At 43.3% G+C, this 288,358-nt stretch overlaps 3 protein-coding genes and 1 pseudogene across 4 annotated transcripts in view; 3 read left to right on the forward strand and 1 right to left on the reverse strand.

Moving 5' to 3' along the window:
* Window positions 1-2,402: 2,402 nt before the first annotated feature.
* maip1 (matrix AAA peptidase interacting protein 1) lies at window positions 2,403-14,063 on the forward strand. The gene is made up of 5 exons (XM_084309840.1): window positions 2,403-2,854; window positions 3,019-3,090; window positions 5,160-5,286; window positions 7,969-8,119; window positions 12,630-14,063. Exons 1-5 carry the CDS (start codon window positions 2,432-2,434, stop codon window positions 12,706-12,708), a joined length of 852 nt encoding a protein of 283 aa, XP_084165966.1. The 5' UTR covers window positions 2,403-2,431; the 3' UTR covers window positions 12,709-14,063.
* Window positions 14,064-14,335: 272 nt separating this feature from the next.
* Window positions 14,336-150,243, forward strand: pgap1 (post-GPI attachment to proteins inositol deacylase 1). Its single transcript, XM_084310260.1, has 26 exons — window positions 14,336-14,514; window positions 25,319-25,472; window positions 102,342-102,517; window positions 102,967-103,138; window positions 110,565-110,725; window positions 111,194-111,246; window positions 111,345-111,411; window positions 114,338-114,443; window positions 115,621-115,679; window positions 117,342-117,425; window positions 118,653-118,702; window positions 119,596-119,647; window positions 119,747-119,824; window positions 122,964-123,039; window positions 123,700-123,773; window positions 123,856-123,907; window positions 125,630-125,696; window positions 127,742-127,847; window positions 128,110-128,148; window positions 128,563-128,747; window positions 140,700-140,930; window positions 146,172-146,307; window positions 146,481-146,531; window positions 146,623-146,834; window positions 148,136-148,240; window positions 149,724-150,243. Exons 1-26 carry the CDS (start codon window positions 14,383-14,385, stop codon window positions 149,860-149,862), a joined length of 2,817 nt encoding a protein of 938 aa, XP_084166386.1. The 5' UTR covers window positions 14,336-14,382; the 3' UTR covers window positions 149,863-150,243.
* Window positions 150,244-221,731: 71,488 nt separating this feature from the next.
* Window positions 221,732-288,358, forward strand: part of hecw2a (HECT, C2 and WW domain containing E3 ubiquitin protein ligase 2a) — a gene marked incomplete at both ends in the record, with an annotated part of 229,646 nt that continues 163,019 nt past the window's right edge. Inside the window, 5 exons of the mRNA XM_084309394.1 lie at window positions 221,732-222,116; window positions 226,427-226,534; window positions 264,955-265,049; window positions 268,040-268,106; window positions 269,700-269,869. Of these exons, the coding sequence (XP_084165520.1) occupies window positions 221,732-222,116; window positions 226,427-226,534; window positions 264,955-265,049; window positions 268,040-268,106; window positions 269,700-269,869 (825 nt within the window). The remainder of the gene's footprint in view (window positions 222,117-226,426; window positions 226,535-264,954; window positions 265,050-268,039; window positions 268,107-269,699; window positions 269,870-288,358) is intronic.
* On the reverse strand, window positions 273,820-274,524 carry LOC311225087 (Y-box-binding protein 1-like; annotated as a pseudogene). The gene has a single exon. The product of its transcript is annotated as a Y-box-binding protein 1-like (transcript).

The following is a 288,358-nucleotide window of genomic DNA, read 5'->3' on the forward strand; positions in this document are numbered from 1 at the left end:
ATCATACAGATAAGGTAACTAGAAATTACACAATATCCCATATACAATATATATATATACAGTAGGCCTACACAGTTATAAAAATAGACTGTAATACAAAATCCTATACTAAGTGCAAATGTGGGTAACAGTGGACTTAACTCGCCGCACGGCGCGACCCCCCCCCCGAGGGTCGATGCTTTGGACCCCGTCCACTCTCCGGACGAATGTTCCGGCACACGGTGGTCCTCCAGGATACAGTTGGGTTTGTCACCTGGTAACGTACTCGGTGTCCGCGAGGACGAGCCAAGTATAAAGTCTTTTGGGAGCGATGTAACTCAGACCCTCTATGTCCCGTCCCTACCTATCTCCAGGAGGGTAAGCCTCCCCTCCTCTCGCTACCGGGAACTATGGACGGCTATCTAGCTTCTCTTCATCGCCGGCGGATAACTCTCCACGATCGACCCCACCCCCCGGGCCCTAACAGAGTCTGGTTACTGCGTGCGTGCTCCAACCTCGATCTCTGAGTCCCACTGGCTTATCACACAGTCTCAGCGTCTCATCCAGGGCTGTACGCTAAGCTTTTTCACTAGGGGCACACTTGCCCCTAAATGAGAAATTTAGGGGCAAAGAATATTTTTTAGGGGCAAATTTTTAAATAACTATTTTACCATTATAGTAGGGCTGGGCGATATGGCCTCTAAATGATATTGCGATATTTTTTGGCCATATCACGATACACAATATATATCGCAATATTTTGACATTTCCTAAAGCACTTAAAATGCTTGATTTAACCCTTTGATGCATACAGTCACGCCAATATGATGATTATAATAAGTCCCTGCAACATATGTTTGCATTATTAAACCATGAAGATGCTTTAAAAAATAATTTAATGAAAATGTACTAAGAGTAGTCTACTGACACACTAATAAAAAAAATTATTTACATCTAAGACTATTTATATAAAAACTCTTGGGTGCCCTTTTTTTGCACAGTACTGTGTTTTCTATCCACTTTAGCCAAACACACACACACACACATATATATATATATATATATACTACTGTGAGAAAATAATAATTACACACAAAGGGATAATGGCTTATAGCAGACTTAATGATTTTAGAATATTTCAGATAATGAAATTAAATGTTTATCATCAACTATCCAGTTAGTATTTATACTGTCTGTAACGTTTGGCTACTTTAAATCATTGAATGTAGAGAGAGAGCGAGAGAGAGAGAGGGGGCGAGAACGCACAAGAGAGCCAGCCCCCCCCCCCCGGGTTTTGTTCTAGGTTCGCGTTTTGATCGTCTAAGCTGCCGTAGGTGATGACGTCACACTCGAATGTAAACAGGAAGAGTCTAACACGGAGATGGAAAGTGGATGATATACAGAAACGAATAACTAATAAATATGAAGTTATGTTTAAACTTCTGTTGTCAAGCGTTGTCACTTGTCAATATAACCCACCCCCTTTCCTCACTTTTCCACCGTCCCTGCTTCACTCGGGACCACCAGCTAACGTTAGCCTATAGCTCCGCCGTCCCTGCTTCACTCGGGACCACCAGCTAACGTTAGCCCATTGCTCGTGTCAATTAAATTGCATGTTATTAAATGTCCGCGCTGGTCTGTCTAATGAAATTACAACCGCAACATTATGTCGCCTGTACAGCCCTGGTTGTAGGCTAATGTTAGTGTAGTGAAATGCGAATGAAGGGGTGAAATCACTATTCGCAAGCTTGCGAGTGTAGTGACTACAGTATTGGTTCGTGTTCATCTTCTGACTATGTTGTGTAGTGGGAGGGAACTAATGATCTGGCACCGGGGCCAGAGGGGACATCTATTTAGGTTGCACTGGTTGTTATTCATTCATTGCTGTGCTGGGATTCATGTGCTGGTGTTCTTTTTTACTGACGTGGCTTTGTACATTAAACAAGCATTACGTTACCTCCGTTTATTCCTCTTTCCTCCGGGCACTACACGAGTAGATATAGTTTTTCATTCGCACCGGCCAAATTAGGGGGCAATTTGCGACGATAGGCCTGTCATCCCGCACACAATCCGCAACACCTGTGTTCAATAATGAGCCACTTGAGTCCCTGCTCGTGACGTCATCACTTCGGCCCATTCACATCACAGTATTGAGCTGTACTGTACTGTACCCATTCTGCAATCTGTTAATAAACTTTTCAATCAATCAATCAACCAACTTCGAAAGAGTGCCTAAGCTTAACCAGTGTAGAAACAGGCGTCGGCCAATCAGAGTTAGGAAAAAAAATAACGCAGGAGAACCACACGTTTCCTCCCAGTCACACGCAGCCTAAGAGCATGAGCGGTGTCGCTTTGTTTACCTTCCCCACGTACGCACGTTGGCAATGGAAAAATAGTAACACAATATTTTATGACACAAAGTGTATACGTAGTAAAAATTACTGGCACTAATATGCAGTGTCATCTGACATATTCTAACTTAACTGGGACAATAATGGCAACATGTTTCCAGTCGGACAACACAGGTGGGTGGACAACGAAGATATGCGGGGAAAAGATGGCGCTCCCCTTGTTGAGAGGTTGTTACTGTAGCAGGCCACCCTCTGTATTATTTACTCGACTTTTCAAACCGGAGCTTCTCGTTCTGACTCGGCACAGTCATTTCACCCATCCGAACTTGTCTGCCGTTTCGGTGTCCGCGGTCCGCTCTTACAGCTCCGATCATGGCGGACATAAACAGAAGCAGAAGAAGGTTGTGGTTGTTGGCATCCCCAACATCATAATGTGGTTCCGTACACGAATTTACTACTTTTTGATCAGGGCCTACTTTGACAAGGAGTTTAGCATTGAAGACTTCACGGAGGGGGCGACACAGGTGAGTGTAAATAGACCATTAGATATAGCTGGACCACCAAGTGGGCGTTACACACACTGTCTGTTTAGTTAACTTTATTGACAGACACCATACCATGGAGGGAACCTTGGGGATATCAGAGACAAATGTTGATGTTATTATTCACATTACTAATGATGTTGCAGGCGTTCTCCCGTGTTTCCAGACTGCTGGCACAATGTCAGTTTGAAGCATTGGAAGGTCTGGTGGCAAAAGATGTGAGTAGAAATGTGAATACATCACACACTACATGGTTAAAGGTGTCGTAGGCTAATTCTATTAGAACCATTTTGATTAAATTCTCTATTATATCCCAACAGCTGCCAATGAATCAAATGCACTGCGAAATAAAGTCTCTGCGACTCCCAGGCCCTGTAATCAGACATTCCAATATCTCATGATGGTCTGAATTTTAAGAACTTGTCAGCACTCATTCAAGGGTACTACGACTATGCTTGCACCTCATGGTACCAAAGCACCTCAAAGGCGCTAAAAACAAAATTACAAACATCTCAAAACAAACTGGTCAGACTACTGCTTGACCTTACTCCTAGAACCCACCTCACCCCTGCCCACTTTGACAACCTAGGATGGCTTAGAGTAGACGACAGAGTACAGCAACTTGCAATGGGCCTTTTCTACAAGATACACTACACGACCAAGGTACCCATGTACATGTCAAAATACTTCCCAAAGGTCAGTTAATACCACGATCACAACACCAGAGGGAGCTCCACAAATCATGTTAAACCCAGATTCGGCTCAAACAAGGGACTAAACACGTTTAGCAATTATGCCACTGCCACATCAATGTGGAACGCCCTACCCAAAGCTGTAAAGGAATGTGAATCACTACCCACTTTCAAAAACACTCTCAAAAAACACCTAAGGGAGACTGCAACTCGAAACTGGCCCCTGTAAATGTCCGAACACAACCCCCTCCAATGTACAGTAAATTACCAATTATGGTCTTGTCAATATTCCAATGTACAGTTTTGTTTGTACAGTTGTACAGTGTCCCCCACCCACCCCTCCTACCCAACCTCCCCCCTCCCCACTCCTACCCAACCCCCCCCACCCAACCACCTCCAATGTACAGTCCCCCTCCCCCACCTACCCAATCCAATGTACAGTTTCTACGTCAAATGTATATACTTTTTTTTCTGGACTCTTTTTGTATCACAAACAGTACTGTAATTGCAAATCTGGTATGTCATAAATGTATAGATGTAGCAGTACTGTCTATCTGTATGTCATGTATGTCATATATGTTACGATGAATTGAAAATGGGGGACCCTGATGTAAACAAGACGAAAGTCTTTCCCTGGTCTGCATCCCCTTAACAATTGTATGTATTGAGCTGTACTGTACTGTACCCATTCTGCAATCTGTTAATAAAGTTTTCAATCAATCAATCAATCACTTTTTTTCTGCCAAGTGGTGTTCCCACCAGGTATCACATCAGAAAACCACCATCATGGTCCTTGTCGAACAAAATATTCTGCTTGAAGCTGCCTTGTTGGTAGTCTGTAGAACACTTTTATTGTGAGTGCATAGTGCTTGAAAAGTGATTGATATTGAAAAGGGATCTTGCTCGTTTTCAGCTGGACATGGCAATCTCACTCTTGCTAATTTCTCTGAAATTCCTGTTGTGGAATATTTTAAATGAGCCAAACAGTGAAACTGTAGAAATTCAGATGAGTCCAATTGTATCAAAAATAGAACATTGTTTATTTCATTTTCTGTGGCCACAGAAAGAGTATGGCCTCAGTTTACAATCAGAGACAAGTTAATACGGGCATCTGACAAGAAAGTGAAACTTCTGGTCAGACATACAATAAATACATAGTTTGACATGATGTCAAAATATGACATTTATAACATATGACAAGAAAGGTAAACAAAGATGAGATTAGGGGTTTTGTCGTATCTGTCACAAGATTGATATGAAGACAACAAGAAAAAATAACAAGGTGTGATTTACTTGGACATGTCATATCTAAGTCAAACTGTCCTGGGCCTTGGCCGTTGTTTTAAGAACACTGTCAGACTGTCACCCTAGTGTCTGAGCTGTATACTAGTTAACTATATTAACTAGTCAAGGCTGTACAGAGAATATTAAACAGAGCTTATGAACATGATAATATTTTCGACCACATTGCCTACCCCACCTTTAACCCATACTCATATTTGAACTGTCAATTCATGTCCTGTCTTCTCAAAGATAACAAGTATGCTACTAGGGAATCTACTCTTTACTTAAACCTTTTCATAATTTCCTTACAGCTCATCGGGAAACTGGAGGAGAAATGCAACCTTCTCCCATCAAGTCACAAAAAAGCACTCTCTGCAGATCCTGATGACATCATGTACACAACTCCTGGAGATGTGGGCATCTATTATGATGATGATGGTAAACCTGAAAATGTAATCTCTTTGTCAGGGTGTCTGTCTGCACAATGAGTGGGCATGGAATTAACTCCTATTCGTCCTTGGCAATGAGAGGAGATGGATCAGAGAACGGAATTATCCACAGGGATTGCATTTTTGTAAATACCACTAGACACAATGGATAGAAGAGAATATAAAAGTTGTTTAATATAAAAAGAACGTAAAAAATAAATAATAAAATAAATAAAAGAGATGCAACTGGAGTTTAAGCACAGGTTCTAACTTCTGAGCAAAGGTGCATCGTATCACATACTGCTATATCTACAGGGGTCAACAGTTAACTACAGATATTAACAGAGTTATGTACACAATACGTGAGTGTACTGTGGATCATACCTCAACCTATATATCATCATCATCAAACCTTTATTTACGCTCGTGAGATCATTGAGGTTGCAAGATAACAAGATACAAAAAAACAAGGCTAATATCAAGTCAAGTCAAGTCAAGAGTTTTAATTGTCACGGCATACAAGTATACAATGAAATGTGGGTGGTCTTGCCCGCAACGATGTGCAATACAGTGGTATATATAATAGAATCCAATATAAAAAAAACATTGTGCAATAAACAGGTAACAGGTAACATGGTGTGTGTAACTGAGCGGTACAATTCCCTGACTGTATTGATAAGTATGGTATCATTAAACCACTACCGCTTTATGTACTTTAATTACTGGCCATACAGTACACGATATATGAATATGATGAACACTTCCCACAATGAAATCGGTTCCAGTCAAAGGTATTAATCAAGTATTTAATGGAGCAAAAGGTACATATGATACTTTACATTATTCTTTGAATGCACTTGTAAGGCAAAGGAGTATGCGTAGGCAAATCAATAACGAATGTCCATTCTCTGGTTACGCAGGAGGTAATTATACAACCTGAATCTTAAGGAATTATATCTATGGTACACTAGTAATAGCGGGAGATACTGGAAGGGGTTCCCACTGGTTGTAAGCCAGCAAGGGGGTAGAAGATCTGTCGGTAGTAGGACGTCTGGTCAACGATGACTAGGGAGACTTCAGGTACAGAAGCCGGTGCAGTAGTCTCTTGATCCACAGACGAATACAGCTTGGTTCTCTGGTAGACTGTAGCTCTACAGTGAAGAAAGCTAGGCGGCCTCAGGCTCTCTGAGCGCCGACTCGACTTGACTCCTCTCGGGGTAAATCCAACACGTGCAGGCGTCAGCGGTTATCCGCTCCATAAATCATAGGACCAAAGCAAATATATTCCAGCCGCAAAGGCTATGTAGTCGTCGGGTAGATTAATCCAGTGTACATGTCCATACGGTTCTCGCCTAGGTCTCCTCGGGTGAAGGCGCCATGCGGTCGGCCCAGCCTGGATAAGAACTCTAGCTAATACGAGAAAGCGTTGGAGATGCTGGTCACTATAGAATTCTAACCGCACGATACACTATACACAAATAGACTATTAAAGACTCAATAGAAATATGTCGCACTCGACGGTATAGTGCCAAACTCTGACAATTCAGTTATTAATTCGCACGCGGTCTCGATACTCTATTCTGAGGCCAAACAGGCCATACTTCACCGCACGTTGTATCGTGGGTGAGGCTTCAACTTATCGGTAACATGCTAAGTGCACGAAGGGTACGGAGGTAAGGGGCTAAGGGGCTTCTACATTCACCTGCACCGTATTTATACGCACGGTGCACAAATAGTGCCACTCTCATTTCTGTCGCCGTATCCCTGGGCAGGGCCGGGCAAGTACAGACATGTCGTGTCGGTGACTTTGAACTTGGCTCCGGGGGCCGGTCCCTGGCGCCGGTGGACCGCTGTCCAATAGGAGAATGAACTATTATGGGCTGGACTAAAGGGATATTCCGTGTATATGTACAAGGAATATACAAGGGATATCAAACGATATACAAATACTATGCAATATATATCAATAAATAAATATATATATTCGGTTTAATCTGATCCTTCGTAACAGTGTGACATCTCGGTATCTGTACATAGTTATTTACACAGCATATCGACAGCACAGTACAGAGATACACATGTATGGGACACTGTACAGCTGCGAGTGCCATCCTTCGGATGAGACGTTAAACAGAGGTCCTGACTGAATTCGGTCGTTAAAGAACCCAGAGTGCCTATTGCAAGAGAGTAGGGGATTCCCAGACGTTCCTGGCCAAATTACCAATCAGATCTCTGACATCAAGGCCACCTAATCATCCCTCCCCCTTAATTGGCTGACATCAATCCCTGTCTCCTGATCCGTTCAGCCAAAGTAGTGTGATGTGTGCCTGGTGCCAGTGTATGGCAGCTATTGAGCCTGTGTAGCCCAAGCTTGGATGCTACCAGTGGTGGTGAAGGAGGCAATTTACACCCTACATTGTGGGGAGTGCTTTGAGTGTCTAGAAGAGCACTATATAAATGCAATGATCACATGTAGATTGTGTTCAGAAGAAGAAATGAGTGTTTCTCATACAGGTGTTTATTTGTGTTGTTCCACCACAAATGTTGGCTAAACCCAATAGACACAATTCTATACAAACTATGTTTCCTGTTTATCTTGTGCTTCTCAGCTTGCCACCAACCAAAGACAATCCAAGTATTTATGGTCTTACGACAGTAGATCATAAATTAACGTATCAGTTTTCCTTTCTAGGGAGAAAGTTTGTCAGTATTCTGATGCGTTTCTGGTATCTGACGAGTGCACGGTTACCTGAGGACACCATGGAGGGAGCTCGCATCTTCCAGATGGATATCGGTGGAGATGAGGAGGCAGAGCCCAAGAGACTGCTAACAGCCAATTATGAGTTAGTATGCTTCTCTTATAGGCAAAGCCACACATATCATACTTGGTCTTTTGAGACTTGGGGTACCTGGGCAGACACACAACCAAGAGTACATTACCGGTGTAATTATCGCAATCCTCGGAAGGAAAACACTAGGGCTACAATGATTCATTGACCATGACATTTTGATCATCGACTCATCGTATTGTTACTTGCATGTGCCTTTTGGCAGACGTTCAAAGTCATAACATCTAATCTAACTAGTGCGCAATGAATCACGTTAAAAAAATTAAATAAAAATATCTTAAACCACTATTTCGTGATTCCGCCTAGAGCCAGGACTTGACGGTGCGCGTTTCACTCGCATTTGATAACTTCCGTGTTTCACGTCAATTCCAGCTGTAAGGAAGGGGCTCAGCCTGATACCCCAACCTTCAAATTTAGAAGCTATGACAGCTCTTCAGCCTTGCGTTCTACAGCCCTGTGACACCTAGCGATAGTGATGGTGAGATGAAGCTTCATGAAGCATTGAAGCTTTCCACACAATAGTGTCACTCATGTGCCGAAGCTTCATGGTGGTTAATTTGCTCTACTGTGCCATCAAGTGGACAATAAATGTACAACAGGCAGGGTGATTATAATGATACCATGGCTTTTAGGGGTGTAAGGGCTTGTGTCCATAGCGGACGTTTTTTTCAAGGCGGACCGCTTTGAAAAGCAAAAAAAAAAGCTCAGAGCATTTTCCTCAGTCTCGCGACTGCCACTCAGCCACTTCCTCGATGTTGATTGGTCGGTTGAAAAGAGTTACCTTGATGAGCGGCGCTCCTTTCCAAAAGTTGAACTAGTTTCAACTTTATGCGCTGGGAGCGCTCCGCCCAAAAACGCTGCCGCAGAGAGCGCTAAAATGTGAGGCGCGGCGCTGGGAAAAGGAGCACGCCTGTCGTGTCTCTAGCACAGAAATGAATGACAGAAAGGAGCTGACAACTCATAAAACGTCCGCTATGGACACAAGCCCTAAAGGTACACGTATCCGTACCGAACCGAATCGAATCGTTTCAGTGTGTACCGTACCGTACCGAACGGCTGTGTAGTGTACTGAACTAATATTAATTTCAATATAGAATATTCGTTGACAGCCCTACAAGTACAATTAGTTACTGCACACTACATCACCCCTGAGTGGAACATGGAAAGCCAAACTTTCCTCCACTGTACCGAAAACCCGTACCGAACCTTGACTTCAAAACCGAGGTACGTACCGTACCGTGGTTTTTGTGTACCGTTACACCCCTAATGGCTTTGGTGTGTGAAGCTTTGAATTGTGTTGAATGATGATGCCAATAAACTAGGGTGACCAAAACATCCTCTTTTGCCGGACATGTCTTCTTTTCACGCCTTGTCCGGGGCGTCCGGGGGAGTTTTATAAATTCATGAAAATGTCCGGGGTTCAAAGATCTGTGGTGTGTAAAAAGACGCTCGCCTGACATATCGTCATGTAACTCGAGAACCGAGGCACAGAATTGGTCGAGTGAGGTGGCATTGGAACGGCAACAAATAGATCTTTCAAACGGTATATTATATGTTCTGCGAAAAAAAATTACTTGCTTGCATTCCGTGGGCATGACGGCCCGACGCGTTACCCCACCTGTTTTTTTTTCCACTTTTTCTCCTTATTTTAAATTTTTCTCCCATCCCAATTTTGTGTATCCAATTCTCCCCTCCCCTGTCTTGAACGTTGCTCGACTATGCCCCCCACTGGTCAGTTGTAGAGAGGATAGAAGCCTCCGGCTCACGAGAAGGCAGCCTGTCACATCTTTTCGCCTGCCAGCGCGGACTCTCATTGGCGAGGTGTAACGCATGGGAGGCTCACACTACCCTCGCCACTTCCTGTCTCTGCTGTGCAGGCGTCTCCCAACCGACCTGTAGGGGTCGCTGTCCACAACGTCCAATCCCCACCCATCGACTTCCACCCGCTGACTCTGCCAAATGAGCCAGTACGACGGCCGGCCCAAGCCGAAGGCAATGCTGAGACTGGGATTCGATACCGGAGTCTCTTGCATTGGTGACGAGCGCAATCTCCGCTACGCCACCCAGCCGCCTACTAAAAAGCTATTTATAATTTTTGGCTGGGAAAAGATCTCTCTGGCTGGTCGTTTTTTTAAATCTAAAGCTAAAAAGTAAAAATGTTTCCCTGTTTTTCAGCATTTAGCTACAGGCATGGATACATTGTATGTAATGATAAACAATGTCATAGTAATGGGTGGATGTTATATTATTTCAAGATAATAAAGTAGCTATAATGAGTCAATAGAGAAAAAGCAGTAATGGCATGTAGGTTACTCACCCTACTCATGTACAGTAGGCATCCACACTACACAGCATTTATAGACATAAATAAACTATACATGTCTGTACTATAGGCTGCCATTAAAAACATTTTTTTTAAATCTGAGAGTGCTGGTCCGGCCTTCGGCTTTATTCTTCTTAAATGTTTGGGATTTCAGCACCCAGTGTCAGATACTGAGAGCGCGGTCTAACTTGACTTTGATACATAGCTACTTTGGTAGTTTAGAGACCTGCAGCTCCAGAGTTTACAGTTCACCCTGTCCTTTGTGGATATACATCAGCTTTCGTAGCTACAACGATGGAGTCAAGAGACTCATTCTCGCCTGAAGCAGAGAGAGACTCGTATCCTACTCCATGGCGTGACCCTTACTAACTATTGGCAGGATGCCATCATCCCGAGGGGCCTGCTTTTTGCCAAGGCAAGACATTGAGCGGCATAAGAGATGCAGGAGACAAGGAGACGAACGGGACTATCTACACACTTGGTGCCTCCTGCACTCCTGCAGGCCTACCAGGCAGCCCAGAGACCGACCTAAGAAGGAGATGTCTCCGCTGTGCTCCCTCCGTAGATGATGTTTCCGGACGGCCCCCTTCCACCATGGAGGAGTAAGCAAGAAAGGATCATCGGTCCCGGAGATATACACATTTACTGACATTTCAAGTGTTTATTTGAGTGATTAGCACCACTATGTCCTTGCTTAAGGGTGTACCGTATCTCTCTATTTTCTCCTAATGCAATCTTATTGTTTAAAGGACTCGTTAGTCTACAATGCCCTCTAGAGGGGAGACGGGTTACTATATTAATTTGATTAATGGCTCTGTACCAAAGGGAATGAATGAAAAAATGTTGTTATCCTGTTTCCTACAAGTGACTTTTTATTACTTTTATTTTTATTACTTTTATTACTTTTATTTTCATGAGTATATTATTATTTTATGAATGGAGAAAAGTTTTCCTTCTGTTGTAGTGGTTCTTTGCTTATAGAATTTTGTGTTTGCTTTTGGCTTATTTAAGTTTCTGGTAAAAATTTGTTTTCAACATGCTACATTAAGAAGTCCTTACTCTGGAGGTCAAAGTTCACTAGCATTCCCAAGCTCACCTCTATGATGTCACTTCCTGCCCACATGGTATATAGCTCCCATTTTTACAAGCTATCACTGCTAGCCTATTACACTGAAGATGGAACACCTGTTCCGAAACATGTCTGTACTATAGGGTGCCATTAAAAAAAAAAAAATTTAAATCTGAGAGTGCTGGTCCGGCCTTCGGCTTTATTCTTCTTAAATGTTTGGGATTTCAGCACCCAGTGTCAGATACTGAGAGCGCGGTCTAACTTGACTTTTAGACATAAATAAACGTCATGGCTCAACATTGAGAAATATTCAATTGCAAATAAAATCAGTTGATTTTTCTATTTATTTTATGTTTTAAAAAAATAATCGTTAGTGACAGCCCTAGAAAACATATCCAGCATATAATTTGGTGGCACGACCATGTTACACAATATACTGACAAAAAGGCAGACTTACCATTGCACATCATTGTTTATGTTTTTGACCAGACCATCTGGCTCTTTGGGTCTCTGTTGTAGTATTATATGAGCATTAGGAACTGTTATTGTACTTTCTATTAGGCTTGAGGCAAGGCTGTGCACTTTAACCCTGATTTCTCTGTGATTTTAAATATGTAAGTGATTGTGTTTTAACTTGTGCTGCAAGATAAATACCCTCTGTGAGGGTGGCCCCATAACTGAAAGGTCATAGGTTAGATCCCTACAATATTCATGTCATCCATCTTTGTGGAAATTACCTTGAGCAAGACACTCAACCCGTACCTGCTCCAGGGGCAAAACACTCAACCCCTACCTGCTCCAGGGGCAAAACACTCAACCCCTACCTGCTCCAGGAGCACCGCAACAATGGCTGAACCTGTGTGTTCTGACCCCTTTGTTGAAATACTATTATGTATTGTGTCAGGGTATATGCCAAGAAATAAATTCTTAGTGTTTTAATATGGTGATTAAGTGCTCAAAATACCTTTCAATTCCGTCTCTAATATCTCTAATCTAAAACATTAAAACCAAGCTTTTTAAAACAACAAAAACATAGAAAATGTAGCTTGTGCTTTTCTAATTCTTCTGTTTTGTTGTTTGTTTGTTGTTTGTTTTGCATGGATGACCTACAGATTCCAAAGGGAGTTTACCAAGGGGGTGCCGCCAGAATGGACGATTACAAGGATAGAGCACTCCAAACTGTTGGACTGAGATGGTGTTGCTCGGGAGTTAGATGTAGGTTGACCGAGGAGTGATGTAGGGGCAGCAATTGATAGCCTGTCCCTGCTCCGTTCAGCCCCTACTCAGACTGAGTGAGAACACCCCTCCCTACCCACAGCAGCCTCTAGATGTACCCCATGCTAAGAGGCCAGCAGTCACACCACCTGACCAGAGACGTGCAGGAAAAAACAGCGGGACACCGATTTGTTTCAAACACTAATTAAATCACTGTAGAAAAGACACACGAGTCAAATACAAATAATTTCCTCAGACACTGCAGAAACGTGCACAGTGTGACAGTGTTGCTGATTTCCTTCTCTCGTCTTTTTTTTTTATCCACTTTTTCTCCCATTTTTCTATATTTTCTCCCATCCCAATTTCGTATCATCCAATTCAACCCTCCCCTGTCACGAACGCTGTTTCTTGCCTCCCACAAGCCGGCTGCAATGTGGACTAAGTCATACATAGCACAAGTCCCCTCCGGTACTTGAGGTAACAGCAGTCGCATCTTTTCACCTGCGTAGCTCGATCTCTCAGTGGCGAGGAGTAGCACGTGGGAGGCTCACGCTGCCCCCGACACTTAATGATTCTACTGCGCAGGCGCACCAACCGACCTGTAGGAGTCGCTGTCCACAACGCCCGATCCCCACCCATCAGTTTCCCACCCCCTAATACGGCCAATGTGTATTAGTATGAACGACCAGCTAAACTGAAAGCAATGTGGAGCGCTGGGCCCAGCGTCTCCGCATTCGTGGCGAGCGCCTTGCCCACTACGCCACGTAGCCGCCCCTCTCTTGTCTTATGTTCATTGTTCCTGCAACTATTTGGTCAACGATCAAAACATGAATAATGGGTTCCTTCAAGCCAATGATCCAAACTTGAATGTGTTTGCTCTAAGAGGCTACGATGTGGCTCGCAGTATCTGTATATTGGGGGAAGGGCATCATGTGAATAAAAGTAATTGAGGTCCGTGTAGAGATTCTGTTATCACTCTTAGATCTGCTTGTAGTTCACAAAATATACTTTTTTAAATGTAAGTTTTTTGTCTGAATGGCTGGCTGGTCATTGTACAATATTGAAAGCATTCCGAGATTAATTGTTATATTGCGGCACTCATTTGTTGAGTAAAATATTTTAATTGAACCGACTCCCAACTTTCAAACAAATGTGGAGGGAGTGAGCAACTAAATGTACATGTTTTTTTTGTTTTGCTGTGCAAAAGACAGGACCACCGTGACCTGTTTCTCTCATACACATGTGATATTGGTGTTTGTTAGCTTAATTTGTTAAGGCAGCTTCAAGCAGCAGACACTGTCACAAATAAAGATTTGCGAGGAAAGAAAATACATGGCTAACTTGGTTCACTTGATTTCTACTTATTCATCGCATTTTATATTCATTATTTGAAATGGTAGTTATTCCAACATATTCCTTCATGACAGAATGACATCACTGTTACGAGGTGTGTCGACTCTGGCCTTTGATTGGACCGTCTTCTTGATACCTCGTGTGTCATTGGCCAATAGACCCGTCGATCCCCGGTTGTTCCACAGTGGGTGGTTCCTAGCGCTTGTTTGGCATCATGGATGAGGGAGTTTGACGGAAGGAACAATTGGAACATGGCAATAAAACACCTGTAAATTTGACGCTAAAAAGATAGTGAACATGAAAGTCGCCACGGTGGCCTTTTACGGGCTTGTGCTCGCGCTTCTGGCGACGGGCCTGCGAGAGTTGCTCACGGGGTTCGAGGAGAATAGATGCAGCATGACTTACATGTTTGAATACCCCGAGTACCGGGTGAGTAACATGAAGCTAGTTGGCCTTATTAACGTTACATGGCATGCGCGTCAACATTGAACCCTCCTTGGTGTATTTGTGTAACGTTACGGGCAGTGCCACAGACAACAACCCTAAATGGGACACAATGAGTGATGCATTATAAATTGGCTCAATCAAGTGGCCAATTATAAGCTATAGGCTATTTCCTGAATCCTCGAATAACCTGACGATACAGGTGGATGACCATCTCTCAGACAAAGCTAACGTTCAACTCCCAATGGCTACTGTTGCATGTCCTCCACACACATTGGATTTGGAATTTAATAGAGAAGCTGTGGCTAGTAGGAGGTGGTGTGTGTTAAAGAATCACACGAGTATTTGTGTAGGCTGGCTGGACGTCATGCATTTGATCAGCTGCGGTAATGCATTGAGCTGCATTATCTATCTACACGCGGCTACGCATTATCTATCTACACGCGGCTACGCCACCTCTTCTGTATATCTTACTAGGACTCTATTCAGATAGAGATGATCCAGCATTGAGCCTTGTACGGAATGTTTGTGTAGTTATCCTTCTTTCCAGCATGGCAGCCTGTAACATGGCAACCGTTGTTTTGTAGATGGCAATGGAAGAGACGACGGTTGCTATGTGTTGATATATGACACACATACAAAACACAATCATTTGGTGACTTATTGGTGAATCTTGTAAACAAGTCACGGTAGTAATATTATTTTCCAGTGTTGTGTTAACTTGTGTACCTACTCTACCACTGCACAGATATTGGGCATTTTGTTTTGAAAGTGCTGGGAAGAAGGAGAACCACACAAACATGTGCAAGCAAGGCATACTATTACAAGTTGTGTGTGTTTGTGTTCCTGTTTCCTCGGCTCTGTTTGTTCTCATTGATGTGTTCAGCTGTAGTGGTACTCGGCTGCAGGAAAACCAGCATAGCCACCCATACCTCATGAGTGGTTGTGGTGTTTGTTTGTGTGTGGGGGGGGGGGGGGGGGGGTCACCAGGAGTCTTGTATGGTACTGACCTCTATGCCAGCAGAGAGGTTTTGCTTTCGACTAATTGCAATAATCCAGAGTGAAGCTCAAAGCGGCAGAGTTATAAATAGACATGGTTTAGGTTTTATAGGACTAGCTTGTTGCTGGATTCAAGAATAGGGGCAGAGGAGGGGGATTGATTGATTGATTGAACATTTTATTAACAGATTGCAGAATGGGTACAATACAGTATGGCTCAATACACACAATTGTAACATCAAGGTCTATATTTTGAAGTACAAAATAGATTTGATCGTAATATTTATGAGAATGCATGTTTTTTCACACTACAGGAGGAGACAATGATGTACAAAATTATGTTTCGATTAACCTAATTGTAGGTCAGAATGCCAGAATGGCAAAAAAAAAATCAACAGATATTTTTCTAACCTCACCTGTATTCTTTACAAGTGTTATGGATGTTACCGTGACGGATGTTACATTGCGAGTGACGGATGTTACATTGTGAATGTGTGTTGTTAAGTCCGATTATGACCCCTTTGTTTGATTTAAATCGGAAGTATTTTATGACTCCTTGTTTGATTAAAAGCCAACATATTTCCAGACACAACTTTTTCACACATTGTTGGTCTAGGCAGAGCAGTGTCCACGTTAGCCTACTGCTAATCGGCTGCTGTCGGCCATCTCCCCCTCGCGTCTGCTCAGCCTACATGTGTATTTGTTATTGTTTTGCCAAGTATCGTGACAAGAAACTCACCCCAAAAAACACAGAAACCCCAAATGAAACCAAACAGAAAGTAAATGAGTATTATTCCAGGGACGACATTTCAAGACAGGCCCCAGGAATGAAGGATGCAGTGACCATAGAAGGAGTCAAGCAGAGGGTTCAGAAACGCCACATGTCCATGTCCCTTTATGGAGGCTTACCGCTGTTTTAAGGAGGACAATCCCGACATTGGCAAATCCAAGTTTGCTGAACTCCGGCCACCTCATGTCTGTCTCTGTTCAGAAACTCCAAGGAACATGTGTCTGTGTAGGTACCATGAAAACACTACCCTTCTCCTGGAATGTGTGCGGCGCCATGTTCCTCGCAAAGTATTTAAGAGTTTGACAGAATTAGTCTGTTCCGTGTTTTGCAGCGCTGATGAGCCACAATGTATGCTGAACACTTGCGAGGAGTGCAGCGATGCAAAACTGTTCCGGAACAGTATTGTGGACCACATACCAGATGAGGGGAAAAAAACTGAAGACCACCTGGTATGTCTGGGAGACGGTCTGTGGAGTGCAGATGAAGGTCTAGAAGACTGGGGTACTAGGAGATGTACTTTGTCTTCTCACGATCAGTGCACCACAATTTCGGAAGCACTGCTTCATAAAAAGGAAACAAAGTGCTGCATTTGAGGAGAAGAAGGCGACCGCCCAAGCAGATGGAGATTCCATGGTTCTGCAAGTGGACTTCGCCGAGAACTACACGGCGGCGTACTAGGATGAGATCCAGTCTGCCCACTGGAATCAGAAGCAAATCTCCATCTTCACCTCCGTTGCCTGGTCTGACGCCGACCCCTTGTCCTATGTGGTGGTGAGTGACAGCCTGGACCACGACAAGAAGGCTGTGCCAACCTTCATGGGAAAAATTGTTGAAAACATCAGGAGGAAACATCCCCACATGACACAGCTGCACATATTCAGTGATGGAGCTGCCTCCCAGTTCAAGAAAAAAAATTTGTGGGTCTTTTTATAGTCAAGTTTCCGGGAAATGTTCCCCAACCTCCACGTTGAGTGGCACTTTTTTGCCACCAGCCATGCCAAGGGAGCCGTCGACTGAGTAGGAGGCACGGTCAAGCGAGCAGTCAGCACAGCCGTGGACAGGCGGCAATTGTCAACACTGCTGTCGACTTCACCTGAGTCGCTGGGCAGAGGTGCCCAAACATATCTGTTGACTAAGTATGAGGGCCGACGTTCCACTCTACTGGTTAAATTACTTACTTGTGAGTAGTACGTTCGTTGATAAAGAAAAGTAATGTCCACAGCCGCTCCAGTGTAAAACAAATATCCAAATGCTTTATTTCTCTTCCACAGTGAAGTCTTTCTTTACAGAAGTGGTCCTAAATCTATTTTCCTAAATATTCACGTCACTACTACAAGGTAAGAAAACTGTATTTTCCCAGTCTCCAAAATCACCGCCGACTTGACACATGAAAATTCCTCCACACTGGAAAGTTGCAAATCCACTTGCCGGCTCTTTCCACAGCAAACCGGAAGGCTTGGTACCTTGGTTGAGAAATGCAGGCTTCAGCCTTGTTTTTTTTTTTTTAACGTTTTTTTTAACGTTTTTTTTTTGCTCATTCGGCCCCCCGGGAAAAATAATTGCCCACCCCTGCTCTAGATAAATCGCATCAAGATAGGTAAGAATCCATACCCTCCGACACATTTTATCCGGTTGAATCCAGCGTGATGCTATTAGCTTTTTAGCAGCCGTAAGACCGGACAAGATTAGCCTCTTTACATGTACAAAGTGTGATAACTGAGAGACATTATTCAGCAACAATACAGAAGGCAGTACAGGTATTGTCAGAAATAAAAATTCTGATAATAGCGTGGTTACTTCTACCCAAAATATCTTAACAGGAGGGCATTCCCAATACATATGCATAAATGTACCATTATCACAGTTTAAACATAAGGAACATCGAGAGTCTTGTTTAAGCCCCATTTGGTTCAGTTGTATAGGAGTCAGGTAAGTCCTATGAATAAAATTAAGATTAATCTGTTGATGATCCGGGTTGCGTGACGATAGCCGAACGTTTGCCCAGACTTCAGCCCAATCAAAATCTACTTCAAAGTCTGGTATATCCTTCCTCCAAACTAAGTCTAGGGGAAGGACTTCATACTAAGACGTAAGTAAGTGACGATAAAAGTCAGAGACGAAGCTTCTCGATGTCTCCTTTTCATAGAAGAATTTGTGATATCTGTGGTGCTCAAGTGGTATCTTTAATGGGACTCTATGAGCCTTCAAAGTTGCTAATAACTGTAGATAGAAATAATATGTGGAGCTGGTGAGGTTAAATTTGTTATGTATATCTTGATAGCTACAGAAACCCCGGTCATTGAAGATATCTCCCAAAGTATGTATGCCCTTCTTTTCCCATTTGGGAAATCTGATAGGTCGTTGTGCAATAAGGAGTGCATTGTTATTAAATATGGGAGAATGGCTATGCCATTTATGTAGGTTAGTAAATTTTTTCTGTGTCACGCCATATCCGGATCACATGTGTAATAAGAGGGCCAAATTTCAAGTTTCATTGCTTAATTGATAAGTTGGTGTATACTACATCCTGCAGTCTCTGTGGTGCGCTATGTTTTCTTCTAATGTTCTCCAGGATACAGATGCTTGAGAATCAAACCAGGTGAATAGTGGTAGAAGTCTGGAAATGCTAAACCTCCGTCGGCTTTGTTTCTCTGTGCGGTGGATCTTTTAATTCGTGGAGGTTTGTTGTTTCAAATAAATGTATATGCGGTGGAGTGTAATTTTTTCCAGTAACCAGCAGGGGGGGGGGGGGGTGTGTAACGGTAGCATTGAGCTGAAGAAGTTTATTCTGGGTAAGATGTCATCCATTCTTAACTATTGATACTCGGCATTCTTAACTACTGATACTCGGGCCTGTACTGAGTTTTTAAGTTTTGACCACCTGTCAAAGTCATTTGTGATCCTATCTTGGATTCCTGTATAATTATACTTCACTGTTTGGCATATAGTGGGGAATATGTCAACTCCAAGACATCTAAAGTGTTCTACCATTTGTATATTTTCTGGAAGGAAGGTAGCCTTCGCAGTGACATTAAGTGGAAGGAAGGCCGATTTTGGCCAGTTTATCCTAAATCCCGATAAGATTGCCAAAATCATCTATCAGCTTGAGAAGATGAGGCAGTGAGGTGGTAGGGTTTTGCATGAACAATATTACATCGTCCGCATATAAACTTAATATGATGCTGTGTGCCCCTAATTGAGATCGGCTCTATGGATTGGGATTGTCTTATATACTGTGCTAAAGGTTCTAAGGATAGAGAAAATAGTCCGGGACTAAGAGGACAACCCTGTCTGGACGAGCGCGAAACAGGAAAGAGAGGGGAGGTGAATTAATTTACCTGTTATAACCATGGCCGATGGCCCTGTGTATAGTACTTTTATCATATTAATGAATCCTACTCCTAACCCCATCCTTCCGAGTACTGCCCATAAATAAGACCATTCCAACCAAGGCCTTCATCGCATCCAAGGATAATATAGCTGTAGGAGGCACGGCATCCTTGCTGGCATCTATCGCATGTAGTAACCGTCTAATATTATCCGTGATCAGGCGGCCTCTTATGAAGCCTGTCTGATCAGGATGAACTCAGCCCTGCTGGTCTCTGACAAGAACAAATTACAGGTTGAAAAAACCCTCAGCTCAGAACTAAGCAAAATCTGCATATGGCTCGCTGATAACAAACTATCATTACACATGGGCAAAACAGAGTCCATTCTCTTCGGTTCAAATAACAAACTCAGCAAGACCGACGGCTTCTCAGTTACAGTGGGTGACAATATTGTCACAAGGAAAGAAGATATTACCTACCTGGGTTCCATCCTAGAGGCAAATCTTTCCTGTGACAAAATGGCATCCAATGTAATAAAAAAAGTCAACCAACGAACTCGTTTCTTGTACCGGATCTCCTCACTGGTAAACAAGAATACCCTGAAGACTCTAGCAGGAGCACTCATTCAAGGGTACTACGACTATGCTTGCACCTCATGGTACCAAAGCACCTCAAAGGCGCTAAAAACAAAATTACAAACATCTCAAAACAAACTGGTCAGACTACTGCTTGACCTTACTCCTAGAACCCACCTCACCCCTGCCCACTTTGACAACCTAGGATGGCTTAGAGTAGACGACAGAGTACAGCAACTTGCAATGGGCCTGGTCTACAAGATACACTACACGACCAAGGTACCCATGTACATGACTAAATACTTCCCAAAGGTCAGTGAATACCACGATCACAACACCAGAGGGAGCTCCACAAATCATGTTAAACCCAGATTCGGCTCAAACAAGGGACTAAACACGTTTCGCAATTATGCCACATCAATGTGGAACGCCCTACCCAAAGCTGTAAAGGAATGTGAATCACTACCCACTTTCAAAAACACTCTCAAAAAACACCTAAGGGAGACTGCAACTCGAAACTGGCCCCTGTAAATGTCCGAACACAACCCCCGCCAATGTACAGTAAATTACCAAGTATGGTCTTGTCAATAATCCAATGTACAGTGTTGTTTGTACAGTTGTACAGTGTCCCCCACCCACCCCTCCTACCCACCCCCCCCCCCACCCACCCAACCACCTCCAATGTACAGTCCAATGTACAGTGTTGTTTGTACAGTTATACAGTGTCCCCCACCCACCCCTCCTACCCAACCCCCCCCCCCCCCCCCCCCCCACTCCTACCCAACACCCCCCCCCCCCCCCCCCCACTCCTACCCCCCCCCCCCCCCCCCAACCACCTCCAATGTACAGTCCCACCCCCACCTACCCAATCCAATGTACAGTTTCTACGCCTAATGTATATACTCTTTTCTTTCTGGACTCTTTTTGTATCACAAATACAGTACTGTAATTGCAAATCTGGTATGTCATAAATGTATAGATGTAGCAGTACTGTCTATCTGTATGTCATGTATGTCATATATGTTACGATGAATTGGAAATGGGGGACCCTGGTGTAAACAAGACGAAAGTCTTTCTCTGGTCTGCATCCCCTTAACAATTGTATGTATTGAGCTGTACTGCACTGTACCCATTCTGCAATCTGTTAATAAAGTTTTCATTCATTCATTCATTCATTCATTCATTCAACTAAAGATGTCATATGCTTTTGAAGTCTGATGGCTAGTACCTTAGCATACAGCTTGAGATCGGTTCCGAGGAGGCTTAAGGGTCTATAACTACCACATTCGGTGGGGTCTTTGTCCTTTTTAAGGAGGACAGATATGAGTGCCATATTGACGTCCCTGGGGAAATTCCCCTCTTTGATTGAGTATAAAATCATATCTAGTAATAGGGGTCCAATTACATCCCAACATGAGAGGTACAGTTCTGGTGGGATACCATCCCATCCAGGAGCCTTACCACTTTGCAATTCAGATATAGCCTCCCTAAGTTCCTCTAGTGTAATAGGTGTATCTAACTGTTTAGCGTCTTCCTCTGAGAGTTTAGGTAGGTTAATTTGATCAAGAAATGTATCCATTTTATTATGATCGAAAACCACTTCTGATTTGTACAAGTTGGAGTAAAACTCTCTGAAAGTCTCGTTGATTTTTTTGGGGTCTGTAACAAGCCATTGTTGGTCCTTAATAGTAGGGATATCAGCAAATTGTGCATTGGATCGTATCTTCATAGCTAGTAGGTGACTTGGTTTAGAGCCATGAAAATAATAATGTTGTCTTGTACTGCGTATTTGAAATTCAGATTGTTGTCTTAAAATGGAGTTAATCTCTTTTTTTAACACATTCATTTGAGACTCCAATTGACCCGAGTAGTTGCGTTGTAAAGAAGAGAATAACGACGAGTGAAGCGTTTCCAACTCTACCAATTTGGAATGCCGTTTCTTACGGAGGATGGATGCAAAGACTGTAGTGTTGTCCTTGATAAAACTCTTTACCGAAATCCATAACATTCTGGGGTCCTGTACCGAACCCACATTAGTCTCCAGGAATTTATCTAGTTTATCTTTGAGTTGTAGAATGTATTCAGTGTTTTTCAGCAGTGTCGAGTTAAAGTGCCATCTTGGGGCTCGGGATGTCAGTCTACCAAATGAGCCCTTCAGGAGTAAATATTTGATCTGATAGTGTACTGGGTTCCATTTCCACGTCAAATCTATCAAATAGTCTAGGGGATGCAAAGACATAATCTATTCTGGAAAATGACTTGTGTCTTGCTGAGAAAAAAAAGAGTACTCTCGGGCCGTTGGGTTGAGTACTAGTCGCCATAGGTCATTTACACCTGTATTCTTGGCCCAATCCTTTAGTGCATTAGATGCCTGTTCTGATCATTGGAAGTGGTGGGATTAGATTTATCAATCGAGGGATCCCAAATGGCATTAAAATCAGCACCAATTATAAATGAATACTCAGGGATGTCCAACATTGCACTAGTGAGTGTTGCGTAGAAGTTGGCGTCGTAAAGATTAGGGGCATAAGTCGCTACCGACGCAATTTCCCGGTTACTGTATTCTATCTTAGCAATGGTTACTCGGCCGTCTGCATCAGACCATACGTCCAACAATTTAATATTCAACTTCCGTTTCACGACTATAGCTACCCCACGGGATCTAGTTCCAAAAGATGAGTAACTAATGTTATGATATATTTTGTCCGCCAGCTTTACATTTTCAGCCACTAAAAGGTGCGTTTCGCGTAAAAGAGCCTGATGTTTGTTTTTCATCAATGTAAGCACGCTTTTGCGTTTATGTTGCTTGTTTAGTCCTCTAGTATTCCAAATCAATATATTCAAACTAGCCATAATCTAAACATGTTGCCATATTCTTGTGTGCAATTCGTCTTGGTTGTTGAGTCCTGTTCAAGCTACACACTGCCAGAGAGAGAGAATCGTGGACACAAATGTTCTAGAATGTTCGGTTGATATCAAACGGTGACATCACGAATGTTCCAGAACGTTCTATCATGACGTCATACTGTGACATCACCAAGGTTCTAGAATGTACTATGTTCTAGAATGTTCGGCTATGACATCATCACAAATGTTCTAGAATGCTCGACCATGACATCATACTGTGACATCACAAATGCTCTAGAATGTTCCATTATGACAAAATACGCCGGTTCAATGACTTTATCTAAATCCAATCAATATTAAACATTCATATAATACAATAACCTAAATATGTAGCTTTGGCTCCTACACGAAGTGACATCTGAGGAGATCAAGAGCTTCAGTGAGAAACAGGAGCTGGAGGCCAAGTGGGCAGATGTCCCCACCCTTCATGGCACACAGGGAGTGCTTATTCAGGATGTCGTATCTGTTCATAAGCTGGATCCTCTCGGGCTCTCGAACGTGTGACCTACCGGCATTTTTTCCCTTGCCAGCAACAACATTGGACCAACCCTTCCAAGGAGTGGCGGTGGCACGAAGCTTTGGCTTAGCTCCCAATAGTAACCAGGGTTCCTCAGACTGCCTAGGAGCCTCCGGAGCTCCGTCTGGGCTGGAGAGACTATTGCTATCCAAAAGAGGAATACCCATGGAGCTGGTTGACAGGACAGCGATTTTATTCGCCTGTGTTGAGACGATGGTTGAGAACTCCATGACAGCTTGTTTTTCTCACTAAGCTCGGATGATAGGCTCTACAGTTTAGGACTCTGAATAAAGTGGTAGTCTATCTGTATTCCTAGTTGATATGAACGGACAGGTAAAGGCAACTGCTGGATACTGTCTGTCTGCCCTAGCTACAGCATGGATGTAGCCTAGATACCGCTGTAGCTGCTTGAAAGTTATTTTCAGTCAGTCTCATTAATTTATCAGTTGCTTAGGGGCACAAACTGAAATTATATCTTTTCACTGTACAGCGTTTCCAATACATACTCTATTTTTGGCAGGCTCGTATGGTTCATCATTCAAGGTTGAGCAGAGGAAAGTATCATGTTTGGGAAATCTATTTGTGGTGGGCCTATCTGATACTGTGGTGGGCCCGCCGCCACAAATAAATCTATTTTCTTTTTACCTTTATTTACCAGGGTAGGCTCTCTGAGCACAGATGCTCTTTTTCAGCAACACCCTGCTTCACATTCACACAGTTCCATTCACACCTGGGAGCTGCCCAGTACAACCACAGTCTGACACTGTTGACTACAGAGCAGAGGGGGTTAAGTGCCTTGCTCAAGGCCACTTCAGCACTTTGGTATTGAGGGACCGGAGAGAGTTATTCATTCACTTGCTCACCCAGATTTTTCCTGCCAGTCCGGGGGATCAAACCGGTGTTTTCTAACCTGCAGGGCACCGCTGCCCCATACTGTGTAAGCTAGGGCCTGTGAGTGACTAGGTATAATGTGTAAGCTAGGGCCTGGGACTAGGTATACTGTGTAAGCTAGGGCCTGGGACTAGGTATAATGTGTAAACTAGGGCCTGGGACTAGGTATAATGTGTAAGCTAGGGCCTGGGACTAGGTATAATGTGTAAACTAGGGCCTTGGACTAGGTATAATGTGTAAGCTAGGGCCTGGGACTAGGTATAATGTGTAAGCTAGGGCCTGGGACTAGGTACGTATACGAAAAATGAAGGTATACTCATGGTTCCATGCAAAGGTATGCATTTTTACAATACCGTCATCCACAATATACAAATCATAAAATGATACATGATGTATTTTCTTATCTAAAGTTTATTTTACAAACACTTTATCAAATATATTTAAGAAATAAAAAGTTATAGGAAACCATTTTGAATGAAATAGCGCCATGACAATTGAAAATAATTGCTTGTAAACTTATGTCACATCACTTTTCTAATTTGTCCTGGAAGATGAAATACCGTCAAAACTATGAAAAATCTTGTGATATTATATTTTGACTGCATTGCCCAGCCCTAGTACGAGCCACCTTGAACAGCACCTCTTGTTTTACATATACACAGTGTTGTAATTGTGAATCTTACCTATCCCTGCCAGCTACCACCACACATAAGAATCTTTGGGCAACACGTGTGTGGTACTGCTCTTCCTAATGTGTGTGTACCCGTCTCCCCTCTCACAGCGAGTGGCACTGCCTCGTCGTGTGGCCCGTCTGTATCCAGCATATGGCCTCTACCTCTATGGAGAGGGCCTGTACGCCCAGGAGACCCGTGCCCTCAAACTCAGCGGTGCCCCTGTTCTCTTCTTGCCTGGGAATGCAGGAAGCTATAAACAAGGTAAGCAGTGAACCCCAGATAGTGCTGCTTCTAATGATTATTAATTGGTTCATCCAACTATTATTTGATCGATTAATCGGTGGGCCTAAGTTTCATTTCCATCTCTAATAAAACAGACAATTGAACATTTAATTTAAGTTTACTTGCGTTTAGTTTTCCCCCTGAATGCACATTGAAATGGAGCTGAATCACCCCTGGCACTCTAAAAATACCACATTATTATTTTATTTATAGACTATGTGCATTTACATGAACTCATTCAGCGCCAGAGGGCGCTGTGTACTGTGTGGTTGAAATGCTTTAAAGTATAGGAATACGTGGCTGTGTTTGCAGGGCTATAACTATATTATGGCTATGGATACAATACTATTGCCCATTTGACTTATGTTCCATCATGAATGTATGAAAGGGTGGGGTGGGGGGGGGGGTCATTTTATGCTTTGATCGTCACCAACGGAATACGTTATGGACTAGCGTTACACACATATGCTCGGATCACAATGAAGGCATGCTTTGATCAACGCAAGATTTATATCATATAGCCCTTACCTTGACTAGGATCTGCCCCAAAAAGAATATTCCAATTATCTGATCGCGAGTCCCAGTATTGGTGTCGATCGTGTCGCCAACATAATCCGCCATACATTGTCCATCTGGAGCAGGGGTCTCAAATTCGCGGGCCGCGGGCCCCCTACTTGACATCAAAGTTTAGTGTTAATGCGGCCCGCGCGCAACTGTTTGCCGAGTCGTTGCGCGAGAGTTGGACGATTATGGGGCTGCGGCACTGCAGATATACCCTACTCCAATGATCTGCACGGACGTTAGACGGTGTTGCACTCGCTACCTAGTCTGTAAGCTAGTAGCAGTCGCAGAGGCTCTGGCTAGTAGTAACGTTCATGTTGTGATTTTCGATGCAAAATAAATATTCAACATTCTCTTTTGAGACTCCGCCTCAGACTCTTATCCTTTGGCACTTGGAACTTGCTGTACTTTGCTTGCAGGTCTGCAGCCATTATTGCTGGATTATGAATAGCACCAACTTTAGCCAAGGTACCGTTATCAAGCTAAGCTAGCTGATCTAGCTCGTCTCCCCGCATTGACATTTGATAACGTTAGTCAGCTAACGCTAGTCAGTAGCTACTTGACTTAAATACGATTCACCGTGGGTGCATTATTGTTGATAGATGGACAGTGTCAGGTCCTGGAGAAAGGACAGGCCATCATCTGATTTGATGTAACGTTAAAGCGGATGTTGTTCCAACTAGCTAGCTTTTCAGCTAATGCTATCATAACACCAGCAAGCAAAACACATCCCGTCCGAGCTCCCCGTCACACGCTCTGTCGGGGACAATGGAATTTAAGAAAGTGTATCGGCTGTTAAAATGACAAACAGCATCACACTTTAAAACACGTTGATTTTATAATCATCACTCTCCGCAGGAGATAAATGACGTCATGGGATCGGAGGCTAGAATTTACGTGTACTCGCCGATACCGATACCAGCATTTTAGGCAGTATCGGCGGCATTTCCGATACTGGTATCGGAACAACTCTAATTTTAATGCAACCTTTCCTCAAAATTCAGTGCTAAGAACCACAAAAATAAATGGAATGAAATCATCATATCAAGCTGCAAGCAGAATTATTGTTAAATCTATGTCACAACGAGAAAAAGCAACCAAGTCCTCACTCAGTGGCAAGAAGCCATTCTCTCTCTCTGATGCATACATAATCAAATCAAATCAAATCAAATTTATTTATAGGGCCCAACAACACACGTTAATGTCCCCATGGGCCGTACAGATCTTCTTTAAACAAGTCAAGAAGAAAACATAACAATAAGTCAAGAACAGAACAAGAACACCATAAGGTGCAAACATTTTTAGATGGATGCAATAAATGAAAGAATGCAAGCACTCCCAGACATACCCCACACGAAGGTAAGGAAAAACTCACTAAAACCTAACAATAGGGAAAAAAAGCTCCACAGGCAGTGTGGAGGAGAGAAACCTTAGAAGGGCCATTCAAGGGGGGATCTCCCTTCTTAGATGTTGGTGATAGTAGTGTTGCAGACGGACAGTTGGTAAGCATGCACTCATGTGTGTAGTGGAACACAGATGAGTACATGCAATAGCAACTGTACATTTTGAAAAATTAAAGATAGAGCTAATAGCGATAGCAACTGAACATTTTGAAAGATTAAAGATAGAGCTGATAGCAATCTATTTGAGGCACAGGGGCGGCGCAAAGAGGGTCACGTCCTCCCCGTCTTAGTCAAGGGACATTTAACACTCCGGTCATTGCTCAGGGACAGCCGGAGACAGGGAGATAGGGGCGGCGCAGAGAGGGTCACGAACATAATAAAATAATGTATGACTGAAGTGATGGAGACCATGTTTGAAGGCAAACAAAAGCAAATCCCCCTCAGATCGCACAGCAACCAGAATAACTGAAATACTGGCTGGTGATTTGATTAAACAGCTTTGTGATAGAATTAAAAAAAAAATGCACAGTGCATTTCCATAGCTGTGGATGAGTCCACTGACACCACTGAGAAGCCATGTTCTGAAGAACAGTTCATGTTCTGAAGAACTGTTCATGTTCTGAAATGTTATTGCTAAAGATTGAGAAGATTGGATCAATTGTACTTTTTTTTGGAATACTTGAACTCTTTTTTTGTGGAATATTTGATGCGGCCCAGCCTCACCCAGACTCTACCTCCAGCGGCCCCCGGGTAAATTGAGTTTGAGACCCCTGACCTGGAGCATTTGACGCTCCTCAAGCCGATCGGGACAACCGCTCCCCTTGCCCGACATGGAAAAGTCCGCCCGGACCAATATAATCTACGCACAGCCCAAGACACAGGGCTAGATCCACAAAGAATGGATTGCACGGTGCTAATTGCACCCTTACTTACAATACAATTCAAGTTTTAAAATGAAAATTGTATTAACAGATTGCAGAATGGGTACAAATTCAGTACGGCTCAATACACACAATTGTTAATATAACCAATGCGTTGTGTACTTTTTTAATTGAACGACAGACACTTGCTCCACGGTCTTGGGTGGTTTATTCTGGTAACACAAAAGATTCTGGTTAGACAGGTTATGTGGTCGGCTCATCAGACCCCTCGAACACCGTTCACATGGGCTGCTTCCTCATGTAATGGTCAATATAATAACATGAAATAATAAACAATGTACAATCAAATGACTATTTTGTACCTGGTAACACACAAAAGATCCTGGTTAGACAGGTTATGTGGTCGGCTCATCAGACCCCTCGAACACCGTTCACTACAGAAGAATTGGGAATAATTAGCCTACTAACAAACATGTGGGCTAGTTATATACATTTTTGACACAATCTCACTTAATTATTATTTTAACACATTTACCATACGGTCGCTACCTTCTACAATTTATTGTCAACATGCCTACATTAATACTTCCAACTAGTAGTGAGAGTTAAACATTTAGGAATATTATGTTCATTCGGGGTGTACTGTCTGTGAACCTACCATGGGCTGCTTCCTCATGTAATGGTGCCACGCTAACGTGAACACTTGGGTTGAAGCCCACAAGGAAACGCCCACCAACCAATAAGAATCCCTAGAACCATTAAGTGCCATGCTATTGGGTCTTAGTTACCTTGACAAGTGGAATCACAATAAACTCTGTTACATTCCCCCCTGCTGAATTCCACTTGCCCACACACTCCCAACAGAAAAGGAAAGAAAACAATTTTTTTTTATCCAAACCAGGCACAAAACACTACAGCATAATACAAATTACATTAAAAGAAAATCACATCTTATATAAAAAAAATAAAAAATTCCAAGTCTAATTTGAGGATGCAGACCCTGCAATAAAACAGTCACAAGTAGTCCAGTCAAAAGACTATTCTTCACAAGAATTAGAAAAGCAATTGGTCGGCCAAACCCCTTACTCCTCATAGGCGAAACATGCCTGTTACATGTTAAATATACACTATGACTGTTAACAGCTCAAATTAAACCCAAAACGTCCAGAGACCGGATCCCTCCCCAGAACCCAGCCTCCCATCAACACCATGTGAGACTCTCTCACAAAAGGCACGGTCAAAAAAAATTATTATCTCTTTCCTCTGACTAGAATAAAGATGATAACAAATAAAACAGAAATACCCTGAACCCCAACTGGGTGAAAAATTCAAACTATCTCATATCTATGATCCATCATCTCAATTAACCGTGACACAGGCTTAAAGAACCTGCCTGCTCTCGACCTAACATGACTCAATGACCTTCCAACTACAACTGAAATGGCAGTATTGTGTTGTGTGGTGATGGGTGCATCTTTGTCATTCATGTCAGACATGGAAGTACATGTGCGTCAGTATGAGACCTGTTATCATCAGACAGTCCCTCATTTACATGTGCACTCTCAGGCTCAATAGTAGGCTTAGCAACAGGTGATGTGGGATGACCAGCTGCACCGACTTCCTGTCGCAGCGTAGTGATGGCAGGGGTTACCTTTGGCCAGGAGGATTGTCTCGGATTCCTTCTGTGTTCAACCAGCCTCTCATGGACATCCGCAGCTGTCCACTGTGGTAAAGGCTTGCACTTGAATATGAGAGACAGTTCAGGGTCAGGGCAATGTCTAATAAACATGGCTGTGAGCTCACGAGATGGATCGTCAATTGTCTTACTCTGTCTCTTTAGACAGTCCTCGGTCACGTCCATAGCCCTGTTTAGTTAGTTTGTGGCTCAGCGGAGTAGCAATACAATCGTCAAATTTGCTGACGACACAGTGGTGGTGGGCCTGATCTCTGCCAACGACGAGAGGGCCTACCTGGAAGAGGTCAAGGTCCTGGCGGGATGGTGCCAGGAAAACAGCCTCTCCCTGAACGTCAGCAAAACAAAGGAGATGATTGTGGACTTCAGGAGGTCGGGGGTCAAGGACTACAGCCCCCTCAGCATCGACGGGGCACCGGTTGAGAGAGTCAACAGCTTCAAGTACCTCGGAGCCCACATATCCGAGGACTTGACATGGACCATACACATTAACAGTGTGGTGAAGAAGGCACGACAACGCCTCTACTTCCTCAGGCGCCTAAGGAAGTTCCAAGTCAGCCAGAAGATCCTTAAGAACTTCTACTCATGTACAATAGAGAGCATCTTGACCGGCAACATCACCTCCTGGTTTGGGAATAGCACTGCAAAAGACCAAAGCAGACTACAAAGAGTGACACGTTCAGCCGAACGCACAATTGGAGGGGGGCTCCCCACCCTCCAGAACATTTACTACAAGCGTTGCAAGGGGAAGGCTAAGAGAATTATTAAGGACTCGAGCCACCCGAACAACTGCCTCTTTGAACTGCTGCCGTCAGGCAAGCGATACAGGAGTCTCAAGGCGAGCACAGAAAGACTCAGAAGTAGCTTCTATCCCCAGGCCATCAGGCTGCTAAACGAACAATGAATGAACACTACACAACAACAACCACCAAACACACATAGCACACACATCCACACGCACACACTCACTTTAAACAAACACACTGTAGCACCCACTACACACACTTTATAGCACACACCCACTTTAAACAAACACACTGTAGCACCCACTCCCCACACTTTATATTTATGGATGAAGGATTGCACTACAACTCGTACACCTTACTGTAAATTGTACCTAAAATTGTACCTCATCCCATTTCTGCTTTGCACTAGATAGTACTGTACATTAGTACACTGCATAGTATTGTGTATTGTATATTATATGGTAACTCAGAACATTGTACATATGTCTATACCGAACAACTGTGACCTCATTTTCTTCCTCTAAATTCATGCTATATTATGTTATTATGTTATTTGATACTATCTTGTCTAGCACAGTCTCTGGAGCGTAACAGTAAGAAGCATTTTGTATGAAAGTATTCTGTACTTCTGTATGACAACTATTAAAGAACTTGAACTTGAACTTGAGTCTGAGCCAATAATCAAAAGGTTGCTCACCAGAGAATGGGATGGTGGAATAAAAGTCAGCTAACGGCATGGTGGAGAAAGCAGTGTCGCTAAAGTGCTGTTTTAGCATATCAAAAATAGGACCTGGGCCACTAGACGGATCAAAAGAGGGGTTACTGCGTATGCTTACACTGTAAACCCGAATAAGTTTCCAGAACTTAAAAAAATTTAGGCAATCCCATGCCTCAATTTTTTTAAGTTGATAAACTCAAATGTTTTCAGTTGGCTAAGACTTACAATTCTCAGTTAAGGCAACTCAAATATGGTCTGTTACTGTGACTTAAGGTTCTCAGTTAAGTCAAATCAAATATGGTCAGTTACTCTGACTTACAGTTCTCAGCTAAGGCAATTCAAATATGTTCAGTTACTGTGACTTAAGGTTCTCTAGTGGAGTCACCTCAAATATGTTCAGTTACTGTGACTTACAGTTCTCAGTTAAGGCAATTCAAATATGTTCAGTTACTGTGACTTAAGGTTCTCAAGTGGTGTCAACTCAAATATGTTCAGTTACTGTGACTTACAGTTCTCAGTTAAGGCTGTTCAAATATGTTCAGTTACTGTGACTTAAGGTTCTCTAGTGGAGGCAACTCAAATATATTCAGTTACTGTGACTTACAGTTCTCAGTTAAGGCAGTTCAAATATGTTCAGTTACTGTGACTTAAGGTTCTCAAGTGGTGTCAACTCATATGTTCAGTTACTGTGACTTACAGTTCTCAGTTAAGGCAGTTCAAATATGTTCAGTTACTGTGACTTAAGGTTCTCAAGTGGAGGCAACTCAAATATGTTCAGTTACTGTGACTTAAGGTTCAACCTTAAATCCATGTGATTAAGTTAACAGAACTCAAAGACATTCTAATGCCTCATTTATTTTAAGTTAATCAACTCAAATATTTGCAGTTACTATAACTTAAGGTTCAGTTTTAAAATCCATGTGAATAAGTTAACAGAAAAATAACTACACAAGCACATTATATCAACTTCAAACAACTATTTTATTTTTTTCTATTCAAAGAGTATACATATATAATCTGTATGTTAGCAATGTACAATAACACTGTAAACACTGTATACACTGTTTTTGGACTATATTACACGTATGTTAACAATACCGACCAGGTATTAGTGCCTCGCAAAGTGCAGATATGAAGTTTTCCCCTTTTTTTGTATGCATTTAGGAGGTTTTGTTCTTCATCGAAACTATTTATCTTACAAAAACATTGTGTTACAACTTCAAACTCTTTATATTTATTTCTATTCAAAGAGTACATCTATTTATCTTACAAAAACATTGTGTTGCCCTCTCCAACATTATGGCAATGTTAAAATTGAAAATATATATATAGAAAATATATATAGAAAATAAATACATGCATGTTATAACATGTACATACAATGTAATGTATATTACACATTTAATCCCACTGGTCACAATAGTGTAATAATGTTTGTTATAAGGCTCTGAAAATGTTGCTGAATGATGTATCAATGTATTTCCAGCAAATATTGAAATAATAAAGGGTCTCAATATGTGCAGTGCACATGACCAGAGCTGTTTACATCCTGGCTGAATTACTCAATTTTGTAGTGTGGTCATAGAATGAGCAAACATGTTGATGGCAACAATTGTGACCGTTGGGATAACACAGTGTATCTATGTACAGTACAGAATAAAATGTATAGATTATCTGAAAATATATATAGAAAATAAATACATGCATGTTATAACATGTACATAAAATGTAATGTATATTACACATTTAATCCCACTGGTCACAATACTGTAATACTGTTTGTTATAAGGCTCTGAAAATGTTACTGAATGATGTATCAATGTATTTCCAGCAAATATTGAAATAATAAAGGGTCTCTATGTGCAGTGCACATGACCAGAGCCGTTTACATCCTGGCTGGGGGGGGGGGGGGGGAATTGGCACAACGACTAATTGGGACGGGGAGAAAATCCATTGAAAAATCAGAAGAAAAAAAAGATTATTGCATCATCAAGTCATTCTTGAGAGTCTGCATACTGGGCGACAGTTTACCAGCTTCTAGACCTAGTAAAATCTTCTGAATGAATTCAAAAGTGTTGGTAAGTCCCTTGGGATAGCTGAGGTGTAGTGCATAGATTAGTCCAAACATTACCAGGAAGGAATCACCAAATCTGGGGAGGCTGATCATGATGTGACTTTCAATGACAACAGAGATTGTCACAGGCTGGTAGTGAACTGGACTTGTGTCATGGTCACTGATGACAGTAAGGAGGGCCACTGCAACACCCTGAAGCTCTGGCTCATCAGGCGTGTCCTGAAGGAATGAAAGAGACATAATAATCACAAATAAATCCATGGTTTCTACAAAGTGCAGCACAAAGCTAAGTATATGGAGTTGTGTTTGTAAGTTGTTTATATTTTAGTTAGAACAATTTTTTTGGTGAGAAGGTTATTTTTATTTAACCAGGTTAGTCCCGTCGAGATCAAATATCTCTTTCACAAGGGAGACCTGGAAGGAAGGAAGACTGATACTTAGCATTTTGATTAACTGTTCACTTAATATACAGTTGTACTGTAAATTATTTTCACTCGGACTCACTGTGCAGGTTTTGAAAAATCCAGAGACTTCCTCATGCAGATACACAGGCAGGGCATGGAGAACAGTGGTACGCCTGGTGTGAACATCATGGATTTCCTATTAAGATGTAAGATTAAGAAGAAGAAAAAGAATTGTATTATATGGAAATGTTTACTGAACAAAGCGGATTTTAAACAGTCCAATCAGATATGTCCACAAATAACATGTTCACATCTTTAATGCAATCAGAAAAATGGCAAACACAATGGTGGACTAATTGTAAAATTCAAAAGCTCATTTGAATCATTGAACCTGTTCAATGTTACAGAGGTTCGACCTATGACATGTATATTAATCTATTCACCTGTTCATCGTGGATTTTTAAAATGTGAGCCAAAGTATCTGCTGTGTTCCCAGTTTTGGACGCCTTCTGTCTGAATAACGTCATCAGTCGAGGAAGATGGCGGTCAAGCTCAGCGTAGAATGTGTTGGGCAGGTTCTGGTTGGTAATCAGCTGGAACTCTGCATACACCTATATTTAAAAACTGCAGGACAATATAGTATATCAACATCAATTAGTCACTTCAACTTGGTGGATCTCTTACTTTGTTTGGTTTGGGCTTCAGAGCATGACGGCGGGATTTCTGGTCAACCATGTCATTACATGCTTTGCGGAATCGGTCGCTGATGACTAGCTCGCGGGGGCGCACAGAACACACACGCAGATGCGCCGCTAGAGTATATAAACCAGGCTTAAGAATCACAAGTTTCACTTTAAAACACACAGAATGTGCCAAATGTTAACACAGGGAAGAGAGAGCTGATCTATATTACCTCAGACTCTATTTTGAGAGCAGGCCAGAGGTCCATGAGCTCTTTCACTGGTGGGCTGGACTTCACCATGGTCTGTCGGCGCAGGGCAAATGTGGTCTGCGTCAGCTTTCTAATGAGGGGCAGGTTCTTCTCAGTCTTCTTGACTTCTTCAGCAATTGTCTGCCTCAACTGCTCAAGCCTCAAGGAATCCTCTCCTTGGGGATAGTTGGGTAGGAAGTTTACTTCTGCTCGCTTGGGTCTTTTAATGTTGGAATGTGAAGGTTCGCCATCAGGATTGCTTCTACCTCTTTTTCCAGCATTTACAGTGACCTCCTCACATCCTGCCCGTCTCAGCTTGTTCCTGAAATTGCCCATCTTGAATTTGATGCTGTTCTTCCATCCATTGCAGCCGGTCTCGGATCCTGCTTCCTTCAAGCAGGGATGTTTGGCGACAAGAGCCGCAGAAGCCACTGCTATCTCTTTATCACTTGGATAAGCCTTGAAAGCATTTACATTGTAGATGCAAGCTTTTCTAAGATGTCGTGCTTTAGGTCTCTTGTCAACTTAAGGTGTCTCTTGTTCTTCTCAAATTCGTTGTTTCCGTCTCTAAGTTTCAGCTCAACATCGAATGCAAATGTAGGAACTGGAAAAGGACCTGGAGGCCATCTGCTTAGACGTTCTGGAGATGACATATCTGAAAGTATATCAGTAGATGCAAGAGAGCTGGAGTCGAGCGAAAGTGAAATGTGCACAACAGCTTTTTGTGGCAATTCCGTAATGTCATCAAGGGAAGTAAGTTTCCCATCAAAGTCTGGATCTTCATACAGCAAACTGAAGTTGAGGTCTATTTCCAACTGTTCTTTTATAATCGTGATCAGTGCATCAACAGAGGCGGGTCGTGAACTGAGTTTTAATTTTCTAGCCCGGTCTGTCTCAACAACACGAAGGATCATGGGTTGTGGGGAGGCAGCTGCCATTGTGCTATGGAAACTTGAATGAATCGCTTGGGAGTCAGCAGCAGCAGCAGACCATCGATCTTGTATGCTGAGAGTGGGACTGTATCGTTGTGACCAGACTGCAGGTAGATGGACAGTGGACAGATGTGGTCCGGTTGACAGACAGCAGCTCAAGGACCTAAGGAGTAGTCATAAACACAACACAGAAAGCGCCATTATTAACATATACAGAATATGAACTTATACAGAATATAAACTGGTCAATTACACAACGAGTGAATAAAGACACAATAATTGATTAATAAAATAACTATTCACCATTAGCTGGACTCAGTTCCGTTTCACTTGAATTAATCTCTTGGGAGTCAGCAGCAGCAGACCATCGATCTTGTATGCTGAGAGTGGGACTGTATCATTGAGACCAGACTGTAGGTAGATGGACAGATGTGGTTGTGTGGTTGACAGCTCATAGGACCTAAGATGTTCTATATACCAGGAGTCATAGTCTCGACACAGAAAAGAAACCTCGTTATTCACAAGGTAGATCTGTTCTATTTGGCTAAATGTAGACAGTCCACCACTGACTCTGACGGAGAGAAACATTCCACAGACATAGTCTGTGCCATCAATGGTTACCTTTGATGTCTGGTAGATTGTGTCACTAACTGTGTGTCCTCTAATGTGTACCTGAGCTACTGCTGGTAGAGATGAAACCAGAACAGAGTCAACCCTGGATGCCTGGGCCCTCATTCATCAACGTGTCTTACGCACAGATTTGTGCTTACCCTGTGCGTACGATCATTTCTAAGCAAAGAGTGGGATTCATCAATTTCAACTTGAACTTGACTCCGTGCTTACGTGTACGCACAGGTCAGAGCACACTTAGCTGACGCCCAGTGGTAGAATATATTATTACAACAAGGAAATGAGCTTCTGTGCATAATAACACTGGCGGAGCGCAGTCAGTCAGTAGCCTACACCCCGTATATTCCGATAACGCTATATAAACCATGCTGCATTCATTCTGAGAGAAAGATCTATTATTCCAAATGCTATTTATAGGGTTTTGACCATAATTACACTACTGTTGCTATTTTATAATGAATTACGGTTCATACAGAAGTTCTGTATGAACCGTAATTCATTATAGTTCATTGTAAAATAGCAACAGTAGTGTAATTATGGTCAAAACCCTATAAATGGCATTTGGAATAATAGATCTTTCTCTCAGAATGAATGCAGCATGGTTTATATAGCGTTATCGGAATATACGGGGTGTAGGCTACTGACTGACTGCGCTCCGCGTAGCTTGATTGATTGATTGATTGAAAAGTTTATTAACAGATTGCAGAATGGGTACAGTACAGTACAGCTCAGTACATACAATTGTTAATTGGGGATGCAGACCAGAGAAAGACTTTCGTCTTGTTTACATCAGGGTCCCCCATTTTCAATTCATCATAAATCATAAAGCTCAACTCGTTATTATTTTGCGCACAGACCGCAGAAACATGGGAGCGTTTTGATTATATTTAAAAGGCTTTACGTTAAACGAAACAAGTGGAATTTCGAAGCTGTAAGCAGAATACAAGTCATATGAATATAGTGTTCTTCCCCCTTTTTACTGTATAAGAAAGAATAGAAAACGCATTGCAATGACACCAGATAGTGGACAGACTATGTATATGATGGGATTCAAGTTCGCGTTTTTGTTGATCATAGGCATGCTGTCAGAGTATGATATCTTAATCAAACATTCTAGAACATTTGTCGTCACAGATCATGTCCTAATAGAACATAGGCTATGGCATGGATCGCGTGATATTGTGTGGACTGTTATTATTACTGTACCGGTACCACCCATTGTGACAACAGCCTTGTGAGTCCCGCACACAAACATGATGGAATTCAAGTTCATGTATTGAAAGGCAGGCTACATCATACATGCAGTGAGATTCATTGTTCTTGTATATGCTCTCGTATTATTGTTTATATTGGCTACCCAATACTGACATCAAAATAGATTGTAGTATGCCTCTAGAAATCATATGCAGCAGGTAGAAAATTTACGGGAGATCCATCGCGATTTGGAATGAAATTGAGGATAACTTTAATCCCTGGGTATTAATCAAACAACACGGGAAAAGGCAGTCATATTCCAGCGCGGTATTTATTAGTGTTTGCGCTGCCCAGGCAGCAATGGTTAATAGATATCATATCCGACATCACCGTAAGTGTATACGTCTGTCAGCCTGTCTCATGACACGCTTCCCTCGGCTTAGTCCATTTTTCCACATTTCATGGGTGTATTCCATTACCGTATATGGTTAATCGGGGCGTTTCTGGTATGCAAATACTTAAAACAGTGCACGAGCTCAAACGTAGGATCAAAGTCATATTCATCATGACAGGTGTGCGTAGAACCTGCGTACGCACGTCTGGTGAATCCCGACTTCCCTGTGCGTACACTGATTCTACATTCTGTGCTTACGTGTGGAAATAGAACATGTTCTACGCACACGTTGATGAATGAGGGCCCTGGGTTTTTGGCTTGAAATATGATGGTGAAGCAAGATGATATGCCATCATGTGTTGGTGTCTGATTGCCATCGTCTTCAAGATATTTTTGAAGTTTTGAGTGTCATGCACCACTCTTTTGAAAAAGCGGTGCTTGGCCTCAAATCGCATGGTCCAAACATGCAGCAGGGGTCCAAAGCACTTAACTAGAGCGGGATAATGCTCCACAAAGTGATGTTTAGGACGGAGTTTAACTGCAGGGAAAACCTCTAATAGTACCTGTCTATGATCACTTATTTTGCACTGAAAATAGTCTAAGGTTTCATCAGTATATGATGGGCACAATGCTAAATCTAGCACCTCTTTCAGCTCCATCAAAACTGCCCATGCTGCATCACCCACTGGTACTACACTGCCTACAAGTAATGGAAGCAGTCGGAGCAGAGTGGCATTTTCATGCCCATTGCCTCCTATTGTTCCTCGAGAAACAAATGTTTGGGGAATTGGGTGAGGTCTATCCACTTTATCAAAGTGCTGATACGGGAATGATGTAGAGATGTTCCGATACCATTTTTCCCTTTCCGATCCGATTCCGATACCTAAGCTTTGGGTATCGGCCGATACCGATATTTATCCGATACCAGTGCATACAAAAAAAAATAAAAAATAATATAAATACTTTTTTTTTTTTTTTTTTTTACAGATACTGTTATACTGTTTTTAGTAATAACTGGAAAGTAATGGTATTTATTCAACAACAGGTGATTGTATAGATTTGTATTAGTATCATTAATCAATGAGTATGGGCTGCAGCACTGCAGATATACCCTACTCCAATGATCCACACGGACATTAAACGGTGTTGCACTCGCTACTCCGTGGCTCTGCAGATATACCCTATTCAGTCTGTAAGCTAGTGGCAGATAGAACGTTCATGTTGTGATTTTTGATGCAAAATAAATATTCAACATTCTCTTTTGAAACTCCGCCTCAGACTCTTATCCTTTGGCACTTGCTGTACTTTGCTTGCAGGTCTGCAGCCATTATTGCTGGATTATAAATAGCACCAACTTTAGACACGGTAACGTTATCAAGCTAAGCTAACTGACCTAGCTCGTCTTCCCGCATTGACATTTGATAACGTTAGTAATAGTCAGCTAACGCTAGTCAGTAGCTACTTAACTTAAATACAATTCACCGTGGGTGCATTATTGTTGATGGACTGTCACGGACAGTGTTAGGTCCTGGAGAAAGGACAGGCAGGCGATCATCTGATTTGATGTAACGTTAAAGCGGATGTTGTTCCAACTAGCTATCTTTCCAGCTAATGCTATCATAACACCAGCAAAACACATCCCGTCCGAGCTCCCCGTCACACCGCACTGTCGGGGACAATGGAATTTAAGAAAGTGTATCTGCTGTTAAAATGACACAGCATCACACTTTAAAACATGTTCATTTTATAATCCTCACTCTCCGCAGGACTCGGCAGGAGATAAATTACATCATGGGATCGGAGGCTAGAATTTACGTGTACTCGGCCGATACCGATACCAGCATTTTAGGCAGTATCGGCGGCATTTCCGATACTGGTATCGGTATCGGAACAACTCTAGAATGATGCAATCTTTTGGTTCAAATACTCTAAAGTGAAGTACTTTCGCCGAATCATCTCTTTAAGCTCCACGGGAACCATACCTTCCAGAAGATCGTGAAGTATATCTGGAGGAAATCCTGTGATTGTATGAAAGTAATTCAGGGATTCATGTAAGACACAGCCACCTTAACACCAAAATGGCTGCTCGAAGTGTCATGTGCAGTTTGTACATGCAGGTCATGGCTGACTTTGGTTCTCAGAGAATACTCTCCCTCTCTGACTTCAGTTGTTTGAAACTGTTCACTTGTGGCCAGACAGAATCTGCAAACATAGCCTGCTCTAAATGACTCCACAAAGCCACCGAATCCATGAGCGCCCAGATTGTCGGCAGAAACACACCAGATTGTGCCTTTGACATTCTGACCAACTCTTTCAATGAAAACACCATCTTGTTCCAGAGTATGAACATCACGCAGCAATGGAGCAAGTACAGCTGCATATCCATACCTACGGAGGTCTGTCACTTTTACCAGCATTGCCAGCTGTATAGCGTGTAATGCTGATCGGTATTTTGGTGGCACATTGGCAAGGACCCAATATATAGCACAAAGTTTGTGAATTTTACGTGATGTGCCAAGCGGATTGGCAATTTCCAGATCATCTATATATAGCTGAAGTGGTAGGATGAGATTCCCTGTTGACAGTAACTCATTTTCAAGGAAATGGGAGCCATCAGAGCATGACACATATTGACCAGATGTAGTATTTGGTTCTGTAATCTTGTCAAGGATGTCTGTTTTTAAACAACTCTTGAATCATTGAAAGGATGGGAACATACATGCTGGTATGTCCTGGTTGCTCCAACTGATACTCTACTGGCATTACACATGGATAGTTGCGCTCCATAAAGCTTTTTCTGTGCTTGGTTGAACACAACTCTGCACCTTCAGAGGTAGATGTAGACAGAACATTGCAGTTCATGACAGCGCCAACAACTTCATCCAGTGTAGGTTCTGCAATATTGTGACCATTTCTCTGCAATATGTCATTAACTGACTCCTTGATCAATGGCTGAGATAAGGAGAAGACCTGATTCAAGTGGTCTACTATTTCTTGAATAGCTGTGTTTGAGACATGGAGGATAGCCTGCATCTTTAGGAACAAGGAAGATACGTTCATTTTAAGTTGATTTATTAGATTGTCAGTGTCACATTGATCATCATCATCCACCACTTCTATGCTCTGGCCTGGACATTCTTCATGCAAATCACTAGTGACCTCAGAAATCCTGTCTTGGGGATCCTCAACAATGACGGCTTTTAAGTCTGATGCAAGACTTAATTGGTGTTCTCTGCTTTTATGGCAATTGAATGAAGAGTAAACATTTGTGCTATAGCTACAATCCTTATATGGGCATGTCACTGTTTCATTATTTTTTAAATGCTTTCTGAGATGACTTAAGAAAATTGATTCAGAAAAGGGTTCCCGAAATGCGCACAAAGGGCATTTTATTACCACAGGGCTCTGACTCTGTTCTGGTCTACTGCTAAGTTGTGCAGTATGATATCTTGACAAATGAGTACTCAATGCATTTAGCGTCTTAAATTTACAGATACAATCAGTATGGAGGCATGGAAGAGGACTGACTCTGGAAAAGTGGCTGTGTTGCAGTCTGTAGTGTTTAAATAACTGTATTCTAGAAGTCAAAGAAGCTGCACACAATTTACACTGCCAGACTACCATATTGGAACTATGAGAAAAAACTGAGCTCTGTGGAAACAGATTAATAAACTATGTTCTGGTCTCAACGATACAGTCCCATCTCACAAATATGTTTTTATATTTACAAATAATCAGCTTACTGTTTGGCTCATTTGAATATTTCCCAGCAGCACTTGCTACCTGAAAGGCAAGGGAAAAAATACAACGTTTAGACCTCCATGAAACATATACCAGAATAACTTACAACTCAATATAACAAGTTCATACTATTAGCTTACAAAAACATGATCATAATTTTCACAGTTTGAATGTTTAACCATCAATCAGAAAGAGATAGAGAGAGCGCAGGAGAGCGAGAGAGAGGAGATAGAGAGAGAGGGAGGGAGAGAGAGCGGAGATGAATGAGAGCGTGAATTAATATCTCTCTCAAACCTCCTTTTGTCAAAAATATATATCTATTACAAACATCAATTTACAAGCTCAAAGAAATGGAGATATGTGGCTTCCAGTGATGCCACTAACGCGTTACTAAGTAACGCGTTATTGTAATCTGATTACTTTTCCCCGAAAATAGTAATCTAACGCGTTAATCTTTACAAGCCAGTAATCTGATTGCAGTTACTTGTCCAAGTGGCTGTGCGTTACTATTTCGTTACTATCTCATCATAATGCAGGCGGAATGCAGTATTTTCTTTTCGTTTTCGACAGTCAAAAAATAGGTTTGGAGCTGTATTTCCTTGTATTGGGGGAGTGACGTCACAGCACGTAACCTCACGTGTTGTTCCATGCTGGTGGGCGGTGGCTGTTATTGTTATTATCAGGATAGCGAGCTAGCAGGGAGACGCTGCGCGCGGCTCAGAGGAGCCTTCCCTCGCGCGGCACAGAGGAGCCACTGGTCTACTTCACGTTTGTGTCAGGTAACGCGCGGCTCAGAGGAGCCTTCCCTTGTGCGGCACAGAGGAGCCACTGGTCTACTTCACGTTTGTGTCAGCTAACGCGCGGCTCAGAGGAGCCTTCCCTCGCGCGGCACAGAGGAGCCTTCCCTCGCGCGGCACAGAGGACCCTTCCCTCGCGTGGCACAGAGGAGCCCCTCGATGTTAAGCCGGGTGAAAAAAAACATTCACTATGCGCGCGGAGGAAACAAAATAATGTCTACCGCATCTGTAATCACAGCACGACCAAACGGATAGAGTGCAGGTATGTTCCACATTTGAGTTAAACATCTTTTGCATTGCACTATTCATGAACATGGAACACCATACTGCAGTATGTAGGTTGTCAGTAGCCCACAATAATACATAATAATAATAATAATAATAATAATAATAATAATAGCATAGGAGGAGCAGTACCGTTTAATAGGCTGTTTTTTAAGATCATGAGCTTCAGATACTGGATAGGTATTCAAACATAAAGAACATTTTCTTGAAGTATAACATTCCAACCCATCAAGTGCTCCTGTGGAATGGCTTTTTAGTCTGGGAGGGTTGGTGCTCACGCCTAGAAGGAACAGACTTTCTGACAAGAGGTTTGAGAAGATTCTGTTACTGAGATATAATCACTGGTTTACTCACCCCTCTCCCCTGTTTCACTAGGAACATTAGAACCATATCTGAATAGGGCAGGCCTCAAAGGTAGGGTACATATCAGCCTACATGTGGTGTTATTGACCATTTATCTTTTGTGAAATCTATAGATAGGCCTACCTGCCCTATTAGTACATTTTACTCAAACTGAGTACATTTTACTCAATTTTTTTTGTCATTCTTATGTTGTGGCAGCAGCAGGGACGACGACTTCGTAACCTAGTTACTTTCAAAGTAACTAAGTTACTCTGACAATCAAGTAATCAGTAAAGTAGCTTGGATTACTTTTTAAAGGAGTAATCAGTAATCGGTAATCAGATTACTTTTACAAGTAATCTGTGGCATCACTGGTGGCTTCGACCATGCATGCCATGAGGACGCGACGTCGCGACGCCTGCATGACACTCAACCAATATAACCAAATGAATCTCCCTCAAACCCGATAATAGGACAGAATGTGCAAACAAACCTAAAATGGAGATGCGGCTTGACATGCACCATGCATGATGCACGCACGAGGGCGACGCCATCTTTACCTGCACTATAACTCACACTTGCACTTGACCCAATATCGAACTCTTAATATTTTGCATGAAACAACCATAATGCATCATTTCGGTGTGCCATAATGTTTTAATTGCACACAGCATGCATGCAGGCAGTTGTTTAAGAAGACAATGGAGACCGAGTTAGCTTAATTATACTGAACAGCCATTAACTATAACTAAACTATTAAAAGATGCGCTAGCAGCTCACGCAATTTGCATCTACAAATTGCATATCCGAACAGATTAAATGACCACAGATAACCGCAAATTGGCAAATTTACATATATATTTATACTCACTATATGAAAGAAACTTGACGTGCGCTGCTTCTGCTAACTTGACTGCTGCTGCTGCTGCATCTCACGACATGGGGTATACAGGTATCATCCAAGAATTCCTCCGCAGCTGCACACAACAGTTGTTTCCTGTAGGGGTGCACCGATATATCGGTCGGGTATCGGTATCGGCCGATAAGTGCCTTGTTGACTGCTATCGGCCTATCGGCCGATAAGCTTAAATGTGCCGATAGCAGTCGCCGATAAATAAGCATCAATTTGTGTAGCGTCAAAAGGCAAAAAAAAAAAGTTCACTCGCGACCTACCTGCACAAGCCTGCCGTCCCCCACACACACACACAAGCTACTGCATCACAGTTACTACTTATGATTAACAAGGCATTCGTTTTGTGGCATTAACGTATATAGTTAGTGTTACACGGACAATAACATCAGCATATTATTATTACCCATAGCAGCAAGGCATTACTCCGAGTCCGTTCATAGCTCAGTTCCATTCCGTTGCTCATTCCGTACCCAACTACCCACTACTAGTTAGTTAGCACCATCCAGGCATCAACGTGAGCTCCCGGTACGGTAGCTAGTTAGTTAGCACCATCTAGGCATCAATGTGAGCTCCCGGTACGGTAGCTAGTTATTTAGCACCATCCAGGCATCAATGTGTGCTCCCGGTACGGTAGCTAGTTAGTTAGCACCATCCAGGCATCAACGTGAGCTCCCGGTACGGTAGCTAGTTAGTTAGCACCATCCAGGCATCAACGTGAGCTCCTGGTACGGTAGCTAGTTAGTTAGCACCATCCAGGCATCAATGTGAGCTCCCGGTACGGTAGCTAGTTAGTTAGCACCATCCAGGCATCAACGTGAGCTCCCGGTACGGTAGCTAGTTAGTTAGCACCATCCAGGCATCAATGTGAGCTCCCGGTACGGTAGCTAGTTGGTTAGCACCATCCAGGCATCAACGTGAGCTCCCGGTACGGTAGCTAGTTAGTTAGCACCATCCAGGCATCAACGTGAGCTCCCGGTACGGTAGCTAGTTAGTTAGCACCATCCAGGCATCAACGTGAGCTCCCGGTACGGTAGCTAGTTAGTTAATAACGTTATATAGTTAGTGTTACACGTTCAATATAACATCAGCATATTATTTACCCGAACACAGCAAGTAAGCAAGGCATTATTCCGTTCATAGCTCCGTTGCTCATTCCGTACCAAACTACCCATTCTGCAATCTGTTAATAAAGTTTTCAACCAGTTTCAAAGTTTTTTTTTTCTTTTTCAAATACTTATAATCAAATATCGGTATCGGCCGATAGTGTTAGTTGAACAATCGGTATCGGTATCGGTGGCCAATTTTCATATCGGTGCATCCCTAGTTTCCTGTTGCTTGCTTGCAGAAATATTATTTTCACATGCCGTTATTTCTCACTTCTCAGAGCTAAGCTAATTCTCTAAACGAATTATTTAATATAATTGGACTTAATATATAATATAATTTTATTAACATCTCTCTCACTCTCTCTGTCTCTGTCTCTCTCTCCCTCTCTCTCTCTCTCTCTCTCTCTCTCTCCCTCTCTCCCCCCCTCTCTCGCTCTCGCTCTCTCTCGCTCTCTCTCTCTGTCTGTCTCTCTCTGTCTCTCTCTCTGTCTCTCTCTCTGTCTCTCTCGGTCTGTCTGTTTCTCTCTGTCTCTCTCTCTGTCTCTCTGTTTCTCTCTCTCTCTGTCTCTGTCTCTCTCTCTGTCTCTCTCTCTCTGTCTGTCTGTTTCTCTATCTCTCTGTCTCTCTCTCTCTGTCTCTCTCTCTCTCTCTCTCTCTCTCTCTGTTTCTCTCTATCTCTCTGTCTCTCTCTCTCTCTCTCTCTCTCTGTCTCTCTCTGTCTCCGTCTCTGTCTCTCTCTCTCTCTGTCTCTCTCTGTATTAATGTAAAAGAGTTGAATACTCGGAAAATCACTCTACACCCAGTGGCCTAATATTGAAGAAAACAGACCTGGGCTGGAATATGGAACCAACAATCTTGTATCTCCTAAAAAAAATATAAAAATTAAAATCAGGAATGAAAGAAAGACGAAAGAAATGTCTCATATTCATATCTATTTTTGAAATCCATGACATTTACATTTAGTCATTTAGCTGCTTTTATCCAAAATGACTTACAAGTTCTGTCAAGTCTGCAGGAATGGTACAACTCTGCGTATAAGTAAGATTGTTTGTTAAACAGTGTCAAACTTGAGTGCTACAGTCTTGAGTCCAGCAGCCGTGTCATGCTAGCATACAGGCACAGGTCATAGATACCAACCGTGTCATGCTAGCATACAGGTCATAGATACCAACCGTGTCATGCTAGCATACAGGCACAGGTCATAGATACCAACCATGTCATGCTAGCATACAGGCACAGGTCATAGATACCAACCGTGTCATGCTATACAGGCACAGGTCATAGATACCAACCGTGTCATGCTAGCATACAGGCACAGGTCATAGATACCAACCATGTCATGCTAGCATACAGGCACAGGTCATAGATACCAACCATGTCATGCTAGCATACAGGCACAGGTCATAGATACCAACCATGTCATGCTAGCATACAGGCACATGTCATAGATACCAACCATGTCATGCTAGCATACAGGCACAGGTCATAGATACCAACCGTGTCATGCTAGCATACAGGCACAGGTCATAGATACCAACCATGTCATGCTAGCATACAGGCACAGGTCATAGATACCAACCGTGTCATTATACAGGCACAGGTCATAGATACCAACCATATCATGCTAGCATACAGGCACAGGTCATATATTCATTGAGAACATTCTATATGCAACTATATGCATGTATGCCTGTATGACTCCTGTATGACGCGTCACCGTATCCGCTAGACCGGAGGCATGACAGGACATTAGCAAGAAAACCCATAAAAAGCGAACACCTCTCACACCTATCACACCTCTCACACCTATCACACCTCTCACACCGATCCCACCTCTCACACCTCACACCTATCACACCTCTCACACCGATCCCACCTCTCACCGATCCCACCTCTCACACCTAGCACACCTCTCACACCTATCACACCTATCACACCTATCACACCTCTCACACCTATCACACCTCTCACACCAATCCCACCTATCACACCTATCACACCTCTATACCCATTCTGCAATCTGTTAATAAAGTTGTACTTAAGTTATGCTTTTACATTATACTTACTTAATAAGTGAATAGTTCCAAGTCAATCAAAAACTATGAGTTTTATTTACTCAAAACATAATGCGGTTTACAGTCTGTATCTACTTAATTATCTTAAGTTGTACTTAAGTTATGCTTTTACATTATACTTACTTAATACGTGAATAGTTCCAAGTCAATCAAAAACTGAGTTTTATTTACTCAAAACATAAGAACACGTCACACGAACTCAAGACATTCAAGTTAGTAGAACTTTCATAGAATATTGAGTATACCCTACTCAAACTAATTGATTATTTTGAACATGCGGGTTTACAGTGTACTCTCACCACCTCTCGTGCCCTCCCCATGAGCCTACTCATGACCTCCTCAGCCTGCTCTGCCACTGAGATCCCCCTTTTTCGCAAGTATATCCTGACTACGGACTCCCATTCATACACTGTGCATGTATCAGAGCCATCACCTCTAAAGCACACTGGCTCCCTAATCTCAGACTTCACCACCATGTTTACCAGGGAAGGGACATTCCCTCCTGAGTTGAATGTGTTTACTGCAACATTGTACCCCATCCCACTGCTCCTCTTTGACTCTAGGCATGCGGCAATACTCTCCCCTATGGAGATCCCAATCTGCTTCGCTATGCCTGCTACCATCTCCACTGAAGGATCTCCAATATTTGTGTCAGGTACTTCCGATTTAACTGCACTCAGTTGTGGCGGACCAGAGTAACTGTCATTGACATCTGATAACTCTCCAAGATTAGGCATAGGTGTAGATGTGAGAGGTGAATGCTGAAAACTGGTGCTAGGCCTCCCAACTAATGGAATCGGAGTGTACCTCATTGCCCCCCTCCCAACTCCCGAGTATTCGCCACCCTCCATCTGCAGAAGTATCCAGTATACTATAAAAAAAATAAAAATCCTAATAATCAGACTTTACCAGTACTCTTGTCCACCAAATAGTCAACCTATCTTGAACGACACCATACTAGTATCAATGAAAGAAAATAAAAAGAAAATCAGCAAGCTGATCACACTATCAGTAAAAGAAAACACAGAATGTTATGTAACATCACCTATAATACCAAAAAGAGAACCTCTTATATTTTAGAAACCTGTGTGAAAGTGTATTAGGAATCACCAAAAACCACAGTAGGCTACAGATGACTATAGTAGTTGAATAAAAATGTCTTAAATCCCTGCTCCACTCAAATCAGAACACAATGTGTTCGTTCTGATAAATAGATCAACATTGCCACCTTGTGTCATATGTGCAATACTGCGCTCTGCTACCCGAGGGAAAACTTCAACTCGTTTTCAATCTGATAAATGATCCGATGCTGCCACCTTGTGGCGAATGTGCAACACTGCACCTTTATTTAACCAGCCTCCTGTTCATATAGCGTGAGTCACACGGACTCACTCTGCTGCAACACTGCGCTCGGACTGTTCATACAGCGCGAGTCAGGCGGACTCACTCAGCTGCAACACCAGTTCTTCTTCTGGAACGTGGCGAATCCCTCGATGACGATTCCAGAAGCACGGTCGCGGCACCATTATAACCAATGCGTTGTGTACTTTTTTAATTGAACGACAGATACTTGCTCCACGGTCTTGGGTGGTTTATTCTGGTAACACACAAAAGATCCTGGTTAGACAGTGTTGTGAAGGATCAGATTAAACCGAATATGTATATTTATTTATATATATATATTTAATTGTATTTGTATATCGTTTGATATCCCCTGTATATTCCTTGTACAATATGCACTGAATATCCCTTTAGTCTACTAAACAGCCCATAATAGTTTCATTCTACCATTGGACAAGAACCTGGCGCCAGGTTGCCATACCCCTAGGTCCAAGTTCAATCGTGCCGCCTAACATGTCGTGGCAAGCCCCGGTTCCGCGCAGGAATATGTCGGGCGAAATACGAATGGTACTATTTGTTCATAGCGCATATATATATGGCGCAAGTAAAGTAGAACTTTCTTTTTAGTCCAGTTCTTTACCCTCCAACAGAGTGACAGACGCAAAGCCTCCCCACGACGCACGTGCGGTGTAGTAAGGCCTACTTGGCCCCAGAATAGGCATTGAGATATCGTGTAGATTAATAGTTGAATAGTCATAGTTTGGCACTATACCGTCGAGTTGGACGTATTCTATTAAGCTAATAATAGTCTATTTATGTATGGTGCATCGTTCGGTTAGAGTTCTAACGTTATCAGTACCCCCATCGTTCCTGACGTTATCTGGACGCTTAACCAGGCTGAGCAGACCCCTAGTGGTGCTTGCATCCGAGGAGCTCCGGGCCAAGAGCGACTGGACCTGTATATTGGATTACTCTACCCGGACGACGGCGAGCCTTCCACGGCTTGGATTATGCTTTGGGTGCTTTGATTATTCCATGGATAAAGGCCAACACTGCGGAGTGTTGGAATTACCCCCCGGAGAGGACTCCAGGTGAGACGGCGCTCTACACCAGTGAGGTCGCCTCACGTCTCTCCGTTGTGGACCGGCAGCTACCGTCCACAGAGGGTCCAGCTGTATTCGTCTGCGGCCCGAGGTTCTGTGGGCACCGTGTCCAAGACTTTGGATTCTCCCAAGACACCGTCGGCCAGATGGGATACCGCCAGCGGCTTCTCTAACCCCCCCTCCTACTGTCTTACAACCAGCGGGACCCCCCCCCCCCCCCCCCCCCTTAGTGTATCCAGCTATAATCATTTAAGTACCATCGCTATCGTTTCCTAAATATTCCAGGTTGTATACTTACTCCCTGCGTAACCAGAGATTGGACATTCAATGTTGATTTACCTACGAATACTCATTTGCCATAAAAGTGCATATTTCATATTTCAAATCATAAATGTAATTAAGTGAACGTTGTATATACCTTTTGCTATATTAAACCTTCGATTTGGTACATTTGTGTGGATTCGTTTCATCAGGTGGGAAAGTGTTCATCATACTTATATCATGTACTGGATGGCCAGAAGTTAAAGTACAAGAGGTAGTGGTATTAAATATCATATCTAACAATACAGTCAGGGAATTGTACCCCTCAGTTACAGACAGGTTATGTGGTCGGCTCATCAGACCCCTCGAACACCGTTCACATGGGCTGCTTCCTCATGTAATGGTCAATATAATAACATGAAATAATAAACAATGTACAATCAAATGACAATATTTTGTACCTGGTAACACACAAAAGATCCTGGTTAGACAGGTTATGTGGTCGGCTCATCAGACCCCTCGAACACCGTTCACTACAGAAGAATTGGGAATAATTAGCCTACTAACATGTGGGCTAGTTATATACATTTTCGACACAATCTCACTTAATTATTATTTTAACACATTTACCATACGGTCGCTACATTCTACAATTTATTGTCAACATGCCTACATTAATACTTCCAACTAGTAGTGAGAGTTAAACATTTAGGAATATTATGTTAATTCGGGGTGTACTGTCTGTGAACCTACCATGGGCTGCTTCCTCATGTAATGGTGCCACGCTAACTTGAACACTTGGGTTGAAGCCCACAAGGAAACGCCCACCAACCAATAAGAATCCCTAGAACCAGTAAGTGCCATGCTATTGGGTCTTAGTTACCTTGACAAGTGGAATCACAATAAACTCTGTTACATTAACACATTGGGCATTGTGCCCATCTTATACCACTCTCTGCCACCGTTAAAAGCCTATGGAGATGTTTACCTTCTTTGCAGGGCTATAACTTTTTAAATTGTATTGCTATATTGACATTACTATGGCCCATTCAACATCGATTATCTATTGTTCAGGATGTCGGAACGTTATATTTTTTCATTCATACAATGTTGTGTTAATACCTTCGAGAATATAAGTATGTTTTTAATCTTCTCTGCTGTAATTCCAAAAACTAGAGTTATAGGCCCTGAAGCATATATAGATTACCGATTGGCGTTTCTTTCCCATACACGCTATATAAAAAAATTCAAATGTATATGATCGGTATACATTATGCTTCATCATGCGTGGAGGAAAGGGGGGCGGGGTTGTTTATGATTCCTTGATCGTCACTAACGGCTTTATTTACTATGGGTTTATATATTGATCAGACTGTTTGCAAACAAGGAAATGCACAATCGGGTTGAAAATAACGTTAGTGTTCTCTTACCATGGGCCGATGAGACTGGCGGAGAAAGATCCCAATTATTCCACGCCGATCACCTAGATCCATTTCCGGTTTGTATGGCGCAATAAACGCCGAAATCATATCGATTATTGCGTTATGGCAGCGATTCATAGTGTCTGTCAGGAGTCCCGTAGCGAGATGTGACTGCCGGAGGAATTTCCTCGACGCACCGATGACACTTTCCGTTTTTTTAGTGTGTAACTCGCCCGACCATCCACCAGGCGGCGGTATTGAGCCGTTGCAGTCCCATCTAGGGTCCCGCTAGGGCACCGGGGGTTGGGTGGATGAATTATGAATGCCATGGCGAAAAAATTAAATATTGATCTAAAAAACACTGTACAGCGATGTTGGCGGTCAACGCATGGCGGGCAATAACGCTGGAAAGCGATTTTGGCGACCAATGTGTTAAAGGGATGCAGACCAGAGAAAGTCTTTCGTCTTGTTTACATCAGGGTCTCCCATTTTCAATTAATAATGAATTGTAAGTAAGGGTGCAATTAGCACCGTGCAATCCATTCTTTGTGGATCTAGCCCACAGAGTTTGAAAGGATGTGCAATATCGGCCGCATCCTACCAGGCGGCGGTATTGGACTTTTGCAATCTCAGACTCATTCCCCATGATAACACCAGGCTCCCTGGATGGATAATGAATGGAAATATCGAATAAAAGAAAAAGCGGCCAAAACCCGACTATACTCGGGTCTGGCGCTGAACGTTCGGCGAGTTAACCCGACTATCATCGGGTCTGGCACGGAAAGTGTTAATCATTGTTACATGAAAATATGTTTGCACCAGATTTAGCAGAAGCTCATTTCCATCTGTAGTCTATCCAAAACACATGAAATACAAACAGTGCAAGAGTTTAAAATATATATACACGTAAAATGTCAGACAACATGCACAGGACACACAGCATAAAGAGTGCAAAATACATACACATGGAATGCAACATAACATGCACATACACACAGCACAGTGCCAAACATCATCTATTCTTGACACTTAAAATACAAGACGGAATTAAAAAGTACAAAGTAAAAGTAACTTGAGTCCCTTGTGTAATCATCTATTAGGAAGAAAGTCAGACGGCACCACCTAGTGTTGGCAACATTGGTGACTCAGGAGCCATTGTTTTGTGACGGAGCAAAAGTTATCATAGTTTATATTATTTTTTATGTCACTAGGAAGCCTGTTCCACTCTTTGATGGCCTTGAAAGAGAAGGCAGATTGGGCAGAAGCAGAGTTTCTTAGAGGGACCTTGCAGTCACCTCTTGATGCAGATCTTGAAGCCCTTGTTCTCAGCTCAGAACAGGGGCTGTGGGCAGAATACGGGTCATATGAACCATAGCTGTCAACCCTACCGTTTTTCCCGGGATTCTCCTGTTTTTTCAACCTTCTTCACGCCCTGTTCACGGTTCACGTATTTTGTACTTATTCATTTTTACAAAATGGCTGCAATTCCCCTCTGTGACGACAGGTGGCAGCAGTGTAGATTAGAACGTTATCACAGCATCACTACATTTCGTGGTCTCATTTCTGCAGACCCCTCTCTGATTGGTTGAGCCCATTTCTGCAGACCCCTCTCTGATTGGCCGAGCGCGCGCATGCGCATGAGCCGCGACAAGCTCCTCTAGCCAGGAGTCAAAACTCTGTTAAGCTCCAGAGAGAGAGGCTGAAAACCCACAGTTCTTGCCCGACGGATGGGAGCCGAATCCCGGATCCGAGTTTTCTGATGAATAGCCCCAAAACATGGAGGTCGCAAACGCAATTTATACGCATGGAAGTATTTGATTACGCCATAACGAATCATTAAAAAAATATACCGTTAACTGGAATATGTTGTGTGTGCCTTTACACATATGTTGGATAGGCTTATGTAATTGGTTTGTCATTAAAAACCAATAATAATCGCTCGCCGGCTTCGCTCTCTCAGATTCAAAGTTTTAATTGCAGCCTGGAACATACATGTTTCGGAACCAATGTGTAACTAGACAGTTACAATATAACATTTATATTAATTAACCCAGTTAATGCCTTAAGACAGGGGTGTCAAACTCATTTTCACAGAGGGCCACATCAGCATTATGGTTGCTCTCAAAGGGCCAAAGACTGTATAAATGTTAATGTAATGTAAAATAAATGTAGCTACTCATTTACATATTGTTAAACATGTTGTTTCTGTATTTATTACTTATTCAAGTTATACATATTGCATATGCATTTGCATAGATGTAAAAATATATGTTGGCTTATGTTATTTTAAGTTTTTTAACAAATAATTTTAGTTTATCAGAACCCCATATTACTCCATTAATTAATGATCAAACCATTCAAGTAAATAACAAAGAAGAAGATCATCAAATACAAGCTATGACATTACGTTTGTTCAAAACCTTTTTGTCACAGTCAAGAGGGGCAGAACTAACAACTGAGCTGCAAAGAAAACGTGGGACAGATGTAGCAGATGTTACAAAAACAAATGGCTGCACACAACCTTGCAGAGGCCATACATCCAACTAATGGAAGATAGTTTAATTAACTTTAATTAACAGATTGCAGAATGGGTACAGTACAGCTCAATACACACAATTGTTAAGGGGATGCAGACCAGAGAAAGACTTTCGACTTGTTTACATCAGGGTCCACCATTTTCAATTCGTAATGAAATTGCTATCATGTGTCTGCATGAACACACAACTGTAACTGTACTAAAAAATAACAAAATAAGGGTTGTCTCAGTTCACAACTATATTGGTCAAGTTTTGGGTGGGACTTGTTTGCGTCCCTACAGCTTCTTATTCAATTGAGCGAGATGCTCGGTTATGTCACACAGCCAGTTTGCATCGGACAGTTCAGACAATATTTCTTCAACCCTTTGTTACCTATTCCGCCTGGATCTTTTTTGTATTTTGGGCTGTAAAATTGTCAAAGAATGTCTGAGGAGTAAGTGCTTTTGGCTTTTTTCCTTTGTTACTTCATCAATACCTCAGATGTTCAACATACATGTATGTGTAAGAATGTGTAATAACTAAGGCTGTCAAAGTGAAAGCTTTTTTAACGTATTAACCCACAATTATTTTAACGCCGCTATTTTTTAACCCAAGATTAATGTTTACATTTATTTTTTTTTTTTTTTTACCAGAGCTCTTGGGGGGCCACATCAAATGACGTGGCGGGCCACATTTGGCCCGCGGGCCATGAGTTTGACACCTATGCCTTAAGAGAGAGTCTGGTGCTCAATTGCTACGGAAATGTTGTGTCTTACTAATAATAACTAATTCCTTGTTCAATAGAAGTCTCTGTGATACTTTCTGAATATGATTTGGGAACATCAAATGGGCAGGCCGCGAAATAACATAACGTTACAATGTACAGTTTCTGACAGCTGGCTGTGTTGTGAAATGTGCATAACGTTATGAATAAACCGCGAAATAACGTTATACGTGATTGATAGGATAACATTACATCCGCCTTTTACTGCATGACGAGCTAAACCAATCAGAGAGGGGCTTCGCTCAACCAATCAGAGAGGGGTCTGCAGAAATGGAGTTCAACCAATCAGAGAGGGGTCTGTAGAAATGCGGCTACTCGGTTATGTCACACAGCCAGTTTGCATCTGACAGAGATTGCGAGACGGTTGCGACCCGAAGAAGAATAAGAACAGCGAGCGGATTTGCTCAGAGCTCAGGGGAGAGACTGATGCACCGAGGGTGTCAAATCAACTTAGCCAGTGTCTCTTGATTGCCCACTCTGTGGCTTTTGTCTCTGGAACAAAGGGTTTGCAAATCTTCTGTGGATAAAACAATACAAAGTTACTGTATGTGATGCAGGAATGTGTAAATGTGTTGGTGAACAGCCGTTTGCTCTGCGCCTCCCCTGTCGTCCCCTAAGGTTCACGCGTCCCCTCCCATTCCTCCACGGAGAGCATGCCTTCACTGGCCCAATTTCCTGAATGCGATTTATAAATATAAATTGATCCGTTTTAAAAGTTGTCGTGAATTGTCATGGTATGACAAATACAGTTACTGGTAACTCGCAGGCATTGCAGAGATATTGAGGAAAAACACAAAATCGCATTGGCTTTTTTTCTATCTCACTTTACTCTGTAGACACACACACTGTAACAAAAATGATATTCCCACTGCTAAATTAATGACCATAGGTATTTTTTATAGCTTTAACAAGTTGTAGTATTAATATGTAGCCTACAGTGATGCAGGTAAGGGGACACTATGGTAATACATTGATTGATTGCTAATTTTAACAGATTGCAGAATGGGCACAATACAGTATGGCACAATACACAATTGTTAAAGGGATGCAGACCAGAGAAGGCCTTCTTCCCCCATTTTCAATTCATAACATTTACAGTAAAATCAAATACATTTACAGATTACAACCTTTATTTAATGGTTAATATTTTGATAAAATGTAATTTACTGTATTTTTATAGCATTTACACTTAAAGTAGGAACACAAAAGTAATCTGTAAAATAATACAGTGCATTTCCTGTATGGCTGGGTACATACAGGATTTGACCAGCAGATGGCAAGCGACGAGGCAGCTCCATTGGGAGGGGGCAGGGCCGAGTGGGAGGGGGCGGGGAAGGGGCGGGGCTAAAATGTACACGTTTTTTCTCCTGCCTATGTTGACAGCTATGATATGAACACCCACGATATAGTGTTCTTCCCCCTTCCTACTGTATAAGAAAGAATTAAAACTTCCGGTTTAGCTACAATATGTAGCGCACGCGTTTGGTAACAGCTCCGCTCCCGACACCGTTAATTTCGTTCAAAAACATTATTTTAACAAATACCAATGAGATTAAACCACATCGTATGTATTAATAGGAACTTCTACTAACTATATCAAAAGACATAAAGACTCAACATGGATGGTAAGGATAAGAAAAAGGTTGGAAAGAAACACGAAGCAGCAAATCCAACGGCGACGATTGAGACACGTTCAAAAAAAATAACAGGCGACGCGACGGCAGATCCGTTGTTGACAATCCCCGATGGGGGGAACATAACGGAGAATATAGCGGGACCATCGGCGACTGGCTCCGAGAGGGAGACAATAGAGGACAACATAACGGGAACGACAGGTAAAAGTACCGTGAAGGACAAAGCAGAGGATTTTGAGAAGATAATAGCCAACAAATCCATCGGTCCCATCACTGCACCTACAATATCAACTGACACAGGCAGTGCAAGTACACAACCCGACTTCAACTCTCTGATTAAGGAACAGATGGTAGCTTTCAAAGTACACGTCGCACACATCGATGCTAAATTCGAAGAAGTTATGAAAGCAGTCGCTGTACAGTCCGTGCGAATCACGACAGTGGAGAATACGGTGACAGAAATTACACAGGTAGTCAAAGAGAACGAGAAGAACGTCAACGATGGATTGATAGTTAACGAAGGAGATAAAAAAGGTGGAAGAAGCATGTCGGATAAAAATACAAGAAGTCAAAGATGAAGCGATGGAGAGGCTGCTCGAGACCCAACGTTACTACAGGTGAAATGATATCCGCATTGTGGGACTTGATGAATCAGTCAATTGCACAGACGACAAGTTCCCAACAGTGTTAACAGAGATTTTGGGTAACAACATTCTAACCACAGAGCCGATAGTGGACCAATGTTACAGAATCGGTACTCGAGAACAAAGAGGCAACGGTCCAAGAGTCATCATTGTTACTCTGCGCAAGACGGCAATAAGAGATGACATCATCAGAGTTGCACGCAACCAAAGGGGGAAACTGAAATATGGTGAAAATTCAATATTTATCCACGAAGATCTATGCAAAGAGGCCATCGCTCAGCGTTTCCCCTACAAGGAGGTGATGCAGAAATTGTTCAAGTGTGGCCTCAGACCAAGGCTAATATACCCGGCACTATTATCGATCGTGGGAAAAGACGGCCGGAGGGAAGGATTACGCACGCCTAAAGACGCCGAGGAATACTTGAATCTACATGGAGCAGGTCCCCCAGGGCAGAACGCAACACTGTCTCGCACCAGATAAGCCTACTCGTCTCTCTCTTTCTCTTTGTATTTCAGTATTAGAATGACTTTACCACGACTCAACAAAAGTAGCAGATGATATGCATGCCGGCAACACCAAGGCACAAGGTGTATAATATGATTCGTAATGCATTATATTTACAGACTTCTGGTCTCCGTGGAGACCAGAATATATCATTGACACTGTGAACAATCTGGAATATTCTGGGCTCATCGCCCGACTGCTCTGGGACACTAAGGAATATCCCGAAAATACTAGCAGTCATGAACCCTGGGTAGGAAGATCATTCTGGAACATGACAGCAGTCTGTTCGTATATACTAGGGTATTCTACAACCTTCTAGAATATAATGCACCATTACAACGAAGGCCTGCAACTTTAACATTAACATCCGGTGTGTATAAGCATATGATCAATTGACTGAAGTTTAATCAGGCCTTAATAAGGCTTTAAAAAAAAATCAGCCACACCTAAATGTATGAGCACAACAAGGTTATTCTAATAATTTAAATAATCACTCCACTGATTTAGAGATTGGCACAATGTAGCTCTAAACGTCTCTGTTTTTCTCTTATCTATGTATTCAATTTTATTCTAGTGGCTCTCACTCCCTTTTTTTATCTTACATTGTTCTTTTCTATTTTTCTTCATTTTAATGTGTTAGTGTTTGTCAAACATTTTTTCTTTTCCTTTTTCTGATGTTTCCTACATAAGTTAGTAGAAGGTTCAAATGAATATATCAATGAAGGTATTCTTTTTTTCATTTTTCATAATATTTTACTACATTAAGGGAAGGCGCAAGACCAAAAGCGACATTCTATTGAATTAGAATGAAAATGTTAGATCCTATGGCAATTAGCATAGGAAGAGTAGGATTACAAAGCTCAGTTTGGGCAATTCGGTGGCCTAAGGGAGGGAGTCATACGCGGAGGATGTGTCTATGGAACACAGGCCTGTACGACTCTCTGGGAGAGGGGGAAAAAGGGGATTTTTATTTGTATATATATATGTTTTTAAGCTCGGCTCTCAACGGGACCTCAATAATTGGATGTACATCTATTGTAGCTTCGCACTCCAGAAGCATTACCAAAAATTACACAACATGTATAGATTATGGCTAGTTTGAATATAATGATATGGAACACTGGTGGGATAAATAAACAACACAAACGCAAAAGCGTGCTCACACTGATGAAAAAAGAACATGTGGACGTGGCTCTACTAAGCGAAACGCACATTTTAGAGGAAGACATAGATACGTTAGCGGACAACACATATCATAATATTAGTCACTCTTCTTTTGGTTCGAGAACTCGAGGTGTAGCCATAGTCGTTAGACGTAAGTGAAATATTGAATTAAAGGGAGTATGGTCGGATACAGATGGTCGTATAACTATAGCTATGATTGTACACAATAACTGGAAAATAGCGTTGGCAGCGGTATATGCCCCAAATTTGTACGAAGAGGGTTTCTTCTCTACACTAACCAATGCAATGTTAGACCTTCCCGATTACTCATTTATAATAGGTGCAGATTTTAATGCCATTTGGAATCCAAGGATGGACAAATCTTACCTCGCCTTTTCCAGCGAACAAAAGAATTCATCTAAAGCATTAAAGGATTGGTCGAAGATTACAGGTGACTTATGGCGATCACTTAATCCCACGACCCGAAAGTACTCTTGTCGATCTGCGAGACATAACACATTATCCAGAATAGATTATGTCTTTGCATCCCGAGACTATTTGATAAATATGAAGTGGAAATGATACCCAATGCACTATCAGATCACTGTTATTTACTCCTAAAAGGAACATTTGGTATACTATCTTCCCGAGCCCCAAGATGGCGATTTAAATCGATGCTGCTTAATAACAAGGAATTCATTACACAACTCAAAGAAGCTCTTATAGTACAGGGCTGTACGCTAAGCTTTTTCACTAGGGGCACACTTGCCCCTAAATGAGAAATTTAGGGGCAAAGAATATTTTTTAGGGGCACATTTTTAAATAACTATTTTACCATTATAGTAGGGCTGGGCGATATGGCCTCTAAATGATATTGCGATATTTTTTGGCCATATCACGATACACAATATATATCGCAATATTTTGACATTTCCTAAAGCACTTAAAATGCTTGATTTAACCCTTTGATGCATACAGTCACGCCAATATGATGATTATAATAAGTCCCTGCAACATATGTTTGCATTATTAAACCATGAAGATGCTTTAAAAAATAATTTAATGAAAATGTACTAAGAGTAGTCTACTGACACACTAATAAAAAAAATTATTTACATCTAAGACTATTTATATAAAAACTCTTGGGTGCCCTTTTTTTGCACAGTACTGTGTTTTCTATCCACTTTAGCCAAACACACACACACACACATATATATATATATATATATATACTACTGTGAGAAAATAATAATTACACACAAAGGGATAATGGCTTATAGCAGACTTAATGATTTTAGAATATTTCAGATAATGAAATTAAATGTTTATCATCAACTATCCAGTTAGTATTTATACTGTCTGTAACGTTTGGCTACTTTAAATCATTGAATGTAGAGAGAGAGCGAGAGAGAGAGAGGGGGCGAGAACGCACAAGAGAGCCAGCCCCCCCCCCCCCCCGGGTTTTGTTCTAGGTTCGCGTTTTGATCGTCTAAGCTGCCGTAGGTGATGACGTCACACTCGAATGTAAACAGGAAGAGTCTAACACGGAGATGGAAAGTGGATGATATACAGAAACGAATAACTAATAAATATGAAGTTATGTTTAAACTTCTGTTGTCAAGCGTTGTCACTTGTCAATATAACCCACCCCCTTTCCTCACTTTTCCACCGTCCCTGCTTCACTCGGGACCACCAGCTAACGTTAGCCCATTGCTCGTGTCAATTAAATTGCATGTTATTAAATGTCCGCGCTGGTCTGTCTAATGAAATTACAACCGCAACATTATGTCGCCTGTACAGCCCTGGTTGTAGGCTAATGTTAGTGTAGTGAAATGCGAATGAAGGGGTGAAATCACTATTCGCAAGCTTGCGAGTAGATATAATTTTTCATTCGCACCGGCCAAATTAGGGGGCAATTTGCGACGATCTCGTCGCAGCGTACAGGCCTGTAGTATTCCTACGGGAGAATGCAAACTCGGTGCAAGACCCCAGAATAATATGGATGTCGGTAAAGGGAATGATCAAGGATTTCACTGATAGCTTTTCCTCCAAAATGCGCAAGAATCAATGCACAAAACTGTCTGAACTGGAAACGCTTTACTCAACGTTATTTAATTCTTTAAAATACAACAACTCAACTCGACTAGAAAATCAAGTTAACGTACTAAAAATACAGATCAATGCCATACACAGACAACAATCGGAAATACAAATACGCAGCACAAGACAACAGCAGTACTCCCAATGTTCTAAACCTAGTCACCTATTAGCCATGCGATTAAGAATTAATGCAAAATTTGCAGATATAACTACCATTAGAGCACAAGTACTTGAAACAGACCCTGAAAAAATAAACGATACATTCAAAGAATTCTACTCCGACTTATATAAATCAGAAACGACCTTCGATCAAAACAAAATGGACACATATCTTAATCAAATTATTCTCCCTAAACTTTCAGAGGATGACGCTAAACAGTTAGAAACACCAATCACACTAGAGGAACTCAAGAAGGCCATATCCGAAATGCAAAGTGGTAAGGCTCCTGGAAGAGACTGTATCCCACCAGAAATGTACCTTTCTTGTTGGGACATAATTGGACCCTTATTACTAAATATGATCTTATACTCAGTCAAGGAGGGGAACTTCCATAAAAACGACAATATTGCACTCATAACAGTCCTTCTCAAAAAAGACAAAGACCCCACCGAGTGCGGTAGTTACAGACCCTTAAGCCTCCTCGGAACCGATATCAAACTGTACTCTAAGGTATTAGCCATCAGATTACAAAAGCATATGACGTCTTTAGTTCATCCGGACCAAACTGGCTTCATAAGAGGCCGCCTGATCACTGATAACATAAGACGAATACTGCACGTACTAGATGCCGACAAGGACGACACCATACCTAAGGCGATGCTGTCCCTGGATGCTATGAAAGCCTTTGACAGGCTGGAATGGTCGTATCTATGGGCAGTATTAGAAAGGATGGGGTTAGGAAAAGGATTCATTGATATGATTAAAGTATTATACAAAGACCCATCGGCCATGATTACAACAGGTACAATCATCTCCAAAATCTTTCCGGTATCACGCTCAGCCAGACCGGGTTGCCCTCTTAGTCCCGGACTATTCCATCTATCATTAGAGCCTTTAGCACAATATATAAGACAATCCCAATCCATAGAACCAATCGTAATCAAGGGCACACAACATAAAATTAGTTTATATGCGGACGACGTAATATTGTTCATGCAAAACCCCAACACCACATTGCCTCATCTGCTCAAGTTGATTGAGAACTTTGGTGATTTATCGGGATTTAAGATAAATTGGCCGAAGTCGGCTTTCCTTCCACTTAACACCCCTGCAAAAAAAGATATAACCCTCCCAGGAGAGATACCTATGGTAAAACATTTTAGATGCTTGGGAGTGGAAATATTCCCCACCATAAGACAAACGGTGAAGCACAATTACACAAAAATCCAAAACAAAATCAAAGACGACCTTGATAGGTGGGCAAAACTTAAAAACTCAGTACAGGCACGGATATCAATAGTTAAGATGGATGTACTACCTAGAATCAACTTCTTCAGTTCAATGCTACCGTTACCCCCTCCAGAGGGTTACTGGAAAAGATTACACTCCTCCACATACACATTTATTTGGAATAACAAACCACCACGTATAAAAAGATCCACCGCACAGAGAAATAAAGCAGACGGTGGCATGGCATTTCCAGATTTTTTCCACTATTTTAAGGCGTACACATTAAGACCATTGACAACATGGTTTGATCCCCAAGCATTAGTATCCTGGAGAAAATTAGAAGAAAACATAGTAGCCCCACATAGACTGAAGGACATAGCATACACTAAACTACCAATCAAGCACTGTGAATGGAAATTTGGCCCCATAATTACCCATGCGATCCGGATATAGCGTGAAACGCAAAACAAAATATCCTAACCCACATAAATGGCACAATCATACTCCCTTATTCAATAACAATGCACTCTTAATTGAAAAACGACCTATAAGATTCCCTATATGGGAAGAGCAAGGCATACACTCATTAGGGGATGTTTTTAACAAACAGGGTTTTTGTAGTTATGGAGAAATATGCAAAAAATGTAATCTCACCAAGTCCACATGGCTTTTTTACATACAGTTACGGCTATGTTTGAAGTCTCACAGTGTTCCATTAGACATACCAATTGAACACCACAGATACCACAAATTCTTCTATGAAAGAGAGACATCGAGAGGTTTTGTTTCAGATTTTTATCATCAATTACTAACGTCCTCGTATGAAACCCTCCAACTAGACTCTATCTGGAGGAGGGATATACCAGACCTGGAAAGTGGCTTTGATTGGCAAGGAGCCTGGGCAAATGTCCGACTTACATCAAGGAACCCGGACCATCAACAAATCAATCTTAACTATATTCACAGGACATACTTGACTCCTATAAGACTGAACAGAATGGGTCTTAAACAAGACTCCAAATGCTCCCAATGTACAAATGGGGACGAAGGGACATTTATGCACATGTATTGGGACTGCCCACCAGTTAAGTCATTCTGGAAAGATGTGACCCAACAATTATCAAAACTCGTATCTTGGAATATACCTGTACACCCCTCGGTATTACTATTGAATGATGTTTTTGAGTTTGCAGTAAATCCACAGCTAAAGAGATTGGTTTTATCGGGTATCACAGTAGCTAAAAAGCTGATCGCATCATGCTGGTTTCAACCGGAAAAAATGTGCCGGAAAGTTTGGTTTCTTACATATCTCAATGTGATTTATCAAGAAATATCTACAGCAAGAATTTTGGGTCTCAATGAATCCAAAATGTCAATGTGGTTAGAAGTGGTGGAGAGAATAAAAGCTAGCTTATAATGGTAGTGTCTGGTTAGGAGCGAGGGATAATGGAGGTACTATCCAAAGAGGGGTCCGGGAGGGGGGGGTTCGAGCTGGAGCATATGTGTGTAGGTTTTTAGATAACAGGTATTAGGGGTATATCCTGTATAAGACATTGGTATAAATGGTAATTTCGTTGGATATACACTATATTAATGCTTGTGTATCTTATCGTGTGTTGTCATGTTTGTTTATATGTGTGTTAAAAAAAAAAGAGAATTAAAAACGCATTGCAACGAGAACAGAGGTTATTTATTGAGTTTATGTGTATTACAAAACCCTTGCAATAAATGTGTCTTGCAGTCTATGCGCAAAATAATAACAAGTTGAGTTCTAACAAAGAACGTATTACATTGGTAGGCTGATAGAGTAAACTGTAAATAAAATAGCCCATAACATTATAAAGGATATGGGCTATAGCAGGGGTTCCATTTCTTCCGAGCCCCACGATTCCCTGGAGACTTATAGGAATATGATATGATATATAGGCTATACATGGGTCCGTCAGCGAGGAGATTTAGCCATTTGAGAATAGGCTATTATGGCCAAACGAGGGCCTATAGCCTATAAATATTATTAAATGTTTTCATAAGCGTAAAGATACAAGGACAACAGTTATATTAACAATCAAGTTAGTTTACTGTATGCAGGTTTCACGGGGCTCCGTGTGACATGTCTGTGCCATGCTGCTTTATGTGCAAATTACTGTTGCATAATGTAGGCTATGCATATATAATTTATATAGGCTATACCTAATACCGACAAAAAAATAGATTGTATGCCTTAGGGCTGGGCGATATGGAAAAAAATCATATTGCGATAACGATATGATAATGTTATCATATTTCTCTATCGATAATTATCGAATTGTTATAGGTATATAAAAAAAAAAAAAAATGTATGTTTATTTTGCAGCAATTATTTGTCATTGCCGCCATCTTTAGTGTTACATCCCCTCACACTCCAGTTCTCAGGCTGCAGCTGGTTTAAAAGCGAAAGTAAACCGGCTTCTCTGCTGGCTGTGGCTCCAGGGGAGTTGAACAGTTCTGGCTCTGCTAGTTTATTTTCGATCTTTTGGCGCTTTTTTGGTGGACAAACCACCGCACATGTGCACCGTGACTCGTGACTGGAGTCTAGTTCTGCTAGCACACATAGCCTACTGTGTACAGACGGTTTCAAACTGTATTTTAAATTGGAAAGCAAACAAAATAAATGGACAAGTGAAATAAATCTCAATTTGGTCAGTATTGTCATTTGGACAAGCAAAGCCATTACTTTAAGTTGCAGGCAAGAAAGACAAGTCTGTCCACTGTCTCTGGTTTTAAAACTGCCCTGTTGCAGGTCACAAAAAAATATATATATATAAAAAGAAAAACGATTTTTCGATTTTTCTTTTATTTCGATATTCGATATCGATTATTAAAATATATCGCGATATTTATCGTTATATCGCCCAGCCCTAGTATGCCTCTACAAATCATATTATCGAACGGAACGAATAAAGGCATTCATATTCCAGCATGGTTATAATGACACACCAACGCCAAACAGTGGTCAACTGTCTTTATTAGTATTTTGAGCTGTCCAGGCAGAATTGCAGCAATGGTCTTAGGGAGTCGTTGATATCGGACATCACCGTGTACAAGTCCGCCTTTTATTGATCCCACAGGCATTAAAGCGTTCCGTCTTGAGACGGATATCCGTCCATTTGATTTGGAAGTTCCGTCATTTGATTCGGAGTCGTGACGGATTTTAACCTGAGCCAATCAGAGGCGTCAAATATCATGAAAAAGGGAATTTCTTTTTCTACTGCGGCCGCGCCAAGCAGTCATCTCTCACAGCCACACTGCTGCTGCACGGCTTGCCCCTCCTCCTCCCCCTCCCAGACCCGTCATGTCAACAAACCAGGGCAAGTGTCGAGAGCACGAGCACCTCAGAGCTCCTCTTTCAACATAACAAGCATTAAACAAAATGGCCCAGTCATCTATTCACTTTTGTTTAATACATGAGGCGTTGTCTAATGTTATCTAGCTACTGATAGCTCCTGATATCATCACTGGCATCGTTTTCGCAAGTGCTGGCTAGCATTGGCTAACTAGCTATCGCTCGTGAGCTAACGTTAGCTACCAAGCTAACGTTACTGTTTAAACATAACTACACAGTCAACTATTTTTAGTTTAATACATGAGGCGTTGTCTAACTGGCTAGCTACTGATAGCTCCTCATATCAACAAATGCGCATTTCAGTTTAAGAATGATGGGGATGCCCGTGCCGATCGATCGGCCAGCATGAGACCTCCGTTAGCTAGGTAGCTCACGTTAGCTCACTGTTTTAACGAAATTACCCAGTAAACTAAATAGTTCACTTTATTTAATACATGATGCATTGTCTAACGTCATATAGCCGTTAGACTTGTTGCGTGGTGGCGATGTCTCGCAGATAATACAACTACAAGTATAATTATATAATATATATATTTAAAAAAAATTGCCAACAGGGAACTGCATCCAACAATACAACCCCTGAGTCTAAGGTAAGGACACATTTAAATCACAGAAGTGTAATGTTAGTCTATTGGAACTGTATGTTATCGACACGTTCTAGTTATAGCTGCTTATTATCTTTGTGCTTACAATAATCAATAGGTACGGTACACAGTTGGTCTCACCCTCTGTGCCATTATCAGCACAAAATATGTCTCCATATGATGTTGATGGATTATATATATTTAATTTTTTTTGGGACTGTTTACATTCATTTTGGGACGGTTAAAACTGTATTTCGGGACGGTGGTGAAAAAAGTTAGTCTGGAGCCCTGTACAGTCTCCTCCCCATCATATGTATAATCTCTGTTAGGATCTATGGGTAACAGTACTGTATATTTGCATATCATATATGTCACAAATGTAACATTACTATATACCTGTAGTATGTCACTATGAATTGAAAATGGGGGACCCTGACAAGACCAACGTCTTTCTCTGGTCTGCATCCCCTTAACAATTGTGTGTATTGAGCTGTACTGTATTGTACCCATTCTGCAATCTGTTAAATATTGATTGATTGTTATTAACAGATTGCAGAATGTGTACAATACAGTACAGCTCAATACACAATTGTTAAGGGGATGCAGGCCAGAGAAAGACTTTCGTCTTGTTTACATCAGGGTCCCCCATTTTCAATTCATCATAACATATATGACATACAGATGGACAATACTGCTACATCTATACATTTATGACATACCAGATTTACAAATACAGTATTGTTTGTGATACAATAAGAGTCTAAAAAAGAGTATATACATTTGACGAAGAAACTGTACATTGGATGCGGTTGGGTGGAGGGGGGGGGGGGGACTGTACATTGGAGGTGGTTGGTTGGGTGGGAGGGGGCCGGTAACTGTACATTGGATTATCGACGAAATCTAAACAAGTAGGCTCCCTTAACACTTTAAGTGCTGAAAACGTGTTTAGGCGTATTTCCTAGCCATGCTAAAGTTGCCGAGGACGCCCTAACTCGTCTGTAATATAAATATTTAAAAAATCTGTGATCGGAATCATATTTCCCCTCTGCAGCCTTCACACACAGTTCTGAGCTCCTCTCAATCCTCTAGCGGTTCAAGAGCGCCATCTGGTGGCCGATCGGCAGAAGCGCCAAACAGGAAGTCATGTGGATGAAGTGGTGATCACCCATATTACTTCTGGGCACTCGCTATAGGTCCCGGGACTCGAGCTCGACACAATACATAGCGATCCGTTGCCAATAACTCGATAAACAACATGATTTGGACTAGGGCTGGGCGATATGGAAAAAAATCATATCGCGATAACGATATGATAATTTTATTTAATTTCTCGATATCGATAATTATCGAATTGTTATAAGTATAATTTTTTTTTTTTTTTTTTTTTTTAACAACAGATGTATGTTTATTTTGCAGCAATTCTTTGTCATTGCCGCCATCTTTAGTGTTACATCCCCTCACACCAGTTCTCAGGCTGCAGCTGGTTTAAAAGCTAAAGTAAACCGGCTTCTCTGCTGGCTGTGGCTCCAGAGGAGTTGAACAGTTCTGGCTCTGCTAGTTTATTTTCGATCTTTTGGCGCTTTTTTGGTGGACAAACCACCGCACATGTGCACTGTGACTCGTGACTGGAGTCTAGTTCTGCTAGCACACATAGCCTACTGTGTACAGACGGTTTCAAAATGTATTTTAAATTAGAAAGCAAACAAAATAAATGGACAAGAGAAAAATAAATCTGAATTTGGTCAGTATTGTCATTTGGACAAGCAAAGCCATTACTTTAAGTTGCAGGCAAGAAAGACAAGTCTGTCCACTGTCTCTGGTTTTAAAACTGCCCTGTTGCAGGTAAAAAAAAAAAAAAAAACGATTTTTCGATTTTTTTTATTTCGATATTCGATATCGATTATTACAATATATCGCGATATTTATCGTTATATCGCCCAGCCCTAATTTGGACGTATATACTATTATACAACCTGGAAATGGACCGGGTATTTTGACATCCCATAATGGAAAACTGTCTACCCCACGCTGATCGCCCAACGGCCCGAGGAGACTGGGGTGAGTTTTAGCGTGTAATATTACCGTGTTCGATACTAACTGATCTGATGAACATATGACCCACATTAGATGAATGGTATAACGCTGCCCACGGAATTATAAACGCCCCCTCGCCCATCCGGTCAACATCAGATGACGTGTAGTAACTTCCAGAAGTCCGTCCAGTTGGAATTTTTTATATCGCGCCGATTGCTATCAAACTGTATTTCATCATCAATATAATGCATTTGGGGCTATAAATCACGTTCTGGAGAAAGCTGCAGAAAGAGATGAAAACATACTTATACCTTAGACCATATTTTAGTATGAATATGTGAATGAAAAAGTTTAACGTTGCTACACCATGAACAATACATATAGGACCTTGAATGGGCCCTAATAATGGCAATCTAGCAATAGAATTTAAAAAGTTATAGCCCTGCAAAGAAGGGGAACTTCTCCATGTTAAATAGAGCTGGCAACGGATGGTATATCATGAATTTAGCCTTAGGCAATCAAAGTGTTAAAACGCTAACGCTATAAAAAAAAATACAGTGGAGGTTAAAATAAGAATATGGCCTGAAAAAGGAGATTTCTTTTTGCTTTAATCCCTGATCCCATAACACGGGTTGTGTCTTCTTGGTTCGACAGCGCCTCCGTGAACAATCTCGCTCGTGGAGTTTCTCAAGAGTTCGCTGGGTTAGTCGGGTTAGTCCATCATTTCACATCCCATGGGGGGTGTTTCGTTACCATATATGGATAATCATGCACAAGCATTGACTGTAAGAACAAATGGTATTTATCAACACGGAGGAGCGTAGGACCCGTGTACGCACGGTTGATAAATCCCAATATTTCTGTGCTTTCTAAATTCCGTGCGTAGGAACGGAAATAGAACACTTTCTACGCAACATTGATAAATGAGGGCCCTGGTGTGGTATATACAATTATTCCTTTCTACTAAGTTTCCTGTGAGTGAGGACTCTTTCTCCTGCTCTACACCAAGCTATTGGTATAACCTGTCTATCCCATGGTACTCTCAATAACCTCCACAAGAATCGGGTGCACTTTTATAAACCCAGGCCAGTAGGGAACTCCATTCTCTATTATTTCCTGTATTTAAGTAATAATTTTTTTAATATTTCTCTACCTCTTGCTTTGAATTGCCACCCCTTTCCTTGGCTGAACATTCCTTTAAGAAACTTATATGGGTCTCTATACAATGCCTGACATGATACAGATCCATTCTGAGTTTAAAAACAGACATATTAATAATTTTCAATATTTATCAAAAAAAAACTATAAAAATGAAAGGAGCATGCTGATAGAAAGCAGCTCATAGGAGCTATATGATCTAGGTGCCAGTGGTATGTATCACAGGTGATTTGGCATTGCTATTTGGAGAACATCCTACACAAGTTACTTATTTTTTTTTCTTTTTTTTTTTACTTTTTTTTTTTGCGTTTATCGCTTTTCTTGTCAAGCATGACCGACAGATACAGGGTGAAACGGGATATAGAGCAGGGGAAGACATTCTGGCAAATTACGGCGGGTCCGGGAATCGAACTCGGAGTCCACCAGATCCGTGACGCAGCACGGTTTTCCCCGACGCAGAAATAGCGCCGAGATATGCGGTGAGCTACTGGAGCTCCCCTACACAAGTTACTTTTAAGTAGAACTGCATGTAGTGTGGAATACCCACTCTAAAGCAGATGCCCTCAAGATGGTGTGTAGGCCTAGCTGTTCTAGCTACGGGTGCTGTGTGTGGGAGGGGACCACCCACTCTTTCTTAAATGACCACACACATACTGTAGCCCCACTGTTGCCATGTACGCTCTGTACGGTTTGCAATGTGTTATGATAAACAAAACACCTGCTCATTACGGCTTGCTATGCACTCTGTAGTATACAGTATGTGGCTCCATGCGCCATAATATTAGCTAGTTTCACCATGAATGGATTTCCCAGTCTGACAAAGTAAAGTATGTGTGTTTTCTTATCTTGCATGTATCTTTTCACTGCTCCACTGTGTATCTTGGCCGCTCGGACCTGGCATCTCTACAAATAACCTGTGGGATCCACTGTACACTACCAACTAGGTTCATGGTGAATGTACTGCATTTAGATAATGCTTTTATCCAAAGCGCTTTGCTTCTATCCCCAGGCCATCAGGCTGCTAAACGAACAATAAACACTATACAACAACCATCAAATGCACACAGCACACACACCCACACGCACACACTCACTTAAACAAACAACACACTGCAGCACCCACTCTCCACACTTTAGATCACACAAACACACTTTATATTTATTGACAAAGGATTTGCACTACAACTCGTACACCTACTGTAAATTGTACCTAAATTGCACCTCATCCCATTTCTGCCTTGCACTATATAGTATTGTATATTAGTACACTGCATAGTATTGTATATTATATGGTAACTCAGTTACGTCTATTCTGCATCGAACATTGTACATATGTCTATACTGAACACTGTGACCTCACTTTTTTTTTTTACTTCTAATTTACATGCTATACTATGTTATTTTATTTCATACTTATCTTGTCTTGCACAGTCTCTGGAGCGTAACAGTAAGAAGCATTTTGTATAAAAGTATTCTGTACTTCTGTATGACAACTATTAAAGAAACAACTTGTGCCTCATTCACACACCGACGGCAGCGTTTGTGTTGTGTTTAGATGTCTAGAATGTTTATGCTGATACAGATTATTCTAATCAATGAACTTTTACTGGACATATTAGATCCCATTAGGTTAGTTTGTGGTTAACACAAAAGAAAATACATGCGAGGGGAAACGAAGAAATTTAAAAAAATAGATAGAATAGAAATACTTTATTCATCCCGCAGGAAATTTGGCACTACAGACCGCTCACAGTAAACATTTAGGTAGTAAACAAAAGTCACAAATAAGAATAAAATACGGTCCATGATGGGGGCGGCTACGTGGCGTAGTGGGCAAGGCGCTCGCCACGAAATGCTGGAGACGCTGGGCTCGTCAGTTCGAGCCCAGCGCTCCACATTTGCTTTCAGTTTAGCTGGTCATCCGTACTAATACACATTGGCCGTATTAGGGGGTGGGAAACTGATGGGTGGGGATCGGGCGTTGTGGACAGCGACTCCTACAGGTCGGTTGGTGCGCCTGCGCAGTAGAATCAGGAAGTGTCGGGGGCAGCGTGAGCCTCCCACGCGTTACTCCTCGCCACTGAGAGATCGAGCTGCGCAGGTGAAAAGATGCGACTGCTGTTACCTCAAGTACCGGAGGGGACTTGTGCTATGTATGACTTAGTCCACATTGCAGCCGGCTTGTGGGAGGCAAGAAACAGCGTCCGTGACAGGGGAGGGTTGAATTGGATGATACGAAATTGGGATGGGAGAAAAATATAGAAAATGGGAGAAAAAGTGGATAAAAAAAATAAAATAAAAATGGTCCATGATATACATTTTCAACGTTATGTATACATTCTAATATGAAATATACAATAACTGTACAGTAAAAAGTGTGTAATTGTACAGTGTCTGTTTAAGAGTAAAGTAAAAGTCCAGGAAGATTTGATTGTACTGTCACCCTGTTGTGCTCAGTGATGCAGTGAGGCACAGTGATGCATTATAGAGTCTGATGGCTGTCCTGTGCCGTTCAGTGCTACATCTTGGGAGTCTAAAGGCCCTCCCATAGTCGAGCAGACTGTACACAGAGCAGACTCCGCGGAGGTCCGCGCGGCTCTTTGAGCTTTGATCTCAGCGGACAGCAGACCCACAGGTGCGAAGCTACTATTTTCTGACGCGCGGACATCCGCGCCGCTGACTTGGTGTCACACAAAACGCTGCTCGGCGTTTTGGTTGACATCGAACTGCATTTAATGTGACGCCGATCTGCATTTTACTCTGAACACTCGCCCCGTGCCAAGAGAGATGTTTGAATGGCTTTTCTAAATGAAGTGTGTAAAATTGCCAGTTTTATTTTGAAATATTGGAAACGGAGATAACATAGAATGTTATCTCCGTTTCCAATATTTTGAAATAAAACTGGTGCTTTTATTTCATGCAATGCGTGTTTGTCATTTCAGCACCAGCGCTGTCCACCTCAAGCCTATACGGTACATTGCATCTCGCTGCCTATATACCTGTTATTCAAGTGCGTAAAACTGCCCGTTTTATTATCGAAATATTGGAAACGGAGATAACATACTCTTTATTTTGACATCGGATGACGACGACATGACAGAAGTTGAACAGCGTGGGGACAATTGTGTAAACTGGCGCGTGACATGTAGGAAATTGGTCCGCGGAGGTCCGCTCGACTATGAAGGCTCAAAGAGCCGCGCGGACCTCCGCGGAGTCTGCTCTGTGTACAGTCTGCTCGACTATGGGAGGGCCTTAAGTCTCCTTCTGTCAGCAAAGTCTGTGTATAGTGGGTGGGAGGGGTTGTCCCTGATGGCATGGAGCTTAGCCAGGCTCCTCCTCTCCGCCACCACCGCTAGAGAGTCCAGCTCCACCCCTACCACGTTACTGGCCTTCCTGATCAGCTTATCCAGCCTGTTTGCATCCCCCGCTCTCAGTCCGCTGCCCCAGCAGGTCACAGCATACAACTAGGCGCCCGCCGCCAACGACTCGTAGAACATCCTCAACATCCCTGTACAGACGTTGAAGGATCTCAGCCTAATTGTTTATAATAAATAAATATAATGTATTGAAAATGCCCACCATAGTTTGGGGCACCTTGAGACTGTACACTTCTACTGTACAACTCTTTTCTGTAGCCTAATAAAATTACTTGAGGTGTGTGTGTGTATAGAGTGATTTTGTTTGTAGAACAATTGTTGTGACTCGTGTAAAGGTAACCTTGATCGTTTCCATTCACTGTCATACACTGAAAATGGGGAATACTAATGAGTTCGGTTAACATTGGTAACTTGCACCTGCTGCATTTAGATCAAACCCAGCTGAAGCGTTCATTTTGCCCAGGTGAGCTGGGAGTGCAGCCGTCAGTCAATCTGTGGGAGACGAGCTAAATCACATTCGTCAACATGATTGAAGTCTGCTGTTTTGGCCCATTAACATTTAGTTTAGTCTATGATAATGATGAAGCAGCAACTGTAAGCGAGAATTGACACTGTGAGGCATATGCGAGCGTAGATATAGTTTAACATTATCGTGCCAGTCCGTTAAAAGTGCAAGAAGAGATTCAGGGGAGGCGGCAAGAGCAAAAGTTACTACAACAAAGTTACTTGGAAAAACGACTTCAAACTACTTCCTATTTCTTTTTAAATAACATCTCTAGCCACCCAAACAACTGCCTCTTTGCACTGCTGTGGTTAGGCAAGCGCTACTGGAGTCTCATGGCCAGTACAGAGAGACTCAAAAGGAGCTTCTATCCCCAGGCCATCAGGATGCTCAATGACTATGTAACACCATCCATCTACATTCATTGCACACACATCCACATGCACTCACTCACTTTAAACAAACACTCACCTTAACACTCACAAGAGTGACTTTTTTATTTTTTTATTTCTTTATTACAGGAAAAGAAATTATTGAACATTTTCAGTTGTAGATATTGTACATTTTCCATATTTTTTTTCTTTTTTTCCCTTCATTTCCCCTTCCCCTCCCTCATTCCCACCCCATCCCCCCCACACCGAGGTTGTTGACAAACACATCTGCAAAACATACAAACACATAGCATAGATGTTGCTGGGAAAGAAAAACGACAACAATATCAATCAGACCCACCTGCATTGGGCACAAATATTTAGATAAAAAGAGATAAAAAAAAAAAAAAAATCTCTAACACGGATGTGGCTGTGGAAGAAAGTCAACAATGATATTATTTCACTCTTTCCCCCACCCCTACTTATAGTGTTGTGGTAATTCTTGAATAGTTTGATCTTCTGCGGCTGTGTCCCTCGTTCCTCTCTCCCTCCCCCAGTTACCCACCCACCCCCCCTGGGTCTCATTCACACCCATACATACCAGGACGGGGAGAGGGGGGGGGGGGGGGGACACATTAGAAAATAGGAATAAAATAATAATAAAAGATATGGAAGTGCAGTTAGAGGTGTAAAGCTCTATCCTTTCTAAGTCTCTTCATTGATAGTCAGGGTATCGATGTGCTGCAGAAATGGTTGCCAGGTCACATGGAATGTTTCAAGGGAGCCCTTTAGGGAGAATCTGATTCGTTCAAGCCTAATGCAATGTAGTATCTCATGTATCCATCTGTTGTGAGTGGGTGGGGAAGGGTGTATCCACTTAAAGAGAATAAGTCTCCTAGCGAGGAGGGTAGTGAACGCCACAACTCGTTTTGCAGCCCTAGATGTGATTGTAGGGGTATTCGGGATTCCGAAAAAGGCAGTGAGTGGATCTGGGTCTAACGTCACACCCAGGACCCTACTCAGTGTATCAAATATTGCAGTCCAAAACTCTGAGTTTGGGGCACGTCAAAAACATGTGCATATAATCGGCTGGAGATTGTTTACATCTATTACACGCATCCGTTCTATCCGGGTATATCTTTGCTAACCTCGCATTGGTGTAATGAACCCTATGCAGGATCCTACACTGCAGCAAACTGTGTCTTGCACATATAGAGGAGGTGTGTACAAGGTCTAATATATGATCCCATTGTTCATCTGTAATGGTAATTCCCAGATCTTCGTCCCATTTGGCTTTTAGGGAGTCTAAGCAAGTTGGGTTCATCCAAAATATTTTATCATATATAATTGAGACGAGCCCTTTCTGCCCAGTGCCGAGCGATAGGAGGGGGTCAGTCCTAGAGTCTGGAGGACGGCCAGGGAATTGTGGGAATTGGTTCTGAACAAAATGTCTGATCTGAAAAAAACGGAAAAGGTGGGAGTTTGGAAGACCAAATTTTTTTGATAATTCTGCAAACGAGGAGAACACACCTCCGGAGTAGAGGTCATTAATGGTTAGCAAACCTTTGTTCGCCCAGATTCTGAATACAGGATCAGAACAGGACGGTAGGAATAGGTGATTGCGAGAGATTGGAGCTAGCCCCGACGGAGTGTGTAGGCCAAATTGTTTCCTAAACTGATTCCAAATTTTCAAAGTATCCGTTACGATTTGGTTCCGAGCCACCTGTTTAATAGGGATTGTAATGGGTAGTTGGGATGTTGCCACAGACCAGAGTGAGTATTTTGAAGAGGAGATTTCCATCCGAGCCCATTGGGGTTGGTCTTCTTCCTCCCTCCTGGTCCTCCAGTAAAGGAGTTTGTTTATATTTAGGGATGGGAATTGATAGGATTTTATCGATACGATTCCATTATCGATTCTGCTTATCGATTCGATTCTTTGTCGATTCCCTTATCGATACCTGATCAATTTATAATTTAAATAAATAAATTGGAAATGCAACAGAACTACATTTAGTCATTTAGCTGACGCTTTTATCCAAAGCGACTTACAAGTTCTGTACGACAAGCCATCAGGAAGGGCACAACTCTATCAGCTGAGCAACAATGTTCATCAAAGTGTTGAGTGCTACAGTGTAGGTTAGTTTATTAGGACAAGTGCATGACAGTACGGTTAGTTAGGGTTAGATATATTTTTTTTTATTCAGATAATGGTTGAAGAAGTGCGTCTTTAGTCGACGGCGAAAGATTGGACGTGATTCGGCTGTCCTAACTGGGGTGGGTAGTTCATTCCACCATTGTGGGGCAAGGACTGAGAATAGGCGACTTCTCTTTGATGACCCTCCCGGAGCTCGGATAGGAGTAGGTCTGAGGCGGCCAGAAGATGCAGAGCGTCGGGGTCTAAGCTGGTTAGAATAACAACATGCAACTTGACATTTCTGATTGTCATTTATTGTTGAGCCCCCATGTCAGAAAAATACAAAAACTGTAAAAAATTAAACATTAACTATAGCCTACACTTAAATAAAATAATGTATTTGAGATTCTCTTAAAATGTATTTATTTTTTTATTCTTAAACTAATTTTATCTATTGAATAACAGGTTGTTATTCCTCTGACTTCTGTCTCTCACTCACACTCTCTCTCACACACACACACACACACACACACACAGAGAGAGAGAGAGAGAGAGCTCCCTCCCCGGGCCCCTGTCCTTTATGTATTGGCTTGTGTTGCTACACGGACACATTTGTATGTTGCACCACTGTACTTCCTGGCTTACAGACATGTAAACAAGCACCCACGTCTCTCATTATATGTGAACTAAAGAGTACAAGGTTTACACAACAGCCCCCACCTGCTGTTTTATTGTATTTGTACCTGTACTATCCGCAGTCAGCTGTTTATCTCTCTTTGTGAGCTTGATTAAATAGCGTTAGCTCACGTTAGCTCCGCGGCTAATTTTAGCTCACCCTGATCTAAATCAATGGCTGGGTTCTAAAGCATTCAAGTAGTTTTCACTGCACATAGAAGTAGCCAAACAGCGGGAGCATTTCGGGAGCATATTACCAAAACCCAGGCAATTTCGAGCCCTTAAGGAATCAAATAGAGTCTGCCATGGCTACATGCTAACGTAACGTTATTGCGCAACTGTAGGCAGCGATAAGGGAATCGAAAGTCACAGGAGCCACACGGTTCCAGGCATCGGCCAATTAGGAACCGGTTCCCAATGGGAACCGGTTTTCGATTCCCATCCCTATTTATATTACATGCCCAGTAGTAATAGCGAAGATTAGGCAAAGCCAAACCCCCTTCTGATTTGGGAAGTTGCATGATAGTCCTCTTAATACGTGCTCTTTTGTTACCCCACAGGAATGAACCTATAAGTTGATCAATCGAAGTGAAAAAGACTTTATTAATAAATATTGGTATATGCTGAAAAGCGTATGAAAATCGGGGTAAGATCACCATTTTTATCAGGTTAACCCTTCCCAGAAGTGAGAGGGGGAGAGAGGACCACCTCATCAGATCGAACTTAAAGCGATCCAGCAGAGGACGGAATTTTTTTGCGAAGAGCTCCGTCTGTGATTTGGCCATAAAAATCCCTAGATATGTGAATCCTTCCGTGGCCCTTTTTAAAGGGGAAAAGCGATTGAGGAAGCCGTTCCGCAGATGCATTAACAGGTAAATATTCACTTTTCCGGAGATTAAGTTTGTACCCAGAGAGCTGCCTATGCTGTTCTAGAATATCCAGGATAACAGGGATGGACGATGACGGATTGGAGACATAGAGTAGGAGATCATCGGCATACAATGAGAGTTTATGAACCAGGCCGAACCTCTCAATCCCCTCAAATCTGTCCTCACTGCGAAGCCATATGGCTAACGGTCAGGGGAGGAAATTAGGCCACTTTACTCGCCAAATGCGAGTTATTTTTTACGTTTGGCGAGTGATTCATGAAGACCACTCGCCAGTCTGGCGAGTATACAAAAAAAAAAAAAAACATTCTGCAATCACTGCACTGGCAAACGGTGCGCGTCTTCTGAGTGCTCGCTTTAGTTGACAGTGCCACGAGAGCACTGCACAAGACCACCCGCGGACATATAATGTTTAATAAAAGTTCGCGCAGTACTGGCCAACCCGCGGACATATAATGATAAAAGTCCTGCGTTACTAGGCTAGCCATCAGGAGCACTCTCAAACGGATAACGTTAAACACAGCAGAAGATGGAAAACAGACAGACTGACCAACGGGGAACTGCATCCAACCCTAGCACAACCCTCGAGTATAAGTTACTAAGGACACATTTAAATCACAGAGGTGTAATGTTAGTCTACTGGAACTGTATACAGTGGTTAGCTTCTAGTTAGCGTTTTAACGTTAGCCCCGTGTGCTCAAAGCAGCCAGCTAGGTGTATCTGTTATGACTATAATGTTTCCAAAAAAGCACCGGACTACGACGTAAGGTTAGACATTTTATTTCATGCTCAAAAGCCCCTGGCTTGCACATCGCAGTCACGAAAGGGGCTAGCTAAGCTCAACCAGTGCACTGTGCACAACAGAGCACACCAACCCAACTGACGTTACCACAACACTTGACGGTACTTCACAGCACTGTCGTAAGACCACCGTGCTGTCTTAAAGGCACAGTGTGCCTACCCAGATGCATACACAACATTGACGAGGCTTGACAACCGAGGTTCAAAGTTAACTTGATTGATTGATTGAAAACTTTATTAACAGATTGCAGAATGGGTACAATACAGTACGGCTCAATACACACAAGAGTTAAGGGGATGCAGCCCAGAGAAAGACTTTCGTCTTGTTTACATCAGGTCCCCCATTTTCAATTCATCATAACATATGACATACAGATAGACTACTGCTACATCTATACATTTCACATCTATCTATACACTTCACAACATACTTCGGTTTTTTTCTTTCACTGCCCAACCCAGTCCAACCCAGCATCTTTCACTGCCCAGTTCAGCCCAACCCAGTCCAGAATAGATACCTCTTTCATGTTAATATGTTTTATGCTAATATTGTGGAGAGTAGAGATTAATGTTTTATGCTAATAAATATTTTAAAGAGTAGAGACACGGTGTGATTATTTTACTATGATTGAAAATCTATTTAGACGAAGACATACAAAGAAGTAATTATCACAATTAGCGATTTTTTTTGTCTGGTAAAAAATCTGTTTGGCTGGTAAAAAAAAATCAGATACTCGCCAGTTGGCTGGTAAGCCAAAAAGTTAGTTTCCTCCCCTGCTAACGGTTCTGCGGCGAGCGCGTAGAGCAAGGGAGAAAGCGGGCATCCTTGACGGGTGCCACGATAAAGCGCAAACTGGCCCGACTTGGTACCATTTACATTAACCGAGGCCACCGGGGACGAGTATAGGAGTTTTATCCATGAAATAAAACCCGGGCCCAAACCGAATTTCTCAAGTGTATGGAACGGGTATCTCCATTCCACTCTGTCAAACGCTTTCTCAGCATCTAGGGAGAGTACCATTTCTGGTGCGCCAGTCGTGGTTGTGAAAAGGATATTTAACAGCCTTCTGGTGTTAAAGAAGGACTGCCTGTCCATGATGAAACCCGTCTGATCCGGTTCTATCAGGAATGGGACCACCTTCTGAAGACGGCATGACAGGACCTTAGCCAATATTTTACAATTCACATTAAGGAGGGAGATTGGTCTGTAACTGCTACAAAGGAGAGGGTCTTTACCTTTTTTGAGCAGCAGGGACAATGACGCCTCTGATAGCGTGGGTGGCATTTGGCCCTTTAGAAGGGAGTCGTTATATACTCTCAGGAAAGGGGCAACCAACACGGAGTAAGTTTTATAAAATTCTGTAGTATAGCCATCTGGCCCGGGTGATTTACCACTTTGTAAAGATTTGATTGCCTCAGTCACTTCAGAGATGGTTATAGGCGTGCCCAACTCTTCAGCTTCCGCTTTATTCGCTTGAGGGTACTTGAGAGACTTGAGGGGGTTTGGGCGATCCCAGTCCTGCTGGGAAGACTCCGACGTGTAAAGTTTGGAATAATAGTCAGAGAAAATTTTGGAAATTTCCGTAGGGTCTGTTGTAGTGACACCTAATTGGGATTTTATCCTGGGAATCAGTCTAGAGACACTCGCCACTCGTGCTTGGTACGCAAGCAATTTTCCTGCCTTGTCCCCCTGCTCGAAAAAAACGTTGCTTGGTGTGAAGGAGTAGTCTCTCGATCTTACTAGTTGAAAGCAAATCATATTGTGATTGAAGCTGGAGTCGTTTTTATATAGAGCAGGGGTGGGTTTAGACGAGTACTGGATGTCTAATCGTTTAATCTCATCTGATATACCCGTTAATTTGGATTGTTCCTGCTTCCCAAAATGAGAGGCAAAGGAGATAGCCTGTCCGCGGAGATATGCCTTAAAGGCCTCCCAGAGTATGTCACTGCTAATTTCAGGTGTCGTTTATCTCAAAGAAGATTTTTATTTGTGTATGAATAAAATCCTTAAATTCAGGTTCAGATAATAAGTGGGAGTTGAATCTCCAAAATTTAGAGAGTGTTCTACCCTGGGGGAAGTTAATTTCAACGGATGTCTGGGCATGATCGGAAATGACTATACTATGGTACTTAGTAGAGACTACATTATGTAGTAGTTTTTCATCTAGTAAAAAGAAGTCTATCCTTGAATATGTGTGGTGGACATGGGAAAAGAAGGAGAAAAGTTTATCGGTAGGAAATTTTGTTCTCCAAGGGTCTATAAGGCCAAGCTGTTCCATGTGAAATTTTAGGATGTTCGCCGCTTTGGAGATGGTAGTACGTCTATCCAAAGACCTGTCAAGTTCTATGTTTTGGACCTGATTAAAGTCCCCTCCGATAATTATGTGATGATCATTAAGGTTAGGTATAGAGGAAAATAAATTGGATACAAATTTATCATTGTCCCAATTTGGTGCATATATTGAGGCCAAAACCACCAGAATGTTCTGCAGCCTGCCCGACACTATAACATATCTTCCGTCAGGGTCAGTTAAAATGGTGGAAGGCTCGAAGGGTACATCCCTATGTATAATAATTGCAGCTCCCCTGGCTTTTGCAGAGAATTTAGAATGAAAAATGTGTCCCATCCATGCTCTCTTAATATGGGGGATATCTGAGGTGCAGATGTGTGTCTCTTGTAAAAAACAAAGGTCACCCTTGAGATGCCGTAGGTGGTTGAGTACCTTGTTCGCCTTGATAGAGTTATTCATCCCTTTGACATTCCATGAGACGAAGCGGATGTTCCTGCCCGTCACTGCCATGTTCTGTTAAGTATATACATTGAAAAGATGAAACATTGGAAGAGAGGAGAAAGGTAGAGGGGGATAAAGAAAAGGGGGGGGGGGTGTTGACGCACACACATGCACCCACACAACCATACACCAACATACTCACCCGGGGGTACATCCCTTGGTCCCTAAGGGAACAGTAACAGCCTTTGTACCTCTCAGGATATGCTCCTTCCGGTGGAGACTTCATCCTCACTCCTCTTTTCCCCTCTCTCCCGTTCATTTCGAACAGTCTCCAATAGGGGTGGACGGTATAAACGGTATACGGTATAAACTGTATTAATTTGCTCTACGGTATGGATTTTGACTATACCGTGTAACCGGTAGAGCAGCTCTAAAATAGCAATGTAACCACAGCGCGACTATTTCAATCGCATTTGCCCCTAAAAATAGATAGAATTAGTCATAGATAATAGATATGTGCAAACTGGAAAAAGTTATTTAGGAGGCTTTGCGCAGTGGGTGTGTCAACACGCAATTGCCATTTCATAATAAACACATATCACCCCGGCGCACAGCAAGTTTCAATTTCAGTTCCTGGCTTTTTTAACCAGTGGAGAAAGGTAAGAGATGTCCCTATCGTTTTTCTTATATGAATTATTCTACGTTAATAAAACATACCTGGTGATCAACTACAGTTTGCTGTAAACATTATGATATGCGTGTAGTGTTATGATAACGAGAGGACGGGAGGACGGCTGCAGCAGTGGATTTGCGAATAGCATGCAGCTGCAGAGCCGCAGATCCAGCGGCGCTTTCAGGTCTCACAGGCCCGCTCAACAGCGCCCCCCCCCACCCAACGGCTGAAAGCTGTGACCAGACCTGAAAGCGCCGCTGGCTCTGCGGCTCTGCAGCTACATATGCTTCTAGCTAAATCCAGCATCCAGCCCGCTGTTTGCAATGGGAGCAGCACGGACTCGGGACTTATTTTATTTGGAATATAATGACTTTATACGCAAAAGTAACCTAGTTTTAAGTTAAAATATTATAAATCTACATGCCTTGAGGATGTCATTCTTTATATAGCCTGCCTATCAGGCAAAACAAATTATTCTAACTGAAACACTGATACCGTGATATATACCGTTACCGTCTATGCTTCAAATTATACCGTGATATAAATTTTAGACCATACCGTCCACCCCTAGACTCTCCAATATAGTTATGGATAAACTTTTAAACTGTGTTTTAAAGAACATTCGAACAGCCTAAAAAATAAAAGAAAAAAGGATGAATAAATTAAAAAATTAAAATGTGCTTCTCAAACCTTTTCTGTCAGGCCCCCCTTTGGCGGACCAAAATATTTTGGGCCCCCCCCCCCCCCCCTCGCCCCAACAAAATAGTCATGAAATGGGCCATGTTTAAATTTATTGAAATAACACCAATATCGTGACCTTTCAAATTGGCCCTATATTTTGTTTTCAGAGCTGTCATGGATGAAAAGCCAGCTTCACACAGATACTGTATGTGGTGCTGAATGGTATCAACACATTAACTGCTGCATCATGAGGTACTTGGTGGGCCATGAGATGAGATACTTGGTACTCAGCACCACACTCTGAAACTAGCTCTCTAGGTGGTATCAGATGAGATTTCAAAGAGTTCTTCCAAGAGTTTGGATGGAGATGTGTTGGGAAGCTTTGTCTCAATGTTGTCTGTAAAGGTTTTTTTTTATCCAGAGTAACTTGGTGATCCTTTTCTGTGTTTTATTAAATAATGATTTTCAGATTTTGAGAAATGGTATTTTCATGGAGAACAGTGCAGCTTCAACAGATAGCACTTTAGTGATAATTTTCTGTAATAAAAAAAAAATCTCAAGGCCCTCCCTGTCATGCCTCTGCGCCCCCCCTGGGGGGCGCGCCCCCCACTTTGAGAAACACTGCATTAGAGCATGGACGTAAAAGCGCTACTGATGACTCCCACTAAGGAGTGTGACCCATAAAAAGTTGAGAGTGAACGAGTATACCGAGGCGCTTCAGTGTGCCTAGGTTAACCTATAATTCAGTGGACATAGGCAAAGCCCGCTTCCAACCTATAACCGCTCGAAGAGAATGTCTTTAGCCCCTGCTATCATGCCAACTAGGGATATAAAAATTGCAAAACCTTGACGGAGTTGAAAAAGAGGCGCCACTTTCTTTCTTTTAATTTTATTTTTTTTCTATAAAAAAATATATATATATTTAAAGAATAAAATAATAATAATCAAGAGGTCTATGCAGTTACAGGGGTTACATGAATCAGGGACATCAATATGTACCTAAAATATGTATAGAAAGGTAGTGTGGTTAGCTACATTCGGCAGTGTTAGAGACCTGTACCTTCAGACAGTAAAAAGAAGCGTGTGCAAATTGAGTTGGTTCAGTCAGTACCTTGAGTACTTCCTGAAACATGCATACAAAACCCCCACTACCCAGTAGATACTATCCGGTTTGTTTGTATTGAGACCCTCAGATAGTAAGAGGAGCATGTGCACCCCGAGTATGCTCACCCTGCATAGTCATATGTATATAAATCCATACAAAAAGAAAGGGCAAATTAAGTTAAGAAAAAAAGGACAATTATATATATATATATATATATATATATAAAATAAAAAAGGCAATAACAAAAATTACGAAATAGGGAGCAGAAGAAAACGGCATGCAATTAGTCACAAGGTCACTCCGATTGAAATAATAATATTACCCTTCTGAGGCATAGGTGGCCACTCTATTGTGACTGGACACTGTAATCCAACCAAAGTCTACAAGTTCAGCCGCACATTTAATATGTCGTAATCATGTCTGTTGGTGTTGGTTTCAGCTGGCCCCGAGGTGTCCGTTAGACCTATGTAAATGGTCTAATAAATTCAGGCCCAGTCTCTGTACATTTCAATCCGTGCATTGAGTACTCCTAAAGCATACACATAGAACCTTCATTATCCTGTCAAACTGGTCCAGTCTATTTATCTTGCAGCCTCTAAACAGAGGGAACGTCTACAATTTGAATGAGAGAGAGACGCATGTAAAAGAAGAGCTAATAAAGAAAAAAAAAAAAAAAAAGGATTAGAAATAAGTGTAAATAGAATCCGCGTCGGCTATTTGGGAAGCATAAAGTTCTGTTTCAGAAGCCAGTCCGCTCAATGTCAATAGCATCTCCCCATGAAGTGTAAGTGTCAGGTCTAACGCGGTTGACCAGTTTAGCCCAACCAATGTCTATAATTTCAGTCTCTCATTCTACATTCATTGTTCATTGCTGCCAGCATCAGGTTAGCTTACCCCTAGGTAATCGTCAGGTAGCCGTCCACGCTAGGCTAGCTTGGCCTTGAGGTACATTTCAGCATCGCCAACAGACATGAAGCGTAGTCTGTCCCCGCTCTCCTCCATAATCATCAGCTTGGCCGGGTAATGAAGACTAGGCCTCAGCCCTCGTTTGTAAAGTTGTGCCATCACCTCGCGGTACGGTGCTCGCTGTTCCAACACAGCCGGGGTATAATCCTCGTAGAAAGCAATTTGTTGACCGTTGTACTGCATCTCTGCCCTTCTCTTTCTGGCCTCCCGGATCACCCGTTCTTTGGTTTGATAATTATGGAACCTGATGATAACAGCAGGGTTCCCACGGTACCTGGAAAACATGGGATTAATTTGTTCATTTTCCAGGTATGGAAAGGCATGGAAACTGAGCAAAAGTGACCAATTACATGGAAATAGAAACAGTTGTCCTGGAAAATTGTATTGGATGATGTGTAATAAAATGTTACTATTGAGCACAGAATTAACATGAGTTTATAAAAACCCTTTACATGTGAACAGCTTTTACTGTAGATAGAAATAGATGATCCCATGTTGTAGAGCATGCTCTTGGCATCTTATATGGTATATTGGATGTTGGAATTTGCTGCAGGCAACTTGGTGAGCCAACCAAGGGAGCCTTGGCATCTACAGTGAAACTTGAGTGAAACTTCTTATGCAAGTTTATCCTCAAATGTAAGTAGCTGTGTTTTAACTGTGTGGTAAACCTGGGTTTATCAACGTTAGTTAGTAAGCAGTGCAATCTTGCTAACTAGCTAGCCAATGTTAGCTCTCATAACAAGCCAGTTAGCCAGCGCCAGGTACAGTAGCTAGCCAACGTTAGCTCTCATAACGAGCCAGTTAGCCAGCGCCAGGTACAGTAGCTAGCCAACGTTAGCTCTCATAACGAGCCAGTTAGCCAGCGCCAGGTACAGTACCTACCAACGTTAGCTCTCATAACGAGGCAGTTAGCCAGCGCCAGGTACAGTAGCTACCAACGTTGGCTCTTATAACGAGCCAGTTAGCCAGCGCCAGGTACAGTAGCTAGCCAACGTTAGCTCTCATAACGAGCCAGTTATAGGCAGAGAAGCTCTTGGAGGGTATCAACAGATCCCTGTCACCTCTGGACCCCAAGAAGCTCCTGCAAATATCGATGGATGGCCCTACAGTGAATTGGAAGTTCTTAAGAATATTCCAAGAGCAAAGAGGACCCAGATGCACCAAAGCTCATCAACCTGGGATGTTGTGGTCTGCATGTTGTGCATGGAAGTTTCCAGACCGGAGAGAGGGAAACGGGTTGGAAAATCGGAGATGTGCTGAGAGCGCTTTGGCAGGTGTTCCATGACTCGCCAGCAAGGCGAGAGGATTTCAGTGAGCTGACTAAAACTGCAAGATTTCCTCTGAAGTTCTGTGCCACTCGATGGGTTGAAGACTTGCAAGTTGCTGAGCGGGCAATCGAAGTGTGGCCAGCTGTGATGGCGTACATCCACAGCCACAAGAAACTTCCGAAGAGTAAAGTGCCAACATCTGCGTCCTACTTGACAGTCAAGAAGGCAACCGAAGACTAGGGGTGGACGGTATAAACGGTATACGGTATAAACCAGTGGTCACCAACCTTTTTAAGCCCAAGATCACTTTTTCTTTTTTTGGTGAAGGCAAGATCTACCTATTGAAGCGTTGAGAGAAAAAGACAGCCAAGATTGTACTTTAAACTAAATGACTTTTATTTGCCTGTATTCTAATTACATGCAATGCTTTGGTCCAACATTAAAACGTCAAAGTAGAACTATTATGTACTTTCTCAGTCAGTGCTAAGTGCAGTCATCTTATGCAGCATCACTTTTCACATCAAAACAAAAGTAGAACTGTAATGTGTACTTTCTCAGTCAGTGCTAAGTGCAGTCAGTGCTAAGTGCAGCATAATTTTCACATCAAAACAAAAGTAGAACTGTATGTGTACTTTCTCAGTCAGTGCTAAGTGCAGCATCACTTTTCACATCAAAACAAAGGTAGAACTGTAATGTGGACTCTCAGGGTAAGATCTAAAAAAAAAAAAAAAAAAATTTAAATGTTCATGGAAATATCTACAGGGACAGTCTCAAAGATCGACCAGTCGATCAAGATCGACGGGTTGGTGACCACTGGTATAAACGGTATGAATTTGCTCTACGGTATGGATTGTGACTATACTGTGTAACCGGTAGAGCAGCTCTAAAATAGCAATGACGTCATGTAACCACAGCGCGACTATTTCACTCGCATTTGCCCCTAAAAATAGATAGAATTAGTCATAGATAATAGATAAATGCAAACTGGAAAAAGTTATTTAGGAGGCTTCGCGCAGTGGGCGTGTCGACACGCAATTGTCATTTCATAATAAACACATATCACCGCGGCGCACAGCAAGTTTCAATTTCAGTTCCCGGCATTTTTAACCAGTGGAGAAAGGTAAGAGATTTCCCTATCGTTTTTCTTATATGAATTATTCTACGTTAATAAAACATACCTGGTGATCAACTACAGTTTGCTGTAAACATTATGATATGTGTGTAGTGTTATGATAACGACGGCTGCAGCGGGAGCTGGATTTGCGAATAGCATGCAGCTGCAGAGCCAGGGGCGCTTTCAGGTCCAGTCACAGGCCCGCTCAACAGCGCCCCCCACCCAACGGCTGAATTGCCAATGGCTGAATTGGAGTATTGCACAGTGCAATACTCCAATTCAGCCATTGGCAATTCAGCCGTTGGGTGGGGGGCGCTGTTGAGCGGGCCTGTGACCGGACCTGAAAGCGCCCCTGGCTCTGCGGCTCTGCAGCTGCATGCTATTCGCAAATCCAGCATCCAGCCCCGCTGTTGGCAATGGCAGCAGCACGGAGTCTCGACTCGGGACTTATTTTATTTGGAATATAATGACTGTATACGCAAAAGTAGCCTAGTTTTAAGTTAAAATATTATAAATCTACATGCCTTGAGGATGTCATTCTTTATATAGCCTGCCTATCAGACAAAAAAAATTATTCTAACGGAAACACTGATACCGTGATATATACCGTTACCGTCTATTAGAGCCATATGGAATCCGCGATCACGGAATCGCGGACGGAATCGCGGAATTGAGCAATAAAAATGGAATCCACTATAAAAAAAAAAAATTATTTTTTTTTAACTTTTTTTTATGTTGTGGGACTTGTACAGCACTTTGTTCAACTTTGTCAGTGCTGTAAAGTTTAAACCTTTTAAAATCTTAGACAAACAAAACACTTTGCTTTCATGAAATATTGTAAGCCGTCATTTGAGGCTTTATAAAAGCAGCACAATGAACACAAATCGGTCAGTGCCGAGTCCGACCTCATCTTAAATAACAAACAGCATTGCTTGTTGTAGTTAACAAAGAGAGGCAGAGTTGATTTTGCAAAAATATATATAATTTAAAAAAAAAATTAATAATCAAATTTGTTTTTCATATTCGAATCCCATGCCCATCGAACGAAGCTTCGAAGCTTCAAAGTATTTAAGACAGCCCTATTAAATGGACTGTTATATCTTATTAAATTGTGGACATTTATTCATTCCCACTTATTAGACACTATTTCTGATGGTAAAATGAGCGTACAAAGCAAAATACAGAATTCTGAAATATTAAAACGAAAAAAAATGAATTTGGAAAAAAATAAAATGGAATTTAAAAAAAAATAAAACGGATTTCATATGGCTCTACCGTCTATGCTTCAAATTATACCGTGATATAAATTTTAGACCATACCGTCCACCCCTACCGAAGACCCTCTTTTCCTGGCTAAACTTGAGTTTTTCGCTTTTGTTGCAAGACAACTGAAGCCTTTTTTGGAGGTATTTCAGACAGATGCCCCAATGGTGCCATTCTTGGCAAAGGAGCTCCAAAGCACCCTGACAGGCCTGCTGTCATGCTTTATCAAGAGAGAAGAGCTGGCAAAGATCAAGACACCTCTCCAGCTCACTAAACTGGATCCCCAAGAGAAGCAAATCCATGTCCCTCTCAAACACCTGGACATAGGATTTTCAACCAAGCAGGCTTTGCAGAAGGCATCTGAGAAGCTCCAGGAAAATCGTGGAGTTAAAAAAATAATGAGTCTCCTTACTCGCAATGACCTGCAAGAAAATTATGGAGAAGTCCTCATGTATCCAGCTGTGCAGCATATGAGGTCCCTTGACCCTGTGATGATTGTGACAGAAACCGAAAGTACAACAGCAATGTTTGAGAAACTCCTTCAGGTTCTCCTCAATGCTGGATGGTGCCGCACTAGAGCCATATGAAATCCGTTTTATTTTTTTCCAAATTCCATTAAATTTTTTTCCAAATTCCGTTTTTTCCGTTTTAATATTTCAGAATTCTGTATTTTGCTTTGTACGCTCATTTTACCATCAGAAATAGTGTCTAATAAGTGGGAATGAGTAAATGTCCACAATTTAATAAGATATAGCAGTCCATTTAAAGGATAACTCCACTATTTTGGGAAATTAGCTTATTTAACATCTTCCCTGGAGTTAGACAAGAAGATGCATACCTTTTTTGTCTCTGTGCGTGCATTTTAGCTTTGGGAATAGATGCTCCGTTAGCATAGCTTAGCTTCATCACTGGAAGTGAGGCAGGACAGTAGCCTTACAGTGTATTGCAAGGTCTGACATTGACCAAACTTGATATGCATGACCTTGGTGGGCTCTAGGTCAACTCCTGAAAAGGGGGTCAATGTCAGACTTTGCAATCAAAAGTTAGGGGGCTAATAACCCTTGCCATAATTTCAGTGCGCCCCTAACTTTTGATTGCAAGGTCTGACATTGACCCCCTTTTCAGGAGTTGACCTAGAGCCCACCAAGGTCATGCATATCAAGTTTGGTCAATGTCAGACCTTGCAATACACTGTAAGGCACTGTAAGGCTACTGTCCTGCCTCACTTCCAGTGATGAAGCTAAGCTATGCTAACGGAGCATCTATTCCCAAAGCTAAAATGCACGCACAGAGACAAAAAAGGTATGCATCTTCTTGTCTAACTCCAGGGAAGATGTTAAATAAGCTAATTTCCCAAAATAGTGGAGTTATCCTTTAATAGGGCTGTCTTAAATACTTCGAAGCTTCGTTCGATGGGCATGGGATTCGAATATGAAAATAAAATTCAATTATAAAAAAAAAAAAAACATTATTTATATTTTTGCTAAATCAACTCTGCCTCTCTTTCTTAACTACAACAAGCAATGCTGTTTGTTATTTAAGATGAGGTCGGACTCGGCACTGACAGATTTGTGTTCATTGTGCTGCTTTTATAAACCCTCAAATGACGGCTTACAATATTTCATGAAAGCAAAGTGTTTTGTTTGTCTAAGATTTTAAAAGGTTTAAACTTTACAGCACTGACAAAGTTGAACAAAGTGCTGTACAAGTCCCCCAAAAAAAGAAAAAAAAGTAAAAAAAAAAAGAAAAAAATTAATTTTTTTTTATATAGTTGATTCCATTTTTATTGCTCAATTCCGCGATTCCGTCCGCGATTCCGTGATCGCGGATTCCATATGGCTCTAATGGTGCCCTGCCACAGAGTGTGACAAAGTCCTTTCTCAGTATAAAGCATTCTCACTCGATGTCAACACAAACCACAAAGCAGAGTTCCAAGAATTTGTTTACAGCTGCAGACTTGATGAATTCTTCTGAAGATATCTCGGTGGCAAAGAAGAGTATGCAGAACTGTGGAACATCATGAAATGTCTCTTCACTCTGTCTCATGGACAAGCTGCAGTAGAAAGGGGGTACTCAAGGATATGCTTGTTGAAAACCTACAGGAGAAGACGCTAATAGCAATGCGCTTGGTCCACGATGCAATGGCTGGGCACACAGATGAAGCTCTTCCAAAAGACCTCAAGCAACACTGCAGAGGAGCAAGGACAAGATATGAGATGTATCTGGAAGACCAGAAGAAGTTGAGAGAGCAAACCACCAAAGAGAAGAAAAGAAAGGAGTTCTGCCAGGAAATCCAGAAGGTGAAAACAAAGCGGCAAAAAGTAATGACTAGTGCTGAAACAATGGAGAAAGAAGCACATGAAATGGCAGTCATGGCAGAGAAGAAGCACAATTTTACACTGCTGTCAAAATCAAATGCCTATCGGAAAGGGGTTGCTGATAAAAAGGAAGAGATGGCAGCTCTAGACAAAGCCCTGAAAGAGCTGCAAGAGTGTCAATAAGTTAAAGCAATGAGGTATGCGCAATAGCCTTTATGGGTGTATGAAAGATTGTAATATTTATTGGTCACATAAAGACAAATATAACACAATTTTAGGTTATGGAGATGACCAATTTTAACTCAAAATAACATTCTGTTTCAGATCTTCAGACTGTAGAGAGGAGGAGTAAGAGGAGTGGAGAGGGGCATTGAACATGACCTCAGAGTTGCTTTGTCTACCACCACCCTAAACTTTGAGACTCTTGTCAGGAGCAAACAACATCCCCAGTTATCCCATTAGTTCCCTGGGATGTTAAGCTAAGACGTCTGCTAAGAAGGATATATTATTTATTATTATTATTATTTTATTTCATTGTGTTTTTAGCCCTTAGTTGCACTTTTGTTGCAACCCCAGTTATCCAATTAGTTCCCCCAAACTTAGGTCTGTTATGTTAAGCTAAGAAATCTGCTAAGAAGCATATTATTTATTATTATTTTATTTCATTGGGTTTTTAGCCCTAGTTGCACTTTTGTTGCAACCCCAGTTATCCCATTAGTTCCCCCAAGGGAGGAGGACGAGAAGAGGCCGCAAAGATGGAAGAGGAGGATGACAGAGGAAAAGGGAGAACAGTGGAGAGGAGTTGAGAAGAGTAGGAAGAGAAGACAGGAGCAGACACGAGGGGAGGTGTGGAGAGAAGAGGACAGGATGAGATAGGAGAGGAGTGGAAGAGAGAACATATATCAATCCCAGTGCTCATGTGTTCCAGTTCAATAAATTGTTGTTCATCTACAGCTTGTTGCATTATTTCATGCATTGATATTATCAATAAGACATAATCTCTAAGCATTTACAATGTAGCCTTGACTGGCACATCTTTTAAATCAAGTAAGTAGTCAGGTGTCCTAGGGGGTTGTGTGTGTGAGGGGAGGGGGGCACGGATGGGGGAGGAGAACTTCAGGGGCCTATAGATCATCACTTAATATGGTACCTGGAAAATCAGGAGGTAGTATGGAAAAAAATGTCAAGGCAAGCGTGGGAACCCTGAACAGGCTTAGGCTTTTCACCCTGCTTCGGCTTAGCTGCTAGCGACCTGTGTGCGCGGTCCAATTCTGGAGGGGTAGGGAGGGTTTCTGCCCCAAAAACCTGGGATAAAAGGGTGGCGAAGACGGATGTTGGTCTCGGGCCCTCAATTTGTTCTGGTAGTCCAATGATCCGGAGGTTGTTCCGCCGCCCTCGAGGTCCTCTGCTTTAGCCTTTAGCATAGCATGGCTAGCCCTCAGATCGGCACATGTAGCCTCTAGCGACGCCATTCTTTCGCTTACAGATTCCGCATTCTCCTCCAGGGACTTGACCTGCTGTCGGTTGTCGGCCACGTCCGATTTCATTTGGTCAAGTTTATTTTCCAGAGTGGTAATGGCTTTTCTGAACTTGGTGGTCATAGCCTCTTTATGGTTTTCAAGCAGGGTGGCTAGCCAGGCCTTGCTAAAAGCGTCATCCGCCTCCTTCTTTCTGAACATCGCTCCGTTTTGGTTTTGGAGTCTTGGATGTCATCTTTGTGAAGACAAATATTTTGTTAGCTGTATCGATACTTGCAGTGTTGGGAAAGTTCACTTTCTACATGAACTAGTTCAGTTCACAGTTCACAATTTTTAAAATGAACTAGTTCAGTTCATAGTTCAAAATTTTGAACTAAAGTTCATGGTTTCAAAAATGAACTAATTTAGTTATTTTTAGTTCTTTTTTGATATTTTTTTTTTATATAGATTTTTTACGTACAGTTACTTACATTACAAAAACACACATTGGGACAGGGGGGGGGGGTCCTCCAGTTCATCTCTATGCCATCATCCACACCATAAGCAAGCAAAAACTAAACAAAAAGAAAAACAAGCAAAAAGGAAAGCAAACCAAGACAGGCACTGTACAGTATTGCACTTGTCTCGAGCCCATTCACATGTAGACATATATTTATTTTTCCTATCCTAGGTCTGTCCATACAATGGGGCACTGGGCCTTTAGAAGGATCCGAGAAATTTCAGCAGGAAAATAGTCTAATAGTGGGGCCCACACCTCCTGAAAGGAAGCGTTGTTGCCTCTATGCATTGCACAGTGTCTTTCATGGGGTAGCACACCGAAGATCTCTCTATACCACATTTGTAAAAATGGAGGCTTATCCTTAATCCAGTTTATCAGAATGCATTTCCGGGCTGAAAGTAGAAGTTTATCAAATAGTTTGAATTGTAAAGGGTGTCACCCCTCCTACCCAAACCCCCCCCCCCCCCACCTCCAATGTACAGTCCCCCCCCCCCCCCCACCCCACCTACCCAACCTCCTCCAATGTACAGTTTCTATGTCAAATGTATATACTCTCTTTTCTGGACTATTTTTGTATCACAAACAGTACTGTATTTGCTAATCTGGTATGTCATAAATGTATAGATGTAGCAGTACTGTCTATCTGTATGTCATGTATGTCATATATGTCCTGATGAATTGAAAATGGGGGACCCTGATACAGTACAGCTCAATACATACAATTGTTAAGGGGATGCAGACCAGAGAAAGACTTTCGTCTTGTTTACATCAGGGTCCCCCATTTTCAATTCATCATAACATATATGACTGAGCTGTACTATACTGTACCCATTCTGCAATATGTTAATAAAGTGTTCAATCAATCAATCAATCAATGAATCACTTGGCTCCAGAACCTGGATAAACACTTAGATTCCCAAAAGTAGTGATAGACTGTAGGTACACCCAGGTCTGTTTGACATTTCAAACATAAAGGAGATATTGAACGGCCCATTTTGTTAGTTCTTTTTTCAATACGTTGCTGCAAGCTATTATTTGTAAAAAATATTGAACCACAGACAGCAATCGGAATACTGGCATTTCATAACGCTTTGCCGCGCGCATTCAGTCCACACTAGTAGCAGCTGCAGCTTTCATCTCTACAGTATATTTTCAAAAACATGAGGAACAACTTTGCTTGAATTGTCTTTATTATGAAAACTAAAACAGGACGTTTGCTTATTCTCAATGTGCCGTTTAAACTTTAAGGTTTGCTGTCGACGTCGTTGATGTGCGGACTTGCTTCTTCAAACCGGGTAGACAGTTTACAGACAAACGTTAGATTTTTTCCGTCCGAGTCAGTACTGACTTTAACGTTAAACTCTTTTAAATGCTCAAATGCCGACGTCTAGAGGTAAAGTTCTCTGAGCGATTGCTGGTCTCGACCTGCTGCTGCGCAGCTCTCGCTTCTGCTCGCAGATTCAGCTGGTCCACTGTTTGTTCCAATAGGGTCCAGCTGCAGACTCTGAGCCTCGGTCCAGATTGGAACTTCCGCCCTGCCACAGAATTATTACTCCTGTGACAGGGCAATGCGCTGATTGGCGGAAAGTACGGAAGTATCTCGAAGTACGTCTGACGTATCTCGAATTACGTCTGACGTTTCTCTACGTTAGCGAACGTTAAACGTTGTATTCATAAAATAATATAAATTCAGCAGCATGGGGAGGGCCGGGGGGAGGGGAGGTACAGGTAGTAGAAGACATAGAGGTACAGGTCACATAATTATAGTACAGTGGAGAAGTAAAAATAGAATAAAAAGGCAGTGTAAACAATATACAATATTATTAACTCTAATAATAACACGTCTCGCGGGCTCATTATAATACGAGAGCGGATCCCCCGGCCGTATTCAAGCGCTGGAACGCTTTGCGATGGATCAAACTGTATTAATATAGTAGTAATAATAGTAGTTGGCTAGTTGCGCGCTTCTGGCCACCTCCCGCAGTGCGCGCATACACACATACTGTCTGTAGCCCATAGGCGGCGGGTGAGCTGGACATTAGGGTAGGCTATAGATCGGATGAAACTTGCGCGTAGCGCGCAACATTTTTCTTTTTTGCTTGCACGCAAACGGTGCTGTCCAGGTTCTGATGTCACACCCACATCTAGGCTATTACAGCGAGCCCCACTCATTTCATAGTGCAAATTAATTGTTCAAATGAAGGCATCCAATATGATTAACCATTGTCTTACCTTAATGCAGCAAAAGTTTCGGATGCGCCTCATTGGGAAAGGCCGTTCACAAGTTGCGGTGCCGACGGCAATGAAGGAAACGTTTTCCATAATTTGGATCTCATCATGCTTTGAAAACAATGTACATAGTAGCTCTAAAAAGTTTCCACGGTTTGATTAACTCTGACTCGGTCTCATCATGCCCTCGTAGAGCAAGCCCTTGGCCTCAGGTGATCCAGTGTTATGCCCAGGCGGCATGTAACTTGGAATGGAGTTCCAGGTCTTGGCAGCTCTCACGGAGAGGGCTGATTTGCTAAATGTACTTGTCCTTAATGGAAATTAGTGTTAGGATGCGAATAGACGCCACCCGGTACAACAGTTCTGAACCCGAACGCGGAACTGCAAGTTTGTTGGTAAAAGACTACACGCGAACCTGGAGGTGAACAATCGGAAAGTGGGGGTGGGGCTAGACCTTGGAGGGTTTTGAAGACCAGACTGGCATCGGTTAGTTTGGTGATGCGGCGTGAGGGGGGACACTGTACAACTGTACAAGCAAAACTGTACATTGCAATATTGACAACCATACTTGGTCATTTACTGTACATTGGAGAACACAGGAGCAGAGTATAAACAACAGTACAGGAATGAGAAACAGTACTGTACTGTTGTTTATACTCTGCTCCTGTGTTGTAACCCAACCCCCCCCCAATGTACAGTAAATGACCAAGTATGGTTGTCAATATTCCAATGTACAGTTTTGCTTGTACAGTGTCCCCCACCCACCCACCCCTCCTACCCAACCCCCCCCCCCCCAACCACCTCCAATGTACAGTCCCCCCCCCCCCCCACCTACCCAACCTCCTCCAATGTACAGTTTCTACGTCAAATGTATATACTCTCTTTTCTGGACTCTTTTTGTATCACAAACAATACTGTATTTGCAAATCTGGTATGTCATAAATGTATAGATGTAGCAGTACTGTATATCTGTATGTCGTGTATGTCATATGTTATGATGAATTGAAAATGGGGGACCCTGATGTAAACAAGACAAAAGTCTTTCTCTGGTCTGCATCCCCTTAACAATTGTGTGTATTGAGCTGTACTGTACTGTACCCATTCTGCAATCTGTTAATAAAATGTTCAATCAAGAATGGAGTGATTGACAGTGTCAAAGGCCTTTTGTAGGTCCAGCATGATCTGTTAATACAATTTTCAATCAATCAATCAATCAAGACCCTCGTCGCGGGCACTGCATTCCGTTCTCAGAATGGATTTGAGAGAGAGAGAGAGAGAGAGAGAGAGATCATCAGCAGGCTATATATGATATTCAGACTCTAGATCTATTTGCAGAGCCAGATGAGATGAGGCAACCTGTGCGATTGGCTCTTGACAACTAATTTTGCACGTACTGTATAGGCTACAGACAGTATGTGTGTATGCGCGCACTGCGGGAGGTGGCCAGAAGCGCGCAACTAGCCAACTACTATTATTACTACTATATTAATACAGTTTGATCCATCGCAAAGCGCTCCAGCGCTTGAATACGGCCGGGGGATCCGCTCTATACAATGCAGACCCACGGCTCTCGTATTATAATGAGCCCGCGAGGCGTGTTATTATTAGAGTTAATAATATTGTATATTGTTTACACTGCCTTTTTATTCTAATCTATTTTTACTTCTCCACTGTACTATAATTATGTGACCTGTACCTCTATGGTCGCTTTCACATATAGTTTTGGTGGACTCGGTGCGGTTCTGGGGGTGAAGTTGCAACATTGTTGCATTCTTCATTTGGTTCGCCTGCGTTCACATAGAGAAATCTGTCAGCGGACCGAGACCTTCTGAACAATGTCACGCGGTCGAAAAGGGCGCTTGTCTATTGGACAGTGGAAATGTGTGTGTGGCTGCAAGCCTGTGTGTGCGCGCGCGCGCGTGTGTGTGTCTGTGTGTGCTGTCTGCGAGCCGTCCAGATCAGCGGAGTGAGTTTTGACATGGCATTGATCCATTGTTCTATTGAAGCACATTACCACCATCCTCTCGCTAAACAACTTGTAGACCAATAATAATAATATAATAATAATAATAATAGTATTGACGTGGTATTGATCCATTATTAATGCCGTGCGCCTCGGTAATAATAATAAGCCGCTTGTTTCTTCCTTCTTCCCAAGATGCACAGTTAGATAGATAGATAGATAGATTAGATGCAGTGTGCTTGTTTTGCAGTGAGTGCTGCAAGCAGTGGTAATAATAATCACTTCCTATGTTTGGTCCGCTGAAGCCGAACCGAGACCTACGTTTTCAGGCGGACTAGAGTTCGCCTGCTTGGTCCGCGGACCGAGTTCGACGCGCATTCACACAGACCCGAAAAACCGGACTATCGAATTCTGGTCCGAAAGTCCGGACCAAACAGCCCGTGTGAAAGCGACCTATGTCTTCTACTACCTGTACCTCCCCTCCCCCCGGCCCTCCCCATGCTGCTGAATTTATATTATTTTATGAATACAACGTTTAACGTTCGCTAACGTAGAGAAACGTCAGACGTACTTCGAGATACTTCCGTACTTTCCGCCAATCAGCGCATTGCCCTGTCACAGGAGTAATAATCCTGTGGCAGGGCGGAAGTTCCAATCTGGACCGAGGCTCCGAGGCTGCAGCTCGACCCTACTCGTTTGTTGTGAAGAGTCTGATGACGTAGCAGGGGGTGACAGGCACGTTGCCAGATCGGTTGGTTTTCCACATAATTTTGCAGCCTGTTTACAGTGTGTTTTAACTGGATTTTCGGCTGAAATGCATATGAAATCTGGCACATCTTTGAACGCAGTTATAACAGAGTGCTGAGAATGAACGCACTTTTGAACTCCGTTACACAGCGCTGAGAATGAACGTGTTCTCAATTACGTTCATTTAGCGGATATACAGTACGTTCAGTTCACGTTCGCCCAAAATACGAACGCGTTCATGAACGATCGTTCATTGACCGCGTTCAGGTACATCACTGGATACTTGTATATAAAAAAGAACTATGAAGGTTTGGAGTCTTAAAACGTGGAATTTAAAAAAACATGAGGGAGAGAGGGAAAACACGTCTTACACCCTGCTCACCATACCGGAAGTCCCTCAGAGTGACTCTTTTAACACTACACCATATTGTATCTATTTATTACAAAAAGATTTGCACTCTACAGTCATACCTCATCTTTGCATTTTTTCTTTAACTCAATCAGTGCCAGACCCGAGTATATACTATAGAGTATAGTATAGTCGGGTCTGGTCAGGCGAGTCTAGCGTTTCACTCGATGACATTGCGACCAATGCCCCCGATGCATGTGTTGTGGTGGATTATGTTGGCGACACGATGGACACCAATACTGGAAATCGCGATCAGACAATTGGAATATTCTTTTTGTGGTACCTCCTAGTGAAGGTAAGGACTATATGACATCAATCCTGCTTTGATCCAACCAACCATGATTTCACATCGATTGCAACAACCATGTGTAACGTACTCCAGAACGTATGCCGTTGGTGACGATCAAAGCATCAAAAAACGACCATCCCCCCTTTCATGCATTCATGATGAAACATAATACCTATTATATACATTTGATTTTGAAATAGTAGCGTGTCAGGGCGGTTGGGTAGCACAGCGGACTAAGCACCTGCCTACCACCGCAGAGACACTGGTATCGAATCCAGCTGTCAGCGGTACCTCCGGCTTGGTCGGTCGTCCATACTAACACAATTGGCAGTGTTAGCGGGTGGGAAGCCGGTGGGGTGTGTATCCTGGTCGTTGTAAACAGCGACTCCTACAGGTCGGTCGGGGCGCCTGCTCAGCGAGGAAGGGAACTGGGGGAAGTAGTGTGAGCCTCCCACGCGTTACGCTCCCCCAGTGAGAGCCCTCGCTGTCGGGTGAAAAGAAGCGGCTGGCTGACTCCACATGTATCGGAGGGGACATGTGATAGTATCTATCAACCCTCCCTAGACCGGCAAGTGGGGGGCAAATGCACGCAACGACCAGGAAGGGAGGGAAGGGTATTGGCATAACGACTAAATTGGGATGGGAGAAAAATACAGACCAAAGGGGGAGAAAAAGTTGATAAAAAAAAAGAAATAGTAGCATGTCCAGGCGAGCAACGCCAACGCTTTTAGTCAAATTCACGTATTGCTCCATAGCGCCGTTTTCTGGAATTAGCCAGGATCACTCTGAAACTATACTTCTATTCACCACGGTATAACACGCGAACGTATACATGAAAAAAATTATATTCTTTTTCACATATTGAACAATGGATAGTTGATGTCAAATGAGCCATAGTATTGTATCCATAGCTATAATATAGATATAGCCCTGCAAACACCGCCATTCATCCCTATCCCTTAGAGCGGTGGCGCAGTAGGAACAAAGATGGGCTAGATTTATGATGGTGATTTAATGATTTAAAAGATCATTTTTGTACTTCATTGTCTGCATTTTTACTTCATTGTACTTTAGGTTGTACTTTAGTTTGTATATTGTATATATTTGTATAGTGTTGGGACTGTATTCCTCTTAATTTTTTACTGTATGAAGCACATTATCAGGGGCTCATACAGAACCCCATGTACTTTATTCGTGAGTCGTGACCAATAAAACAAAACTTGAAACTTGATCTGCAATACAAAAGAGTGATTTGGAGCATGAAATGCAGACATGGTTGTAAAAAGTACCACTCAATTGAAAGTGAAACCTAAGTGCATAGTGTAAACTTAAACCACATAAAACCACATTCTTTATGCAGATGTTAACGTAAAACGTGTTTATCTTGAACTGGCTCCCAACTTTACCATCACAATGGTTGCTCACCTGTCAGCTTAGTTGACGTAGCAGCATACAGTATCTTGTACTACAGGGAGAGGGGAGGCGTTGGTCAAATAGCTTTCAAACAAGGCAAAAACTGAATCCTGAGTTTTGTGAACTGATATTTTTTCTGACCATTCAGTCGTATTTGAGACTGAGAATGTGCCTGCCTAGAAAGCTGGATTATTGTATTGAAACTACTGTACATGGATTCAAATCTGGTTCACAGAACGCTATGCTATCACCCTTTTCTGCATTACAAATGAATGAATTCTACCATGAAAATGTAAGCGTCTTTACACTTTTTTGGAATGAACATGATTGTGTGGCTACATTAAAGTGCCACGGGTCCGGTGCCCCGGAACCCCGTTGCGTGCCACCACCCACTTCAATGACAGCGCTCTCATATTTGCGAACGCATAAACTATATCTTAAATTATGGCTATGTGTCTAATATGGCCGTCACTTATCAAAGACTTGTTTGCAGTCAACATTGTCGAAACGGATTGTTTTTTAATCGGTTCATTTCCGTTTTATACCATTTTGAAAAACGCTCGTTTCTTGAAAGTTTCATAAAATTTCAGAAGATTCTGTGATAATCGCCCTTTACTAGAATACACTGGAATACACAAACACATTGTCATTTTTCGGCCTATTTATGAATAATTTTCAAATAAACGCTAGATTATCGATAGTATATGTGTACTTATGCACGCTATAGAAGCAAGCTGAAAAATAGATTATCTTATTTCCTGATCGCACAGACACACACATGGCACACGCTGATATATACCGTACTTTTCACACTATAAGCCGCACCTGAATATAAGCCGCAGCAGCTAACTTGAATTATGTGTACATATATAAGCCGCACTGGACTATAAGCCGCAGGTGTTTTAATGTTTAATTACCATATGTAATTAGCATTGGGACACAATACTGTCGCACAAATAACAAGAATTAACTCCCTGTACACACATGACTATGTGGCTCAGCGGAGTAACAACACAATCATCAAATTTGCTGACGACACAGTAGTGGTGGGCCTGATCTCTGCAAATGACGAGAGGGCCTACCTGGAAGAGGTCAAGGTCCTGGCGGGATGGTGCCAGGAGAACAGCCTCTCCCTGAACGTCAGCAAAACAAAGGAGATGATTGTGGACTTTAGGAGGTCGGGGGTCAGGGACTACAGCCCCCTCAGCATCGACGGGGCACCGGTTGAGAGAGTGAACAGTTTTAAGTACCTCGGAGCCCACATATCCGAGGACTTGACATGGACCACACACATTGACAGTGTTGTGAAGAAGGCACGACAACGCCTTTACTTCCTCAGGCGCCTAAGGAAGTTCCAAGTCAGTCAGAAGATCCTTAAGAACTTCTACTCATGTACAATAGAGAGCATCCTGACTGGCAACATCACCTCCTGGTTTGGGAATAGCACTGCACAAGACCGAAGCAGACTACAGAGAGTGACACGTTCAGCCGAACGCACAATTGGAGGGGGGCTTCCCACCCTCCAGAACATTTACAACAAGCGGTGCAGGGGTAAGGCTAAGAGAATCATCAAGGACTCCAGCCACCCAAACAACTGCCTCTTTGAACTGCTGCGGTCAGGCAAGCGATACCGGAGTCTCATGGCGAGCACAGAAAGACTCAGAAGAAGCTTCTATCCCCAGGCCATCAGGCTGCTCAACGAACAATAAACACTATGCAACAACCATCAAATGCACACAGCACACACATCCACACGCACACACTCACTTTAAACAAACGACACACTGCAGCACCCACTCTCCACACTTTAGATCACCTAAACACAGTTTATATTTATTGGTAAAGGATTTGCACTACAACTCGTACACCTTACTGTAAATTGTACCTAAATTGTACCTCATCCCATTTCTGCTTTGCACTATATAGTATTGTATATTAGTACATTGCATAGTATATTGTATATTGTATGGTAACTCAGTTACTTCTATTCTGCATCGAACATTGTACATATGTCTACTGAACACTGACTTCTATTTTACATGCTATACTATTTTATTTCATACTTATCTTGTCTAGCACAGTCTCTGGAGCGTAACAGTAAGAAGCATTTTGTATAAAAGTATTCTGTACTTCTGTATGACAACTATTAAAGAAACTTGAGAAGTTGTATTAAGTTTAGCAAATAAGGGAACAGATAAATAACATTTCAATGCAATATTTAGATTTTTACATTTTCGGGTTTGGTCACGTCGAGTCACATATAAGCCGCACCGTTATATAAGCCGCAGGGTCGAAAAATGGGGGGAAAAGGCACGGCTTATAGTCCGAAAATTACGGTAGGTGAAAATAGCTCTGATTATCCCAAGACTGGTAAAATAGATTCCTTACCTCAGATCAGATGTTCTCCAAAAAGAGTATTCCAATTCCTGATCGCCATTCCAAATATCGATCGCGTTTATTGATCCAACGCTGGGTACTGGAAACACACATTTTCCGCTGTTCTGGTGGTGGGCGATTACTTGGATCATCTCCGGTTACTTGTCTGACAAGTAAAATGTGGAAGCAGGACTTTTTTTTCTCCATGCGTTTCATTCAATCCAATCCAAAGGGGTGCAGTACCATCCGGAGAGACGATAGGGGGCGGTATTTTCCTTGTTCGAGTTCAGACAGATCCCCACTGGTAACGTGAGGCTAGATTGATGAAAAATTAATGGAAATTGATAATAAAATGAATAACGATCAAAAACGAGATTTCTTGTCTCTCTGGCACTCAACGGTTGGCATGAACTAACGAGAAATCTCGTCATTGGCACTCAAAGTGTTAAGGTACATACAGTACATAGATCAGAATAGAAAGGATTTAATTTCTCTATAGGCTACATATCAAACATATATTTTATTTAATCTACAAATTGTTCCTTGCTACATTATTATAAAGATTTGGAGATGAAATAGATTGGACGATTGTGTCTAAAAAGAAAATGAAGATATAAATAATACGTCACATTACATCACTGTAATTTGCACTGGGGGAGAAATATTGTCATAACATAAAAAAGGAAATGTGATGTTTTGACCATATTACCCAGCTGATGATCCTATTTCCTCTGCAGCCCGGTCCCTGGGCTCGGTGGCGCTAAGGAAGGCGGAGAGCATGGAAGGCGGTCTCCACCTCAACGTCTTCACAGTGGACTTCAACGAGGAGCTTGTGGCTCTGTATGGAGGCAGCCTCCGCAGGCAGACGCACTTCCTGCACGAGAGCATCAAGGCCATCCTGCGCCTCTACAAGGTCAGGCCTCCAATCTTGTGCTTAAGTGTTCAGACAGGGACACGTGATTCAGTCCCAGTTGAATTAGTCCCGTCACTTTTATATGCCTGTTAAACTTTTTTAATTTTTTTTATCAAATTTTGATAAATATTTTACGATTCATCGATAATGACAAGGACACGCAGTGTCTGAGATGTGTAGCGTTCTCGCATGGATTGAACTGATCTTACAGAAACTGTCACGCATGTGAGCCACCACTAGGGGCAGAGTGACTAACAGTGAGTGAGTGAGTCAGTCAGTCTATGAGGTGCTTTCCATCTAAAAGAAAGTAAACCAATTACTCCTTTCTACCAAATAAACCTGAACAAATGATTACTTATTTCCAGTGTTGGGGAGGGTAATATTGTTATATTAATTTAATCATTTCTACAAAATGGATGATCTCTCCCTTTGTCCTCCCCCTTCCCCAGGACGCTGAAGACCCCCCTCGGAGTGTGGTCCTGGTGGGTCACTCCATGGGAGGAGTCGTGGCCCGGGCTCTGTTCACCCTGCCTCGCTTCAGCCCCCGTCTGGTCAGCCTCATCATCACCCAGGCCTCCCCCCACCTGGCCCCCGTGCTGGTCCTCGACACTTACCTGCTGGGTATGGAGCACGCGCACAACTGTGTGTTGCACGGTGTATGATTTATGGCTTCACAGTGCCTGATTTTATAAAAGATAAAATAAATGGTTATATTTCGGTAATAGTTCACTTAAAGGGGATGGTCCACTTTTATGAAGAAACCGGTCTGATTGGTCACAGACTGGAAGACTACTCGGTTCATAAATGAAACCAGTGCTTTTTGAGATATTCAAAACGGAAATTCTTTGCATCCATTAGCAATTCAGATTCCTTTATTGTCAAAGCTTTTTAAAATGTACATCCATGATGGTTCGGAGTCTCTTGGCCCGGTGGAAGTAGCTGTTCAGTGTTCTTTTGGAGGTGGATCTGAGACTCCGGTACCGTCTGCATGAGCTCAAACAGTTTGTGGTTGGGGTGGCTGGGGTCCTTCAGAATCCTGTGTGCCTTGCTGACGCACCGCTCTGTGAAGATATTGACTATGGAGGGTAGTTTGCTTCCACAGATCTTCTCTGCCGTTCACACTACTCTCTCCAGTGCTCTGCGGTTGCTTTGGTTGGCATTTCCAAACCATGCGGTGGTGCATCCTGTCAGTACGCTCTCCGTGGTGCCTCTGTAGAAGGCCCTGAGGATCTGTGGCCCCATTCCAAATCTCTTTAGTCTCCTGAGGTGGTAGAGGCGTTGTTGGGCCTTCTTCACCACGTGGCCAGTGTGCACTCCCCAGTCCAGCTTCTCTGTGATGTGGACCCCGAGGAACTTGAAGCTGGCGACCATCTCCACTGCGACCCCGTTGATGTGGATGGCGTCGTGTCCCGCTCCTCCCCGCCTGTAGTCAATGATCAGCTCCTTGGTCTTGTTGACGTTGAGAGTGAGGTTGTTTTCCTGGCACCACCTTTCTAGGGATGGGTACCGAATGCGGTACTTTTGAGGTACCGAACCGAAACACGTCGGTACTACCGAGTATCGAATCAAGTGTGATATCGTTTTTTTTTTTTTTTTTTTTCATGTCAACGTTCACACGCACAATATATGCTTACCTAGGATTTGACTTGGTTCAACAACAAAGCAGTCGGAGCAATGGCAAGCCGAAAACTGTCGAAATTGTAGTTATTTGAATTGATTGATTTTTTTTTCACGACTGAGGTAGGTAAATTAAATTTCTTGAGACTAAAGTACAGAAAAAAGGTACCGTTGGGTACCGGTATCGATTCACAGGTACCGGTATCGGTTCAAATGTGAAAGGTACCCATCCCTACTTTCCATGCTTTCCACACTTTTCCAATGCTAGTGGAAGTCAGTGGGAGAATGGACCGTATTCACTCGATGGCCATTTTGCTCTTATGTTTAAGTTTATTTGGATCCCCATTAGCCACATCAGTGCTGTGGCTATTCTTCCTGGGGTCCATAACACGTAAAATACAGTTACAGACTTTATACACTCACAACATTCACATGGCATACAGACAATTGTGTCATGCCATTAACACTTAGAGAAAACACAAGATGGCCGCAGTGTGAGAGGTCGTGTCTCAATTGCTCGTCTGTCGCAGTTTGTAGCCGATAATACTACTAATTTGATCCACTTTAATTAGTTTGAGAAGTTTAACCATTTCAGTTTCATTGCGGTCTTTTTTTTCCTTGTTTGTTCGTGAAAATGTCAACTATTACACTGCAAAGTTTGATGGACGCCATCGAGAAGAGCAAGACTGAAACGTTTCAAACGCTGAGACACATTGACTCAAAAGTGGATACAGTTCAGGCTGGCTTGACTAGTATTCAGAACTCCCTGGAGATGTTGGGAGGTCAAGTCGAGTTAATTGAGGAGAGAGTCGGCAAGAACGAGAGTAATGTCGATAATCTACTTGTTCGGGTGAAAGTTCTAGAGGAACACAATGCTTACCTACGTGAGAAGACTGATGACCTGGAGAATCGGAGTCGTCAACTGAATCTTCGTGTCGTCGGAATCCCTGAGTCTGCTGAAGGCACCGATGTGATTGGGTTCATGTCCAAAATAATTCCATCGCTCCTGGGTCCGGATAACTTCCCCACTGCTCCAATCATCAAAAGAGCCCATCGCTCACCGACAAATCGTCAGAACAAGCGTGGCACTCCTAGGCCCATCATCATAAAGTTGCTCTACTTCCAGGACAAGGTGAAAATCATTCGACTTGCCAGAGAGAGTAAGAGAGTGGAATTCAACGGGTCTCGTGTCTACTTCAACCCAGACCTCAGCGCAGACTTGGCGAGGCGTCACAAGAGCTTCGCCACCATCAAACGCAAGCTCCGCGAACGTAAGATCAAGTACTTTGTCCGCTATCCATGTACATTATGTGTCACCATTGATAGCAAAGAAGAAGGATTTAACTGTCCCAAGCTTGCTGAAAATGCCTTGATATCTTTACCGAACTCTCCAGAAGATATGCGGTACGAATGATGATGTTTATGACTGAGATAGTGCTTGGTAACTTTTCTTATGGTCCGAGCCGGCATATATTAATTAATTGGCCGTGCCCTCTCTTCTTCTTAATTCTCCTTTGTTCCTGCATATGAAGTGATGCCTCTGCATTATGAGTTTTGTTCTATTTGTGCCATGTTTATGATTTGGAAATATGTGCTCAATGTTAGCGTGAGCCTACTTACTACATGGCTTCATTAATGGTACATGCTGTTGTGTTTACATTCTGAATGTCGTAGCGGAAATGCGTCACTTCCGGTAGCGCCTACGTGCGTACGTCACGTTAATACCGTGACTAATTCATAGTAGAGATTTATCAGAATTAAAGATTTAAAGTCTTTGATGCCGCCTGTAAATTTCAGGCTACAAACTTTCTTTTTCTTTTTCTTTCTCTAAGAATACAGACAGAGCTTTGAGTTTATAGTGAATTCCCATAGACATGCCAGGTACTGCTGGGACATGCTGCGATTTAGTTTTGTGTTATGTATTTATGTTATGTTGTGTGTGTGTACTTGAATGTATGTCGCTCTCCTGCTCCCTGCTCATTATCCATTGTTCCTCCTTCCCGTTGTTTTTTTTGGGTTTTTTTTGGTTTATTTTTTTTCTTTTAATACAACTCTGGTATGATGAATACTTCTAAAGGTTTAAATGTTATTCACCTGAATATAAGGAGTCTGTACCCCAAAATTGATCTACTTAGAGCTTGGCTTGTCTACAATAATCCCAGTGTAATTACTGTGTCTGAGACATGGTTGCATAGTGCAATCTCTGACAATGAAGTTGAACTTGACAACTATGTTCTGTATAGAGCTGATAGGGGTACTAGAGGTGGAGGAGTGGCTACATATGTCAAATCAAATCTGTCATCTGAGCTCCTCAGGCCAAGGGTAAACCCTATAAACTTTGAGTGTCTTTTTATTAAAATTTATTTTCATGAAAATAAACAGTTGACCATAGGAAATATTTATAGACCTCCTGATTCTCCCTCTGAATCTACAAATGATATATTATCCACCATTAACTCTTTAGATCGTCCAAATGAAATTATTATCTTGGGTGACTTTAACATCAACTGGCTAGATCGATCATCTAGTAATGCTCGAAACCTATTTGGCAGTGTCAATTTAACTCAACTCATTAGTGAGCCTACTAGAGTTGATACTAGATCCAAGTCCCTGTTAGATTGGATTCTCGTCTCACACCCGGACAGAATTTCAAACTCTGGTGTGTTACCTGATTGGTCGCTGAAACTTTCGATCATCTTCTGCATTTGGAAGATAAAGTTACCACGTCTACCACCAAAATTTATCAGGATAAGACGATGTAGGAATTTGAATATTGAGCACTTTATTCAAGATATAACATCTATAAATTGGGACAGGTTTAAATTGATTCCATTTGTTGAAGATGCATGGAATTTCTTCTACACTGAGCTTACTAATGTTATTGACCATCATGCTCCCTGGAAGACGCTCAAAGTAAAGGGTAGACACTTGCCCTGGATTAATAGTGAACTTATAAATCTGTATAAACAAAGAGATAAGGCTTGGGAAAAGCATCGTCTGACAAAGGATTCTGCCAACTTCATTGCATATAAACAAATACGGAACTTATGTACAACTAAAACAAGAAATGCTAAATCAAACTATTTCAAAGATTGTTTAAGCAATGAATTTAGCAATCCAAAACAGTTTTCGAAGAGAATCAACAGTATTACTAAGAAGTCATCTATAAATCCCACTCATATTAGAATTAATAATGAAGTTGTCAATGATCCCTCCTCAATAGCACTTGCCTTTAATCAGCACTTTAATTCTGTCTGCAGACTCAAATTTAATGACTCCTCATATTCCGATGTGCCTCTTAATAACACCAGATGCAACAGCTCTTTTTCCTTTAGAAGTATCCGTCCGCTTGATGTTCAGAAGGTCATTGATGAATTAAGATTGGGTACTAGCTGTGGTTCAGATGGTATGGAGATCAAATTCATCAAACTTGCATCTCATGTATTATCATATCCTTTGTCTGATTTATTTAATTTATCTTTAACAACTAATGAAACTCCATTAAGCTGGAAATGTGCAAAAGTCATTCCATTGCATAAAGGTGGTGATCCTTCTGATCTCAATAATTATAGACCAATTTCAATTATTAATAGTATAGCAAAAGTATTTGAAGAACAAATATTTTATCAATTATCCCATTATGTTAATGAATCTCATATTTTATCACCATGCCAATCTGGTTTCAGGCCAAACTACTCCACAACTACAGCCCTTCTGAAGTTGACCAATGATGTTCACTCAGCAATGGACAATAACATGGTTACTGGTGCAATATTTATAGATCTCACAAAGGCTTTTGATTTGGTTGATCATTATCTTCTTCTTGACAAACTGTGCTACTGGTGTCTCTAATAATTCTTTACTTTGGTTCAATTCCTATCTCCACCAGAGACGTCAGTGTGTATCATATCAGGGTAAACAGTCTGATTTTTTGATTATGGATAAAGGTGTTCCTCAAGGTTCATCTTTAGGACCATTATTATTTTCTATATTTGTTAATTATCTCACCCTGATACCATCTGACTGTCTTACTCAATTGTATGCTGACGATACAGTGATTTATTCCTCTAAGTCTGATATTCAACAAATTCAGTACTCTTTACAGACTCATTTTGATGCTGTCCAGAAATGGTTATCTATTAACAAACTTTTATTAAATAAGAAGTCCTATAGTATGCTGTTTGGTACTAGATCAAATCTGGTGCAAATATCAAATCAGTTGTCGATTAAGTTTTTAGATGATGCTCCTCTTGAAAATTTCGATGAATATAAGTATCTGGGTCTTTGGCTTGATTCTCAACTCACCTTCAAGTCACATATTGATGCTGTGATGAAGAAAACAAATTGTAGCCTGAGAATATTGTATCGTTCTATTAACTGTTTTTCTCTTCAGGTTAGGAAAATAATCATTATACAGCTGGTACTTCCAATAATGGATTACGCAGACATAGTCTATCAAAACACCACACTAACAAATCTCCGTTCTTTAAATGTTACTTATAATAGTGTTTGCAGATTTATATTGAGGTGTCCTTATAGAACCCATCACTGTCTTATGTTTGAGTTGTTAAACTGGCTTTCTCCCCAATTCAGAAGACATTTTCATTGGTTGCTTTTTGTTTACAAATGTATTTACTTTAATTATCCCCCCTATCTAAAGCAGTTCTTAACACCATATAGTTCAACTTATAATTTAAGACACACGGATCTTCCTTTCTTTAGTATACCTCGAACCATCAAAGCTATCGGTCGACTTGCCTTTAAATATAAAGCACCAGCTGATTGGAACAAACTGCCTAGTTCACTCAGATCTCTTACTTCTTACCGGTTATTTAAGATATCTTTGTTCACTCATCTACAGACTACTTGCACCTGTTATTGATTTACTGTGTTAGGGCTTACATGTCGTTTTCAGATCAAATTATAATTTTGTATGTGTTTTATAAGGGAACATATATATATTGGTGATCCTCTTGGGAGGAATCAGTGTGGATTGTGGGGGTGAGCTTGGGAGAGCGTCTGTCAGTGTATAAGTGCATTTGTTGTCCTGTTTTTTGTTATGTATTGTATTGTATGTTTTGTATCCAATGTTAACACTTTGGCTGCCTAAGGTTAAATTCATGATATACCATAGATTGCCAGCGCTATTTGTCTATGGAGAAAGTCCCCTTCTTTGCAGGGCTATAACTTTTTAAATTCTATTGCTACATTGCCATTATTAGGGCCCATTCAAAGTCCTATATGTATTGTTCATTGTGTAGCAACGTTAAACTTTTTCATTCACATATTCATAGTAAAGTATGGTCTAATGTATAAGTATGTTTTCATCTCTTTCTGCAGCTTTCTCCAGAACGTGATATATAGCCCCAAATGCATTATATTGATGATGAAATACAGTTTGATGGCAATCAGCGCGATATAAAAAATTCCAACTAGACGTACTTCTAGAAGTTACTACACGTCATCTGATGTTGACCGGATGGGCGAGGGGGCGTTTATAATTCCGTGGGCAGCGTTATACCAATCATCTAATGTGGGTCAAATGTTGATAATAGCAGTTAGTATCGAAGACGGTAACGTTACACGCTGAAACTCACCCCAGTCTCCGCACGCCGTTGGGCGATCATCGTCGAGTAGAAATCTTATCATTATGGGATATATTTTTACCCGGTCCATCTCCAGCTTGTATAATGGTATATACGTCCAAATCATGTTGTTTATCGAGTTATTGCCAATCGATCACCGTGTAGCGTGACGAGCCAGAGTCCCATGAACTATAGCGAGCGCCCGGAAGTACTACGGTCGTCATGACAACCTCTATTCAACATCCTGTTTGGCGATTGCGCCGATCGGCCACCAGATGGCGCTCCTGAACAGCCAGAGAGCTCAGTGGGTCCTGCTGGTGGATCTCAGGCCAGCGGAGGGGACATATGAATCCGATCGCAGATTTTTGAAATATTGATATAAGGACGACGTAACGCGTCCTCCGGCAACTTTAGCATGGCCAGCAAAGACGTCTAAAGACGGGTCCCGGCACTCAAAGTGTTAAGGACCCCCTCGAAAACGAGATAGCATATCTCAAGGGGTTTATCCTTCAAATAAATTTCAAATTTCATGCTCACATTGGGAAAGAAATCCCAACCTGAGCATGAATCTGGTCAATGAAGCATCTCTCTGAAAAACCTTCGTCACTGCCTCCTAACTGTTTTACAACACTGAACTAAACGGAACGACCCAAGCGTGGATTTCCCGTTCTTCATGCCGCCATTGTTTGTAGGACAGAAATCCATGGTACTTTTGTAACATACAGACATCTAGATATTCCAAAACTACTGGAATAACAACCATACTTTAAATTATACTTCAGGTGGACTTTCAGTGGATTGGAATTCAATCTCAAGTCTTTTCTCTGTACCTTCATCCCATGTAGAATTCTACTCTGCGGTCAGGCAGAGGTGGGCAGGCCAGGCGGGCGACCTCCGGAATGTGACTGTGCTCTCCGTGGGCGGCGGTCACAGGGACTACCAGGTGCGCTCCGGCCTGACGTCCCTGCCCTGTCCAGTAGGAGACCCCAGCAAGATGTCACTGGTGGTAAGGCTCTACTGTTGCACTATGGGTGTTGGAGTTTGGTAATAATTCTAGTAAATGGCTCATCACATTCACTTGAATACATAGGCCACTTACACAAAAGCACCTCAGTGAATTGACATGGCATGGATTCACTTCAATTCAAAATGGAAACAGAAATGGCAGTTTATTTGCCAACGATGGATGCTTTAAGAGGGTGGATGGGGCAAGCTTTGTATACCAGGTTTACATGCTGGTTAGGGAGGCTACTGAGTAGTCGTATGGTTACATTACAGACAGTCCCAGTACTGTACCAATGAGGGGGTTTGAAAAATAGGCTATAATCGATGTCACAGTGATTAATAGCCGTCCTGTTAAAAACATACAACATAGTCTACCAAAGGCTTTCTAATATTTGAATTTTGAAGGAAACCAACTTCATGAATTGAAATTGAATTGAACAAAACTCTTTTAATCCAAATTTTTACCAAGGCCACTGCTGTCCCCAGGACGTGGGTGTCTACTGACCACCTGTCCATTGTTTGGTAAGGTGCCACTCATATATGCAACTGTTTTCTGATGCAATGCTCCGATCCGAAGTGTTTGGCACTGATGTGTGTGTGTGTGTGTGTGTGTGTTCCAGGTGTAAAGAGCTTGTTCTGGCCACTGTGAGGGCTTTATTTGATCTCATCGAACCAGAAACGAGACAGGTCAGACTGGCACTGTTTCATCCACCTTCTTTAACCTCTTAACTGGCGCCCAGAAAAGTGACAATTTTTTTACTTGAACTTGCATGGACTGCATACTTTTTTTGAAAAGCGTATCTTTATACTTATAGCACATGCATACGCCTGGTCTCTTTTGAAAGATAACATTCTGACGTTTCTTATACAATAAAGAAAGATCACTTTTAGTGCTAATGAAATAGAGTAACATAGGCCTGAACTTGAGTTGAACTTGAACTTTACTCACATTTTTCTGTAGTGGTTGCAATATAAAAAAGGAAAAAAAGGTTATAAGCTGGAAAACACTGCGGATACATAGCCTGAAGTCTTATGTAGTACAGGTCCAGATTTTATAAAAATTCATTCAGAAATGGGTCTTTGAGAGAGATCCGGGTAAACCGTGCAAAAATAAATAAATAAAAAGCTCTCAAATCCATTTCCTCATCCACGGCGTGTGATTGACTTCTGGTTTTCGCTCGTCAACTTTCACCTAGATCCCTTATTCTCACCCCCCCCCCCCCCCCCCACGTGGGGTACCATTGGAAAGGTACACTTGTTGGTTACGACAATGACCAATAATTTTCGCCATCAGCGGATGATTGGCAGTTCTGGAGTGTCTGGTGGTCATATGACGTGCGCAGCGTAAAAAGACGCTCACCTGACATATCGTCATTTAACTCGAGAACCGAGGCCCAGATTTGGTTGAGTGAGGTGGCGTTTGAACAGTAACAAATAGATCTTTCAAACGGTAATTTATATGTTTGGCGAAAAATGCAGCCCGAGCCGCAAAGTGCCGTGACTTTTGTGTGTTCCGGTGCACGTTTTTTTTTTTTTTTTTTATCTACTTGTTCTCCCATCCCAATTTCGTATAGACCACCGCAACACTTCCGGGATTCTGAAATCGGGGAGGAGATTGCGGGGGGGGGGGGGATGGGGGCAAATGAATGAATGTGGACGAGAGCCTTGACATTAAGTGATTGCAGATACGGCTGTGGGGGTGCTGGAGACATGATCGAATAGACTTGTATGCGCCTGAATCTACTGAACACGGCGCGAGACATTCCTAATCGATCAGAACTAAATTGGCAGCGAAAAATACAGTTTTTAAGCATCGATTCCCCATGCACATGCGCAGATTGGCCAGAGTGTGACGCAACGCACATCCACACTGGAATGTTCCATTAGAGGGGCATTAGAGGGGGTGTTGTGTTGTGAGAATGCTAAGATAGAATTAAATATACAGTAAAAGGAATACAGTACAAATATACAGAAGTCTACAGTAAGTTTAATATTGCACAGTGTTGTGCATTTATAATCAGTAGCTTAGGCTGCATAGTAGGCTAATGACAGCCTATTCTAGTCTAGCAGGTGCTGGTATAGACTAGTAATGTTGATTTTCAGTCATCTATGAAATTTTTTGCCTAGATATACCGTATATCTAGGCAAAAAATGTCATATTGTGATATATGTCATATATTATACGTCTATACCAGCACCTGCTAGACTAGAATAGGCTGTCATTAGCCTACTATGTAGCCTAAGCTACTGATTATAAATGCACAACACTGTGCAATATTACACTTACTGTAGACTTCTGTATATTTGTACTGTATTCCTTTTACTGTATATTTAATTCTATCTTATCATTCTGACAACACAACACCCCCTCTAATGCCCCTCTAATGGAACATTCCAGTGTGGATGTGCGTTGCGTCACACTCTGTGGCCAATCTGCGCATGTGCATGGGGAATCGATGCTTAAAAACGGTATTTTTCGCTGCCAATTTAGTTCTGATCGATTAGGAATGTCTCGCGCCGTGTTCAGGAGAGTCAGGCGCATACAAGTCTATTCGATCATGTCTCCAGCACCCCCACAGCCGTATCTGCAATCACTTAATGTCAAGGCTCTCGTCCACATTCATTCATTTGCCCCCCCCCCCCCCCCCCCCCCCCGCAATCTCCTTCCCGATTTCAATGTAACGCGGAAGTGTAGTGGTCTATTGTCCAATTCTACCCTCCCCTGTCTCGAACGCTGTTAGGCCATGCCTCCCACAAGCCGGCTGCAATGTGGACAAAGCCTTGCATCACATGTCCCCTCCGGTACACGAGGAGGCAGCGTCGCATCTTTTCACCCGCACAGCGCGATCTCTCAGCGGTGCGTGGGAGGGACACGCCGCCCTCGTCGCTTCCTGATTCTGCTGCGCAGGCGCACCAACCGACCTGTAGGAGTCGCTGTCCACAACGTCCGATCCCCACCCACCAGCTTCCCACCCCCTAATACTGCCAATTGTATTAGTATGAACGACCAGCCAAGCTGGTAGCAATGCCGAGAGCTGGGCTCGAACCCAGCATATCCTGCATTGTTGGCGAGCGCCTTGCCCACTGCGCCACTTAGCCGCCCTCCGGTGCACGTTAAGAGGTTAAATCAAATTTCTGTGTTGTGTATTGATTTATTGATATGAGGCCAGTTATGTTTTGTCTGATATGATCTATATATATATATCATAACTTTGGGTCATTGGACAAAAATTACATTTTCCTCCATGAAGAAAGCAGAAAGTGAAGTTGCTTTCTAACTTGTTACACATGCTTCTTGGTACTGGATTATAGTCCTGGCCTGATAGCCGGGTCGTATTGCTGCATCCCTAGTTTCTACCAATTAAAACGGAAGGCCCGGTGTGAAATTAACACCAGCCACCACCAGCCAAGTGCTGGTAAAAGTTTATCAGTGGTGGTGAATCTGTCTTCTTTACCAGCCAGATCGTCGGGTAACCATGCATTAATTAAAGACACTTTCCTGGTCTGCAAGTCTTCATGTAAAATACTGGAGGTTGGGGGGGGGGGGGTTCATTTCAAATCCAGCAGCCGCTGTGAGCCATGATTACGGGCTTAATCAGGGTTTCACTTTTAGTTTTCAGCAGACCCAGAGCGGAGACTGACAGTTCTCAACCATCACTTTATCAGACACCCTGTCCGCATGTTGGATGAAACTCAGGAGGCATCCATATCCTTCTCAGGTTAGTGGACTATAAAATATCACCTAAGGGTTATTTTTATATAATGTATCTTCTTTATATCTTAGATCATTTTAACACTTTAATCGCCGGAAACGCCGTAACTCGTCATTGCCCGCCATGCTCATTCTGCCGAAGACGCCGTAACACGTCTTTGATATCAATATTTCAAAAATCTGTGATCGAAATCATATTTCTCCTCCGGGGACCTGAGATATACTGCTGATCTCCACTCAACTCTCTAACGGTTCAAGAGCGTCATCTGGAAGTGACGCGCCAAACAGGAAGTGCTCATCCATATTTCGTCCGGGCACTCGCGATCGTTAGCCGGACTCCATCTCGACACACTGGATAATCAATTGCTCGCCCTAACTCAATAAACAACGTTATTTGGACGTATATAGTATTATACAACCTGGAAATGGTTCATCTAGATCAACATCCCATAATCGAAAACTCTCTACTCCAAGCTGATCGTCCAACGGCGCGAGGAAGATACGGTAAGATCCAGCGTTATTTTCTAACGTGTTCCATTTAAACTGCTCTGATGATCATATGACCCACACTAGGTGAATGATATAACGTTGCCCACGGAATTATAAACGACCCCCCGCCCATCCGGCCAACATCAGATGATGCGTAGTAACTTCTAGAAGTACCTCCAGTTGAAATTTTTTTATCTGGCACCGATCGCTACCAAACTGTATTTGATCATCAATATAATGCATTTGTGGCTATAAATCAAGTTCTGGAGAAAGCTGCAGAAAACGATAAAAACATACTTATACTTTAGACCATATTTTAGTATGAATATGTGAATGAAAAAGTATAACGTTGCTACACCCTGAACAATGGATATAGGACATTGAATGGGCCATAATAATGTAAATTTAGCAATAGAATTTACAAAGTTATAGCCCTGCAAAGAAGGGGAACTTCTCCATAGACAAATAGAGCTGGCTAGGGATGGTAAATTATGAATTTAACCATGGCGATCAAAGTGTTAAGGGGAATGCCACCCATTTTAAGGATTCCTTTGCCCAGGGACAGTTGAGTAAATATTTGGAAAGCTGCATCCCTGTCTCTTAAAGTTAGAAACCAGAGAGAGAAGATTTTTAGATTAGGAATCAGTCGTATTCCTCTCTTATATACTCTGTCCCTCCACCACATTTCTTTTTAGATTCTCCTGAAGCGTTAAGTGAAGTGAACACACTCCGCCTGGCTTACAGCACACCAAAGGTACTAATACAACATACCAACACTGTATTTAAATGATCCCATGTATTCATCTAGGCCAGTAGTTTCAAAAGTGGGGTACGGGAAATTGTATCATGAACTTGTATCATTCACTACAAATTCCGGATCAATGAGAGAACGTATAAGAATTAATATTCTCAGGGTGGCCAGGTGGTGCAGTGGGCAAGGCACTCACCACCAATGCTGGAGACGCTGGGTTCGCGTGTTCGATCCCAGCTCTCCACATTGTTTTCAGTTTGGCTGGTCGTCCGTTCTAATACAATTGGCAGTATTAGATGGTGGGAAAGCTGATGGGTGGGTCCTGGGCGTTGTAAACAGAAAAATACTCCTACAGTTCGGTCGGGGCGCCTGCTCAGCGAAGGAAGGATCTGGAGGGAGGTAGTGTGACCTTCCACACGTTACACTCTCCCAGTGAGAATCTGAGCTGTCAGGCTGGCTGCCGGCTGGCTGCGCATGTGTCGGAGGATAGCATGTGATAGTCTCCGGCCTCCCGGACCAACAGTAGGGGGGGTGCGCAACAACCAGGAGGGAGTTGGGAATTGGCATAACGACTAACCATGGGATGGGAGAAAAATCGGAAAAAGAGGAGGGGGAAAAAGATGGTAAAAAAAATAATAAAAAATTATATTCTCCACTATTCTCTCTGAACGTACTGCATAGGGCAGTTATACATTTCTGTACTAAATTGTGTAATGACAAACATCTTCTGTTTGGTCCCTGTGACAACATCTTATCTAATGGGGGGTCCATGGCCTACTTTATATCTATTTGAAAGGGCTTTGATGTGATAAATTGTGGGAAATCCTGATTCCTCCATTCCTCTAAGCTCTGCTGCCAGTCTTAAGTGTAGGAGTGTAACCTGGCATGGTTGTCTGCTGCCATTGTACGCTTTGTCTGTTAAAGGCAAAAACGTAGACCCTATTTGTGATCCGTCTACCATGTACCTGACACCTGGAGACCATAGTTTCACTGATCGGTCCAGTATTGAGCTAGCTACAAATTTCCCTGCAGGCTCTCACTGGGCTACAATAGCAGACCATGGGCAATCGTAAATAATTTGCAAAAACCTATGTATACTTAGCACACGAACATTGTTAGGTGCTTTGCGGCCCGCCCCTCTCTACAACTAGTTAGAGTGCGGAAGTTTACACAGTGCAGAGTGTGGTCAGCAAAATAGTTACAATAGTTAAGGTCCAAAATAGCTAAATGATCCTTTTAAGTGTAGGAGTGGAACCTGGTGTGGTCGTCTGCTGCCAGCGTACATTTTGATTGTTTGCTGCCGATGAAATAAAAATACCTATCCCATAGTCCTTTTCAACAAGTTAATGAATATATACATACTTAATGGTTTACATACATGGTGCTACAAGGCACTTTGTATAAAAGCATCCACCTAATGTCATATTATGGTATTTCACACCAGTCTTAAGGTCACATACATTGCTCGTTTTGCCATATTCTGTCACACAATGTAACTGAATCCCTCCACGCCGGTCTGCCAGCTATATATAGCAAACCACGACATCACACTCAGTCCATCCTCGTGAACCTAATGAACTGACTGTTGAGTGTGTATTGATTTGATCCTCTGTACTTGGAGCTGTTCTGTGTCACTCTCTCTCTCTCTCTCTCTGATGTCCACAGGAGGGTCAGGTCAAGTACTTCCTGTTTGCCCTTTCTAGTCGGAGGAAAGCCTACAGCCACTTCTACTGCCGGAGCAACAACCTGGTGAGACTGCAGAACCGCTGCTCTACTGCATCCATGCTCACAGTAGGGAGGTCAGACGTTCTGCCGTAATGTAATCACCATGGGAGCTCCACCCACAAGGCTATTCAGAACACAGTTTTGTCCCAAATGTTTTCAGCCACTTTCCTCGCAAAAAGCCTAAACAATACTTGTTTGTCTAAGGCCCAAACAATACTTTCAATTGGTACTGTAGAACAAACAACCACTCAAATTGTAGCCAACCCCTGTGCGCACACTATGGCGATTGTCGGTTGGTGATTGGTTGGAGCAATACCTGTCAAAATGGCTTGACATTTTTTCATTCAAATCAAATGGCTACTCTCCTTAAAAAGTATCCGACAACGAGGTCTTTGCATCCACATGTTGCCCCAGGTCCCGCCTACAATCATGTGACATCTGACTATTCTGTCCGTTTGGGAGTTTGCGAGTATTTAACCGTCAAGTATTTGGAATACAAATTTTCTTTTTAAATCTGTTGATGGCAGAAAAACTTTCCGACCTTCCTACTTTTAGGGATGCATGGATGTACCGATACTGCTGACATATTAGGCCAATACAAGGCTATATTAGAGTGTGGGTGCTAACACCCGATACGAACCTTGACCTTTAACCATGATCACACCACAGATCAGCCTTTTCTAACTTGGACACCAGAAACATTCTAAATAGGCCCCTTTTGTATTTCCTGTCGCAATGTTTGTTAATACAGTGGCTGGCAGGAGATAAACGGGGGCCAAAGCTGTTCCCATAGCAACAGAATTCTCCTCAAAAGGTCTATAAGATAGAAGATGGAGTCTTTGAGCATGTCATCATTAACATATAAATTGCTGTCTTTTTTCATACAAAGTTTAACAGTCGTAAACTGTGATTTACCTTACCTTGCTACCTCTTTTATCTTTTTTATGCTCTTATGCCTGTATTTTTTTACTGCTGTGAAGCATTTTGAACTGTAATTTCTGTATGAAAACGGCTATACAAATAAAGTTTATTATTATTATAAATCAAAGTGAATAGCAAAGAACGTGAAAGAAAAATCAACCTAATTCTATATCATTCAGTGACGTAATGGATGAAATCAGTATTGACAGTGCAAAGGTTGAGTCTGTGCATTACTTCTTCCACTATGCATTACTGGGTGGATATATATATATATATATATATATATATATATGGATATATAAATAGATGATCATTGTTGTTGTCCAACAGGAGATGATGAGTTGGGTGTTTGGCTGCACACAGAGGAATGGATCCTCTTGGTAAGACACACATATATTGATATCAGGCTAGTAGATGTATCACAACACTTGTCTATCTCAAACTGCATTATCTGTTTCTGTCTCTCTCTCTCTCATCTCACCTTATATCAGTTATTGTGTTGAAGTATGGTGGAATACTTATGCGACCAATATAAAACCATTATATATACTACAGAAGAGGGCTGTAAGAATCACACATAAAGTGAGTTATCGAGAACACACAAATACATACATGGTTAAGTTTCAAACAATGTTAATTATGTTTAGGGCAAGAAATAATACACTGCCAGAAAAACTACAAAATCTTTTTCATTTAGAAAGTGAGTTTAGTAGGAGAAAATAAAATTTTAAACATCAGTTTGCACGTACCACACTTAAACAGATGTGTCCCCTCAGTTATTGGTGTAAAGTTGTGGAATTATCTCCATAGCGAGCTTAAGGGATGTAATAGTGTTTATCAATTCAAAACGAATGATTAAAAAAAATATATTTAGTCGGTATGAAAATCAAATGTGATCTGAATAGTGAGATTTTTTTTTTTTTTTTTTATTCTTTATTATTATTATTTAATTTTTTCTTGTTTAACTGTGGATTGTGTGTTTCTTGTATAATGGTATAAATTATTATTTGTGTAAATTAGGTTGTACACCGACCATTAAGTAAATACTTGTTTAGTTTAGGAATAAGGGGCAGGTAACTATAAGATTTATTCTTCTTCCTGCTCCTTTTGTCCATGGAATGATATTTATGATTGTGTAATGAAGAAACTCTGATTGTATGATTCCATGTGGCAAATAAATACTCTGAACTGAACTCTCTCTCTCTCTCTCTCTCTCTCTCTCTCTCTCTCTCTCTCTCTCTCTCTCTCTCTCTCTCTCTCTCTCTCTCCCCAGTTTGCATGCAGTGGATCTGTCTTTGGGCACAGAGCTTCTCCCACCATACAAGGTAAGTCCCTCCTAAAGTGATGCCATTCAATCCAGTTGCTTTATCCCATTATAGCTGTGCTGTTACTGGTCGCTCATACCTGTCCATCATTCTCTTCAGGTTCTGATTCTGAGCCTCAGTGACCTGTCCTCTGTTTCTCACCTGGTTGTTGCCGCCTCCAACCTCAACGGGAAACAGGTACTCTGTTTGAAGAAATACTGTGACATGTAAACATTTGACAAATGTTTTTCTCTCCACCGCAGTTGTGAAATGATGGGGGAATACTTTACACATGCATACTGTATTTAGGTTAGAAAATGCCTCATTGACTTTGTTAATATTACTCATTAAAACTAGAGGTGCACCTAATACGAGGCCCAATACCAAGCTAAAATACTCCTACTTCTTATTGATAAGTCTCGGATACCAATAACTGAGTACTACAGTAGCACAATGCTATCTAATGAAAAGATTGTATGAGGTTCAATTAGAGGTTTGTATTTGGTTAGATGAAAACCTAAAAATTTAACTGTCTTTTTCTGCCAAAATTTTCACTGTCAAGTAAAGAACTTGAGTTCTCAAAAGGAAGTACTGGAAGTACACATACTTGGTTAGAAAAAATTTGGTATTTGTGCACCTTTATGAAATGGCTGAACGGAAATGCCTGGGGCAGGAAATAACCGTATTGGTCCGAATATAAGGCAACCCCTCTTTCCTCTTGGAAAAATACCTTTTTAAGACCAAATCTTGTAGGCTGTTACTTTAATCATCTTTTGGTAAAATCATCTTCTAACATTACACTCTAACATTATATTTCTTGGCTGCTCTACAGTTGTTTGATGACTTTGTTGATCATCATGATCTTAGAATTGGCGTAACTCCTCTGTTGCACCTGGAGGCCACTTGTTTGTGCACAACACTCACGGCTGTCAGTAGTAACTCCTATAGTATATAATGGGAACAAACCCTGCTTCAAACTGGAAATGGTAACAACAGATGAGGTACTCAAAAAACTGAGCGCCCTCCAACCCAACAAGGCCACTGGCCATGACAACATCCCCTCCAAATTCCTCAGAGACTCAGCAGCCGCCATCACCCCAGTCATCACACACATAATAAACCTCTCCATAAAACAGGGACACGTCCCCAAGGACTTCAAAATTGCGAGAGTGACCCCTCTGCACAAAAAAGGCAGTAAATTAGACCCAGGCAACTACCGCCCTGTTTCTATCCTTACCTCCATCTCGAAAGTCATGGAAAAAATTGTATACGAACAGGTCGAAAAATACCTTGCGGAAAAAAATCGAATCTACGAATTCCAATCTGGCTTCAGAACATCCCACTCCACTGACACATGCCTTCTCTATTTAAACGACCACATCAAACAAGAGGTGGACGCGGGCAAATACTGCGGCATGGTCATGCTGGACCTACAAAAGGCCTTCGACACTGTCAATCACACCATTCTGATTGACAAGCTAAAAGCAATTGGTTTTGATAGTCTATCAGTGAGCTGGATGCAATCCTACCTGAAGGGGAGAGAGCAGATGGTGGAGGTAAACGGTACCCTATCCCCCCCCCTCACAGTAAACTGTGGTGTTCCACAAGGAAGCATACTAGGTCCGCTACTGTTCCTAATTTATGCAAATGACATGTCGTCAGCTTGTGACTGCAACTTGTTCCTGTTTGCGGACGACTCAGCCCTGCTGGTCTCTGACAAGAACAAGTTACAGGTTGAAAAAACCCTCAGCTCAGAACTAGGCAAAATCTGCATATGGCTCGCTGATAACAAACTATCATTACACATGGGCAAAACAGAGTCCATTCTCTTCGGTTCAAATAACAAACTCAGCAAGACCGACGGCTTCTCAGTTACAGTGGGTGACAATACTGTCACAAGGAAAGAAGATATTACCTACCTGGGTTCCATCCTAGAGGCAAATCTTTCCTGTGACAAAATGGCATCCAATGTAATAAAAAAAGTCAACCAACGAACTCTATTCTTGTACCGGATCTCCTCACTGGTAAACAAGAATACCCTGAAGACTCTAGCAGGAGCACTCATTCAAGGGTACTACGACTATGCTTGCACCTCATGGTACCAAAGCACCTCAAAGGCGCTAAAAACAAAATTACAAACATCTCAAAACAAACTGGTCAGACTACTGCTTGACCTTACTCCTAGAACCCACCTCACCCCTGCCCACTTTGACAACCTAGGATGGCTTAGAGTAGACGACAGAGTACAGCAACTTGCAATGGGCCTGGTCTACAAGATACACTACACGACCAAGGTACCCATGTACATGACAAAATACTTCCCAAAGGTCAGTGAATACCACGATCACAACACCAGAGGGAGCTCCACAAATCATGTTAAACCCAGATTCGGCTCAAACAAGGGACTAAACACGTTTCGCAATTATGCCACATCAATGTGGAACGCCCTACCCAAAGCTGTAAAGGAATGTGAATCACTACCCACTTTCAAAAACACTCTAAAAAAACACCTAAGGGAGACTGCAACCCGAAACTGGCCCCTGTAAATGTCCGAACACAACCCCCTCCAATGTACAGTAAATTACCAAGTATGGTCTTGTCAATAATCCAATGTACAGTGTTGTTTGTACAGTTGTACAGTGTCCCCCACCCACCCCTCCTACCCCCCCCCCCCCCCCTACCCACCCCCCCCCCCCCCCACACTCCTAACCAACCCCCCCCCCACCCACCCAACCACCTCCAATGCACAGTCCCCCCCCACCCCCACCTACCCAATCCAATGTACAGTTTCCACGCCTAATGTATATACTCTTTTCTTTCTGGACTCTTTTTGTATCACAAACAGTACTGTAATTGCAAATCTGGTATGTCATAAATGTATAGATGGAGCAGTACTGTCTATCTGTATGTCATGTATGTCATATATGTTACAATGAATTGAAAATGGGGGACCCTGATGTAAACAAGACGAAAGTCTTTCTCTGGTCTGCATCCCCTTAACAATTGTATGTATTGAGCTGTACTGTACTGTACCCATTCTGCAATCTGTTAATAAAGTTTTCATTCATTCATTCATTCATTCATTCATACTTTCTTTAGGTGGTGCGTTGACCTTATGTGGTCTTATGAGTAGAGGAGGTCCACACAGTCTTTGCAGATCGAAAGGCTGATCAGATTGATGTTTTGCTCATCAGGGCTTCATCGCTGTCGATGCGTCATGATAACTTAAGATGACAACACGATGTGTCGTTTACACTGATGAAGCCTCGAGTGCGGACCTCCTCTACGTGTAGCAGTTATGATAATTATCGACAGCTTGTGTATGTGTGTTCTCTAGTTCACGGTGGAGTGCGAGTGGCAGAGAGAGGAGTCTCAGACCAAATCTGTCCCAGTGCCACATGTCCTCTCCTTCGGTGAGTTCTCTTCATTTGAAGCTGCACTGGGTAGTTTTTTGGGCAGCTTTTTGGGGGTAATAAGCATGTAGCTAATGTGGTAATGGCTTTTTTATGATTTGTTTCACTGAATATAGTGCAATGTGCCTAGTTGTTCCCCAAAGAATTCCTGTCCGAACACTGTATACTCTGTTCTACATCAGTATGGACAGGCATTGTCACTATATACTCTAATCGATAGTGATGCCAAGTATCGATATTAAAATAAAATAATTTTATAACTATTAATAATAATAGATGTTGGCCTGACAATCCCATTTACTGCAATAGAAATGATTGGAATGGGGTGAAAACGTTGTCCTATTGGATAAAACTGATGATTTTTATTTCAGATGGTAGCAAGGTTTTCTGTTGGACATAATTAATAGTTAATAATAATCATGTTGTGGTCCGTGTGTGTTAAAGAGGCACTATGCAATTTGTTGTTTTAAAAATTCTGTGAATAAATACATAAATCCTGCTTTTTATGGGTATTTTATATTTTTCAGTTACACAGATATCATGATGTATCATAGTTAAAATGTCTTCCAATATCGCAGATTATTGTGTTATAATCATTATTGAGCGCCAAATATCAGTATTGTATCATGAGTTACTACTCTGTTTCTGCTGATTCTCCAGGTTTGACTGTTAGTGATGTCACCGTCAGCTCCTCCGGACTGCTTCACACCATCCAGCTGCAGAACTTTCACCAGGTACGTCTCCTCTGTCACTGTATTAGCTGTGTCTCTCCTCTCCTGCCTTGGTACGAATTTGTGAGAACTTCTGTGTCCTCAGGTCTACCAGGCTTTCAGAGTCACAGTCGCAAGCCACTGCAAGGTGCAAAAAGGTAAGTTGATCAACAAACACGGTAACGGAACGTAGACCAAATACGGCCACATTTATAGGATTCTATCACATGTTCATAACAATAGCACCCTGCGCCGTTTTCATTGAGGTTTCTTACAAATTAACGATGCTTTGTGTTTCCTTTTATATGCCGATTAGCATTCAAATCTTAAATTGTACCATATGTCCCCCTTTAGACAACATATGTAACGCTACCAGCGCACTTAATTAGTTTACCATTTGCGGTCGCTATACCGAGGTCGCAGTAATAGTTTACCGCTGTTCAGATCACGTCGAAGAATATAGACACATCCCAGTGACCTGCGACCTGTGCTAACGCTCTTGGGAAATGCATTATTGTAGTTTTCAACATTTTCACCTTTTAATTTTAAACCAATGCTTCCATCTACTGACAACAGAAAGTGTTGTCTAATCGTCACCTTGAGAGCCACTTCCGTATTCAGCGTCGCCCCAAACCCATTCTAGAGATTCCCACTTTTTACTGGGAGTGGGGTGTGGCCCTATTTGGTCCCAGACAATAAGAGTGGCTGCGATTGGTCACCGTGACGTTACATCCTGACACACCTCACATAAAGCACAAAGAGACATACAATAATAGACTATAGACAAAAGTCCCAAGACAAGTCTGCTCACTCCGCCGCCATCTTGATAATGCTATGGACATCAGTCATTTCGGCAGCATTATATAAAATAGGAATGCCCCAATTTTTCGGCCCCTGATCCAAGTAATTTCATATTCTGATCCAATATTTGGACTTTCCTAGATAATATAGCAGCACAGTGCACACTTCGACACATGTAGTCAAATGTCCAGTAGTGCGTTGGTCTCTAATGTACGAGCTGTTTCTACACTGAACAGTATGTAGTCAAATGTCCAGTAGTGCGTTGGTCTTGTGGCGGAGCCGGAGAGGTTAATCATGCTCGTGGTCAAATCTTCATGGTTGATACAAATTAATTGTTAAAACATTGCTAATCAAATACAATTTCAGGAGTTCAGTAGAGGGCTTGACTTTATCTGGCCAGGAAAAGAATCAAGCACCCCCCCCAATTCTGTGAACTTGTCTCTTAAGCTTTCAGGGAAAAGGGGGTGGGGGAGGGATGAACAGGTGAGGGGTGTAAGGAGAGGGAGGGGAGGATACAGGGGGAGGGGGAGGTGTGAACAGAGGCCTTAAAGGGAACTTCCACAGTCCCTAATGTACGAGCTGTTTCTACACTGAACAGGATAATAATAATAATAATAATAATAATAATAATAATAATAATAATAATAATAATAATAATAATAATAATAATAATAATAATAATAATAATAATAATAGATTTCATTTATATAACACACTTTAAACTCAGTGAGCTCTCAAGGTGATTCACAGCCGAAGGACAATAAAATAAAAAATAAAAGGTTTAAAACATAAACATTCAAATGAATAAAATAAAAACATAAGAATAAAAAGGCTTAAAACATAAACACAATGAATAAAATATAAACGGGAGCAGATAAAAAAAAAAACAAAAAAAACAGGCCCTAGTAGAAGGCAGAGTAAGATAAATGGGTTTTAAGGCTGAGATGCATGAAATAAGTTGGGAGCTTTAGTAACACACTGACATAATCCCTGAGCCTGAAGAGTGGCATAGTGAGCAATGTGTGAAGTTCCACAGGGATCAGAGTGATCCAGATGGTAACCACTATGTTTCTGTGCAGACAGACTGCCCAACGTGTACAGAATGAAGGTGCCGTGGTTCAGGGAGGACTCTCTGACCACCGTCGGGTAAGTTCTATTCCCTCACAAAGGTCACCCCCTGACCTTTAACCCTCAATGAATATTAGGAAAAATGGGTAACGAAAAGACACCGGAGGCATTGGAAAAAAAAACAATGTCACGGTTCTCTAATGGAGAAAAATTAGACAGTGGATCACATCAGTACTCTGTGTAACAGCTGATAAAGTTTAGAACTCAGAAAGTGTATCAACAGTGAACAACTGGTAGTCGGTGGTGTAAAGTAAGTATTTCTACTCAATTACTATACTTGAGTAAAATGTTGAGGTACTTGCACTTTACTTGAGTATTCTAATTTTAGGGAACTTTATACTTTTACTCAAAAGAAATATTGTACTTTTTACTCCTACACTTATCTGAACTAGGGATGTCCGATATTATCGGACTACCGATATTATCGGCCGATATCGGCATTAAAATGTGATATCGGAAAATATCGGTATCTGTTTAAAAAAAAAATGTTTACATTTCTATAGAAATTATGTCCGATATTATCGGCCTACCGATATTATCGGCTGATATCGGCATTAAAATGTGATATCGGTTGATATCGGTATCGGAAATTAAGAGTTGGACAATATCGGTATCGGTAAAAAAGCCAATATCGAGCATCCCTAATCTGAACCCATCAGTTACTAGTTCAGTTACTTTGAAGAATTTATTTTTGCATAGAAAAGTGGCACAAATATGGTCTTTCAAATTTGAAGCCTGCCAATTTACAAGAGGACATAACCAGACATAATCAGAGCAGCATAACATACCACTTTAACCTTTAGAGGCCAATGGTTTGAGAATTGAATGCTCCCAAGCACTGGAGTAGGACACATATTTTTTACTTTTGATATTTAACACTATCAGTGCCACTGGTTAACATGGTTGAATGCCAGCACCCACTTCAATGATAGCGTTGTGAACGCATAATCGATGTCTTAATTATGGCTATGTGTCTAATCTGCCCGTCGCTTATCAATGACTTGTTTGCAGTCAACATTGTCGAAACGGATTGTTTTTTAATCTGTTCATTTCCGTTTTATAGCATTTTGAAAAGCCCTCGTTTTCTTAAGTTTCAGGAAAATATAAAGATTCTGTGATAAACGGCATTTACTGGAATATTCTGGAATACACAAAAAATGTTGTAATTCTTCGGCCTATTTATGAATCATTTTCAAATAAACGCTAGATTATCGATAGTATATGTGTACTTATGCACGCTAGAGAAGCGAGCTGAAAAATCTATTCTCATTTCCTAATCAGCACACACACACATAGGGCAATGGCTGATATCTCTGTGAAAACAGATCCGATTATCCTAAGACTGGTAAAATAGATTCCTTACCTCAGATCAGATGTTCTCCAAAAAGATTATTCCAATTCCTGATTGCCATTCCAAATATCGATCGCGTTTATTGATTCGGCGCTGGGTACTGTAAATATGTATTCCACGCTGTTTTCCGGCTCGGCAATCACTTCGATCTCTTCAGATGGTTTGCCGGAAAAGTAAAATGAGGAAACTGGACCCCCCCCCCCCATCAGTCTAATCCAATGGGGTGCAGTTACACGGGGAGAGACGATAGGGGGCGGTATTTTCCCAGTGGAGCTCAGAGAGAGGTTGCACTAGCGTGAGGCTCGATTGATGAAATATGAATTCAAATCGCTAATAATAATTAAAAAAAACGACAAACAAACGCTATATAGCGTTGCTGGCATTCAACGGTCGGCATGAACTAACGACATAAAGCGTCGCTGGTACTCAAAGTGTTAAATAGATTCAATAGCAAATTCTTCTCTACATTTACTTAAGTAGGATTTTGAATGGAGGACTTTTACCTTTCCCAGAGTACTATTATATCTGGGTATTTCTACTTTTACTTAAGTAAAGGAAGTGTGTACTTCTTCTACCACTGCTGGTAGGCTATCTGTTCGTCCCTGTGGGTGACGCGTCCGGATAATACGCTAATAAGTCTAGGTACCCATTCAGTGGAAAACCTCTCGTCTCTCATAACCGACCCTGTCTCCCCTCTCTGTTTCTCCACCAGTGTTCCCTCAGTGACTGAGATCTCAGGGATGCTCCACACCAGCCGTCCGGACAACAGCTCAGGAGTCCTTCTCCAGCTCCACACTGCCCCCAACTGCCAGTACAAGGTACTGCAACCCACTGGCTAGACGGTGTCACACAGGGCGTTTCCCACAGCTCTAAAAGGACAACCTCATCGCGCACAATCGTTTTTTCTACATTTGGATTTGGAAGAAAATCTACTTCCTAGGTTGATTTGCCCCAATCCTACTACACTTACCCTGTTAGGATCTGTCAGTTTATCAGGACAAATAAAATGTTGCCTTCAGCCAGGGAATACATTTTGGTATTGTGTGGCATAATAAAGACACCCTCTTGTTTCATTCTCAGGTGTCAGTGAGGACTTCGTTCCCCAGGGTGCTGGGACAGGTAACGACTCCATGTTATGTTCTTTTAACTACCGGTACTACTCCCGTGGCATGCCACCAACATGTGGCTTTGCACTGATATCAGAGCGGAGAATAATATTTTAGTCTTGTAGCGCATCTCCTGTTGTTCATATGTTTGAAGCAATTCAACTTTTTTTATGAACTATGAATAGTGGTGCTAACCTCCTCCTCTCTTAACCTAATGATGTAGCACAGGATTACAATAAACTCCTCTGTACCTCACTGTATTCTGTTACAGTAAAAGAAAACCTCTGTCATCAGATTAGATTGAATTTTTTTTATTCGGGGGGTTGATTACTTTTTGGATTACTCAAAAAGAATGGGGAGGAAAATGTAACCAGTAACTGATTACATTTTTAAAGTAACCGTCCTGACCCTGCTGCTTTAATTTCAGGTGTTGAGGTTCTGTGGCCCCCTGGTGCCCGTGTACACGGCTGTAGCTCTCCTCCTGGCCTGTGGGGGGCAGCTGTCCTCCATCCTCTGGTCGGGCCGGGCTGTAGACATGAGCCAGGCTGTGGGCAGGGGCCTGCAGCCCCACAAAGTGGACCTACCTGTGTATATTCTGCACTGGCTGCTGGGGTAGGCGCTCTTTGAGCACACATGCTGTCCATACGCAAATAATCTATAACATCAAACAATATTTTCCTCAATTCTATTGTATTAATCTCTTAATTGGCAACGGCCCGGGCCCTCTTTAGGACGATTTGCCCACCAGTATGACACGCCACTTTGCGAGTGTCTGGCGGCTCGGGTCTGCATTTTTTATAAAACATATAATATATAGAATTAAAGCCCAAAATCCACTCAGCGGTTCTCAGGTTACATGCTGATATGTCAGGCGTGCGATTTTGTACACACAATAATCAGATTACCACTCCCGAGGCTCTGGAACTGTCAATCATTCGCCGATTGCGAGAATTATTGGACAGGGTTGTAGCCAATGAGTGTAGCTTTCCAATGATACCCCACATGGGGTTGTGGAATCAGGGATCTAGGTGAAAATCTACAAGCGAAAACAGGAAGTGAAAAATACAAGGAATGCATCGCCGTCGATGAGGAAATGGATTACTGGAGAACTTTATTTTTTGTACACAGTTGACCAAAATCGCTCTAAATCCGCCATTTCTGAACGGATTTCTATGAAATTTCCAGTTTACACCAATTTTTTGGGATGGAATTATTTGGGATATTGCAACTACAGAAAAACGTGAGTACACAAAAAAAAGTACAACTCAATCATCCCTATGTTCATCCCTTATATCACATGCTTATGCATGTGCTATAAGTATAAAGATACGCTTTTCAAAAAAGTATGCAGTCCTCAAGTTCAAGTAAAAAAAAAATTACCACTTTTCTAGGTTAATGCTGTTGGGGATGGGGGACACACTAAACCATTCAATTGTAAAATAATTTATTAACAACAAGCACAAATTTCCTATAGTTATGGCCGCATATGTGTGTGTGTGTGTCTTTGTGCCCTTGTCCCATAATCAAGCTTCCACAAAGTTTAGCCATGTTTCGTGAATCCATTTAGAAATTATAGGCCACTCCAACTGACACTCCCCCTTTTTGCCAATTGGCATGAACAGTGAATCAGCTGTCTTTTAGGTCATGACCAACCTTTCCACAAAGTGCAAGTCTGTGAATCCATTTGGAAGTTATCCACCTTTTTGTGATAGGCCACTCACATTGCCATGCCCCCTTTTAGCCAACTGGCATGAATGCACATACACACACACACTGAGTGGCCTTTCTCACTCACCCATTCGGTTCCATTCCATTCCGTTCTAGTCCGTTCCGAGATCTGATGCGAACTCCCCCCCCCCCCCCCCCCCCTCTCCCCCCTCTAGTTTGTGTACACACTTCAGTCTTGGTTCGCTCCGGGTTCTGTTTACGGTTTGCGTTTTGAGCGTTTACGCTTGCCGTAGGTGATGATGTCACGTTCGAAAATGTAAACAGGAAGTGTGTTAACACGACGGCGGAGATTGGATGCTGATATAAAATGAACAAATAACCAATAAATATGAAGTTATATTTGAACCTCTGTTGTCAAGCCTTGTCAATATAACCCACCCCATTTTATCACGAATGGATGGTGTTGTAGAGTGCGCTTTTGAGCGTTTCCCAGGGCTAATGCTAAGCTAACCGCTAACGCTAGTTAGCTTAGCCTAACTAGCGTTAGCTAGTATAGCCACTGTAGCACTTATTTTTCAGCAAAGAACGTGCAATAAACAAAACGGATACATTCACTGTGTGTTCTGCCTCATTTGTTGATGAAACAAAACTAACATCAACACCATTGAACACCAAAAGCGGAGTTTAGTCTAATCTGCACTGATTTTGTTAGCTTACATGCTAACGTGAATGGAATATGCCAGTATAATGGTATAGCATTGTGGCAAACGCTAAGCTAACGGCTAACGCTAGTTAGCTTAGCCTGTTCAGCAGCTAACATCCCATCGCTCGTGGCAATTATATTGCATGTCATTGATCTACTGGTCGACCACGGCCGACTGGTTGGGCACCACTGGTCTAATAGAAATAAATGCATTCGAACAAGAAACCAATGTATAGACATAGCATGGCAAACAAAATTGCCAGGCCTAATGCGAGCCAGGGAAGTGCTGTGCGTTGTAACGTGGCTTCATGTTTTCATCCACTGAGCTGTGAGGCTACACATGCTTGTTTTTGGTTGAGGTCTGAACTCTCAAATTGCCCATAAATATAGTTTTTGTGGGTATTGTCCAGTTGTTGCTGTGTGGTTTTATCTGCCCAAAATTCAAGCAAGCATGAAAAGCATTACAGTAACGACGTTGTGTGTCATGCCCCCCGCTCCCACTGGCCCGCACCCGAGACCACCTATTTCAAGCGTCCCAGGTTCAGTGGGGGGTATTCCGAATCAGCGCCGGTTCGCTCCCAAAAGGGGTGTGTCCGTCTGAGTGAGAACACTCCTCCCCCCGTCCCCGGGGGCGCTGATTCGACCCCCCGATTGGTGAGTGAGAAAGGCCCCTTAGGATGCTTTCACATTAGGGACCCGGGGCCGTTTTCGAGCACGATTGCCCCAAAAGTCGTGTAGTGGGAACGCTGCGTTCCGTTCCCGGGAACCGATAACCGTTCTGTGGCCGGGACGCGTCTAATCGAAAGGCAACCGGTTCATGTGTTTTGTGAATCTGATTGGCCACTGACGTTTCTGGTCATGTGACATGTGCGCCCAATCGCGTGACGCGCCCATTTCCGCCTCGACCAGCAACGCCTAGTTTATCACTGGTTAAGCTTAGGCGACTCTTTCGAAGTTGGTTAAGGTTAGAGTGTGGAATCGGGGCTGGCGTTCTATCGCCATGCTCTAAGACAAACTCTAACCTTAACCAACTTCGAAAGAGTGCCTACGCTTAACCGGCGAAAGAACTTGCCTTCACACGATTGGTGCGCCCAGAAACAGCAGTGGCCAATCGGAACGCGAACGCGGAAGCATGAACCGGTTGCCTTTCGAATAGACGCGGCCGGGACCACTTGAAAAGGTGATCTGGGAACGATTCGGGTGTCCCCGGGCACGGAACGATTCAAGTGTCTGTACCAAAACACGGAAGAGGCTTGCTGTAACAAGTGCTTCTGTCTGAGTTTAAGGGCGTTTTCTCATTAGTCCTTGAGAACGATAGTTCTCCCTGCATGATCTTCTTCCGTAGCCACAGTTTGTGAAGACGCTCTCTGATTGGCTAGCCCGCGTACAGCGAAGACCCTCTCTGATTGGTTTAGCTCCGAAGGGTCTCTTCCGCCTTGTACATATATATTCTCTACTTCGAAGTGGTTATGCTAACCATAACTCTAAGCATAACCCACTTCGAAAGAGGGCCAAAGCATAACCACTTCGAAGCAGATAATATATATGTACAAGGCGGACATTTCTATCCCAGAAACCAGGGCCCTCATTTATCAACCTGACGTACGCACAGATATGTGCGTAACCCGTGCGTACGATCATTTCTAAGCAAAGTGTGGGATTTATCAATTTGAACTTGTGCTTGACTTTGTGCGTATATTTAAGCACAGGTCGGACCATGCGTAGTTGACGCCGGTGGTAGAATATATTATTACAACAAGGAAATAAGCACTGACTGCGCTCCGCGTAACTCAACTTGTTATTATTTTGCGCATATATTGCAGAAATACGGGAACGTTTTGATTATATTTAAAAGGCTTTGCCATTGTTAAACGTAATAAGTGGAACCCCGAAGCTGTAAGCAGAATACAAGTCATATGAACACCCACGATATAGTGTTCTTCACCCTTCCTATAAGAAAGAATAAAAAACGCATTGCAACGAGAATAGACTGAGGTTATTTGTTGAGTGTATGTGTAGACAAAACCCTTGCAATAAATGTGTCTTAAATGAATGAAAAGCATACATGCTCTGGACACAGAGTATATATCGTGTGGGTGATATCATGACTTGTATTCTGCTTACAGAAGTTCACTTATTTAGTTTTACAATGTCAAAGCCTAAATCAAAACGTTCCCGTATTTCTGCAATCTATGCGCAAAATAATAACGAGTTGAATTCTAACAAAGAACGTATTACATGCTGGTAGGCTGATAGAGTAAACTATGATATGAATATGATATGATATAAAGGTATACTGGTCCGTCCGCGAGGATATCGAGGACTCAGATAGCCATTTGAGAATATAGGCTAAAGCGACGGCCTATAGCCTATACATATTATTTAATGTTTTCATAAGCATTCATAAGTACGAATCAGCGCCGCTCATAGCTGTCAACATTGGCAGGAGAAAAAAGATGCACATTTTAGCCCCGCCCCTTCTCCCGGCCCCGCCCCCCTCGACCCGCCCCCTCCCAATGGAGCTGCCTCGTCGCTGCCAACTGCTGGTCAAAACCTGTATTAAGGAAATTCACTATTATTTTACAGATTACTTTTGTTTTCCTACTTTAAGTGTAAATGCTATAAAAATACAGTAAATTACCTTTTATCAAAATATTAACCATTAAATAAAGGTTGTAATCTGTAAATGTATTTGATTTTACTGTAATTTGACAGTATTTGGAAATAGGGGTGGACAGTATGGTCTAAAATTTATATCACGGTATAATTTGAAGCATAGACGGTAACGGTATATATCACGGTATTAGTGTTTCCGTTAGAATAATTTTTTTTGCCTGATAGGCAGGCTATATAAAGAATGACATCCTCAAGGCATGTAGATTTATAATATTTTAACTTAACACTTTGACTGCCGGGAGCCGTCTTTAGACGTCTTTGCTGGCCATGCTAAAGTTGCCGGGGGACGCTGTACGTCGTCTTTATATCAATATTTCAAAAATCTGCGATCGGATTCATAATGTCCCTCCGCTGGCCTGAGATCCACCAGCAGGACCCACTGAGCTCTCTGGCGGTTCAGGAGCGCCATCTGGTGGCCGATCGGCGCAATCGCTTAACAGGAAGCGCACTAGAGGTTTTGCTAGACGTCCGTATTGCTTCCGGCCACTCGGTACATGTTCCGTGACTCTAGCTCGTCACACTACATAGCGATCGATTGCCAATAACTCGATAAACAACATGATTTGGACGTATATACCATTATACCATTATACAAGCTGGAGATGGACCGGGTAATAATATATCCCATAATGATAAAATTTCTACTCAACGATGATCGCCCAACGGCGCGCGGAGACTGGGGTGAGTTTCAGCGTGTAACGTTACCGTCTTCGATAATAACTGATATTATCAACATTTGACCCACATTAGATGATTGGTATAACGCTGCCCACGGAATTATAAACGCCCCCTCGCCCATCCGGTCAACATCAGATGACGTGTAGTAACTTCTAGAAGTACGTCTAGTTGGAATTTTTTATATCGCGCTGATTGCCATCAAACTGTATTTCATCATCAATATAATGCATTTGGGGCTATATATCACGTTCTGGAGAAAGCTGCAGAAAGAGATGAAAACATACTTATACATTAGACCATACTTTACTATGAATATGTGAATGAAAAAGTTTAACGTTGCTACACAATGAACAATACATATAGGACTTTGAATGGGCCCTAATAATGGCAATGTAGCAATAGAATTTAAAAAGTTATAGCCCTGCAAAGAAGGGGACTTTCTCCATAGACAAATAGCGCTGGCAATCTATGGTATATCATTAATTTAACCTTAGGCAACCAAAGTGTTAAAACTAGGCTACTTTTGCGTATAAAGTCATTATATTCCAAATAAAATAAGTCCCGAGTCGAGACTCCGTGCTGCTCCCATTGCAAACAGCGGGGCTGGATTTTGCTAGAAGCATATGTAGCTGCAGAGCCGCAGAGCCAGTGGCTCTTTCAGGTCGTTCAGCCGTTTGGTGGGGGGGCGCTGTTGAGCGGGCCTGTGACCAGACCTGAAAGAGCCACTGGCTCTGCGGCTCTGCAGCTGCATGCTATTTCGCAAATCCACTGCTGCAGCCGTCCTCCCGTCGTTATCATAACACTACACACATATCATAATGTTTACAGCAAACTGTAGTTGATCACCAGGTATGTTTTATTAACGTAGAATAATTCATATAAGAAAAACGATAGGTAAGATCTCTTACCTTTCTCCACTGGTTAAAAATGCCAGGAACTGAAAATGAAACTTGCTGTGCGCCGCAGTGATATGTGTTTATTATGAAATGACAATTGCGTGTTGACACGCCCAGTGCGCCCACTGCGCGAAGCCTCCTAAATAACCTTTTCCAGTTTGCACATATCTATTATCTATGACTAATTCGATCTATTTTTAGGGGCAAATGCGATTGAAATAGTCGCGCTGTGGTTACATGACGTCATTGCTATTTTAGAGCTGCCCTACCGGTTACACGGTATAGTCAAAATCCATACCGTAGAGCAAATTCATACCGTTTATACCGTTTATACCGTCCACCCCTATTTGGAAACCATAGATGCCAGACATTTAGTTTTCTTGCAGCTTTTTTTCTTACAGTGTACAGTCAGTGAATCCTAAATCTCCACTAGGCAACCACTTATCAATCCAACAAGGACTGGGTGAACTAGTTGCTACATTAAATTAATCAGATACCTGGTTGAAAGTGAAATGCTGTGAACATCCCTGCATTAAGTGTAAGACAAATTCAGTATAAATTCAGTTTATGTAGTAGTAGCATTAACATGTTCATATTTATTGAAATCTTACAATTCATACATAAATGTTATTATGAATTGAAAATGGGGGAAGAAGTCCTTCTTTGGTCTGCATCCCCTTAACAATTGTGTATTGCGCCATACTGTATTGTACCCATTCTGCAATCTGTTAAAGTTAGCAATCAATCAATGTATTACCATAGTGTCTTTATACCTTAATCACTGTCGGCTACATATTAATACTACAACTCAAGAATAATCAAGAGGTTTATTTGTCACATACATAGTGAAATGCAGGTGGCCAGACATTTAGTTTTCTTGCAGCTTTTTTTCTTACAGTGTACAGTCAGTGAATCCTAAATCTCCACTAGGCAACCACTTAGGCCTAAAAAAAATAATGGTTTGTTTCCGGTTGCCGACCGACCCTGCCGATTTAGGTGCGACCCAATATATTTATTATAGTATAGTATATTATATATATATAGTTTAAAAAAAAAAAAGTATATATAATTTTTTTTTTATAAACGTGCCAATACCGTGAACAGGGCGTGAAGAAGGTTGAAATACAGTACAATCCCGGGAAAAACGGGAGTGTTGACAGCTATGGCGCCGCTTCGCACCCAAAAGGGGTGTGTCCGTCTGAGTGAGAACACTCTAATGTTGAGTGAGAAAGGCCCCTTAAGGCCCTCCCATAGTCGAGCAGACTGTACACAGAGCAGACTCCGCGGAGGTCCGCGCGGCTCTTTGAGCTTTGATCTCAGCGGACAGCAGACCCACAGGTGCGAAGCTACTATTTTCTGACGCGCGGACATCCGCGCCGCTGACTTGGTGTCACACAAAACGCTGCTCTGCGTTTTGGTTGACATCGAACTGCATTTAATGTGACGCCGATCTGCATTTTACTCTGACCACTCGCCCCGTGCCAAGAGAGATGTTTGAATGGCTTTTCTAAATGAAGTGTGAAAAATTGCCAGTTTTATTTCGAAATATTGGAAACGGAGATAACATAGAATGTTATCTCCGTTTCCAATATTTTGAAATAAAACTGGTGCTTTTATTTCATGCAATGCGTGTCTTTTCAGCACCACGAGCTGTCCACCTCAAGCCTATACGGTACATTGCATCTTGCTGCCTATATACCTGTTATTCAAGTGCGTAAAACTGCCCGTTTTATTATCGAAATATTGGAAACGGAGATAACATACTCTTTATTTTGACATCGGATGACGACGACATGACAGAAGTTGAACAGCGTGGGGACAATTGTGTAAACTGGCGCGTGACATCTAGGAAATTGGTCCACGGAGGTCCGCTCGACTATGAAGGCTCAAAGAGTCCGCGCGGACCTCCGCGGAGTCTGCTCTGTGTACAGTCTGCTGGACTATGGGAGCGCCTTTAGAGTAGACAGAGTACAGCAACTTGCAATGGGCCTGGTCTACAAGATACACTACATGACTAAGGTACCCATGTACATGTAAAAAGGGCTGTCAGTTTATCCCGTTAATTAGATTAATTAATTACACAGCAAATTATCGCGTTATGAAAATTAACTCAAAATTAATTACAATATTTTTTAATTTATTATTATTTTTTTTTATCATTCATTAATATGGTCCATTTGCATGTTCTTGGTATCTGATTCTAGGGACATCTATGATTCTCAAGGAATGTATTCCCAGTGTCAGAAATACTGTGGGCTAGATCCACAAAGAATGAATTGCACGGTGCAAGGTGCACCCTTACTTACAATTCATTATGAATTGAAAATGGGGGACCCTGATGTAAACAAGACTAAAGTATTTCTCTGGTCTGCATCCCCTTAACAATTGTGTGTATTGAGGGCGGTTAGGTGGCCGAGCGGAGATTGCGTTCGTCACCAACCCCGGAGCTGTGAGCTGGATTCGCCTGTTCGAATCCAGCTCACAGCTCCGGGGTTGTCACCAGCTTGGCTGGCCGTCTGCACTAATACAATTGGCTGTATTAGAGGGTGGGAGAAGCTGGCGGGGTGGGTCCGGGTCGTTGTAAACAGCGACTCCTACAGTTCGGTCGGGGCGCCTGCTAAGCGCGGATAGGACTTGAGGGGGATAGTGTGGTCCTCCCACACGCTACGCCCTCTCGATGAGAATCCGCGCTGCCAGGTGAAAAGAAGCGGTGATTGGCTGGACGTGTGTCGGAGGAAGCACGTGGTAGCCTCCACTCTCCCAGATGATCTGACTGTGGGGGGTAAGTGCGCAGCGACCAGGAAGGGACTGGGAATTGGCATACGACTAACATTGGGATGGGAGAAAATCGGAGGAAAATGGAGGGGGAAAAAGATTGTGTGTATTGAGCCGTACTGCATTGTACCCATTCTGCAATCTGTTAATAACATTTTCATTCAATCAATCAATCTGCACGGTGATTGATTGAATGAAAAAAAAAATTGAGTCAATTGTAATGAACCAAATGAGAATATCAATACATTTTTTTTATCTTTGACTGTGAATAACACCATGCTCAAATTGACCAGACCTGAAAAATCTAAGCAAATTAATAGATGGAAGATTATTAAACAGAAGGTTTTGTAGATACAGTACTGAATTCTGCCATCTGGACACATGCAATTTGAAATATGATTATAGAATATAGAATATCAGGCATAAAATGGTTATGCGATTAAAATGCGATTAATTAGATTAATTAATTACAAATCCTGTAATTAATTAGATACATTTTTTTAATCGCCTGACAGCACTAGTAAAAATACTTCCCAAAGGTCAGTGAATACCACGACCACAACACCGGAGGGAGCTCCACAAATCATGTTAAACCCAGATTCGGCTCAAACAAGGGACTAAACACGTTTCGCAGTTATGCCACATCAATGTGGAACGCCCTACCCACAGCTGTAAAGGAATGTGAATCACTACCCACTTTTAAAACCACTCAAGGAGCACCTACGGGAGACTGCAATTCGAAACTGGCCCCTGTAAATGTCCTAACTCAACCCCCTCCAATGTACAGTAAATGTCCTAACCCAGTAATACACAAGACCCTCTTCTTGGAATCAAGTAAGGTTTCGTCGATAACCCAATGTATAGTTACCCCCACCCCGCCTACCCATCCCCACCCCACCCACCCAACCACCTCCAATGTACAGTTCCCCACCCCACCTACCCAACCCCCCCCCCCCCACCCCGTCCAATGTACAGTTTCTTCGTTAAATGTATATACTCTCTTTTTTTTTAAACTCTTTTTGTATCACAAACAGTACTGTATTTGTAAATCTGTTATGTCATAAATGTATAGATGTAGCAGTACTGTCTATCTGTATGTCATATACAAATTGAAAATGGGGGACCCTGATGTAAACGAGACGAAAGTCTTTCTCTGGTCTGCATCCCCTTAACAATTGTGTGTATTGAGCTGTACTGTATTGTACCCATTCTGCAATCTGTTAATACAATTTTCAATCAATCAAGCGCTCCCTGCACCCTGATGTCTGTCTGTGTCTGTCTCTCTTGCTCTCCCTCTCACAGACACACACAGTTCATATTTCATTTTATTTTACTCCACCTCTTTATTGGATCATCTGTCTGATAATGTCTGTCCGCTAATGTCGCACCGAAAACGACCAAAGCAAATTCCTTGTATGTGAAAACTACTTGGCAATATTTCTCCATCACCGCAAATCCGCCCCTCAATAAATTTTGCCGCGGGGGGCATAATCCCATGGGACAATGCATTGGGAATATTATTGCACGGATATACGGGCGCGGGCGTGGGAACTTGCGCAATGATATTTGCAGCAGGTTGACAGTGATATTTGCGAGTGCTCTCTCTTTTTCATTGTATTTATTATCTTTATTAGCTTTTTCCTGGTTGCGCAGGATCGACAGATTTTTTTTGCCCACGCAGGGCCGACAGAGGAGAGGGGGAGAAACGAGAGGAGAAGAAGGGAAGACATGCGGCATATGGTCACCGGTTGTGGGAAACGAACCCGGGACGACCGCTTCGCGACTCAGCGCGCTATGTGGTGCTGGAGCGCCCCTGCGAGTGCTCTCTTGACTGAGAGAGAGAGAGACCTAAGCGCTCGGCTGAATTGAAACACAGCTTCCCTCGTCGGAGCAGGTTTTACAGACTACAATCCCAAACGGACCTAAATAATATTTAAAAATTGAAGTATGAATACAACTCTATTCTGGGCAAGCAGGTTAGCACCAACAGAACCACTTGTTACAGCAAGCCTCTGCCGTGTTTTGGTACAGTTGATTGCACATTTGCGATCGTTCCGTCGCCGGGGACGCTGATTCTCTCCCAAAACCACATTTTCAAGTGGTCCCGGCATGGAGTGAATCGGCGTCACCAGCGACGGAACGGAGCATTCTCATTACACTACTTTTGAGGCAATCATGCTCGGTTTCGACCCCGATGCCTAGTGAGAAAACCCTCTAAGGAGGAGGGTGCTAACCTGCTTGCCCAGAATAGAGTTGTATTCATACTTAAAATCTTTTATATTATTTAGGTCTGTTTGGGATTGTGAGAGTCTGTAAACCTGCTCCAACGAGGGAAGCTGTTTAAATTTCAGCCAAGGGCTTACGTCTTTCTCTCTTTTCAGAGGCTTCATATTCATAAGCTATAATGTGCCCTCTCAATACCACCTTAACAGACTCCCACAATGTAGCGTCGGAGACATCACCGGTATCATTTGTTTCCATAAATGCTTTCTCCGAGAACAAAGAAGGGTTGAAGCGCCAGCTATAGCGTGTCTGTGGCAGTACCAGCTTTACCAACATCGGAGTGTCGCTCCCTCAAGTGTGCTCGGGAACGAAACAAGATTGGTAGTGTGAAAGCTGGTCAGTGGGGAGGGGGGACTATCGTTCTCGGGAACGGAACGGAGGCAACCGTTCCTAATGTGAAAAAACGCCCTAGTTACACACCGCCTCGTACAGGAGCACCAGGGTACTTTGTATCCACATTACTTATGTCCCCAATGGAAAACGTTCAACATCTGCAATAAAAAAATATATACAACATCTGTTTCATCCAATAAGATAACCTTTTCAACCTGTGCACCTCACTCCAATAATCTTTATTGCAGCAAAAGGATTGTTAAACAAATAGTTTTTATTATTAAATATCGATACTTAAGTGTATGGATATAAGATGAGATATTCCTTTTATTGATCCCCTTGGGGAAATTCAGGATATATAATACTGGCCTGCAAAGTATCTCAATATATCGCTGTATTGATCCCTCACCCCTATATCCACATCAAAGTTCTCACATCCTCAAACAAACCGCACCATACGAGTAAGTGTGAAAGACCCATCAACTTAGTGGTGGGTAGACATGTAGGCCTGTGCCCTACAGTATCGCTCACTTACACCCTCCCGCTTCTCAGGTGTAGCTGGTTCCAGGAGGCCTGGTGCATTCTCCATCTCCCCGCCGCGGACGTTCCCCCCCCCACCTCTCCTGACGGGAGCTCTCGCGATGCCGTGTCTCCGGTGGAGGAATGGCCCCGCCTCCTGTCCCCCCTGCTGTATGTGTTGGGGGCAGCGGTAGCGTTTTGGGGCAGCGTGTCGCTCCGGCTCGTACTGCGCCTGGTCTCCCTGATACTGGCTCCGCTGCACAGGTGAGTTTGTCAGTCAATACAGTAGAAGGAAAGGGTCATCACTGAAAGCCACAGAGGGATTTCTTACTCTCAATTTCATGGGACTGACGGCTAGAGTTGAAATGTAACTGCATTGTATTTCTGTAAAGGTTTTGTTTGTAATGCCCGTAAACATTGAAGTAACATTGAACTAGGGCTGGGCGATATAACGATAACAATAATTATCGCAATATATTTTAATAATCGATATAAATGGTCCTGGTCATGCCGGGCCGTGGCTCAGCTGTTTGGTCCCCGGCCCTGATTCAGCTCTGTGTGGCCCCGCCGTGGCCTGTTCCGTGGTCATCGCGGGCCCTCTCTCAGGCACGCGGAACTCTGTTCTGCCTTCCTGTTCTGGGGCAGCCTCTAGGCTTGGCTGCTGTCAGTGTGAATCTGGTGGGGATGAGTCTTGGCTATTCTGTGGTTAACGCTATCCGGCACGCGCGTGCTCCGTCCTCTACCCCGGCTTACGCGGGTAGGTGGCGTATTTCCAAGAGTGGTGTAGAGTGGGGGGCTTGGACCCGGTTTCCTTTCCTTCCTTCAGTCTATTTTGGGTAAACTGTTGGCTTCGACGGTGAGGGTATATGCCGCGGCTATATCCTCTTGTCATGTGGGGTTTGAGGGCATTACGTTGTTCAGCCACCCTCTTGTGAAGCGTTTCCTGCTTGGTGCTCGGCGTCTTAAGCCGGTTGAACGTTCTCTGTCTCCGAGTTGGGACCTCCAACTGGTCCTCGGCCGGTTGTCTGAGGCCCCGTTTGAGCCTCTTGAGCAGGCGTCTTTGGAACAGCTGTCTTCAAGACTGCATTCCTGCCGGCCATCACCTCCGCTAAGCGCGTGGGTGAGCTGTGTCAAGTCAAGTCAAGTCAAGAGTTTTAATTGTCACGGCATACAGGTATACAATGAAATGCGGGTGGTCTTGCCCGCAACGATGTGCAATACAGTGGTACATATAATAGAATCAAAAAATGAAAAAACAACATTGTGCAGTAAACAGGTAACGGGTAACATGGAGTGACATCTCGGTATCTGTACATAGTTATTTACACAGCATATGGGACATGCTAGTTAGCTTTGGTAGTGCAATACACTGTTCCTGTTATTCTAATTTAAAGTGTCCTTTCCTTTGGCCATAAGTGTGCGTGTGTGCGACATGAGTGTGTGCCCGCTCATGTTAAAGTGTTAAGTGGCTGCTCGTGTGTGAGCGTGCACAGTGTGCGTGTCGTGTGTGTGTTCATGTGTGCTTGTGTGTGGATAGTTCAATGTTCTGAGCACTCAATGTTCATTGTTCATGGCTCTGATGGCCTGGGGGAAGAAGCTGAGCCTAAGCCGCTCTGTCCTAGTAGCTGGGGTTCGCAGGCGTCTGCCTGACCTCACCAGCTGAAACAGGCTGTTATTGGGGTGGTGAGGGTCTTTCATTATTCTACAGGCTCTGGATTTGCACCTCTTGTTGTATAGAACCTGCAGGGGGGGTAGTGCAATACCCGTGGTACGCTCGGCTGAGCGCACCACTCTCTGTAGGGCCTTCTTGTCCTGTGCCGTGCTGTTTCCATACCAGGCAGTGATGTTTCCGGTCAGGATGCTCTCTACAGCTCCTGAGTAGAAGGACTGGAGTATCTTCCCCGATACTCTGAACTTCCTTAACTGTCTCAGGTGGTAGAGGCGCTGTTTCGCCTTCTTTACTACTGTGTCTATGTGTGTTGACCATGTCAGGTCCTCTGAGATGTGGACCCCCAGGTACTTAAAGCTGCTCACCCTGTCCACGGTAGCCCCGTTAATCATCAGTGGTGTGTGCGTCTCCTGCTGTCCTCTCCTATAATCCACGATCAGCTCCTTGGTTTTACCAATGTTCAGGAGCAGGCTGTTGTCCTGGCACCAGCGTTCCAGTACCTCAACCTCCTCCCGGTAGGCCTTCTCGTCGTTGTCCGAGATCAGCCCCACCACCACCGTGTCATCCGCGAACTTCACTATGGAGTTGGAGCTGAACTTGGCCACACAGTCGTGTGTGTAGAGTGAGTACAGCAGGGGGCTCAGAACACAGCCCTGGGGGGACCCGATGCTCAGGGTGATGGTGTTGGAGGTCTGACCCCCCACCCTGACCGCCTGTGGTCTTTCGCTCAAAGTCCAGTACCCAGGCGCTCAGGGCGGAGCTCAGACCTAGCTCGATCAGCTTGTCCACCAGTCTGGTGGGGACTATGGTGTTGAACGCTGAGCTGTAGTCAATGAACAACAGTCTCACATAGCCCCCCTTCTGACGGTCAAGGTGCGAGAGGGTGCTGTGCAGTACCTGGGAGACCGCGTCGTCGGTGGACCTATTTGTCCTATATGCAAATTGCATAGGGTCCATATCACTGGGGAGGGAGGCACAAATGTGGTCCTTGACCAGCCTCTCGAAACATTTCATGACCACAGAGGTGAGTGCCACCGGTCTGTAGTCATTTGGACATGTTGGGGAGGGTTTCTTCGGTACAGGGATGATGGTAGACATCTTGAAGCAGGCAGGGACCACTGACTCCGCCAGGGATTGGTTAAATATGGCGGTGAACACTGGGGCCAGCTGGTTGGCACAGGACTTGAGTATGCGTCCTGTTATGCCATCTGGGCCAGCAGCCTTCCTGGTGTTCACCTGCATAAATGCTCTTCTCACACTGTGTTCCGACAACGAGAGAGCGTCCCCGCCCCCCCGCGGTTGCCCCCCCCCTCCACAACAGCCGGCGCGCCAGTGACGTCACTAGCCGGAGAGCCGGCAGCGCCACTGTCTACACCAAACCGAGCGTAGAAGACCTGTGTGCTCTGTGACCTGTGTGCTCTCTCGGTGCGGCCTGAGTGCTTGTCTATTCGTGTAAATAGCGGTGCGACTCTGAGGCCTAATCCAGTCTTCGTGCCAAAAAATATCCGGAGCTTTTTTCGCTCCAGGGATATTGTGGTTCAGGCGTTTCATCTGCCTCTTCACGCTGGTGAGTTAGAGGCAAGCCTTCACCTGTCGTGTCCCGTCCAGGCTTTGGGGGTTTACCTCAGTCGGACTCAGGACTTCAGGGCTACCAATCAGCTCTTTGTTTGTTATGGTGGCTCTCGCGCGGGTAAGGCACTGTCCAAACAGCGCCTGTCACATTAGTTGTGCGAGGGCATTGCCCTTTGCTACACGTTGGCTGGACTGGCCCCCCCTGGGGGTGTCAGGGCGCACTCCACTCGTGGATTGGCGGCCTCTGCCGCCTTGTTAGGGGGGGCCTCGGTGGAGGACATCTGTGCTGCGGCCTCCTTGTCCCCCCCCCCGGTCCTGTTTTACCTCATGGACATGACTGGGGGTTCTGTCTCCCAGGCGGTTCTGAGGTCTGGGACCTCCCCTGCGTCCCGCCTTTCGGTGGGTTAGCTGGGGTGTGTGCCACGGGGTGATGTGTCACACGTGGTCCCGCCTGTGCTGTGCATTTTTAGGGGTCTCTAGTTCCCTCTTTTTTCGCACTTTGGTGGAGTTGACTGCCGCCCCCTCTTCACTAGGAAGGGCGGGTGGACGGGACGCGTGAATGCTTTACCCAACGCAGTTGTGTTTCCGTGTCTCTGATTTGCCAGGTCATTTCTGGTCATGTGACATGTACACCCAATCGTGGGACCGCAAGTGTCTACACTGGTTAAGCTTAGACGCTCTTTCGAAGTTGGTTAAGGTTAGCGTTTGTCTTAGAGCATGGCGATAGAACGCCTGACCTTCTTTCGACGGTTAAGCTTAGGCACTCTTTCGAAGTTGGTTAAGGTTAGCGTTTGTCTTAGAGCATGGCGATAGAACGCCTGCCCTTCTTTCGACGGTTAAGCTTAGGCACTCTTTCGAAGTTGGTTAAGGTTAGCGTTTGTCTTAGAGCATGGCGATAGAACGCCTGACCTTCTTTCGACGGTTAAGCTTAGGCACTCTTTCGAAGTTGGTTAAGGTTAGAGTTTGTCTTAGAGCATGGCGATAGAACGCCTGCCCTTCTTTCGACGGTTAAGCTTAGGCACTCTTTCGAAGTTGGTTAAGGTTAGCGTTTGTCTTAGAGCATGGCGATAGAACGCCTGCCCTTCTTTTGACGGTTAAGCTTAGGCACTCTTTCGAAGTTGGTTAAGGTTAGCGTTTGTCTTAGAGCATGGCGATAGAACGCCTGCCCTTCTTTCGACGGTTAAGCTTAGGCACTCTTTCGAAGTTGGTTAAGGTTAGCGTTTGTCTTAGAGCATGGCGATAGAACGCCTGCCCTTCTTTCGACGGTTAAGCTTAGGCACTCTTTCGAAGTTGGTTAAGGTTAGCGTTTGTCTTAGAGCATGGCGATAGAACGCCAGGTAGTTTGCAGGCTGTTAGACCCGGAAATAGGCGCAGAACTTGCTGTCCCACGATTGGCGCACATGTCACATGACCTGGCCAATCAGAGCGCAAAACTTGCACCCGGAAACATAACTGCGTTGGGTAAAGCATACACGCGGACGGGACTCCCCTCCCCCCTGGTGGTAGGGCTTGCGGGTCCTCAGGGGGTACATTTGTCGGGCCACGTGTCTGCTCTGCCCCATATCTCATGGCGAAGAGCGAGACGCGAGGCCAGTAGGCTATATAACGAAAGGTTATGACTATAACCTAGTTATACGAGTACTGGCTGAGCGTCTCGCTCTTAGCGCGCCCTGAGGTCCCTTGGTTGGGTTTTCTATGATGGAAACTTTTTCCCGAGGAAGGGCGAGTATGACCATGTCCGGTGTCTTATAGGGGGACACAGGGGCGGGGCCTGGTCAAGTGCATGGGTGCATTGTTTTCATTAATGAAGTACAGTAGGTACTGGAGATAAGGATATATCTCAGTATGGCGAAGAGCGAGACGCTCAGCCAGTACTCGTATAACTAGGTTATAGTCATAACCTTTCGTTTTAAAACCAGAGACAGTGGACAGACTTGTCTGCCTGAGCCAGCTGCAGCCTGAGAACTGGAGTGTGAGGGGATGTAACACTAAAGATGTAAATGTAAAGATGGCGGCAACGACAAAGAATTGCTGCAAAATAAACATGCATCTAATTTTTATATATACTTATAACAATATTGATAATATCGAATATCGAGTGATATGATATTGTTATCGCGATATCATTTTTGGCCATATCGCCCAGCCCTACATTGAACATTGTAAAAGTAAAACCATAACCGTCCCTTTCAGACAGACCAGTCTGACTTGTCGTTGACTTTTTTTGCGTTTGCCCCCCCCCCCCCCCCCCCCCCCCCCTCCAGACCATCTGTTTCTAGAGACTGTGGCACCCTGCATCTCCGGACCCAGCTTGCCGTCGTCGTGTCTCTTTCCGTACTAGGAGGCGTGTCCTGTGGAGCCTTGTCAGTTGTTATAGCCTTTTTGCTCCACCTTTACCGGGTGAGTCTGACTGCAATTTTGACTCAAAGGCCTTGCCCCGGTCATATCTCCGGGTTAAATCAATGTTGTGAGCAAGGAGAGAGTGGGAATACAATAGCTTTGTGTAGTCTACATGTTTTATACTGTGTTTTAACTATACCCTGCTCTGTCTGTGTGCAACACTGCACGCCCAGGTGCTGCGGCTGCAGATGACAGAGAGGTCACTAAGTCACATGCTGAATCTGGTAAGTAAACGGCTCAGTATCGGATGCAATATTTCAGTTTAATCCCTTTTTTTGGGGGGGAATTAGAACATGCAAACTGCACTCCTTTCAGGCACCTCAGAAGCACAAAGAGACAGAGAATGGCACGGTGGATGGCGAGGCCCCGAGCAAACTTAAAGAATGTAACGGCGCCCCCTTGCTGTCGGACTGCGCGCTGCAGGAGGTGAGAGACGACCTGCAGGTCCACCTCAGCCTGTCGACTCTCTTCACCCTGCCGGTGCTGCTCAGCGCTCCTTCGCTCCTCCACTGGATGCGCAACCTGAGGTATTCAAACAGCCGCTGGGTGGACTGTGTTGGCCAGGGCACTCCTGCTAGGAAACTGGAAAAGAAGGGAAGGGTCATCACATCAGACTTTGGTGCCAGTTCTAAATATACAAACTATCTGAGGAAATCTACATCAACCAATATATTAGCTAGGTAACACTGCAATAAAGTGCAGATGATTCTGACATCCAAGGTAATAAACCTGTTTTAAATTGCATCATAAACGAGGAGATGGCTGATCCCATTGAACTCGATGTCTGAAAGTTTGCACACTTGGCACCAATGTCTTCACGCGCTACACAGTGACGCAATGACCCTTCCTTCTTTTATAATAATAATAATAATACATTGTATTTGTAAAGCGCTTCTCAGGAACCCGAAGTCGCTGACATTAGGTGGGGAAAACAGAGAAAACAAAAGGAACATAAGACCACGGGGAAAACAGCCTGATACACAGAAAACATAAGGCCACAAGAGGGGGGGGGGGGTTACGGTTGGGGAAGGTTGAAGGCTAGGGCGAACAGGTGGGATTTGAAGGTGGAGAGTGTGGGGGAGTCTCTGATGGTCTGAGGGAGGGAGTTCCAGAGTCGAGGTGCAGTGTGTGAGAAGGCCCGATCACCAACGTTTTTGAGCTTGGATGACGGGACAGTGAGGGAAGCAGTGGAGGAGGACTGGAGGGAACGGGTGGGGCAGTAAGGGAGAAGGAGGTCAGTCGGGTAGCGGGGGGCCAGGCTATGGAGGGCTTTGAAGGTGAGGAGTAGTGTTTTGAATTTGATGCGTTCCTTGATCGGGAGCCAGTGGAGAGAGTGGAGGACAGGAGTGATGTGGTCACGGGACCGGGTGTTAGTGAGGAGGCGGGCGGCTGAGTTTTGGAACATCTGCAGTTTATGGAGGGAGCGGGAGTTGCAATAGTCGAGGCGGGAGGAGATGAAAGCATGTATGAGGGATAGTTTCCTTGCACTCCTGTCAGCATATTACACACGGTGTAATAAAAAATATTAACTTTGCATAATCCTGAAACACGTACTGTACTGTGCATATATGTGTGATATCTGGGATTTGTCTGTAAACTTCATCGATCTGATACTGTTACATTTCTGCTGTAATAAAGCAACAGTTGTGATTGGAGGATCAAGAAAAGAGGACTGGGTTTGAGATAGGTCAATAGGTACAGTAGAACTGTGTGGCGGGCCCAATGCTCTTTGTGTCCTTAAACCATGTTGAACCTCTAATATTTTAATCTTGTGTATAATTCTACCTACATGTGTTCGACCTGCTGTGTATTATGCCTCTCTTTCCAGATATTCCACACAGTTGGATCCTGACCCTTGCTGGCCACACACTGTGCCTCTACTTATCACATACATGCTGATCATTAACTGTAACACTCTGACACTCAGCAACAGGTAACTAAGCATACAGACACACACACACATCTGTAATACATTTCTGATCAGAAGGGCTGAGTATCAATAAACAACACCGAGACCTTTTCAGTGCTTTATTATAAAAAAAATATATATATATTTATTACATCGCCAAAATGCTTGATTGTGATTGGTCAATAGCGCTCGGTTGCCCGTAGCAGCGGCCAATTATTTATCGATAATTCACCGCTGCTACGGGCAACGCACAATAATGACCGCTGTTAGGTGCAACAGAGCGCTATTGACCAATCACAATCAAGCATTTTGATTGCAGTCACGAAAGCTAAGCTTTACCATTATGCACACAGCTGCACTACATCAGGTGCAATCAAGTCCACACACCTGCCGGCGATGACAGAGGAACAACAGAACAACTGTTGATCTCGTCTTGTCGATGGTGTAAAATTAATTACGTATATTGTTAGTAAGTTAGCCCTGTAATAAGCGGGATAATGTATAGCTATACTCGGTCATTGTCGCAAAATAATTGACCGACACTGCGTTCTGGAACACAGAGGCGCAATGACCTCATAGCTATACATTATCCCTTACTTACTATAGAAGAGAACAACTTAAAACTAATTTAAACAGTTATAAATATAGAAGAGAACAACCTACCCCTGCAGTAAGGTGCTAACACTATTTTAAACAGTTGCTAATATAGAGAAATTCAGGACTTCATTTTAGTGTTACATTAGCTAATTGCTAGCAGTTTTTATTTGAAATGTTGCAGACCAGATGTTCAACTGAAACAACCATGGTGTTACCTAGCAACTAGTCTTGCATTGCCAGACCTCTCGCCACACTATGTTAGCACTGTGTCAGCGCAGGAGAGACCAGACCTCTCGCCACACTATGTTGGCACTGTTCCAGCGCAGGAGAGACCAGACCTCTCGCCACACTATGTTAGCACTGTGTCAGCGCAGGAGAGACCAGACCTCTCGCCACACTATGTTGGCACTGTTCCAGCGCAGGAGAGACCAGACCTCTCGCCACACTATGTTAGCACTGTGTCAGCGCAGGAGAGACCAGACCTCTCGCCACACTATGTTAGCACTGTGTCAGCGCAGGAGAGACCAGACCTCTCGCCACACTATGTTGGCACTGTTCCAGCGCAGGAGAGACCAGACCTCTCGCCACACTATGTTAGCACTGTGTCAGCGCAGGAGAGACCAGACCTGTCTCCACACTATGTTAGCACTGTGTCAGCGCAGGAGAGACCAGACCTGTCTCCACTATGTTGGCACTGTGTCAGTGCAGGAGTGATGTCTGGCAGAGCCCATCACCGTTGCGTAATAGGGGCTTCTGGGTTGTTTGTATTTCTCAAATCAAACCAATTACAGTAGTCTAGGCCAGTGCTAAGTCCAAAATGCAACCTGCTAAATAACATTAGGGGAGAAATGTTTTCTAATGGCACAGAATAATTTTTGAAAAACATAGTATTTTTTTGTGTTTGTTTCAGTAAACTCCTGCCTCTGGCCTCCCGCCTCCCTCTGCCCCTGTCCATCGCCATGGTGACCTTCTCTCCACTCCACCTCTACAGAGTCACCTACTTCCTGTCTGTGGCCCTCGTCCCTCTGGCCTTTTCCAGTTTCCTCTGACGGTACCTTGCTGTTGGTAATCTCCGGCCTACTCTGTAACATAGAGTACACATCGAGCTGGATGGAGTTGGCCCTGGTCTGGGATCCAGATTCAGCTCCAGGGCCATGTCCAGCTGCCATGGAGCAGAGCCGTAGACGTACACAGTTTGGGCGAACCGCCCGCTCATGTTGGTACCAAAGGCTCCATGGCGATTCCACTATGATTTTACAGTCTTAACCACGTGAGGATGCAATGGAACATTTGGTGCGAACATGGCTCCCATTTTATGAATCTGAAACCGAGTTTGCCTTACTCTGTATATCTATAGCTCTGCCTTCAGGGATCGAGCACTCCAAATGAAGCTGCTGATACTAGAGCATTTTAACAGGGTATTCAATGTGTTGTTGCCGATAATGCTTTTCATGACTCGTTTTCAGCAACACGAAGAAGAGTTCTCCTGATGTTAAACCTATTATGGCTGTCACTCCCCCCCCCCCCCCCCCCCCCCCGGCTATCAAACTTATCTAATCGAACATGGTGAAATGTTAACTGATCGAACTGTACTGATGTGATCGATCAAAATCAATAGTAATTAATCAATATTCAGGGGTCTCTGCCTCTCTGCTCGGATGACTGCAGAGCACAGCAGAGGCGGGAATTGAGGTCTGGGGGCCTGCGCAACGTTCTTATCAGTCGTGACTTTCTTTCGCCAGAAATGAGTGCATTCCATAGACAAAAATAAAATAAAAGTGCGTTCGTAATTGTACCAGTAGCGCTCACGCTGTCTCTCCCGCTCACTCTCTCTCTTGTTCACTCGCTTTCTCTCTCTTTCTCACACACACACTCTCTGCCTCTCTGTCTTTCTCTGTCCAGAGGCAATATTACAACTATCCAAACCGATGACTGTTAATAACTGTTTTGGGATTTGCGATTATGGAAAAAAGCAGGAGGATCTTTTACTTTGCATTCGTTCAAACTTGATTTGGGGGGAAAAGTGACGGCCCTAATACCTATGTCACCCGTATTGTAGATACCGGTAGTATACTTGCGTCCACTGAGAGAGGTGGACGAGAGGTGATGGTCTACTATGGTAGCTGGATGGACTGCATGTCATCCCCTGCTGGGAGAAACGATCTCACCGGGTCTGGTTTCTTGAGCTGTCATTGGAGCGGCCACGTGGTGCCGCTACTGCGCCAGGCTCTCCAAACGCCGCTCCACCTCATGTGAAGAGGCAGCGACACGGTGTTCTCGGTAGAACCAAAGATGGTAGATATTTCATAGTTTACTGCCAAATAGGAGCCTTGAGAACATCTGTAGTTCTGTTTTGTAGTTCAGAAGAGTACAACCGTGTACGTCCAAATCCATTAAAGGCCTGGTCAGTAATCCATACGTAAGCAAATTGATAGCCCCACCACTACACATGAGAAATAAGAATAGGCATGTTTTCACTCTAGTTGTTCGACTGAGCTCTTGATACAAGAACTAACACTACATAACGTATTCATTTTTAATTGTATTTGCTGAATTTTGTGTCTGTGGGTTTGTTTGCGTTGGTGATGTTTGTACATACTGGAGTAAAACAGTATTGCACTGTTAAACCCCACTGGGTTAAGAAAGTTCCAAAAAGCTTATCTTCCATCTAGAAGTGTGTGTGTGTGTGTGTGTGTGCGATCACGAATTGGGCCTCTTTTTTTAAATGTAAACTCATCATTTATGACTTTTCTCCATTGCACAGTTACAATAAACATGTTGAGGTTTGACGATCCAGACAGGAGAACGGAGTACAGCACACATGAACCTGTAGGCCTGCCACCATGACTAGAATGTTATGAGAATACCAGTAGACCTACCTTGACCTGCTCGCCAACCCGGGGTAGAGATACAGTGTGGGCAGTCTACCTCACAAGATGTTGTCCATTGGCATAACCTTCCTATTGGCAGACTCTCTCCATCGCAATGTTCCCTTTGGCACCATTTTGCTGCAGCACTTTGTCTCTCGCCCCTCAAGTTTCCTGTCACCCTGGATGATTGTGATTGGTTGAAATACAACAGGAGCGTTCTCCTTCTTCTAGGTCTGGTAAAGAGCTACATGTAGTTATTATTTAACTTTACTGAACATGTCCCAATGGTATCTAGCTTATAAGATTCATCAATTAACTCATTCCCCAGCAATTGGACTTGCAGGCTCTCTGAAGTAAAGTGCAATGTCTTTAAGTCTAAAGTCTGAGGTGTGTCCTATGGTAAAATGGGCAGGTCCATAAGGGTTGTCATACAATTGGCCCTCTATGAGGACTTTGTGCACTTGTTCAGCACAATGTCATTTCTACACGTGGTAAATACACAAGATACAACATGTAAATGAGACAGTTTTGGAGTTGTTGAAAAGTGTATTTCTTCACTTTTAGATAGCCGCTCCTCCCCCGCTTCCAGTCATTGTGCTAAGCTAAGCTAGTGCGCAGCTAGATCACTCTACTGAACACACAGAGGAAATATGGCATCTATTGGTATCTTGTCTGTCTCTAGGGAGGACGGCAAATAAGTGAATTTCCCAAAATGTTGGCGTGTTCCTTTTTTAAAGGGGACATCTTATGTATCCTTTCTTTTGAGTCTGTGGACCATGTAACATTTTGGCAAATAAACTAGTCTAAATCGTATTTATTTATTTTCACACACCTTGGTGGGTATAGCACACATCAAATATTTTATTAATCATTTCCTTCCCTGCCTGGCTACCCCACACCCTGCCTGGCTAGTAGTGGCTACCCCTTCCTTCCATGCCTGGCTCCCCCACACCCCGGAGTAAAATAATGTTTACAAACTGGGCAGTACTGTACGTTAGGTAGTTTGTGTTCCTGGTTCCAAAAAGCACAGCTAATTGATTAATCAAATCGAATTCATCCCATTGTGACATCATCGAGGGATAAGCAATTCTGAACATGTTGTTAATCTGAAGACTTCAAACCTTGATCCCCCAGCACCTAAATTGTATTTAAAACTGCCAAATCCATACAAAGACTCTGCTAAATCTATTTTCCCACAATATGTCCCCTTTAAATCGGAACTTCGCACCAGAGGGGTACAGCTCTTTTGACATTTTGCCTTCAGTTGAAATAATGTTTAACGTTTCAAGGGGCCCTCTGATTGGCTGGCTGACCTCCCTACGACCAATTCAATATTTTAGAGGGCCTTGATTAAATCATTTCACTACTAATTCGGCAGTCATTACTCTCAAGAGAAAAAAAATGTGTATCTGTCTTTTAAATACAATTCTGATTGGTTGGGGGCCCTATTAAAAAGGTGGGGCCTAATGGGCAGGATGGCCCTGCATTGGTGTAGCCCAAGTCAGAATTACATCATGTTAACTCATTCCCCGCCAACAACGTTTATATACGTTATTGGGCGCCATCCTTTGAACGCCAACCACGTGTATATACGTTTTCCTTTTTTTCCGATATTTCTATTCATTATTCATCCGGGGCCCTCTGTGTTACCATGAGTCTGAGATCACCAAAGTGCAATACCGGCCGCATCCAGCTGCTAGACGGCGGTGTCGAGCACCCTTTGAAACCTTGTATCTTGGCCTGTGCAACGGCCAAATGTGTCTGGGTGTAACGTTACTCCACAATGTATGCCGTTGGTGATGATCAAAGAAAAATTATTCTTTTTCACATATTGAACGATAGATGGGTGGTGTCAAATGGGCCATAGTATTGTATCCATAGCTATAATATAGTTATAGCTCTACAAACAAGGTGACACACTCCTATCTTTTAAAGCGTGGCAGTGCTAGAACGGGACCCGTCTAATCCCCGGCGATCAATGAGTTAATGTCATATACTGTCGGACACATTGCACATTCATTTGTTTGTTTGTTTTTATTAAGCTGTAAGCTTTTTTTTTATCATAAATCGATCAATAGAGACCGTATTAGATCCCCATGTGGGGTATCATTGGAAAGCCACACTCATTGACTACAACCCTGTCCAAAATGTTTCGAGATCGCCAAATGATTGACGGAGCTACATGTAGATCCCCAGGAGTCATGTATGTGTCGTGTACTTTGCCGTGTACTTTGGCGCACACGTAACTCGAGAACCGCTGAATGGACTTTCGTCGCCTGAAAGGGCAACCGACAGGCAACAAATAGGAAATTACTGAATCCAGATGTAACACTGCCATTGGAAAGAGGAGCCTTTTCCCTATCCATAGATGTATGATTTGGCCATAATAAGGTCAAGTTCAAGGTCAAATATGAATTTATAATTAAAATGGATTATAATTTATTACTGTATCTACAAATCCTTCTGTTTAATCATCTTCCCTTTATTCATTTGCTTAGATTTTCTGTACACTTGATCTCAAGAAGGTGCTGAATGAGCTCAGTGTGATAGACTTTTCACACCGGCCGGGCTCCGTGCCGGAGCCGGTTCCCGAACGTAATCTCGAACCGGCCGGCGCGTTCACACCGGGAATAATTGGTTCGGAACATGAAAAATCGGTGCTCAGTGTTTTCTTAGAGGGCCGAACTAAAGCCTCTGTCATGTTCCGAAGCAATTATTCCTGGTGTGAACTCGCCGGTGTGAAAGGAGAGCGACCTGGGTTCCAGCACAATTGTAACATGGTGTTGTTCACCGGCACAGATAATAATATAATAATTTATATTCTCCTTTTTTTCATTACAATTTACTCAAGCCTAGTAACAGACACAATGTTTCTGACACTGGGGATACATACCCCCAGGTCCCTAGATGTTCCTAGATACCAATAACATGCTAATTGACCTTGTAGAAGTGGAGCAATCTTCCATTTACTTACCTTTTAGGCGACATTTCTGAAAATAGGGCTACAGCTTAACAGGGATCCCCTTTAGCTTTTGCATAGCAGCAGCTATTCTTCCTGTGGTTCAATAACTTACATGGTGAACACAAAAATATACATTCACACTCATCACAATATATTGACAAAAAAAAAAGTATAAATAACACTGCAATTAGACAAGGCAAATAGACAGGCTCCGACTGAATCCACCTGAATAGGTAGTAGGTACCGTACTTTTCGCACTATAAGCCCCACCTGACTATAAGCCGCAGCAGCTAAATTGAATGATGTGTACATATATAAGCCGCACTGGACTATAAGCCGCATGTGATTGAATGTTTAATTACCATATGTAAGGAGTGGAGCCTGCGGCTTAATTTGACTCGACACGGGAAACCTCACCCGACCCGGACACGGAAAGGATTGACAGATTGATTGCTCTTTCTCGATTCTGTGGGTGGTGGTGCATGGCCGTTCTTATATTGAGCTTTAAGTTCCCACCTCTACAGAGAATGACTCTCACCTCTACAGAGAATGACTCCCATTGGGACACAATACTGTCTGACAAATAACAAGAATTAACTCATTTACAAGTTGTATTAAGTAAATAAGGGAACAGATAAATAACATTTCAATGCAGTAAAAAAAGCAATATTTCGATTTTCGGGTTTTGTCCACATATATGCCGCACCGTTATATAAACCGCAGGGTCGGAAAATGGGGGGGAAAAGCTGCGGCTTATAGTCCGAAAAGTACGGTAAATATAATTTAAAGGGGACATGTACTGCTATTCCTAGCACTATTTGGGCAACTTTACACAATTCCTGTTAAGTCTATTGAAGACATCTGTAAGGTTTTTTTCCAAAAAAATGCATTGTTTTATATTTATAATAAAGTACTCAAAACCATAATTTTTCAGCCTCAAGATTTCAGGCTGATATGGCCTGACTCCGCCCATAAGCACTTTGAGTGACAGTCAGTCCACACAGTCTGCGACTGGTAGACAGAGAGAGATAGAGAGAGAGGGAGGGGGTGGGAGGGAGGGAGAGAGAGAGAGAGAGGGAGAGAGAGAGAGAGACCGTTATTGACAAGGCCCCCTCTCTCCCTCCCTCTCTCTTCCTTTCTCTCCCTCTCGGTGATGAGAGTCCGCGCGGCAGCTTGTGGTTTTTTTTTTCTTTCTTTCAATCTCCCGTTTGCGGGTGTGTGGCGCGCGGCAGGTCCCCCCCCCCCCCCCCCCAAGTGCTCTCTATCTCTCTCTCTCTCTCTCTCTCTCCATGCAGAGTATGAGGAAATGGTTTCCACTCGCTGTGTACAGTCAATCTAGGTAGAATGTGGGCGGGCATTAGCTACAACCACAGAGCCAATCACATCACTGTCTGCTACCCAGAGCCTGAATGACGTGACTCAGGCCTTCAAATCAGGATGGCCTGATTTACTGGAGAAGGAAATGATCTGAGCTGAATCAGAGCAATCCGCCAATATGGTATTTAGACACTAAAACACATTGATACTAACTCCTATTACTATAATACAATGCTAGAGACTGAAAAATGACATTTATAGTACATGTCCCCTTTAACATAGGTTGCCCATGTAACCTTAGTCCCCAGTGATGACACAGCCAAACATGAAGGAAGGAAGGAAGATCACTCGAGTGTCATTTTGGAAGATCACTAATTTCATTAAGAATCTCTGTAAACATGTGATTTATGTTTTTATTAACCTGCAGCCTTCTATTTCTCATATTTCCAGAATCTGTTTATTTGCCCACATTCATACTTTACATATTTTTTTCCGTACACCGTTTATTTGCATTATAACATCCAAGGTCATGGGTTATTGACACTGCACTGTGCAGTTGATGTTGATTATCTTGAATGAGAAAATTACAATAAGGATGTTAAAAATTCTCTTCTCACTTAGAACCCTGGCACCATATTTGGCCCCCGCACCTCATAATTATGAAATGCATAAGTCAAGACTATGTTGGCTCGGTCTGCAAGTTTGGAATCTGGAAAACCTCAGTCTCATGTCTATTGTTATGCCACAGCCAAGGGGAACCAGGACATAACATTCCGTTCCCCAGACAGGCACAAATAATGACAGATTGTCTGTAAAAAAAAAGGGGGGGGAAATGCTGCCTTTTTATTAACAGTCAAAAAAGGGTACTTACACATTATATATATATATACACAGACATAACATAAGGACACTGCAGTAACACTAGACAGAAATGAACTGAGACTACTGTTGGTTTGGAGGGCAATGAGAGACTGGTCTGTTCTGCTGCTGCTCTCTGCTCTTGTGTATGTGGGCTGTAGCTTCCAGGCAAGGTGTTTAAATCAGCCATGTCCGCCAGCTGAAAACCATCATCTCTCAGCACATTCATACAGAGGAGACGGGGAGAGAGAGACACACACACGCATACATACACTCCCACAGAGCACATCCCAGTACAACTTAGGGTTGTTACACCATAGACAATCCTTTTGGCAGCAGTGAGAGGAAGAATGTTTGTAACAGCCAGTTAAACCATTAATCAATTAAAGCCAGAATCTTGATATATATTCCTTTATTGATCCCCTTGTGGGAATGTGGGCGTCACAATTGACGGACATTGTTCTTTGCCCAATGTATCAGGAGGACAGCTGATATACTTTTTTATTCGTTGCTGTGTGTGTGCATTATGACATCATTCATCACTTAGCAAAGCTACAAAATCTAAACGAACGAATATCATGAAACTTAATACGTGAAGAATACTGATGAAACTGATCAAGAATAGCTTAGAATTATAATGATTTCACATTCAATATTTCCATACCAAACCTTTGTGTTCATGATTGTGAAGAAACTTGAAACTTGATACCATGGTATCACATTTTGTTTTTGAAGTTGGGAAATAGCGGGGACTTGTAACTTGGAGCTTTAAATGTAGTTCATGAAGTGTAGTCTGTTGACATAATTTCCCCTTCATACATGACTGTTATTTAATTAACAACACTGTCTTTATGTTGAACACATAATACTCATCATTTCACAAAGTTATGGATACAGTAAATTATGGATTGCCCAGTAATGATATTGGTATGGCACTTATTAAAGATCACCACTGGCTTTGTTACAAGGATACCTTCAGCTTTTTAATTATTTAGTTAATTTGATTTAACCCATCACTTGTATAAAAAAAATATATATATATATTCACCCTACAATTTCCCCCCAAAATATGAGCTGTTTATTAGCTACATTATTAGTTAAATTATTAGAATTGTTAGCATACCTTACTGAAATCAAGTTACACTGCTAGCCACACACTAACTACATGTAGAACGTGCAGCAGCGAAAATATGAAAACATATGGAAATTGCTTGTGACTATTTTGTCAATTTATTGCTAATTACTAGTTGGTTGGAAAAGGCTTGTGGATTATAAACCCAAGGAACCAGATTGGCAGTTTGATTTAAAACTGAATTACTCTGAAGCATCATAAAAACTATTGCTGTGAAGACTATCTGTGCGTTTCAGTGTGAAGGGGTGCCGTTAGTGTACGCATTATTTGTTTGATCAGTTTTAACACCAGGGGATGATTCTATGAGTTTGTTGCAAGACTAAACTGGTTAACGGTGTGTGAAAAAATTTATACACATGCACACTGCTAGTCCACAGGCTCTCGCTATTGGCATGTCACAATGCAGGCTTAATGAGTAGCTGTTGTAATATATTAATCTAATCAGCTAAACCTTTTTGTTCAATATCTGACTTCGAAACAGGCTTTGTTACTTGATCATCTTGCTTTGTTATACTCCTCACTGTCGACTCTTGTTATTTCTGGCTCTTGTCGTCAAAACAGCCCAGTGCCTTTTCTGCTTCCTCTCCTGCCGTTTCTGTGATGCATTTGGTCTCATACCTGCCTGCCAATCTAGACACCTTTTTATCGGACATACGATTGTCACATAAACCAGCGACCTTTGACAAAACAAGTCCTTTCACTGTCTCTGCTGTCAGCTAGGTGCTACAGCACAATGGCCACATCTGAAGAGCAAAGCACAACCATGAATGTTCGGTACAACACAGGTGCATCTTAATGTTCCAGTGTGAATCCCTTGACACATCCGTTTACAGGGCATGTTGATTAGGGCAGCGTGACTAAACACTAACATAACTACACAAGAAACGCAGATGGTCAATGATGGTGAGCTTGTACAAGAGATGTGTTCATTAGCTCCTGGGACCAAACACATTTGCCTCTCAAGACAGTCATACATACAAACACCCACTCTGTGAAGACACCCTTGTGTCACATGCACTGTGAATGTACCTGCACCATATGCGTGTGGTTGTGTGTGTGAATTACAGAAAGTACATGTGGTGGTAGGTAGCCTTTGTGTGTACTGGTCTGTCTGGTGCAGTTTTAGTGCTTTGACTTGAGATAAACATACTCTGCCTCGTTGCAAATGTGAATTTGTGACCAGATTTACAATTTATGGCCCAACCTTTTGTGGTAATGGCCATTGTTTTCTATGAATATGATTGTGATTTATATTGGTGTTCACTGTGACCGTGCCGTAGTTTCTGAAGCCAGATTTGCAAGTGTCCACTCACAACCATTGTGAACTTACCTTGAATCCTTCATCTGAAAATATACTTCGGTCAAACTAGTTTTTAAATGGGTTATTGTGACATTTTGAAATGTCTTTTTTATTTATTATTATTATTACATCAGATACTTGCCACAATGTGGTAGGAAGGTTTCTGTATAGACCTCATGTGTCATACTTCTTCTGCCCAAATAATGGAGCATCAGTCTGCCATGGCATAGGGCAATTAATCGGTTATCAAAATGTGCTTCACCAGCTCTTTACCTTGAATTAGGTCTTCTAATGTTGATTTCTCCCTCTAATAAGATGGGGAATTTTGAGGTGTCAAGTAAATAAAAAAGGAAGACTCGCTAGCCAAAACTAGCTTAGCAGAGGTCTATTGGTTGTGCATTTGTTTTTGTTTTTTAAAGACCCGTTTGCCTTGTTAGCATTCCTTATTTAAGCCAAGGGGCACAGTTAGCTAACAGACCATATTTGGGCGAAATGTTGAAACTTATGTGCACAATGTGACAAGTGCATGGTGAAGGAGAAATCGTCGACAAAATGTTAAATATGTCCCTTTAATATATTGTGGTTCTTAAGCCAAGTGTAAGCTGTCATAACAATAAGTATAGTGACAGTACCCTTCAAAACAAATGAAGTAAATGTGATGACCTTAACAAAAGACTGTTGACAAATTGATTGTGAGGGATACGTGGTGAAGGGTTTAAGGTGAAGTAAACAAATCCAGTATGTTGTGTTTGATAAACGTTACTAGTCACTGACTTGTGTTGTTGTAGAGATGCTAACATTACTGCAAATATACCACATTGAGCTCAACTGCTGCTGACTGTGGTATCTCATTTTCTTGAATTGTTAAAGTTACAATTTTTATGACCATCTTAACACTTTGGTTGCCTAAGGTTAAATTAATGATATACCATAGATTGCCAGCGCTATTTGTCTATGGAGAAAGTCCCCTTCTTTACAGGGCTATAACTTTTTAAATTCTATTGCTACATTGCCATTATTAGGGCCCATTCAAAGTCCTATATGTATTGTTCATTGTGTAGCAACGTTAAACTTTTTCATTCACATATTCATAGTAAAGTATGGTCTAATGTATAAGTATGTTTTCATCTCTTTCTGCAGCTTTCTCCAGAACGTGATATATAGCCCCAAATGCATTATATTGATGATGAAATACAGTTTGATGGCAATCAGCGCGATATAAAAAATTCCAACTAGACGTACTTCTAGAAGTTACTACACGTCATCTGATGTTGACCGGATGGGCGAGGGGGCGTTTATAATTCCGTGGGCAGCGTTATACCAATCATCTAATGTGGGTCAAATGTTGATAATATCAGTTATTATCGAAGACGGTAACGTTACATGCTGAAACTCACCCCAGTCTCCGCGCGCCGTTGGGCGATCATCGTCGAGTAGAAATTTTATCATTATGGGATATATTATTACCCGGTCCATCTCCAGCTTGTATAATGGTATATACGTCCAAATCATGTTGTTTATCGAGTTATTGGCAATCGATCGCTATGTAGAGTGACGAGCTAGAGTCACGGGACATGTACCGAGTGGCCGGAAGCAATACGGACGTCTAGCAAAACCTCTAGTGCGCTTCCTGTTAAGCGCTTGCGCCGATCGGCCACCAGATGGCGCTCCTGAACCGCCAGAGAGCTCAGTGGGTCCTGCTGGTGGATCTCAGGCCAGCGGAGGGACATTATGAATCCGATCGCAGATTTTTGAAATATTGATATAAAGACGACTTACAGCGTCCCCCGGCAACTTTAGCATGGCCAGCAAAGACGTCTAAAGGCGGCTCCCGGCACCCAAAGTGTTAAATGTTACTCAATGAGTGGATCTCATACATCTCGGTACGGTATGCTAGAATCTTTCATTGGAAATAGTGCGACGCTTTTAAGACTATACCATTAATTGGACACATTGTTACCTTGATAGGAGCTTACATCACAAACCATTGTTTGGCATCTCTTTCCATTATTGGAATATTTGTTGGCTGATTGGTTTCTCACTGCCTTAGATGGTACGCCTTAGATAGTACGTAGTGTATCTGAAAATGTACAGTAAGAAAGTTATGTGATTGAATTTTTTTCATTTTTAATTTAGCTTGAACACTACTTCAGACTTGCCTGAATGTTTTAATGAATAGGGTGTGTTAGATATGTAATTATAGTGGCATTAGCATCTCAGAAAATCCCATTCACTTTGAAATTCCCATCAGATGGCGGCCGGGTAGCGCAGCGGACTAAGCGTCTGTCTACCACCGCAGATACACCGGTATCGAATCCAGCTGTCAGCGGTGCCTCCGGCTTGGCCGGTCGTCATACTGACACAATTGGCAGTGTCAGCGGGAGGGAAGCCGGTGGGTGGTAATCTGGTCGTTGTAAACAGCGACTCCTACAGGTCGGTCAGGGCGCCTGCACAGCAAGGAAGGAATCTGGGTGAGGTAGTGTGCCCTCCCACGCGTTACACTCACCCAATGAGAGTCCTCGCTGCCAGGTGAAAAGAGGCTGCTGGCTGTCTCCTATGTATCGGAGGAAGCATGTGATAGACTTCAGGGTTCCCTAGACCGGCAAGTAGGGGGCAAAAAATGCGTGCAACGACCAGGAAGGGGAGGGGGAATTGGCATAACGACAAAAAATTGGGATGGGAGGAAAATACAAGAAAAATAGGAGGAGAAAAAGTGGATAAAAAGAAATTACCATCTTTTTGGATGGGTCAGTGGTGCAGCAGTGTCCTCTGAGATTCCTTTGTTTCTTTGTTGTCGTTTCCCCCCCCTGGCACTAAATCTGATAACTGGCGGCATGTTCCCTGCTAAATAACTGAATACAAAAGAAAAACTCAGGAACAATATATTGCAGTTTGGATAGGGAGGTGTAGTGGTTACGTCATTGTTGTTTCCGGCCGGTCCACCCAGCTTGAAATCGCAATGTATTTGCCCATTTCTAAATCGTCTTGTTTAAAACAAATAAAATATTCATCCACAATCTATAGCTCAACATGAAAATATTCGCAATGAATCGTAAAATAATTACGTCAAAAAGAATAATTACGTCAAAACCAAAAATGCTTAAAGAAATGTTAGTGTTAGAGGGGAACTCATTTTGTGTAAAAATGGAAAGCTTGCCAATGTTCATGAGGCAAAATTATTACAATAGCAGATAATCCATTTTCCCCAATGATAAATCCCTAAACGGGTAGACCGCGCAGGCGGTCCAAAGTGACGTCAGACTACACCTCCCTATTGGAATTTATCAGAGTAAACTATTTGGCAAATATTATACATCAACTGAACATCAAGTTCGCTCCTTTGAGCCATTAGAAGAGACTCTACCAAACGTTTAGTGCCACAAAAGAGCAATTTGTTAGCTCAAATATTTTCCAAATCATAACTTTATTTAATTTTTTATTTTATTCATTTTATATTTATTTATACTTCTGTGACACAGAGGGTAGATCCTCAAAATTGATGATGCCATTTAAGTTCTTACACACACAGGATGCCTTTGGCAGCACTGGAGTGGCACAAAATGGCTACTGAATCCATGTCAAAAGCAGTGGTATTGTCCTTTTTAAGCAGGTGTGGTTTCCTGCTGTGGTGGATTTTGAGTGCAATAAAAAAATATACCCTGAATAAATGACCACCGGACAAGGACCACCATGCTACCTTTGAAAGTCTTGACCTGAAGCTGAAGATTGTGATAAATGGAATTATTTGTAGGGGTGTAACGATGCGACCTCACAACGATTTGATTCGATTATGATTATTCGGGCAACGATTCAATGCATCATGAAATCTCTTCATTTGACCACGATTCGATACATTTGATTAATTTTCTATCAGTTAATTCCCCCAAACAATTTTAATACACAAATGTGGCTGGGGGAACTGATTCACTCAGCATGAATGGACTATAGGTCAATAAAAACAATAAAAAAAAATAAAAATAAAAAAAATAGATTAATCGATGCTTCGTTACACCCCTAATTATTTGTAATTGAGAGATGGGGTAAGAGTTTATTTCTTAAGCTATTTGTATTGACTATTGTCTTGGCAAATAATGAAAAGCATTGTTATATATTTACCAATGTTGGTTAAATGGAAATGAGTATCCAATGAAGTGTCACTACTGTCTAAGCGCTTCATGGTTCGGTAATGATACCAATATATTATTTAGCTTATTCTACCTAGAGTGACTTTAAACCTATAACCTCTTGTTGCTAGTTGGTCCTTGCTGTGCAGAAGTTAGTCTTTGTTTGATCTGTGCTGAAATGTCAATTACCAAGCAATTATCTGAAATTCAACTGTCCAAGCACCTTGTATGAATGACCCATTTTTCTGACAAGGTTCCGACATGGACGTGACAAAGACAAATTGGCATATTTGATTCTCAGGTTTAAGCATTGTTGTGAGAAAGGGGATTTTGCTTTGATGTTTTTTTGGTTTGTTTTTATATATATTTTTCACATTTGTATCTATATTATTGTAAATGAAAAAGTGTGCAATTTTAAGCACAATTGCTGTTCCAATAAAACTATAGAAAACTATGGCAGCTGCGTGTTTGCTTCTTATTTGGTGTGGTTATTCAAACCCAAGTGTTCATGTTCATTACAGAGAAGCAGATACTACAGTTTGTTGAGAAATGCCATCAAATCTTCTTTAGACCACTGGACAAAAGATTGAATCAGGCACTTTACAATAAAAGGATGAAGCTTGGTAAAAAGAAAGTGGTATTCATTTTCAGAATCCATTTGAACCCTTTCACTACCACACTACCAAATGGTTAACCTTTTCACTGCGACAATACAGAAGGTTAACCCTTTCACTGTCACGTGACAAAGGGTTAACAGGGTCAGCCATTTAACCAGCTCTAAAGTCAGCCACATGGGGTGCTATACACTGGACCACACTAAGAGTTATAGGACTTTGTTTACAAATCAATTATGGTAGTTGATTTAATTGACTCATCTCTAAATGTGTTTCCCACATGCAATCATGCAGAATGATCTCTTTAAATCTAGTGCTTATCACAATGCTCATTTTTCAGGAAATGAATCATTCAGCATGAACAAAGACTAATCGGCTAACAAAGTCTTGATTGATTAAGACCAAACGGGCTGATTAATCGACAGCTCTAATACTGTATGTAGCTAGGAACTTATTGTAACTTTTCCAAAGCTAGAGGATGTGTAGTGTTTTGGCTCTGTGGCCATGGTATCCTTTGGACAAACTGAGCAAGCTGAGGACCAAAGGGAAGGGGTTAGTCATTCTAATGTGTGATCTTGACTTCAGTCATCCGGATCTTTACTGTTTCAAAAGTTATCTTGACATCTGTTATAATAAAATAATTTAAACAAATGCACCTGTGATTGAGGTCATTTGTTTGAATCTATCAGAGGTTTGAGCTGACTAAACCGAATAGGCATCACTTTGTTCTTAGGGGTCATGAGCAAAACATGTGAACCATGCCCTATACCAGCGGTTCCCAAAATGTTTCATGTCTTAAGACCACCAGATAGATGATGCATTAAAGATTCCCTGCAAAAGATCCCCTCCACATGTGCTTTTAACACTTAAAGAATGTTGTATATTCAATAACAATTAGTTTGGTATGGTTTTTCCACCAACAATGTTCAATAAACTACTGAAAATGGCTTAGCAGCATCTCTACACCTTTGCCCTCATTGATAATGCAAAGGTCTATGAACCTACAGCTATACTGTATATTCAAGCTCCCCTTCCCTCCTCACGTCTTCATGTAATCTACTCTTTTTCCCAAAAAACTGTTTGCCAGAAATGTCTTTCACCTAAACACAATACTTCTTAGTTTACACAATCTCGTTATAACTAAGATTTGCTGGAAACAATTTGTTTTTGTGCATAGATCATAGTTATATCAACTTATAATACAAGGTTCACATTAGCAGTTAGCATTTCCTGGATGACAGAGTGGCGAGCTGGGCAATATTACCATGATGGGTTTGCAGGATTATTGTGTCACACAGACAGCGCAGCTTTGAAGAAGTACAGAGAAGCCCCCCTTCAGTGGAATAATGTGAAAAGGACACTCTGGTGACAAGTTCTGTACAAAGAACAACCTTTAGTCAAAGTCATGCCTCCAATAGGAGTTAACTGTAGAGAAAGGGCACATATTTTAGTGGAGGGGACATTTGGAAAAAATCCATGTTGAAACAATTTGTAGAAATGTTTTTTTTTCATCAAGTTCAATAAACGGCTCAGTAGCATTTCTACACCTTTACCCTCATTGATAATGCAAGGATCTATGAATATGCAAATTGGCAAAAAGCATTGATATTTGCAGGGATTCCAAGTTGCCAGCTTGTATTCTTTCATATGTCAATATACCTACTCAGCTTTCTGTGTATCTGAAGCTAAAGGTAAGTTAGGTAACAAGTTACCACATATTGGATGGGTTCAATTTAGTGACATCACACATGCAACTCAGATTTCAGGGAAGTACGGAAAAGCCCACCCTCTCAAGGGGAAAACATGTGAAGAAGAATTTGTCCATTTGATATGATTTTGTCCCTGGCACCACAGTAAATTGGATATGATTTATAGACTGGTTTATCGTTTATAGACAGTGTTCGAGCTACAGTAATCAGCAATACCTGCTGAATCATGTGACTGGGTTGCCCCTTACCTGCGGTGAACAGGGCTCGGTCTATGGAGAAACCATGGCACTCATCTGACAAAAAGTACAACAGGGCTCTATGGAGAAACCATGGCACTCATCTGACTAAAAGTACAACAGAGCTCTCTGGAGAAACCATGGCACTCATCTGACTAAAAGTACAACGGGGCTCTATGGAGAAACCATGGCACTCATCTGACTAAAAGTACAACAGGGCTCTATGGAGAAACCATAATAACTTTTTTTTTATTTTTTATTTTTTTTGTATAGCACTTTTCATACAGAGGTTGCAGTTCCAAAGTGCTTCACAACAGTAAAAAATACAGGCATAAGCGAGCATAAAAAGATAGACAGGTAGAATCACAGTGTTTCACATTAGGATCTAGCATCCCAATAGGCTCTCCGCTTACAGTTTTCAGTAACACAAATAGTAAAAAGTTTAAAATGATTCAGTTTAAAAATAGTAAAATAAAAATAAAATAAAAATTATAAAATAGAACGGACATAAAAAATACAGGCATGAGCGAGCATAGCAAGATATGGCAAGTGACAACAATGCATAAAGTTTACAGACAATCCATGCTGATTGATCTGCCATAAGCAAGTGAAAGTTTACAGACAATCCATGCTGATTGATCTGCCATAAGCAAGTGAAGATTACAGTCTGTTCTAACAAACCAAACTGCCATGTATTAAAGTTTACAGACAATCCATGCTGATTGATCTGCCATAAGCATAAGATTACAGTCTGTTCTAACAAACCAAACTGCTACAGCCAGGACACAGTTAACCTGGTTCTACTAACAGCCAGGACACAGTTAACCTGGTTCTACTACAGCCAGGACACAGTTAACCATGGCACGCATCTGACTAAAAGTACAACAGGGCTCTATGGAGAAACCATGGCACTCATCTGACTAAAAGTACAACAGGGCTCTATGGAGAAACCATGGCACTCATCTGACTAAAAGTACAAGTTACAACATGGCTCTATGGAGAAACCATGGCACTCATCTGACTAAAAATACAACGGGGCTCTATGGAGAAACCACGGCAGTGACGGCACTCTCCTGACTCAAACGAAAACAGCTGGATGTTATTTTACCAAATCAGCATGGCTGTGTGACCTTTTACATGTCTAGCTTTACCATGGATTGATTGTTTAGATGCTATATTGTAGTCTGCCCCCTTGACCAGGATTGTGTTCCTTTTTGCCTGCTTCATGTAGGCCTACGCACACACAGAGTCTGGTGAACAAGAAACCCATCATATGTTTGAAACTGTCAGTGTTAAACATTCTCTCATTGAGCGAATTTGAAATGGAATAACTGTCGAATTAAACACATTTGCCGGGGGTCTACTGTCTCCGGGCCACACGTTTGGAACTACTGTCTCAGAGGTTTGAATATTGTCAATACATTTTTGGTAGGCTACCTAATGCATGCATATACACACACACACAGACACACTTTATATTATAAGCATGCATATTGCCAGTTGATCTAAGTTATCATATTCGGTATATAAACTGACTGTGTCTATTTTCCTCTTGTGTCTCAGTCTACTGTGTGGCCACAGAGGGGCTCCATGGCTTCTCAATTCTACCACAGCTGGCATGGCTGCGACATAATGACAACTGTGACTGGCCAGTTGTAATTACCTCACATCTGTATGTGTGTGTGGTCGTATATATATATCTTTTGGTGGGACTGAAAATGCTGTTTTGATATATCAAGGATGGGTAGGCCCCTCGGTACATAACTGCCAGGCTGTACAATCAATCATCAGCACTACCTGAGAAGATGCCTAGTGTGGGACATTTAACAGGTAGGCTATTGATTGATTGCTTGATTGAAAACGTTAACAGATTGCAGAATGGGTACAGTACAGCTCAATACATACAATTGTTAAGGTAATGCAGACCAGATAAAGACTTTCGTCTTGTTTACATCAGGGTCCCCCATTTTCAATTAAATTCAATTCAACATTTCATTCAATTCAATAGTTGAACTTGTCATACATTGCAGTCTTTCTCTCCCCTCTCTCTCTGTGAACACTATATATCCCCCTTTAAGTCACCGCCCACTGCTGGTCTCCCACACTAATATACCATATCAACAGAAGCCACTGCTCGCGCATCAGGTATTCTGCATAATTCCATAATGACCCCTGTCATCAAAGCAGCGCTCTAACTGCAATAAGTAACGCGCCATCTTTCGCGGTGGTTTCGGCTCGAACCCTCAATTCATCTGCGGGACAGGAGGCTGCTCCTCATGATATTCTGCACGCCGTCCGCGTTAACGTCTGGTCGGACGGAGGACGTTACTGTAGCTGTAGCGCATTGCGAAGCAGAAACAAATGTTGGAAGCCGCGGTAACCACCACAACACGGGCTGGTGTGTGGAGGAGGATCAATCCCTGGACACTGCGTCTCAACAGGGCCGACCTGCCTCCGCAGCGCGAGGAGCCAGTGGAGGGATAACCGTCTCGATACGTGACTCGAGCCCCAAAGCTGCCCCGGGGCCCCTAGAGCGACACCCCGCCCGTGTGCACCGTTATCTGGGACCGCAGGAATAACGCATTCATCAGAGTATACCAGATACCACCACACTGTATGCAAGCAAGGCAGGTGTAAAAGCCAGTGTCTGGTTCCTCTCTCCCGCACCTCTGCGCAAAAGGTAAGTCATATGCCACTCAACGCGTCGCGAGGGCTTGTACCATAATATACTATCATAGGCGTTTATGGTCTGCGATGAAGATGATGATAATGGTGGTGATGATGATGATGGTAATGATGATGATGGGAAATTAATCTGTCATTGAATAGGCAAACCGCGGCATTGTCTTACTATATCGTGTTCTGCATGTGTAATCACTTTGTATTGACACTTGACAGCATATTGATTAGGTTATGTGTATTCTCAAGGATATGGGCATAAAAGAAAATGACGTAGGGAATTCCCACAGTAACCCAATAGTGAGCAATGACAGCAGCACATTCCGCTATAGCGCGGCCCCTATATGGCTCGATTAGTCATGTGCGCAAAGGAATGGTCCTCAGCAACGCGACAACGGCCAGATAATTGACCGAGTATTGACATATTAAGTCTGTTTAACGTGCTTTTTTTGACGGGATAGGAGGTTCCAAATGTATAGACTAAAGTAATTAGTCATAGCACTGTTTTCTCGAATGTCAAGAATGGAATAGTCGTAAACGTTTTCACATTATGGATGACCACTTTTTGGGCCTGTCTCAAACTTCAGGTCTAGCCATTAGCCAAGTGCTTCTTATAGTGGGGTGCTCAGCTAAATTACATAATTATTAATTACTGAAATAATCTGTTCAGTAGCCTAGAAATATGAAACATTATTTTATTCTCCAGGAAAAATCCTATTAAATTGGAGTCTTAAGCCTGGTGGCCTGGTCCTCGAAAACCCACTGATCAATGGGCAATTGTGTAGTTGTATGTGGGTATGTGAATCTAATATTATATAATTAGACTGATAACTACATACTCTAAATGCAAACAAATAAATAAAAATGTATACAGGTGCACATTCCCTCGACTACGCTGCTATCAAGTGCTGCACTTTCTTGGATGTGCCTCCAGGTTTGGATTAACAACTGTGGGAACAGGACCATATTCTGGGATACCTACTGTAGAAGTCTTGGTCTACAACCTCTCTATACTGTATCCTGTAGATGACCTCCAATTAAGTGACCAAAGTGAGACAGATTCAAGTAGGGCTGAACAATTAATTGTTAATAAAATAATCATAATATGACATGTATTTTTTCCATATACCTCAGCCCTAGATGAAGTGAGGCTATCCTCCACTGAAGAAATCCTTAGTCACATAAAATGGCTGCATTTATATGGCCCTTTTATCCAAAGCGCTTTACAATTTGGCATGCCAGAGATGATACGCACATGCCAGAGATGTGTGTATCATTCTTCAGGAAATAACTTGTTAAATATCTTTTGACTTACCTGGTTTTAAATTTGTCCTGTATCTGAAACTCAGATCTTCCATGCACACCCATGAGCTTCATGTTCATGTTGGACGTGGGTGTTCAGACAAGTGGACTAGTCTCTACACTCTATACCTTGTTACTGAACTCCTCTTGTGGTCCTCTTGCTGTTCATCCAAGTTATTTACCTTGTTACTGAACTCCTCTTGTGGTCCTCTTGCTGTTCATCCAAGTTATTTACCTTGTTACTGAACTCCTCTTGTGGTCCTCTTGCTGTTCATCTAAGTTATTTACCTTGTTACTAAACTCCTCTTGCTGTTCATCTACTGTAGGCTCTTGTTACTGAACTCCTCTTGGTCCTCTTGCTGTTCATCTAAGTTATATACCTTGTTACTGAACTCCTTGTGGTCCCCTTGCTGTTCATCTAAGTTATATACCTTGTTAGTGAACTTATGGTCCCCTTGCTGTTCATCTTCTAGGCTCTATACCTTGTTACTGAACTCCTCGTGGTCCTCTCACTGTTCATCAGGTGGAGGAAAGAGATCTGGAACATCTCAGTGGTCAGAGGTCGATTGGTCTACTGTGTGGAACAGCTTGGAATGCACATCTAAAAACCCTAATCACAAACATATTCACTTAAATTATTTACATAAACTTTACTTCACCGTTCGTGAAAATGTCACCTCATGAAACTCATACCCTCTGTGACAAGGCTGGCCACACTGAAAAAGGCTTTAAAAAAACACAACAACAAGCATTTCTACAAAATATACAACATATTGTCCATTCAAAGAAAGTCACAAACACATCAGCTGGCATCCCCCCTCACCATCATGGACACACCTGATCTTAAATCAAGGCCTTGCTGATCAACTAATGAAGAAGAACACCTGCAGCGATCAACTCCCAACCAATCAAAGAAACAAGACATGGAGCCACAATGTAAAAACTGTAAGCTTTGAGAGATGATATATTAGTACTGAATTATGGAAATGTCTGAATGGTATTACTGAAATACAGACAGGACAAAATGGACATATACATTTGCTCCATAAATATACAATACAACTGGTGTTGGTCCCACACGGAGGGGCCTCTCCTTCATACCTTCCACAATCTCTAATCTCTGTACTCTTCTTGGCCTTGTGGGCTCATTCATGCACATGTACTAAGAGTGCCCTGGGGTGGCTTCATTCAGGAAAGTAGTATATTCTACCCTATCAGATTTATTGAGTGTGTATAATATACCTTGTTGTCCCAGGTTGCTGATTTTAAACGATACCTCATCACTGGTATCATCCGCCTCCAAATTGCACATCTTGTAGGTCTTACAGCAGCTCTAAGAACCCTCCTTATTCACTTACCTGTACACAATGGCTGATGTATTTTCTGAATGCATTACATATGGAACAATCTACAGCTATAAATAGAATAGGGCTAAAGAAGGGACTGTGCACTTTGCAGCATTGTTGTAAATCTATGATTCTATGTACTATCCTGAATTTCCCCAAGGGGATCAATAAAGGAATATCTTATCTTATGTAATGTAGAACTATCACATGATGGGAGGGGAGGGAACTGGTCACCACATGAGTGAGAGGGAGGGATGATCCTTTTTTGGTCTTAGTCGGGTAGTTTATAACGACAACACAACTCATTCAGCATTAAAAACAACAACAACAACAACAACAACAACAACATTAAAAACTACTAATCGGTTAATAAAGTCTCGGTGGACTAAACCGACCAATTAATCAAGCGAGAGGAGTCAGCCCTTTTGGAGAGGTGTGAGAGGTCATGAGTAAGTAAACGGCACGGTGTCCTGAGGAGAAGAATAACTCTCCACGCCTGGAGCTGGTCCAAGGTTCACTTTGCTAAATGAGACCACTGTGTGACACTGGATCAAATTGAATACCTCAGATGGAAAACAAGATAGCTCAATATAACAGTTTTCAGATTAACAATGTTTTCAAACCTAATTATCTGAAGATGGTGAGTTGGAGTGTTGTGTTCATTCAGTAGAGGTATCTGTTCTCTGACTATCTGCAAAAGTCCAGCAATACAGCACAACACAGCAATACAGTCTATGATTATGGTTACAGTTAAGGTTAGTTTTAACGTTTGCTAAATGGTTATGGTTAAGACAGGGTTCAACAGTTATGGTTAGTTTCAGGTAACACCATGTGAGTGCCCGGGGTTTGCTCCCCAGCAGGGGAACTCAAGTCTTCTGAAAACATAAACAGTTTACTATATTTTTTTTCTTGTCTTTAAAAAAAAAAGTACTTATTTGTAATATATACATTGTACATTTTCAATACAATATGTAAATATATTACTTATTGCTATAACATAGCGTACAATAATATTGTATCTTTTTTCCCGTGTTTGATTAGTACTTTATTTACATACATTAAGTGAGATTGGCTTGCACAGTCATTCACTCAATCAATCTATAAATCAAGTGACTTGGATTGACTTTACAACCAGGGTTGGACCACTGCGCCCAACTTTGTGATTATTTTTAAATTCACTGGTATTATTCTGCAGTTACATCACTATGACTAGTATTTAAAATATTATTTATAATCAGATAATCTGCTTAATGAGGCTTTTAGGCTATAGGGAGGAACAATAAGGAAATACCAGGTGAGGATGGGCTCATATATAAGAAAGTATATACAAAATTATAGTACCATTTATAGGAGGTGCCCATAACAACGATATGTCAACAAAATGTTTCACTGTGGACATCATCATATGCCAATTCGGTAGACATCGCCCAGCCCTATTTTCAACCGCAAATACATAAGCTGTCCAAAGAATTTAAAAACAGAGTTATATGGTTCTTCATCTGATGGGTTCTATTACACTTCAGCTCAGGAGGAGAGTGGAAGTTATGCAAGCACACTCAAATTGTTCTGAATATGCCTTTGCTTTGCAGTAAGGCTGGCCGATATGTCCAAAATATATGCCCAAAATATCAGAATATTATAATAGACATATACAAAATATGTCAGTTCATTTGACAAATTACAATGTGATATGACTTTATCTTTTTTTTTTAATATCTTTATCTTGTAATACAATTGTCATGGTGCTATTTTGGTCTAGTTTCTTTTAATCTTTTAATACTGCAAGACTGGAAGCAACCATTTTTTTCAACCTTCATGGAAAGGACTTCCACCTTCCCTCCACCTTCCCACCCCTCCTCCCTCCACCTTCCCACGCCTCCTCCCTCCACCTTCCCATCCTCCCTTCCTCCACCCCCCCCAACACCTTCCCTCCCTCCACCCCTCCCTCCCACCTTTCAATGAAAAACACAATGCATCATATCGAATACATTACAGAATACATATATGTAACAATATGACAAGCTGCAACGTCCCTCATATGGGACGTTTTTCGGATTTTTTGCAACTGGCACTTTGGCGACCCCTAGTGGCTTGGGTGTGCATATTTTGTAATACAATATATATATCGAATTGACGGCTTATGTTGCCTGTCGATAGCGACAAAATCCGTTCAGCGGTTCTCGAGTTACATGCCGGTATTTGAGGCTTGTGCAAAGTACACGGTATTGCGCAAAATACCACTCCCGACTCAGGCTGCAGTAGTTCCGTCAATCTAGATCCGATCTCGAAAATGATTGTGGATTGTTGTAGCCAATGAGTGTGGCTTTCCAATGATACCACACATGGGGATCTAAATAAAAAAACGAAGAAACACGAAAACAGGAAGAGCAAAACAGCCGAATGAATTGAAGTCTATGAGAAAACCGAGTTTATTCTTTGTACACATGTGGTGTCTCCATTAGGCCTGTAGGCGGAGCTCTAACCTAGAGCATGGGTTACACCGGGGTGATGTGCCCCGGCGTGACACACCAGTTGGAGTGAAGGACTGAGCAAGTTAGCTCTAGGCATGAACGTGAATAAAGACAGACGCTGGTACTAAAGTGTCCATTACTTCTTCTTACTACGACATAACATATTGGCGACGACGATGTCGATGTTGAACCTAAGCCAACCGGCACCTTTTCTTCAAAATGGCGGAGAGCCAGCCATTCCATTCACGGCATGGATCCGCTCGTTCGAAAATTACCTACTAGCCATGTCCGAGAAGGAGCTACCTGACGCGCGCAAGCGTGCCCTGCTCGTCCATTGTTTGGGAGTGGAAGGACAAAGACTTTTCTATACAATGACGGTGGCAGATGATAAGTACGCCACAGCTTTATCAGTTATTAGAAAGTTCTTTACACGGAAAGTTAATGTAGTGGCGGAGCGCTACCGTTTTCGTCAACGTAGCCAACGCAATGGCGAGAGCACGGACCAGTACGTTGCCTCCCTGAAGGAGCTAGCTACAACTTGTGAGTTCGGGGGGATGGAAGAGGAAATGATCCGGGACCAGCTGGTCGAAAAGACCAACTCAGCACGCATCAGGGAGCGATTACTACTGGAAGTTCCACTGACACTGACCAAGGCTGTAATGATCGCTGCTCAGATTGAAACCGCGGTGTCGGAGGCAAAAGTCATGCTTCAGGGACAGCCGGAGAGCACGGTGGAGGCGGTCCAGTTTTCACGCTCGCGACAGTACAAGTCACAGCGGGGTAATTTCAATGCGTCACCGCAACCCTTGCCTACACAATCTATGCAGGGTAAGACATGTTACAGATGTGGCTCATGCACTGTGCAACACGTGTAAAAAGAAGGGACATTTTTCAAAAGTGTGTCGGGGCTCTAACAGAGTGGGTGAGGTAACCGAGTCTGAGATTGTACCGGAAGTGACTGTATTGTGCATGGTAGATGGTGCACGTTCGGTTGAAAAGATAGTATGTACAGTGCAGGTTAACACAGATGAACGAGACAGTCAGGACATTGAGCTCATGCTAGATACAGGTTCAGCTGTGTCTATTTTGCCCAGAGCGAGTTACATGCAATTATTCCCTAATGCATCTCTTACAACACCAAAGCTAAGTCTAGTCAGCTACGGAGGTAATGCAATCCCCGTTCATGGATGCTTGAAGGCTAGTGTAGCTTTTGGTGACCGCTGCACTGACGCAGAAATTTACATTGTGCAGAATGGGTCTCCAGTGTTAGGGAGGGACCTGTTTACTGCGTTACAGATGCAGATACTAGACGGCAAGGTCACGTCAGCTCAGTACAACCAGACAAATTCAGTTGCGACCAGTGTTGAGAAAAATACACTTGGGTGTGCAAAGGCGTTCACACATAGGGTGAAAATACGTCCAGAAGTCAGACCGGTACAACAACCACTACGTAGGTTGCCATTCTCAGTTAGAGCAGCTGTATCCCAGGAGATAAAGAGACTGGTAGAGCAGGACATAATCGAGCCTGTAGAGGCATCTGAATGGATCTCACCCATAGTCGTTACTACAAAGAAAAACGCAGAATTACGCCTCTGTGTGGACCTGAGGGAGCCAAATAAGGCAGTAGTCATAGATGGGTTTCCACTACCCCACATGGAGGAACTGTTTACAGAATTGAGGGGCGCGACACTGTTTTCGACATTAGACCTCCAGAGTGCTTATCACCAGGTTACACTACACGAGGACAGCCGTAGCTTGACGACATTCATTACTCATGATGGACTGTTTCGCTTTAAGAGAGTGCCGTACGGACTGGCATCGGCACCCAGCTGTTTCCAACGGATGATGTCAATAATCCTTAAAGGTCTGTCGGGGGTCCAGTGCTATCTCGATGACATCATTGTCACAGGTACATCAGTGGAGGAGCACGACAGGAACCTGACGGCGGTGCTGCGACGCATAGACGATGCGGGGCTCAAGCTCAACTACTCCAAGTGTCACGTCAGGAAAACAGAGCTGACTTTCCTGGGGCACACAGTGTCAGCAAAAGGACTACAACCTGACGCATCTCACGCTGCTGCTGTGTCTGAGCTACCCCCACCTACAGATCTCATCAGGCTGAGGTAATTCCTGGGGCTCACAGGGTGGTATTCAAAATTCATCCCAGACTACGCCGTTGTCGTGGAGCCGCTGCGAGCGCTGCTCCGAGGGTCAGCAACATTCGACTGGACTCCTGAGGCTCAGCAGAGTTTTGAGGCAGTTAAAGGACTCATAGTTGATAGCCCTGCATTCTCACTCTTTGACCCTGAGCTGCCCACGGTCGTCACTACAGACGCATCGGACTACGGTCTGGGCGCCGTCCTCACCCAGATGCATCCGGACGCCTCAGAAAGGACTGTGGCGTTCGCCTCCCGCACGCTGTCCCAGGCAGAGAGAAAATATTCTACTGTGGAAAAAGAGGCGCTGGGCTGTGTGTGGGCAACGGAAAAGTGGAGGACATACCTGTGGGGAAGACACTTCACACTACGGACAGACCACAGTCCCCTGACCACACTGCTCTCTTCAAAAGGTCAAGGTAGAGCGGGCATGCGCGTGGCCAGGTGGTCCGCTAGGCTAATGTCATTCTGCTATGACATTCAGTACAAGCCCGGCAGAGAAAACGTTACTGCGGACTGCCTGTCCCGTCTCCCACTACCCGGCTCAGAACCTAGCCAGGAGGAGGACGTGGAAGTGGTAGCCCTTGTCTCTAATTTCTCAGCTATCACGGCGGCGGAGTTCAAAGCTGCATGCACTGCCTGCCCGGTGCAACTGAAACTATGTGAGATACTCACCTCCAGATGGCCTAAATCCGAAAAGGATCTAGACCCGGACCTACGGAGGTTCTTCAAACTACAGAACGAACTCTCTCTACACGAGGACTGTGTCGTGCGAGGCCCATATAGACTGCTCGTCCCAGAGAGTCTACAGCCCAAACTGATCTCCCTGGCTCACGACACTCACCAGGGAATCGTGAGGACAAAACAGAGACTCAGAGAAGTATACTGGTGGCCTGGCATGGATGCCCAGGTTGAGTCGGCTATCAAAGCATGCAACACATGCCAGTCACATGACAAGTCGGCAGTCACACGCACCTCTCCACTGCAGCCTGTGCCCTATCCTACTGGGGCTTGGGAGAAACTGGCAATTGACGTGGTGGGGCCCTTTGATAGAGCGCCCCTGGACTGTCGCTTTGCAATCACACTAATAGACTACTACAGTAAGTGGCCTGAGATAGCTTTTGTGCCACAGGTTACATCACGGACTGTGACAATATTCCTATCTACAGTTTTCAGCAGAGAGGGCAATCCGAAAGAGCTCGTCTCTGACAATGGCTCTCAGTTTGTGTCTCGGGAGTTTGAGGCGTTTCTCCAAGACAGGGGCATAGTGCACAGGAAGTCATCTGTGTATTATCCACGGGCAAATGGGGAAATAGAACGCTTTAACCGCAGTTTGAAAGACAGCTTGCAGACGGCCTCGCTGGAAGGCAAGCAATGGAAGGAGTTTACAACAGACTTCTTACAGGCCTACCGGTCTACTCCTCACTCTGCGACACAGCACTCACCAGCAGAACTGTTGCATGGTAAGCCTATGCGCACCAAACTCCATGTGGCTGGATTTCAGATTCCACAAGCCACACCACACTCGTCGGAGGACATAGCTGCCAGAGTAGCCGTGCAACAGGACAGAAGCAAGGCGTACACGGATCAAAGGCGAGGTGCGAAGAGTGTGTCATTCCCATGTGGCTCATACGTTCGGGTTAAGAAACCTGGCATTCTTCCTAAGACTCAGTGCAAGTTCTCCAAGCCACTCAAGGTGGTGGGACAGAAAGGGCCGCACACCTACATGCTGGCTGATGGACGCTGTTGGAATGCGTCCCATCTGGCACCGGTCTCTCTTTGGGGAGGAGAGGGGGACGGCGAGGGGTCGCCTTTGGGCGGTGACATTACAACAGTGCCACCTTCTGACACACACACAGAACCTGTAAGACAGGCCAGGTCGAGACGAGCACCTGTGTGGACTCAGGACTTTGTGATGAGCCACTGAGAAAAGTGTTATGTAATATTGATATTAGTAATGCTGAAAGGTGAAAGAGTTAACAGTTCTGGTTAATTATAATTGTGGCAGACTTGAATGCTAGTAATGCATAGAATTGAAATATGTATACAAATGTTTATTCTGTTTTTCATAGGCAGGAATAAGAACGGTAGAGTAAATGTTCTCTTTACTGTTTAGTTTTAATGGACTCTATCTTAGTTATAACTTAAGAAAGGTAAGAGTAGCCTACACACTTTGAAATGTTCTTTACTGTTTAGCCTTAATGGATTCTAAGTTACTGTTATAACCAGCCATGTAAGTGTTGTCTTATTGAGAAGGATATGTGGTGTCTCCATTAGGCCTGTAGGCGGAGCTCTAACCTAGAGCATGGGTTACACCGGGGTGATGTGCCCCGGCGTGACACACCAGTTGGAGTGAAGGACTGAGCAAGTTAGCTCTAGGCATGAGCGTGAATAAAGACAGACGCTGGTACTAAAGTGTCCATTACTTCTTCTTACTACGACATAACAACACAGTTTACCAAAATCACTCCTAATCACTCATTTCTGAATGGATCTTTATGAAATTTGGATGTACTACATAAGGCTTCAGGCTATGGCTCCATCTGGATTTGTAAGCCATACCACCTTCTGGGGAAATACTACCAATGGACTACTAACTACTACAGAAAAACTTGAGTAACAAGTTTTTTTACAACTCAATTTCAGACTAGGGATGCACTGAATATTCGGCGGCCGAAAATGGTTAAAAAGGCACTTTCGGCCGAAAGGGTTTTAGCACCGAAAATATATCACAGAATGTCAAAGAACAGGGTTACGTAATGTTCGTAACCTAAAGTGTTGTTGTGATGACGTAATCAAAACGTGCAACGTGTAACGTGAGCAGCTTGGCAGCTCTTCCTGCGTTCTGCAGCCTGTGATAACTAACTCCTCTTGGGAGTCGCGCTGTTTCTATGTAAACTCCGCAAGCAACGCATCCAATAAATGCGTCTTTAACATGCTTTATATCCTCGCCATTACTATATGCCTGTCGCGGTTAAAACCTTTTGAACTAACGTTAGCGTTAAGCTAGCTAACAATGCTTCCATTCCTCTTTTTCTTTTAAGATAGATTTTTTGGCGTTTTTTTATTGCTTTATTTCTACTGGGCAGTCCAGTAGGGAGAGACAGAGGAGGAATGGGAGACAGAGTCGGGGGGAAGACATTCGGCAAATAACGACGGGTTCGGGAATCGAACCCGGGTCGGCCGTGTCGCGGCTGAGCGCGCTACAGATACAGCACTCAAAACTCAAACCTCTCATGCCTCTCTACCACTCTCTACCACTCCTCTATTGTTCTTGACCGGGCCAGATTTCACACCTCCACTTCCTCCCACAGGCTGGGCAGATTTTCATCTTACATTTTTATTCGTCCCAAATGTCCCAGCCCCATCAGATTTCTTAGCTTTTTTCACTGTTTACTTATCATGCATTGCAACACTAATATATGGTCAGTACCCCAAGTCAGACTGCCCATATAAAAATTATTTTGGGGGTCTGAGGGCAGTAGCCCCCGACCCCCTCCCTGGGGAAGCACTTAAGTTAACTACCCTCCCTTTGTTCCCCCAGCCAACACCCCCGGAAAATTAACACCTGAGTAGACTTAAGTGGCACACAAGCAGCAACAAGCAGCAGACAAGCAGCAGAATTGGTTTGATTTTTGAGCGCTGCGTCTGTATGTGGTTCGCCACTGGGGCGCCCACTTCCATTCCTCTTTGACCCGTCTCTCGTAAGCTACGTCATCCCCCGCTAAGAGTCACAGGATATGTAGTAAATACAACAGTCCTGTGTGTGTGTCTTTATGCAGATCTTTATGCAGTTTTAAAGCACCTTGGCTTTGTTCTGAATGCACTTTGTTGTAGTTATCCTACAGAGAAAAGAAAATGCACTTGACTTTAATGCACATTTTATTGTATGCAAAGAGAAAATGTTTAAATTGTACAATCTTTCAGCAGTCAGTCTGGAATTAATGTATGCATTCAAAAGTGCTGAATAAATTTGTATGGGCCCATAATAGTGATTATTAATATTATTTAAGTTAAGTGTTGCCATAATCATGTATTTTGCCATAATCAGGTAGCTTAAAAAAAGAAAAAAAAATACATTATATATATTTATATTAATCATTTTCGGCCTTTCGGCATTCAGTTTTCGGCCAACTGTTTCCTATTTTCGTTATCGGTTTCGGCCAAGAATTTTCGGTGCATCCCTAGTTCAGACCGATGTAACTCTATTACTTTAGCACTAAAAGTGAATTTTCTTCTGGAATCAGAAACTTCAGAATGTCATGTTTCAAAAGCTCATGCATGTATGATGTTTTGGTTTGCAAAACAGTATGCAGTCCTCAAGTTCAAGTTAAGAAATTGCCACTTTTCTGCCCGCTTGTTAAGAGGTTGAGGAAAAGACGAGGAAACAGAACAAAGAGTATGGTTTTCAATGAAGACAGAGATAAGTAGGATTATCTTACCAGATCATGTACACAAGATCACCGACCTGGGCGAACACTGTCCGAGCCCTCCTGGGGGGCACGAAACTGGTGGTGGGCCATACAATAGTTAGCTCAAGTTTTTAAATTGTTCGGTCCGGTGACAAAACAAATATTGGTTTCCTAAACAAAACAAAGGGCTGTTCACAATAAGTAGCTTCTTGTCTCGTGGTCAATTATGTTCCACTTCCTCTGTCCCACACTCTGTGTCTGTGTCACAAGCTTCAACATCCATCTGGAAACCCCGGCTGAGCTTTATTGTTTTTTCCGTTCCCGCTTACAGTGTGCACAAGCGCACTCATTCCCACACTTATCAATCAATGCTTCATGTTGTATATCCAATAAACCTATGGAAGCATCCAAAGCAGTGTGCAACATTTTCGGCTTTTGATCCAAGACAAGTGTTTTGCTGCAACTCCAACACCTGCTAAAACACAAACAGATTTAGAGAAACGGACACACGTGGTACAAAGAAAATGGTTGTAAGAACAACAACGGAGCAACCAGTTTCAGCAGCATTTATATCGTAAGGTTATGTATATAACCAAGTTCTGTGAATTATGGTGACGCTCAGCATCATTCTGCACTGTACTTCACTTCGTGCACGAGCACTGAATAAAAAATTCCACCATGTACCTTTACATCGCAACATTCGTCTGGCCACACCCCCATCCGCTTACCTTCATAAGCAGGTGTGTGGTCACCTACTCGCCTCCTTCCCAAACTTTCACCACAAGGCGAGATCAAGGGCCGCAGCGGCGTCTGATGCTGAGCGTCACCATAATTCACAGAACTTGGTTATATACATAACCTTACGTTCTGTTTCATTATGGCTTACGCTCAGCATCATTCTGCACAAGAGGAGCTGAGCGGGAGCCATAGCTCGACAAATGTACCCCGCTGAGGCCCCCCACAACCATCAGACCGGGGAGGACCGAGCCCCCCGACCCTCCCTAATGGAGGATACCCTCCCTATTGGAGGCTTACGGGAGGGAGACGGATCCGACCGTGCGAAGAGGAACTCAAGCAACTCAACGCACAGGGTGAGCAGACCGTGGCTTGACCCCACGACTACGCACACGCACAACCCGCATGCCACCAGGGAACGAACAGAAGGAACAACCCTCGTTACTGCCCCCAAAATCACAGGGTCAAGAGCAAACCCAACCCCGTGGCAAGGCTGTAGCAGCGGAGCGCGAAGGAAGACCCAGACCCACTGAAGGGACTGGATCCCCTGGAAAAAGGGGGCCCGGAGAGGTCAATGACGCCAGGCATCAAGACCCCACCAGGCGGTCACTTAGTGACACCGCCCCCCACATCGCCAGCGTATTCGGATAGGGCCCCTCCAAGAGTGGTCCCTTTCCCCCCAATAGTACACCGCCTGGCACACTGACCCTGCAGAACAGGCAGTCAGCATGGCCGTAAGGACTCAAAAAGTCCAACCAACGGAAGGAGGCAGCACACCGGGGAAACCAGGCAGCAGGCTGTAACCTGAGCCTGGAGAACTGCGGACGAGACAGGCGCCAAAGGAGTCAACTGAAAACAGCCCCCCGGCGGAAGGGGCGTATGCTGGCGTTGTTGAGCACCATGACAAAGCCTCCATTAAAAAAAAAACCACCCAGAGGGGTCGAGGCAGAGAAGGCTGACAAGATTGGCAGACATCATGAATTGAACGTGCAGGGGCACACTCAACCGGGTAACCCGGGAGTTGACTCTGCTCCAACACACCAGGGAATCAACCACCCTCTTGGTACCACATGCGGTGGTTGTTCCTATAACCCATCAAGAAAAAACTCCAAAACACACCTGCGGGTATACACTGGCTATACCGCAGTACAAGTGTTTCAGTTTTCAAAAAAGGGTTATTCCAGGCCTACGGGTCGACGAAACATTACTTCGGACCGGGCCCGGCGGCTTGGGAAGCACACAGGGTTACCAGAGGAGGTCCAAAAGACCACCCCAACAGCCCCCTCTTCGCCACGCGTGAGAGAGGAGCAAAAAGAATGGAGAACCAGCCCTAAGCGTACTGCACTTGGTATTCCCAGGCGGTCTCCCAACCAGGTACTAACCAGGACCGAACCTGCTTAGCTTCCGAGATCGGACGAGATCGGGCGTGTGTAGGTTGGTATGGCCGTAAGCCATTACAATAGCGCAGAGTACAACATGTACCCAACAAAGGGTCTCCATAACGCCTAACCCTGTGACACCCGGGCCGACCCGACATTTTTCCCCCCGAAAAAAGCACAAGTCCCTCAGGGTACCAGAACAGCAGATCTGCATCCCCGGCGGACAACGGGTTAACTGACCTGGACCAGCGCGACCAGACCAGTCCCGTGCCCTAACCATGCCGACATGCCCACTCCAGAAGAGGGGGTAGGTATGCGTGTCGATCTAAAACATGAAAAGAGGGCGCCACCCAGACGGTCCCATTTGTACTGCACTCAGTGGCCCACCCCAAGGGCATGAGACCCCTCTACCTATGTTCTGATCCATTCCGTTAACATCCCCCAGATATGAACGAGAATTCATCGAGACAACCTAGTAAACTGGCGCTCGGAAGAGACAAAACCCCATCCCAGTTGCCCTATAAAAACGCTGTTTTAATAACGAGCAACCAAGGCGCACTTAGCCCCTGCGTTATTCTTAACAGAAACACCCCGAGCCAGCACTATGTACGCGTCAAGACCCAAACGCATCAATGGATAGTCTAGCAAGACACCAAACATTGTTCCTCCAAGTCGAATGACAAGACAATTCACACACAACACGCGTGCGTCGTATCCTCAATGTATTGCAGCAACACATGTTTTGGAAAACATTGTTATTACAAAACATTTAGAAGGGAAGAAAAGAAGAAGTGTTTAAAGTCCGGTCGGGACTCCTACCTTCACCCAGAACGCAGGCCGAAAGAACCGCAACACAGGTTAACGGGACATTGAGTTGAACCCAGCACCTCCTGCGCCGGTGACGAGGGTATGTCCGCAACGCCACCCAGCCGCCGTTCTCCATGTTGACGAAGTCCTCGCTGGCACTGGCAACCGGGTGTAGGGTCGACTAACATCCTCTGTCAAAGATGACGTCGTAGTCAGAGTGTTTTAAGGCATGTTACAGTCACAGTATCGTTTCAACAGTGTAGCATTAAGCTAACAGCCGTCCGACTGATAGCAACAAGCTAACGTTTACTAGCCTGGTAAACACAGCGAGCTAGCGCCGCAGCTAACAGCTGACTGGCTAACACAGTAGGCCACAAACTAGCACGCCAGCTAAGCAGCTATCACCTGAACTGTACAAAACGACATAACAAGCCACACTTCAGACAGGCCGCTGTCCAAGTCCCTCCCCATCCTAAGAGGGAAAAGAAAAAGAATGTCAACACAGTTTTCAACGGTAATTTGATTATTATTATTATAATTACCGATTGCATGAGCAGCTGGCTAACGTGAGCTATCAGATCCTGTTAGCTCAAAGCTCCTCTTTCAACTTAACAAGCATTAAACAAAATGGCCCAGTCATCTATTCACCTTTGTTTAATACACACAGCGTTGTCTCTAATGTTATCTAACTACTGATAGCTCTCGATATCATCAGTTTGGTGCTGGCTAAATAGCGTGAGCTAACGTTAGCTTCTAGCCACAATGCTATACTGTTATAATGGCATACTCCATTGACGTTAGCATGCAGCTAACAATGCTACCGATCTTTTTTTAGACTAAACTATCCGCTCTTGGTGGTCACTTGTGTTGATGTTAGTTTTGTTTCATCAACAAATGACAGGCAGAACACACAGTGAATGTATCCGTTTTGTTTATTGCACTTTTATTAGGCTTTGCTGAAAAAGAATTGCTGCATTGAGTAAATAGGCAAGATGGTGGCGCCCATAGGCGTCTGCCTTGTTGACATTTTCTTTGCTGGAGCTACCAGGAAGTGTATTGGCACATTCAAGTTCTGATTGGTTGAAATTGCCTTCATGTTCGCCACCTACTGCCACCTACTGCTTTGGCAGTGTACTACATCAGTGTGCTCAGGTGACAAAAACAAAAAAAAAACGAAAGTGTGACTCGAGGCGCAGGACGTCGCGGCGAAACGCGTATGACAATGAAACGAAAATGAAACGAAAGGTGTAACCGCAGCCTAAGTCCAGTGTTGCAGAGTGTAGAAGTAATGAGTGAAGAAAATGTGGTTATTTGCCTATATACCCTCAGCACATTTAGAAATACACAGATCTTTTTTATAGATACATTAGATTTTTTATGTTAAATCTATGACATTGTTGTAAATCTATACAGCCTAAAACATAATGAAAATGTGAGTTAAAATAGTTCAATGTGCCACTAGAACCTTGATTGCCAGGGTGAGGATGGTGTTTACTGTTTTTCCATTTAGTTTTCTTTTTAAGAATGATCCCAAGTAGAGTTAATCCATACAAATGGCTTAGTGCAGCTATGTAGCTATTAAAGGGGAAGCGACTTAATCAAATAGTCAATACTTGGAAAGCTGTGAACTTCCAATCACTATCCATAATGAAACCAGAACATTGGTGAAAAAAATCTGTATTGGTTGTTTCAGTGTGACTCACAAGCCCATATGTTGTAGCCTATGTCATACATGTGAGCCTGCGTCTCGTTGAGTTCAGAAAAAAAAAGCTCTGAGTTGTAAACCGGGGCTGTCTAGATCCAATAACCGGGAAGGACGTTTGTACCATTTATTCTGAGGTAGTGGGAGTGGTTAAGGTTAGGGTAAAGGCAAGAGATAGGTTCATAAACAACCTTTTAGGTGAACATTGTGACAGGTTACGGCTTCGCAGCTAGGTCAAACAGTAACGATTTCCATAGAAACATCCTTCCGGGCTATGGGATCTAGAGACACTGCCAAACAGGACGTTCCCTTTCCCCCCTTCTGTGGAGGTGCATCTTGTCGTAGTGGGACGCCTCATTGGATGGTGTGTGACTCATGCCAGACACGTACTTCCCAGAGGCACGAGGGAAGTCACTGTGATGGTACCAGCGATACACAGTGCCGGGGACGACTCTGACACGGACGTCTGTAGCCGGCAGTCTCTCTGGCAGTCACACAAGGCTACACTTTGATGATGTGACTAGGATGACTACTTTACCCAGAGTGCCCGGCAGTTAGTCTGCATCCACCGTTGTGCTCTATTTGTAGTTCATTGACGAGGCATTGCCAGTGTAGCCTATGTGTAAATTATGTATTAGGTGTGATTTGGTTTTTCACAGTATGTCACTTCCTCTGTGTGTGTGTGTGTGTGTGTGTGTGTGTGTGTGTGTGTGTGTGTGTGTGTGTGTGTGTGTGTGTGTGTGTGTGTGTGTGTGTGTGTGTGTGTGTGTGTGTGTGTGTGTGTGTGTGTGTGTGTGTGTGTGTGTGTGTGTGTGTGTGTGTGAGGGAGGGATGGGGGAGAAAGAGAAGGGGTTGTAGTGTAGCTCTTTGTGTGTGTGTGTAATAATAATGCAGGACTTATCTCAGAAGTCTTTATTCGGCATGCAACGACATGCAGCGATGGGTGGCACACACACACAGGAACACACACATGCACTGTTTTTAGGGTCGCCATTGAGCTCTGCGATACACACACCTAAGCGATTGAGCTCTGCGCTTGACCCATCCCGTCGTCCTTCCCCCCAAGGGCAGACAGGGCATCGGCGAGGTACCGCGCCCAGGGACCAATCCAAGTGCTCCTACCCGTCTTCGCCAGGGACGCGACAGCGTCAGCATGTGCATGTTTTTCCATTGGGTTTCTCTTATCGGGGGGGGGGGGGACTCTTGCGAGCATGGGGAGAACATGCAAACTCCACATAGAAAGGCCTGGGAGATACCCCACCTGGGTACCCGGCATCGCGGAAACCTGGTCACCAAGCGGGACCTTCTTGCTGTGAGGCGACAGTGTTAACCACTACACCACCATGCCGTGTGTGTGTGTGTGTGCGTGCATACGCGTGTGTGTGCATGTTTGTGCAATTACGCACGTGTGTGTGTATGTGCGTGACCACACACCATCTGTGTGTGCTGGCGGTGTGTTTTGCTCTTAACTTTATGTGTTGGTGAGGCACAATAAGATCTCTGTGCCAGTCTTTGTGCCAGCTCCCCAAGGTGCCCGTTCTGTCAAGCAGGAAAGTGCTGCAGTCACCGCCACAGGGGCACAGAGGGTCTCTCTGCTGACACCAACACACACACACACACACACACGCACACACACACACACACACACACACACACACACACGCACACACACGCACACACACTCATACACTGTAGACAGTACACACATACACATTCATACATACATTACAGTACATAAACACAGAGACTGTACACTCTTTCTTTCTCTCTCTCTCACACACACACACACACACACACACACACACACACACACACACACACACACACACACACACACACACACACACACACACACACACACACATACACAGTGGAGGAATCCCGTCACTAACATCACAGCAACTATAACTCACCAAACCTATCAAGCTGTCAAACATCCACACACCATGTTTGTGAAGTATTTTCCATGCTAGAAGCTTATAAGATGCCTATGTCTTCTCAAAACAGCATGATTAAAACAAAATTACATACATAAACACACACACACACACACACACACACACACACACACACACACACACACACACACACACACACACACACACACACACACACACACACACACACACACACACACACACACACACACACACGTGCCAGACAAACATGCCAGACAAACAATGCCAGACAAACATGGAAGGAATGCTAAGACCACAAGGACACTTACGTAACGAGTCAGCACCCTGAGATGTAGATTCCTTCTTGTGTCTTTGCTCAGTAAGCTTTTGCTTGTTTACAGAAAGCGACCCCCACTACCGCTGGCCCCTCGGTTGTGTTTGTCGGTGTACGAGAGGCCATGTGCGCACGTGAGTAGGATTTACGTACAGTATGCCCGCATCTGTGTTGAACGGTTTATTCTCTCATAAATCCCTGTATGCGGCATTGTGCGCGTGCACGAGGCTAGCGCTAGTAATCTTGTCAACTCAGGGACATCCAGGCTTTCCTCATGTCATAGGCAGAAGATCTCATTTCAGCATCAGGGCCTGGGATATCCTGAAGCACTAGCAATCAACACACACACACACACACACACACACACACACACACACACACACACACACACACACACACACACACACACACACACACACACACACACACACACACGCACACACAATCTACCCTGTGGCTGTCTGCATGCTAAACCGTTGCAATTTGCATACGTCGAGCCACATTAGATGGTAGCATCGAGGCAGAAATTGGAGATGGATGACATCACTGACTGAGAGAGACATTTCCAATAACACAGAGAGTCTAGTTGTTATACACCTTAAGTTAAAGCACAATGCCACCCTCAATTTGGGATGTTGTTTTCACCGCAATTTTGCCATTTCTGAAGTTCCAACAGTGCAAATCTAAAGGCTCATTTAACAGTCACTAACGATTGCCTTTAAACAAAATGAGGCCCCTCCAAATGACTTGGTATAATTTGCACACTAAAACTAGAATTTAAGTAGGGCTGGGTATCGCCACTGATTCCCCTGAATCCATTTGATTCTGATTCACAAGGTCCCAATTTGATTCGATTTCCGATTTGATTCGATTAGATTCAATTCGGTTAAGGATATTTCAGTATTATTATTTATTTATTTATTATTGTTCGAACGGGCGGCTAAGTGGCGCAGTGGGCAAGGCGCTCGCCACTAACGCAGGAGATGCTGGGTTCGAGCCCAGCTCTCTGCGTTGCTACCAGCTTGGCTGGTCGTTCATACTAACACAATTGGCAGTGTTAGGGGTGGGAGAGCTGGTGGGTGGGGATTGGACGTTGTGGACAGCGACTCCTACAGGTCGGTTGGTGCGCCTGTACAGCAGAATCAGGAAGTAACGGGGGCAGCGTGAGCCTCCCACGCGTTACTCCTCGCCACTGAGAGATTGCGCTGTACAGGTGAAAAGATGCGACAGCTGCCTCCTCGTGTACCGGAGGGGACACGTGATGCAAGGCTTGGTCCTCACTGCAGCCGACCAGTGGGAGGCATAGTCTAGCAACGTTCGAGACAGGGGAGGGGAGAATTGAAAGGAGAATTGGCAAGGCGAATTTGGGATGGGAGAAAAATAGAAAAATAAGGAGAAAAAGTGGATTAAAAAAAAATAAAAAAAAAATGTTAGAACTAATGCTGTAAATTGTACAAGGATATATATATATATATATATATATATATTTTTTTTTATTATTATGTTTTTGGTACATTCTTATTGGTTTTTACTACCGGGCAGTCCGGTAGAGAGAGAGAGAGAGAGAGAGGAAGAATGGGAGACAGACCGGGGGGAAGACATTCGGCAAAGAACGCCGGGTCCGGGGCCGTGCCGCGACGCAGCGTGTTACGTGGTTCGCCACTTGGGCGCCCCATATATTATATATATATATATATATGATTTTATACATTTTTCGCTCTGGGATTTTTGGAATCAATATCGGATTATTCAAATGAAGATCGATTTACTCATATTCTACAATCTACTCTAAATGTATCAATCAATGATCATAAATTGAGAAAGAAGTACTGTATTCACATACCTTCAACTTGAATTTTCAGAATGTTAAAACGTGCCCCTGGGCTGTTACAAGACAAGTTGTCTTCCTGTACTTTCCACTTGAGCTCTAATTGACAAGAATGTTGTAGAAATGTATTCTGGTACATAATCATGACAAAGACTTGTCAGTCGTTTGTTAACCCTTTCACTACCACACTACCAAAGGGTTAACCCTGTCACTGCGACAATACAGAAGGTTAACCCTTTCACTACCAATCCACAGAAGGTTTAAAGGGTTAAAGGTATCCAAAGGAGCTTTCTTGTGCTCAGCTCACTTTTATTTATATTCACATTTCCACCCAAATAGGCATAGAGTTTTATGTTGTTCTGCTGAATACATTTTCTATACCTCCTATAACCTCTGCAAAGTAAATTCCCACGGTTTTATTTTGTCCCTGTTGTGGAAATTATTATAAACAAAGGATGAGCAGTTGTGAAATCATTCTACTGGATGAGTCGAGTTATTAAAAAAAAAAAAACATCGTTTATTCATCTGTGGCCACAGTGAAAAGTGATCAGTTTACAGAAAGACACGTCATGTTCACACACGAGCGTCTGACCAGAAAGTGACCAAGAGGTCTTGTCAGACATACATTAATACACAATTGAAATGACGTAACACTAGACATTCAGATATGACAGGAAGGTAAACAAAATGGGCCCAGTTAGGGAAATCAATAACAAGACTGGCTCAATAGCCTTTGTTATGGCTTAGCTAGGGAGAGAAATAACCTTGGCACCTTGGAGTCCTTAAAGAGACACACACAGACTGTAGACTAGTGTCTGGGCTGTTTATACTAGTTGGTCATATTGAACCAGTCAAGCTGTACAAAGATAGAATATGTATTTTAACACAGATGTATAGATAACATTCCCATCACATTCCGCAATGTTTACATCCCATCCGTGTTAAGTTTCACCCAGGGGCGTCAATTGGGTATGGCAATGTGGCATCTACAGTACCATACCGTGGCTTCATGTAGAGCCATATGAAATCCGCGTTCACGGAATCGCGGAATTGACCAATAAAAATGGAATCAACTGTAAACGTGGAATATTGCAGAATTTGCCCTAATCTGGACTGAAATTCCGTGTTCGGGAGAACATGGAACGTTTGGTGCAAAGCAAACACGACTGGGGACGCTACAGCGTGTTACACACAACACGCAGCAATTTCCAAGCGTCTAGCTCAGGGAGGGGCAACTGGCGGCCCGACGTTTCATGCGGCCCCAGGCCAATAAAAAAAAAAAAACAAAAAAATTACAATATTTTTTTATTTTTTATTTTTTAAATTTTTTTAAATTTTTTTTTTTGTATTGTATTCGACTAAGAAGAGTTGGCAGTCGACTATGGCTCCTTTCGATCGATTAGTCGACTATTTGATTAATAGGGGTCAGCCCTAGTGTGGACATATGAAACGCTGTTGAAAGTGCCGTGCAGCAATATGGGGGTTTTGATAAACTGTCGGCTGTTGTTACCGATGGAGCACCGGCAATGAAAGGAAAACGCACAGGATTCGCTGGGCTTCTAAGGCAGAGTGGCGTTGAGTGTCCAATGCTGCACTGCATTATACATCAGGTAAGTTCGCTAACATAATTTCCATCTATTGTGGGTCACTAATAATGACCAATGCGAATCGAGTGTAGTCAAATTATATGCGAGAGTCGTTAAATCGTTTTTATTTTTTTTTATCTGATATAGGAGGCTCTCTGTGCCAAGAAGCTTGACTATACAGCCATGTTATGGATTTGGTTACCAAGGTTACCAATCTAATTCGTGGAGGCAACAGGTCACTAAACCATAGAAAGTTTGTCTCCTTTTTGGAAGAGATGGACACTGATTATGGCGACTTGCAGCTACACACAGCCAAATCCGATGGCTGAGCCGTCGGAAAGTACAGGAGCGACATTGAAACACTGGAAATGCAATTCAATGATCGGTTTGAAGATTTCAACGGCATGCAGTCACGGATAGCGCTGTTTGCCGGCCCCCTCACCGCTACGGTGTCAGAGCAGCCCCCACCGTTGCAGCTTGAACTGTGCGAGCTACAGTCAGATCCTTTTTTTCAAGCAAAGAGAAATGAGAGGGGAATTTCATTTTGGAAACTGCTACCTGAGCCCCGCTTCCCACTCCTCAGGGACTTTGCCCTCTCTATGGCCAGTATGTTTGGGAGCACATACATATGCAAGAGCAATTTCTCAAACATGAAGCACATCAAGTCAAAGGAGAGAAACAGGCTGTCGGATGAAACATTATTTCATCTGATGCAGATTGCATGCACAAACATTGAAGTTGACATTCCTGCTATTGTGCGCCAACAAGAGAGACCACAAGTGTCTCATTAAAGACAGGGGGGGAGGAGATGATGAAGAGGTGTAGAGGGGGGGGGGGAGGAGATGATGAAGAGGTGTAGAGAGGGGACCATTATTATTATTATTATTATTATTATTATTATTATTATTATTATTATTATTATTATTATTATTATTATTATTATTATTATTATTATTATTATTATTATTATTATAACCATTATTGACCCACTGTGGGGCGAGGGTGAATGTCATGCCAGTTTGATAAAGGGTCAATGGGAGGCATGTAGTATTGCACTTTACTTTACTTGCACTTTACTTGTTTACTTTTGTAGTGTTCAGATAACACTAATAACACAAAGACAAAGCAGCATTCCTGCTGCAATTCACTACAACAGTAAATCAAAAGTGCAATAATAAATGATTTTGTTAAATGTATACACTTTTATCCTGCTACTAAACAAAACATTCCTGAGTGCTTCATATCCATAACATGCATTTCAGTGTTATAATGTTTTGTTTAGTAGCAGGATAAAAGTTTATACATTTAACAAAATCATTTATTATTGCACTTTTGATTTACTGTGAAATGCAGCAGGAATGCTGCTTTGTGTTTGTTGAGCAGTGGGCTTTAAGTTCATAAATTTATTTTATTAGAAGCCTTAATTATAATTGATCATTTTTGTATATATTTGGGGTTACACAGCAATACTTTTAAATTCAGCTGTTTATAAATTCATAAAGTTGAAATTGCATTACTAAATGCATTTGAAATGGAATAAAAACAAAGTTACAACAAATTATAATTGTTTATATACCTTGTGACTATTAGGGCTATTTGAGTGATGGGGTACTACTGGCGGGACTGCCGATAAACAATGCGGCCCCCCAGATTGATTGTGGACATTTTGTGGCCCTCACCATATACAAAGTTGCCCACCCCTGGTCTAGCTGCTTCGGTGTTAACGTTAACGTCGGAAGAAATTCCACACTAAGCCCTAAATTCTGAGCAGCGCAGTATCCTAATGACTTGTATATGACCGGCGATAAGGTGTTTTGTTAATTCTGTCAACATACCGTGGACTACCCTCGCAAAACACGTGCGAAGATCACTCTCCAAAAGCCATGTCAGGAACATGGAAAAACACTGTGCTTCAAAACACACAGCTCTCTAACGATGATCCCTGGTGATCACAATAGATACAGCTAGAGGGCGAGGCTAATCACTGACACTATTGTGATTTGAATAGCTATGTAACGTTACAGTACATAGGACTATAAATGATAGCTTCTTGCTAAATCTGGTGCACCCATCTATTTGTTTAATGCAAATTATTGTCCTTTAAACACACTGTCCTTTATAAACCAAATAAACTAAACTAAAGGTGCCTAAATTATGCATTACTATATTTCATCACAATAGAATAGATATAGCTAGGCTGCCTACATTGTGATGATGTCAGTAGTAGCTAGCTGTATCTATTGTTTACACTTGAAATGTGTATTTTTATTTTGTCACAATATTATTTCAAAAATATTGTGTAAAATTGAACTGTATTTCTGAGTTGCAGCACTTAAAAACATTAAATGGACTGTTATATCTTATTAAATTGTGGACATAATTCATTCCCACTTATTAGACACTATTTTTTTTTTTTATACTTTCTCTTTTTTCCCCTTTCTTTTTCCGTTTTTCTCCCATCCCAATGTTAGTCGTTATGCCAATTCCCAATCCCTTACCTGGTCGTTGCATGCTCTGCCCCCTACCGTCGGTCTCGGAGGGCGGAGACTATCACATGCTTCCTCCGACATATGTGTAGCCAATCCCCACTTCTTTTCACCTGGCAGCGCAGACTCTCACTGGGGGAGTGTAACGTGTGGAGGACACTACCTCCCCCAGGATCCGACCTCGCTGTGCAGGCGCCCTGACCGATCTGTAGGAGTCGCTGTTTTACAACGACCAGGACCCACCCTCGCCGGGTTTTCCCACCCTCTAACCCTGCCAATTGTGTTAGTATGGACGGTCGGCCAACCCGGAAGCACCACAGCTGGATTCGATCCCACTGTCTCTGTGGTGGTGGGCAGACGCTTAGACCGCTGCGCCACCCGGCCGCCTAGACACTATTTCTGATGGTAAAATGAGCGTACACAGCAAAATACAGAATTCTGAAATATGAAAACGAAAAAGAAAAAAAATTTGGAAAAAAATATAATGGAATTTGGAAAAAAATTAAACGGATTTCATATGGCTCTACTTCATGGTACATTTTTAAATGTTGCCTAAATACTCAATAAGCATTCATAAGCATTTGTATTCAGCAAATCCTTTCTGAGATGAAACTATGCTGGTATTGTCCACTATTGCGTAGTCTACCACCAGTATGGAGTACGGGGGGATTCATCTCTGTGTTGCCAAGTAAAAAGGGTTTACAGAAGTTATTCTGACCATTGAATTAAGCTGATTCTATGGGAATAACCTGTTTAAATTATTCCTTTGTTTTATATTGTTCTCCTCCCATTTATTTCAAAATTCAAGGCAGCAAGTTACAAAGACAACAGGAGCATGGGCGCATCGGCCGCATCCCAGAGCGTTACTGCTGCTCAGTTCAGTCATGATAAAACAGCAGCAGCTATCGATGACCATTCAATGGATTTCTGTCCTTTTTACTCACTATCAATAATAAACATGTGCAAACCTACAAGTAGGCTTGTAAACGACCCTCCAGGTAGCGTCATTCGGTTTGTGTGTGATAGGGAACCTTTATTTTTTGTGGGGCGGCGTGGCTCAGGGGTAGAGCGGGGCGTCCAATGATCGAAGGGTTGGTGGTTCGAATCCCGCTCAAGCCCATGTCCATCCCATTGCCGTTGTGTCCTTGGGCAAGACACTTAACCTACTTGCCTCGTATGAATGTGTATGCATGTGAATGAATGTTGGTGGTGGTCGGAGGGGCCGTAGGCGTTGATTATTCGCCACGCTTCCGTGAGTCTGCCTCAGGGCAGCTCTGGCTGCAATTGTAGCTTACCACCACCGGTATGACTGTGTATGAACGAATAATGGACTCTGTGAAGCGCTCTGAGTCAGAGAAGAGCGCTATATAAATCCAATCCATTATTATTATTATTATTTTGAAGCACCGCCAAACCGGAAGTAGCTAACCGGAAGCAGATACCGCGAGCATGAGCTCAGCTTGACGGATAACACGAAAGTTAGGTTACAGTTAAAAGGAAAGAGAAATCTCCGTGGATATCTTCGTTATTCTTTTATTATTTGGAAATGGTTTACAAGGTAACTGCTGTGCACTTTCTATGGTTTTAATATTGGTTTGAATTCACTTTTGTTTGTGTTTTGACAACCTAAAGTTATTCCTGCTACTGTGAAAATACGTTGTTTTCTAGCTAGTTTGGTCATTGCAAATTGCTAGCTTGCCTACACATTTGATAAGGTCCATAGTACCAGCATTTTAAGAGTTTTTGTTTGCTTATAGATCCGGAAAGAAGACTTTCATGTGGTTTATGGTTAAGCCCCCTGTTGGAGAGAGAGGACAAGGTACTGGGATGTCAATTTGTCCTATTTATTGATATGGGCTGTTTATTTTATATTTGTATTCATTAATGTATTGGCTATGTCACTGTTATTGGAAGCCATTTGTGTCAAGCGTTATGTTAGCTTATTGAACAATGTGAATGTGGCACTAATGTATATCTGTATATATATAATGTATATATATCTGAGTATCTTTTCTTTGTCTTTCTTTGTCTTTTCACTTCAGCTCTTACGTTGTGAAATGAAAATAAACATTCATGAAACACCAGTAAAGGAGTCCATCCATCACTCTCCCAGGGATGCTACAGTAAGAGCTTACTCTATGGTGAAGTGGAACATCGGATATTTGTCTCCCGGACCCTGCACTGAACTTCACCCTCACTTGAGTTGTTAAGAGAAGGAACCGTTTCATTACCTTACTATAGACCTGATAATGAATTACCTTTTTTGTTTTAAAAATGCACACTTCATGTAGAGCTTCCTTTGTTATTGTGTGTATTTTAGTCATTGCTTTGGCATGAACACTGATGTAAATTCCCATAGATAACACATTCAATGCTGGTTATTTGCCCTAATTTACCATTCAAAGTGTATGCTGTGCTATTTCTCTGTCCATGTCTATGCTGCTCTGTATGAAGGCGCAACCACATTCACTTTATTCTAACATTGAAAGGTGCAATAATTAGCTCATCATGGCATCCTTAGAAGGGAAAGGAGGGTTATATAAGGAAACTAGCTCCCCAGATGAGGTCAAAGGCTTAGGAGAAGAGCATCATACAGAGGTAGGCCTAGGGGTGGAAGAGTCTGAAAACCCACAGAAGGAAGCTAGTGAAGAGGAAAAAGGTCCCACTGATATCCCTGAGGAAGAGGATGACCTAACTGAAGGTCTCCGACGCTCCCACCGTACACCACGCCCAACAGAAAGGATGCGTGCGCACCAAGAGGAAGAAGCATGCAAAAGGGAGAAAAGACTGCTGTACCTGTATGAAAAATGGAAGCTCGACATTTGCAAGGCATGAAGACATACATGTCAGAGGAGGAGCTCTGGACTCTCATCGACAAACTAAATAGGTCTAAGACGGACGTTTGTATGATGTATGTCGAAATCAGAGGTCTCGCCGCGCCCCCCAATGACATAAGACGACGAGTGGATACGTGCGAGACAGTAACCAGGGAATTAGTCAACATCGCTCATGATAGAACCATAGGTACAGAAGACGATTTCAATGTCCAACGGGAAAGGAGCCGACTTCATGAACTGCGTCGCCATGACTACGCAAGGTCCGTCTATGGATCTGCCTCTGACGTCTCCTCATTAACTCAGAGCAGCAGGTCTGCACAAGGCTTGTCTATAATAACTAAGCGTGTGGAGGCAGCGGCTGAACTAGCCGAAAAGGAAGCCACCTATCAGATGATGCAAGTAGAGGAAAAACAAAGGGAAGCTATACGCGAACTAGAGGAACAACAACGAAAGGCTCTGGAGGTACAAAAGCGTGAGTTAGAGCGACTGCAGGCCAAGAAGGAAGTGTTCGCAGCCCAAGCCAAACTAAAGGTCTACGACGATCAGATCAGACATGAAGCTGCCGAACACATCAATGAAAGCAATGCAGAGAGGAGGAACGCACCTGCTGCCACACTATTTCCATCTCATGCTGCACCAACCTCTCATTCTGACATCACTGCTCTCGCACAGGTCTTCCATGACAGCATAGCCTTGAGTAGGCTTCCTGCACCAGAGCCATTCGTTTTCAATGGTGATCCTATACAGTTCATCGAATGGAAGACAACGTTTACCTCACTCATCGACCAAAGAGCAATAACCCCAGCTGAAAAACTCTACTACTTGAAGAAGTATGTTGGTGGCCCAGCACGCCAGGCTCTAGATGGCACGTTCTATCGTAACGACAAGGAAGCCTACAAAGACGCCTGGGATAAGCTGAATCATCGCTTTGGCCAGCCATTTGCCATTCAGAGATCATTCAGAGAGAAGCTATCCAACTGGCCGAGGATTCAGCCTAAGGATGCAGAGGGACTCAGGAGTTTCTCTGATTTTCTCAATGCCTGTCGGGATACCATTCATCATGTCAAGGGTCTTGACATACTCAACGACTGTGAGGAGAACCGAAAGCTCATTTACAAACTGCCAGACTGGGCAGCCGCTCAGTGGAACCGTCAAGTCACAAAACGCTTGAATGAACGTCAAGAATTTTCAACTTTCGAGGACTTCACAAAATTCATGTCAACTGAAGCGGAGATTGCCTGCAATCCAATCACGTCTTTCCAAGCTCTACACTCATCAGCCACTAGCGCCGAAAAAGGAAATGTCAGAGACTCTAAGAGAAACAAAGCCAGCGTTCTTGCCACTCAAGCAGACACTGACAATGATAACCGGAAGTTTAGGACTATGGCTCCATGCATTCAGTGTGAAGATGACGGACACCAGCTCCATGCATGTGAAAGATTCACAGAGATGTCACTGGATGAGCGACGCAACTTCATAAAGGAGAAGAGACTATGCTATGGATGTCTAAAGCCAGGACACAATGCGAAAGACTGTCGCCATCGTCACTCCTGTGACACCTGCAAGAGAAAACATCCTACAGCCCTCCATGATAACAACTATTGTAACTGAGGGGTACAATTCCCTGACTGTATTGATAAGTATGGTATCATTAAACCACTACCGCTTTATGTACTTTAACTACTGGCCATACAGTACACGATATCTAAATATGATGAACACTTTCCACAATGAAATCGGTTCCAGTCAAAGGTAATAATCAAATATTTAATGGAGCAAAAGGTACATAGAATATTTATCTTACATTTATCATTTGAATGCACTTGTAAGGCAAATGAGTACTCGTAGGCAAATCAACACTGAATGTCCAATCTCTGGTTACGCAGGAAGCAAGTATACAAACCTGGCTCTTAGGGAATTATATCTATGGTACACTTAATGATATAGCGGGATACTCTGGAGGGGGTCCTCCCGGTTGTAAGCCGGTAGGGGGGGTAGGAGAGCCGTCGGTAGTAGACCGTCTGGTCAACGATATCTATGGAGACTTCAAGTACAGAAGACAGTGCAATAGACTCTTGATCCGCAGATGAATACACCTTGGTTCTCTTGTAGGCTGTAGCTCCACAATGAAGAAGAAGCTAGGCGACCTCAGTCTCTCTGAGCGCCGACTCAACTTGACTCCTCTCGGGGGTAAATCCAACACTCACAGGCGTCGGCGATTATCCGCTCCACAAATCACAGTACCAAAGCAAATATATATTCCAGCCGCATAGGGCTCAGCAGTCGTCGGGTAGGTAATCCAGTGTACATGTCCCTCGGTCCTCGCCTAGATCTCCTCGGATGAAAGCGCCATGTGGTCGGCCCAACCTGGATAAGACTCTAGATAACACGAGGAAGCGTTGGAGATGCTGGTCACTTTAGAACTCTAACCGCACGATGCACCATACACAATAGACTATTATTACTTGATAGAAATACGTCGCACTCGACGGTACAGTGCCAAACTCTGACAATTCAGTTATTAATTCGCACGAGGTCTCAATGCTATTCTAAGGCCAAACAGGCCATACTTCACCGCACATCGTATCGTGGGTGAGGCTTCACGTTCTGTTACTAAGTTGGGAAGAAGGGTAAGGGACTTCTACATTTACTTGCGCCATATTTATATGCACGGTGAACAAATAGTGCCACTCTCATTTCGGTAGCCGTATCCCTGAGCGGAGCCGGGGCTAGTACGGACATGTCTCGTCGGTACCTTTGAACTTGACGCCAGGGGCTGGTCCCCTGGCGCCTGGTCCTTTGTCCAATAAGAGAATGAACTATTATGGGCTATAGTAGGCTAAAGGGATATTCCGTGCATATGTACAAGGAATATACAAGGGATATCAAACGACATACAAATACTATTCAATATATATCCATAAATAAATATATATATTCGGTTTAATCTGATCCTTCGTAACAGCCGCACCCTAATTAGTCCCACCTAATTAGCTAAGCAGAGACAGATTAACCGCACTGTCCACTACTCAATGTCCGCTGTGAGGGTCAGTCAGTTCACAAAGTCATGGGGTCATGGTCGTCATCGATGGTATCGGGGAGCCTTGGCAGTTCTATTAGCCTCGCCACGGGTCGGGTGTAGGTCCGCCCTTGGACGAGCACTTCAGCTGCTCGGACCTTTCCATCGGCACCGGTGATCACTTTGCTTACGCGGCCAGCCGGCCACATAGCTCGGGGTAGTGACTGGTCGATAATCATGACGACTGTTCCTTCTGTCAAATTGTCTCTCTCTTTCACCCATTTCTGGCGGGTCTGTAGAGACGGTAGGTAGTGGAGTAGGAAGCTGTTCCAAAACTTGTCAGCCAATACTTGACTGTACCTCCACATTCTTCGGCCGTTCGCTTCTTCAGGCCTGTACATTGTCTGGGGTAACGCGGGGTCCAGCCGCCCCATCAAGAGTGTGTTGGGGGTGACTGGGTCGACATCTGCTACATCACTTGAGACGTAACCGAGGGGCTTTGAGTTCAATACTCCCTCGATCTCCGTGAGGACTGTCATTAAGACTTCTTCCGCCACGGTCTGGGCCCCAAGCACGGCGTACAGGGCTGTCTTTATAGAACGTACTTCTCGTTCCCAAGTTCCACCGAAGTGAGGTGCGTTCGGGGGATTAAACTGGAAGTCAATCTGGGATGGAGCGAGGTGGGTCTTAAGTTCTGGGCCCATAGCTTGGAAGCTCTCTCTCAGCTCTCTTTCTCCGCCTTTGAAGTTTGTCCCGTGATCAGACAATAATGTAGACGGTTTTCCTTTCCGTGATGTGAATCTTCGGAAGGCCATAAGGAATGAGTCTGTGCTCATGGTTGGAAGGAGTTCGATATGTATCGCTCTGGTGGTCATGCATTTGAATACAATACCCCACCGCTTCTCGGTTCCTCTTCCTTTCTTTATATACAGCGGGCCGAAACAGTCCATACCGGTGGAGTGAAAAGGCTTGTCGCCGAGTCGGAGGCGACAGGGAGGTAGGTCAGCCATCCGGGGTATACTGGGCTGGGCTCGCCACTTACGACAGTCTAGACAGGTTCGCTGGAAGCGCCGCACTGCTTCTCTCCCTTGCAGTATCCAATAACGACGTCTGATCTCCGCGAAGACTCTCTCTGCCCCTGCGTGGTGCACATCCTCGTCGTATTTCTTTATGATCAGCTCTGTGACCTTGTGTCGGCTGTTCAAGACTATCGGGTACTTGACGTCATCCGGTAAGTCTGGGGCTCTCCGCAGACGACCACCCACTCTGATGAGACTATGGGCGTCGCTCTCGGGGGCTAGGTGGAGCAGTCTGCTGTCTGATGGGACGGGCTTTGCTCCCTGTAGACAGTCTAGCTCATCGGGGAACGAGTCTCTCTGGGCTCGTTGTAGTAGAAGAAGTTCTGCTTCTTCGTAGTCAGCTGCTGAAATGTCAGTCGTGGGCTGAACCTCTGGGTGGTGCCACAGAAATGTCTTTAGCTGCGCACTCTGTAGGGTGAGGCAATCGTCTATGTCGGGGTCTGTGGAGACGAGTGTGTTCAATCCACAGAACATAGGTTTCTTGTTTTCGGCCTCCTTTTTACTCGCCTCCCGTGGGGTGGGTGTAGGCCACTCTTCTTCGGGGAGCTTGAGAAACTCTGGTCCGTCACTGTAGAGGTTGTGACGGGTGAGGTCATCCAGGGACATTCCCCGGGTGATGACGTCAGCTGGGTTGTGTTTGGTGTCCACATACCTCCAGCTCGCTACTTCTGTTAACTCTTGAATCTCGGTGACTCTGACTCCCACGAAGACCTTGTATCTGCACGAATCAGACCGGAGTACTGTCGTGGAGTCTGACCACAAGATTGTTCTTTGCACCGGGATGGTGAGTTCACGTTGGATTAACGTGGCGAGCTGCGCTCCTGCTAGGGCTGCGCAGAGCTCTAGACGCGGGATAGACCGCTGCTTTCGTGGGGCTATTCTTGAGCGAGCCAGGATGAAAGCAGTATGTATTTCTCCTCCCTCCTCTCGGGCACGCAAGTAGGCCACCGAACCGTAGGCTACTTCGGAGGCGTCGCTGAATACGTGCAGGTCCATCTTGCATGTCTCTGGCCTCACTGTGGGTGGGAAGTAGCTGCGGCGTATGTTAACACCTGGGAGTGAGCGGAGTTCCGTCTCCCACTCTCTCCATGTGGATGCAAGGTGTTCGGGTATGGGATCGTCCCAGCCCTGGTCCTTGTCCCATAGCGCTCTTACAATCATCTTTGCCCTGGTGGTGTAAGGTAGAATACATCCCAACGGGTCATATTGTCTGGCGAGTGTTCTGTATACACTCCGTCTGGTGGTCGGTATTGCCGTCGACCTTCCCTGCTCCTTGGTCAGGGGTTTGTGTCTATAATGGAGCGAGTCTGTTTTGAAGCGCCAGACTAGTCCTAGTGTCATTTCTTGGGCTTCTCCTGGGATGGTCGCCATCCAGGTCTCGCTGCTCGCTGCCTTGTCCTCGGGGGAGAGGCTGCGCAATACTTGCGGGTCGCTGCTGGCCCACTGCCTGAGATCAAAGCCGCCTTTGATCAGGGAGGCGCGGAGCTTGAGTAGAAGAGCCTCGGCTTCTTCTGGCGTCGAGACGCTTTGTAAACAGTTGTCCACGTAGAAACTATTTGTCACACTTTGTCGGACCTCTTCATCTGCTGCTGGGTCCTCTGCGACGTGTTTTTGTAGTGCAAACGTAGCACAGCATGGGCTGCATGTGGTTCCGAAAGGGAGGACTTCCCATTGATAGATGGCTGGGTGCTCATCTCCGATCCTCTCTCTCCATAGGAACCGCAGCAGGGGCTTGTCCTCCTCCACTAGTCTCACCTGCAGGAACATCCCTTTGATGTCGCCGCTGATAGCCACCTTGTCCTGGCGGAAGCGTAGTAGCACGCCTAGTAGAGAGGGGCCGAGTGTTGGGCCGGGCAAGAGCTCTTTATTCAGATTTTGTGATCCGATCTGGTAGCTGCAGTTAAACACAATACGATCCTTGCCGTTGTGGTGGACCTTGTGGTGCGGCACGTACCATGATTCGGTCGTCTGATCGGCCTCTTTAATGTCAATTTTATTTATGTGTCCCGCTGTGATTAGCTTGTTAATCTCAGCGCGGTACACAGTCTCTTGAGCGGGGTCTTTGGCTAGGCGCCGCTCTGTGTTCAATAGATACCGCTCCGTCGCTTCTTTTGTGGCGTGAAAGGTGGGCATTCCCTCTCGGCTCAGGAGTGGAGTTGCGTATCTCATCACTCCGTTGACTGTGACTCTCTTTGTCCCTTGCTCGAGGAGGGCTATAGCGTAAATATCTTCCTTAGAACGAATGTCTTTCTTTTCGTTCTTAAAGGGCATTGTCTCTAGTGTCCATAGCCTCTCGACATGCTGCAGGAGAGTGGTGTCTTCTTCTGTCACTCTGGAGTGGAGGCAGCTAGTGGCTGCTGTTCGGTTAAGAGACTTGGCGAGGGGGCCTTGTAATGTCCATCCTAGGCGGGCTCGACTGCTGCAGGACAACCTCTGGGTCCTGTATGGACCCGGTCTATCGGGACTATGAGGTCTGCATGGTCGGAGCCTATCAGCAGGGTCGGGGTGGCACCGTCTATGAGCGGGATAGGTAGTTGACGCAGGTGCACATATTTATCCATCAGCTTGGCGATGGGGTAGGTGTACTGCGATGGTAGGTGTCCTATTTCTTGGCTGGTGAAAGCGTTAGTAATCCTATACCGTCTCTCTGGCTGCCCGCTTGCTGCGATAGTGAAGGAGACATTCTCGCCCTTTATCGTCTTTAGATCTCTTCTTATTGTCCGAATCGTCATCTGGTTTTCGCTCCCCCGCAGCCCCAGCTGGGCCGCAGCGGACGCGAGGAGAAGGGTCTTCTCTGACCCGTCATCAAGGACGGCGTAAGTGTCCATGACCTTATCTTGGTAACTCAGTGTTACGCGGACCACCTTTAAGAGCACCTGGGCGCCCCCGCTGCTAGCGGGGTCAATGTACATAACACTTGCCTTTGTGCTGCTGGATGGTGCAGGCTTTCTTCTGTTACTGTCGTGTAGGACATCTAGGTGGGCTCCGTCACACCGACTACACCTCTTCTTTAGGCGGCACTCGGCTGCCATGTGACTGCGCGCACATCGGTAACAGCGCCTGTTGGACTTTATCCAGTGACTCACTTCTTCAGCGGTCATCTTCTTGAACAGGTCACATTGTGACAACCAGTGTTCCTTTTCGCAGTACGGGCACACCATCTTCCACTTCTCTTTCATCGAGGGGGTACTGTGGTTCTTGCTGCTCGGTACTGATTCTGATTGGTGCATGACAGTCACCAATCTTCGGCCATCGTTTGCTCTCCTAGGTCCCTCTCTGGAGCTTGGTGTGCTCCGCACGAACGTATCCAACCGTAGGCTGCTGACTTCTCTCGCCAGGAAGTCGGCTAGGTCTAGGAGGGATGGCTCGGGACCGTTAGGATCACGGTGGTCTCTTTGCCGCCTGAAGCGCTCCTGTCGGGCGGGCGGCAGCTTCTCTAAAATCCTCTCGACATTCGAGTTTGCGTATAGTTCGTGCATACCCTTTTCTCGTTGCGCCCCCAGCATCCCTACCAGGGATTGTACTTTGATAGACAGGTCGTCTAGTGAGCGATTGTCTGTTGCTGGGGGTAGGCGGTCAATATGCCTTATCTCTTGTATTACGTAATCCCATATACGTCCATATCTTTGGTCTAGTGCTGCTAGAGCCGCGGTGTATGGGGTCGTAGAGGTGGCATAAGCTAGCGCTATGTTGTGCGCTCTGGGCACTTTCAGGTGCTTCAATAGGATAGCATACTTGTGGCGTTCATCAGCTACATCCACCATCATTGTCTCTAAGCACATCCGTAGCTCCGTGTACTGTGCTCGGTTCTCATGGGTGAAGTCTGGAAACGTCGGTGTGCCAATGTATGACGCCGTGGATGGCTGGCACATCGGTGAGCGTTGGAAGAGAGGCCTCCTAGGCGAGTCTCCTCTTACGCCTCTCGGTGGGCTGGTACCGGCAGGGTACCATGGCCCGCTGGTCCAGGTGCTATTCCTCGGGACTGGTCGTGCGTCATGCTCACCCGTGAATAGAGTCGGGGGTCTGTAGCGCAGAGCCGCGGGGGTATAGCCTGGGCTGTACTGGACCTCCTGGTCCTGTGGAGTACTGTGCTGCTGTCGGGCTTGACTCTCCTCCTCTCCCTCTTCTTCCTCTGTCAGGTCATCTAGATCCTGTAGTCGTCTATTTAGCCTCTCCGCGGTGTACGCCGTTCCTTCCTTGTAGCTGGGTCTCACTGGGACCGGTCGGGGAAGGGGTTCGGAGGGGGGTATAGGCTCTCTCTGGTGGTCGAGTTCAGGGTCGCTTGATCGGTTAGGGGAGGGTGCCCTTGACCCGTGTCTTGACGAGGCCCTGGAACCCCTTGTGGAGGGAGGGGGTGTTGCCCTGGCGATCAGCTGCTCCATTAGCTGCGCTTGTAATCGGTCTCGCTCGGCTTCGCGCTTGGTGAGAGCGAGGTCGCGCTCTGCTTCTCTTTGGGCACCGGCAGCGGCGTGCTGGGCTTCGGCGGCGGCGCGCTGGGCTTCGGCGTGGTCTCTTACCATATTCTCTTCCGTCTGAAGGCGTCTAATCTCTAGACGTATACGATCTTCGTCGCTCCGTTGCTGCGCTTGGAGGCGTTCTCTTTCCATGGAAGAATGTTCGCGCTCACTAAGCGTCTGTGCTTGGAGTCGATCGCGCTCTGTTGAGGCTGCTAGGCTGGCGAGGAACGCCTGTGCCAGCATCTTGTCCGCCTCGCTGGGGGAAGACGCTGGTTGAGGTGATCCGCTCCTGGCAGTACTCGTTGGAGATGCGTTCTCCTGCGGGGAGTCCTGGAGCTCTATCTCCGCGGCGCTCTCCTCATCTTGTACCGTGCAGAGTTCCATCTCTGGAGGGTTGTCTTCCTCCCGGAGCTCTCCGGGGACTACTTCTTCGGTCTTGGCGGGGGGTAAAGTCGTGTCGGTTCCCTCCTGGTCCCCACCGTGAGCTTGGTCAGTTACATTAGAACCCACTAGGGCCTCTGTGGTCGGGGTATCCTGGTTGATAGGGTCGGACATAATTTTACTTTCTACTTTTACCGCGTTTACCGTTTGTAGAAGGCTAGGTAGTATACTGGCAGCGTAATCCTCTAAGTACTGAGGTGGCTGCCGTCTACGCTGCGGGCGTTCTACTTTAGGAGGACCGTTTCGTGGAGTGTTCATCATAGGCCATTTCAATATTAATACCACTATATTAATATTACACTAATTACCCTCCGGCTCGAAGGACCAATTGTAACTGAGGGGTACAATTCCCTGACTGTATTGATAAGTATGGTATCATTAAACCACTACCGCTTTATGTACTTTAACTACTGGCCATACAGTACACGATATCTAAATATGATGAACACTTTCCACAATGAAATCGGTTCCAGTCAAAGGTAATAATCAAATATTTAATGGAGCAAAAGGTACATAGAATATTTATCTTACATTTATCATTTGAATGCACTTGTAAGGCAAATGAGTACTCGTAGGCAAATCAACACTGAATGTCCAATCTCTGGTTACGCAGGAAGCAAGTATACAACCTGGCTCTTAGGGAATTATATCTATGGTACACTTAATGATATAGCGGGATACTCTGGAGGGGGTCCTCCCGGTTGTAAGCCGGTAGGGGGGGTAGGAGAGCCGTCGGTAGTAGACCGTCTGGTCAACGATATCTATGGAGACTTCAAGTACAGAAGACAGTGCAATAGACTCTTGATCCGCAGATGAATACACCTTGGTTCTCTTGTAGGCTGTAGCTCCACAATGAAGAAGAAGCTAGGCGACCTCAGTCTCTCTGAGCGCCGACTCAACTTGACTCCTCTCGGGGGTAAATCCAACACTCACAGGCGTCGGCGATTATCCGCTCCACAAATCACAGTACCAAAGCAAATATATATTCCAGCCGCATAGGGCTCAGCAGTCGTCGGGTAGGTAATCCAGTGTACATGTCCCTCGGTCCTCGCCTAGATCTCCTCGGATGAAAGCGCCATGTGGTCGGCCCAACCTGGATAAGACTCTAGATAACACGAGGAAGCGTTGGAGATGCTGGTCACTTTAGAACTCTAACCGCACAATGCACCATACACGATAGACTATTATTACTTGATAGAAATACGTCGCACTCGACGGTACAGTGCCAAACTCTGACAATTCAGTTATTAATTCGCACGAGGTCTCAATGCTATTCTAAGGCCAAACAGGCCATACTTCACCGCACGTCGTATTGTGGGTGAGGCTTCACGTTCTGTTACTAAGTTGGGAAGAAGGGTAAGGGACTTCTACATTTACTTGCGCCATATTTATATGCACGGTGAACAAATAGTGCCACTCTCATTTCGGTAGCCGTATCCCTGAGCGGAGCCGGGGCTAGTACGGACATGTCTCGTCGGTACCTTTGAACTTGACGCCAGGGGCTGGTCCCCTGGCGCCTGGTCCTTTGTCCAATAAGAGAATGAACTATTATGGGCTATAGTAGGCTAAAGGGATATTCCGTGCATATGTACAAGGAATATACAAGGGATATCAAACGACATACAAATACTATTCAATATATATCCATAAATAAATATATATATTCGGTTTAATCTGATCCTTCGTAACAACTATCAAAGAGAAGAAAGGCCTGCACCTGATACAGAATCAGATCAAGACCCTGAGGCAAGATCCCTCAGTGTAGCAGTTGGAGGCTCATCCAGCACATCAATGATTTTACCAGTATGGGTTTCCTCCAAAAGTAACCCAACTATGGAGAGACTTGTCTACGCTCTTCTCGACACTCAAAGCGATACTACATTTATCGACCAAGAGGTGAGTGACGGTCTTAATCAGGGACGCGGGAAGGGGGGGTGCTGCAGCACCCCCTCTCAATTATTGCAAAAAAATAAAAATAAAAAAAATATATATAATTTTTTTTTTTTTTTTTTTTGGCAGTATTTATATATTTGTATATACTGTAACTGTATAACTGTAACACTGTATATTATAAGTTTATCCTGCTCAAAGCACGTCACCATTTTAATATTGTGTGTATTGAGCCGTACTGTATTGTAGCCATTCTCCAATCTGTTAAATAAAGTTTTCATTCATTCATTACACTACTGTATGTACACAATCATACGTGTAAAACCGAGTAGATTTTCGAGTGATGACAGACTGTCACAGACTGATTGAATGACAGGTGAAACAACTAATTGTATTCACCTCCCGTCTCCCGCCCTTCCCACTTGCCACGAACCACTGAGCTACTGTGATACAGTGCTTGCGCAGTCAGTCGATTTGAGCTAGTAGTCAGACTTTGCTAGCACAGAATGTCTCACTCGCAGAAAAGAAAAATATCAGATTTATTTTCGAAACGTCCCGCCGGTCCCAGTGACAGTCCCACTAAATCTGATAAATGACAGAGAGAGACAGAGACGACAGGTTCAGCCTCAGCATCAGGTATTGAAGAGTTAACTGAGTCTGTTCCCCTATACCCCCCCTCGGGCGCCAGGGGCTTCCACTGAGGGGTGATGCAAATAGGGATGGGGTGTTATGGCAGCTCATGATGGAAAGAGTGCGCACCGAGTCTGATCCCGAGTTGAAGAATTGGCTCCAAAAGAGAGACAACTGGATGTCCAACAACATCCAAAACGAAATCTTACAGCTGCTTGCCCATGATATTCAGCGACAAATTAGAGGCAAAGCATCCAAAAGCCCAATCTTTGGCTTGAGCGCTGACGGAACCACTGATGTCACTCACTGGAAAAGAACAATTCTCGTGTAATATACAGTTAGCCGATGACAACTTGGAAGCTCAGAACTTCTTTTGGGGTTTTTACAATGCCCGGCTCAGACACAACAGCCGAGACGCTGTTTTTGTGTATAAAATACTTTTACGCCTCGACCTGCCCATGGAGAGGGGGTACAGGCTAGACCAGGGGTTCCCAAATTTTTCAGGCCGCGACCCAAAACAAACGGTGTCAGAGAGCCGCGACCCCCACTATTATAGGAGGTAAAACAAATATTTTAAATGGAAATGTATGGTTGAAACATGCAAACATGCAAACGTTCAAACGCACACACACTAATAAGCATTGGAGGCTTTTAACCAGGGCCGGACTGGGGAAATCATTCAGGCCAGGAAATATAGCCCCAGTCAGAGTCAGGCCACTTTTTAAGCAGGGGGTCTGGGGGTCCCCCACCAGGATTTTTTTTTGTTACAAAGACTTAATTTCCTGCATTCTGGTGCAGGCATTTTTTTTATTTGTACCCTTTAAATGCCAGTGTTTGTGATGGCATCACAACTTATTGTTAAAAAACAGGCTAGCATATGTATGATTAGCAACAACACAGATTTTTATGGATTTTCAGTTTTTTGTAATTGATAAATACAATATTTTATTCAACTTCAGCCCTGATCATAACACCACATATTCATTTTATAATTCTAACCCTTTAAATGCCAGTGTGTGTGATGGCATATATTTGCAATATATCAAATGCAAAGTACATTTTTCTGGGGGGGATTATTACAGGCTAGCATGTGTCAATGATTAGCAGTTTTTCGTAAGGATCCCGCCTCCACCAATCACATGCGGCTCCCTTTGTGTGTGTGTGAGAGCAAGAGAGAGAGAGAGAGAGATAGTTCTCCAACTTGTGTGAGTTGCAGTGATCTCCTGGTTGTTCCCCACCTAGGTTATCTAACTATTGCGCTGGTGCAAATAGAAACACTGGCCTGGCCTGCTTCTAAGTTCAGTGGCCTGACCGCACAATTTTTTATTTTATTTTTTTTTATCTGGCGACCCCCCAGCACCCCCTGCCGTTTTATAGTTCCCGCGTGCCTGGTCTTAATGCAGACAAGCATCCAGTTAAACTGAAGCTGACAACCATGAGCGGAAAGGACACAATTCTCACAAGTGAGAGAGTCTGCGGCCTTCGTGTAAGAGGATATAGCTCTGCCACTCAAGTCGATCTTCCAGTGGCCTACACTAAGGACTGCATACCCGTAAATCGTGCACACATCCCCACTTGTAAGACGGCTAAGAAATGGAGTCATCTAGCAGGAATAGCAGACGAAATTCAAACACTAAAAGACTGCGAAGTGGGTCTTCTCATAGGTTATAATTGCTTGAGAGCCATGGCTCCAAGGCAAGTCATCCTCGGAGCAGATGAGGAACCATGCGCTGTACGGACAGATCTAGGGTGGAGTATCGTGGGGCCCTCAGCTCAAAGCCAGGATTCGTTGAGCACCAGTCGCATGTGCCACAGAACCACAGTTAAAGAGCTACCCCCGGCCACACCGGCCGATGTTATCCGCATTCTAGAGTCAGACTTTAAGGACGGCAGTGAAGACGGAAAACCAGTGTCTCAAGATGACATCACGTTTCTGAAAGGGATGGATGAAGGAATACGGAAAACCAAACAAGGCCATTACGAAATGCCCCTGCCCTTCAAAAACAGACTCCCCAACAATAAGAACTCAGTCCTGATTCACCTTAAAAGGAAACTGCAGCGCGACGAAGGGTACAAGAAGAAATACGTCAAGTTCATGGAAGAGGTTATTGGAAAGGGGGGCGCAGAACCAGTCGAAGATGGTGGGAGAGAAGGCGAAAGGTGGTACATTCCCCATCACGGCGTCTTTCACGCAAAGAAACCCGACAAACTTCACATTGTGTTTGACTGCTCAGCAAGTTACAAAGGAACAAGCCTCAATGACCACCTCCTTTCTGGGCCCGACATGTTGAACAACTTGAGTGGAGTGCTCATCCGCTTTCGCCAGCACCCAGTTGCTCTGATGTTTCTCTGGTAGAAGCAAGGAGACCTGAACTCACCGCCCAGGGAGTTCCACATGAAGGTGCATCTGTTCGGTGCGGCCTCCTCGCCAGGGTGTGCCAACTACGGACTAAAGCACTTAGCTAAGGAGAAGGCACACACCTACCCGCACGGATCACGATTCGTCATGAGAGACTTTTACGTTGACGACGGGGTCACAAGTGTTGAAAACACTGAGAGTGCAATTCAGTTAGCCAAAGAAGCACGCAAACTCTGTGCCACAGGTGGCATCCGTCTACATAAGTTTGTGTCAAACCACAGAGATGTCCTCGAGAGTATCCCGCTCTCTGAACGAGCAACCAACGTAAAGTGCATGCGCCTCACCTTTGATGAGCTGCCACTTGAAAGAGCTCTCGGGATTCAATGGGACACGGAGTCTGACAACTTCTGTCTCAACATCAACCTTAAAGAACAGCCTCCTACACGCCGCGGCATCCTGTCAACAGTAGCCTCCCTGTACGACCCCCTCGGGTTTGTGGCACCGGTCCTGCTCAAAGAGGAATTTGGCTCTCCTGGTGCTGAGGAGTTCTTCTGGACTGATTCGAAAGTAGTCTTGGGATACATGAGGAATGAAGCAAGACGATTCCACACCTTTGTCTCTAACTGTGTCCAACGGATTAATCTCAGCTCAGACCCTCAACAATGGAGATACGTCCCAACAAGTGACAACCCTGCTGACCATGCGCCCAGGGGCTTGACGCCCAGCGAGCTGCTGATATCCAACTGGTTCACTGGACCCAAGTTCTTGTGGAACAAAGAAATGGAGCTGCCTGCAGATGATGCTCCAGAGCTAACTATTGGAGATTCAGAAGTCAGAAGTGCTTTGCACTTAGCACAACGACCAAGGAGCAAAGCACTATAGTTGATCACTTGTCTACGTTTTCTTCTTGGTCACTCGCTACTCGAGCTATCGCACGCATTCAGAGACTCGTCCACAAGAATAAATCTAACTCACTAACCTCTCGAATAATCAGAGATCATATAGAATTAGCGGCAGTGGCTAGTCCGTAATGAACTAGAATGGAGAAGTAAGATGACTCCTTCCATCCACTAGTCTGGGGGTCCACCTTGGGCAAGTGGTAGCACCCCCTAAGCCTCCCTACCTGGGGACACAGGCCAACTAGGTTATTCCTTATTATGGAATAAGTCAGATTTACAGTGTAATATAAACCACTCCTGATTGGTGGGAGTGTAAACGACCCTCCAGGTAGCGTCATTCGGTTTGTGTGTGATAGGGAACCTTTATTTTGAAGCACCGCCAAACCGGAAGTAGCTAACTGGAAGCAGATACCGCGAGCATGAGCTCAGCTTGACGGATAAAACGAAAGTTAGGTTACAGTTAAAAGGAAAGAGAAATCTCTGTGGATATCTTCGTTATTCTTTTATTATTTGGAAATGGTTTACAAGGTAACTGCTGTGCACTTTCTATGGTTTTAATATTGGTTTGAATTCACTTTTGTTTGTGTTTTGACAACCTAAAGTTATTCCTGCTACTGTGAAAATACGTTGTTTTCTAGCTAGTTTGGTCATTGCAAATTGCTAGCTTGCCTACACATTTGATAAGGTCCATAGTACCAGCATTTTAAGAGTTTTTGTTTGCTTATAGATCCGGAAAGAAGACTTTCATGTGGTTTATGGTTAAGCCCCCTGTTGGAGAGAGAGGACAAGGTACTGGGATGTCAATTTGTCCTATTTATTGATATGGGCTGTTTATTTTATATTTGTATTCATTAATGTATTGGCTATGTCACTGTTATTGGAAGCCATTTGTGTCAAGCGTTATGTTAGCTTATTGAACAATGTGAATGTGGCACTAATGTATATCTGTATATATATAATGTATATATATCTGAGTATCTTTTCTTTGTCTTTCTTTGTCTTTTCACTTCAGCTCTTACGTTGTGAAATGAAAATAAACATTCATGAAACACCAGTAAAGGAGTCCATCCATCACTCTCCCAGGGATGCTACAAGGCTCCTATGAGGACAAGCAATAAAGATATGAGGAACAAGGAATGAAAGGAATCTGAAAGTCATTAGTGGGTTCAGTGTGAGAGAGGAGACTTGCCTTTCCTAAACAATCAACTTAAATATTTTCTTTCAAGTCACTCTTAGTCTTAGTACTTAGTCCACTCATCTGGATTCAGAGCTAATCACAGCACCATTTCAGCTATTACATTAGTTACAAATTGTATTATATCTGTATTAGATAGGAAGAAACACTGTGCTTCTCTTTTTATTGTTGTTGTTTATTGTTTAAAAGGATCCCCATTAGCTGCCACCTAAGTGGCGAGCTAGTCTTCCTGGGGTCCACACAGAAGGAGAACAGAAAACACAAAACATAACAACATGAGATACATATGACAATCACAATTAACAATGATAATCTAAAAACAGTAAAACATTGTAGACATCAGAATATTTTGCTCACATATTTAAGTAGTGCATTCTCAGGTGGTATTTGAAAGACACTTTGCTATTCAATTTACTTATGTTCAGTGGGCAGTTATTCCAATGATTGATGGCTCGATAAACAACAGTCCTCTTTAAAGCATTTGATTTTGGACGTGGTAACATAATCTGTCCATCATCGGCTGACCTAGTAAAATAAGAATGAACCTGACTGCATCTGACAATTTGTTTGTATAAGAAAACAGTGTAGACACATGAATGTGTCTGTGAACAGATATCACAATCAATACAGACATTCAACAGGACTTTCTGATATGTTCCCTTGGCAGGACGAACACTAGGGGGTGCTGCGGGATAGTCAGACTGGTGGTCAGAAGAACGACGTCCGGTGTACAGGTGGAAGACACGAAGAAGCAAGGAACACGCTCTCTCTCTGCGCTGACCGTCGACGAGAGCAGTTGTGCGATAGCGAGCTCCCGCGAGCATCCAGCTAAAGGCTAATAAAGTGGCCCAGTGACTAAGTGTAACGCCGTGTATAGTGTATAGTGTAAAGTGTATAGTATTGAGACATCGTGCCAGCGAAGAGTACGGTCAACCAACCAACGTGAGAGGACGACGGAGACTCTGCGAATTAGAAGTCTAGGTTGTGAGCTCAGGTAGCCGCACCGGCTATTAGGTAACACTGTCACGTGAGTTAGCCTGTTAGCTCAGCTCGTCGCACGCCCCAAGCTAACCGTGAAAGGAGGACGCTTCAACCCAAGGCTACCCAGCAGACCAGCAGACCACCTACTGACTACCCGCATCATCCCGACCGGGGTGAACCAGGTGACGGTCTACAGAGACCCCTTTTATCGCCGGAGAAGCACCAACTTCATGATACATGCGTGCCCACTAGGCAGGGTCGGTACTCATTTCAGGTCTCCCCACAGAGAAAGGTATGGTACTGCTTTGGGGAGAAATACACCAACCACTACTTCCACCGGGTGTGAGGGGGTGTGGAGCGTACTAGGGGAGCGTGGTTGATTAGGGGTTACTGAGTATTGCCCTTAAGAGGCGGGAAGGATCAGTACACCAGTCCTAGGTCAGTAAATCCTAAGGCCCTATACATCACCTTTGCTAACCTTAAGCCTAGTACCTCAACACTGCAGTCGGGGACCCGGCTGGACTTAGCTCTGCCGGGTGCCTACTATCCGGTGCCAGTAGAATAGCACCCTCACCAAGTAGGGATAATTCACCCTTCTACATTTGGCGTCACGAACAGGATCAAAATCCAAACCAAATTCCTTTAAGCGACCTGTCGAGAGACCAGAAATGACCGAAGAACAAACCTGCGCAGCGCAGGAAATGGTGGCGAAATACGAGGCGCTCCAGGAGAAGTATGCGGAGCAGGCGGTGCGCCTAGAGCAGGGGTCAGCAACCTTTACTATCAAAAGAGCCAATTTTCCCCCGTCCCACAAAATAAAATGCTCAGGGAGCCGCACAACATATTTACCCTTAAAATGAAGATAACACAGTGTATAACGTTTTATATATCCCCAAGCATACCCCACATTTAGCATAAAACGCCTGACAATTGCATACCCAAAGTAATTTGCGATTATTATACTTTATACTTATAGCACACAGTTTGTTGCATTACTGGGATTATAAAGCAACAAAAAGAAAAAAAATTACTTTTTAATTGCTGTTTTTACCTGTTTTTACCAAAGGAAAACCTCAAACTCTTATGAAGAGGAGAAAAACAACTGGCTGTGTAGACCTATTTTTTAATAAAACACAGAAGAGGAGACAAAACACTGGTGTCTGTAGACCGACTTTGAAATAAAACCCTGAACTATTCAGGTATATTTGAGTCCTTCCCTTATTTGTGGAACATTTATAAAATAGAAAGTAAACCTCAAACTCTTATGAAGAGGAGAAAAACAACTGGCTGTGGAACTGGTTGTGGAACATTTATAAAATAGAAATTGTCCACTTTGAAAAAAGAATACCATGTGTAGACCTACTTTGAAATAACACACAGAAAAGGAGAAAAAACACTGGCATCTGTAGACCTACTTTGAAATAAAACCCTGAACTATGCAGCTCTATTAGAGTCCTTCCCTTATTTGTGGAAAATCTATAAAATAAAAAGTAACATTTTCATTGTTCGCAAATTTCTCACCACATATCAGGCATACAGGTAAGCCTTTTGTTGACTAAATATCTTAGTTGATGAAATATTTTTTCATTTCAGTGTCACAGTATGACATCGATCTCAATTTTTTTTTTTTAGTGTACCCGCACTACAGGAATCCATTTGACAACTGGTCGCTGGCCAGGAGCAGTTACTCCGGGCCCTGCAGCAAGAGAGGGACTCGCCCCGAGGAGGCTCCGCTGGATGCGGACGGCGAGAAGACTTGCCCCCTACCCCGCGTAGACTACCCCGCCGGAGCGAGGATGGGAGACTGATCTGTTACGCCTGTCAACAGCCGGGACATATTAGTCGAGAATGTCCATTCCAGACCACGCCCAGCCCACGCCATCGCGCCCGAGCCACCGGGTCCACAGGGCTTGTCCACTCGAACACGAGGCATGGTCAACGCCGTAGTAGGCGGAGCGGCCAACTCAGCAGCGGCGAGCCTAGAGACCGAAGATGTATACGGGGGTTGCTACACCCTAGATGTTCAAATAGACGGCGTCAAGACTTGCTGTCTCCTAGACACCGGGTCCGAGGTGACCACCATGACGGAAACACACTTCAAGCAGCAATTTAAGAGAGAGAGATTGTTATACTGAACCAAGAAGGGATGCCTGTCTTCACTGTCAGGCCAGAAGGGGGGGGGTCCGGAAAAGACTGTCCATCGGGACCAACTTAAGCCTTGCACCTTTCCCAGTTCCGGCGGGGAAGGGCGTGCACGGGCCCCCCGGAGAATTTATGAACATTCACAGAGCTCTTCCAAGTCTGACGAGGGACACAGCGTTTATCTCCCTCGGGACCCGCTTCCCAGAGTGTGCACTCCGCCTAGGGCCCCTTGTGTGGTTACCGGGGTCATGCCAGACACTGGGGAGGGGGTGGGTTTGGACTCACAGGGTGGGGACGGAACAGACGGGGGAGGGGAAGCCGATCCAGGCGAACGGCCTGTAGTCCAAGAGGACGAGGCCGCTGCCGACAACTTGTCGGTGGGAACGGACGATTCAGACACGGGGTCTGAAGGGGGGGAGGTCAGACCACTTCAGCCACAGAGGAGTACTAGGGGTTGTTTGCCCGCCAGGTATCGTCACAACTATGTGCTAAGAAGTGTGTTCTGTGAACAGTGTTTGCATGCCTTAGCCAAGCGAGTGTCGGGCTCCAAGTAAAGTTGGAGTCGGTGTTGACAGTGTGAACGTATGCGATGTATGTTTTAATAACTGCTATACGGGGGGTTGTGTAACTTGCCTGGGGACTTGGCAAGTTTAAAGCGGGGGGAAATGTAGACACATGAATGTGTCTGTGAACAGATATCACAATCAATACAGACATTCAACAGGACTTTCTGATATGTTCCCTTGGCAGGATGAACACTAGGGGGTGCTGCGGGATAGTCAGACTGGTGGTCAGAAGAACGACGTCCGGTGTACAGGTGGAAGACATGAAGAAGCAAGGAACACGCTCTCTCTCTGTGCTGACCGTCGACGAGAGCAGTTGTGCGATAGCGAGCTCCAGCGAGCATCCAGCTAACGGCTAATAAAGTGGCCCAGTGACTAAGTGTAACGTGTATAGTGTATAGTGTAAAGTGTATACTATTGAGACGTCGCGCCAGCGAAGAGAACGGTCAACCGACCAACGTGAGAGGACGACGGAGACTCTGCGAATTAGAAGTCTAGGTCATGAGCTCAGGTAGCCGCACCGGCTATTAGGTAACACTGTCACCGTGAGTTAGCCTGTTAGCTCAGCTCATCGCGCGCCCCAAGCTAACCGTGAAAGGAGGACGCTTCAACCCAAGGCTTCTACTGGACGCTTCCAGCAGACCAGCAGACCACCTACTGACTACCCGCATCATCCCGGCCGGGGTGAACCAGGTGACGGTCTACAGAGACCCCTTTTATCACCGGAGAAGCACCAACTTCATGATACATGCGTGCTAAAGCCAGCCACGGCTAGACTGTGTAACGTGAACTTGACATTGTTAGTAAGCGCCATGGCGGCAAACTTTGCTAGGCACGCGTGTTCATTAAAGGGACAACCCGTGCTTTCTCCTGGTCTCTGGAATACAGCCTTTTATTTGCTCAGGCTCTCAAGGGAGTGAAAGGGCCATTGTGTTTGCGGCCACAACGTCCCCAAGCTACGACCGGGCCCTCCAACGGGGTTTTCTTTATTCTTTTATTTCTTCTTTTATTTTGGTAGTAACTTTAATGTGCCGGCTTAGTACAGGTGTGAGCCCACGCAAGTTGTATGTACACGTTCCAGGTTACCCGCGGGGTTGAACAGTGGTTTGTACTAGCTGTTTGTGGTATATGTTCCAAGTTACCCACGGGGTTGAACCGGGGTGGGTATTAGTATCCTGCATTGTGCTAACGCAGCACCTCTTTAAAGGGAACGTGCCCCATTTAATTAACATTGTGGAGTATTGTGATAACATGTGTATGTAAATATCCCTTGGAAGATTACAGTAAACGAGACTGTGATAATTGGATCCACTGCGTGTGTGTGAATTAATAACGTATCCCTGTCTAACCTCTTTGCTAACCCTGTATCCCACTAGGCAGGGTCGGTACTCATTTCAGGTCTCCCCACAGAGAAAGGTATGGTACTGCTTTGGGGAGAATTACACCAACCACTACTTCCACCGGGTGTGAGGGGGTGTGGAGCGTACTAGGGGAGCGTGGGTGATTAGGGGTTACTGAGTATTGCCCTTAAGAGGCGGGAAGGACCAGTACACCAGTCCTAGGTCAGTAAATCCTAAGGCCCTATATGTCACCTTTGCTAACCTTAAGCCTAGTACCTCAACACTGCAGTCGGGGACCCGGCTGGACTTAGCTCTGCCGGGTGCCTACTATCCGGTGCCAGTAGAATAGCACCCTCACCAAGTAGGGATAATCCACCCTTCTACAACAGGTTGAGATGAAAAGACAGTGTTCCTGACAAATTTAACTGTGTTGAAAACCAGCCTATTCTCTACCGTTTTTTTTTTATCCACTTTTTCTCCCATTTTTCTATATATATTTTCTCCCATCCCAATTTCGTATCATCCAATTCAACCCTCCCCTGTCACGAACGCTGTTTCTTGCCTCCCACAAGCCGGCTGCAATGTGGACTAAGTCATACATAGCACAAGTCCCCTCCGGTACTTGAGGTAACAGCAGTCGCATCTTTTCACCTGCGCAGCTCGATCTCTCAGTGGCGAGGAGTAACGCGTGGGAGGCTCACGCTGCCCCCGACACTTCCTGATTCTACTGCGCAGGCGCACCAACCGACCTGTAGGAGTCGCTGTCCACAACGCCCGATCCCCACCCATCAGTTTCCCACCCCCTAATACGGCCAATGTGTATTAGTATGAACGACCAGCTAAACTGAAAGCAATGTGGAGCGCTGGGCTCGAACAGGCAAGCCCAGCGTCTCCGTCATTCATGGCGAGCGCCTTGCCCACTACGCCACGTATTCTCTACCGTTAACCATGAGAGTTGCCGGTGCATAGTGATAGTGTTTGTTCTCATGGAACAATGTAAGACTAACCTTGCAGCTCTGTTCTGGGCAGTTTGCAATTTATTTAGTTGACCTTTGGATGCAGAGGACCATACTGGTGCACAATAATCCAGGTGACATAACATTTAAGATTTCGCCACCTGTCCCACAATGTATGTAGGGACATAAGAAAGACATTTCCTCACCATGGAGATACCACTCCCCATCTTCTTCACTATGGTATCAATGTGTTCTGCCCATGACAGCTGGCTATCAATTATTATGCCCAGTAATTTTACTTTATTTACCTGTTATATGGGTTCCTCAGACACATTCAAACTCATTTTTGGTATCGATGAGTTTATGACTCGAACCCAAGATAATTGATTTGGTTTTTGAGATGTTTAGTACCAACTTATTCCGTTTATCCAATCAAACACCATATTTAACTCAGCTGATAAAACATTGTCCAGTTCACTGACAGTTTTTGCAGCATAGTACAATGTGGAATCATCGGCATACATTTGTACAGTTGCTTTACACAGAACTGATGGTAAGTTGTTTGTGAAGATGGCGTATAGGAGTGGTCCTAGGCAGCTCCCTTGCGGGACCCCGCAGTCTAAGACCTTAGAGTGAGACCAGCTGCCAGTGTAATAAACCCTTTGTGTCCTACTTGTGATATAACTCTTCATAAATATGATGGCTGTTGGACAAAACCCATAGCATTCTAGTTTACCGATGAGCAGATCGTGGTCTATGACATCGAATGCAGCACTAAAATGAAGTAATACTGCACCAGTCATCATTTGTGTAGATCTATCTATAGCATCTGATACAGTTGATCATCCCTTGCTCTTACAAAGATTATCTTGTATTGGGTTGGATAGAAAGGCATGTGATTGGTTTCAGAACTATTTGTTGAGAGGCAACAGTGTGTGAAGTTGGGAAATTCCCACTCTGAATTTTTGTAAATAACAAAAGGTGTGCCACAAGATTAAATTTCGGGTCCTATTCACTATTTCTGACAATGATATTATTTGAGTGGTTATCAAGCCCATCTTTATGCTGATGACACTATTGTGTATTGTATTGCTGATTCTGTACAACTGGTCATTGAGAACTTCCTTTAACACTTTCAGTGCCGGCCGTGTTTTCCTTTTTACCCCGTTGAATGCCACCATCCACGGCCAATGTTAACGTTAATATCGCCTAATCTATGTTTTAAATTATGGCTATGTGTCTAATCTGCCCATCGCTTATCAAAGAATCATTTTCATGACAACATTGGCAAGGCAGATTGTTTTTTTATCGCTTCATTTCCGTTTTATAGCATTTTGAAAATCACCCGTTTCGGGGAAAAAACAACCCATGCCTATGATAATCGCCTTTTACTGGAATATTCCAGAACATTGTCATTTGTCTGTCTATTTATGAATTGTTTTCAAATAAACGCTAGATGATCGATAGTATATGTGTGCGCGCTGATAATCGCTGCTCTTATTTCCTCATGGCTTTTACAGTCAAAACAGCCATATCACATATCACATAAACGCTTATATATCCGTGAAAACGAGTCTGATTATCCTAACACTGATAACATAGATTCCTTACCTGAGGTCAGATGGTATCCAAATGGTTTATTCCAATTTCCGATCGCCATTCGAAAAAATCGATAAATTTATTGATCCATCGTGTGTACAGTATAACCCATATTCGCCGTGGCTCAGAGGCTCCAGAATTAACTCTGGTAGACCCTGGCTGCATCAGTGAGAAGTAAAATGTGGAGTCAGAAATCCGTTCTCCCATTCACTTTCATTGAGTCCATTCCAAAAGGGTGATTTACCATCTGGGAGACGATAGGGGGCGCTTTTTTCACATCTGAGCGCCGGCGGTCCCTGGATCTCCAACGGTAGGCTTCCGTGATGCAATATGATTTCAGATCGCTAATAAAAAAATTCAAAATAAATACCAGAGAATACTCGTAACCGTGGCATTCAACGGTCGGGGCGTAAACTCGAGAAAAGCCGTGAGTGGCACTCAAAGTGTTAATTCTGTTTACTAGAGCCAAAAATATTGAGTTTAGTGCATTGAGAGAGTCACTGAGTATAAATATCTTGGCATCTGGTTCGATGAGAAATTTACATACTCTACCATATAGACAACCTTGCCAGCAAGCTGCGACAAAAAATTGGCTTCTTTTACAGAAACAGAATAAACAAGCATAAATAAAGGTCTGCGCTGGAAGAACATGTGATTTTCGGGGACTACTTTTAGTTTTCTCCTACTGTGCACTATAGCTACTGTTTCATCAACCAACTAGTGGTCAAGTTAGGGCAGTCTAGCTCAGACCAATTCCTCAGTGACTGGACCCAAGCATTAGTTCCACATGTCACCCCCTTACCCCCCTCCCCACAAAGAAAAAGTCACGTGCCATCCCTCCCTTTCCAAACTAAATGCCTCTGGTTCAGAATCTGACAGCGCCTTCCGCCGGCAGTTCCAAAACAGCCTTTGCTGATTTAAGAGCTTCCTGCGAGGCAGATGCAGCTGCCTGTCTGCCTTACTCTTCTTTCCTCAGACAGACAGCCAATACTGAGAGAGAGAGAGAGAGAGAGAGAGAGAGAGAGAGAGAGAGAGGATATATGGTCCCAGTGGTCTTCCGCAGACAATGTACTTCAGATCAATTAATTTCATTGTATTCTGCTCCATAGGGTGTACAGTACTTGTACCACTTTGCTACATTTAAAATGTCTTAGTAAGGCAAGACTGGGTTACATTTTGTAAACTGAATGAGCAATTATTTGTTAATAGGTTGGATATGGCAGCTTTGTCATACCAACGTTTTTTTTAATATTTAAATTGTTTAAGAAAATACATGGACTGTAAGTGAATTAACATCAGCTATGAAATGTTATATCCAATAACAGCCAATTTTATCCAAAACGCCTCACAGTCCCCATATACATATCACCAGTGGGATTCAAACCCCAAACCCTGGTAGTGTTGACAAAGCCGTCGCTCCACTCACTGAGCTAAGTGAGGAGGACAACGTTGAATTGAACCCGTAGTAAACCCATCAAAATAAAACTGCTCCATTCAAACCCTCCTCTCCCATTAATTCCATTAGAAGGGAATGACCGGGGAGACAAGGGAGCAGAATGGAAGGGGTCCATCGGGTTGTTTACGATGGCGACAGGTGACAGCATACAACAGCCTTGGTGACTGATGCATGCTCAGGGATCTCTTGATCTCATTGTTGCGGGAGGATAATTCTGTAGTATACTGATGTCTCTCTCTCTCTCTCTCTCTCTCTCTCTCTCTCTCTCTCTCTCTCTCTCTCTCTCTCTCTCTCTCTCTCTCTCTCTCTCTCTCTCTCTCTCTCTCTCTTTCTCTGTACCTGTTTTTTCTACCCTTTACTGTATATTATTTTCTTCTTTCTCCATCTCTAGATTATTTTTGCTCGGTGGATTGCATGAATTTGGAGCGGCGCAGACCCTGACTCCTGTTGAATGTCTTCAACCTTCTTTCTACCTTGACCAGTTTGTTGTTCGGCAATAAAGTGAAATCCTGTAATGGCAGGAGAGCCACCGATTTCCAGACCTGTGGGAGTCTGTGACCGCAGAGCTTCAAGGAAGGGATGAGGGAGCAACACACAATCTCTTGCCAACACAAGCTCTGCCAACCAAACAACCAGACTGTCACAAGCGAGGATAGCAGGTTGAGCCAAGAAGGTTCCTCAGTCAAGATGGGTGACCACTCTGAAGACCAGTCCAGTCAATAGGAATCTGTCCATCTTCTTAGCCTCTTTTTGGGATCCCTCGACCCCAACCCCCCCTCCCCCCAAATTTAGCTTCAGCCCCCTCTCTGTGAACTCCCCTTCAACCTGAACCATGCGTCCTTCTCTCGCCTCAACAGTCCTACCGGCCAGGACCCGCACCTCCCACAATGCGGGCCCCAACCTGGCGGTGGGGAGCAGGGACCACCTGTCGGCTCCTCGGAGGCGCAGCCCCCACCTCCGACACACACTGAGTCCCGAGAACCTAAGGACACTGGCAGAGAGGGGTGGGGCTTCCGGGGACACGACCTCCATAGTCAGCGGTCCCATCGGGCTCCCAAGGGCCAACAGCGATACGGACCTGGTGACCTCCGAAAGCAGGTCCTCGCTGACGGCCTCCACTCTGGAGTTCACGATGAACCGCGGCCAGAACCTGGTCATATCCTGGGATATAAAGGAGGAGGTGGACGCTACCGACTGGATTGGCCTGTACCACATCGGTGAGTTGTTTTGCATTCACACCTGATGGTAGTTTTATTGATATTAAGTAACAAGTCATCTACGATTGTGATGCTGATCCTTCTTGGGACCTTTACACGGTAGTGAGATTTAAAGGCCCCATGAAATCAAAATAGATGTAGACAAAAAATGTTGATGAGTCATCCAGCACACAGGGGCGTATACAAATTATGCGTCCAATGAAATGCTTTCTAGAATGACATTAACAGCACATTGTAACTGAGCTAACACACAAATGTCCAATGTTAGCTTGCTAGCTAACGTTACTAATGTTGCTAACCTATGTTGCTAACATTAGCTTGCTAGCTAATGGGTCGACCGTAATGCACATTCAGCACTATTGGCTACTATAAATGCCAATCAATATATCCACGACAAGTCCCTCCTTAGCTTCCTGTTTTACAGGAAACACATGTGGAATCAAATAGCATTCTGCTAGCCGTTTTATGGGGACTTTAAGTGGTGGTGCAAAAAACTGTAAAATATCTCCCAAGGAATAAAGCCTTGGGCAACAAAACAAAACAAAAGAGTAGAGAATCAGACTGCTCTCGATTTTCTAAAAGATGGCCTTTCTCAAACTAGCAGGCCTTTAGGACCTGGCTTGAACCTACATGTCCTCAAGGATTTTTGGCTGACCCTACAGTAGCTCGTGAGAATAGCCAGATAGCATCTTCTGCAGGAGCCTCCAACTCAGAGTCAATACTGAAACTGGAGCTGGCGAGGCTCTTCTACACTGTAGCAGAGGCTGAGTCAACATTACCTTGGTATACGATAACACACACCCCATCACAAACTACGCATACCACCCCGGCTAGCCCCAGTGGTCTCTAGTAATGTACATGCTAATCCTGCTTAGAGACAGGAATTTGACAGAGGAGAAACACATTGACCCGCACACTGAAGGAGGCTCTCAGGCTCAAACGTGTAGCCATATTTGTCTGATTAGTAATTCAGTTTTCATGAATCCATGAGCAACTTTGTTTTTTTGCACAAAGCCTAAGATGAGCCTCCATAAGGGCACTTACGTTTAAAACTAAACTAATCCTCCACCGATCTGATCCCGCTGGTTTACCGATTAATTAAAGGTCCCATGTTTTGCTATTCCTTTCACCATTTGGCCAATTTTACACAATTCCTGTGAGTCTATGGAACACATCTGTAAGTTTTTTTTTTTTTTTTTATTCATTGTTTTGTATTTCTAATCAAGTACTCTAAAGCAGGAGCGGCTAGGTGGCGCAGTGGGCAAGGCGCTCGCCACCAACGCAGGAGATGCTGGGTTCGAGCCCAGCTCTCGGTGTTGCTACCAGCTTGGCTGGTCGTTCATACTAATACAATTGGCAGTATTAGGGAGTGGGAAGCTGGTGGGTGGGGATTGGACGTTGTGGACAGCAACTCCTAGAGGGTCGGTTGGTGCGCCTGCGTAGTAGAATCAGGAAGCGACGGGGGCGGCATGTCCCTCCCACGCAGACCCTCGCCGCTGAGAGATTGCGCTGTGCAGGTGAAAAGATGCGACGGCTGCCTCCTCGGGTACCGGAGGGGACACATGATGCAAGGCTTCGTCCACATTGCAGCCGGCTTGTGGGAGGCATGGCCTACCAACGTTCGAGACAGGGGAGCGTAGAATTGGACAATACGGAAAAAATAAAAAATTGGGGAAGGGAGAAAAATAGAAAATGGGGAGAAAAGGTAGATAAAAAAAAAAAAAAAAAAAGGTACTCTAAAGCAGCATTTTTTCACTTCAAGATTTCAAGCTGTTTTGGGCTGGGCTCCGCCCATAACGCTTTGAGTGACAGTCACCCACACAGTGTGATACATACGAGAGAGAGTGAGAGAGAGAGAGGGAGAGAGAGAGAGAGGATAGATCGCTCCATGCGCACGTGTGCGCTGTGTGAGCGGCTCCTCGCGATTGTGTGTAAAATGCAGGTGGAGAGAGAGAGGGAGATAGAGAGGATAGATCGCTCCGTGCACGAGTGTGCGTGTACGCTGTGTGAGCGGCTCCTCGCGATTGTGTGTAAAATGCAGGTGGAGAGAGAGAGAGGAGAGATGCGTCCCGACTACACGCAGTCGGGAGTGTGTGTAAAATGCTCCGTATCCCTCTCTCTCCCTCTCTCTCGCTCGCTCGTTCTCTGCTCTCTCTCTGTCGGCACCCGCGCCACGTCAACCCGTTTGAGGAAGTGTCAGTATTTCCACTCGCTCTGTTGTTGAGCGAATGGTTGAGTGTGCGCTACAACCATAGAGGGGGCGTTAGTTATGCAGATAAGAATTCTTCTACGTCACAGATACGCGGTATTCAGAATGGCTTACAGTAGTTCAATGGGGGATTGATTGATTGATTGAAAATTTTATTAACAGATTGCAGAATGGGTACAATACAGTACAGCTCAATACACACAATTGTTAAGGGGATGCAGACCAGAGAAAGACTTTCGTCTTGTTTACATCAGGGTCCCCCATTTTCAATTCATCATAAGGATCTTGTGACATGTGAACTGGACTGATAAGCCAAAATGAGAATTAGAGACACAGACCCCATTGATACAACCCCACATTGCTAGAAAACAATGCTAAACACTGGAAAAGGCGATTTATAAGACATGGGACCTTTAACTAATTAAACCTCAGAGGACTTTAGCAGGTCTCCATCCGACAACCATTAACCGTTGCCGACTTCCACCTTTCCAAGGAAGGAAGCCAGTGTCTTTTCTCTCTGGGGTTCTGAGTACCTACAGGGTGGAAGCCAGTGTCTTTTCTCTCTGGGGTTCTGAGTACCTACAGGGTGGAAGCCAGTGTATTTTCTCTCTGGGGTTCTGAGTACCTACAGGGTGGAAGCCAGTGTCTTTTCTCTCTGGGGTTCTGAGTACCTACAGGGTGGAAGCCAGTGTATTTTCTCTTTGGGGTTCTGAGTACCTACAGGGTGCCACACCGGGTCACATGCTATCGATCACTAAGCCGTCAGTTCTTCATTACCTGCTCCCGGGTATTATCCCCAAGGGGGGGGGCTTCTGCTTACCACAACTAAGCAGACATTCAATGATAAGCAAAGCAACCTCCCCTCACACCCCTTCCCTCACATACACACACACCCCCTCAAGCAGGCAGCTCCGTTTGATCATTCATTAGTCAACAGAGTGAAAGTGCTACGTACAGCGGAATTCCCCCTGCCGTTGTTTTTTTGTTATTACTCCGAGGGAGTTTTGTTTGTCCTTCCAGTTGGAGGTTATAGGGAAGTTATTTTGGGAACGCAGTCCACTGATTAAACGCAAACCGAAAGACTGCTACAGAGTTTGTTTAGGAAAAGACGGACTGGACCGACTAAACATGCTGAGAGTAAACAAAACGCAGCTTGGTTATGGGCGTGATGAGGGTTAATGCGGAGCCTGAATAATGAGTTGTGTCTTCACACAGCATTGTTTTTACATTATGGAGTTTGAGTGTTGGTCAATGGAGAATCTAACTAAAAAGGAAGGAATCTCTGTCTGTATGACTTTCCTTCGATTTTTTTGAGGACCGTTCATCCGATCGTCTTTACACTTGGCGGGTGTGTTGCTGAGGACCCCAAAAAGTGCAGTGTCATGTGTGAAGTTGATTGGATGAGTGGTTCTCGAGAAAGCTGCAAGCAGCGATACCTGGGGCCAAGCAATCAGAACGGGCACGTTTTGAACGGGGCACTACACTGGTAGGATTGATTTGTCAATGTGTGGAAGGTTGTAAAGCTCAAACCTGTAACACACGCATAGCTTTCTGGAGCCCAACTACTAGGGGGGGAGGGCATGGATGCCAGCAATAAACATATGTTTAATAAAAATATATACATATAAATAAATAACCTTTTTGCTGTCTTCTACTATTATGTACTTTGCTACTATGTGGATGGATACAGTGAAACAGTGCTGATTAGGGATGTCCGATATTATCGGCCTACCGATATTATAGGCCGATATTGGCATAAAAATGTGATATCGGAAAATATCGGTATCGGTTTTCAAAAAAAAAAATTAAAAAAAAATTACATTTATTTAACCCAGGCAAGCAAGTAAGAACAAATTATTATTTTATTTATTGTCAAAGTATGCATAATGTTGTGTTAATTACACAACAAGAGATATATAATGTTAATTACCTGAAATTATTCCGTTTTTTGGTGGGGGAAACCCTGCATATATCGGTATCGGTTGATATCGGTTGATATCGGTATCGGAAATTAAGAGTTGGACAATATCGGTATATCGGTATCGGTAAAAAAGCCAATATCGAGCATCCCTAGTGCTGATTGATGTGCTCTATTTTCCAGATGAGACCAGTCCGTCCAATGTGTGGGACTGTAAGAACCGGGGGGTGAATGGCACCCAGAGAGGACAGATAGTCTGGAGGCTGGAGCCCGGGCCCTACTTCCTGGAACGTGAGTTAACACTGCCATTCATACCTGGCTTTTTGTTCATGTTTTGATTCATTGGTTTGAAGAAATGTTTTCAATAAAAAAAAGATTTATTACAAAGTGAAGGTGTATCTTAACACATTCGGGGCCATTGGGATGAGTCTAATAAATCTCTAGAGGACCGGCAAATGTAAACAGACGTGGGGCTGTTTGTAGAGCTAAATCTATACTTTATAGTATTGCTATCTGTCCATTCTCATTGTCAATTGAGTCCATAAACCGTCCCTTCAAAATGGCTTAAAGAAAAAAAAATGTCATCAATACGTTCTCATTTTATAGCGCCGTGAATATAAGCGTTATACGGGATTTGGTCTAGTATATTTCCTGGAAGGCTAGATATAGGGCTAATAGCTACTAACGTTATATCCAATGGCATTTCCGTTATACAGATGCTACAGTTAAAACAAACACTGCATATGATCGGCACGATCCTCAAGCATGTATGCATGAAAGGGGGGGGGGGGGGGGGGGCGGGGGACGTCGTTTCTTATTATTGATTACCAATAACCGTGTTCGTCTAAGTAGCCACATAGGCCGATCGCCTGGCTGGCTATCAAAACAATGCCCGATCGGGTTGTACTTTACGTGAAAAAGATCTTACCATGAGCCGGTTGGATCCCCCCGAGCATTTCCCCGTTATCGATCGCCATCTGGTAGATCGATATGTCCATTCGCTGATGATAAATCCCCTTATTGCATAGTTAAATCCGCGCTCCAAAAGGTATTCCGTGGAACAGATAGCTATCGCTTCAGATGAGTAGAAAACTACATTAGAGATCCAAAAAAAACAACAGACAACTTCTGCCACAGGGCACACTGCATTATCGCGATAGCGCCCCTAAGAGGATCTGGCCGGTATTGCACTTTCTCGAATTCAAAGAGTAGGGTAGATCTGCAGTGCAGCTCGGCGACCTTGAATAGGTTATTAAAATGGAATAAAAGCCAAAACAACTTGCCACGGATATATCCGTGCTTCTGTCCACAACGGGTGGAATCGAAACACGGAGATCTCCGTGGTCGGGCGGGATTGTGTTAACACTTTGATTGCCAGCGTGGCGTGCACTATTTATCGTTGGATGCCACCACCCACTTCAATGATAGCGCTCTAAATGCATAATCTCTGTCTTAAATTATGGCTATGTGTCTAATCTGCCCGTCGTTTATCAATGACTTGTTTGCAGTCAACATTGTCGAGACGGATTTTTTTTAATTGGTTCATTTCCGTTTTATAGCATTTTGAAAAGCCCTAGTTTTTCAGGAAAATATATAGTTTCCGTGATAATCGCCCTTTACTGGAATATTCTGGCATACACAAAAAACGTTGTAATTTCTTTGCCTATCGTTTTCAAATAAACGCTAGATTATCGATAGTATATGTGTACTTATGCACGCTATAGAAGTGATCTGAAAAATATATTCTCTCATTTCCTGATCAGTGCACACACACAGACACACACACACACACACACATAGGGCACACGTTGATATATAGGTCAAAACAGATCCGATTACCCCAAGACTGGTAAAATAAATTGCTTACCTCAGATCAGATGTTATCCAAAAAGATTATCCCAATTCCTGATCGCCATTCCAAATATCGATCGCGTTTATTGATTCAGCGTTGGGTACTGGAAATACATAATCCACGCTCACACGCACACACACACATATGGGACACGCTGAGATATACTAGGTGAAAAAAACTCTGATTATCCCAAGACTGGTAAATAGATTTCTTACCTCAGATCAGATGTTCTCCAAAAAGATTATTCCAATTCCTGATCGCCATTCCAAATATCGATCACGTTTATTGATCCAACGCTGGGTACTGGAAACACATATTCCACACTGTTCTGCGGCTCGGCAATGAATGGGATTGTTTCCGGTTACATGCCTGACAAGTAAAATGTGGATTCCGGACTCTTTTTTTCCCATCCATTTCATTCAGTCCAATCCAATGGGTGCAATACCATCCGGAGAGATGATAGGGGGCGGTATTTTCCCTGTTCGAGCTCAGATAGATCCCCACTGGTAACGTGAGGCTAGATTGATGAAAGATTTTTGGAAATCGATAATAAAAAAAATAACGATTAAATAACGAGATTTCTCGTTCTTGGCACTCAACGCATGGCATGAACTAACGAGATTTCTTGTGGCTGGCACTCAAAGTGTTAATGAATCTAAATTAATCACATTTTAAACGCATATCAATAGTTGATGCGAAAAGGTAAATATTTCAATTCAAATGGATTTTGGTATACGAGTGAATCAATGAATATACATTATACATATGTTTAAGCAGCAAAATCCTGTTTATTAGCTACTAAACAGACAGTCAGATCAATGCAATTTTTAACAAAGTGCAGCAATTTTAGGAATACTATATATATAGCGCAAAAGACCTTTTCTCTTTTGAATGGTAACATTCCGAAGTTTCTTACACAATAAAGAAAAATCACTTTGAGTGCTAATGAAATAGAGTAACAGAGGTTTGAACACACTGGTGTAAAAGTTGTGTGTACTCACATTTCTGTTTAGTGGTTGCCAGATGCCTGTTTTTAAGTTCCAGCTGAGAGGTAGGAGCTGGAAAACATAACGGTTCCATATAGCCTGAAGTCTTATAGTCATACAGGTCCAAAGTTTATAAAAATCCCACAGAAAATGAGTATTTCACAAAGGTTTTTGTAATGTGTGTACCACAATAATTCAGCATGATTATCCAAAATGGCCATCCACTGCCTTTATTTCGCCACTCGAGTAAAAACAAAGGACTTCTTCGTCTTCTTGTGTCACCTTCCCCCACTCTGAGCGCCCGTCTGGGATCGCTTTTGGAGCAAACGCTCCATGGCTACAACGGTGGTCAATCATTTTCACCATCAGCGGTGACTGGTCACTGGTCAGTTCAGGACGGTTCACAACCGGACGTCACTCATCCGAACGGCTTGTCAAATGACGCTTGCCGGATGTTTCGCCTTATAACTCAAGACCCGAAACACGCAAAATAAATAATAAACAAAATAAACAATAAACAAAATAAACAAATAGGTTGAGTGGGGTGACGATCGAAAGGCGGCAAATTAAACTTTTCAACAATGTATTTGTTGATCGGTGAAAACGCAGCCCGGAGCCGAAAAGCGAGAGCAAAGTGCCGCAACGTAGGGGTGGACGGTATAAACGGTATACGGTATAAACGGTATGAATTTGCGCTACTGTATGGATTTTCACTATACCTTGTGACCGGTAGACAGAGCAGCTAGTCACAGCAGTAGCAATGACGTTAACGTTACTTGACGACACTGCATAGTGTTTAATTGTACTGAGTTTTTCTCCACTTGTTCACGGACCTTGCCATATAGTTTGGGCATTTCAATTTGGCTAAGGAGGCTGAGAGGAGACTTCATTTAGCGCAGAAACAGGGCTAACGTTAGCCACTAAGCTAACTCACGTTAGCCACTAAGCTAACGTTCTAACGTCACTCTGCGGCGCAGTTTCATTAGTGAGGAAATATTGATGAGGCTTGAAAACAGAGGTTCAAAGATGACTTCACATTTATTTGGCTATTCGTTTCTTTATATAGCTGTATCCATCAGGGCTGCTCCCGTTTCTGTGTGTTGACAAATCCTGATGTGACATCATCACCTACGGCATCTTAGGAAGCTCAAAGCTCAAACCTATTACATCACGCTCTCTCGCTCTCGCTCTCTCTCTCTCTCTCTCTCTCTCTCTCTCTCTCTCTCTCTCTCTCTCTCTCTCTCTCTCTCTCTCTCTCTCTCTCTCTCTCTCTCTCTCTCTCTCTCTCTCTCTCTCTCTCTCTCTCTCTACGTTGTCAAACATGTACACCAGGGGTCTCAAACTCAATTTACCTGGGGGCCGCTGGAGGTAGAGTCTGGGTGAGGCTGGGCCGCATCAAATATTCCACAAAAAAAGGGTTTCAAGTATTCAAAAAAAAAGTACAACTGATCCAATTTTCTCAATCTTTAGCAATAACATTTCAGAACATGAACAGTTCTTCAGAACATGAATGGTTCTTCAGGCTTCTCAGTGGTGTCAGTGGACTCATCCACAGCTATGGAAATGCACTGTGCATTTTTTTTATTCTATCACAAAGCTGTTTATAAAAAAAATAGGTAAAAACCATATTATGCATTTTCATCAATAAATAAATGCCCCACATTTTTTTATAGATTGGGGGCCCACAAATTGATTCTTTCAGGGGGCCCAGAATCTCCAGCTACGCCCCTGGCTGGGACTCAGGCTGAACGCATATTTTCCCGTCCATTCACCTTTGAATTGCAGTCGACTTTTCTTTTACTGACCATCTTTGAAAATGCCATATTTTTCTGCTGGCTGTCTGCTGGCGAAAATAGGCTAATAGCTACATTTATCTCACAGAGATAAAACTGGGAGCGAGTTTACTGTAGATGCGCTTTCAACTGACTCGGACTAAAAGAGAGAGACGACATGCAGTCCGTGAAGACCCGCCCTACTCCCCTACTCTGCCTCTGATTCGCAGACTGTGGGTGAGGTAGGGCTGGGCGATATAACGATATTATATAAATATCGGGTACAGTTCATTAACGATACACTTTTTAAACGTATCGTGGATATCGTGATGTTTTGCCCAAGAGGCTTGTGTCGCGTCAATCTGGTCCACACGTTGACACTTTTGAACAGCGCCGCCCCACACACACACTACTGCATCAAAAGTTACTACTTATGATAACAAAGGCATTCATTCGTTTTGTGGCATTAACGTTATATAGTTACACTTTCAATAACATCAGCGTATTTACATAGCAACGACCGAGGTCGACCTAGATAGCAAGCATTAGTCGTTCATATCTCAGCCCGTGCTGACTCAGTTGTGCACATTCTGCGGTCTGTTAATAAAGTTTTCAATCAGACAGATGTATGGAAAGGCTTTTATTATAACATCCGTTGCAGTAAAATCATTATGCCTCCAGTCGTTTAGTCCTTCTGCGGAGCTAAAAGCTAAACGTCAGCCGCGGCGAGCTACCGCTGCCATTGTTATTGTCATTGTGCTCTCCAATGGCGGAAGTAAAAAATGAATACGCGCTTGCCGATTGGTGCTAAGAACAGCAGGGCGGGTGCAAGCGATGTGACGTAATTGGCAGACGCGACTGTCAATCAAAATGATTCTGTTTGCCGACTGAATGAATGAGAACGTTATTAACAGATTGCAGCATGGGTACAATACAGTACAGCTCAATACAACAACAGTCAACAGTGGACTGGAGGATGCAGACCAGAGAAAGACTTTCGTCTTGTTTACATCAGGGTCCCCCATTTTCAATTCATCATATTTCATATCTAAATCATATAATATCTCATTGCTAAATATATGCAATATATAATCTAATAATCTAAATCTAATATATAATATAAAAATGCTAAATGCATGGGTATTTTATTTTGTCTTTAATGTTAGCTTGCAAACTCAAATACTGTCTTGGTAAGCCTCATAATGAATTGTTTGGGGAAAAAAAGAAAAACATCGTGATGCGTATCGTGTATCGCCGAAAGGTCAGAAAATAACGTGATATCATATTTAGGCCATATCGCCCAGCCCTAGGGTGAGGGGGAAAAACGCTGACGGGACGCGTATGTGATTGGACCAGACTCGTACACAGGCAGACAGTGGCAGTGCTGCGGGACATGCAGAGCACTGCTCGCAGTCAGAGGAGATAGCGAGGATGCATTTGCTTCCACTTTACTTGATATCATTTCACTCCGGAGCCTGCGCTATGGTAGGCTACAAGTGACAAAATAAATAAAACTTCCTACTCTCGCGCAACGACTCGGCAAACAGTAGTGCGCGGGCCGCATTGACACTACACTTTGATGTCCAGTAGGGGGCCGCAAAATATCATCCCGCGGGCCGCAATTGGCCCGCGGGCCGCGAGTTTGAGACCCCTGATGTACACTAAAGTTAAGTTATGTTGGAGTTGTATTGTGTTTGAGTTGTTTGAGGGAAAGAAATAGTGATGCACGATATATCGGCCGCCGATATAATATCGGTCGATATGGCAGTTTTTTTACACATCGGTATCGGTCCGATATCAAGATAGGGCCGATATGGGCCGATATTTAAAAAATAATAATAATAAAAATGTTTAATCTTTTTTTTTTCTTTTTACATGTTTTGGCCTTAAATAGTTTCAAATTATCAGTCATTTCTGAAAATAAGTTACAAAAGTAAAAAAAAATAAATGCGTTTTGGAAAATAGCTCTTTATTTGATTATCATAAACAAGTGTTTTCTATACAGAGATATCGACATCAGTAAATATCGGTATCGGCCAGAACAGCAATATTAATATCGGTTATCGGTATTCGCCACAATTTTCACATCGGTGCATCACTAGAAAGAAACCTCCTGTACTGTTGACAGAATCCGGCTATAGGGCGACAATAATGTGGTCAAGAGGCATGGTTTCTATCTTTGGTGTGGTTTATTTATTCACATGGCAGAGCAGCAGTTCTATAGTTCTCCTCTCACTGAGAGGCTGGGGGAAAGAGAAAGAATGGGAGGAGACATCTCTATGGTGTTCCTGAGTGGCTCCGCCTAGAGCGCCCTCTAGTGGAAACAGTTATATATGCAGTTAGACAGTTACTAACAATCCTACACCGAACCTCTGATTTCAACACTCCCATTTAGGGTTTGTATTAGCATACTGGATTACTTCTTTGAAAAACATTTTACAAAGGAAATAATATAATCCAAAACATCAACAGGGTTAAACATGACCCTTGTAAATCCCTTCAATTTGTATTTGGAACAGGTTTCCTCATAGTGTCTGCTACCCTGTCGTCCGTTGGACAGTAAACCAGTGTCATTCTTTCTTCTCTGATGACAGATCTGATGAGATGATATTTTCTATATTGACATGTTTACATCTATGTTGACACACTGGGTTCCTAGCAATCACAATGGTTCCCTGGTTGCCCTCATAAACAACAGCCTTCATATGTACACAGTGTCCATCATTTTTAAATGCTGTGACAATCTACTCACTACAAACCATTGGTCAGGGCGGGTACACATTGTTAAATAAATGAGGCTACCCACAGCTTCTCTGTACATTTGTCAGTTTCTGAGCATCCTCCTGATAGTCTATTCTTTGATCACATGGTGTTTCCCTTGATCTACATTCTTACATGTCTAAACGTTTCAGGGTCTTTCCCACATAGTTACATCATTGAGAACATGGTATGTCATCCACCTTTGTATTTAAACATGGGATCCATATTTGTATTTAAACATGGTAAATCATCCACCTCTGTACTTAAACATGGAATTAAACATAGGATCCATTTCAGTATTTAGACATAGACTCTAATCAAGTATTTAAACCTGGATTCTACTCCTCCCGTATTTAAACCTAGAGTATCATCCTCCTGCCTTTAAACAGTGTAGCCACCCTCCTTCAGTATTTAAACATGGAGTACCCTCCTTCAGCATTTAAGCAATTTGCTACGAACCATACTTTGTATTTGTCGTGGCCTTCAATACCCTCTTCCTGCATTTAAGCAGTTGGCTACGAACCATACATTTGTATATGTCGTGGTCTTCAATACCCTCCTGGATTGAATACACCCATTTCCCTCCCATTGTCTGTCTGCCCTCTGGTAACTTGGCTGGAGAAAAGGTGTGTTTGTCCTCTAGGGACCTCATCTCCTCATCCCTTGCTCTCTCCCATTTACTTGATTCGGGGGACAATGTGACCTCTTTAAAGGTTGGGGGTACCCCACTGACTACCCTGTAGCAGTAATCACCGGTGGTAAGTGTACTGTCACCCTCGTCACTCCCTCTCCGGGCATAGTCTGTCAGATACTTTGGGGGTGTGTGTTCCCTTGAGGGATACCTCCCACTGCTTGGGGCACTTGACGTCACCCTCGGGTGCTCCTCGTCATCGCCCTCTGGGGGTAGCTGACTGTCTGCCTGCATGGCCGTACTAAGTACACTGGGCTGATGTGTCTCTGTTTCTACACACCTTACTCTGGAGTCCAGGGCCCTCATGCATCAACGTGGACGTAGAACTTGACCTACTTCCACACGTAAGCACGGAATGTAGAACTAGCGTACGCACAGGGAAGTCGGCATTCATCACACGTGCGTACGCAGGCTCTATGCCCTGCCGTGTTGATGAATACCACTTTGTTCTACCGTCAATGCTCGTGCATGATTATCCATATATGGTCATGAAAATGAGGAAACACCCCCCATGGGATGTGAAATAATGGACCGACCCGAGCGCCGCGGGACTCCGAGAAACTCCACGGAGAATTCACTGCTGTCGAACCAAGAAGACACTATCGCGTATTATGATTTATGGGATAAATAAAAGGCGGACTTGTAAACGGTGATGTCAGATATCAACGGCTCCCTAAGACCATTGCTGCAATTCTGCCTGGACAGCTCAAAATACTAATAAAGACCGTTCGTTGACCACTGTTTGGCGTTGGTTGTGTGTCATTATAACCGTGCTGTAATATGAATGCCTTTATTAGTTGTGTTCGATTGGCTATATGATTTTTAGAGGCATCTATTTTGTTGTCGGCTAATAAAGACCGCGCTGGAATATGACTGCCTTTTCCTGTGTTGTTTGATTAATACCCACGGATTAAAGTTCTCCTCAATTCTATTCCAAATCGCGATGGATCTCCCGTCAATTTTCTACCTGCTGCATATGATTTCTAGAGGCATACTACAATCTATTTTGATGTCAGTATTGGGTAGCCTATATAAACAATATAATACGAGAGCATATACAAGAACAATGAATCTCACTGCATGTATGATGTATCCTGCCTTTCAATACATGAACTTGAATTCCATCATGTTTGTGTGCGGGACTCAAGGCTGCTGTCACAATGGGTGGTACCGCCGTACAGTAATAATAACAGTCCACACAATATCACGATCCATGCCATAGCCTATGTTCCATTAGGACATGATCTGTGACGACAAATGTTCTAGAATGTTTGATTAAGATATCATACTCTGACAGCATGCCTATGAGCAACAAAAACGCGAACTTGAATCCCATCATATAGTCTGTCCACTATATCTGCATGGTGTCATTGCAATGCGTTTTCTATTCTTTCTTGTACAGTAAAAAGGGGGAAGAACACTATATTCATATGACTTATTCTGCTTACAGCTTCGAAATTCCACTTGTTTCGTTTAACGTAAAGCCTTTTAAATATAATCAAAACGTTCCCGTGTTTCGGCGGTCTGTGCGCAAAATAATAACGAGTTGAGCTTTATGATTTATGATGAATTGAAAATGGGGGACCCTGATGTAAACAGGACGAAAGTTGGTCTGCATCCCCAATTAACAATTGTATGTACTGAGCTGTACTGTACTGTACCCATTCTGCAATCTGTTAATAAACTTTTCAATCAATCAATCAATCAAGCTACGCGGAGCGCAGTCAGTCAGTAGCCTACACCCCGTATATTCCGATAACGCTATATAAACCATGCTGCATTCATTCTGAGAGAAAGATCTATTATTCCAAATGCTATTTATAGGGTTTTGACCATAATTACACTACTGTTGCTATCTTACAATGAACTATAATGAAATACGGTTCATACAGAACATCCAGTGTTATTATGCACAGAAGCTCATTTCCTTGTTGTAATAATATATTCTACCACTGGGAGCTAGGTACGCCAGGTCTGACCTGTGCGTAGATGTACGCACGAAGTCAAGTTCAAGTTCAAATTGATGAATCCCACTCTTTGCTTAGAAATGATCGTACGCACGGGTTACGCACAGATCTGTGCGTAGAACACGTTGATGCATGAGGGCCCTGCTCTGGCTCCTCTGTCTGTGTCTTGCTCTTACATGTTGTCTTTGTTTCTACACACCTTACTCTGGAGTCCAGCTCTGGCTCCTCTGTCTGTGTCTCGCTCTCACATGTTGTTTTTGTGACAAACTTGACTAGCATGTGTTTCTGCACTCTCCCTTTACCGGGATGATAAACTAGGAAAGCGGAGCTTCCCTTGTCGTGTCCTACAAAGAATCATTTTACACATCTGGACTCGGGCTTCCCCCTGTCCTGCAGGTACGCATAACACTCTGATCCAAATCAACGTAGTATTGAATTACGACATGGACACGACAAGCACAAATAGATGGAGAACACACATTAGCAAATATATGAATATACAAATGACAGAATTAGGAATCACGGATATATGGAGAGAAACACACACACTAGACAGGGAATACACACATTATTCACATCCACACACAACATATTCAAGGATAGATTACTTCCTCATGACAACAGGGGACAGATACAGAGTAGAAGATTGTAGAATAGGGGTAACAGACATATCAGATCACAGCGCAACATATCTGACAGTAAATCTGAAAAGTAGACGGAGAAACACAGTCTGGAGACTGAACGTAGGTCTATTGAATAACAAAGGCTTAGTAGACGAAGTAAAAGAAGACATAATAAGATACAGAGAGGAAAATGATAATGGAGAGGTAGATCCAAACATTCTATGGGATGCAATGAAGGTAGTAATATGAGGAAAATTGATAGCAAAGGCAGCACTACTCAAGAGGGCCAGAATAGAGACATACCAGAACTTAGTAAAGAAACTGAAAGAATTAGAGAAAAAACACCAAAACTCAAAGAACCAAGAGACACTTAGGGAAGTAAAATACGTTAGAGAAAAGATAAACAAAGAATTACTGACAGAAATTGAGAAAAAGGCTAGATATGTGAAACAGACATACTATGAAGGAGGAACGAGAGCGATCAGACTCTTAGCTAGACGAATCAGAATACAACAGAAACTAAATACAATACACACAATAAAAGACACAAACACAAACAGGTTACTAAGAGAACCAGCTGAAATAGAGAAGACATTTGTAGAATACTATAAGACACTATACACACAACCGAAAGCGGCAGGAGAAGAAGAGATAGAGACATTCTTAGAAACATTTGATTTACCATTGATAGGAAAGGAACAGAACAAAATATTAAATGCAGAGATAACAGAACAGGAAGTGGGAAATGTGATCAGTAAAGCAAAGAACAATAAGTCACCAGGTAGCGACGGATTCCCTTCGGAATTTTACAAAACATTTAGACAGGAACTGAGGCCCATATTAGAGGCAGCATTTAGACACACAATGAAAAAAGGAACAATGCCACCCTCATGGAAAGAAGCCATAATTACTAGGATTCCAAAGGAAGGGAAGGATAAGGAACTATGTAGTAGCTTCAGACCAGTGTCCATACTTAATGTAGATTATAAGATGTATACATCGATAATATCCAAAAGATTTGAGACATTTATGCCAGATATTATAGACGAAGACCAGACCGGATTCATTAAAGGAAGAAAAACACAGGACAACATAAGAAAGACAGTGCAGATAGTAGAGGAGATACAAAAAGAAGGAGGAAGTGCAGTACTAGTTAGCCTGGATGCAGAAAAAGCATTCGACAGTGTAAGCTGGATATTCCTATATAAAGTATTAGAGAAATTTGGACTAGACAAAAACGTGATGAAAACAATTAGGGCATTATATCAAGAACCAACGGCAAGGATTAAAGTAAATGGCAACTTGACAGACCGGATCAAACTAGAGAGGGCTACAAGACGCTCTTCGATATATTCATCGAAACACTGGCTCAACTAATTAGACAGACCGAGGACATCAAAGGGGAACAGAGATAAGGGGAACAGAACATAAATTAGGACTGTTCGCAGATGATGTGATAGTATGAGACAACCAGACACAAGCTTCCCGACACTGATGGATTTACTGACATAATATGGATATTACTCAGGGTCAATGTTCCCCCTAAGGTGCGCCCGTGCGTGCGCGCACATGGCAAAACGCTCCCGCGCACATCTGAAATTGGTCGCGCAAAAGATTTTTTTTTTTATTTTTTTACTTTTTTTTTTTATTCAACAAACATGACCATGTTCACGTCTTAAACTCATACTGAGGCCTTAGTTTTGGTTTTAAATTGCATATCATCATTCATTTATTTATTGTCACACAGAGCAGAAGAATTTTGCCAAAACAAACCAATAGTATCCAGCTACAGAACGGCAGACCAGCACTCTGAGACCCAAACGCATTTCCTTTGATTTAATTATACATCAAATGATTTATGTCAAGGATTGCAATGCCTCGCTTGAATGAAGTTAACTTTTCAACTGGATAACGTCAACATTCAGGGTGAATGTAATGTGAGAAATTGGGATACAAAAGAAATATACAAAAAAAATATATATATATTTTTGATCGGATCGGGAAAGATCGGTATCGGTAGATACTCAAAATCACATGATCGGGATTGGATCGGGAGCAAAAAAATTTGATCGGGACATCCCTAATGGTAACCTGTTGCGTGTGACGTTACCAAGAGAAGCCCCGCTTTCAGTGCTTTGTGGGCAGCGCTACTGCACGCTTACACAGACACACACAACAGATGAGGAAGTGGACAGATCCGACCAGCATTGCTGGCTCCTCACAATGCAAACGCGAAAATGTACATTACAGATGAACTGCAGAGAAAATTTCCAATTTATCATCCCGGTCGAGACTAATTGGAAGCGGAGTGCAACGTGCGCAAAGCTTGACCATATGTTTATGTGTCTAATAAAGGTGCTGGCGATCTCAAAGCTCACATGGACACAGCAAAACATTACAAACAAAGCAGTGCGAGGCGAGAGTTTGATGGCAAAGTTGACCGAATTGATTGAAGAATGCAGCTATACAGAGAGAGAGAAAGAAAATGCTTATGATACAATCATTCTAAGGATTATGTGTGTAATAAATTAGTTTAGTACACTAATTGCAACAAATCAGTGCACTTTTAAATTAGTATCTTTGTGAGGTTACTGTTTTATAATTTACATTACATTGAAAAGATAAAGATATATTTTTTAAAGCTGGATTTTCTAATACAGAAGAGGTATTATTTAGAACATTACATCATATTTTTCTTGTTATTTATTTTGTCCAGTAAGACTTGAAAATATATATTATTTTGTCATAGGTTGATTTAGTTATTTTCTTGAGATTTGTCAGATAGATTACTTTAGGCATAATACAGCATGTTGAGTAACTTTGGTTATAGAGAGATATTATTTTGTTATATAAAATAATATAAACAATAATTTTATATCCATACAGAGGAGGTATACTTTAAATATATTATAATGATAAGGCATCTTTGAGTAAACTTTGATTAAGTATCTTGAGGCTGAAGGCAGAGTGTCCTCTTTAAAAAAAATCACAATATGGTCACCCTTGAAGTCGCATTATAATTCACTTAATAAAATAATGACGAGTCAGCCTCCTAAAAAGACAAAAGTTAGTGACACGACTCACACCGCCGCCGCCAACCCAACCAAAGTAAGAACTATGTTCTGTATCGTCAATCAATGGTCAAATAAATATTTGATTAAGGAATATAATATGCCTTTTTGTATCATTTCTCTGTGTATCAGCAAAATGTATATATTTTTATGTTAGACATTAAGGGAAATTAAGATTCTCAGATTTTTTACAAACCGCCGCTTATCAACTAACCGGTTAATCGGCAGGTGACGTATGTTACTCAGTAGTTGCTGATGTCTGCTCAGGAGGTTTGAGGGTTTGCTCAGACCAAAAAATAAGAGGGAACATTGCTCAGGGTATAGACTTAACGTAACAAAGACACAGACCTTAACATTGAACTACACCCCAACGACAGAGATCAAAGACAAATACAAGATTAAATGGGATATAGACAGGATCAGATACCTAGGAGTGAATATTACAAGAGGGGTGGAGGGACTATATGATGCAAACTATACACAGATTAATCAGAAAATCAAATGAGACCTAGAAAGATGGACAGTAATGCCTCTAGACTTTAGCTCAAGGATCGAAATTATAAAGATGAATATATTACCAAGGTTACTATACCTATTTCAGGCTCTACCTATATTAATACCACAAAGCCAGTTTAGGGAATGGAATAAACCGATATCAAGATTCATATGGGGGGGGGGAAAGGCCAAGGATAAGATATGTGACTCTACAATTACCAAAGGAGAAAGGAGGAATGGCAATACCTAGTTTAGAAGATTACTACTAAGCAGCACAGCTGATAATAGTAACATGTTGGTGCAACGAGAATTATGAAGCCAAATGGAAAGACATAGAAACAAAAAATGAGGGACTCAAAGTGCAGGCACTAATAGGAGACAGGGAGCTATACAGAAGAAAGGAACAACTAATAGACCCAATTACCAAATTCACTATAAATATATGGAACAAGATAGTAAAGAAATACAAGCTAGAAAAAGAAACCAAGATACTGAGATGGATAACGCACGACAACAAATTTAAACCAGGGAAAGAATATCATGGGTTCAAAAGATGGGAGAGGGGGGGCATAACAGCAATATGTACAATGACAGAAGGAGGGGAGATCCAGACTCTACAAAAAATTGAAAGAAAGATTCGGACTAGAGAATAGCGACCAGTTTAGATATTTACAGATTAGGGACTACTACAACAAGGAAATAAAACTAGACAAAGACAAAGATCAGAATGGGATAATTAAGATAATGGTAAAAGCATACGAAGGAAGGAAGGAAGGGGGGGGGGGGGGGATATCAGCACTATATCAGGCAATAATGGACAGCAAGGACATCACAACCAAATATATAAAGGAAAAGTGGGAGAAGGAATTTTTTCATTTCAACCTTTATTTAAAATCGTAAGCATCTGAGGTTTCCCTCATTTACAGAGACGACGATTGTACAGTACATAATAAAAACAATATTCACAGAAATTTAAACACCAGAGTAAAACAAATTAAAAACGTTTAAAAATAATTTTAAAATATCAACTAAAACAGTTACAGGTAGTCACACAATGGTCTGAAATCATACATTTAAACATTCCAAGGGAAGGGAGAACCTCCAATTTTAGCGTGAGTTGAAGGACATTCCATGAGTTAGAGGCATCAAAGGAAAAGGCTGACTTCCCTAGCTCAGAACAAATCTGAGGAACCCTAAGAACCATCCAGTCATTCGATCGAGTTGAATAGGTTCCAATATTCCAATTTAACAGTGAGGAGATATAAACAGGTTGTTTACCAATAAGGGCTTTAAAAATAAATAAATACCAGTGTTTGTTGCACCTTTCTGCAAGAGAAGGCCAACCCACCCTATCATACAGGACACAATGGTGAGTATCATATCTGTCACCAGTTATAAATCTGAGAGCTGAGTGATATGCAGAATCCAGAGGTTCAAGAGTTGATGCCGCAGCATGCCTATAAATTACACCACCATAGTCCAAAACTGATAAGAAGACTGATTCCACAATTATTTTTCTACTAAATAGAGGAAAATTGGATCTGTTTCTGTACAGGAAACCAATTTTCTGTCGCAGTTTAGTGGCAAGATTTTCCACATGGAACTTAAATGTTAATTTCTCGTCGAGCCACAGGCCAAGATATTTATACTCAGTGACTCTCTCTATACAAGAGCCACTGACAGTAGATATCCTCACATCATCAAGATTAATATTCCTAGCTCTTGAAAATAACAAACTTTGTCTTACTAGCATTAAGAACCAATTTAAGACTCGTAAGGGCATCCTGTAGAGCATAAAAGGAAAGTTGCAATTTCTCAAAGGCCAGCTGTACAGAGTCTGCAATACAGTACACAATTGTGTCATCAGCATACAGATGGGCATGACATCCATACAAAGAAGAAACAATATCATTAATATAAATTGTAAAAAGGACAGGACCCAAAACTGAACCTTGTGGCACACCTTTAGTCATGGCCAAGAATTCAGATTGTGCTTGACCTAACTTCACACACTGCCGCCTAGAAGATAGATAATCCTGAAACCAGACACAGGCATTATGATCCAACCCAATGTTAGATAGTTTCTTTAGAAGTAAGTAGTGATCAACTGTATCAAATGCTTTTGATAAGTCAACAAAGAGGGCAGCACAATGTTTCTTCTTATCTAATGCTGAAATAATGGCATTTGTAACCAAAGTGATGCCTGATGTTGTACTATGTTTAACTCTAAAACCAGATTGTTGAGAGCTAAGTATGGAGTTAGTTGAAAGGTAAAATTTGAGTTGTTTACTTACTAGTGTTTCCAGGACTTTAGCTAAGCAAGGTAGCCTGGAGATAGGACGATAATTATCTAAGTTATCCCTATCACCTCCCTTATGTAAAGGAATCACCAGTGCAGATTTCCAAACTAGAGGAAATCTACCTGATGAGATAGAGAGATTCAAAATATAAGTAATCTGTTCAGCGATAACTGGTGCAGCCAACTTAATAAAAAAATACTCTAAGTTATCCTCACCTGTAGAACACTTTGCATCGATTGATTGCAAAGCATCAAATACAGCTGACTGTGTAAAAGGTTGAAAGGAGAAATGGGAAGTGACGCCCACAGGGTACAAACAATCAGAATCAACAGGACAAGGTCCATTATAGTTCCTATTAAATAAATTACCAGCCTCTGCAAAATGCCTATTGAAGGCAACACAAATTTCACTCTGCTCAGAGATCACACAGTTTTCAACTTTAATATGAGAGGGTAAAGAATTAGATGATTTTATTTTGTTCACCTTCACCGCACTCCAAAATTTTGCCGGATTAGAGTATGAGTTTGTAACCAACTCCAGATAGTAATCAGTTTTAGATTTTCTAACTACTGCAGTACATTTGTTCCTAATTTGCCTAAAAGAAAGCCAATGTTGAGGGTCTCCAGAACGCCTTGCCCGAGACCATGCAGCATTTCTGTCTTTAATTAGGGTTGACAATTCCTGAGAAAACCAGGGTATTACTCTATCTTTAATGCGGACTTTTTTAAAAGGAGCATGTTTGTCAACTAATAAATTAAATGTATTTACAAAGGAGTCCAGGGCTAACTGAACATCAATTTCAGTGTTACAATAAGTATCAGAAAGAACAAGATCATCTAAAAATGATTCGTTATTAAAAGATTTAAAATTCCTCCTTAAAACTGTGTGAGATCTTGTTTTTGGCAGTCTCGTGCTTCTTACACAGACTGTGGGGCAATGGTCACTTATGCCTAAGTCAAAAACCCCACAAGCTGATATCCTGTCATATTTATTCACAAAAATCAGATCAATAAGGGTAGACCTAGAGTCATTTTTAAGGTTTGGTCTGGTGGGCTCAGTAATTAACTGGGAAAGACTGAGGTTACCACTGACTTCTTTAAGGTGCTTTGCAGCACCACTCAACCAGTCAATATTAAAATCACCCATGACAATCACCTCAGAGTCAATATATTGTGAAAGGAGCTCAGCTAATCTGTCTAAAGAGCTAGCATCAGCAGAAGGGGGTCTGTAGACACCAATTACATATATAAAATTGATCCCCAACTCGACCTTTAAAACAAGTACTTCAAAACACATTGGGATAGTGACAGCATAAACAACAGAAGCCGAAAAACAAGATTTAACATAAATAACTACCCTAGAAACGGAGATAACAGAAGAAGAATGGTATAACATATGTAAGATACAACACACAACCACAGGGTCAAGGATATGGAGGGAGTTTGGGTGGAAAAACATAATTCGATTTTTTATAACACCAGAAATACAGGGCAACTATACACCAACATGTGTGGACAGGAAATAGCAAACCACATATTCTGGGGATGTCAGATAATAAAGAACTATTGGGAAGAGATAGGAGGGATAATAAATGAAATAGTAGGATATGAAATACCCCAGACAGGACAAGTATTGTATTTAGGGAACTTAACACAGGAAGGAATTCAGGGGAAAGACATATACTTGATTAAGATATTACTAGTAGCAGCCAAGAAAGCACTGACGAAAATGTGGTATAGAGTAGAAGCACCGACGAGGGAACAATGGACAGAGATAGTGGGTGGGATACAGGAAATGGAGAGAATCACACATAGGCTGAGGCTACAAGACGAGAAGTTTGAGTCAAAATGGGAGAAGTGGGAAGAGTATAGGAAAAAAAGAAACGACATCACAGGAGAGTGAAAAGGAGACAAGAAGAAAAATCTAAACGAAAATAAACTATGAAGGTACCAAAGAACCCATGTCACATTTTTTTTTGTATTTTTTATGGTTTATCTCTTTTCTTGTTTTGTTTTGTTTTTTCCTTTTCCCCTTTAGTGAATTTATTTTAGGTCAACTCGTCATTCGATTTTGATATTATTTTTTCTACTATCAGCTATATCTTTTAGTTCTTATCTATCGAATTGTATTGTACTGTCGTTTATAATTTTGACCGCCAATTGTATTGTTGTATGTGGATGTTTTGTTTGTAAATCAAAAAACTGAAAATAAAAATGTAAGTATAAAAAAAAAAGAGAAAGTAAACAAACACTGCTCCGAGTCCTGTGCACACATCTGTAAAAGACTGTACATATCTAAAGCCTCCTATGGACTCGTTGCTTACTGGGCCGGCTAGATCCGTGTTAACTAATGCTAGTGGTACCTTTACTTTTTCTGTGGGATTTCTGTTTCTCGGTTGAGTAAACTTCCCCGTTTTGCACACTACACATTCTTTATAAGGTCTACGCTTTTCACCTTCAATGTGCATGCCTTCTGTCACTGCTTGCAGTTTCAGTAAATCCTCGTAATTACAGTGACCCATAATCTCATGCCATGTCTGAATACCGTGGCTGACAGTTACTTTACACATATCATTGTCACCATTACACTTGTTGTTGTCATTACACTTTGTTTGCAGGTAATACACTCTCTTGTACATCTTTATGTCAAACCGTGTACCGTCAGGTTCTACAAGAACATTTGTACCTTTATCGAAGAATACCTTGGCGCCGCTTGCAGTAGCAGCTCTTACAGAGAATAGTCCTTGTGGGAACGATTGTACGTAGAGAGCGTTCTTTAACGTCACCGTACGCCGGCGCCCCCCCCACTGTCCATGAGGCATACCTGTGCGTCTCCTCTCTCTTGCGCCAACCCGTAGGTGCGCTTCCCGTCTTCCCGTTTCATGCTGAGCCTCTCCGGGTGGAAGGTGTTGTCAAAGTTCTTGAACCGACTCCTGTCGTTGATGACATGGGACGACGCACCTGTGTCCACGATCAGTCCCTTCCTCTGGGCCCGCTGCAGCTGGACCGGTCCGGCGGTGGACGCCGTCCGCGCCCCGAAAGCGCAGTCTTCTTGTCCCGTTATTCTCCGGCCGTCGTCTCGATACGTCTCACGTCGACCGTCGCTGCCATCGTGTCCGCTGTCGTCACCCTGTCCACAGCCGTCATCTTGTCCGTAGCCGCCGTCTTGTCCGTAGCCGCCATTTTGTCCGTAGCCGCCATTTTGTCCGTGGCCGCCGTCTCGTCCATAGCCGCCGTCTCGACCATGGCCGTCATCTTGCCCATGCGCGTATCGCGCGCTCTGGTCGTGTTTCTTCATGCACGCTCTGTCTGTGTGCCCCGTGGATTTGCAGAAGCTACACCAGACACTCTTTGTGAAGTCGCTTCTCCGATGGCCTTTCTCTCCGCATCGCCAACATGCCAGTCCCGCCGTGGTCCTGGTTCTCTCCCTTGGCGTCGCTCGGGCCTTTAGCACCCTCTCTCCGGCCTCCGCGGCGGCTGGGTAGGTAACTTCTGAGGCCTCGAAGTTTCTTAGCTTGGCCTTGAACTGTCCCAGCGCCATGTCCGTTGAACCGTGTGTTACCAGGAGTGTCATTAGCCCATCGCTTGGTGCTTCTCCGGCACTCCTCAATGGCGTCGTGATCTGCTCCGCTCTGTTGACGTAGTCGGTCACAGTCTCGGTGTGCCCCTTCCTCAGGGCCGTTAGTGCTATGTAGAGGGCCACAACTCGGGGTCTTCCTCGCCCGATGTAATGCTCTCTCAACACCTCCAGGCTTTCTCTGCCTTTGTCTTTTGTGTCGCTGAATATCAGCCCCAAGCTGGTGTCGTCGAGCAGCGGCGCTAACTCACAGTACGCGTCTGCGTTACGTTGGTCGTCCAGGGCTTGCTCTTCCGCCGCCAGGTCTCCCGTGGGGGCTGCCAGGATTGTCTCCTTCAGTCCCGCACCGTGCATGCAGCATAGCATGCGCTCTTCCCAGAGCTCATAGTCCTCTGCTTTTCCATTGAATGAGGGCCATTTGCCCCTTCCCTTGTTTTCCATCCTCTTCGTTTGTGGTAGGTGTAGCTTTAGCTCTTGTTGGCCTAGCGTCTAGCCACGCGGTGCTCCCGGCGCTAACCTAGCCTATACTTCAGCTAAGCTTGCTACCCTTATTATTTCGCCCCAGCGTTATCTGGGCGCATAACCTGTTGACAGAATCCGGCTATAGGGCGACAATAATGTGGTCAAGAGGCATGGTTTCTATCTTTGGTGTGGTTTATTTATTCACATGGCAGAGCAGCAGTTTTATAGTTCTCCTCTCACTGAGAGGCTGGGGGAAAGAGAAAGAATGGGAGGAGACATCTCTATTTATACTCGCCACCTGGTGGTGTTCCTGAGTGGCTCCGCCTAGAGCGCCCTCTAGTGGAAACAGTTATATATGCAGTTAGACAGTTACTAACAATCCTACACCGAACCTCTGACTTCAACATGTACTGCTGTAGTTTTTATTTTCACTTTGTGCCACTTGATTTGATTGTATTTAATGAAAACAGTGTTTTTCAGAGATGGAAGTAACTTGAGAAAAGGTTTTGCAGTTTTGCTATTGCAGTTTAGCACAATAAATGTTCTTAAAATACCTCTGTACTATGTGAAATATGTCCTAGTAATACAAGAGTACAGTAATAGCTGCCAGTGTTTTACCCCTTCAGAAGCATTATATAGACATTTTAAGATAAATGAATATACCGTGATATATACCGTTACCGTCTATGCTTCAAATTATACTGTGATATACATTTGAGACCATACCGTCCAGCCCTACCACAACGTGCGATAAAATGCGTATTTATTTTGACATACATTTTTTCCGGTAGTTTATTAATCAAAATTCATGCGATAAAGTCCCAGCCCTAGTCATAATACAAAATATTGTTTATTTTGTTTTCAAAATTCAAGTTCAAGTTCAAGTTTCTTTATTAGTTGTCATACAGAAGTACAGAATACTTTTATACAAAATTATGTTACGCGACTGTGACTGTGCTAGACAAAAATAGATAAGTATAAAATAAAATAAGTATAGCAAGTATAAAATAGAAGTCAAGTACGTAGACACAAGTGTTCAGTATGTACATATGTACAATGTTCAATGCAGAGTAGAAGTAACTGAGTTACCATACAATATACTATACAATATACTAATACAATATACTATACAGTGCAAAGCAGAAATGGGATGAGGTACAATTTAGGTACAATTTACAGTAAGATGTAATGAGGTATGGGTTGTAGTGCAAATTCTTTACCAATAAATATAAAGTGTGTTTAGGTGTTCTAAAGTGGGTAAAGTGGGTGCTGCAGTGAGTTGTTTGTTTAAAGTGTGTGCGTGTGGATGTGTGTGCTGTGTGTGCATTTGATGGTTGTTACAATCAATTCAATGTAAGTTTCATAAGATGACAGGATTTCCCCCCGCTATTAAATGGTGGTACCTCCCCTTAAGAAAGGTGTTTTGTGTCTTGGAGACTGTGACACTTTGTATCCTTGTTACATTGTTGATTCCTGTGAATTGACTATTCGATGCTGCCCGTTAAGAACCCCACTCACTTAGGAAACAGGTGTTAAGTTGTTTTTAGTACCCACTCCTACACCAGTATTTAAGTATATCCTTTCTACTGGGAAGCTACTGGGACCTGCACCGATGCTGTGTCAACAGTAAAGTTCTGTTCTGACCTTTAACTATAAATTAAATTGCTATCTCCATAATCCAGGAGAGGATTATGCGTTTGGTTGTGTGTGTGTGTGTGTGTGTGTGTGTGTGTCTGTCTGTCTATCCGGAACTAATCTCGACAAATACAAGGCCGTGGTGGATGCCAGACCAGGGATGTGAATTCCGGAATATTTTTCAAATCGGTCAACGACAAGTATTTTATTTTAATACATTTCCATCATTGTCTATTCAAATAGATGTTCAGTATAAAGTTACCCATTTTTAACACAAGAGAGTGATACTACACAGGTTTGCTGCTCAGAGCCTCAGGTAATAAGCTCTCTGGCCCCTGTTTACAACATGGACATGTCATAGTGAACCTATTGTTATTGATATACCTATGCATTAAAAACATTTATCAATAATTTCCATCATTGTCCATTGAAATAAGCCACACACCCTTTCATATCTCATGCATCGTTTGTCATAGAGACTTAGGTGTCAATGAACTCAGTACAGACTACTACTTTCATTGGTGTAGGTTAACCACGCCCCATGCTTAAGTGTGTAATAGTGTAATAGTTTGTAATAGTGTATAATAGTGTGATAGTATGATAGTGTGTAATAGTGTGACAGTGTAATAATGTGTAATAGTTTGTAATAGTGTGTATAGATGGTCCCTGCATTTTGTTAAATATTGTAGGCGTGTTTGTTTGCTCTGAGAGAGGAAATGTGTCGCTGCCACCTGGTGGATGTTTACGCACTACTGAGCGTACCTTTATAGTTTTCTTTATAGTTATATATAATAACAACAAGAACTATTCCATTTTCACCCCCTTGACATCATACAACTTGGAATGCATCACCTTCCTTTATATCTAATAACTTTGATACTACTTTACACAGTTTATTGTGAAATGGTTCGCATCCAAACAACAACAAACCAGTGAGTGGTTGTAGTGAGATAAGGATTCTCAGCTTTCTCCATATCCCATTTCAATCAGCAGTGACACAATTTAGGTACAAAAACAACATTTATTTAGATAGAAACGTGTTTGGCATCGACCCCATAGTGGAAGAATACATTTAGAAGAGATACAACCTTTTAAATTGAACAGAGGCCTGAGACGTCAGATCCTCCTCTGAGGGAAGACAGACAGGGCATTGATGCTGGTAGCAGTCGGGTGGTGGAAGGGTGAGGCAGTGCACATGTATACTGAAATGACAGCAGCAAGGAAGCGTCAAGACACCAGGTTCAAATATCATATTGGAGCAACATTATAGCTTGGGAAAAGTTGATCTAGTCTTAACTTAAATTACTATACTAAAACTTGAAGAAAGGTTGTAGTCTATACATATGAACGTCAGTTGTCAGACTGGTCGCGTGGTTGTCATACGTCCGTTGTCACCTGAAATTAAGAGTTGGACAATATCGGTATATCGGTATCAGTAAAAAAGCCAATATCGAGCATCCCTATAATGCATTTCAATGAAACGCAGCTACCTTCTAGCCATGATGACCATTTAACATCTTCCTGTTTTAGTGATGCACGATATATCGGCCGCCGATATAATATCGGCCGATATGGCAGTTTTTTTTACACATCGGTATCGGTCCGATATCAAGATAGGGCCGATATAATTTATTATTAATTTTTTTTTTTACATGTTTTGGCCTTAAATAGTTTCAAAATATCTGTCATTTCTGAAAATAAGTTACAAAAGTAAAAAAAATAAATGCGTTTTGGAAAATAGCTCTTTATTTGATTATCATAAAAAAGTGTTTTCTATACAGAGATATCGACATCGGTAAATATCGGTATCGGCCAGAACAGCAATATTAATATCGGTTATCGGTATCGGCCACAATTTTCACATCGGTGCAGCACTATCCTGTTTGTTTGAGCTCCATATCATCTTTGTTGCTCCACTCTGTGTGAGCTGACTGAGCTCCATATCGTTGTTGTTGCTCCTTTTGTTTGAACTGTGAAGTGTGTGCACTGAGTGCATCTGCCTTATGCATCATCACCAAGCCGTTTCTCCACTGGCTCTTAGATGTGCGCACTAAGCAATGTAATAAATAAATAAAACCAACAATAAATAGTATCATTATTCTATTAGTATCTAATAGTCTATTCCACTATAGACATCCACGTGATTGGGTTTAGTTCTTATTTATTTATTTTCGGATATGGTTCGTTGAGTCATGACTATAAATGTAAAATGTAATTGTTAATGATACAATATTATTATTATTATTATTATTATTATTATTATTATTATTATTATTATTATTATTATTATTATTATTATTATTATTATTATTATTATTATTATTATTATTATTATTATTATTTAATTCCGAGGATGTCTGTAGAATCGAAGTGAATACAATCCGCAGGGATTTCTCCCAAATGAAGCTGTTAAAAACTCGGGCGCACACCAGTCTGTCCGACTTACAACTTACTTTTCGAGTTCGTAAATCCTGTTCGTAGCTACGAATGAATTAACGAAAATAAGCCCTTAGAGAATGCCAAAAAAGTTAGTAAATCGAGTTACGAAGACATTTGTTGGTAACTAAGTCCGTTCGAGAATTAGGTCCATTGTTGTCTCCTCTCTGTTTGAGCTACATATCATTGTTGTTGCTCCTCTCTGTTTGAGCTTCATATCATTGAGAAGGCCTACCGGGAGGAGGTTGAGGTACTGGAACGCTGGTGCCAGGACAACAGCCTGCTCCTGAACATTGGTAAAACCAAGGAGCTGATCGTGGACACACACACCACTGAGGATAAATGGGGCTACCGTGGACAGGGTGAGCAGCTTCAAGTACCTGGGGGTCCACATCTCAGAGGATCTGACATGGACAACACACATAGACTCAGTCGTAAAAAAAGGTGAAGCAGCGCCTCTACCACCTGAGACAGTTACGGAAGTTCAGAGTATCCGGGAAGATACTCCAGTCCTTCTACTCCGGAGCTGTAGAGAGCATCTTGACTGGAAACATCACTGCCTGGTATGGAAACAGCACGGCACAGGACAAGAAGGCCCTACAGAGAGTGGTACGCTCAGCTGAGCGTACTACGGGTATTGCACTACCACCCCTGCAGGTCCTATATAACAAGAGGTGCAAATCCAGAGCCTGCAGAATAATGAAAGACCCTCACCACCCCAACAACAGCCTGTTCAAGCTGCTGTGGTCAGGCAAACGCCTGCGAACACCAGCAACTAGGACAGAGAGACTTCGGCTCAGCTTCTTCCCCCAGGCCATCAGAGTCTTGAACACTGAACTCTCCACACACAAGCACACATGAGCACACTGTATACGCTCACACACTGTATATGCTCACACACTAGCAGTCACTTTAACATGAACACACACACACACTCATGCTGCACACGCTCTCACTTATGGTCACTTTACACAATGAAAGGTCACTTTAAAAACAAGAACGGGAGTGGTTATTGTATAGTAAATAGATGGATAGCAAGCTAGCATAAGGACGCATAGTATAACTAGAGATTGTATAGTATAGCATAGCATTGTATAGCAGTGTACATAAGACCCAGTGCCTAATCCGTAGCTAACAGTGTATTGCACTTTATACAACGGCATGCAAATTTCTCGATTCTGAAACAGTCAACTTACACGTGGGTATTTGTAATAATGCCACGCTCTTGGTCCCAGGACCCGCCCACAACCGCATTCCTATCACTCCGCCGTTCGTGGTTTTAGGAATGAAAGCAAGATGGCGGACACGCCGGACAGAAAACATTACGAAAGGATATGGTGATAGGGTCATAAAGACTCAATGAAAAACGATTCTGTCACAGCGAATGTCTTAGTTTCTTAAACAATGTTGGATGATTGTGGAACAAAATAAAAATTGCGCGAATTGATTGATTGATTGATTAATTGTAAATAAAAAAAAATTAAAATGTTTACCTACTTTCTATAGAAGCAGCTGGGAGGTGCACTGTTTTAAGTGAGCGTGGACTATTGAATTGATTGATTGCAAATTTTATTACTGTCCGCCTTGTTTCCAACTGTTAAGTTTAGGCACTCTTTCGAAGTCGCTCTCTTTCGAAATTGGTTAAGGTTAGAGTTTGTCTTTAGAGCAGGGCGATAGACCACCAGCCCTGATTCCAAACTCTAACCTTAACCAACTTTGAAAGAGAGCGACTTCGAAAGAGTGCCTAATCTTAACGAGTTGGAAACAAGGCGGACAGTAATAAAATTAGCAATCAATCAATCAATTCAATAATCCACGCTCACTTAAAACAGCGCACCTCCCAGCTGCTTCTATAGAAAGTAGGTTTAAAAAATAAAATAAAATAAAAACTCTTATAGGGAAAAGAACCCCCCCCCCCCCGCGCTATATAGGGCAAAGAAAACTTGTTTTTTGTTGTTTTACCTACTTTCTATAGAAGCATCTAAGAATGAAGTTCTATAGAAAGTAGGTTAAAAAAGAAAAGTTGGATGTGTTAGTTTGTTGGATGTCTAATTGAAAGACAGTTGGATGTCTTAGTTTGTTGGATGTCTAGTTGAAAGACAGTTGGATGTCTTAGTTTGTTGGATGCCTAGTTGAAAGACAGTTGGATGTCTTAGTTTGTTGGATGTCTTAGTTGAGAGACAGTTGGATGTCTTAGTTTGTTGGATGTCTTACTGAGAACAGTTTACATTTACATTTACATTTAGTCATTTAGCTGACGCTTTTATCCAAAGCGACTTACAAGTTCTGTACGACAAGCCATCAGGAAGGGCACAACTCTATCAGCTGAGCAACAATGTTCATCAAAGTGTTGCGTGTTACAGTGTAGGTTAGTTTATTAGGACAAGTGCATGACAGTACGGTTAGTTAGGGTTAGATTTTTATTTTATTTTTAATTCAGATAATGGTTGAAGAAGTGCGTCTTTAGTCGACGGCGAAAGATTGGACGTGTTTCGGCTGTCCTAACTGGGGTGGGTAGTTCATTCCACCATTGTGGGGCAAGGACTGAGAATAGGCGACTTCTCTTTGATGACCCTCCCGGAGCTTGGATAGGAGTAGGTCTGAGGCGGCCAGAAGTTGCAGAGCGTAGGGGTCTTGAGGGTGTGTAGTTAGAGACCATTGACCGGAGGTAGGCAGGAGCGGTTCCCTTTGCCGCACGGTATGCTAGGTCGAGGGCCTTGAAGCGGATTTGTGCAGCAATGGGGAGCCAGTGCAGGTCCCTAAGAAGTGGGGTGACATGGGTCGACTTCGGTAGGTTTGAGATCAGGCCGGCCGCTGCGTTCTGAATGAGTTGAAGATGCTTAGTGGCAGTGGCCGGGAGGCCAGCGAGCAGTGCGTTGCAGTAGTCGAGGCGGGAGATGACTGTTGATTGGACGAGGAGTTGGGTGGCTTCTTTTGTCAGGAAGGGGCGGATCCTTCTGACGTTGCTCAGGAGGAATCGGCAGGTTCTGGTTGTCGCTGCGATGTGAGCAGAGAAGTTCAACTGGTCGTCGAGGACAACACCAAGGTTCTTGGCGGTCGGGGACGCGGTCACAGCTGCATTCTCGACTGTGATGGAAAGGTCGGTCAGGGGGGAGGATTTGGCCGGCAGGTGGAGCAATTCTGTTTAGCTTAGGTTCAGTTTGAGGTGGTTGGTCGTCATCCAGGCGGAGATGTCGGACAGACAGGCCGAGATCCGCTCAGAGATGTGGACGTCTGAGGGAGGGAAGGAGAGGAAGAGTTGAGTATCGTCGGCATAACAATGGTAGGAGAAGCCATGAGACGTGATAATGTTACCCAGTGATTTAGTGTAGAGGGAGAAGAGAAGGGGTCCTAAAACCGAGCCCTGGGGGACACCCGTCCGCAGGGGGCGAGTGGCCGACAGGGTCCCTCTCCATGACACTTGGTAGGAGCGGTCATTGAGGTATGATGACAGCCATGTCAGCGCAGAGCCAGCCACTCCCATTCCTGCGAGGGTTGCAAGGAGGATCTGGTGGTTGAAGGCTGCAGATAGATCTAGGAGAATCAGGACAGAGGAGAGGCCTTTCGCTTTCGCTAAGTGAAGTGCCTCTGTGACCGCAATGAGGGCTGTCTCTGTGGAGTGACCAGTCCTGAAGCCTGACTGATTAGGGTCTAGGAGGTCATTCTGTAAGAGATAAGCAGTAAGTTGGTTGGATACAGCACGTTCAAGTGTTTTATTGCAGTTGGATGCACTTCCGAGCTGCTTCCACATGGAGGCAACTTCTCTTTTTTTTATTTTGGGAACTACTTTTTCTGGCGGGTGGTTTTTTCAATAAATCTTCAATTAATGTGTGTTTATTGTATAGCAATAAGGTTGGATGAATGCGCCAGTTGTATAAAAGCCATTACACCACGTCAGGGGCGTATCTAGACCAAGCACTGTACTGGGGCACAGGGGGGCACCCAGGGATATGAAATATGAAGAACAAAATATTGCAGATTTTGCCCGGTTTTTGGGCGAAAATGGGCAGATTTTGTAACTATTTTATTTTTTACTTTATTTCGGTTTTAGGGTTAGGATAGATGCATCCATCTGTATGGAGAATGGGAGGGGTTTGTCTGATATTAAGGCCTTGAGAACATCACCCACTGCCTTTGGAGCAAGGACCAGAGCCTCTGCCTTTGTTCTTCCTAAAGTCATTTTCTTCACTATTTTGGAATCATGTAGAATCTTTTGATTGAGCTTGTTTTTTTTTAAGAAAAAAATTATCATTTAGATGCCTTTATTTCATATTTGACGCAGACGGTAGGCTATATATAGCACATTTTGTTTGGTTTTCAGTTTTCAATCCATAATAATAAGTTAACAGAAAAAATAAGTACACAAACACATTATTTCAACCTAATAAAACTATGTTTATTGTCATTGTTTTAAAAACACAAGGTGACTTGGTAATACTCACATTTTGAGTAAAAAGAATCCCACTGGTCACAATGGTGACCGTAATAATGTTTTTGTTATAAGGCTCTGAAAATGTTACTGAATGATGTATCAATGTATTTCCAGCTAAATTGAAATAATAAAGGGTCTCAATTAAATATGTGTAGTGTCACATGACCAGAACACAGCTCAGTCGTCGCAAGGTTTAACTGAGGCACACCCTCCTCCAATCCCTCCACCGGAGCAAGGCCAGAGAGAGAGAGAGAGAGAGAGAGAGAGAGAGGAGAGGAGAGGAGAGGAGAGGAGAGGAGAGGAGAGAGAGAGAGAGAGAGAGAGAGAGAGAGAGAGAGAGAGAGAGAGAGAGAGAGAGAGAGAGAGAGAGAGAGAGAGAGAGAGAGAGAGAGAGAGAGAGAGAGAGAGAAAGAGAGAGAGAGAGAGAGAGACGTTCAAGTTAACATGCTGCAGCGCCATGTGTAGGAAAATAAACAGCTGCCTACCTGAGATCCCTGGCACCAGTGGCGGACTGGCCATCGGGACGTTCGGGACGAATCCCGATGGGCCAGAAACAAAGTGGGCTGGTCCAAAAAATAAAATAAAAAAATTGGGCCAGTGTGTGGGCCACTAATGTGGGCCGGTGTGTGGGCCAGTGTGTGGGCCAGTGTGTGGGCCAGTGTGTGAGTCGGTGTGTGGGCCACTAATGTGGGCCAGTGTGTGGGCTGGTGTGTGGGCCAGTGTGTGAGTCGGTGTGTGAGCCATTAATGTGGGCCAGTGTGTGGGCCGGTGTGTGGGCCAGTATGTGGGCCGGTGTGTGGGCCGGTGTGTGGGCCAGTATGTGGGCCAGTGTGTGGGCCAGTGTGTGAGTCGGTGTGTGGGCCAGTGTGTGGGCCAGTGTGTGGGCCAGTGTGTGAGCCAGTGTGTGGGCCACTAATGTGGGCCGGTGTGTGTGGGCCGGTGTAGTGTGTGGGCCGGTGTAGTGTGTGGGCCAGTGTGTGGGCCGTATGTGGGCCGGTGTGTGGGCCATTATGTGGGCCGGTGTGTGGGCCAGTGTGTGGGCCAGTGTGTGAGTCGGTGTGTGGGCCACTAATGTGGGCCAGTGTGTGGGCCGGTGTGTGGGCCAGTGTGTGAGTCGGTGTGTGAGCCACTAATGTGGGCCAGTGTGTGGGCCGGTGTGTGGGCCAGTATGTGGGCCGGTGTGTGGGCCGGTGTGTGGGCCAGTATGTGGGCCAGTGTGTGGGCCAGTGTGTGAGTCGGTGTGTGGGCCACTAATGTGGGCCAGTGTGTGGGCCGGTGTGTGGGCCAGTGTGTGGGGCAGTATGTGGGCCGGTGTGTGGGCCGGTGTGTGGGCCAGTATGTGGGCCGGTGTGTGGGCCGGTGTGTGGGCCAGTGTGTGGGCCAGTGTGTGGGCCAGTGTGTTGGCCACTAATGTGGGCCGGTGTAGTGTGTGGGCCGGTGTAGTGTGTGGGCCAGTGTGTGGGCCGTATGTGGGCCGGTGTGTGGGCCATTATGTGGGCCGGTGTGTGGGCCAGTGTGGGGCCGGCAATAAAACAATAAACAAGTTGCATAAACTAAATCAGATTAAAAATGATCACAGTTCTGGTTTGCCTTAAGATGCAGTTTAAGATGGGTCTTGAACATGGAGTATGTAGGGCACTCTCTAATCACAACTGGTAGGCTATTCCAGTAGTTACCACCTTTAACAGAGAACACAGTTTTTGCAAAGGTAGTATACCGAAAAGGCACCTTATAGTCCCCTCTACTGATGGCCCTGGTGGTAATGCCAGTGTCTGCTTTCTGTTGGATGAACTCATTCAATGGGGGAGGGGCAAGTCCATGCAGAACCTTGTACATGAAGCAAGTATATTTGAAAACTTGGAAATTCTCGAAACTTAGCATGTTATGTTTTTCTAAAACATTACAGTGATGAAATGAAATTGGTTTCCTATCAAATACTTTTATGGCTTTTTTGTAGAGTAATTATATTGGTGTAAGAGTAGTGACATATGAAAGAGACCAGTTGATAAAACAGTACTCAATGTGTGATAAAATCATTGAATGCAGAAACATCCTTGCAGCATTAACTGGCAGGCAGTGCCTGATCTGCCTGAAGTTTTCGATGTTAAACTTGACAGTGTTTGTCACTTTCTTCACATGACTTTTTGAAGGTCAATGTAGAGTCCAATGTGACCCCAAGATACTTGAATTAATGTACAATGTCCAGCTCCGCCTCTCCCAGAAACACATTAGAGTGAGTGACCTCTACTGGTGACTTTGTGAACATCATACACACTGTTTTCTTGGTGTTAAGTAAAAGACTGCTTTAGAATGCTTTTGTTAGCCAGTCTTGAATGAGACATAAGACATCAGTGAATGAGATTCACGTTTCCTCCCAACCGCGAGTAGGCCTAGAAGCGCAGAAATGGAGAACGCAAAAAAATGAAGGGTGGAGCTGAAAAAGCTAGAATTAAAAAACTAAAATTGCTAGTAAAAGACGCAGAACAATGTTCTAAAATTACAGACATGTTTAGTAGAGGAAGGGCTGGCGTTAGAGTAGCTGCTGCTGCTAATGATGATGAAGTTCAAGTGGAAGGAACCAACAGTAACATGACAAGTGCGTGCAGTAGCCTAGTGCATATTCTACTGTTGGTGTCTGCAGGTTCATGAGGGCTAGCTAGCCTATACTAGCTCTTGCAGTGATTTCAGCCATTCTATGACAGTGTGCTTTCCGTATTCCTGATTCCTTACAGCACGTGGACGTAAATAGTCGTGACTCGTGAAGTTTTTTCTCTGACTAAAAGTTTAGTTAGCAATGTTAGGACTAGTGCCCACCACAGCATCAGAAGCTAAAGTGCTAACCTAGAGAGCCAACCAGAACCTAGGACGGGCTGCAAATTAATCGGCTACTAATATTATAATAGTAAATACTAAAATAAAATACTATTATGTTCCCTTCCAAATTTTCATGTTGATATAATATTGGTAATCTAATTGATTGAATTGATTAGTTGCCATTTTACATGCTTAAATAAGATGTACCTTAGAATTCCCAACTGTTAGCCATGTTCTCGATCTGTATATGATTAGTCTCATCTACATGTTTGTAAATAACCACAGCTAACTAGCTTAAGCTAACAACTAGGTCAACTACTACCCCGTAGTTAAACAAATGTGATTGCATATGTAGCATCCTGAATATTCTACTAAGTATTCAGAAGTGCTAACTAACTGTTACTTTCCCTGTGTGTGTATAAAGTGTGATAAACAGTGTTCCTTTTGATATCTCGCCCGGTCTAATAACGAGGTGAGGTGCTACCCTTCTCCGGCTTCATTATGGATCACTAACACTAACGTTGAAGCATCTTTCTCCCGTGCTGAAGTGGTCCTAGAGTGGGATCAGTTGCGGTTGCCAGCAGGGGGCGGTGTGGCAGTGGTGGCACGTGGAGCGGAGGAGAGAGGGAAGCAACGAGGAAGAGAGGATTACCTGGGAGCCAGAGCACCAGGAAGCTCTCTTCGGCAGTGAACTCGACCATGAACAGTCGCAGCGGGCGTGTGCTCCGGAAGAGCCCCGTTGCAGAAGTTATGTTGAAGAGCCCCGTTGGAGAGCGACAGGTGATAAGAAGTACTTGCTAGTTGACGTGTTATCCTAGAAGTACCAGCGATAGTGTGTGAGTAAGCGATACAGAACGAAGGACTAACGTCCATAGTTAACGGGTTATAGTAGTGTGCGGTGTATTAGCATGCTGCTAACGGCTCCATCTGACTCCAGTAGACTACCGGGCGCGCGGCGCTGAAGACCGGTGGTACAGTCAGCACGTTGCATTAGTAGTACAACCGATATAGCAGGAGGGTGCATCCAGACCCGAAGTTTAGCTGTGTTTAGGGTAGCCAACAGTATTAGCTCACGCGACAGCAGCAACCAACAGCCAGCAGTGAACGTCTCCCCGACGCCGCAGAGGACGCCTCTTCCCACTAGCAGAGGTCGCCATCACAGCACGCTCCTCCAGTTCACCACTGCCCATGCTGTTCACCCCAGCCCGCTGGCTGTGCTCGCGGGATCGCCCGACGCCATCTTGTCACCTGGACGAGAGGTGATAAGAGTGGGTCCGCCATCTTGGCTAAGTACGAACAGTACCTCGTGTGTCCACATCAATGTCCATTCAAGCGAACGCTAACAACCAGTGTCTAAGGGGTACCCCAAACAATATAAGCCGGCTTTAGTGTAGGTTTTACTTTGGTAACGTGGGCCCACATTTACTTGGTTTCTTTTGTATTTTTGTATTATTATTGTTGTTTGAATTCCCAATGATTTCTCTACTTTATGCCTGGGTCTCCCCTAGTACAAGCGGGGTATTATTAATGTATTGAGCATGCGGTGCCTATGGTGGGAATAGTGTTCCCCTACATTATCAGTGAGAGCACCCGGTGCCATTTATGAATACGTGCTATCTGAATAAATCTGAAGTACAACCTGTAACTGATAAACTGCCCAGGCTTCAATATAAAGTAGATATAATTGGGAGCACTGTGTGTGTGTCTGTTTCTTCCATTTGCTAACCTAACCCCTGGGTAAATACTGTGACTGCATAATTATTTAACCCTTCCACCCCATTCACAGCATAGCATTTGAAGGGTCTATACAGGTGGTCAAGGAAGGGTACTGCTTAAAGGGAAGCCCAATAATACTATTGAACTGACAGTCACCGGGTGTGGGAGGGCTGTCGGAGGTACTGGGGGAAGTGAGAGTGTGTGGGGAGCTACTGCTGACCGCCTTGGAAGGCGAGGGAGACCAGAGTACCATCCCCCAGGTTAGTAAATCCTGGGCCCCATCCACTCCTGCTGCAAGCCCTCCAGAACGACGTTCCGGGCCAAAGACAGGGGTACATATAGATCCAATTCTATAGTATCCTGCTACCAGGTGGCTGTGTACTACTACTCCCATAAGCAGGGATAATCCACCCTTCTACACATATAACAGCTAACTGCTACAGCTAAGTTGGTAGTTAGCCTATTCCATTAATGTTGAATGTATTTATGAAGGTTGTTGATGGTGGTTGGCGCTGAATAGCAGACATGATTCCGTCAGTCTGCCAGGGCAGCTGTGTTTGCTGATGCTGCTCACGACCACCAGTAGCGTATGACTGTGAGTGTGAATACTTGATGGTTTCTGTCAAGCGCTTTGTGGAACAATGCTGATATACGGTTAAGAATTAGTAATTCGCTTTTGGTTTTTAAGAAAATGGTTTGTAAAGCTATTTTTGAAAACTACAAGGGTGAATAATACTGTTTTTTTAGCTATTTTCTTTTAGAATACTGTTTTGGAGTCTTAATTTTTGTAATTTTTGTTAAGAATATAGGACAGGCATATATAAGCATTATGCTTCAGTCTGTACCTTTTCAGTCACTGTAAAATCAAATATTGTTAAATGATGGTGTATATTGTATTGTGTGAGATGATGACTACTACTACTACTACTACTCCTTTGGATGTTTTCAAAAGGCTGAAAAAGGCTGTATGAATTCAAGCCATTATTATTGATTGCTGATGTTCTTCTTATGCAGTTGACTCTGAGGAAAGAGAGAGCGCCCAGTCCAGCACAGCTGACCCTGAGGGGAGAGAGAGCGCCCAGTCCAGCACAGCTGACCCTGAGGGGAGAGAGAGAGCCCAGTCCAGCACAGCTGACCCTGAGCGGAGAGAGAGAGCCCAGTCCAGACAGACAGACAGACAGACAGACAGACAGACAGACAGACAGACAGACAGACAGACAGACAGACAGACAGACAGACACACAGAGAGAGAGACAGAGAGAGAGAGACACAGAGAGAGAGACACAGAGGGAGAGACACAGAGAGAGAGAGACACACACACAGAGAGACACATACAGAGAGAGAGAGAGAGAGAGAGAGAGAGAGAGAGAGAGAGAGAGAGAGAGAGAGAGAGAGAGAGAGAGAGAGAGAGAGAGAGAGAGAGAGAGAGAGAGAGAGAGAGAGAGAGAGAGAGAGAGAGAGAGAGAGAGAGAGAGAGAAAACAGGCTCTTGGAATGGGTGTCTGGGAGGAAGTGGGGGGTCTTTCGATGTTGATTAAATGGCAAGCAACTAATGTCATGAGTGCCAAATTAAAGGACAATAAATCCAATCTAACCGAAATTGTGTAGCACAGACCTATCTATGGATCAAAACCTCAATATTATTATGGTGTAGTTAATACTTCATGTATCCTTAATCCCTAGGCTAATGAGGCACTAAGATGTTAGTAAAAAATAAAAACATATGCCAATGACAGGAAGTAACGGTATATGTGTGTGTGTGTGTGTGTGTGTGTGTGTGTGTGTGTGTGTGTGTGTGTGTGTGTGTGTGTGTGTGTGTGTGTGTGTGTGTGTGTGTGTGTGTGTGTGTGTGTGTGCACTGTGCATGAGTGCACATCTAGGGGCGGGGTGTAGATTTGGTCTCCCTGATGTTGACTCCTTAGCCACAGCCTTGGGTTGTTTAATACTGGACGAGTGTTTCATAACGGCCGTTGTGTGGGCCGGTTTTGTGGCCGGTGCGTGGGCCGGTGTGTGGGCTGGTGCGTCTGAATGTCCCGGGCTGAATTTGTGTCCCAGTCCGCCACTGCCTGGCACTGTTTTGCTTTACTGAGCTCCGTTATCTGGGGGCTGTGTTGGTTGGTCCCTTTAAGCTGAACACCGGAGCATCTTTTAATCCAGCTGTTTGCTGTTCTCTGATATTTTCGGACATTTCGTTGATGCGTCGCTCGACACTTCGAGCTGACATGAGGATATCTTTTATCCTTGATTTGATTGTCTCTTTGTTTGGCAAGCCTTCAACATAAGTACACACAGCACGGTCCTTCTGACACACAAACCCGTAGTAGTCTGTCCACGAGGGCTGGAATGCCAGAATTTCCTTTGCTTTAACTTTCTTAGCTGTGCATCATGACAGAATGCAACGCAGCACTGTGATTTTACCTGTGAACTGCGCGATGCCAGCTGCCTGCTGACAGCTGAGCACCATGGGATGTACCATGTATTAGCTGTCATAGGGGTGTGCAAACCAGTCAACTTACAAAAAAGAGCCTGTTGGATGATTTCAACAAGATAAATGCGAAATATTTCACTATAATATTTCAAAGCGAAGTAAAAAAAATTAAAATAAAAATAGTATTATTATTATTTTTCTGGGGACATTGGATCACTGCCCGTGCACGTGCCCCAGTGATAGTGGTCTAAATACGCCGATGCACCACGTGCAGTCGTGGGTTGTGAGAATTAGACCATGCCTAGGGGGGTCTAACGACCACCCCTAGGCATGGTCTAATTCTCACAACCCACTCCTGCGCGTGATGTAATGCTTAAATCACAGGAACTAGCATGTCTTACCATGCTTTTGTAAAACTCATGTACATATAATAATAATAATAATAATAATAATAATAGATTGGATTTGTAATGCACTTTTTGTTCACTGGGATCCCAAAGTGCTACACTACATGGTTAAAACAGTTAAAAAAATAGAATAAAATAGTTATTAGTAAAACAAATAAAATAAAATACAGAATAAAAATAGAACATAGTTAATTAAAAACATAGTATAAACAGACAATTTAAAAACAAAGCGCAATAAAATTTAAATAAAAAGCTAACAGTCAAAGGCCTTTTTGAACAGATAGGTTTTCAGGCCTGCTTTAAAAGAGTCCAGGCTCTGTGGTGCCCTCAGCTGGATGGGGAGGCTGTTCCACAGGCGTGGTGCAGCCGTGCAGAAGGCTCGGTCACCCATGGTGCAGAGCCGGGTATTGGGGACCTGAAGGAGCAGGCTACCTGCGGATACCTGATATGTCTTACTCTTATTCCTTGTATTATTGCACAAATTTCGCATTCTCATCCTATTGGATTCTTATTATTGTATTATTGTATTATGCACAATCATTGAATGAATGAATGAATGAAAACTTTATTTAACAGATTGCAGAATGGGTACAATACAGTACGGCTCAATACATACAATTGTTAAGGGGATGCAGACCTGAGAAAGACGTTTGTCTTGTTTCCATCAGGGTCCCCCATTTTCAATTCATATAGACATTTATGACATACACAACATACATGACATTTATGGCATAGGGACATATAGGTATTTAGTACTGATACATTTGTGACATAACGGTATTCAAATATACAGTACTGTTACCCCTAGATCCTGACAGAGTATATACATATGATGGGGAGGGGACTGTCTATTAGGAGGTGGTGGGGGTTTTGGGCATTTACGGTGGCCAGTTTTGAATTGCAGCCTCCCGTAGGTGCTCTTTAAGAGCGGTTTTGAATGTGGGCAGGGATTCACATTCCTTTACAGCTTTGGGTAGGGCTTTCCACATTGTTGTGGCATAATTGCGAAACGTGTTTAGTCCCTTGTTTGAGCCGAATCTGGGTTTAACATGATTTGTTGAGCTTCCTCTGGTGTAGTGGTTGTGGTATTCACTGACCTTTGGGAAGTATTTTGACATGTACATGGGCACCCCGGTCGTATAGTGTATCTTGTAGACCAGGCCCATTGCAAGTTGCTGTACTCTGTCGTCTACTCTAAGCCATCCTAGGTTGGCAAAGTGGGCAGGGGTGAGGTGGGTTCTGGGGTTCAGGTCAAGTAGTAGTCTGACCAGTTTGTTTTGTGATGTTTGTAATTTTGTTTTAAGCGCCTTTGAGGTGCTTTGGTACCATGAGGTGCACGCATAGTCATAGTACCCTTGAATGAGTGCTCCTGCCAGAGTCTTCAGGGTATTCTTGTTTACCAGAGAGGAGATCCGGTACAAGAATCTAGTTCGTTGGTTGACTTTTTTTATTACATTGGATGCCATTTTGTCACAGGAAAGATTTGCCTCTAGGATGGAACCCAGGTAGGTAATTTCGTCTTTCCTTGTGACAATATTGTCACCCACTGTAACTGAGAATCCGTCGGTCTTGCTGAGTTTGTTATTTGAACCGAAGAGAATGGACTCTGTTTTGCCCATGTGTAATGATAGTTTGTTATCAGCGAGCCATATGCAGATTTTGCCTAGTTCCGTGCTGAGGGTTTTTTCAACCTGCAATTTGTTCTTGTCAGAGACCAGCAGGGCTGAGTCGTCCGCAAACAGGAACAAGTTGCAGTCACAGGCTGACGACATGTCATTTGCATAAATTAGGAAGAGTAGCGGTCCTAGTATGCTTCCTTGTGGAACACCACAGCTCACATTGCGGGTAAGACCCCCCGCATTTCACTGTATACTTGTATGCCATGACAAATAAAACTCTTGACTTGACTTGACTTGATTGTTGCTCCTCTCTGTTTGTTTGAGCTCCATATCATCATTGTTGCTCCTCTCTGTTTGAGCTTCATATAATTGTTGTTGCTCCTCTCTGTTTAAGCTTCATATCATCATTGTTGCTCCGCTCTGTTTTAGCTTCATATCATTGTTGTTGCTCCTCTCTGTTTGAGCTTCATATCATTGTTGTTGCTTCTCTGTTTGAGCTTCATATCATCATTGTTGCTCCGCTCTGTTTGAGCTTCATATCATTGTCGTTGCTTCTCTGTTTGAGCTTCATGTCATTGTTGTTGCTCCTCTATGTTTGAGCTTAATTTCATCGTTGTTGCTCCTCTCTGTTTGAGCTTAATTTCATCGTTGTTGCTCCTCTTCTTTCCAGCGGAGACAAAGATCTGTTTTAAGTACTACTATGGAGTCAGCGGGGCTCTGAGAGCCACCACCCCCTGCATCACCGTCAAGAACCCAGGAGTACCGGTGCGTGTGTGTGCATGTATGTGTGTTTGAGAGTGAGAGAGAAAGAGAGAGCATGTGTATGTTTGATAAAGAGTGTGTGTGTGTGTGACTGTGCGTGTGTGATTGCATGTGCATGTGAATGAGAGTGAGTGTGTGTTTTTTTTTGGTGTGTGTGTGTGTGTGTGTGTGTGTGTGTGTGTGTGCATACAGTATGTGTGCACAAGTTGGGTTGTATGTGGTTGTATCTGTACCTATAAATCGCTGGTCAAAGCACAACTTTCCAAAAATTACTAATATTTCCCAAACGATCATTTCATTTTTCATTTCATTCTCGAAGTCAACTTCCTGCCTGTTGTTGCTAGGCAACTGCAGCGTGGGGGGTAACTGCCCCACCTCGTACATCGTGTGCGGTTCATTTAGTGCAGAAACGGATCGTTAAAGCGTCAAATTAAAGACTATCAAGCAGAATTTTCTTCAGTCCTTCACAATGCCAAAGAGCTGCTGTGTTACGCGTTGTACTAATGACAAAAACAGAAATCCAAATCGCAAGTTGTATACCATTACGGAGGAAAAAGTGGCTGGTGGCTAACGTTCGGCTAACTCGCTCTGTGTTGTGGTCGTGGTAGCTACATGCTAAGCTAACGTTAATTACATAATATCGAACCGATAGGAGCTTATCTTATCTAATCTTACGTGGATGTTTGATCGGGTAGTGGCACACGTGGTACCACCACGTAAGATTAGATAAGATAAGCTCCTATCGGTTCGATATTATGTAATTCACGTTAGCTTAGCATGTAGCTACCACGACCACAACACAGAGCGAGTTAGCCGAACGTTAGCCACCAGCCACTTTTTCCTCCGTGATGCATCAGCTGGTATTATATAAAACTTGCGATTTGGATTTCTGTGTTCGTTATTAGTACAAAACGTAACACAGCAGCTTCAATTTGGGTATTCGAGAGATGGCCATGTCTGCAGGTGTTTTGTATGGACATTATGTCAAGTCAATCAGGGGGAGATCTTTGACTCATATCTCGCCTTAGAATCACCAGAAAGGCTTTCGAAATAGTGAAATGCCATGTTGGCCTCAATATTTTCAAAACAAATCGTATGAAAATGTTATGAAATGAACAAGAATGTGATAAAACATGTAATAAAAACGGACCTCAACGCATGCATTTGATGGTAGAAATCCGTATGGTCCCCCTATACCAAGATGGCGGCGGTCTCGTGACATCAGAGTGTCTTCGAGAATCATCAATCATTAAACATTATTTCACAAATCCTACATTTCCATATCCCAAACATTTATTTATCCTTAAGTAGATGATGTATTATAGTAAATGATAATTATTTTAATTAGACATAAAACATGTAGCCTATTATTATTATTATTATTATTATTATTATTATTATTATTATTATTATTATTATGGAAATGGTCAATATGGTAAAAGGTTTTCAATATATGAAATCCACTTTCTGAATTGATAGAATCAATGAATGGCTGCATTTCTATAGCACAATAATAGCATAGTACAACTCAATACTCTTTAGAATAGAATGACTAGAATGATTTTTAAAGGGGACATGGATTATAAATAGCCTTTTCCAGTGTTTAGCATGTTTTCCTAGCAATTGGGGATTATATCAATGTGGTCTGTGTCGTTAATTATCATATTGACTCATCAGTCTAGTCTTGAGTTCACGAGATCCTCCCTCACTCAACTAAGCTGTTCTGATTTGACAGTTTTGCTGACGTGAATATAGCACTGATTTGCATAACTAACGCCCCCTCTATGGTTGACAGCGACAGCAGAGCGAGTGGAAATATCTTCACGTCCTCAAACAGAGCGAGGCAGAGAGCGCATAGTGTAACCCGACACTTCCTCAAACTGGTTTTGACTGCAAGGAAGGGAGCGGACGAGCGAAAGAGAGGGAGGGAGGGAGAGAGATGGAGAGAGAGAGAGAGGGACCCGTCTTCTCTCACACACACACAGAGCGTTTACACAGGTTGTGTGTAAGTGCTCCGTGTGTCCCTCTCTCTGTCTATCTCTCTCCCTCTCTATCTCTCCCTCGCAGTCGGGAGCACCAGCATATCACTGTAATATCTTTGCGCATGCTCCCACGTGCACGCCCGTATTCCGATCCGTACAATAATATTCACAGGGGTATATATTGTCATTTGAAACAAGTTACCAATGCATTGTCCCGTGGGATTATGCTAAATTAATTAGTATCCCCCTCAGTCTCTCTCTATCTCTCTATGTGCCAGTCGCAGACTGTGTGGATGACTGTCACTCAAAGTGCTTATGGGCGGAGCCAGGCCAACACAGCCTGAAATCCAAAGGGAGAAAAATGTGGCTTTTGAGTACTTGATTAGAAATATAAAACAATACATTAAAAAAAAAAAAAAACGTACAGATGTGTTCAATAGACTCACAGGAATTGTGTAAAGTTGCCCAAATAGTGCTAGGAATAGCAATGCATGTCCCCTTTAAGTATGGGTGGCCCCAGTGGGAATCTAACCCCTAACTCCGGCAGTGTCAGTGCCATGCTCAGAGCACCCTGCACTCTACCCAACAAGCTACAGTATTTGATGAATGAGTTGCATTAGAATTAGATTATATAGGGCCGATCCAAATGCTTCGAAGCCATGGTATCGATGCCACAATCAAGATTCAAATGCTTTTTTTTGTGTTTTTCTCCAAAAATGTACCCACATCAGCACAATAACTAGCATCCATTTTGAAACTCAGTTCTTCTCACGACGAGGACATTTAGTCATCACCCCATAGCTCTCATTTAGCTCCAACATTGTCATTTTGTACGCGGGAAGAAAGAACCTTTGATTATTCGCTAATAATTACTACTGAAGCTTTGAAGCCCAAATTATTTTTAATGGGTACAACCGTAAGATTGAATTGATTGCAGTGTACTGACCCCAACCCCATTAGGAAACTGTACATATCACACATTCCTGTGTAACCCGTCTCCTCCATGCACAGGTGGAGGGCCTGTCAGAGCAGATTGGCACAGACCACCCCCGAAAACTGATCAGCTTTACTTTGACAGGTGAGCCGCTTGACAGATGGACAACGTTTCCTAAATGTGTCAGATGATCAGCTCAACATGGTAAATGGACCGCATTTATACTTTTCAAGTCAAGACACTTTAAAATGTATGCCTCACATTCACCCATTCACTCACACACACACATTTGGGGAGTGGCCAAACTGCTCCGTCTGTCTGTCTACATCTGTGTTGAATCATTCTTCAATGAGGGTTGTCCGTTTGTTGGACTGATGACACGTCAGTCTCCACTAGCTCTGTATCCGTATTGACAAAAAAACAGTTGAACGTTTTGGAATTGATGGATGTATCACAATATGTTTAGCCAGTCGCAACAAAGTTGCGTTCCTGTCGTTTGTTTTGGGAAGCAGAGCTAGCTAACCATGACCATTAGCTAGAAACAGCTGCCATTGCATTGATAAACACTGCCAGTATGTGTCAGTTAAATGCATTTTACATGACTTTTAAGGCTGTAAAAGTTGTGTTTACATTTGTAAAACAACTCTATCTTGAGTTGTGATGGGTTAAGAAGGTGCTTAACACATTCAGGGCCATTTGGATCCGTCTAATATCACTCTAGACGGCCAGCATTTCTAAACAGACGTGCATAGTCCGTTAAGCTTTTCTCATTGTCAATTGAGACCATAAACCGTCCCTTCAAAATGGCTTAAAGAAAAAAAAATTTCATCAATACGTTCTCATTTTATAGCATCTTGAATATAAGCGTTATATGGGATTTGGACTAGTATATTTCCTGGAAGGCGAGATACAGGCCGCTAAGCTACTAACGTTATATCGAACAGCGTTTCGGCTATACAGAAGCTAGAGTTAAAAATCAAACTGCATATGATCGATATGATGGTCCACCATGAATGCATGAAATGGGGGGGGGGGCGGGGGACATCGTTTCTGATGATTGATTACCAATAACCACGTTAGCCTCAGTAGCCACATTCGCTGATCGGGTGGATGGCTATCATAACAAGGCCTGATCAGCATGTAATTTACGTGAAAAATATCTTACCGTGGGCCGGTTGGATCCCCCAAAGGATTTCCCAGTTATCGATCGCCATCTGGTAGATCGATATGTCCATTAGCTGATGATATATTCCTTTACTGCACACTGAAATCCGCGTCCCAAAACGTATTCCGTGTAACAGGCTACAGGCATAGCTTCAGGTTAGCAGAAAACTACATTGGAGATCCAGAAAAAACAAGACAACTTCTGCCACAGGGAACACTGCATTATCGAGATAGCGCCCCTAAGAGGATCTGGCCGGTAATGCACTTTTTCGAATTCAAAGAGTAGGGTACTTGTGCAGTGCTGCTCGGTGACATCGAGTAGGATATTACAATGGAATAAAAGCCAAAACAACCTTGCCACGGACATGTCCGTGGTTGGTCCTCAACTGTTGGATCCGAAACACGGACATCTCCGTGGTTGGCCGGGAAACGGTTAAGATCGTCTCTCCCATCTACAAGTCAAATTCTTCAAGAACATGTTAAATACATCCAAATATATTGTGGTGTTTGCGCTACGTTCACGTTACCCTGAACTACAACAATGGAGTGTTTTAAACTGTCTTTTCATGGCAGATCTGCGTGCCATCGGCCTGAAGAAGGGCATGTTCTTCAACCCCGACCCCTACCTGAAGATGTCCATCCACCCGGGTAAGAGGAGTATCTTCCCCACATTCAGCCACCACGGCCAAGAGAGACGCTCGGCTATCATCGCCAACACCACCAACCCCGTCTGGCACGGAGAGGTTAGCCACAGTTTGAAAACACACACATCCACACAAATACACACCTGTGGCAGGCATATACACATTTAAAGTACTTCATTTGAATCCACAGATCATATATTTTATAAACTGTATATTATTCTGGTTTTGAGGGCATCTTATGGGTATAGAAAACATCATCTCTTTTTTTAAACAATATTTGTATTGGATTTTACAATTCATAAGTCAAATTAACTTTTTTTTTCCCATTTCATTCCCCATTCCTATCCCCTAACCCAGGGGTCGGCAACCTGTGGCTCCGGAGCCGCATGCGGGTCTTTAGCCAGTCAGCTGCGGCTCCCTGGTCAAAAAAAAATATATATATATATATATATATATTTTTATTTTTTACTTTTTTTTCCTTCTTATTCTGGAGATCGATGTCATACTGTGACACTGAAATGAAAAAATATTTCATCAACTAAAATATTTCATCAACTAAAATATACAGTATGTCACACCCTGTGCCTCTCCCTGCCGTCTGCAAGTGCCTAATCTTGAGTTTCCGACCCCCCAGTAAGCTAACCATGGATAAATCCAAAAAAAGGAAAGTCTGAGGAAAATAGAGGGTTTAATTCAGTGTGGACAGATTAATTTGCTTTCACGACTAACGATGCAGGCTTACCTTTATGCCTGATACAGTATGTGGTGAGAAATTTGCGAACAACAATAAATTCACTTTTTATTTGATCGATTTTCCACAAATAAGGGAAGGACTCAAATATACCTGAATAGTTCAAGTTTCAAGTTTCTTTAATAGTTGTCATACAGAAGTACAGAATACTTTTATACAAAATGCTTCTTTCTGTTCAGGGTAGTTCAGGGTTTTATTTCAAAGTAGGTCTACAGACACCAGTGTTTTGTCTCCTTTTCCGTGTTTGTCTCCTTTTCTGTGTTTTATTTAAAAATAGGTCTACACAGCCAGTCTTTTTTTCTCCTCTTCATAAGAGTTTGAGGTTTTCCTTTGTTATAACAGGTAAAAACAGCAATAAAAAGCCAAAAAATCTCTTATAATAAATCGCAAATTACTTTGGGTATGCAATTGTCAGGCATTTTATGCTGAATGTGGGGTATGCTTGGGGATAACTATATAAAATGTTATACACTGTGTTGCCTTCATTTTAAGGGTAAATTGGTTTTGCGGCTCCAGAGGAATTTTATTTTGTGGGAGGGGGGGGAAATTGCTCTTTTGATAGTAAAGGTTGCTGACCCCTGCCCTAACCCCACCCCATACCACCCAAGGAGAGCGACCACAAACATACATGTAACAGTACTATATACCTGTATGTCATGTATGTCCCTATGCCATAAATGTCATGATGTCATGTATGTTGTGTATGTCATAAATTTCATTAAAATTTTTATTTAAAATCGTAAGCATCTGAGGTTTCCCTCATTTACAGAAACGACGATTGTACAGTACATAATAAAAACAATATTCACAGAAATTTTAACACCAGAGTAAAAAATTAAAAACGTTTCAAAATAATTAAAAAAGATCAACTAAAACGATTATATGAGTTATATGAGTACTTGAGCGTCTTGCTCTTCGCCATCGAGATGTACCTCATCTCCAGTACCTACTGTACTTCATTAACGAAAAACAAATGCACCCAGCATCTGACCAGGCCCCGCCCCAGTGCCGTACTATAAGGCACCGGGCGTGGTCACCACTCGCCCTTCCTCGGAAAAAGTGTCCATCAGAAAACCCCTCACAAGGGACCTCAGGGCGCGCTAAGAGCAAGACGCTCAGCCAGTACTCATATAACTAGGTTATATACATAACCTATCGTTATATAGTCGTACTGGCGAATCGCGTCTTGCTCTTCGCCATCGAAATATGGGGACAGAGCAGACGCGAGGACCGACAAATGCACCCCCTGAGGACCCGTAAGCCCACATCAGGGGGGAGGGGAGTCCCGTCACCCCTCCTTCCTAGTGAACTCTAGTCAACTCCACCCAAGTGCGAAAAAGAGGGAACTAGAAACCTCTAAACGCACAGCACAGACGGGACCACGTGTGACACAACACCTTGTGATCCACACCCACACATCCCTGCTAACCCACCGAAAGGTGGGAAGCAGGGGAGGTTCCAGACCTCAGAACCGCCTGGGAGACAGAACCCCCGGTCCATGAGGTAAAACCTTATGAAGGGACCCAGGGAGGACCATGAGGCCGCAGCACAGATGTCCTCCACCGAGGCCCCTCCTAACAGGGTGGCAGAGGCCTCCACCCCACGAGTGGAGTGCGCCCTGACACCCCCAGGGGGGCCAGCCCAGCCAACGTGTAGCAAAGGGCAATGCCCTCGCACAACCAATGGGACAAGCGCTGTTTCGACAGTGCCTTACCAGCGCGAGAGCCACCGCAACAGACAAAAAGTTGATCGGTAGCCCTGAGGCCCTGAGTACGGCTGAGGTAAACCCCCAAGCCTGGACCGGACATGACAGGTGAAGGCTCGCCTCTAACTCACTAGCGTGAGGAGGGGGATGAAAACGCCTGAACCACAATATCCCCAGAGCAAAAGAGCTTCGGATATTTTTTGGCACGAAGACTGGGTTAGGCCTCAGAGTGGCACCGCTATCGAAACGAATAGACAGACACTCAGGCCGCATCGAGAGAGCACAGAGCTCACCCACGCGCTTAGCGGAGGTGATGGCCAGCAGGAACGCAGTCTTGAACGACAGCCGTTCCAAAAGCGCTTGCTCAAGAGGCTCAAACGGGGCCTCGGACAACCGACCGAGGACCAATCGAAGATCCCAACTCGGAGCCAGAGAACGTTTCACCGGCTTAAGGCGCCGAGCGCCAAGCAGGAAACGCTTCACAAGAGGGTGTCTTACACCACTCTTGGAAAATACGCCACCTACCCGCGTAACCCGCGATAGTGGAGGGAGCATGCACGTTCTGGATGGTACCAACCACAGAAGGATCCATCCTCTACAGACTCACCCTCTCACCAGCCAAACCATCAGCGGCTGGCCCAGCACAGGGAACTAACACAGAGACCTGTGCGCTTGAGAGAGGGCCCGCGATGACCAAGGAACAGGCCATGACGGGGCTACCAAGAACTGGATCAGGACCGGGAACCACACAGCTGCGCCCCGGTCCGGCGCGATCAGGATCAAGGACCTGCGCTCCTCAACGTACCCGCCCCAACAACTGACCTAACAGATGTATGGGGGGAAAGAATCCCAGGCGGCACGGCATCGGTCCCAGACCTGCCTGACTATGTCCAAACGTAATCCCCACCCGTCAGGGTGAGGACCGCCCCGCGACATCACACCCGTACCCACATTCACCCTGCCGGGGATGTGGAGAGCCCTCAGGCTGCGCAGATGGAGAACGCCCATAGCGGCATGTATGTTTACCATGTATAATGTACCGTGTATAATGTTCAGGCCTACCAGACCATGCAGCCTGCATGGTAGTTAGTATTGTCCAACAACACTCAAACCTTTGAGTGTCCAAAAGGTGATAAGTCCTGGGTTGATCCAGATCTTAATAAGAACAGTCCTGTCAGCTTTACAGTCCATTAGCACCACTGCAGCTGAACTGTCCTTGGTTAATGGAGAATCTTTTAGGAGGCCTGGAAAAATCCCCCCTTCCTCTCACAATAGCAGTAAGCAAACAAAACTCCATGAGGCATGATTCCAATCCAAGATGGCCCCCTGATGGTTAGGACCGCCCCTAACCACACCCATACCTGGAATCTTAAAGGTCAAGTGACCCAAATATGCTGACATTGGCATATCCTAACATATTGGGCCCACACTTCATTTATCAACACATTGACATCTTCTTCATAAAGTAACGCATGTTACACATCCCCCCCACCAAGCGTAGTACCACTGCCATAAAACATCTTCATGTTCTCAACATGCAAGGTTGATGGGTGTTAGGACTGCTATCCATGGCTACTCTGTAGTTCACTGACCCTAAACGTCTGAGAACTGTGGCTGGCCCTCTCCACTTTGGAGCAAGTTTTGCCATAAACATGGCCTTGGCATCAGACAGTGGGTGCAACTTAACCCATACCTCCTCTCCTACTCCAAAGTATGGCGGGTAGCGCCGTCTGCCTGGGTAGGAGGGCCTGCGCTGCTGTGGCTGCATGTCTCCCCCTGGGGCTCGGCGGCTCGCCCTCGCCATCGCTTTGGTAGTTCTCAGGGTATTCTCCATTGCGGGGTGGGCCCCTCCTGCGGGGGTAGCGCCTGTAGCGGTTCCGGTCAGCGGCGTACTTGCTCCCCTGGACTGGAACGCCTGCTGGGCCGGTGACGTTGGCCGCCTCTGCTCCCTTCTCCCCTACGACCACATCAAACTCCACAGTGTCTCCTTCTCCAACACTGCGAAGGTATTTCCTTGGGTTGTTCTTTTTTATGGCCGTCTGGTGTACAAACACGTCCTCTTTCGTGTCATTCCTGTTGATAAAACCATATCCATTTCCGACGTTGAACCACTTGACTGTCCCCAAGACTTTTGTTGTGATGACCTTCTTATCCGCCGCGGAAGCTTCGGCTGCCGGGCTGGACGGGCTCTCTGCGTCGTCAGCGGGCTGCGGTGGTTGTTGCGTTTCGGCGGCCTCGCTGCTCATGGTTACTGGTTGGTAATGGTGGTCTTGTGCCGGCGGTGACTCTCTAGTGTGTTTCCCGGTGCTAGATAGTAACCTGGACCGGCGGTGGTGAGAGCTGCTGCCTTCGGGCTCTCTGCTTTCCTCTCTCCGCTCCCGTTGCCGATCGCACTGGGCTATAGGGGTCGCTGCTAAGTACAGCCCCACCAAGGGCTTCCTCTTTAACCATCAAGTGTCGTCCTTTCTTCCTCCCGAGGGAGTTAACGGCGATCGTCCTGGTCGGAGTGTATATTCCACCGCAAGCCAGCAATAGTGTCGCGCTCTCCAGACTCCACGATGAGGTAAATAGAATCCAAGCAGCGAACGTTAACGCCGCCATTGTAGTAGTGGGTGATTTCAATAGCGCCAATCTGAGAAAGGTTTTTCCTGACTTCTATCAGCATGTGACTTGTAACACCAGAGGCGGTAACATCCTAGACCACTGTTACACGCAATTCAAGGGTGGCTACAAGGCTCATTCTGCTAGTGGCTTTGGTAAGTCTGATCACGCGGCCATTTTCCTTTCACCAAAGTACAAGCAAAGAATCAAGAGCACTCATGTAGTCTCGCGAGAGGTGCAGAAATGGGATTTGACGTCAGAGGAGACGCTCCAGGCTGCGTTTGAGTGCACAGACTGGAGCGTGTTCCGCGACACAGATAACATTAATGTCTACACGGAGACAGTGCTGGACTATGTTCGTACTTTGGTGGAAGAAACAATCCCCACTACCACAATTAGAGTTTACCCAAATCAAAAACCCTGGGTAGACAAATCCGTCCGTGAAGCTCTGAAAGCGCGCACCAAAGCATACAACGACGGCCTAGTGGCAGGCAACATGAATGACCACAAGGTGGCGCGATACAACGTAAGGAGGACAGTGACAGAGGCCAAACGGCGCTACAGGGATAAAATTGAACTCCAGTTTGAGCAGGCTCACTCCAGAGCTATGTGGCAGGGGCTCAAAACGATGACAGACTACAAAGGCACCTCCCTCAAACTGAACAGTGACATCTCCTTAGCAAATGACCTCAATACCTTCTATGCGAGGTTTGATGCTGGTAATAACAACACCAGCCCACAAGCCACGGCAATGGGGGGGGGGGGTCTGCTGCTGATGGAGACTCAGTGTTCAGGGTAACAGAGCATGAGGTGAGGCGGACCTTTAAAAAAGTGAATATCAGGAAGGCAGCAGGACCGGACGGCATCCCCGGCCGCGTCCTAAAAGTCTGTGCCGACCAACTGGCCCCGGTATTCACTGACATATTTAACCTGTCCTTAGAACAGGCTGTCATCCCCACCTGCCTGAAGAAGTCCACTATTATCCCTGTACCCAAAAAATCCAAGCCTGCTTGCCTCAACGACTACCGCCCTGTAGCTCTCACCTCCATAGCCATGAAGTGCTTTGAGAAGCTAGTAAAGGGCTACATCTGCTCCTCCCTCCCCATCAACATGGACCCCCTGCAATTTGCATACCGCCCCAACAGGTCCACGGAGGACGCCATAGCCCATGTGCTGCACACAGCAGCATCACACCTGGACAAGAGGAATGGGAACTATGTGAGAATGCTATTCATTGACTACAGCTCGGCATTCAATACCATAGTCCCCTCCATACTCATAGCCAAGCTCAGGGACCTGGGCTTGAACTATGACCTCTGCCAGTGGGTCTTGGACTTCCTGACGGGCAGACCCCAGGTGGTGAGAGCAGGCAACTGCACCTCCTCATCCATCACCCTCAACATAGGGGCCCCCCAGGGCTGTGTTCTGAGTCCCCTCCTCTACTCCCTGTACACACACGACTGTGTGGCTCAGCGGAGTAGCAACACAATCATCAAATTTGCTGACGACACAGTGGTGGTGGGCCTGATCTCTGCCAACGACGAGAGGGCCTACCTGGAAGAGGTCAAGGTCCTGGCGGGATGGTGCCAGGAAAACAGCCTCTCCCTGAACGTCAGCAAAACAAAGGAGATGATTGTGGACTTCAGGAGGTCGGGGGTCAAGGACTACAGCCCCCTCAGCATCGACGGGGCACCGGTTGAGAGAGTCAACAGCTTTAAGTACCTCGGAGCCTACATATCCGAGGACTTGACATGGACCACACACATTGACAGTGTTGTGAAGAAAGCACGACAACGCCTCTACTTCCTCAGGCGCCTAAGGAAGTTCCAAGTCAGTCAGAAGATCCTTAAGAACTTCTACTCATGTACAATAGAGAGCATCCTGACTGGCAACATCACCTCCTGGTTTGGGAATAGCACTGCACAAGACCGAAGCAGACTACAAAGAGTGACACGTTCAGCCGAACGCACAATTGGAGGGGGGCTCCCCACCCTCCAGAACATTTACAACAAGCGGTGCAGGGGCAAGGCTAAGAGAATCATTAAAGACTCCAGTCACCCGAACAACTGCCTCTTTGAACTGCTGCGGTCAGGCAAGCGATACCGGAGTCTCAAGGCGAGCACAGAAAGACTCAGAAGAAGCTTCTATCCCCAGGCCATCAGGCTGCTCAACGAACAATGAACACTACACAACAACAACCATCAAACGCACATAGCACACACATCCACACGCACACACTCACTTTAAACAAACACACTGTAGCACCCACTCCACACACTTTATAGCACACACTCACTTTAAACAAACACACTGTAGCACCCACTCCCCACACTTTATATTTATTGATGAAGGATTGCACTACAACTCGTACACCTTACTGTAAATTGTACCTAAATTGTACCTCATCCCATTTCTGCTTTGCACTATATAGTATTGTACATTAGTACACTGCATAGTATTGTATATTATATGGTAACTCAGTTACGTCTATTCTGCATCGAACATTGTACATATGTCTATACTGAACACTGTGACCTCATTTTCTACTTCTAATTTACATGCTATACTATGTTATTTGATACTATCTTGTCTAGCACAGTCTCTGGAGCGTAACAGTAAGAAGCATTTTGTATGAAAGTATTCTGTACTTCTGTATGACAACTATTAAAGATGGCCTTTGATGTTCATATTGGGAACCTACTGAGAAAACTTAGACCTAAACTGGGCTTTTTCTTCCGGTTAAAGAAATGTTTCCCGTCTGAAGCCAGGAAGAGAATTGTGCAGAGTTCCTTTCTGCCTGTATTAGACTATGGCGATGTAATCTATATGCATGCTCCTTCCTCCCTGCTTAAAAAGCTGGATTCTGCGTACCATACTGCCATACGTTTTGTAACGGGTGCAGGCTCTCGCACCCACCACTGCACTTTGTATCAGTCATTAGGATGGTCCTCTCTGTACCAAAGAAGACAATCACACATGTTGATTTTTATCCTTAAGTTATTGCTAGGTAAGCTGCCCTTATATATCTCCAGACTTCTGTCCTTTTATACTTGCTTTTTTAATACCAGACGAGCAGCAAATGGGATGCTGTTAAATGTTCCTTTGATGCAGTCAGAGCTTGGTAAAGCTGCATTCTCCCACTATGCTCCCTTTTTATGGAATACGCTGCAAGTGAAACTTTGTCTACAGGCACTTCCTACTGTGAATGCTTTTAAAGGTATGCTACGATTAGCCCTTTATGAAACATGTAACTGTTTTACCTGATGCTATTGTTGATGTGATTATGCTCCTTGCCACTGCACAAATGACCCTCTGTATTTATATTTGAATTGTATGTTTTTTGTTTAATGCCCTGTTTTATGTTGAAACTTGTTGTGTGCTGTGTTGGTCAGGACTCCCTGGAAGAAGAGATCTTGTATCTCAATGGGACATTCCTGGATAAATAAAGGATAAATAAAAAAAATTAAAATAATAAATTAAAGAAACTTGAACTTGAAACTTTTTATGCGGTGCAGCCATTGCCCCATCCCATAGTGGTGTGAGACCTTGTTCCACAGATTCGTGCTCATTATGCGAATGTTCAAAGGAAGACTCAAACTGGATCAGCTCACCTGGCTGCCACTGTGGAGGGTCTGGCCCAGGCAGTAGAGGACTTACTCCAGGCAGCAGTAGAGTATTTACTACAGGCAGTAGAGGCAAGGGCAAGGGTCTAGGCATGAAAGGCAGGGAACCTTGCTCCTCAGTTCCCATTTCAATACCACCATGTTCAAAATGTTCTGAAAAGTGAACAGATGGTGCATCATCCCGTACAGGAGTGCTAGTCCTCCTAATGGGGTTTTGTGGTTGGGCATTAAGCTGTTTGTCTCGTCTTTTCAAACACTCCACCATTGACTGTTGGAGGTTATTAATTTCGCTCTGAAAAGTCTGTTGTAGTCGTTGACATTGACGGTCAATATAATACCTGAGAATGTCATCTTGTCTGGTTGTATTTATATGGAAAGCCTGGATCTCTCTTTCCACAGCACTCAAACGTGACTGAAGCTGTGTAATGTCAGTAGCTACTTCGACTTCCCCCATCCCAGAGGTAGCAAATGCGCCAGAATGGATAACAGTGACCTCAGGTTGCCGTTCCTCACTACCCCCAGAGCCGTCATCATTCACATACAAGTCATTAGGAGTCTCAGCTAGATCCTGTACAGGATCTCTTCTTGTCACAAAAGGGCCAGCTGTGAAGTCTATAAGAGCCTCAGCAAGTTCTCCCTCTCCCTGGTCTGAGGAAACATCTTCTCCAACAATACTCCCTTGAATAGGAGAATGCATAGATGTAGCCATGGTATAGCAACCCAAAACTAACTAATCAAAACAAAAGCTTCTAACAACAACATAGAGAATATTTTCCACTGTTTTTTTTTAAGGTCCCTTCGTGGTTGCCATTTCTGTAACAAGCTTGATAATAATAAACAAACCTGTTCAGCTATAAAGAATGAGAGTACTGGAACAGTGTTAAATTCAAAGTGTTGTATTAACCAAAAAGAGGATCAAAATAAATGGAGCACCCCACAGCAACGTATGGTACAACAAAAATCATCTCAAACCAATAAGAACGGTCCTGTCAGCTTTACAGTCCATTAGCCCCAACATAAATGTTACCATGTATGTTTACCATGTATGTTTACCGTGTATAATGTTACCATGCCTATGTTACCATGTATGTTTACCATGTATGTTTACCATGTATAATGTACCGTGTATGATGTTACCATGTATGTTTACCATGTATGTTTACTGTGTATAATGTTACCATGCCTATGTTACCATGTATGTTTACCATGTATGTTTACCATGTATAATGTACCGTGTATGATGTTACCATGTATGTTTACCATGTATGTTTACCGTGTATAATGTTACCATGCCTATGTTACCATGTATGTTTACCATGTATAATGTACCGTGTATAATGTTCAGGCCTACCAGACCATGCAGCCTGCATGGTAGTTAGTATTGTCCAACAACACTCAAACCTTTGAGTGTCCAAAAGGTGATAAGTCCTGGGTTGATCCACATCTTAATAAGAACAGTCCTGTCAGCTTTACAGTCCATTAGCACCACTGCAGCTGAACTGTCCTTGGTTAATGGAGAATCTTTTAGGAGGCCTGGAAAAATCCCCCCTTCCTCTCACAATAGCAGTAAGGAAACAAAACTCCATGAGGCATGATTCCAATCCAAGATGGCCCCCTGATGGTTAGGACCGCCCCTAACCACACCCATACCTGGAATCTTAAAGGTCAAGTGACCCAAATATGCTGACATTGGCATATCCTAACATATTGGGCCCACACTTCATTTATCAACACATTGACATCTTCTTCATAAAGTAACGCATGTTACAAGTGACCCAGCATTATAGCATTTAGTATTAGCAGCGCGCTCCAGGATAACCTGGAAAACGTCCAACTCAGAGGGACGTTTACCCAGACATCCTGCCCCTGGCGCCGATACACAACTCGGTTGTCTAACAAAACAACAAGCAGCATTACTAACACCAGCGTTAATGCCTAGTGGCACAGATCCTACCTGAGTGTGAGGTAGCTCGATAGCTACACATCACACGCCGTCCCTCTGTCTGCTGTCAACAAGACGAGGAGACCCCAGTACAGACTCGACGCGGAGATGCATCGAAATGCATCCAGCTGCAGAGTCGCAGAACCCATACGAGCGCTGTCGGAACATGCCGAAGATTCCAGGGGTTGGCAAATCTCCGGCGAATACTCAACATTGCGCAATTTCTCTATACTTTTCATAACGCTAGTTCACAGGGTGCAAGCATCCGCCATGATGGAAACGAAATAGAGGAAGGGCGAGTGGTGACCACGCCCGGTGCCTTATAGTACGGCACTGGGGCGGGGCCTGGTCAGATGCTGGGTGCATTTGTTTTTCGTTAATGAAGTACAGTAGGTACTGGAGATGAGGTACATCTCGATGGCGAAGAGCAAGACGCGATTCGCCAGTACGACTATATAACAGTTACAGGTAGTCACACAATGGTCTGAAATCATACGTTTAAACATTCCAAGGGAAGGGAAAACCTCCAATTTCAGCGTGAGTTGAAGGACATTCCATGAGTTAGAGGCATCAAAGGAAAAGGCTGACTTCCCTAGCTCAGAACAAACTTGAGGAACCCTAAGAACCATCCAGTCATTCGATCGAGTTGAATAGGTTCCAATATTCCAATCTAACAGTGAGGAGATATAAACAGGTTGTTTACCAATAACGGCTTTAAAAATAAATAAATACCAGTGTCTGTTGCGCCTTTCTGCAAGAGAAGGCCAACCCACCATATCATACAGGACACAATGGTGAGTATCATATCTGTCACCAGTTATAAATCTGATAGCTGAGTGATATGCAGAATCCAGAGGTTTAAGAGTTGATGCCACAGCATGCCTATAAATTACATCACCATAGTCCAAAACTGATAAGAAGACTGATTCCACAATTATTTTTCTACTAAATAGAGGAAAATTGGATCTGTTTCTGTACAGGAAACCAATTTTCTGTCGCAGTTTAGAGGCAAGATTGTCCACATGGAACTTAAATGTTAATTTCTCATCAAGCCACAGGCCAAGATATTTATACTCGGTGACTCTCTCTATACAAGAGCCACTGACAGTAGATATCCTCACATCATCAAAGTTAATATTCCTTGCTCTTGAAAACAACATAAACTTTGTCTTACTAGCATTAAGAATCAATTTAAGACTCGTAAGGGCATCCTGTAGAGCATAAAAGGAACGTTGCAATTTCTCAAAGGCCAACTGTACAGAGTCTGCAATACAGTACACAATTATGTCATCAGCATACAAATGGGCATGACATCCATACAAAGAAGAAACAATATCATTAATATAAATTGTAAAAAGGACAGGACCCAAAACTGAACTTTGTGGCACACCTTTAGTCATGGCCAAGAATTCAGATTGTGCTTGACCTAACTTCACACACTGCCGCCTAGAAGATAAATACTCCTGAAACCAGACACAGGCATTATCATCCAACCCAATGTTAGATAGTTTCTTTAGAAGTAAGTAGTGATCAACTGTATCAAATGCTTTTGATAAATCAACAAAGAGGGCAGCACAATGTTTCTTCTTATCTAATGCTGAAATAATGTCATTTGTAACCAAAGAGATGGCTGATGTTGTACTATGTTTGGCTCTAAAACCAGATTGTTGAGAACTAAGTATGGAGTTAATTGAAAGGTAACATTTAAGTTGTTTACTTAGTGTTTCCAGGCCTTTAGCTAGGCAAGGTAGCCTGGAGATAGGACGATAATTATCTAAGTTATCCCTATCACCTCCCTTATGTAAAGGAATCACCCGTGCAGATTTCCAAACTAGAGGAAATCTACCTGATGAGATAGAGATTAAAAATATAAGTCATCTGTTCAGCGATAACTGGTGCAGCCAACTTAACACTTTGGGTGCCGGCCAGAAATCCGGAAAATGAATGTGGATTGCCAGGATTCCTGGGCGATTTTAGCATATCTCATGATCTTAGCGGAGCTATTTCTTTTTTTTTTATCCACTTTTTCTCCCATTTTCTATATTTTCTCCCATCCCAATTTCGTATCATCCAATTCAACCCTCCCCTGTCACGAATGCTGTTTCTTGCCTCCCACAAGCCGGCTGCAATGTGGACTAAGTCATACATAGCACAAGTCCCCTCGACACTTCCTGATTCTACTGCGCAGGCGCACCAACCGACCTGTAGGAGTCGCTGTCCACAACGCCCGATCCCCACCCATCAGTTTCCCACCCCCTAATACGGCCAATGTGTATTAGTACGGACGACCAGCTAAACTGAAAGCAAATGTGGAGAGCGGGGCTCGAACAGGCAAGCCCAGCGTCTCCAGATTTCATGGCGAGCGCCTTGCCCACTACGCCACGTAGCCGCCCCTTAGCGGAGCTATTTCTATATTTTATATTATAACTATGGGGAAATGGTTTGGCTCATTTGACGATGACAAGTTGATGTACACAATGAAAAAAACCGTTTGTTTCTGCATGTCTTCGTTCGTTCACAATTACAAGTAAAAAAACGTCAACAAAGGGTAAAAATACAGGTAAATTCTTTAGAACAGGAGTTACAGGCACTTTTATGAAAGGTGTGCCGCCGCGCCGGCCGGGGTGATAATAGGTACTGAACGTGTTATAAAGCAATTTAGACTGAGATGGATGGATGGATGGTTTGATTGATAGATTGTTTGATAGATTGTTTTATTGGTTTGATTGATAGATTGTTTTATTGTTTTGTTGGTTGTTTGATTGATTGATTGTTTTGTTTGATTTTTTGATTTGAAGTCTTTATTTCGAACATGCAATGAATACAACAAACAATAACAAAAAAGAAAAACAACTCAATCTGCATGTTCGAAAAGGAGTAGGAAGAAGTATACACTTATTTAATCCTATTGTTTGATTGTTTTATTTGTTCTTTGATTAATAGATTGTTTGATAGATTGTTTTATTGGTTTGATTGATAGATTGTTTTATTGTTTTGTTGGTTGTTTGATTGATTGATTGTTTGATTGTTTTATTGGTTGTTTGATTGATAGATTGTTGGTTTGATTGATAGATTGTTTTATTGTTTTGTTGGTTGTTTGATTAATTGATTGTTTTGTTTGATTGATTGATTGTTTTGTTGGTTGTTTGATTGATTGATTGTTTTATTGGTTGTTTGATTGATTGATTGTTTGATAGATTGTTTGATAGATTGTTGGTTTGATTGATAGATTGTTTTATTGTTTTGTTGGTTGTTTGATTGATTGATTGTTTTGTTTGATTGATTGATTGTTTTGTTGGTTGTTTGATTGATTGATTGTTTGATTGTTTTATTGGTTGTTTGATTGATAGATTGTTTGATAGATTGTTTTATTGGTTTGATTGATAGATTGTTTTATTGTTTTGTTGGTTGTTTGATTGATTGATTGTTTTGTTTGATTGATTGATTGTTTTGTTGGTTGTTTGATTGATTGATTGTTTTATTGGTTGTTTGATTGATTGTTTTGTTGATTGTTTGATTGATTGATTGATTGACAGTCCGACTGACTGACAGTCCGACTGACTGACAAACTTGAAATGCAGTAATACTATTATATCGATCAGGTGGGAATATATTGTATTGATCAGGTTAGTAGATATTGTACCGATCAGGTATTATAGATCATGTGCATGCAATAAACAAAAAAAAAACATTTAGACTGTTTCTCATTCATGTACTGTGCATAATCTGCTCCTGTGTTGTAGACACTGTTGCTCTGTACCTACCTGTTTTCCAATTTATTCGTCCATACATGATAAACACATTCATAAAGTAATAATATCTTGTATTGATAATATATCAATTAGTTTCACCTGGAAATACTACTACCTCATCAACCACCATGCCTGGCGCTAATGAACAAGTAAGTTATAACTACTGGTGTAGGTCCAGAAAACATTATTATAAAATACAGAATACTTTACAATGCAGAAAACTTGAAACTTTGATGAAATGAACATTTTTATTGCAAAATATGTTCAATAAACTGGGTGACAAGTCATCAGTACCAACCATTGTTGCTGTGCATTAGACACATATGCTGGTAACATTCACAGTATAAAATTATGGTAATTTACCAAGACAATACCTTATAAAAAGTGAACACTGGCTGATGATAACCAACCATTGTTTCAGTGCATTTAGGAGTTTGCTGGTAACATTCACAGTATAGGATTATGGTAATTTACCAAGACAATACCTTATAAAAAGTGAACACTGGAGGATAATCAACCATTGTTTCAGTGCATTTATAAGTTTGCTGGTAACATTCACAGTATAGGATTATGGTAATTTACCAAGACAATACCTTATAAAAAGTGAACACTGGCTGATGATAACCAACCATTGTTTCAGTGCATTTAGGAGTTTGCTGGTAACATTCACAGTATAGGATTATGGTAATTTACCAAGACAATACCTTATAAAAAGTGAACACTGGAGGATAATCAACCATTGTTTCAGTGCATTTAGAAGTTTGCTGGTAACATTCACAGTATAGGATTATGGTAATTTACCAAGACAATACCTTATAAAAAGTGAACACTGGCTGATGATAACCAACCATTGTTTCAGTGCATTTAGAAGTTTGCTGGTAACATTCACAGTATAGGATTATGGTAATTTACCAAGACAATACCTTATAAAAAGTGAACACTGGCTGATGATAACCAACCATTGTTTCAGTGCATTTAGGAGTTTGCTGGTAACATTCACAGTATAGGATTATGGTAATTTACCAAGACAATACCTTATAAAAAGTGAACACTGGAGGATAACCAACCATTGTTTCAGTGCATTTAGAAGTTTGCTGGTAACATTCACAGTATAGGATTATGGTAATTTACCAAGACAATACCTTATAAAAAGTGAACACTGGAGGATAACCAACCATTGTTTCAGTGCATTTAGAAGTTTGCTGGTAACATTCACAGTATAGGATTATGGTAATTTACCAAGACAATACCTTATAAAAAGTGAACACTGGAGGATAACCAACCATTGTTTCAGTGCATTTAGAAGTTTGCTGGTAACATTCACAGTATAGGATTATGGTAATTTACCAAGACAATACCTTATAAAAAGTGAACACTGGAGGATAACCAACCATTGTTTCAGTGCATTTAGAAGTTTGCTGGTAACATTCACAGTACAGGCACGTCACATGAACTACAGGGCGTATCTTACTTGGTCTCTCGCATCGATGACTGCATTGTCCATTGATAAATGGATGAAGCGCCAGATGATCTGTGGACCAAAAAATATCCAATACATGCTTCCAAAGTATATAAATAAGAGGCCAATGGACTGCATTAGAAAAGTGTGGTATGTTACCTACAGTATATACTTTTATAAACTGGGTGACTGTCAGCAACCATTGGTTCTGTGCAAACGGTAAAAATGAGGGGGGAAAAAGATAAATAAAAAAATAAACTATATACACACACAATGCAAATTATGAATGGAGTCGATACAGCTAGATCGCTAACATAACGTCTCATCTGCAAGTGGTCCAAACATGCCTATGCAATATCGACAACCGTGGCCCAAATACATGTGTTCAACGCATTTGTCTTGTACAGAAAACAGTGCAACTACCCATACACTATACTATACTATACTATACTATAATATACTATACTATACTATACTACACTATACTATACTACTCTCAGCTAGCTATACTATGTACCGGTACACATGGTTCTGTCTGTATCACACAATGATGGATTATTTAGAAGTAATCTGTACTTCTGTGTGCCGGATTATTTAGAAGTAGTCTGTACTTCTGTATGACAACTAATAAAGAAACTATTTAGAGAAATCCCTCTTTGTGTGGTACAGAGCGAAGCATTTGTTATGATGCAGGGGGACTTTGCACGATGTGCAAAAATATCTGGTCTCACTCCTGATGCCACGCCTACTGCAGACCCGACATTTCCTACACGGTAGCTTTCGCTTGGGGGTGGCTTTGTATGCAACCATTACATGCTTCACAAAGCCACCCACTAATCTGCTCTGCGGGTTCCCCAGTGGGGCCCTAGGGTCATCACGCCCCACCTGCTCAGCCCCTGCCTCCTCCTCATCCCCACCCCCTGCCTCCTCCCCTGCCTCCTCCCCTGCCTCCGCCTCCGCCTCCATATCCGCTGTCACCCCAGGAATCTTCTTCTCCAGACCATCTGTGTAGGTCCGCGCCACAGCCCTGGTGAACCAGAAGAGGTTGTAGTAATGCCCTTGTGGGTGCTTTTTTTTGTACAAGACAAAAGCGTTGAACATACATATTTGGATCAGATACATCACAAACTTTTTGGTCCACTTTCCAGTCTTACGTGTAACCGGATAGTACGAGATATTTTGATCCAGCTGATCGACGCCGTTCATGAATTTATTGTACGCCATGATTGATGACGGCTTGAGCATCTCCACCCTCAGCGCTTTGCCCTTCTTCTGCTTCTTCCACACCATCGCCATTTCCATGGTGTCCTCGTGGTAGCTGCTGATGGTCTTCACGATCCTCTTATCGCGCCATGCCACGATCAGGACCTCCTTGTTGTTGACCGCAATGCGCTCCCCCACACCGATGTCACGTTTGGTCACGTTCTTGATGATGGCTGGCTCCCCCCGGTGCTTCCTGAGGGTACCACAGACGTCGGTCCTCAACTGTTGGAGCCTGGCGGACATACGTACCGAGTTGTAGAAGTTGTCCATGTACAACGTATGTCCGGCCCCAGACAGACGTCCAACCAGACCGACGACCGTGTCCCCCAGGAGCGAGCCTTCCCGACAATATGGCTTAAATGCAAAGCAATATCCTGTGCGTGATTCGCACAGGAAGTAAGACTTGCTGCCATAGCGGGTGGGCTTGTTGGGGTTGTAGACCCTGAAGGTCAGGCGGCCTCGCCATGCCATCACCCCCTCGTCAATGGCGAGCTCACATTCAGGCTGGTACAGGTCCTTGCACCTCGCGTTTACATGGCCGACTACAGGGCGTACTTTACACAATTTGTCTCTAACTTCCAGGGATGTATTGTCCGCAAAGTGGAGGAATCGCCAGATCAATTGAAACCGGTTGCGTGGCATGGTCTGCGAGTAATATGGTGTTTACATCATGTCGTCAGTGGTCCACATCTGGTCCACGCGAGGCTTCCGCAGGACACTGCTAAGGAAATTGAGTCCAAGGAACTTCTTCAGCTCCTTCAATGTGAGGGGCTTCCAAAGCAGTGCCCTGCTACTGGTTAGCGTGGGGTCCAGCCGGGCAATGGACTGATCAGCGTAGAGGTTGGTCTGGGCAACAATGGAATTCAGAAAAGCATCCATCAGGAACAGATCCATCCATTTCGCAGGCCGGTACGATTTGAGTGCCGCGGCGTCCTGGAGCAACCCCGGTTGGGCTGTGAAGGGGATCCTGTGAGGCACCCAGCCCTCACGAGACCAGGCATTCTCCTCTTCCTGACGGATCGCAGCCCTGCTCTTCGCTCCTCCGCGTCGCACGCCACGACCTGTCAATTATACAAATATACTATAACACCCCTACTGTAGACAAACATTCATATGCCACGTAGTTACAAACTGTGTGTGAGTGAATGAGTGAGTGTGTGTGGGGTTCAGATGTCAGAGCTGGACGTGGTGTGGGGGTCAGAGGTCAGAGCTGGAAGTGGTGTGCAGACTGAGGCCAACTTACCGCTCTTAGATGTGCGTTTCCGCCCCGCAACGGGTTCCGGCATGTCCAGACTAGCATCCAGTTCTAGAATCACATGATGTAATACATTACACTAGGGCAACGTATTGTCATTGTATTTACATGATATATATATATATATATATATATATATATATATATATATATATATATATATATATATATATATATATATACAGTGATGCCGGTAACGCGTTACTAAGTAACGCGTTATTGTAATCTGATTACTTT

This window comes from Notolepis coatsorum (genome assembly GCF_963971535.1).
Source record: "Notolepis coatsorum genome assembly, chromosome: 3".
NCBI classification, from domain to species: Eukaryota; Metazoa; Chordata; class Actinopteri; order Aulopiformes; family Paralepididae; genus Notolepis; species Notolepis coatsorum.

Coding starts and splice junctions, on each gene's coding strand:
- maip1 (XM_084309840.1), top strand. CDS start 2,432: ATGCAGTGTCATCTGACATATTCTAACTTAACTGGGACAATAATGGCA. Junction 2,855..3,018: donor TCACGGAGGGGGCGACACAG/GTGAGTGTAAAT, acceptor ATGATGTTGCAG/GCGTTCTCCCGTGTTTCCAG. Junction 5,287..7,968: donor CATCTATTATGATGATGATG/GTAAACCTGAAA, acceptor TTTCCTTTCTAG/GGAGAAAGTTTGTCAGTATT.
- pgap1 (XM_084310260.1), top strand. CDS start 14,383: ATGAAAGTCGCCACGGTGGCCTTTTACGGGCTTGTGCTCGCGCTTCTG. Junction 111,412..114,337: donor TCGAACCAGAAACGAGACAG/GTCAGACTGGCA, acceptor TTTCACTTTTAG/TTTTCAGCAGACCCAGAGCG. Junction 146,308..146,480: donor TTTTGCTCCACCTTTACCGG/GTGAGTCTGACT, acceptor CTGCACGCCCAG/GTGCTGCGGCTGCAGATGAC.